We start from the raw sequence: 224,296 nt of genomic DNA, 5'->3' as shown, positions 1-224,296 counted from the left end.
TGTAGAGAAGAATATTGAAATTTAGGTGGACTGATAAGGTAAGAAATGCTGAGATTCTTCGGTGAATCGGTAGTGAAAGGAATATGTGGAAACCACTGACAAACAGAAGGGACACGATGGTAGGATATCTGTTAAGACATCTGGGAGCAACTTCCATGGTACTAGAGGGAGTTGTAGAGCGTAAAAACTGTAGACGAAGTCAGATTGGAATACATCCAGCAAATAACTGAGGTTGTAGACTGTAAGTGCTACACTGAGATGAAGAGTTTGACACAGGAGAGGAATTGGCGGCACGACATTGCATTTGGTCCATATACCGCCAGAATTTCACGGTAAATCCGTGTGCGATTAAGACGTTTTGCCCACAAGAATCATTCTACCCCGCGTACTAGTACTCTGGAGTACGTTTCCGGTTGTCGCAGCATTTCACTCCCACGCTGTGATACACCTGTTACTCGTACCCGAAGAGAACTGCGGCTGCTGGAAACAAAGAACATGAAGTCTCTTCTGAGAATGCACCACTCTTGCGCGAATCACCTTAGAGTTGTGCAACACGTGTAACTTACTTTTTGAATTCTCCTCGTATTTTATGAGATGCTACAAAGGTTGTCGACGATGGTAATTTTCATTGAAACTGGTATGAAACAAGGTTTTGTTTATCATCAGCGCAAGGGGATATATAGAAACAAATTCCTTTAAAAAATTGTCGAAAATATCGTTTTAATATCACAAATGTATGCAGGGTGTAGAAATTACGTGCTTCATCCAGTGTAATAAGAAATGAGCGTCGTGTGGTTGTAGCGGAGCTTTCATGTTTGTTAAAACATGCAGAATCTAATCTTAAGACACAGGGAAAACAAGAGCTGTTATCGTATTTACACGTGCGACAGGTTCCCGGCGCGAAGGACGCCTCAGTAGCAGCAGAGGTCTGCAGGCGTCAGCATGGAGCGGTACGCCGGACGCGTTGCCATGGTGACGGGCGCCAGCTCCGGCATAGGGGCCGCCGTGGCGCGCGCGCTGCTGCAGCGCGGGGTCACCGTCGTGGGGGTCGACCTGCGACCCGACAGGATGAAGGTGCGTGCGCCTGTAGAGTAGGGACAGGTTAAAACCGATACCTGTATTTTCGTTCTTAGTACAAGGTATTTTTCGGCATTTGTCTGGTCTCGGTGATAGCAGGTGCCGTTTTTTAATAACCGAGTAAAAAAACAGCAATATCAGTTAGCCGTAGCAGTAGTGCTGAAATTTTTCTTTTTTAAATAAACCTTTTTTAAAAATTGAGTAATTTTTTTGCAGTATATCCGTTGTGAATAACGAACTGCGACTGTGATTTAAACTGGCGTTTCGTCACCGATTACTAAATTTCCGTCGTCTCTGCCAGCAGCACCAGCACTGCATATAGCTACAATTGGTCCACAACATAATGTTCTTGTAACACCTCCATCTGAAGATGAGCCTGCAGTGGCTCGAGAACACGTTCACGGTTGAATAAATCTTAAAAATAAAGCGACTGGTTGTATATTTATTACAAGATAAACGCCAGTTTGAGTAATTTTTATTTGTGAAATGTGCATTCGTTTAAAATATTGCGAAAATGGCAAAATCTATCAGTGCTATTTTAACGCAATGGCGACAGAAACGGGGAACAAGTACACAAGTTAAGAACTGGTACAGTATTTGTAAGGGAAAAATGTCCCTCTTGCCGTGTGTAGTGGGTTAAGGTAAGCGTGGAAGTGCTGTGTGCAAGACTTGCCGCCCCCCCCCCCCCAAAAAAAAACATCTAGTCTGTACGGTAGCTTCTCGCTGTCGTCGCCGAACATCCGTTCTATTGAAGAATGGCACCAACCTTAATCCAGAATATTTTTACAAAGTGACGTAACAGTCTACATCTACATCTACATATATACTCCGCTACCCACCAAGCTGTGTGGCGGAGGGCACAATTCGCGCCAAAGTCATATTTCCCCCCCCCCCCCCCCCTCTGTTCCACTCGCGGATCGCACGAGGGAAAAACAGCTGTCTGAACGCCTCAGTACGAGATCTAATTTCCCTTATCTTTGAATGGTGATCATTGCGCGATTTTAAAGTTGATGGTAATAATATATGCTCTACATCCTTGGTGAAGATCGGACTTTGGAATTTAGTGAGCAGCCCCTTCCGTTTAGCGCGTCGTCTATCTGCAAGTGTGTCCCACTTCATACTTTCTATGAGATTGGTAACGCTCTCGCGATGGCTAAATGTACCACTCACGGATCTTGCCGCTCTTCTTTGGACCTTCTCAATCTCTTGAATCAGACCCAACTGGTAAGGCTCCCATACAGACGAACAATACTCTAAAGACTGGTCGAACTAACGTATTGTAAGCAATTTCCTTTGTTGAAGTACTGCAACGCTTCAGGATTCTACCAATAAACCACAATCTAGAGTTTCGCCTTGCACGTTACTTGTGTAATCGGATCATTGCATTTGAGATCATTTCGAATAGTCACACCCAAGTACTTGATGATTGCTACCGCTTCCAAAGACTGGGCATTTATTTTGTACTATTACATTAGTGGGGATTTTCGCCTTGTTATAAGCAGTGGGTTACACTTACTAATATTGAGAGATAACTACCAGTCATTACACCACGCTTTTATTTTCAACAAATCCTCATTGATTCGTTCACAACTTTCGTGTGATACTTCTTTCCTGTAGATTATAGCATAATCGGCAAATTGTCTAAGTACAATGCTTCATTTGCTTGAAAATATTAATGATTTGTCTGTCATTTTTATGAAATAATAAAAGAGGAAGCAAATTATGGTAACACTAATTAATTAAAGACTTAATAACCTTGATTCATACTACACAACAAAAATAGAACGTAGCTGATCTGGTGCCTGTGTCTACATAATATGCCTTTATCCGCTTGCAGCCCTTGAAAACCGACAAATTAGCTCGATTTACAGAATTCTTCATAGTCAGTTTTCACCCTTTGGAAGTAACTATTCGTAATGCCCGAACACTGGTAAGATCCCCTATTACAACATGACTTTTGAGCAGAGTTTCAAAAATTAGAATCAATAGGAGAATACTGGTGATTTTTTCTCTTTTTTTTGCAGTATTCTACATCTACATCTACATGGATACTCTGCAAATCACATCTAAGTGCCTGGCAGAGGGTTCATCGAATCACCTTCACAATTCTCTTTTATTCCAATCTCGTATAGCGCGCTGAAAGAACGAACACCTATATCTTTCCGTGCGAGCTCTGATTTCCCTTATTTTATCGTGGTGATCGTTTCTACCTATGTAGGTCGGTGTCAACAAAATATTTTCGCATTCGAAGGAGAAAGTTGGTAATTGGAGTTTCGTGAGAAGATTCCGTCGCAACGAAAAACGCCTTCCTTTTAATGATGTCCAGCCCAAATCCTGTATCATTTCTGTGACACTCCCATATATCACGATAATACAAAATGTGCTGCCGTTCTTTGAACTTTTTCGATGTAGTCTGTCAATCCTACCTGGTAAGGATCCCAGAGAGGACGGACAAGCGTATTGTAGGCAGTCTCCTTAGTAGATGTGTTACATTTTCTAAGTGTCCTGCCAATAATACGCAGTTTTTGGTTAGCCTTCCCCACAACTTTTTCTATGTGTTCCTTCCAGTTTAAGTTGATCGTAATTATAATACCTAGGTAGTTAGCTGAATTGACGGCTTTCAGATTAGACTGATTTATCGTGTGACCGAAGTTTAACGAATTCCTTCTAGCACCTCACACTTTTCGTTATTTAGGGTCAACTGCCAATTTTCGCACCATTCAGATATCTTTTCTAAATCGTTTTGCAATTAATATTCAACTGCTTATCATTTTTCGAGAAAAGCAGCAGGCGGTGGACGGACTAAGTTTTCTTTTATTTACCTGTTTAATATTTCGTGTTGTCTGTGGCAATCTAAAGTCGTCCTGTTCTCTCACGAGTACCATAGGGGTCGTCCATTCTGGCCCCATTATTGGTCTCTCTGTTTGTGTGAATGACCACTCGTCATTGCTGTCGTTTTATAAATGTTATTTTCATTTCGATGACCTTCGGCCTTACGCAAGTTTTCAGTACTGAGGTAGGCTCAAAAAAGTCCCGAGTGACTTCAGTATCCCGTACAAAAGAATTAGTTCTGAATTCCGCAATCAGTAGTCTCCTATTCCTCTCCATTGTAGCCCAGTAACAGAAAGGGTCCAATACATAAAAGATAACCCGGTTTTCGTCAAAGTAGTCATTTCTTGTGTGTCTTACAGACGTGGTAGATGAAGAATTCAGAGTCTGTATGAATGACATAAGTGATCCAGTAGTGCAGTCAGAGTATAATAGAACTTCAGAACACTTGCGATGAAGTGAGATGGAAAGCATAGATAAGAGTCCTTCGGAATTTTTTAAATTATTAGGGGAAATGGCAACCAAATGACTATTGAAGTTGGTGTCTAGAATGTATGAGATTGGATACGTACTATCCCAAATTTTCGGAAAAAATATCATCCATACAGTCCTCAAGACTAGGGCAGGTAAGTGCGACAACTTAATAACTTATGCATAAAAGTTGCTGACAAGAACAATATACAGAAGAATGGGAAAGAAAATCGAAGATCTCTTAGATGAGGATCACATTTTAAAATTTTGTGCATGTCAGGAGCAGCAAGTGTAGGATGAAGTGATCTTGTAGAAACAGTAAACAGCCAGTCAGTTGGAATACGTACACAGCTAACCCTGATCTGATTTATAAACTAGTGAACATGTTACTTACTTCTGAAGAAGACGTTTTTATAAAAGTTGACACTACGATAAAGTGGTTTCAGTAAACCTTCCAATATGCAACTGATTGGCTGTTTACTGCTTCTACAAGATGATTTCATTCTACTGCTGCTGCTCCAGCCATGTACAAAATTTTAAAATTTTTTGACTGTCTAGATCTTAAAGGCGGTTTCTACATATATGGACTATTCGTTGGGACGTGTACATAGCTAATTACTATGTGGTTTTTAAGTAAGTTTCGCATGATATATCATTCCGAAGAACACGTTTTTATAAACGCTGAAAGCATGGTGAGGTCTCTACAGATATGGACATTTCGTTGATATATGCACACAACTAAATATGCTCTGATTTTTAAGCAAATTTGGTGTGATATTTTCTTCTGAAGAAAACTAATTTATAAACTTTGAAATCATGATAAAGGCGTTTTAATAAACCTTCCAATTTGCAAACCGATTGGCTGTTTACTATATCTAAGATGAGGATCAGTTTGGCTCTGCAAAAGAGAAAGGCATCGGATCAGCAGTTCTGTTGTTGCGAATCATAATGGAAGCAGAACTTACGAAAAATCAATACGTAATAGATTTCGTGATTTAGAAAATGGTGCGAGATATTCTAAATTCACAGAAATATAGTTATAGGGAAATAAGGGTAATACTTAAAAGAGTGTAAGAGAAGAATGCAACCTGTCTTCCCTACTGTTCAATTTACGTAAAGAAGAAGCAACGACAGAAATAAAAGATGGGCTTAGGAGTGGGTTTTAAAAATCAGGGCGAAGAGTTATCAGCGATAAGATTTGCTCATGATGTTATTATGTTCAGTGTAAGCAAAATAGAATTACAGGGCATCCTGAAAGAAATGAACAGTCTACTGAGTACAGACTATGCATTGAGAGCAAACCGAAGACTAACGAAAATGATGAGGAGTAGCAGAAACGAGATTAGTAATAAAATTAACATCGAAATTGAGGATCACAGAGCAGAAGAAGTAAAGGAATTCTGCTACGTTGGAAGCAGAATAACATGTGTGCATTCATCACCGGCCTTGCCGCCATGGTCACACCGGTTCCCGTCAGATTATCAAAGTTAAGCGCTGTCGGGCTTGGCTAGCATTTGGATGGGTGACCGTACGGGTCTGCAGAAGAGCTGTTGGCAAGTGGGGTGCACTCAGCCCTTGTTAGGCCAATTGAGGGGCTACTTGATGGGGAAGTAGCGGCTCCGGTCACGAAAACTGACAACGGCCGTGAGAGCAGTGTGCTGACCGCATGTCCCTCTGTATTCGTATCCAATGACAGTTACCGGCTAAGGATGGCACGGATGTCGGTCGGTACCTGTGGGCTTCGCAGGCCAGTTCGGATAGAGTAGATTTTTTAGTTATTTTGTGGATTCACGAGGTTCTGGTCGGATACTGCGTTCCATACTCTTACTAGTTATGTATTCGCATAATGTTTTCGATACTTGCTCGAAATATTTTGGGGACGAGGGAAGCTCGTGAAAGCGACTTTGTGTGTCCTCTGATTTGCAGGCTGTGTGGTACTCAACCTTTTTTGAGACTTGGGGGAAACTGATTCTTACTTGGAACGAATGCTCTCTATATTCGCTTACTTGTTTATCTCAGAATAGGCAACCGACCCTTTGGCAATTTTTATGGTTTGGTCAATTCGTGGGTGAATAAGACGTTATCGCCCTTCACGTATTCTGGTTGGCGTTAAAATTCTGCAGCTGGCGTGTGTTCGTAATGTTTGCATTTCTTCTTTAGGCAGATTTTGTGAAATTACTATGTTTAAAAGTTGTGGCTGAACTATTGAAGACATAGATATTACGTAAAATATGTTGGTTTTGGCTAAATTAGCTTTCTTTTACAATCTGGCTCATCATTCAACCAAAAAGTTAATCCATTTTGAAGCATTTTAAATGGCTGTATGCCTTACCTTTCTCTATTTTAATTACTAAACTCGGAAACTGACTTCATTAATGGACATTGTGGAGTATGTTACTGGAGTACGGAACTTAACTGTTGTTTTCTTCTTTTTTTCACGTCCCAGGCCAAATATACATGCACGCCGCTGCGCTTTATTTCAGCGGGGGTCGCTGGTGCTAGAGATACTATTGATTCTTTCGAGCTGAACAGTTTTACCTGTATGATTCTTCACGTCCCGAGGGATTATGAGAAAGCACGCCTTATTTATTTTTTCAATGTTCTGGATAAATATTCACTCGTTGCTCTGGTCATGGCTTCTATGGTCAGCTGATATTGAACATCCTTCTTACGAACCTGAGTGTCCTGAGTAGGACCTCTTCGCGTATCTTTCCTGCATCGACTCTGACCGAGAGGCCGTTTAATTCATGATAATCAGTTGCGTAACTTTTCGCGTCGAGAAATGTATAATTTCTGATTCACTTGTATTCCATACACACTGGAAGCTGCATACTTTATCAGAAAATAATGTCACCAAATATCTCTATGCCCTCTAGACGCTTAGCAACCTATTTCCATAAGGTGTTAAACGTAAAATTGTGCAGTCACTTGTTCCATCGGTGCTCCGTTATTGCGATGTGATACAATAAGTCACGAGCAGCGAGACCACTATGCGATAAGAACTAAACAAGAATGCTGGTGTGCGTTGCATCTGTAACAGACAACTATTTGACCTTGTCAGCGCCTTACACCTCCACTTGGGTTGGTTGCGGCCAGACACTATGTTAACTTCATCGGCTCCTCAGCGCACGTCCCACCAGTATCTCATATCAGAGCCTATGTAGGCTGCCGGTCTTTTAATTGTAACCGAAAAACAAGATGTCACTTCCCCAGTAGGGGAGAGTGTTCTAGCATAGAACGAGTTTCAGACTTTCGCCTCTAGCCAGTTGCCTAACAGAGGTTTAATGTATTTAATAGTTTCATTTGTAAATTATAGCATTCATTATACGTGAGCTGCAATATTTGTCTAAAATTACAAAAATTACTCCAAAAAAGTAAGTCTTTTCTTATAAAAAAAGTTCCAAGATACGACTTGGTCATACATGTAGAAGCAAATACACACATCAAGAAAAGTTTTCCATCACCTCGGTTCCGAGAGTTTCTGGAATCTGTACAGAAACTTAGAATAATGATCACCATTAACATCATTTCCACCCTTTTTATTGCTCGTGAAAACCACACATTGCATGTTGTACCACCATACAGCGAGACCTTCAGAGGTGGTGGTCGAGATTGCTGTACACACCCAGTAGCATGTCCTCTTGCATTGATGCATGTCTGTATTCGTCGTGGCATACTATCCAACAAGTTCATCAAGGCACTGTTGGTCCAGATTGTCCCACTCCTAACAGCGATTGGGCGTAGATTCCTCAGAGTGGTTGGTGGGTCACGTCGTCCATAAATAGCCCTTTCCAATATATCCCGGACATGTTCGATAGGGTTCATGTCTGGAGAACATGCTGGCCAATCTAGTCGAGCGATGTCGTTATCTTGAAGGAAGTCATTCACAAGACGATCATTATGGGGACCCGAGTTGTCCATGAAGGCGAATGCCTCACCGGTATACTGCCGATATTGTTGCACTATCGGTCGGAGGATGGCATTCACGTATCGTACAGCCATTACGGCGCCTTCCATGACCACCAGCGCCGTACGTCGGCCCCACGTAATGCCATCCCAAAACAGCAGGGAACCTCCACCTTGGTGCACTCGCTGGACAGATTGTCTCCAGACACGTCTCCGACGATTGTCTGGTTGAAGGCATATGTGACACTCAGTGAAGAGAACGTGATGCCAATCCTGAGCGTTCCATTCGGCAAGTTGTTGGGCCCATCTGTACCGCGCTGCATTGTGTCGTGGTTGCAAAGATGGACCTCGCCATGGACGTCGGCAGTGAAGTTGCGCATCATGCAGCCTATTGCGCACAGTATGAGTCGTACCACGACGTCCTGTGGCTGCACGAAAAGCATTATTCAACATGGTGACGTTGCTGTCAGGGTTCCTTCGAGCCATAATCGTTAGGTAGCGGTCGTCCTCTGCAGTTGTAGCCATTGGGAGGCCTGAGCAAGGCATGCCATAAACAGTTCCTGTCTCTCTGTATCTCCTCCATGTCCGAACAACATCGCTTTGGTTCACTCGAGGCGCCTGGACACTTTCCTTGTTGAGAACCCTTCCTGACACAAAGTAACAATGCGGATGCGACCGAACCGCGGTATTGGCCGTCTGGGGATGGTTGAACTAAACAAAAGCCGCGTACCACCTTACTGGTGAAATGACTGGAACTAATTGGCTGTCGGACCCCCCTCCGTCTAATAGGCGCTGCTCTTGCATAGTTGTTTCCATCTTTGGGCGGGTTTAGTGACATCTCTGAACAGTCAAAGAGACTGTGTCTGTGATAGAATACCCACAGGCAACGTCTTCAGGAGTTCTGGGAACAGGGGTGATGCAAAACCTTTTTTGATATGCATATTTTACTGAAATTTAAAGGTGTTACAGTCGTGGAAATTTGGTCAGTAGCTTAGGGCAGAGTGGGGGAATTTAGCGTGCCTAAGGCATTTTGACTATCATATTTATTCTGTAATAGCTAGAGGCGTCAATTTTCGTATATTATTAGCCAAATATGTTTCCTGTAACATATCTTGAAACCATAAATATAAAGCATTACGTTTCAGAGAAAGAAACTGATGATTATGACTCCCTACATGCGTCAGTTTACCCAATATACCAGTTAAAATGACGCAGTAAATGGGGTAAAATCAAAACTATGAACAAGATAGTTTACAAGAAGAAAATAGCGAAAATATTAGCTTAATTAACTGTGGAAAAGATAGAAAACAGTAATAATAATTTTCTTATAAAATAGCAACAGAAGAGGACCTGAGTACAAGCGTATTCTGTAATTACAATTATATTAATACCTTCGGTTGCTGACGGGCGTTGATATATCAACGGGGACAGGTGAAAATGTGTGCCTCGACTGGAACCCGGGATCTCCTGCTTACATCTCAGATTTTCTATCCATCTGTGCCACCGAGGGCACAGAGAATAGAGCGACTGCAGGGACTATCTCACACACGCCTTCGGTCTCTTTCTATACAACTAACGCTTCTTGAGGCAGGAGTCACAGTTATAGTTTTCGAGACTGTCCCACCCACTTAATTGAGAATGACACCAAAAAGCACAACAAATGCATGAGTACAATTCCTCGTTATCTTTGCCGAATCCACCACATACTACGCACAGATCTTTGCCTCTGGTACGTTGTGTTGGATGGCGCTCTCCCTTACAGAAGTCCCATTTATGAACAGCATTAACGGCATTTCTTAATTCACCTGCAGTCCCAGAAGCTCTCTATTTTACGGATGTACGTCCTCTGCATCGGAACAGAGAAACACATCCCCATAAAAATAACGTATTATGTTATTTTGGGCGCCATTAAACATAGATTAACGTATGTAATTTAGTTTCTATCTTCATTGGTTTGAAACTGAAGTGGGATAAAAAGACGCTCTCGGTGTCTGTGTGTCAAATTAGCCCCGACAAGCATGGCCTTTGTAAAATTATAGTTCCACTTTCGCGATTTGTTTAAGAGAAATAATACTTACATAATCGTGAGTGTTAATGACCAGAGATCGGCATAACAACAAAAACTTGTTTTTAACACAATAGGAAATAGCGTCTCTCTTAGTGTGGTGTGCGCACTGTAAGACCTTCAGTACACACGCCATCAGATTATTTGACTTGTCGCTCTAACGAAGTAGGCGAGTGTCAGCAATATGTCTCGTGGTCTTATCGTGGCGTGTTTATCTTCTGCCGTTAGGTCAGACGATAGAAATGCCACTTGCACACTTAGAGTAGCAGATTGATGGTGACCAACTTTAGACAGAACTTGATTAATTTTCACCCACATTTATTAAAATAGTAACAAGCATAAACCTTACATAACTTGATTCTGGATGCTATTTACAATTGACAATCTGAAGTTCCTTTGGTCTTGGTACGTTAGTCTTATTCTCACATATCTCTGATACTTGACAAGTGCTATGTACAGGAATACGAAATCTTCTTAGATGCAGACTGAAACTTGACTATAGACTGGTACAGACTAAATGCAGACTGGTACAGACTGGTGCAGACAAATGCAGACTCGTACAGACTAATGCAGACTGACTGATCGGAGGTCTGTACACTCGTTATAATACCTCGTGCATTCAGGTATCACTGTGCGAGTGTGATCTGTGAGGAGAAAAGGTTCTACATTAGCAGCAATCTCATTGGCTGCGTTACATATTATTACGCGGATTGGCTGAAGCAGAATTTGGTCCGTCTCTAAGGCAGCGCCATCTCGTAGTGCGGAGATGGACGAGCGCTGCGCCTGCGCTGCTGTGCTTAGAGAGGCGCGCTCTAGTGGGAAAGCTGTGTATGCGCTGACTACGCGGAACTATGTACACAACACTTAGAAACTAGAGATCAAATGCTAGAAGAAACAAAGACAAAACAAACTATGCTTCTTGCACCGATGACTGGGAGGTTCCCGCGTTCTGTACGCTTATTCGTATAGATGGGCACCAAATGGCAGCACCGGTCACAGAAGACTAGCACTCACAGTTGAAGATATATTGTGAAGTGTTGGCAAATGTGCCAACACCTTGTAGATAGAGGCGGCCTAAATGCACGCTATCTAACGCGGACGGGCGTGAATTCTGGAACAGGATGAATAGTGAATGCTAATAAGAAAAGTATGCAGCTCCTCGAATACTTAACTTTATTCTATCCTTGTGGTACATCGCTCTTGATAATACAAAAAAGACTATCTTCAGATACGGTTAATGGCGCCTTGCTAGGTCGTAGCCATGGACTTAGCTGAAGGCTATTCTAACTGTCTCTCGGCAAATGAGAGAAAGGCTTCTTCAGTGTAGTCGCTAGCAAAGTCGTCGTACAACTGGGACGAGTGCTATCCCGTATCTCGAGACCTGCCTTGTGGTGGCGCTCGGTCTGCGATCACACAGTGGCGACACGCCCGTCCGACATGTACTAAATGGACCGCGGCCAATTTAAGCTACCACCTAGCAAGTGTGGTGTCTGGCGGTGACACCACATATTGAGGTACAGTACATCATTTTACCCACTGTGGCAAATTCTCCCAGTCTCCCCTATCGGTTACATCATTACTCTACCGCCCATCTATAGTAAATGTAATCAAGTTAAATATAAGTACGACGGCTATTCGGAAAGTAACGTCCGATCGACAGTGAAATGGAGCAACAGTGAAAATCCGATAGAACTTTGCAGAGATGTGTTGGACATTGTCTCTAGTACGCCTGTCATCGCGTCATGTCGCTCTTTTCAGTTCTGAGTGCACAGTGATCACGTAAAGATGCCTAGAAAATAGTGTCACCCGCCAAGTATGGGTGCCTGCCGAGAGATTTCGCCTGATTTCATGCAACTCGCACAACGTAACTGTCATACAGTTCCTTCTTCGTGACAATCTCGGCCGCACACAGCAGGGACAATGAGAACGCTCCTGCACCATTTTCCATCGGAAATGTTTGATTACCCAGCATACAGCCCGGATTTGGCTCCCTCGGATTTTCATCTCTTCTGATATGAACCGCTGGCTATGAAGACAATATTTTGACACAGACAACAAGCAGCAAACCAGAGTAGAGAATTGACAGAAAGCACAGGTGGCTACCTTCTATGACGAGGGTATTTGAAAATTGGTACAGTGCTGCAACATATGTTTCAGTCGGAGTGGCGACTATGTAGAGAAGTAGGTGGAAGGTGCAGCTTATTGTTGCAAATAAAATATTTGTGATTTTCACTGTGGTTTCGTTTGCGCGGCCGTTCGGAATTTACTTTCCGTATAACCCACGTATTATCAAAAACCAGTTTAAATACATTTTGATATAAAAGCTATTGGAAACTAACATAACTTTCCATTATCAGTACAGGTAAAATCATTAAGAAATTAAAGAAACTGGGTTCATTAGCAAACATCACGTGTTCCATGGCAGCAGACCTTCTTCCGTTTCGAGATACAAGATGATGCAAAGTCAACGAAGTATGGCTTAGCAGTCCACATGCTACATATGTATAACCAGTTTTAAAATTAGGTGGCATTTTAGTAACCATATACTTCAGCAGCTCTGACGAAACCGAACGACAGATCCATCGGATACCTGTTAAATGGCTCTGACCACTATGGGACTTAACTACTGTGGTCATCAGTCCCCTAGAACTTAGAACTACTTAAACGTAACTAACCTAAGGACATCACACACATCCATGCCCGAGGCAGGATTCGAACCTGCGACCGTAGCAGGATACCTGTTATTGTGCCACTAACATGCAGCTACCATTGTTAGCAAAGTGGTTATCGCCAGGTGTGACCATGCATCGTTTTCCTTTCAATTCTTTTTCCGAGGAGGATGGGAAGGCTGCTAGCTTGTTGATGTACAGAATATCTAATAATAAATCAATACTTAGATATACAGCTCTAAAACCGTCAGTATACTTACAACGTGCAACCGATATTTTTATAGGCAGGTACGTCGATATCTAATCCGTCTGTATTTCCATATATCGATATCATTTTTCGGATTATCGAGACCCTGTAATGACACTTTCCTCAAGATAGATATATCGGATTCCCGGTATATCTAGAAACATCAACAGTCCTATATCGATGTGCGCTTGCCGACTTCGGCGTGGTGCTGCGATATTTGACGACGACACAATAACGACTTTGCCGCACATATTCCACATGCAACGACCACACTGCAGGTGTGTAGGAACTTAGGCGTGAATCCGGCAAAGTCTATGTGGGGGAACCCGGAGACCCATTAGCACTCGCGTTTCGGAGCATGAACGTTTTACGTACGACTGCGACAGAACAAGTCAGCTGTAGCAGAACACAGCTAAGAATGTGGCCGTCTTGTCAATTTTCAAGAATTTCGGATGTTTGTGCGGCAACTGTAGAAACAGCAACTGAAAATAAGAGAAAAAGCACTCCGTCTACAGGCCACAAGTCGCCCATCGGGACCATCCGACCGCCGTGTCATCCTCAGCCGAGGATGTGGATAGGAGGGGCGTGTGGCCAGCTCACCGCTCTCCCAGTCGTTATAATGGTTTCCTTTGACCGGAGCCGCTACTATTCGGCCGAGTAGCTCCTCAATTGGCATCAAGAGGCTGAATGCACCCCGAAAAATGGCAACAGCGCATAGTAGCCCAGATGGTCACCCATCAAAGTACCGGCCACGCCCGACAGCGCTTAACTTCGGTGATCTGGTGGCAACCGGTGTATCCACTGCGGCAAGGCCGTTGCCGAAAATAAGAGAGCCTAGTGATATAATTAACCGCTCTAACAGCATGAATAGGGAGGACAGCTCCAAGTTACCTGCAGACTGGCCGCCAACGATTCGAGCCCAGCGGATATCCGGCCGGCGGCAGTACAAAAGGTGACTGCGAGGGAACTGCCGTGTGGCCTTAACGTTTCGCTGCAGTAAAGCATCCTCCCCTGCATGCAGGCTGTCGATTTGCTATTGCCTTCTAATAACCAAAGGAGTTGCCCACCAATCACTTACCACAGAGGCACAGGCAACAGACAGCCGATACGCTAACTTCTGCAATTACCTACTGAGCTGCATTCTAGTCAACCATCAGGGTAGCACATGCAATAGCATACTGTACAACCACCACTCCATAACAGTCCCTTCAAATTGTCCAGAGACATTTCAGATATATAACATCGGTAGTCTACGGGTAAGTGAAAATGAAGTATACAATGGAAGACATTCATCAATACACAGCAGTAAAACGGCCTGAAGACGACCGCACAAAGTCCATCGGAACGTCAGCAATTTCAGTAGCTACAACGACGAGGAGCAGTACTCTACTTTATTTTATCCAAAACACTTTTTTACTTCAATCAGTGGAACAACCACCAGCATATTAGGACTGAAAAAAATATGAACATTCTCAAAGTTCATAAATGCAAACGACATATACTGTATCGTGAAAACACATACGTCAAAAAAAAGTTTTGCATCATCCCGGTTCCCAGAACTTCTTCAGATAGACGTTGACTGTGGATATTGTATCACAGACACAGTCCGTTTGACTGTTCAGAGATGTCACTGAACCCGCCCAAAGATGTAAACAACGATGTATGAGCAGCGCCTATTAGACGGAAGGGGTCCGACAGCCGAACAATTCCAGTTATTCCACCAGGAAGGAGGTACAAGGCTCGTGTTGTCTGTAGTTCAACCATGCGTAAACGGTCAATACCGCGGTCCGATCGCGTCCGCATTCTTACTTTGTGCCGGGAAGGTCTCTGAACGAGGGAAGTGTTCAGGCGTTTCGGAGTGAACCAAAGCAATGTTGTACAGACAATGAGGAGATACAGAGAGACAGGATCTGTCGATGACATGCCTCTCTCAGGCCGTCCAAGGGTTACTACTGCAGTGGATGTCCGCTACCTAAGGATTATGGCTCGGTGGAAGCCTGATAGCAACGCCACCACTTTGAAAAAAGATTTTCGTGCTGCCACAGTACGTCCTGTTATGACTCAAACTGTGCGCAATAGGCTGCACGGTGCTTAACTTCACTCTCGACGTCCATGGCGAGCTCCATCTTTGCAAACACGACACTATGCAGCGCGGTGCAGATGGGCCCAGCAACATGCCGAATGGACCGCTCAGGATTGGCATCACGTTCTCTTCACCGATGAGTCTCGCATATGCCTTCAACAGACATTCGTCGGAGATGTGTTTGGAGACAACCCGGTCAGCCTAAACGACCTAGACACAGTTCCCAGCGAGTGCAGCAAGGTGGATGTTCCCTGATGTTTTGGGGTGGCATTGTGTGGGGCCGACGTACGTCGCTGGTGGTCATGGAAGGCGCCGTAACGGTTGTACGATACGTGAATGCCATCGTCCGGCCGATGGCGCAACCATATCGACAGCACATCGGCGAGGCATTCGTCTTCATGGACGACAATTCGCGCCCACCTCGTGCACATATTGTGAATGACTTCCTTCAGATAACGGCATCGCTCGACTAGAGTGGCCAGCATGTTCTTCAGACATGACGCTATCGAACATGCGTGGGATAGGTTGAAAAGGGCTGTTTATGGACGACAAACAATTCAGCGCCTAATTTCCAAAAATTTGACGAATTGTCATGTTTCAGATTTCAAAATTTCGTAGTACTTGGAAACTACGCACTGCACGTCCTATAAGGAAAATACACGTACAGTGAGGTAGCAACATAATTAGCTTGGCAAATTAACAACAGTTAAATGCCGAATGTTATTTAAGATTTTATTCATATATTGTTCGTTCTCTGCTTCTAATTCACTTTAGATGTTCTCATTCAGTTGTCTTAATATTGGTCCCACTGCAGCATCCTAACGGACTCGCTTATCACGTATACTGATATGGATATGCTGTCTGTTCGTTCTGAAATGTACGAAAGAACAGACACCATTGACGACCTGCAGCCGTCTAGAACGAAATTAGAATTATATTAATACCTTCAGCTGATAACAGGCGTTGACATATATCAACGGCTGCAGGTGAAAATGTGTGCCCCGACCGGGACATGAACCAGGGATTTCCTGCTTACATGGCAGACGCTCTATCCATCTGACCCACCGAGGACACAGAGTATAGAGTAACTGCAGGGACTATCTCGCGCACGCCTCCCGCGAGACCCACATTCTCACCTTGTATGTCCACACACTGCATTCGTAGTGTCGCACCCCAACACACTCATTACTCGTGGAAGATATTCTTAGCAAGTCCCGTAAGAGTTCGGGTAATATGTGTGCATCCGCACAGAAGAAGAAGGTCATGTCCGGTGTCGCCAGAACTACATAAGTAGATATTTCTCTGCTCCAACTTCGAGTGTTGTCGAAGTGTTGTATCAGCTTTCCAGTATCCTCGTCATAGAAAGCAGCCACCTGTGCTTTCGGTCAGTCTGCAGTCGGTGGTCTACAGTCTGCAGCTCGCTGTCTGTGGAAAAATTTTGTCTTCATAGCCAGCGGTTCTTGTGAGCAGAGATGAGACTCAGGGGGAGCCAATTACGGACTGTATTGTGGGTCATCAAACACTTCTCATCGGAAACGCTGCAGGAGCGTCTTCATTGCCCCTGCAGTGTGCGGCCGAGAAATGACCTGAAGGAGGAACTGCTCGACAGTTGTGTTATGTGGGCTGCGTGACATAGGCGAAATCACTAACCCGGCCATCATATTTCGCGGGAGGCGCTATTCCCTGCGCATCTTTACGTGCTCACTGTTGACTCAAAACTGAAAATAGCGACGCGACACGATCGACAGGCATACTAGAGACACTGTCCAACACATCTGTGCAGAGCTTTACCGGATTTTTCCGGAAGTTTCCATTTCGCGACCGATCGGAACTTACTTTCTCGACAACCCTCGTACTTAGCCAAATATCGGTGCCTCGAACTAGCACAGAGAGATCATCATTGAACTACACTTTGCATGCAGAGTAAACAAAATAATCATGTTGAGGTTGAAGCTCTTTTTTTCATGTTTGCTTTGCTTGTTTTCGGATGAGGGTCAGCCTTTAGCAAAACACAATTTTGTTTTATATCCCAAACATGTTAACCTGAAATTGCAGCATCATCAACGGGCTTTTATTTTATGGCTTTTTACCACATGGTGTCGTTTCTCTGAGGCATTACGTTTTTATAGTGTCTGTTTTCTTTCACAGTTTGTCATTTTTTTCACAGTAAACAATGAAATAGTGACAGTGACAGCACAATAAGCGGAACTTCACAGTGAAGAAGATGAGGAAAAAAGAAAACATGATAAACTTGGAAAGAAAAAAGGCACTATAAAAACTTAATCCCTCAGGAAGACCACACCATGCGGTAAAAATCCATAAAATAAAAGCCCACTGATGACGCTGCACTTGCAGTGAAACGTCTTTGGGATACAAAACAAAATTGTGTTTTCGTAAAGTTGGACCCCATCCAAACACATATGTAGAGTGATACTTCCTGGCAGATTAAAACTGTGTACCGGACCGAGACTCGAACTCGGGACCTTTGCCTTTCGCGGGCAAGTGCTCTACCAACTGAGCTTCCCAAGCACGACTCACGCCCCCTCCTCACACATTTACTTCCGCCAGTACCTCGTCTCCTACCTTCCAAACTTTACAGAAGCTCTCCTGCGAACCATAGATATGTAATCAAAATTAAAGGACCATTGCTCACTTATATAACATCGATAATCTGAAAGAAAAGGAATATGTTTCTATGACTAAATAACACAGTCTAATGCCAGAACCCACGACACAGGAAAGATTGCGCAACAGAATTCACTTGCCACTCCAGATACCGAATGCCTATCATTCTGGATGCCAAAGAAATGGCTCCCCATTGAAATAGGGAAGGACCTGGTTGCTATGTCAAAATTCGATCGCACTGCGTATTTTTGACTCATCTCCTAGTCTTTGCTCTTTGCTAAACTTGCCCATGAAATTGGGTTGGCAATAGTTCTGTCTTGCTCTTACATTTGCGACTGCTCCATTTAACGATTCAGACTTCCAGTAGACTCACATTAGAAGCAAAGAGAAGAAAACATAAGGATTAGAAAGGATGTGTACTGATGAGTAAATGAACAAGTTGCCCTATTCCTTTGCCGTGGGGCATTGGTACACTGACCAGTTAAATACACAGCAGGAGAGTTAACGTTGCTCGTATGCTAGTTTAACGAAATCGTCGAAATGAATGGAATTGATTTGAAATTTCGTTAAAGAAGAATAATAAATTTTATCTTTTGCTTTTAAGTTAATTTTCTTTCGTGCGAACTTTGTTGTAGAACCACTCTCTTATTTTCGTGTGGTAATAAAAATTTTTACTTTCTTAAGAATTACGTACATTTAAAGAAAAAATAATATTTACGTGAACTCATATGAACTGGTTAAGAATATTAGGTTGAGAATTGAGTCCTTTAAATCATTCGGCCTTGGCATACACTTTCCAGATGCAGTGGGTTTTTCTTTTGTTAAATATTTTTACTGAATTTTATCCCGGCACTAGCCATAGAACACAAGATTACCTCTATTAGCAGAAAATGTTTTAATTATTGCCAAGCCGACATTTATCACTGATCAAACCTACTTCATTACACATTTAAGATATTTTGAAAGAACCAAACTGTTTAAATTTCAATGTTAACTAACATTAACTATCCGCCTACGAATGCACAAACGTATAATTAATTCAAATTTTATCAGCCACAGGATCTCTGAAAAAGAAGAACAATTTCTTAATTCACTATTGATTTTTATGCATCTGTTCCCAATTTACGGGTTTGATAATTTTTTTTAAATATGCCGCCGCTGCTATATTTAGATCAAACAGTAGTACAACTCACATTAATTCGTAACGCATCGTCTAATGGCGGCTAAGTCCAGACCGATACAAAAGAGGTCTACACATTCGTAAAAAACTCTTTCACAGTGTCCTACCGCAATGACTTCTGAACAGAGAAGACCAAAGAATACATAATGCATTGTGCTTAAATAGTATTGCTGACTATTAACATTTCTTTTCAAATTGACGATATTATTCTCTTCTGGCAACATTTTATATCTCTGCTATCGCAAATACTGACACATTTTACAATCACATAATAAATACAGAAAAATTCCTATCCTAAATACAGAGAAATATTACAACAAAAAATATAAGGAGAATAACAAATGTCTTTTACACCACATTCAGTAATATTTTTGTTCAATAATTACGATATATACAACCTGCCCAGAGCGGCGTATATGGTACAAATAAACTCTTGTTCTTTAATAACATGAGTTTGCCAGGGAACGTTACATTGCCCCCTGGCAGCATTTGGCAAAGAGTTTTTACACTTTGACACAATGGTGCCAGTAACGTTCTTTACACTTGTATATTTTACGGAATGGCTCTTTTATTTAGTCCCAGGGTTATATAAGTTCATGGCTCCCCCATTTGGGCGTAGGCAAACAGGAAACTTGGGCAAAACTGTGCCGGAGCCCAGCCATCCCAGTTGGTTCATGGTCAATATTGTCTCTTTAGCAGTTATTCATTTGAATTAAATTAGCAGTTCGTCACAAACGGTTACACAATTACACAATATCACAGTCACATACAGTTCAACGAAAGTTTTTGTGTGTGACACTATTATTCTTGTGATACACTACAAGGTCACTTGTCCTAGGATATATCTCTTACGGACATACATAGTAAATGTTCAATGTTTATCGAAATGAAGTCATTGACATGTTATTCAGTTTATGTGAACATTTCAAAAAAATCAATAATGCTGTATTTGGTGAGCGGTGCGGAGTGATTGTTGAGCGGCGCTCGGCGCGGCGCGCTGACTCCGTGTAGGTCACCGCCCCCGGCGTTGACAGCTACGGCGCGGAGGGGCGTGGCTGTCTGTCTGGTCTGCTACGGGCTGCTGCGGCCGCTGCATAGCTGATGTAGCCGGATGCGCGTTGGATATCCGCTCGCCCGTGCGACGTCTTCTTGCAGTGCTCCAGGAAACATGCAACAAGTTCAGAAACAGTGTACTATCCTTATAGGCATTTTTCCTGCTGTGGGAATGAACGCACACAGTTAGTGGCAGTTATTACTCAGTAGGCCTTCACTAGTCTGGTTTGCACAATGTTTCGTTGTCACAGTAACACGTTTTATGGGCATACAATATTTTTCACCATGTCATGACTTGTCATTAGTCACACGCAAGTTTTCACCTTAGGACAAAATGTATCTCTGTAGTCAATGCGCTCTCCTAGCGTCCCTTGACACACAAAGAGTTAAAGTTTGACACTAGCTTGATCCACCGTCCGTTATCGGTTCACTGTTCGTGTCGTGCTAGTTCCTTGTCCACTTGCACACACGGCGATGATACAGTTTTTTTATTACTTATACTCAACTATTCCGTGACGTATTGCTGCAGGTTTAACAGTCACTGTCTGTCTCTGCCGCACAATACTGCACTTTTTGTTTAAGTTCCTTTATTTTTATTTACAATGTCCGCTGTGCAATTTTTTTTTTGTAATAGCACATTCGTAACTCTTTACCAAGGTGTGATAATTGCGTACATGGTAACAAATATTCAAAATTTGGTATTAGTTTGCCCAAAAGTCATCTATATTCGTGTTCGAGTAGATTTTATTTGTGCATTCCAGCCGGATTCAAGCATATTGTTCAATAACTCCTTTGAACTCATGTCACACTTTACTATCAACGTCCTACGTAACTACAGTGTAGTCTCTGTAGGCAAAAATTGACTTGGACTGTATCTGGCTAGCTCTTTTTTACTGTTTGAATCTGCACATGCTTCAATTGAAGCTTCTTTGTGCGTAACTTTGCACTACTTAAATTTGCTACAAGTTTGCCTCCCGTGGTGCCCTCGGGTCACTACTGGGTGCATTATTTTCTCTAATAACATTGGTTAGATAATAAAGTTCTCAGGGCCTCATATTATTGATATTATTCTGGGTTCGAATCTGTCAATCTGACAACTACACATATATACATACATACACATAATAGAAAAGATTGTGCCAAGAAATATTTCAAATTTGGGCACATAGAAAATTATGTAGTACACTAACTAATCATTACTAACATGTTCTTTTTGATTGAACTCTGTCACAGCTTAACACTACAAATAATTGCACTAATCAGATTATCTGTGCAAACATTTAGAGCATGTTCTAGATAACACAAATTAAAAGAGTACATAACACAAATATCCATACACATGAGAAAGTCAATCATATTCTTATAACTAAACACTTCTACACTAGTACATTATCTCTAAAGATCACACATCATTAATGTTCATTATTTACAAAAGAATGATGTCCACATAGGACTATTAGTCTTTTACTGTAGGAATGCTTTTACATCCTTACGCGGATACAGTCCCCGTACTCTCCCTGAGTAGGGATCTGCTAAGAGATAGCTACACTCATGTGGCACACTTACTACTCTAAAAGGTCCATTGTACACCAATTGCCACTTGCTATTCTGTTTCAAGGATGCCGAGGACTTAGGATGATTGCGTAAGAGTACCAAGTCCCCAACACTAAATTTTTTGTTATTCGTCACATGTCGATTATATTTTTCTTTCCTTTTCTGAGCGCACCTGGTAAGGTTGCACCCTGCTTTTCTTATCTTCTCTTCCTTAGGCTCAGGAATGACTGGGACCTTAGGCAAAGGTGCCAGCCACTCATTCAAAACTCTATTATTATTCATTATAATCTCGTTTGGTGGATACCCCGTAGAAGCATGCGGGGTTGCGTTGTGAACTTCTACAAACTTAGGTATCAGATCTGGCCATCTTGTGTGTTTATATGCAATGTATAACCTGAAAAATTTATTTAACACTCCAAATGTTCTCTCTACTAAACTTGCTTGTGGGTGAAAACGGGAAATTAGTATATGCTTTATATCTTGTTCATATAAATAGTTTTTCCAGGTATGGCCTGTAAAATAGGAAGCATTATCTGATATTATCGCTTCAGGCTTACCCACTTGTGTAAAATATTCCTTCCCTAACCATTTAACTATTCCACGAGCAGTGGCTGATTTAAGGCAGTATATTTTTAAATATTTAGAGAAAAGGTCATACACCGCTAAAATGTACTTCAATCCACCCCTGGCTCGTGGGTAGGGTCCTGCTATGTCTATAGATACTAACTGAAGTGGTCGATGAGGCACTATAGGATGCAGTTCAAACCTTGTGGACTTATTTTGAAACTTAGCTTTTTGGCACAGAGGACAAGTCCTGATAATGGTGCGAGTCTGCTGGCTTATCCCCTTAAAATAACAGAATTTGGACAAAATCCTTATTGTCTTGCCTATCCCAGCGTGACCCCATGCTAAATGCGTGTGCCACACTACAGCTGGGATAGCCTGTTGTGGTATACACACGACTCCATGGTCATTTGATACACCTGTTTTATAATACAGAATATTATCTACTATTTTGAAATTCTGAACACTTTTAAGATTGGTTCCTTCTTTAATTTTACTAATGATATCTCGCCAGATCGGATCAGTTTCCTGCAATATAGACATATTTTTACACATATGTAAAAAGTCCCTCCTATGTACCTTATCTTGTACTAATAGTATTCGATATTCCTCCGATTGTTCCAAAATATTTGACATTGAGGATTGCCCTAGTGGAAGCCTCGACAAGGCGTCTGCTACAACATTATCTTGTCCTTTTAGGTACATGATTTTAATTTTATATTCCTGTAATGCTAACCTCCATCTTAGCAAGCGGGTATGGTATAATTTGCAAGTCATTAAATAGCTCAGAGCCTGGTGGTCACTGAATACTTTGACTTCTTTACCATAGATGTAATAGTTAAATTTCTTTACCGCCCAAACCACTGCAAGAGCCTCTAATTCGGTAGCGGAATATGCTCTCTCGCAGCTGTTTAGTGTGCGGCTGGCAAATCCGATTACATTGATTGTTGTGGGGTCGTTGCTCCTGTCCCACTGAAATAAACACGCGCCCAGACCGTATGAACACGAATCTGTCGCTATACAAAAATCTTTTGTCATGTCTGGGTGTCGCAGTATGTTTGCGTTCACCAAGGCATTTTTGATAGCGTCAAATGCGCGTTGACATTCTTCTGTCCACACCCAGTGCGCATTTTTACGGAACAGGCTCAATAAAGATTCGTTATTCATTAATTGGTTGGGAACAAACCGTCTAAAAAAAAGATGCTAGACCTATAAATGCTTTGAGCTGTTTCTTAGTTCTCGGACTAGGAAACCCACGAATTACATCAAGTTTTTTGCTGTCAGGCTTGATGCCTTGTGGTGTTATTATGTGACCTAGAAATTTAATCTGATTACGTCCAAATTTGGATTTATCAAGATTCGCTGTTACTCCCGCTTGCTTAAACCTTTCTAAGACTTTACTCAGTAGTTCTACGTGCTCCTCCCAGGTGGCAGTGGCAATCAGTAGATCGTCTACATACACTGTTACCCTTTGCAGCAAATCCGGACCTAAAACCGCGTCGAGGGCTGTTATGAAAACTCCTGCACTTACATTTAAGCCGAAAGGTAGTACCCTAAATTGGTAGCTCCTTCCCCCAAATATAAATGCAGTATATTTCCTCGACTCGGGTGTGAGCAGGATTTGACAGAATGAACTTCTCATATCAATAGATGTCAAATATTGCACTCCATGAAATTTTTGAATTTGCTCATCAAGATTTTCCGGATGAGTCCTAACGGGTACAATAATTTCATTTATGTCTCTCGCATCTAGTACTAACCGTACCTGTCCGTCTGCTTTTGCTACCGCCACCAAAGGACTACTATAAGGGGACAAAGACGGTTCTATTATTCCCCACTCGATTAGTTTTCTTATTTCTTTAGCTACTATTTCCTTCTTGGACCAAGGAATGGAGTATGAGGCTCGACAGTAAGTTTTGTGAGGCTTCACCTCGATATTGTACTGATATCCCTTAACAATTCCTGGTCGTTCTGAAAATACGTCTGCATAATTAGATAATAACTGTACCAAATCCTGCTGTTGCACAGAGTTCACATTTTCGGACTGTGATACTTTGTTCACAAGTGCGTCCACATTTGCTTTTAATTGATCACCTTATACGTCAGGATAATAGAGATTCTGTCCTAGACAATGATTGTCTAAATGTAGTATCGACTGATTCCTACACTTTATGTTAATAGCATTACAATTAGGTACAGGTACCTCTTCAGATCTGAGCATGGACAATTCTATTCTCCTACCAGCATTCATCAAACTTAATTTTCCCCGAGAAAGGTCGATTATTGCGTCCCTTTCTCTTAAAAAATCTACCCCCAAAATGCAGGCTACCTTTAAACCCTTTACTACCAGGAATGAGCACGCTATGGCTTCATCCCCTAAATACATCTCTACCCGCACTTGGAGTTTAATTATTTGTCGCTGTGCACTTATGGCTCCAGTGACTTTACAATTATTCACGGGAAAAGTCAGCATACGCCTTTCCTTCCCCAGTACTTTGAATAAGTCCATACTCATAACACTGACAGTAGCACCTGTATCTACGACCGCTTGCACATCAATATTGTTAATTTTGATCTCTATTATCGCTTGTACTTTGTCTTTGTGCTCCTTTATGCACGTGGATGGTTCAGTTATTAATTCATCTCCCATCTGTACCCCGTCATTATACCTAAGGATACAGATTTTGTTCGGTGTTTTGTTCTGTGTCGGGCTGCTCTCACTCCAAACCTCAGCCGACGATGGAGAGCGTATCTCGGCTGCATCTAGTTTGTTGAATTATTGCTAGTGGATGGGCGTGGCTGCTCTGTGTCACTGACCTCCACTATGTGCACGTTGTGTTGCGTCGGCCGCCACGGTTGCGCAATTGGCGCATTTTGTGGTGGCGGTCGGTTATTGTCATATCTATCACTGTTTTGCCGGTCCGGACTGGGCCTCTGGTTCTGCGGCCAAGTTCGGTTTGCATCATTATAAGTATTAGTGTTGCTCGGCCCCCTGGCATTTTTCGATCTACTATTGCTTGGTGGGCCTGTTTCATACCGGTCATCGAACCTCCTTTTCCGGTCATTATTCACCGGCGGACTATTGCCGTTCCGGTCTCTACCTCTATTTCCGTTTTGTGCATACTCTTGTCTCCTATTATTACCTCCGCCGTTTCCATTACTTGGTGGAGGCGTGTTATTTCTACCACTTCTATAACCATTTCCGTTACTTCTAGCCTGTTCAGAGGCTGCCTTAACGTCCTCCTGAATCAGGTCAATTGAGTCCAGAACAGACAAGAAATGTTCCATATCATTTTCGGGCACGTGTATAAGTTTTTCCTTTACATGTATCGGCAAGTGTGATTTCAAAAGTCTGATCAGATCCCGGGATGAAATCTGTTCGTCCCAGTAACGGGTCTTATTGATGTACTTCTCGAAATATTTTCGCAAATTGCCTAGTCGTGGAGAATACGGCTCTGGATTATATACCTCCTTCCGTAATCTCTCCTGGATACATGTTGACCAATATTTGGCCAATAATGCTTTTTCAAATTGCTCATATGTATCGCAACTATCAGCTGCTTCGGTTGCCCATAATGCAGCATCTCCTTGTATGTAAGACATAACGAACTGTATTTTCTGGGTATGACTCCAAACGCTAGGCAAAATGTTTCTAAATCCCTTGATAAACACTACAGGGTGAACAGATTTCTTCTCCGTCGTAAAGATCTGAAACTGTCGGTTCCTAATCAAGCTTTCTTCAATCACTACTTTGGAATGACATTTATTTGTTTCGCTTACATTGGTTGCCTGTTCTGTCTCGCAGTTGCAATTTTTTACTGCAGTATTTATATGCCTATCATTGTTGGATCTGGCTGGCGTGACATACGCCCGTGCCTCGTCATGCCGCAAGCTAAGCTCCATCTCGACAAGACGACGGTCCACACTCCGCTGCCACAGCGGAATGTCTTTGTGTACTATCTTTTTTAGATCCTGCACATCCGCACTTGAGCCCACATCTCTGGCCTCAATTGCGGTGTGCACTTTCTGATCTATTTCTTTTATGACTTCATTTTCTACTTTGTGCACTTGTTCGATCACTTTGTTCTCAATTACTTGAGTTGTGTCAATTTCTAGTTGTTCGACCCTATTAGTCAGGACACTGATTTCCTCTACGATAGTTGGCGTTAGCCACTTGAACACTATCTATTCTTTCGCTTAATTCTTGCACCGTTTTGGGTATGGTTTCATATTTTTGTTTCAAACTAACAATCTCACTTTGCATAACTTCTAAAGTTTACATCAACTGCACGTCCCTCTCATGCAGGCGTCGGTCACGCTCTGCTTTTTTAGCATCACGTTCTCTATCGCGCTCTGCTTGTTTGGCATCACGTTCTTTATCGCGCTCTGCTTGTTTAGCATCACGTTCTCTATCACGCTCTGCTTGCACACGTACAAATTCAGCTTGGAAATTGAGCATGCGCTCGAACATAACTCTTAATGATTGCACTTCTGACACCTCACCACTCTCTGGTCCGTGTCCAGTGCTTGCGGATGGCACAGTATTTCCGCTATCAACTGAATCACTGGGTGGCAATGGCAACATTTCTTGCCCTTCTGCCCCCAGATTTTCACATTGTACTTCCTGAACTACGTCACTAACATTACTTTGTGTCCCACTTTCTAACTCAGCATCACTACTTACTGACTGTTGCTCATTATCCATGTTGATATCTTTCTGACTACGCAATCTAACCATAGTAAACAAAAGAAATAAAATCTGAACTAAATATCCTAACACTCAGGTTTCACTGACATAATCACACAAGAAATGGACATTAACTAATACACACTTACTATATACTACAATGACTAACTACCTAAATGTCCTGTTATTTTAAAACAAAGCACTAACAACAAGCACACCACTAATGGCCCGAGAACACTGCACTGAGGCTACTGTACTACCCACAGGACAACTACACTGTAGCTTTACCTTTTGGTCATCTATCTTGGGTGCAGCTGCCCCCTGATATTGTGGTAGGTAATTAATTTTTCGAAATATTGAGCTCTCTTCTTCAGCTTGCCTCTGGGTACATAGTGTTCTCATGCAAAAAATCATACACAGGTATTACCACACAATATTGTTTATGCAATACATACAATACATAGAAAAATTATTAAATGTTCTGCAACAAAGCTCGACTATATTAATTCCCTAGTTATCTCACGGGTATTTAATGGCCACTGCATATTCGAGCCCCACGTTGGGCGCCAATTTAACGAAATCGTCGAAATGAATGGAATTGATTTGAAATTTCGTTAAAGAAGAATAATAAATTTTATCTTTTGCTTTTAAGTTAATTTTCTTTCGTGCGAACTTTGTTGTAGAACCACTCTCTTATTTTCGTGTGGTAATAAAAATTTTTACTTTCTTAAGAATTACGTACATTTAAAGAAAAAATAATATTTACGTGAACTCATATGAACTGGTTAAGAATATTAGGTTGAGAATTGAGTCCTTTAAATCATTCGGCCTTGGCATACACTTTCCAGATGCAGTGGGTTTTTTTTTTGTTAAATATTTTTACTGAATTTTATCCCGGCACTAGCCATAGAACACAAGATTACCTCTATTAGCACAAAATGTTTTAATTATTGCCAAGCCGACATTTATCACTGATCAAACCTACTTCATTACACATTTAAGATATTTTGAAAGAACCAAACTGTTTAAATTTCAATGTTAACTAACAATAATTATCCGCCTACGAATGCACAAACGTATAATTAATTCAAATTTTATCAGCCACAGGATCTCTGAAAAAGAAGAACAATTTCTTAATTCACTGTTGATTTTTATGCATCTGTTCCCGATTTACGGGTTTGATAATTTTTTTTAAATATGCCGCCGCTGCTATTGTTGGTCGCGGCACAGCCCAGCAACACCGCTAAAAAATGCTGAAAAATTCTTAAAGAAATTTTATAGATGACGTGGGCAAGCTAATTTACATAAATAATTCACACATTTGATAAATTCTGATATATTTAGATCAAACAGTAGTACAACTCACATTAATTCGTAACGCATCGTCTAATGGCGGCTAAGTCCAGACCGAGACAAAAGAAGTCTACACATTCGTAAAAAAACTCTTTCACAGTGTCCTACCGCAATGACTGCTGAACAGAGAAGACCAAAGAATACATAATGCATTGTGCTTAAATAGTATTGCTGACTATTAACATTTCTTTTCAAATTGACGATATTATTCTCTTCTGGCAACATTTTATATCTCTGCTACCGCAAATACTGACACATTTTACAATCACATAATAAATACAGAAAAATTCCTATCCTAAATACAGAGAAATATTACAACAAAAAATATAAGGAGAATAACAAATGTCTTTTACACCACATTCAGTAATATTTTTGTTCAATAATTACGATATATACAACCTGCCCAGAGCGGCGTATATGGTACAAATAAACTCTTGTTCTTTAATAACATGAGTTTGCCAGGGAACGTTACACTAGGTACATCAAAATGACAGTAATGAAACGATATATAAGGTCCCGTTTCAATGTCTAGATTGCAAACGATTGCATTAAATTTGATAACAAGTTCAGGTTGTTCGTACAATAGTCCTCAGATCTGAAGAAACAAGCACAAACAGAAAATTGCTTTGGGTAAATTGACTTCAATTGTCTTCAAGAATATACATATTTCAAGGTAAAGTAAGGTACAAAATGGAATGACGTACTAATCAGGGAAAGATGTAATGTCAATGTATAGTGACCACATCGACTGCATACCTAGGAACTACATAAAAAATAAATTGTTTGTTTTATCCACTTCACAGTAAGGGTAGGCCTCATCGCCTGCGTATCTTCTTATTACGTAAGGAAGGAAACGCAGAATTCAGATGAAGAGACAAAGAATATGCAAAAGAGATAAAGAATAAAAAAATAAAAGAACCCTTTCATTACAGACAATGAAATAAAACAGGATGAATGTTATAAGTTATAACAAGCAAAGAACGTGAATAATAACAAAAAAGAAACCAACACACCATGTTTAATAAAATTGCACTTGAGTATAGAATTTTTACACAGAAAACCGGTAAGATACTACAGACAACTATGCAAAGTAGCCAGATTTGTCTGGGGCCTATTAAGCTTTATGCAGACTAACAGCTGTGTGTGCTTGCGAAGGCAAATAGACAAAAGCCAGGTAAACTGGCACGTGGCGTGCAGGTATGCACGGTTACAAAACGTATTACATAAAAGGGACGTTATTATAGAATTAAAGTGTAAGAGAAAGAACGACGAACAAGAACAAAATGGCAAACGTGCATGACAGTCTAGCATCAAAAATGTAGTGATGAAGCCACGACCTCTTACGGCAGAACAGTTGCTAACAGAGGGCGATATTTCGAAAAACGAGTTTGAAAAGAACGGCACACCTGGCGAATGTTGTACCATTAACAGTCATTACTAGGGTAAGCCAATTACTATATTTTTGTTTGTTTTGGTAGTACTGCCGTTTTACGTTGATGACGTGTTGTTGTTGTGGTCTTCAGTCCTGAGACTGGTTTGATGCAGCTCTCCATGCTACTCTATCCTGTGCAAGCTTCTTGATATCCCAGTACGTACTGCAGCCTACATCCTTCTGAATCTGCTTAATATATTCAGCTCTTGGTCTCCATCTACGATTTTTACCCTCCACGCTGCCCTCCAATACTAAATTTGTGATCCCTTGATGCCTCATCTCATGTCCTACCAACCGATTGCTTCTTCTAGTCAAGTTGTGCCACAAACTCCTCTTCTCCCCAATCCTATTCAGTGCCTCCTCATTAGTTATGTGATCTACCCATCTAATCTTCAGCATTCTTCTGTAGCACCAGATTTCGAAAGCGTCTATTCTCTTCTTGCCCCAACTAGTTATCGTCCATGTTTCACTTCCATACATGGCTACACTCCATACAAATACATTCAGAAACGATTTCCTGACACTTAAATCTATAGCCGATGTTAAAAAATTTCTCTTCTTCAGAAAGGCTTTCCTTTCCATTGACAATCTACATTTTATATGCTCTCTACTTCGACCATCATCAGTTATTTTGCTCCCCAAATAGCAAAACTCCTTTACTACTGTAAGTGTCCCATTTCCTAATCTAATTCCCTCAGCATCACCCGACTTAATTCGACAACATTCCATTATCCTCGTTTTGCTTTTGTTGATGTTCATCTTATATCCTTCTTTTAAAACACTGTCCATTCCGTTCAACTGCTCTTCCAAGGCCTTTGCCGTCTCTGAGAGAATTACAATGTCATCGGCGAACCTCAAAGTTTTTATTTCTTCTCCATGGATTTTAATACCTACTCCGAATTTTTCTTTTGTTTCCTTTACTGCTTGCTCAATATACAGATTGAACAACATCGGGGAGAGGTTACAACCCTGTCTCACTTCCTTCCCAATCACTGCTTCCCTTTCATGTCCCTCGACTCTTATAACTGCCATCTGGTTTCTGTACAAATTGTTAATAGCCTTTCGCTCCCTGTGTTTTACTCCTGCCACCTTCAGAATTTGAAAGAGAGTATTCCAAACATTGTCAAAAGCTTTCTCTAAGTCTACAAATGCTAGAAACCTTTTCTTAATCTAGCTTCTAAAATAAGTCGTAGGGTCAGTATTGCCTCACGTGTTCCCATATTTCTACGGAATCCAAACTGATCTTCCCCGAGGTCGGCTTCTATCAGTTTTTCCATTCGTCTGTAAAGAATTCGCGTTAGTATTTTTCAGCTGTGACTTATTAAACTGATAGTTCGGTAATTTTCACATCTGTTAATACCTGCTTTCTTTGGGATTGGAATTATTATATTCTTCTTGAAGTCTGACAGTATTTCGCCGGTTTCATACATTTTGCTCACCAGATTGTAGAGTTTTGTCAGGACTGGCTCTCCCAAAGCTGTCAGTAGTTCTAATGGAATGTTGTCTACTCCCGGGGCCTTGTTTCGACTCAGGTCTTTCAGTGTACTGTCAAACTCTTCACGCAGTACCATATCTCCCATTTCGTCTTCATCTACATCCTCTTCCATTTCCATAATATTGTCCTCAAGAACATCGCCCTTGTATAGACCCTCTATATACTCCTTCCACCTTTCTGCTTTCCCTTCTTTGCTTAGAACTGGTTTCCATCTGAGCTCTTGATGTTCATACAAGTGGTTCTCTTATCTCCAAAGGTCTCTTTACTTTTCCTGTAGTTAGTATCTATCTTACCTCCAATGAGATAAGCCTCTACATCCTTACATTTGTCCTCTAGCCATTCCTGCTTAGCCATTTTGCACTTCCTGTTGATCTCATTTTTCATGCGTTTGTATTCCTTTTTGCCTGCTTCATTTACTGAATTTTTATATTTTCTCCTTTCATCAATTAAATTCAATATTTCTTCTGTCACCCAAGGATTTCTATTAGCCCTCGTCTTTTTACCTACTTGATCCTCTGCTGCCTTCACTACTTCATCCCTCAAAGCTACCCATTCTTCTTCTACTGTATTTCTTTCCCCCATTCTTGTCAATTGTTCCCTTATGCTCTCCCTGAAACTCTGTACAATCTCTGGTTTAGTCAGTTTATCCAGGTCCCATCTCCTTAAATTCCCACCTTTTTGCAGTTTCTTCAGTTTTAATCTACAGTTCATAACCAATGGATTGTGGTCAGAGTCCACATCTGCCCCTGAAAATGTCTTACAATTTAAAACCTGGTTTCTAAATCTCTGTTTTACCATTATATAATCTATCTGATACCTTTTAGTATCTCCGGGATTCTTCCATGTATACAACCTTCTTTTATGATTCTTGAACCAAGTGTTAGCTATGATTAAGTTATGCTCTGTGCAAAATTCCACCAGGCGGCTTCCTATTTCATTTATTACCCCCAATCCACATTCACCTACTACGTTTCCTTCTCTCCCTTTTCCTACTACCGAATTCCAGTCACCCATGACTATTAAATTTTAGTCTTCCTTCACTATCTGAATAATTTCTTTTATTTCATCATACATTTCTTCAGTTTCTTCGTCATCTGCAGAGCTAGTTGCCATATAGACTTGTACTACCGTCGTAGGCGTGGGCTTCGTGTCTATCTTGGCCACAACAATGCGTTAGCTTTGCTGTTTGTAGTAGCTTACCCGCATTCCTATTGTTTTATTCATTATTAAACCTACTCCTGCATTACCCCTATTTGGTTTTGTATTTATAACCCTGTATTCACCTGACCAAAAGTCTTGTTCCTCCTGCCATCGAACTTCACTAATTCCCTCTATATCCAACTTTAACCTATCCATTTCCCTTTTTAAATTTTCTAACCTACCTGCCCGATTAAGGGATCTGACATTCCACGCTCCGATCCGTAGATCATCAGTTTTCTTTCTCCTGATAACGACGTCCTCCTGAGTAGTCCCCGCCAGGAGATCCGAATGGGGGACTATTTTACCTCCGGAATATTTTACCCAAGAGGTCGCCATCACCATTTATCCATACAGTAAAACTGCATGCCCTCGGGAAAAATTACGGCCGTAGTTTCCCCTTGCTTCCAGCCGTTCGCAGCACCAGCACAGCAAGGTCGTTTTGGTTAGTGTTACAAGGCCAGATCAATCAATCATCCAGACTGTTGCCCCTGCAACTACTGATAAGGCTGCTGCCCCTCTTCAGGAACCATACGTTTGTCTGGCTTCTCAACAGATACCCCTCCGTTGTGGTTGCACCTACGGTACGGCCATCTGTATCGCTGAGGCACGCAAGCCTCCCCACCAACGGCAAGGTCTATGGTTCATGGGGTGGGGGGGGGGGGGTAGGGGGGGGGTTGATGACGTATGCATTGTTTATTTGTTGCTATAACTTTGCAATTTTCAAGCTGCTGGGTTAGTTTCGTTATCGCTGCCGTGCTGTTAATCATGGCTGCTCCACTGTCTATTTGCACCAAAGAAGAGTAACGCTCAGTGATCCGTTTTTTTGTGGTCGGAAGGCGTATCAGGGGCCGAAATTTGTCGAAGACTTTCGGTACAGTACGCGAACTGCGTTTTGCCACAACGGAGTGTCTACGAATAAATTGAAAAATTCCGAAATGGTCGCTCAAGTGTTACGCACGATGAAGGAGCCGGACGACCGTTTACCGCCACAAATGAAGAAACGATTGAGCGTTCACGTGAAATGATTCTCTTAGACAGACGGTTATCTATTGACGAAGTGGCACACCGTCTGCAAATTAGTCACGATTCTGCCTACGAAATCATCTACAACAGACTTGGGTTTCATAAAATTTGAGCAATATGGGTCCCAAAACAACTCACACAGTTGCATAAACAAACGCGCTTGGACATCTGCAAAAACATTTTGATCGCTATGGCAACGAAGGGGACAACTTCTTAGACAGGATCATTACTGGTAACAAAACATGGATCCATCATTACGAGCCGGTTTTTTGGGACGCACAACGTCCAGTACTGGAACATTATGGGGAAAGGGGCATAACACTAAACAGTGTACTTACAGTGAGATGCCCACTGCCAGGCTAAAGCCTGCAATTTGAAGCAAACGCCGAGGATTGCTGCCAAAAGGTGATGCGTTGTTGCACGACAATGCCCGTCCGCATACTGCTGCCCACACTGCTGAAACGTTCCAGAAACTCAAATCTGAAGTACTGGATCATCCTCCATATAGTCCCTATGTTGCCCCTTCTGACCATCACTTATTTGGTCCACTCTAACAGACATTAAGGGGCCGTCGATTTGCCTCGGACGAAGCAGTGAAAGAAGCGGTGCATTCCTGGCTGGCAGCTCAATGGAGAACCTTCTTTTATGTGGGCATCAGGAAACTTGTACAACGATCGACAAAGTGCGTTGAAACGCAAGGGGACTATGTCGAAAAATGATGTTCTTGTAAGTTTCCTATGTGATTACAATAAAATTTTATAACTACTTTGCGGACAATAATTGACTTAACCCTCGTACATTTAATTTTGTGCATTCCTGATTTGTTAAATTTATGACGTTTAGGATCAACTCGGTAACGAAAGGGTGTTTTTAGTGTGTGAGTTGTTCGGAAAGCAAACCTAAAGTTAGTTTTGCCAAAGCACAGTTCAGTCTGATGTGGAGCACGGCCATTGTAGGTCCTGCCTACAAATCTAGTTTTAACCTTTTGGTTATTATTATTAGACATAAGGCTACTAGCATTGTATGAAAGTCTCCGTTTCTAAGTTCCTTATAAATATTGGTAAGAACGGCTGTTTTGTGCCCAATCACTACTGCAACCTGTTCCAAGACACCAACCCCTTTGTATATCTCATTCTGTTATAAGGGTGACCGCAGGAGGTAACGGATAATAGAATAAACCAAACCTTTCTTATAACTTTGTTGATTAAACAAATGCTCATTAATTATCATCAGTACATGGCGGTTTGCCAAAAATCCCAAATACCTGCCATTATTTTTCCTAGTAATAACCACACATATGTAACAAATAGAACAATTCTATTGTACTTTCAATGTGAAATTAATTTTTGTATGCATACTACTTAACAAGGAGGCATAATTACTTATATCACTTACGTTACCTTTAAACACAATCAAACCGTTATCCACATAAAGTTTGTAGCATTCCGTTTCTTCTTTCAATGTTCTATATTTTTGAAAAAAAATTGTTCTCCAAATCGTTAATAAATATTTCTCCTGTGGTACCTGAAAAGCCATTACCTTTTGTGAACCTTCCTTTTATGCTGATAAATCATCCCATTAAATTCTAAATTAGTGAAAGTTAGCAATAAGTGTAATAGCTTTATCAGCTTCCGTTTCGACAGAAAGTCATCTTTAATAATCTGTAAATATTATTTTATTTATTCTGGAGAGAAATCGAATTCAGGTACTTCTGCACTGAAGGCAGCAACGGTAACCATTCGGCCAGCGAGATGGTCGACTTTTTTTCTGTCTTTTAGTTTTCAGAACAGTGTCTGTAGTGTTAAATTCATCCACTTTCGATACTTCAATTACTACTCTGATTTCAGCAATAACTGATTTTGTTCGGTTTTAGCTCAGCACAAAAATTGCAGACATTTATCTAATAATCTCGTTCTTCATTAGTTAAGGCAACTTCCGTTAGAATAACAGTTCCATCAAAGACTGAGTGTATCTTCTGTGTTTCTTTTTCACTTGTTACTCTATGTTACTTATACAAACTAGAAACCTTCTTCTCACGCCGTTTGTGAATATTTTCAACAAGCCTACCCACGCACCATTTAGTGGTTTGCTTGACACGGTTAATTGTAGCACACGACAACATATTATTGAAATGGGGAACTATCTGCGTAGCCTCTCTGGTGAATAAGTCATTTATTTTGTATGATTCATGTATCTACAATTTTGGCAGCTCTGTTACAACTTTAACAGCTTGTGCTAAGGGCGAATTATTGTCAAACTTCAATCTATCCTACGTTTACATGGATACTCTACAAATCACATTTAAGTGCCTGGCAGAGGGTTCACAATTCTCTATTATTCCAATCTCGTATAGCTCGCGGAATGAATGAACGCCTACATCTTTCCGTACGAGCTCTGTTTTCCCTCATTTTATCGTGGCGATCGTTTCCCCTCTATAGGTCGGTGTCTACAAAATATTTTCGCATTCGGAGGAGAAAGTTGGTGGTTAGAATTCTGAGAGAAGATTCCGTCGCAACGAAAAACGCCTTTATTTTAATGATGTCCAGGCCAAATCCTGTATCATTTCAGTGACACTCTCTCCCATATTTCGCGATAATACAAAACGTGCTGCCCTTCTTTGAACTCTTACGATGTATCCCGTCAGTCCTACCTGGTAAGGGTCCCACACTGCGCAGCAGTATTCTAAAAGAGGACGGACAAGCGTTGTGTAAGCAGTCTCCTTAGTAGGTCTGTTACATTTTCTAAGTGTCCTGCCAATAAAACACAGTCTTTGGTTAGCCTTCACCACAACATTTTCTATGTGTTTCTTCCAATTTAAGTTGTTCGTAATTGTAATACATAGGTATTTAGTTGAATTTACGGCATTTATAATTGACTGATTTATCGTGTAACAGAAGTTTAACGGATTCCTTTTAGCACTCATGTGCATTCCCTCACACTTTTCGTTTTTTAGGGTCAACTGCCAATTTTCGCACCATTCAGATATCTTTTCTAATTCTTTTTGCAGTTTGTTTTAATCTTCTGATGACTTTAGTAGTCGATAAATAGTAGAGTCATCTGCAAACAACCTAAGACGGTTGCTCAGATTGTCTCCCAGACCGTTTATATAGATAAGGAACAGCAAAGGGCCTATAACACTACCTTGGGGAATGCCAGAAATCACTTCTGTTTTGCTCGATAACTTTCCGTCAATTACTAGAACTGTGACCTCTCTGACAGGAAGTCACAGACCCAGTCAGATAACTGAGACGATATTCCATAAGCACGCAATTTCACTATAAGTCGCTTGTGTAGTACAGTGTCAAAAGCCTTCTGGAAATCCAGAAATGCGGAATCGATCTGAAATCCTTTGTCAATAGCACTCAACACTTCATGTGAGTAAAGAGCTAATTGTGTTTCACAAGAACGTGTTTTCTAAACCCATGTTGACTGTGTGTCAATAGACCGTTTTCTTATCCTACTCTGGGATAAGGCTTAGTTCTATACAGTCCTTGTTGAGAACAATTTTTGAATGTTCTTTTGCAATTCTCTGCCTTATTTGAGAAGACTTATTCACATCTCCAACTGCCTGACAATGCATATACCTGGGACTATCAGGAAATGGAGAAAAGGGATCTTCAGTGATTTCAAAATTAAAAAAAAAGTTTGTCTAGATCAAAAACAATATACAACACTAAATTTGATAACTAGCTTCGGTTACTCATAAAACCATCTTCAAATCTGAAAGAACAAACAGAAACAAAACTGATTTAGGTAAACTGATTTACTCTTCAAGAATATACATATTTCAAGATACAGGTTTACAAGCTATTGACATACCACTCATAAAAATGACACAGTGTCAGAGTGTAGAGACCACATCGACTGCAATCTTAGAACTACATAACATAATAAATTGTTTGTTTCTTTTATCCGTATCAGTTTAGAATTACATCGTGCATGACTGTTGTGTACATAGTTCCGCGTAGTCAACGCGTACACAACTTTCCCACTAGAGCGCGCCCCGCTAAGCACAACAGCGCAGGCGCAGCACTCGTCTGTCTCCGCACTACGAGATGGTGCTGCCTTAGAGACGGACCAAATTCTGCTTCCGCCGATCTGCGTATTAATATGTAATGCAGCCAATGAGATTGCTGCTAGCGTAGAACCTTTTCTCCTCGCAGATCACACTCGCACAGTGATACCTAAATCCGCGAGGTATTATAACGAGTGTACAGACCTCCGATTAGTCAGTCTGCATTTGTCTGCATTAGTCTGTACGAGTCTGCATTAGTCTGTACCAGTCTATAGTCAAGTTTCTGGCTGCGCCTAATAAGATTATCATATTCCTGTACATAGCCATGAAGAGAAATGTATAGACACTTTGTCAAGTATCAGAGATATGTGAGAATAAGATTAACATACCAAGACCAAAGGAACCTCAGATTGTCAATTGTAAATAGCATACAGAATCAAGTTAAGTTATTTTTATGCTTGTTACTATTTTAATAATTGAGTGTGAAAATTAATCAGGTTCTGTTTAAAGTTGGTCACCGTCATCTGCTACTCTAAGTGTGCAAGTGGCATTTCTATCGTCTGACCTAGCGGCAGAAGATGAACACGACACGATAAGACCACGAGACATATTGCTGACACTCGCCTACTTCGTTAGAGCGACAAGTCCAATTATCTGATGGTGTGTGTACCGAAGGTCTTACTGTACACACACCGCAATGACAAAATTGGGCTACCCAAAAGTGGACCTGAGGCAACTGTGGTGCACATGTGCCATAGATGACATGGGTGAACTACAGCTGTGGAGATGTTTGCAGGCGACTGGACGTAAAACTGTTGAGCGCCGAGATGAGTCGAAGGCTACCAACAGTGTCTCCTCAACCACGTTTCAGCGAACATTGCTCTGTAGAGGCCTCCGCAGCAGGTTCCCTTGTTCATGTGTTCATGTTGACTGCTGTTCATTGGCGACAAGGGCTGGAATTTGAAAGCCAACACCGGCTGACCTTCCCAGATGAATCAAGTTTTATACTGTGGCCGAGCGGTTCTAGGCGCCTCAGTCCGGAACCGCGGCGCTGCTACGGTCGCAGGTTCCGATCCTGCCTCGGTCACGGATGTGTGTGATGTCCTTAGGTTACTTAGGCTTAAGTAGTTCTAAGTCTAGGGGACTGATGACCTCAGACCCACAGTGCTTAGAGACATTTGAACCATTTGAACGTTTTATACTCAGTCGGACAGATCGCTGTTGGTGTGTGCAGTGTGAAACGTCTGAAATGAAAGATCTTGCAACCACGAGGGGGCGTTATTCTCTGTGAAGTGTTTCTGTAGCATTCTCTGGTTGATCTCGTCATTCTGGAAGGCACGCTGGATCAACGCAGGTACGCATCTACACTACTGGCCATTACAATTGCTACACCACGAATCTGACGTGATACAGACGCGAAATTTAACCGACAGGAAGACGATGCTGTGATATGTAAATGATTAGGTTTTCAGAGCATTCACACAAGGTTGGCGCCGGTGGCGACACCTACAACGTGCTGACATGAGGAAAGTTTCCAACCGATTTCTCATACACAAACAGCAGTTGACCGGCGTTGCCTGGTGAAACGTTGTTGTGATGTACCGTGTAAGGAGGAGAAATGCGTACCATCACGTTTCCGACTTTGATAAAGGTCGGATTGTAGCCTATCGCGATTGCGGTTTATCGTATCGCGGCATTGCTGCTCGCGTTGGTCGAGATCCAATGACTGTTAGCAGAATATGGAATCGGTGGGTTAAGGAGGGTAATACGGAACGCCATGCTCGATCCCAACGGCCTCGTATCAGTATCAGTCGAGATGACAGGCATCTTATCCACATGGCTGTAACGGATCGTGCAGCCACGTCTCGATCCCTCAGTCAACACATGGGGACGTTTTCAAGACAACAACCATCTGCACGAACAGTTCGACGACGTTTGCAGCAGCATGGACTATCAGCTCGGAGACCGTGGCTGCGGTCACCCTTGGGGCTGCATCACACACAGGAGCGCCTGCGATGGTGTACTCAACGACGAACCTGGGTGCACGAATGGCAAAACGTCATTTTTTCGGATGAATCCAGGTTCTGTTTACAGCATCATGATGGTCGCATCCGTGTTTGGCGACATCGCGATGAACGCACATTGGAAGCGTGTATTCGTCATCGCCATACTGGCGTATCACCCGGCGTGATGGTATGGGGTGCCATTGGTTACACGTCTCGGTCACCTCTTGTTCGCATTGACGGCGGTTTGAACAGTGGACGTTACATTTACGTTGTGTTACGACCCGTGGCCGTACCCTTCATTCGATCCCTGCGAAACCTTACATTTCAGCAGGATAATGCACGACGGCATGTTTCAGGTTCTATACGGGCGATTCTGGATACAGAAAACGTTCGTCTGCTGCCCTGGCCAGCACATTCTGCAATTGAAAACGTCTGGTCAATGGTGGCCGAGCAACTGGCTCGTCACAATATGCCAGTCACTACTCTTGATGAACTGTGATATCGTGTTGAAGCTGCATGGGCAGCTATACCTGTACACGGCATCCAAGCTCTGTTTGACTCAGTGCCCAGGCGGATCAAGGCTGTTATTAAGGCCAGAGGTGGTTGTTCTGGGTACTGTTTCTCTGGATCTATGCACCCCAATTGCGTGAAAATGTAATCACTTGTCAGTTCTAGTATAATATATTCGTCCAATGAATACCCGTTTATCATCTGCATTTCTTCTTGGTGTAGCAATTTTAATGACCAGTAGTGTATCTTTGCGAACATGTCTACCCCTGCGTGGAGTTTATTTTCCCTCGGCACGATGGTATCTACCAGCAGGACAATGCAACATGCCACACAGCTCGCAGTGTACGAACGTGGTTCGAAGAGCACCAGCATGAGTTTGCTGTACTCCTCTAGCATCATACGTAAATACAATAGAGAATCTTCGGCACCACCTCGATCGGGTACTTCGCGTCATGAATCCTCAACCGAAAAACCTTGTGCTTTTGACCATGGGAATGAAGTAAGCATGGCTCCACATCCCAGTCGGTTCCTCACAGAACCTCACTGACTCTCGACCTGCATGTCGGCACTGCAAACATTGGTTGTTCTGGCTTTTGAGAGGTGGTCAAATTAATGTGACCAGATAGTGTATGTAAGTTGTCCTCGAAATATGTATATTTTTCAAGTCCATCTAAATCAACGTACCTAAAGAAATTTTCTATTTCTGCCTGTTCTTTCATATGTGAGGTTGGTTGTATGAACACCCAAAATTGGTTATCGAATTGAATGTTGTTTGTGGTCTAGACAAATAAAAAATTTTGTATAAAATTTTTCAAAAAGTTCTTGAAAACTTGGTCGTTGCTGAAGTAGTTGCACGAAAGCCACAGTGGGTGTTCGGGATGGATATACAGCTGGCTGTTGTGGCTCTCCAATGTATACACTGCTTCGCTAGAAGTGCATAGGTGTCAAAAGGTAGGGCTATAACTATCGCATCGGCCAAAGATCACGGTGCCACAACAAAGTCGGCATGCACTTTGATAGCACAGACAACAGGTTAGCGATGTCTCACTGCAGACCGCTACGACGAATAGGAGGCGCTCCTGAAGACGTGCCCCCCCCCGCCCCCCCCCCCCCTCTCAGCACCACTGCACCATTTCACAGAGGTAGATATAGAGCTGAGCATGAACGAGCTTTGCGCCATTTCGTGACCTCCAGTGAAGTAGTCAACATTTTCTGGTTAGGATACCAGTGCTATTCAAGTCTAAGAAGGAAATGTGCTTAAGCGAATGATGCACTTGTTCTTCAGGAGAATACTTGTGTGCATCAAGTGAAGCACATTCGGGAGGACGACGGTTCAAACCCGCATCCAGCCTTCCAGATTTAAGTTCTCCGTGATTGCCCTAAATTGCTTCAGGCAAATGCCAATATGGTTCCTTTAAAAGGGCACGGCCGATTTCCTTCCCCAGCCTTCCCTAATCCGAGCTGGTGCTCCGTCTCTAATGACTGCTCAATTATTCAAAAACAGTCTTAACCGCATTTATTTTTGTTATACCGCAAACCAGTTTCAACCCGACGTAGGGGTCATCTTCTGGGCGTTTACACCATTGGTCGACTGCTGGTGATGTCACTCCTGTCAACATAGTTTCCTGCCGTTATGTAGATAGGAGTGACACCACCAGCAGTCGGCCAATGGTGTGAACACCCAGAAGATGACCCCTATGTCGGGTTGAAACCGGTTGGCGGTATAATAATAATAATAAATGCGGTTAAGACTGTTTTTGAATAATTGATTAATCATACTAATCGCTGCTTCATCTCCACAACCATGTTGTCCGAAAATCTAATGACTGCGTTGTTGACGGGACGTTAAACGCTAATCTCTCCCCCCACTTCCCCATCCCACTCCCACTAAGTGACGCTTTACTGTTCAAAGACAGTTGTAAATATTCGCACACCCCTGTGGCAATCGATTGTATAAAGTAGATCTTTGTGTCATCCTAGTAATAAAGTGAACGAACGCTTCATATGCTGTAGTTCCGATCAGTCATCTCCCAGAGCTATCAAAGAACCTATATTTATGACCGGACGATTGTAATTTCGTCAGGTCACAGCAATTACATCATCGTAAAGGACGCTGATGTCCAGAGCACCCTGCCGGAGAAATTATCCACACACTCCCGTATACGCGGCGCGGGAAAGCCCAGCCGAAAGCCACTGATCCCAGTGTAGGCAACTGGGCAAGATGCTGGTGCTCGCTCAGCTGTCCTGACTTCGATTCTCTACCATTGTTATCTCGCTGAATTCGTTTGTGTGCGGCCGACGATTCCTTAGTGCCAACAATGCTGCTTCCTTTGCTTTATTGAATTGAAAATATGTGTGTCTGTTGTTAGCTATACCTGTTTCGATTATCGACTATTTCTTTAGTAACAAGAGTCCCAGCGCAAGCAGGCAGATGAGAGGGTCATCGCTCCTTAATTCATGCCGTGGTGGTTCGATGAACCCTCTGCCAGCCACTTAAATGTGATTTGCAGAGTATCCATGAAGATGTAGACGTGTCCCGTATCAAAACTGTTTTCTACGAACCGCAACAACTGGCCACAGTCGAACCTTAAGATGACGTCCAGCTGTCTTACGGAAATATTGTGCCGTTAAACAATAAGATCTGACGCTACCCACGAGAAACTTTCAAGAAGTTGCTACGTCGGGAAAGCCGCAAAGAGGGTAACTAGTCACTGCTTACAATTAATCTCTTGAACCATGTGAACGTATAAATTGATGTATCATCCCCCTGGACATTTACACTACTGGCCATTAAAATTGCTACACCAAGAAGAAATGCAGGGTCTTATACTAGAACGGACATGTGATTACATTTTCACGCAATTTGGGTGCATAGATCCTGGGAAATCAGAACCCTGGACAACCACCTCTGGCCGTAATAACGGCCTTGATATGCCTGGGCATTGAGTCAGAGCTTGGATGGCGTGTAGAGGTACAGCTGCCCATGCAGCTTCAACACGATACCACAGTTCATCAAGAGTAGTGACTGGCGTATTGTGACGAGCCAGTTGCTCGGCCACCATTGACCAGACGTTTTCTATTGGTGAGAGATGTGGAGAATGTGCTGGCCAGGGCAGCAGTCGAACATTTTCTGTATCCAGAAAGGCCCGTACAGGACCTGCAACATGCGGTCGTCCATCATCCTGCTGAAAAGTAGGGTTTCGCAGGGATCGAATGGAGGGTACAGCCACGCGTCATAACACATCTGAAATGTAACGTCCACTGTTCAAAGTGCCGTCAATGCGAACAAGAGGTGACCGAGACGTGTAACCAACGGCACCCCATCACGCCGGGTGATACGCCAATATGCCGATGACGAATACACGCTTCCAATATGCGTTCACCGCGATGTCGCCAAACACGGATGCGACCATCATGATGCTGTAAACAAAACCTGGATTCATCCGAAAAAACGACGTTTTGCCATTCGTGCACCCATGTTCGTCGTTGAGTACACCATCGCAGGCGCTCCTGTCAGTGATACAGCAACAAGGGTAACCGCAGCCATGGTCTTCGAGCTGATAGTCCATGCTGCTGCAAACGTCGTCGAAATGTTCGTGCAGATGGTTGTTGTCTTGCAAACGTCCCCATCTGTTGACTCAGGGATCGAGACGTGGCCCCACGATCCGCTACAGCTATACGGTTAAGATGCCTGTCATCTCGACTGCTAGTGATACGAGGCCGTTAGAATCCAGCACGGCGTTCGGTATTACCCTCCTGAACCCACCGATTCCATATTCTGCTAACAGTCATTGGATCTCGACCAACGCGAGCAGCAATGCCGCGATACGATAAACCGCAATCGCGATAGGCTACAATCCTACCTTATCAAAGTCTGAAACGTGATGGTACGCATTTCTCCTCCTTACACGAGGCATCATAACAACGTTTCACCAGGCAACGCCGGTCAACTGCTGTTTGTGTATGAGAAATCGGTTGGAAACTTTCCTCATGTCAGCAGGTTGTAGGTGTCGCCACAGGCCCCAACCTCGTGTGAATGCTCTGAAAAGCTAATCATTTGCATATCACAGCGTCTTCTTCCTGTCGGTTAAATTTCGCGTATGTAGCACGTCATCTTCGTGGTGTAGTAACTGTAATTGTCAGTAGTGTATTACAGCTCTGAAATTTCCTTAACCATTGTACGTTTTTTTGCAGTCTCATACATGTTTGTAACTCAGATGCTGTTTATCTGCGCCGCACTGGTTCCGTAAACATGCAGCTAGGTGTAGATATTACGCATGCAGTAATGGTGGTCACTACGAGAACAGGTCAAGTCATTAGAACCCTCATTCTCCTTCTCCAGTACATTTTTAATGATATCACTCACATACTGGCATGCTTGACTGTGAAATACACATAAGCACTGACTGTACTCGAAAGTGCCATGTCCTGTTACATGGGGAATGTTATCAATACTAAGGCTCCACCTGCAGTTGCCAATAGTGGACAGGCATCTTTTGCGGTCACACTTACGAAACAAAACGACCAATTCTTCTAAAGGTACTGTTGTGAACGCCTATTGAGCAGGCAGTTTCGCTTGTACTGCGTTAGTTTCATCCGATTTCTTCGCAAAAGATTACTGAAGTGAATTTTTTAATTTTATTTTCGTTTTTGTGGGTCTGCATCGATGTGATGAAGAATAAACAGCAGCGTTTTGTGTGCTAAGTGATTTTAAGTACATTGATTTGAAAAACGCTCTAACGAATCCGTCCTAACATGGTTCGGAAGACCCAATGGTACCGACCGACCGCCGTGTCATCCTCACCTATACGGGTCACTGGATGTGGACGTGGAGGGGCATGTGGCCAGCACACCGCTCTCCCGGCCGTTGTAAGTTTTCGTGACCGCAGCTGCTACTTCTCAGTGAGTGCACCTCGCTTGCCAACAGCGTTCGGCAGATCGGACGGTCAGCCATTCAGGTGCGAGGCAAGACCGACAGCGCTTAACTTCGGTGATCTGACGGGAAGCGGTTTCACCACTACGGCAACGCCGTGGGCCTGTGTAAGTTGATACACAATGATTATTACTGTGGAAGTCTGCTACGCAACTGAGCTAGTTTATAATTACATATATTTGTTACACACAATATTCTATACTGTTTGTAAAGGCGGCAGCTGTCAATTCAATATCAGTAAAGTACGTTTACAAGCTGAAATCGAATGTTTTGTAAGGAACCCTGAGAGTAAACCAAAGACCAACCTTCCTTACGTAAACAATGACCTGTCTTTATAAATAATTTAGCACCCTATTATAGTATGCTTACAGTTGCTTACCAATAGAGACCTATACGAGGGTCACTCTAAAAGGAAAGAATGTTTTGATTTTACGAGCAGCGCAGTTCTCCCACCATCCCTGCCATCTTATGGACCTTCCTAATCATTGGCGCCAATACGATGCTAACATCGAGCAGTAACGGTCATTTACTGCGATTTTAACATTTATGGAAAAATTAACGATCGATCCAAGCGTGAGGTTCGTATTATAATAAGTTTACTGAATGCAAAAGAAAGAAAAAAGAAGAAGTTTGCCCTATCGAAATTAACAGACAGATTGCTGGCTGAAAGAATATTCACAATAAAGAGCAATCAGGCCATTCTTCAGTAGTGATTTACCGAACTCAAATCAAGGATTGAGGAAAAAATCCAATGTGATAGATAGTGCTGATGGACTGAGCTTGTGCTTACCTCCAAGTAATGATCAGTTGATTATCAAATTGTTTTTTGTGATTTGGATTCTCTTTGATGGAGCAGAATGGGGAAGGAGAAAGAACAGGTAGCTCAGAGAGGTACATAGGGTGCCCCTACCCATAGGTTTTATGCAAACCACAATACTTTCAAATACCACGAATATAATTTTCATATTTTCTCGCTCGTTACATGCAAACTACTCGGCCTAAAATAAAATAAAATAAAATAAAGAACAGAAATCTTCTTTAGGAAATTTAATGAAGTTAAATTTCATAGTGGGGTGCATTTTCGCTAGAAGACTTAGTTTCCGCATTATTCAAGAAAAATGTTCAAAACTGACCTTGAAACGCGGTTTTCTTGAATAACTCGAAAACTGTGGCCTCCAGCGAAACCCTGTCCCACAACAAACTTTAACTGCATTAAATCTCCTACAAACATCAAGGTTTTTTTTTTTTTTTTTTTTTTTTTTTTTTTTTTTTTTTTTTTTTTTTTTTTGCAGGACTAATAGTTTGTGTGTAGCAAGCAAGAGAATATGGACATGGTATTTGGCTGAATTGTAGGCTGCATGAAACCTATCGGTAGGACACCTGAATCGCCCTGTATAACGATCCAGATGTTGTTGTGGAAGCCAATGCGAGGAGAATGGGATTGACTGTCCACGTCTATAAAACAGAGGAGGGATCCCTAGTCAGAAAAGTTTCGGGGAAGACCTTTAGGCAAACTGAAAATAGGATGAGAGGATCAGCTGACCAAGGACCTCCAGGTACTTGGAGCAAGGTAAGAAGATGCTGGGGACGGAATGCTGTGGAGGAGGCTACTTGATGACGCCAAACACCGACTCCAGTTTCTGGGTCTAGGAGAGTAAGAAAAAGTAGGATTGAGTAAGATTTGGGCTGTAGCAAAAATGTCGCATAAAGCAACGAACAGGAGCTGCACTAACTGTTCTCGCTCTCTATGATGACAGCGAGGAGGTTTTGAGCAACACTGTTACCTCACTTTGTCTTAATAGTCCAGCAAGAAAGCGCCAGTCCACTGAATGGCGTCATTCACTACTCCAATAAACCCGGAAGAAAGCCAAGTGGTTATCTGAACACGTGACTTACCGAATGATAGTCAGTGCTCCATCTCTCTCGCTGTGTTACTATAATTTAGACATAAATTGCGTCTAAGAACATATTTTCATGGATTACAGCCCTCGTGTTATAAGCACTCAGTTACTCAATTTCGGAAAGTTTATTAAATGGTTCAAATGGCTCTGAGCACGATGGGGCTTAACTTCTGAGATCATAAGTTCCGCTGACCGGGGTGGCCGATCGGTTCTAGGCGCTTCAGTCTGGAACCGCGCGGCCGCTACGGTCGCAGGTTCGAATCCTGCCTCGGGCATGGATGTGTGTGCTGTCCTTAGGTTAGTTAGGTTAAAGTAGTTCTAAGTTCTAGGGGACTGATGACCTCAGATGTTAGGTCCCATAGTGCTCAGAGCCATTTGAACCATCATCAGTCCCATAGAACTTAGAACTACTTAAACTAACTAACCTAAGGACATCACACACATCCATGCCCGAGGCAGGATTCGAACCTGCGACCGTAGCGGTCGCGTGGTTCCAGACTGTAGCGCCTAGAAGGTTTATTAAAACTAATGTTTTGTTACAGTATCAGTAATATGTTTCTTCTTTCCGTAGGGTTGGCAACTGAAAGACTGCACTGGCCAACTGCACCCATTATATGGAGATGTGAGCGACGAGGAAAGCATACTTTCTCTATTCAAATGGATTACTGACAATCTGGGAGGAGTCGACATTCTCGTCAACAGCGCGGGATTGTTTCGCAATTCTGGCTTGATTTGTGAGTGATGAATATTCTCTATAAGAGTATGAAGCTGGTTTATAAATCAGAATTACTTACCAACTGACAATTGATTTGATATGGCAATCGTAGAACGTCAAGGATATCACATGCCAGAAGTTGTCTGTTATTCAGAGATGATAAATAAGAGGAAGTTCTGAAATGCCTCACTCATTCTGATCTGACTCGTCTCATTTTTATTTAGTTGATTTTCGCGTCTGAGACAATGGGGTGGAAAATGGCATATGTGATGTGCATGTACAGTCAAACAAATGATTACAGTTTCAGAAGAATTGAAATGGTTCAAATGGCTCTGAGCACTATGGGACTCAACATCTGAGATCATCAGTCCCATAGAACTTAGAACTACTTAAACCTAACTAACCTAAGGACATCACACACATCCTTGCCCGAGCCAGGATTCGAACCTGCGACCGTAGTGGTCGTGCTGTTCCAAACTGAAGCGCCTAGAACCGCTCGGCCACACTGGCCGGCTTCAGAAGAATTGGACCATTTATTTAAGAGAAAGTGCTTCACAAATTGAAAAGTGAGTAACACGTTGGCCCACCTCTGGCCCTTACGTAAACCGTTCTGGAATGTCCTCGTGATGGATATCGCGCCAAATTCCGCCCAACTGGCGCGTTACACTGTCAGAATAGCCTGCTGGTTGGAGGACCCTCCTATAATGCTCCGAGCGTTCTCAATTTGGGAGACATCTGGCGATCTAGCTGGCCAAAGCATGGTTTGCCAAGCGCGAAGACCAGCAGTAGAAACTCTCGCCGTGTGCGAGCGGGCGTTATCTTGCTGAAATATAAGCCTATAATGGCTTGTCGCGTAGGCCAACAAAACGGGACGTAGAATATCGTCGAAGTATCGCTGTAAGGGTGCCGCGCATGACAACGAAAGGGGTCCTGCTATGGAAAGAAATGACACCGCAGACCATCAACCCTGGCTGTCGCGCGCTACGGCGGGCGACAGCGGTATCACACCGCTGCCCTGGGCGTCTCCAGACGCTTCTCCGGACTGGAATCTCATTGGCTGGAGTAGAATGATCTTCAGTGACGAGTTCCTAACGACATGTCTGGAGACACTCCGGGCAGTGGTGGGATGCCAACTTGACTGTCATCAGTCATACGGCCCGGCAACCACGAGTGTTGGGTTCTGTTCCTTTTCGTAGTAGAATCCCATGGGTTGTCATCTGCGGCACTCTTAGAACACAGCGGTACGTCAACGGTATTCTAAACCCCTTCATGGCAAGGGATCCTGGTTTTCATTTTCAGAAAGATGGAGCCCGCCCACATACGGGGAGCGTATCTACTGCCTGTCTTCGTGCTTGCCAAACCATACCTTGACCAGCAAGGTCGCCAGATCTCTCTCCAGCTGAGAACGTTTCAAGCATTATTGGCAGAGCTCTTCAACCAGCTCGGGATTTTGACGGTCTAACACACCAATTGGACAGAATTCGGCATGATATTTGTAAAGCGTTGTTGACTTGCTCAGTTTACGAAGCTCTTTCTCTTGAACAAATCATTCAATTTTTTTCAACTTTTTGTAGTCCTGTCTTCCTCAGTTGCACGTAATATTACGGTATATTGATAATTTTTTTAACATATCTACATATTCCAGGCCACTGATGATGCCTTGCAGAAAATAAAGGCGAAACGCGTATGGCACTAAAATTGTGTTTTATTCAGTTGCTGTCAGACGGTCAGACGGCCGATTGGGCCTCGTGCAGGGCGGGTAGGCCGCCCTTCGCTTTGTTCAGGCGTGAGCATCTTTGTCTGAGGTTTAGGACCGCCGCCGACTGTAGACGTATTCCTTGAATACGGTGGGCAGCGCAGCATGAGGGTCCAGCGACTTCACCTTAAAACGCTGGTATGAGCCGTGATACAATCTTAGCTGTCTGCAGAATACTGCCCATTTTTACAAGCAAAAGCTATTTGGTCAGAGCACGGGTCTATAGAATTTGGTTTCCCACAGTCGGATGCCCTCCCTGAAAGTAGGAGATTGGCATGTGACTCGCAGATAAACATCTCTGGCTGTTTCGTGGGATCAGAAGTAGTTCAAGGAAGGAGCTGCATTGGCTGCTCCTAAAAAAAATAGGAGGTAGTGGTAGACAGCAGGCAGCATTCTAAGAATTACATACGTGAGAGAAACATGAATTACCGGAAATAAAGAACATATGTGAAAAGCCGGAATTTAGGAATTCTACTCACAGAAAGACAGGCCACTAACAGTCCCTCATAGAGGGGGGGGGGGGGGTTAGCAGTTTTCTTATGATCAGTTTAGTTGACTAGAATTAACGGAGTCATGCCACTGACGAAAGATAGTTGACATTAACTATGGGGAGAGCAGAAACACATGAGACATTTGCAGTAGAGCTTCTGTGAAGTTTGGAAGGTAGGAGACGAAATACTGGCAGAATTGAAGCTGTGAGGTCGGGGCGTGACTCTTCCTTGGGTAGCTCAGTTGGTAGAGCACTTGCCCGCCAAAGGCAAAGGTCCCGAGTTCGAGTCTCGGTCCGGCACATAGTTTTAATCTGCCGGGAAGTTTCATATCAGCGCATGACACATGACTTTTACACCATGACGACAGCACACTTACTACCAAGCTCCTTCCATGACTCTGGACGAAGACGGAGCTACTTCTGACGGAGGAGACGGCGTCCAGCGGCCATCTGTCGGCACTGGTCCACATTACTCCTTGCTAAAGCTTAAATCATGTTAACATTCAGCAGCACAGGCGACCGGGAATGAGAGGTATAAATCGTCGGTAGGCGCATGGTTTTGGCTAAGTTAGATTCTGGAATTTCAGTACTTCTGACTGCGCATTCCAAGGCTCATTAACGTCCCAGTTAGTTATAGTAGTCGCGTGTGACATTCTATAACTTGCAGTAACGTCGGAGTAATCACTCTGCGGACACTATGATCTTCTTTTTTCATCACTGATTTGGAAGATGACGGTATCACCCTCTTCCTTAATTCTCGTGGTTTGTGTTGAGTGAATCAGTCATCAGAGGAAAAACTCTCCTATCAAAGCACAAAAAAGTCGAATATGTCCCTGTTTAAAAGACTGACTAAAAAATGGGTTACCAGCTGCCTCACTCTACCTTCCACAGCCCCTTTAAAGTTTTTCCCAAAAATTTTGGAAAATCCATCCACTCTCACTTGCCCATTTTCACTCAGTCATTCAGCCCGACTTACTGTCATTATCTCTTTGCGTCTCCTTAATTGTCACTGTCTCCTGCCTCACAGCTAGTCTCCGTTCAGTCCTATTACTACTCTGATCTCTATGTCACTGTCTTCCACTTGCTCTCTCTTACTGCTACTATCACATCCATTCCTTTCCACTGTTGTCGTCTCTTCTCATTGTCACTATCTCTCTCTTCCTCGTTGTCAAAGTCATAGATTCTGCCTCTCAACTATCACTGTTTCTCACCCACTTCTACTTTCTCCCTCTCTTTATTCCTCTCCCACTGGCACCGTCTCCTTCACTCTTTCCCTAGCGCTGCTCTGTCACTATATCCCTGTCTTTCTCCTACACTGCCATTCTCTCCTTCGTCTTTTTTATATCACAATCAATTTCCACTCTACTATCGTCCAGTATTTATTAGTTTTCCGTCTCTTCCCCAATGCCACTGTCCGTTCTCTCTCAGCATCAGAAAGCGCGATTATGCTCGCATGCCAAAATTTTCGGGAAAATTTTAAAGGTGCTGAAAAGGGTAGAATGAGACAGCTGGTACCGCATTTTCCAGCCAGTCTGCTAAACTGGAGTATATTCGCCTTTTTTTGACCCGATAAGAGCATTTTTCTGATGGTTCCCTTCTCCTCCCTGCTACAGCAGGACATGTCAGTCGTGGAAAGAACTTTATGGGCCGGTAAAATTTTGATAGTTTACTTATGTGAAATTGAAATAACGAAAAACTAATTTTGCGCTTCAGACCGCGTTTTAGATGCAAACAATTTTTTCATGCACCTCAGTACAACATGGGCTACCAGAATCCTCTGATGATAACTGAGACACTTTATGGCATACTTTTACGTCACCTTACGAACTACGTTTTCGCCTCACTCCGGATTTTACGTATACAAGTACGGTAACTTGGAATCTCTTTATCTCGGAAACGGATAAAGATATCAAGAAAATTTCCTAGGTTGTTCTATATCGGGATCTTGGGAATAAATCGTAAAAGTACTCCCATTTACTGTGCATAGCCATTTTGGAATCTGCGGCTGGTTTTAGTACACAAAAACTATATTTTTGGGTTGAAACTTCCTGGCAGATTAAAACTGTGTGCCGGACTGAGACTCGAACTCGGGACCTTTGCCTTTCGCGGGCAAGTGCTCTACCAACTGAGCTGCCAAAGCACGACTCACGCCCCGTCCTCACAGCTTTAATTGTGCCAGTATCTCGCCTTCTACCTTCCAAACTTTACCGAAGCTCTTCTGCGAAACTTGCAGAACTAGCACTCCTGAAAGAAAGGACATTGCGGAGACATATTTTTGGGTTGTTTCTCGGTAAAGATTTTTGAAAATGGGAAGATGGCACTTCTAGATAAATGCCTAGATGAAGAGAATATAACGTTAAAATTTGAGTACGTTACTGCGGTTATTTATTATTTCGATTTAGCGTCACACCGCAGTTTACGATCGTATTTTACATGTAGAAGTAAGACCACTTAGAACCTCTGTATCTCGGAAACCATTAAGGCTACCAAGAAACTTTTCAAGGCTCTTAGAGGTCGGTATCTTAGGAGTATATCGTAAAAATTTCAGCACATAGCTGAAATTGCTGTGCGTAACCGACTTGGAATCCACGGTTCGGTTTCTCTTCGAAAAAATGTTATAAATAACATTTTTTGGAAATTTGCTAAGGAACCGTCCATGAACTGATGGTGTCTCCATAAGCGCCTTAAGGCCCACCATAGACAACAAAAATGCAAAAAAGCACCAACAAGTTTGCTCCATTTGCCTAAGCAGGAGGAAATGTGTAGTATTCATAGTTCGATCCTGTACTGTACGATAGTGACCCTAATACGATCCTTCTGTTGGGTATACAAATGATCCATTACCCATGGTCTATCCAAAAGATCTGCAACCTTTCTATTAAGACTGGAACCCGAAGTATAAACCTTGGAAGAATTTCGTTTTCACGCGCGGCGTATCGGAATATATAGTGCTGGGGATGTGACCATGAGAAATAGATCAAATGACCAACGAAAAGATAACGTCCTACGACTTGGAGCGTGGAATGATAGAAGTTTGAGCGTGATAAGGAAGCTAGAAAATCTGAAAAGGGAAATGCAAATGCTCAGTCTAGATACAGTGGGGGTCAGTGAAGTGAAATGGACAGAAGAAAAGAATTTCCGGTCAGATGAGTATAGGATAATAACAGCAGCAGAAAATAGTGTAACAGGAAGGATTCGCTAGGAATAAGAAGTATAGACAACAGTAGTACAGGTATACATGCCGACATCGCAAGCAGAAGATGAAGAGATAGAGAAAGTATATGAGGATATTGAACGGGTGATGCAGTACGTAACGGGAGATGAAAACCTAACAATAATGGGGGATTGGAATGCGATTGTAGGGGAAGGCGGATAGGAAAGGGTTAGCGGAGAATATGGGCTTGACACTAGGAATGAGAGTGCAGGAAGACTAATAGTGTACTGCAGTAACTTTCAGCTATAAACAGCGAGTGAATCACAAGAGCAAATGGCATTCTTGGAAAAAGCCTCGAGATACGGGAAAATTTCAGTTAGATTACATAATGGTGAAGTAGACATTGGATTGTAGCGCGTACCCAGAAGCAGATAGACTCAGCTGCCAATTTAGTAATGATGGGGAGTTGGCTGAGGTTTAAGAGACGAGACAGAAAGAAACAATCTGCAAAGAAGTGGGATACGGAGATGCTAAGGAATGAAGAGAAGGGCTTGATGTTCTCTCAGGCTCAGTAGACTTCTCAGTTTGCGTGGATAATCCTAAAAAAGGCAATCACAGAAGCTGGAAAGAAAAATGTTGGTAAAAGTAAGGTAATTGCGAGGATACCTCAGCTGATCGACGAATGAAGAAAGTACGAAATCATTCAGGGAAATTAAGGAACACAAAAATGCAAGTCACTTAGCAATGAAATAAATAGAAATTGCAGAGAAGATAAGGCGAAACGGCTGCATGAAACATGTGAAGAAATCGAAAATGAAGTAGTGATTGTCAGAAGAACTGAGTCAGTGTATAGGAAAGTCAAAATAATATTCAGTGAAATTAAAATCAGGGTGGTAACATTAAAAGATCAATAGGAATTCCATTATTAAATGCAGAGGAGCGAGCAGATAGATGGAAAGAGTAGAGGGGTAAGACGGCTGATGACGTGATAGAAGAAGAAACAGAGTTGACAGGGAAGAAACAGGGGTTCCACTATTAGAGTCAAAATTTAAAAGAGCTTTAAAGGACTTAGTATGAAATAAGATAGAAGGGACAGATAACATTCCATTCTTTCTAAAATCATTGGGGGTGGTGGGTGGCAACAAAACGACTATTCACGTTGATGTGTAGAACGTATGAGACTGCAGATATATCATTAGACTTCCGGAAAAACATCAACCACACACTTCCGAAGATAGCGAGACCCGACAGACGCGATAATTATCGCACAGTCAGCTTAACAGCTCTTGCATCAAAGCTGCTGACAAGAATAATATATAGAAGACTGGAAAAGACAATTGAGGATCTATTAGATTACGATCAGTTCGGCTTTAGGAAAGGTAAGAGCACCAGAGAAGCATTTCTGACATTGCGCTTGATAACGAAGGCAGTGTTGAATAAAAATCGACACATTCGAAGGATTTATCGACCTGGAAAAATCGTTCAACGATGTAAAATGATACGAGCTGTTTGAAATTCTGAGAAAAGTTGGAGAAGCTATAGGGAAAGATGGGTAATATGTAATATGTACAAGAACCAAAAGGGAACAGTAAGACTGGGAGATCAAGAACGAAGTGGTCGGATTAAAAAGGGTGTAAGAAAAGGATGTAGTTTTTCACTCGCACTATTCAATCTATAGATCGGAGAAGCAGTGAGAGAAAAAAAAATTAAAAAAAAATAAAATAAAGATTCAAGTGCAAGATTAAAATTCAGTCTGAAAGGATAAGCATGATTCGCTGGTGGTATTGCTATTCTCAGTGAAAGTGAAAAAGAATTACAGCACCTGTTGAATGGAATGAACACTCTAATTGGTACATAATATGAATTGAGAGTAAATCGAAGAAAGGCGGAAGTAATACGAAGTAGCGGAAATGAGAATAGCGAGAAACTTAACATTAGAATTGGGTATTACGAATTAGATGAAGCCAAGGGCTGCTGCTGCATAGGAGGCAAGATAACACATGACGGGCTGAGCAAGGAGGACGTAAGAAACATGCTAGCACAGGCAAAAACGGCATTCCTGGATAAGAGAAGTCTAATAGTATTAAACTTGGGCGTTATTTGACGAAGAAATTTCTGAGAATGTATGTCTGAAGCACAGAATTGTATGTTAGTGAAATAACGACTGTGGAAACCAGAATAGAGAGACTGGAATCATTTGAAATGTGGTGCTACAGAAGAATCTCGAAAATTAGATTAACTGGTAATATAAGGAACGAGGAGGTTCTCTGCAGAATCGAAGATGAAAGAAATGTATGGAAAACACTGACAAGATTAAGGGACAGGATGCTAGGACACCTGTTAAGGCATCAGGGAATTAAGGAAAAAAAGAACGTTATCGCTTGATGTCGAATGTCTAACGATTATCCTTAATCCTCATGGTCTTTGTCCAGTGAATCAATCATTAGATTACTCATTATCCATGAAGCTTAGTTGTTTTATTTGTTCTGTGTTATTTCTCTCAGTGTAATTGTTTCAGAAAATTCGTGTTATGCATTTGAGACAGATACTTTCTCCTAAATTGGGGGTCAATGTGACCGACATTTTTTTCTTCAGATACATGAAACCCCTTTTTGTCGAGATGAGTAATGATTTTTGAGAGAACCATCACACAGAACTCATTTCTCATGGCCAATCTTTTCATCACATTATTCTGTTGGGCGACAGTTCTGATTACTATATGTGATTCTATGGGGAGTGATCAGCCTGCAGCAAGGTCCAACCAATGCGGATCGTTGTGGCTGCGGGAAGGGGTATCCGTTTGCCATTTTTCACTTTGTTAAAAAAATTAGATTTCATTACAACTTTCTAACAAGTCCGAATTGTTGAGCTGATAAAAGTTCAAATGGCTCTGAGCACTATGGGACTTAACAGCTATGGTCATCAGTCCCCTAGAACTTAGAACTACTTAAACCTAACTAACCTAAGGACAGCACACAACACCCAGCCATCACGAGGCAGAGAAAATCCCTGACCCCGCCGGGAATCGAACCCGGGAACCTGGGCGTGGGAAGCAAGAACGCTACCGCACGACCACGAGATGCGGGCGCTGATAAAAGTCTTTAGTATGTTGCATTACGAGTATTGTAATAATCCTCTTGGAATAATGTGTATACAATAACTTAACTACATCTGCGGTATTAAATTCTTTGAATGAAATTGAAAAGACGTCCACTCAGTATTAAACTACATGGACAGAAAAAAAATCTCAGCATCAAGGAGTTGTGCGAGACAAACGAAAGTTCATTGTTCAAGGCAGCTGTATAAGGGTGGTGCCAGTAGCACCACTACGAGGCTGCAAATCAGGTTTGCTTTGAATACGCACTGTAATGGTCCTGAGCGTTAGTTACCTTCGAGATTGGACGTAATGAGCTGATGACAGTCGAGAATGCCTCTAAGACAACGAGACGCCACTATCAACAGCTTACCGAGTTTGAAGAGGTCGTGTAACACGAGAAGATGAATGTTCATTCCGCGATGTTGTAGCAAGACTTGGCGGTGATGTAGCCACTGTACATGATTGTCTGCCCCGATAGCTGAATGGTCACCGTGACGGACTGCCGTCCTAAGGGGCCCGGGTTCGATTCCCGACTGGGTCGGGGTTTTTCTCTGCTCAGTGACTGGGTGTTGCCTTCATCATCATTTCACCCCTATCCGGCACGCAGGTCGCCCAATTCGTCGTCGAATGTAATAAGACCTGAAAAACGGCGGCCGGACCTGCCCCGTAAGGGGCCTCCAGGCCAATGACGCCAAACGCTCATTTCCATTTCCATAGCTCGAAATTTGCTGTACAACTTCGTGGAACCTCCCCACTTCAACCCCTACAATTTCATGAAGTTCCGATTGGTGGAGGCACTAAACGCAGCCTTCAAAACGGTGTCAGTAATGGAGCTGCGTTCCAAGCAGATAGCTGTCACTGAGTTTCTACTGTCGGAAAAGCAAACCATTGCAGATATTCATAGACGCTTGTAAACTGTCTACAGAGATCAAGCAGTGAAAAAAAGCACGGAGAGTCGTTGGGCGAGGCGTCTGTCATCATCACAACCTCGTCGCGGAAACCTGTCCGATCTCGTGCACGCTGACTGGTCGCATTTGTCCACCAGTTGTGTTACTCAGAGGTGTATGCCGATTGGGCTTCTTGCCGCCCAGCAGAAGTCCGTAAAGAACACTGAAGGATCATTGGTGTGGAATTACTTGCGCTTTAAGAGCCTGATCGTGACAATTTCTTGTTGATCATCTTCAAAGGTGATGAAACAAGGGCTGATCACTTCGAACCGGAAACGAAACGGCAATCCATGGAGTGGTGCCACACCACCTGTCTCCTCCGAAGAGAAAATTCAAAGCCGCAACCTCAGCCATTAAAGTTAAGGCGGCGATCTTGTGGAGCTCTTTTGTTTCTGTTTGGTGTCCTCCCTCATGGTGCAACTGTCACCTGTGAAGTGTATTGTGCTATGCTCGGGAAATTGAAGAAACGGCTTCAGCTTGTTCGTCAACACAAAAATCTCCATGAGAACACAAGAAGTCACACGTCTGCGAACCTGAGAGAAGCTGAAAAAAAAATTCATTGGACATTTCTTCTTCATCCTGCCTAGAGCCCCGATCTCGCGTCTTCCGACTTCCAAGTGTTTGCTCCAACCAAGGATGCACTCTGCGGGAAGTAGTACGTGAATGATGGGAAGGCTATTGCTGTAGCAAAACGTTGGGTCTGCCATCGGCCAGTAGAGTGGTACAATGCGGATATACAGGCCATCTCAGTAAGGTAACGTAAGGCCGTCGCATGAACGGAAATTATGAAATTATGTCGAAAAGTAAGGTGTTGTAGTCAAAGGCGAGGAGAATAATATGGTGTACTGGAATCCTGACTAAAACAAACCTGATTTCAGAAAAAAATGCGTTGTTTCACTTCTTGAACACGCCTAGTACGAGGCCGCAAAAGTCTTTGCTAACAGATGGGCAAGTCGGTCGCTCTCAGACCTTCTCGATGAGCCCGTCTCGTCTTTGCTTACCTAACATGCTATAGCAGATTACATTCTTCCAGTTCTCCCTACTATCTGTAGAAGAGCAGTGTGCTGTTTGTAGGTTTCCCATTAAAATTAGCGCTCGTTCTTTAATGTACTGGTCCATTTAATTCCTAGGTACCTTTTACCCTTAGGTAGGTGATAACTTCATTATAGTGAACTCGATTCTGGTAGGCAAATTTCAATTATGTTCTCGCTGATAAAGATACCAAAAAGTCCTTTTATTTGTTTTTCTCTTATAAAGAAAAGATCTTTTAGTGTGCTGAATAGCAAGAAGAAAATACATTATCTCCTGCAAGTTACGATAAACAGGAAGTCACCTATGACCACTGTCAGTTTCCTGAACGATTGAAGTACTCAGTAGTAAAGCCGCTTTATAAAAAGGGAGAAAAGGACAATGTAGACAATTTTAGACCTATTTCTATGCAATCAGTGTTTGCTAAAGCTATTGAAAAGGCTGTGTTTGTAACGATAATTGATCATTTTGTATGACATAATTTGCTATCAAATGGACAGTACAGCTTTAGAAGTCGTTTAACAACTGAAAATGCTATATCCTCTTTTCTCTGTGAGCTACTAGATGGGTTAAACAAAAGGTTTCGAACGCTAGGCACATTTTTCAATTTAACTATGGCTGAGAATGGCTGTGATGTGGGGTCTGAGTGGAGTACAGCCACATGGGGGGTGCCCCAGGGATCAGTGTTGGGGCCATTCCTGCTCCTTATTTATATAAATAATATGCCTGCTGGCACTAACTTGGTAGTAAAGGATGTTGTGTGCGACATTGGCTCAATTTCAAATAGTGCAACTTGTAGAAAATAAACTAACACTAACTGACAGTAAGTCTCAGGTTTTACAGTTCCTAACACACAATTCAACAAAACTCGACGTTTTAATCTCACAGAATAGGCATTGATTAGTGCAATTGCACAGTTCAAATTTCTGTGTGTTCAGATAGATACTAAACTGTCGTGGAAAGCCCACGTTCAGGCTCTTGTTCAAAGACTTAATGCTGCCATTTTTACTATTCAAACGGTGTCTGAAGTATGTGATCGTTCGATACGAAAATTAGTCTACTTTGCTTATTTGCACTCGCTTATGTCGTATGGTATTATATTTTGGGGTAACTCTTCCCATTCTAATAGGATACTTTTGGCTCAGAAACGGGCGGTTCGGGCAATAAGCGGTGTAAGTTTGCGAATCTCACGTCGACCCCTGTTCACTAGTCTGGTATTCCGACATTGGCTTCTCAAAATATATATTCTTTTCTGTCGTTTCCTTTAACAATATCAGCTTATTCCCAAGAACAAGCAGCTTTCACTCAGTTAATACTCGGCAGAAATCCAACCTGCATTTGGATCAGACTTTCGTAATTCTTGTACGGAGAGGTGTGCGGTATTCTGGTGCATCCATTTTCAATAAGCTACCACAAGAATTCAAAAATGTTAGCAGTAAGCCACGCGCTTTCAAATCGAAACCGAAGATTTTCCTCACAGGTAACTCCTTCTCTTCTGCTGAGGAGTTCCTTGTAGAATTAAACTGATTATTATGTTATATTGTTGATTGCGTTTACCTTAACTTATGGTTTCACTTTATTTTGGTTCATAAATATTTTATTTTTACCTGTTATTACTTTTATGTTGTTATTTCATATACTGACACGTTCCATGGCCTTGGAGATTTGCTCCTCAATTTGGTCCTACGGAAGTTGATGTGTAAATAAATAAACGTAAATCAGAATAACGCCGCAACCCTTATAGTGCTGACATATTTCACAAAAGTTTCTGCGACTCCGAACCGTAAATGTGTTTACACTTATTATTTTTCTCAGGATTATTTTGAGACAGTTTCCATGTCAGTAATTACTCTGCCAACAGCTGCTCCATTGTCTGAATGGAAACTGATCCTGGACGTGAACGTGCTGGGTCTGAGCATCTGCACCAGGGAGGCCGTGCAGGACATGCTGAGGAGAGGTGTCGATGACGGCTTCATTATCAACCTCTGCAGGTAGGAGAACGCTGTTGTTTATATGATTACCAGAAAGCAGCTCTACTTGTCACCAGTATCGACATTCATTTATTGTAACTGTCAGCCTTGGGTCACACAGATAGTATCAAAGCTTGTTTCTACATCTCAGTAAGTTGTCACTACAGGTGTGTAAATCATAGATTTTTTCGTGAAGGCACACACAAAGAAAGAGCGTGTTATACACTGCCCCACAAAAGAAATGAATCACCCAGAAGACATGGTCATACACGTACACACCATAGGCTTGTACATTCATGCTCATAAATTAAGAATAATGCTGATACATGGTGAAACAACGCTCTGGTGAGCGGTTTGCGGGTTTAAATCACCTCGGGGTATGCGGTGCATCTGGCCTGCGGTCGTCGCATGGTGACGCTGGCAGCAGTCCTCATACGCAAGGGGTGTTGGTGCATGTCAGAGTATGGTGCAGCGAGTAAGTGTGCAGACGTTTCCAGACGTGCTAATGGTGACTGTGTGTCGAAAATGGCTCAAAGAACACATATTTATGACGTTATGAGGGGTAGAATGCTAGGGCGACTGGAGGCTGGTCAAACACAGCAGGTTGTAGCATGGGCCCTCTGTGTGCCACAAAGTGTGATCTCAGGAATATGGCAACGATTCCAGCAGACAGGTAACGTGTCCAGGCGCTACAACACGGGACATCCACAGCGTACAACACCATAAGAAGACCGATATCTCACCATCAGTGCCCGCAGACTGCCACGGAATACTGCAGGTAGCCTTGCTCGGGACCTTACCGCAGCCACTAGAACAGATGTCTCCAGACACACAGTCTACAGGCGACTGAACAGACATGGTTTATTCATCCGGAGACCTGTAAGGTGCATTCCACTGACCCCTGGTCACAGGAGAGCCCCTAAAGCCTGGTGTCAAGAATACAGTACATGCTCATTGGAACAGTGGTCCCACATTATGTTCACGGACGAGTCCAGTTATAGTCTGAACAGTGATTCTCGCCGGGTTTTCATCTGGCGTCAACCAGGAATCAGATACCAACCCCTTAATGTCCTTGAAAGGGACCTGTATGGAAGTCATGGTTTGATGGTGTGGGGTGGGATTATGATTGGTTCACGTACACTCATGCATGTCTTTGACAGAGGAACTATAACAGATCAGGTGTATCGGGACCTCATTTTGCACCTGTACCTCTGCCTTTTCAGGGGTGCAGTGGATCCCACCTTCCTCCTAATGGATGATAACGCACGGCCCCACCGAGCTGCCATTATGGAGGAGTACCTTGAAACAGAAGGCATCAGGCGAATGGAGTGGCCTGCCTGTTCTCCAGACCTAAACCCCATCGAGCACGTCTGGGATGTTCTCAGTCGACGTATCACTGCACATCTTCAAACCCCTACAACACTTCAGGAGTTCCTGCAGGCACTGGTGCAAGAATGGGACGCTATACCCCAGCAGCTGCTCGACCACCTGATCCAGAGTATGCCAACCCGTTGTGCGGTCTGCGTACGTGTGAATGGGGATCATATCCCATATTGATGTCGGGGTACATGCGCAGGAAAAAGTGGCGATTTGTCGCACATGTGTTTCGGGACGTTTTTCTCAACTTATCACCAATACCGTGAACTTACAGATCTATGTCTTGTGTGTTCTCTATGTACCTATGCTATTATCGCAAGTTTTGTATAGTGCCACATTGTGTGGCACCACATTCTGCAATTAACCTTAATTTATGAGCATGGATGTATATATATGATCAGAACTGTAATTCTCTGTGACTGACAGAACGGCCACACGAATGCTTTAGTGTTGCTCGTGTTTAGTGCCGTTACCGAGACTTATAGGGTGTATGTATGAGGGATGTGTACAGCGTCAGATGTTAACTGATCACTCTGAAGATACATTGGTGTCAATCAGTGTTTTTAGCGCCTCACAGAAATTAAAGTGACCTCACTTTATGTCACCATTTCGGTGGCTGATCGAATTGTATAATATTCATATTTGTGGGGAATTCACGTAAGATAGTGGCCCAATGTTGAACTGGATGAGAATTTGATGATAGACATACTTGTGATCAGGGCAGTCACACTTGCTGTCAAGGTTCCAGTCGACTACATCTGAGCATTACAACATTCACCATACTGTACACAAAACACATTGCAACCCCTTCATATCTGCAGTGGCCGTCTGAGGACAGGTGATGCACTTCTTGCGACATTCTGTGGTATCCCCTACCATTGGTCGGAAACTGGCAGCAGCCGGACCAGGTAATTGCTTTAGGCCGCCATTAGCACCACAAAAAAAAAATAGTTACCATGACTGGGAACCAAGGACTGCTAAAGAATGGCATTACGCTTTGTTCACCGATGAGTTGCATTTCTGCACTACCACAGATGACCTTAGTCGGAGAGTATGACGGCGACCTGGCCAGAGCACCCATTCTCCAAATGTTCTGGAGATGCACAGCGGTCTTAGCTCCTCATGTCATGGTGTACTTCGTACGACTTCAGCTCAAGGCTGGTAGCGATTGTGGGAAGTCAGGCAGCATAGTGGTTCAGCACGGTGATCCTGCAGCATCATGTTTTGTCTCTGAAATGCCAGTACCATGCTGCAATTTTAAAACAGGGCTATGCTTGTCTACAGATGGCATATGTCTCTGTGAACTGCACGATTCTGAGGTACTCCTGTGGCCAGCAGGATCCCCTGATCTGTCCACCACAGAACATGTGTGGGAGCAGCTAGCATGCCAACTCCATCCCATTGCCAGCATTCAGGATATCAAGGACCTGTTACAAGAGTTGTGGGCTTGCATGCCTCAAGAGACGATAGCGAATTTATGACTGTAGTATCACCCCACAGGCGTCGCAAAGTTGGCAACAAAATTGCAAGTTTCCTTTAGATGGCAACAGTGGTTGCACAGTATCTGTCGAACCCAGTGTTGTGGACCCGCTGAGCCAAGCCTGCACTGGCTCTGGACTCGGAACGCCCTTTGCTGCTGTGATATAGGACAGCCGGTGGCAGCCACTCAACCCATTTGCACTCGGAATCTCTTTGCTACGACACAGTAGTTCTTGCTTAGTACAGTGAGCCTCTTCCTTGTCGACACTGAGAGCAGGACTTTATTTGTTGCTGCATTATTTGTAATGAGTTTTCGTACGTTTGGTGAAATAAAAGCCAAGTAAATCTGATGTTTTTTGTGTTCACTTGTTAGTTAATCATTTCTACTCTGGTCCAGCTTTCCTATGTTGATAGTTACCGCACCACTACGTAGCCATCTCACCTTACCGTTTTGTACGAAACGTACACAACAATGACATCATTCCCAGTCCAATGAGGGTGTGTGTCCGGGCAAGATGGGGTACAATGTCATTCTGATAAATGGACTCAGACTGCCAACTTCTTCGTAAATGTGACTCGATTTTGCCGGCCGGAGTGGCCGAGCGGTTAAAGGCGCTACAGTCTGGAACTGCACGACCGCTACGGTCGCAGGTTCGAATCCTGCCTCGGGAATGGATGTGTGTGATGTCCTTAGGTTAGTTAGGTTTAAGTAGTTCTAAGTTCTAGGGGACTTATGACCACAGCAGTTGAGTCCCATAGTGCTCAGAGCCATTTGAACCGTTTGACTCGATTTTCTTCCTTCCTTTCTGGGTGCTTCACCTTTTGTCAGACAGTGTAAATTATAACAAATAAATTCAGATCACAGATTCCAATAGTTTATGAAATTATACATCGAATGACTGCAATCACAAGTCGATTATAGGGTATATTAAGCAAGTACATAAACGTAAATTAATTATGCGTGGAATCGTGAATATACTAGAGTGTTGTGGAAGGATAAGACAGTCATGTCAGAATAATTTCATAAATCAGTTTCACTGAAAATCGTAGCATTATATCGGCCATTAGGAAATAGCTGTTTATGTTCAACATTTGTTCACGGCTTACACGGTTGCGGAAGAAGACGTTTACCTGCGTTGACGACACGTCTTGAAGGCAGCTCTAGAGCTAAAAGGGACCTTGGATCTCATTATAATCTTAACAAAAATAGATGAGTGCAGCCCCCTTGCTGGGTTGGAAATCGGGACTACGATTCTAGCTGTGTAGCCACTGAAGCATGATCAGGGACACCACTCAGCCTCAGAGATCTGTCTCTAATTCGTTGCTCAGTCGGGTGTCATTCGTTTCCCATTGGTTTGCGGTTGCTCATCCGTTCTTTGTCTAAAGGAACATGGGCACAGCAGTTTGCCGCCATGCTCATAAATTCAGAATAATTACAGAACGTGGCCCTACACGAAACTGTCGCTAATAGCATAGGCACATTGGGAACACACACGGCACAGATCAGTAAGTACACGGTATTGGTGATAAGTTGAGAAAACCGTCCCGAAACAAATGTGCTACAAAACACCATACACAGGCCGCACAACGGGTTGGAATACTCTGGATCAGGTGGTCGAGCAGCTGCTGGGGTATAGCCTCCCATTCTTTCACCGATGCCTGTCGGAGCTCCTGAAGTGTCGTAAGGATTTGAAGACGTGCAGTGATACGTCGACCGAGAGCATCCCAGACGTGCTCGATGGGGTTTAGGTCTGGACAACAGGCAGGCCACTCCATTCGCCTCATATCTTCTGTTTCAAGGTACTCCTCCACGATGGCAGCTCGGTGTGGCCGTGCGTCATCATCCATCAGGAGGAAGGTGGGACCCACTGCACCCCTGAAAAGATGGACATACTGGTGCAAAATGACGTCCCGATACGCCTGACCTGTTACAGTTCCTCTGTCAAAGACATGCAGGGGTGTACGTGCACCAATCATAATCACACTCCACACCATCAAAACACGACATCCGTACAGGTCCCTTTCAAGGACATTAAGGGGTTGGTACCTGGTTCCTGGTTCACGCCAGATGAAAATCCCGCGAGAATCACTGTTTAGACTATACCTGGACTCGTCTGTGAACGTAACCTGAGACCACTGTTCCAATGACCATGTTCTGCGTTCTTGCAACCAGGCTTTACAGGCTCTCCTGTGACCAGGGGACAGTGGAATGCACCTTGCAGGTCTCTGGGAGAATAAACCATGTCTGTTCAGTCGTCTGTAGACTGTGAGTCTGGAGACAACTGTTCCAGTGGCTGCGGTAAGGCCCAGAGCAAGGCTACCTACAGTACTCTGTGGCCGTCTGCGGGCACTGATGGTGAGATATCGGTCTTCTTGTGATGTTGTACACTGTGGACGTCTCGTGTTGTAGCGCCTGGACACGTTTCCTGTCTGCTGGAATCGTTGGCATAATCTTGAGATCACACTTTGTGGCACACGGAGGGCCCATGCTACGAACTGCTGTGTTTGACCAGCCTCCAGTCTTCAGTCCGGAACCGCGTGACTGCTACGGTCGCAGGTTCGAATCCTGCCTCGGGCATTGATGTATATGACGTCCTTAGGTTAGTTAGGTTTAAGTAGTTTTAAGTTCCAGGGGACTGATGGCCTTAGATGTTAAGTCCCACAGTGCTCAGAGCCATTTTGAGCCAGCCTCCAGTCGCCCTAGTATTCTACCCGTCATAACGTCATCAATATGTGTTCTTTGAGCGATTTTCAACACCCAGTCACCATTAGCACGTCTGGAAATGTCTGCACACTTACTCGCTGCACCGTACTCTGACATGCACCAACACACGTCTGCGTATGTGGACTGCTGCCAGCGCCACCGTGCGACGACCGCAGGTCAAATGCACCGCGTGGTCAAACCGCGAGGTGATTTAAACGCGCAAATCGCCCACCAGAGCGTTGTTTCACCATGTATCAGCATTATCCTTAAATTAAGGGCATGAGTGTAGACTTCAGCATGATTTAGTCTCTGTTACCTTGGAGCCTAGCGTGGAGTGTCCAGCCTTGCTATTAAATGAGTCGCCTCGCGAGAAGATCGACCGACGCCATAACTCAGGGGCGGGCAGGAATCCTGCACGTGTGCGGTGCACTTGCACGCGTGCAGTTAGGTGTTCTGCGTGCACACAGGGGCATACTGGCCACCCGCTTCTCTCCCCTCCCCACCGTACCATCTCTCCGCTCCTTTCTTTGCAATGCGTTTTGTTTCATAGCTTGCTTTATTGAATAAAGGAATAAGGTTAATAGGAGTGCTTGAAAGAAGTCATGGGGTTGAAAGAGTACCTATTACCTACGATACGTTTTATTTATCACAGATGTTTACAATACTTTTAATGTATGGAACTAAATTTCTACACACAAACGCAAAGAGTTGCATAAATTTTCATCACTGATATTTGCTCTTAACCAAGACTTATTAATTTTCATAACAGAAAAAAATCTCTCACAAACCTATGTCGAGCCAAACACTGACATTATCTTCCGGCTTCGCGATGGAGACGAGGAAACTCTTCCTGTGTAAAGTCGTGATAAAAGCATATTACACGTCTTGCCTAAAGGAACTTATCTCTCACACGAGAATTAAACTGCAGATCTATTAATTCCATTTGCAAATTGGGATGAATATCATCTACAGAAACAGCAAATGGTATCGAGAACCATTCAAAAGCTTGGGATAAATATGATATATTCCCAAATCGCTTGAAAAATTCCTCTTTTATTGCACTAAGTATGAAAACATATTCTGTGTAATGTAATATCGTGTATAGACACCTTTTATTAACCTGACACGTTCCACATCATTACGAAGTGTCGTATTCGTGATCTGTGGAACAAGTACTAATCTAATGTAATCTAATCTTTGCAGTTTTGTTCTCGCACAGTAGACAGAGTAGGGAAATGCACTGCGTTACCTGACGAGAGCTGTCGTTCCCACAGCTCAAGCTTGCTAGTGAAAGCTTGTACCTTTTCAGCCATTTCACAAATTAGCTGATTTTCTCCTTGTAAACTTGTGTTCCATGCATTCATGTGTCCGGTAATGTCCACTAAAAATGCAAGGTCGGCAACCAACTCTGGATCTTCTAACTTGGGGTCGTACCTTCCTTTGTCCTTTAAAAACTGATTTATTGGTATTCTCAGCTCAAAAAATCTTTTGAGTACATTACCGTGGCTAAGCCAGCGGCCTTCACTGTGATATGGTATGTTACCGTGCTCTTTCGCAATTTCAGTTAAATATATATGAAACTGTCTATGTGTAAGCCCGTGGGATCTCAAATAATTAACTGTCCGAATAACCACTTGCATGACGTCCCCCAGTTTTGCTGCTTTTGCACAGAGTACTTCTTGGTGCAAAATGCAGTGGATGCTGTACAATGATTCTTCTGCACGCTGTAGCTTTTTTCTTAGTAATCCAACAAATCCCATTTGTTCCCCTGTCTTTGCAGGTGCTCCGTCTGTTGTCACAGACACAAAACGTTCCCAGTTTAAGCCAGCTGAATCGACAGCTTCTTCAATGGCTTTTAGGATGTCGGCGCCGGTGGTCGTGCTTTTTAAAGATATAATATCTAAAAAAATCCTGTTATGTACAGAGCAGTGTCCATGCCGCAAACATAAATCAATAATTGCGGGGTATCTGAAATATATGTGGAATCATCAAGTGCGATGGAATATGCAATAAACTCCTGCACTGCACTCCTTAATTGACGGCAAACGTCACCTGTCATAGCACTCACAGTTCGCCGAGAAAAAGTGATAGCTCGAAACTGATTTGCATTCAGTGGGCAAAGTAAATCAGTAGCGTCATTGATGCACTCTTTATAAACTCACCTTCAGCAAATGGTTTTCCAGCTCTCGCTATATTAAGCACAGTCTTATAACTTGCACGTACCGCTGGGCTATCATTGCTGTCGTCCTGAACAATTGAAAGCAGTGCTCCATAAAATGTTAAATCAGTTGGATGAAAGACATGTCGACAGAAAGTCGCAGATCTCTCGTCACAACGGCAACTTACGTCAGATTCATCTAATATCGTGAGATCGCTCTTCTTAAGCTCAGTCAATTTCTCTATCCGCTCAGAATCCGACAATAAATTGTACACGTCCTTATGAAGACAGCCAAGTCACAATGAGAGGAAGCTGAAAGGCACGCGTTAAGCTCACGCAGATTGGCGTGAGGTCTGGAACAGTTAAAGGAATTAATAGTAGCAAATAAAGTACGTAGTTGATGTAATACTTAACTTTAATCCACAACTGTAGAACATCTCTCTTGACGGTACATGTTATAACCACAATATAAAATAATATCAAATGCTATGGCGCCTTGCTAGGTCGTAGCAAATGACGTAGCTGAAGGCTATGCTAACTATCGTCTCGGCAAATGAGAGCGTAGTTGTCAGTGATCCATCTATGGCTAAGTCAGCTGTACAACTGGGGCGAGTGCCAGTAAGTCTCTCTAGACCTGCCGTGTGGCGGCGCTCGGTCTTCAATCACTGACAGTGGCGACACGCGGGTCCGACGTATACTACCGGACCGCGGCCGATGTAAAGGCTACCACCTAGCAAGTGTGGTGTCTGGCGGTGACACCACATTACACATTTCGAATTGTCACCTTTTTGCACAAACAAAAAATGGACCCTACCCGACGTACTTATGTCGATTTGGGAAAAGGGCAACATCAGCGTGTGACTGTGGCGATCCGGAGGGTACACCCGAGCATGTTGTTTACGAATGTCCCCTCTTCAATGATGTCGCAAACACACTACGAGACAGACTACCCAACCATGACACGTATCAACTGCTCAGACGAGAGGAAACTTTTCAGACCCTAAACACCTTGGCAAACGAGGTATCACGAAAAGTTCTAACTGAATATCTAAGAGAGATACAGTAAATATCAAGGACAATAATCACCGATTTCGATCAAGAGCCCTTTTCCCATGCCGCCTGTGCGTGGACTGGCCGACTTCATCCGTGTTGGAATCCGCCATGTGCAGGACTAGGGGGAGTAGGGATCAACCACCGATTATGACACACACCGGACATGACGTAGGATAAGTTAGTTTGTAGGACTTAGATATAGGAAATTAGAATAGGTACTGCAGCGAATTATAACGTCGAGGCCTGCCCAGTGCCAGGGGCATGTTCTTCGGGATTAGCTCGAAGAACAAGGTATATTATAGTAGGTTTATATTCTCACTGGCGCACATGTGACGCTGCAGAATATATATATAAATTCAATTAGTTATAGGAATTAGGTACAAACATTAGATGTAGATATTAAATGCCCATTGTTGTTAGCAACTGTAGCTCACTATAAAACTAAAAAACTAGCTGCACAATTTAATAAAAAATGTATAACTGTTAGGACCCGCTAATGAGCTAAGGAAGTGGGTTAACTTGTACTAATTATAATGGTTATCTTAAAGAATTTTTTTAAAAAAAAATGAGTCTCCCATTCCTTTTTAAAAGATGGCAAATCTCCACTTCTCCGTTTCCTTGATTCACTCTGCATTTTCCGGTTCTTGAAATACAACGTTCCCTACGTAGTGTTCGCTTCTCATCAACGTCCGCAGCTTAGCCTGGTACTACACTGCCGCAACCTGCCGGCTGTCGCCACTGCCCCGGTCGACGATTGTAACTAACGCTCACGATCGTTACAGCTTGTATTTAAAACAAATATGATTTGCAGAATGAGATTTTCACTCTGCAGCAGAGTGTGCGCTGATATGAAACTTTCTGCACACGTGCAGCGCTGTGCGCTCATGAGCCCGCCCCTGCCATAATTAACCACGGTCGCGTTCGTCACCAGTGGTCACCCACCATGCTGCCACTGAGTTAGTTGATGCTGCAGTCTATGTCACCCACTTGCAACGAGCCTGTACAACACTCATCGCTATATATAAAAAGCCAGTACTCGCTTTTAGAGGTTTGTAATTCACTCAAGATTTATTGTTGCAACAGTGAGTATGGAGTACATGAATTGATTACATTTACTGATAAATAGCAAAAGAGCATCTGACGTAAAAGGTATCGACCCATGCTAAAACATCCAAAGTTTGTCTAGCCTCCATGCGCGGCAATGCAGGGGCCTACTCTGGTATCCAATCGATAGTACAGGTGGCGAATACTGTCGTGAGATACGTAATTCCACGCCTGCTCGACCTGTTCTCGAAGTTCTGTAACAGCCGTTGGCTGACGAGTCACGCGAGTCAATTCTCGTCCAGTCACATCCCGCACGTGCTCAATTGGAGACAAGTACAGAGATCGTGGTGGCTAGGGAAGTTGCTGCACATCTTGCAGAGTTGAGTTTCATGTGCTGTGTGTGGAACAACACATCACCTTTCTGTTACAAGAATGGCAAAAGAACAAGTCTAACAACATTCTGCACGTACCGAGAACTGGTTGGCATCCCCACCAGGCACACCAAAGTGAACGAGGGTTGTAGCTTATCGCACCCCAGACCATAAAGCCTGGGGTGGAGACAATGTGTCTTCGACGAATACGCTCTACAAGTCAGCGCTCACCAGGTATACATCGTATGCGTGAAGGACTGTCACTTGTGTGCAGGTAGGATCTGCTTTCGTTGCTGAAGACCACGCGGCGCCATTCCATCTTCCAAGTGATCCTCTTACGGCATCGGCCGAGCAGTGCATATCGATGCTATGGTGTGAGTGGAGGGCTAGAGTCCCACCGCTAGTAACCAGTTCGCAATAGTTCATGTTCTATGCTATGGTAGCTGTATGACATACCACTGCTACCCCTACAATACGACGATCCTGGCGGGCGCCTATCCTGTGTGAACGTAGAGATACATATATATGGATGTAGGTTCACTTTGATCACTGATGCCAAGATCGTTACATAACTCACGCAGCCCGTCCAAATAGCGTGGCAATAGTCCGAAAGGACCATGCCACCACTCGGAAGGCTACACCTTAACCCAACTCGCTCAGTTGGTTGTAGGAAGCATGACTGCGTCTCCATGGCATGGTTGCCTGCTAGCTTCACACCTTTACACTACACGAAGTCTTCTGGCCGTGAGAATTCCCTATTAGAGAGCATACATTGTCCAGTCCCAAAATAATAATAATAATAATAATGATTTTATTAAGCAGTACTTGTCAGATGAAATAAACTGAGAAGAATTGTCACTTCATGAAGTTAGAAACCTCAGAGTTTAAGCATTGAGAAACCCTGGTGGAGGATATTTGTGAAGGGGAGAGAGATAAGACGTATACGATCAAACCACGCACATTAAGACATTGTTTTAACTGCAGTTGGACAATAGAAGTGTTCCATATGTTATGTAAAGTAGGGTCCTCCAGTAGCCCATCAGATGACGGACTAAACATGTGATGGTACTATTTGAGACTACGCCAAGGGATACAAGCCCTGACGTCAACGAAATAATTGCAGTATCCGTAAGTGGTAAGATCGAGCAGAAACCTCTAGGAGAAATCCGACATTAAAGTATTTACGTGTCAAGGGAACCAGGTAATGGAAATATCCCGAAAGGTTATTATCGAGGGTCATCTGCAACTTAGACGGCATATGAGCAAGAGATAAAATGAGAAGAGTCAGTCTGATGGAGAAGATTGATGGAGAATTCTGATGGAGAAGTCTGACAGAGGAGTCCGAGAGTAGTAGTACGGCAGTCCACCGCAATCTGAGTATGCAGAAGTAATGTTCGCAGCGAGAAGTCGGTGATCAGATCTGGAGACACACACAGCAACTGCAAGATATGTCTGGGCAATAGCTCTGAACAGAGACGATCTGTCTTTGTCTCAAGGAACAGCTAGCACTTGTAGCTTCGTAATTAACGAGAACAATTTTCGGAATAGTAATTGTCTCTTGTAGACTTAGGCGAGTGGCCTGTTGATATTAGTAAATTGAGTCTGACAAGTAATACAGAAAGGGATTAGGAACTGGCACCTCTTTTATAAGTTATCAAAGAAAATAAAGCTATTACTTAAATAAATACTGAATTCTTCAGCATGCCCAGCCTGCTATTAGTCCTAAAAGATTACCACTGTAACCAACAACCACCCAGTTCTACCTCAGAGAGCTTTCTCCCTCTCATCTCGACAATAAAGGTGGACACTCAAACAACCCTCAGATTGTCGTCAACGTCCTGATCACACTACAAAACTGTGCTTGGACGCGACAACACAGACGACATTTTGCTAGCTATATCACTATCTGTTGGCGGACGGCACTGAAGCCATTATCAGTACATCTACTATCCCCCCAGGTGATATATGCCATGATCTGATGAAACTCAACGTCGTCTTTCAAGGTGTACCACTTTTTCCGCCAGTATACATAATTATCAAAAAGTTGCGATAGACAGATACCGCCCACAGGAAATTTAAAGAGGCCTTTGGAGAAAAGAGAAGCAGCTGTATGAATACCAGTCCAAAACAAGGAAGAGAAAGCTAAAAGGTGGAAGGAGTTTATACAGAGTTTGTACAAGGGAACTGAAGGCAGTGTTATAGAACTGTAAGAGGACGTAGATGAACATGATGTGTGAGACATGATACTGCAAGAAGAATTTGATAGAACAGTGAAATACCGAAGTCGAAACAAGGTTTTGGGTGTAGATGACAAATCGTCAGAACTGCTGATCGCATTGGGGGAGCTAGCCATGACAAACACTCCCATCTGGTTTGCAAGATGTATGAGACAGTCGGAATACCGTCGGACTTCAAGGATAATACGGTAATTCCAGTTCCAAAGAAAGCAGGTGGTGACAGGTGTGAATATTATCGAAGCTGTCAATTTAATAAGTCATGGTTACACAGTACTGACACGAATTCTTTACAGAAGAATGAAAAAAAAACTAGTAGAAACCAAAATCGGGGTCGATCAGTTTGGATTCCGGAGAAATATAGGAACACATGAGCCAATACTGACCCTACGACTTATCTTAAAAAATAGGTTAAGGAAAGGCACACCTAAGTTCATAGCATTTGTAGATCTAGAGAAAGAAAACGACTCCAGTACTCTCTTTCAAATTCTAAAGGCAGCATGGGTAAAAGACAAGGAGCAAAAGACTGTTTACAACTTGTACAGAAACCAGACGGTGATTATAAGAGTCGAGGGTCGTGAAAGAGAATCAGTGGTTGGGAAGGGAGTGAGACATAGTTGTAGCCTATCCCTAATGTTATTCGTTAAGTACATTCAACAAGGAGCAAAGGAAACCAAAGAAAATTTGGATTAGTAATTAAAGTTAGAGACTGCCCATGACACTGTAGTTGTGTCGGAGACAGTAGAGGACTTGGAAAAGCACTTGAAAGAATTGGACAGTGAAATGAAAAATGTGTATAAGATGAGCATGAACAAAAGCAAAACAAGGAGAATTAAATCAGGTGATGCTGAGGGAATTAGATTAGGAAACGAGGCTCTGTAGGTAGTAGATGATTTTTGTTATTTGGGCAGGAAAATCACTGATGATGGAAGAAGTAGGGAGGATATAAAATTTAGGTTGGCAACGGCAAGAAAAGCGTTTCTACAAAGAAGAAAATTGTTAACATCGAAAACACATCTACATCTACAAAGATACTCCGGAAACCACCGTATGGTGCGTGGCGGAGGGTACCCTGTACCAGTACTTGTCATTTCCTTTCCTGTTCCACTCGCAAATATAGCGAGGGGAAAACGACTGTCTGTATGCCTCCTTATGAGCCCTAATTTCTCGTATCTCATCTGCCTGGTCCTTACGCGCAATGTATGTTGGCGGAAGTACAATCGTTCCGCAGTCAGCTTCAAATGACGCTTCTCTAAATTTTCTCAATGGTGTTTCTCGAAAAGATCGTCGCCTTGCCTCCAGAGACTTCCATTTGCGTTCCAGAAGTATCTCCATAACGCTTACGCGTTGTTCGAACCTACCGGTAACAAATCTAGCAGCCCGTCCCTGAACTGCTTCGATGTCTTCCTTCAGTCCGACCTGGTACGGATCTTGAACACTCGAGCAGTACTCAAGAAATCCTCTATGCGGTCTCCTTTATAGATGAACCACTCTTTCCTAAACTTTTCCCAATAAACCGAAGTCGAACATTCGTCTTCCCTACCATAGTTCTCACATGTTTGTTCCACCTCATATCGCTTTGCAGAGTTATATCCAAATATTTAAACGACTTGACTGTGTCAAGCAGGACACAAGTAATACTGTATCCGAACATTACTGGTTTGATCTTCCTACTCATCCGCATCAACTTACATTTTTTCACATTTATGACTAGTTGCCATTCATCACACCAACTGGAAATTTTGTCTAAGTCGTCTTGTATTTTCCTACAGTCACTCAACTTCGACACCTTACCGTAGACCACGGCATCATCAGCAAACAACTGCAGGTTGCTGCCCACTCTGTCCGCCAAATCATTTATGTATATGTCCTATCACACTTCCCTGGGGTAATCCTGACGAAACCTTTCTCTCTGATGAACGCCCGCCCTCCAAGACAATATGCTGGGTTCTATTGTTTAAGAAGTCTTCGACGCATCCTCAAGTCTGTGAACTAATTGCATATGCTCGTACATTCGTTAACAGCCTGCAGTGGTGCCCTGTATCAAATGGTTTCCGGAAATCTAGAAATATGGGGTCAGGTTGTTGCCCTTCACCCATAATTCGCAGTCTATCATGTGAGACAAGGGCAAGCTGAGTTTCGCACAAGCGAAGCTTTCCAAAACCATGCTAATTCGTGAACACAAGCTTCTCAGTCTCAACAAAGTTTATGATATTCGAACTGATGAGAATATGTTCAAGGATTCTGCAATAAACAGAAGTTAAAGATATTGGTCTGTACTCTTGCGCGTCCGTTCTTACACCCTTCTTATGTACTGGAGTCACCAGCGCTTTTTTCATTCACTTGGGACTTTATGCTGGGCGAGAGATTCATGATAAATGCAAGGTAGGTAAGGATATGCACTCATGCTCATAAATTAAGGCTATGCTGATAAATGGTGAAACAACGCTCTGGTGGATGGTTTGCGGGTTTAAATCACCTCATGGTATGACCATGCGGTGCAATTGACCTGCGGTCGTCGCACGGTGGCGCTGGCAGCAGTCCACATACGCAGAGGTGTGTTGGTGCATGTCAGAGTACGGTGCAGCGAGTAAGTGTGCAGACGTTTTCACACTTCCTAATGGTGACTGTGTGTTGAAAATGGCTCAAAGAACACATACTGATGAAGTTATGAGGAGTAGAATACTAGGGCGACTGAAGGCTGGTCAAACACGGCAGGTCGTAGCACGTGCCCTCCGTGTACCACAAAGTGTGATCTCACGATTATGGTTCAAATGTCTCTGAGCACTATGGGACTTAACTCTTGAGGTCATCAGTCCCCTAGAACTTAGAACTACTTAAACCTAACTAACCTAAGGACATCACACACATCCATGCCCGAGGCAGGAGTCGAACCTGCGACCGTAGCGGTCGCACGGTTCCAAACTGTAGCGCCTAGAACCGCTCGGCCACTCCGGCCGGCTCTCACGATTATGGCAACGATTCCTGCAGACAGGAAACGTGGGAAACGTGTCCAGGCGCTACAGTACGCGACGTCCACAGTGTACAACACCACAAGAAAACCGATATCTGACCATCAGTGTCCGCAGACGGCGACGGAGTACTGCAGTAGCCTTGCTCGGGGTCTTACTGCAGCGACTGGAACAGTTATCTCCTGGAACACAGTCTACAGACGACTGAACACACATGGTTTATTCGTCCAGAGATCTGCAAGGTGCATTCCACTGATCCCTGGTCACAAGAGAGACCGTAAAGCCTGGTGTCAAGAACATAGTACATGGTCATTGGAACAGTGGTCCCAGGTTATGTTCACGGACGAGCCCAGGTGTAGTTTGAACGGTGATTCTCGCTGGTTTTCATCTGTTGTGAACCAGGAACCAGATAGCAACCCCTTAATGTACTTGAAAGGGGTGCAGTGGGTCCCACTGGTGGATGATAGCGCACGGCCCCAGCGAGCCGCCAGCGTGGAGGAATATCTTGAAACAGAAGGTATCAGGCGAATGGAGTGGCCTGCCTGTTCTCCAGACCTAAACCCCATCGAGGTCGTCTGGAATGCTCTCGATCGACGTATCGCTGCACGTCTTCAAACCCCTACGACACTTCAGGAGCTCCGACAAGCACTGGTGCAAGAATGGGAGGCTATACCCCAGCAGCTGCTCGACCACATGATCCAGAGTATGCCAACCCGTTGTGCGGCCTGTGTACATGTGCATGGTGATCTTATCCCATATTGATGTCGGGGTACATGCGCAGGAAACAGTGGCGTTTTGTAGCACATGTGTTTTGAGACGTTCTTCTCAACTTATCACCAATGCCGTGGAATTACATTTCTGTGTCGTGTGTGTTCCCTATGTGCCTATGCTATTAGCGCCAGTTTTGTGTAGCGCCACTTTGTGTGGCACCACATTCTGCAATTATCCTTAATTTATGAGCATGAGAGTAGATTTAAGAGTTAGGAAGTCTTTTCTGAAAGTATCTGTATGGAGTGTAGCCATGTATGGAAATGAAACACAGACCATAAACAGGTTAGCCAAAATGAGGATACAAGCCTTCGAAATGTGTTGCTATGGAAGAGTGCTGTAGATTACATGTGTAGATCACGTAATTAGTCATGGGGTGCTGAACAGCACTGAGTAGAAAGAAATTTGTGGCACAACCTGATCAGAAGTAGGGATCGGTTAGTATGACGGATTATGAGACATCAACGGATCAGCAGTTTAGTATTGGAAGGAAGTGTGGGTGGTAAAAATCGTAGAGGGAGATCAATACAGCAGATTCAGAAGGATGTAGGTTGGAATAGTTATTCGGAGGTGAAGAGGTATGCACAGGACAGAGTAGCATGGAGAGCTGCATCAAACCAGTCTCTGGACTGAATATCACAACAAGCCCGACCTCTTGCAGGTATCCGAAATGGCAAGAGATGGTTCGTGCATAGAAGACTCTACGCTATTAGTGTGCAATAGACTGGGTCGGATTTGAAGCGTACGCAAATGTCTGAGGCGGTTAGGGCGACCTGTCACGCAAAGCGGGAAATGCGGGTTCGAGTCCCAGTGTGGTACAAATATTAAGTTACTGCCATTGATTCATTCAGTGCTGGAATGCGAGAAACGTTACTGAAAACGTTTGAATAGTTCCCAATATCTCACTGTGCGAGTATAGTTTCCTCTTTCAGAGTGACCGTAACTACTGTTCATCAGAGAATCCGATGAGTCTTAGGTATGTTGTAGAGGAAATTGTCGTGAGTATCTGGCTAGCTGATTTTCACGCGACGGTCCCTAGTTTCCGAGAAGATAGATTCTGAGGTTTTATTTGGAACATCTACAGGCATCCCTGTTACATTAGTCATGTTTCGGCGAAACCAGCGTAACGCAGCATTTAATGTTCACGGCTATCAGGCTGATGCTACATGTGCTGACCCAGTTCGTGTACCCTTTTTTGAATTTCATCATACAGAATACTGTTAAATAGTATATGTCGTGCAAAATTATTCAGAAAGAATCATTTTCGCTGTAGTAATTGCATTAATATTTCAATGTGTATTCCGTTGGCGTTCCTAGTTAAAATGCCACATACCTGCATAACTTTCGCTTGATTCGTGGGGAGGACACACTGACCATACAATTTACAATCAAGTCTCTGTAGAGGAAAGAAAAGTAACCATGTACACCACGAAATTATCTCACGGAAATGTACTACACTGTGCCAACCTTGTGGTATTTATTTTTTGAGGCAGGATGAAATTTGGATGAAAAAATAAAAACGCCTCCAACTATCAGAAAAGTAATAGAGAAATCTCTTCTAGGGAATATTCCATAAAAATACGTTCTTTAATTGTGAAACAATTTTGTGCAAATGATTTCACAGGAATGACCAAACACGCGTGATTCGCATCGAAGGTGATCGAAGAAAGAATAATCTTTTTGTACTAAAATGAATCGTGTTTTCCTCTGTCGGTTTTGAAACATCCGCGTACCGCCAAACCTGTACCTTTCATTACATGTGCGTGGCGCTGCATTAAGTCGGACTTAGAATGCCTCTACGATATATACCATCTGGAATTTTAGCGCAGCAAGCGATATAAGTGATATGGAATAAGGCGGTTCTGCAATCTACTCTGTGACAAACGGAGTACACATGTGAGGAAAGTTTGCTGTAGTGATAGATTTACTAACGAAACTACTTCGGCGAAAATGATTATGTGAATAATTTTGCATGACATATACCATAAAATGTTGCTGGGTGACAAACCCGCCATTGCCCGGTTACTGATTTTGCCAATTTCTTATTAGAAAAATACATTTTCTGTACGCTGGGCGCAGCTGGTTCGCCTATCTATAGCGCGATTTTGTAAACGTCTTTACGGCAACACCTGTTCATGGGTCTATAGACAGCAATTCCTTTCGCCTACAACAAGTTTGCGCTTCGCATTTGAAAGCTGTGAGAAGCACTACCCAGGTGTCGGGGATGTCCTTAACTTGACTCGACTGTAGGCGTGTCTTTGTACTAAAGGACAAATGTATTGAAACTCCATGCATGATGCTGCATTTTTCACGCACCACATTGTGTATGACGTCACATCTCTTGAACTTTGTGTCGTACAATGATATATTTGTGCAGGCACATTCAGCGACCTGTAAAATGTGTTGCGAATAGAGTTAGTAGCAAATAAGTACTAAATCTGAACGTCATGCATTATGCGGCAGTGTTTATTGCGTCTTATCTTCTCAACTATGACAGGTAAGTCGTTCTTACTCTCACAGCGATTGTTGCCTGACGCAGAGGAGTATGTGTATTTCGTTGCAATCAGTCCAGTCGTTTAGGACGACAGGTGGAACACACACACACACACACACACACACAGTAATGTTACATTTTTACGCTATGTAATCATATTCTGTAGGATGAAACTGAAAAAAAAGTGCACGGGTCGGATCTGAACATGTACTGTCTGCGTGATAAACATTACTGCATTACTTTTCGCATGGTCAATACTCGTCTAACATCACGAGCTGCTTGTTTTAAACAGTAGTACTACTGACAACATGACTCGTGCATCTGATGTTATTTACATGTATTTGACGATGCTGGTGCTGATTCCGCATTTAACATTTGACGATGCCACTATGGCTGCAGTACACTAGGACTTTGTTTTTATGAAACAGATCTGATGATCGTCATTAAAGACCGAAACCGGTAATCTGTTAATAAAAAGTTTGTTACCATAGACGAAAATTAAAGGAAACTTAAACAAAAAGTCACCATTCCGAAAAGGAGCAATTAATGCAGTTATTTAGGGGAAAACTTATTTCAGTTCTGGGTCGTAGTTGTAACACCTTTTGGAAATAAACATTCACTAGGCACAGATTTTGCAACGAAGATACGATACTGTTGAGCTTGTTGGTACAAACACGGAAAAATGACTTCCATACCCTCCTTTCTGCAAATGAGTTGCTCTTTAAAGATACACTGAGGGAAAAAAATAGTGCACCTGGAAAGTTTTGATCCAATGACGGCGTGTACCACCTAGGGGATAGTTTTGTATCTCGCCTGGAAGGCGGCGCGTGGGTCTGCTCCTGAGATCTGCAAATTACGCCGAATGAAGGAAGCGAGTAGGACAAGGTGAGGTAAAGCACTTCGGTACTGCATGTAAAGTTAAAGCACCTTTACTGGTGTATAAACATATACAAACACATTACTTAAATTTTGGTACAGACGAGCACGTAGGTGCGAAGCCTTTCATGTATCAAAACTAACAGTTACTAGAAGTTACAAAGGCAAAGTCTATAATGGATAGTCCCCCCCCCCCCCCCCCCGTACAAGTAGAATCTAAGTTGCTAGGCCGTCTGCTCTTAATCTACTGAGCCGAAAAGAAAGGCCGGCCTGGATGACCGAGCGGTTCTAGGCCCTACATTCTGGAACCGCGCGACTGCTGCGGTCGCAGGTTAGAATCCTGCCTCGGTCATGGATGTGTGTGATGTCCTTAGGTTAGTTAGGTTTGAGTAGTTCTAAGCTCTAGGGGACTGGTGACCTCAGCAGTTAAGTCCCATAGAGCTCAGAGCCATTTGAACCATTTTTCGAAAAGACAGCGGCGCTTGTTGAGCTCCACAGCGCCAGCTAGAGGGCGCTGTGGTCGGTGTAGTTCGTCCGCTCTGGTAGTGCCAACCTACGAGCGGGCACCTACGCTGTCGCATCGGAACTATCGATACCGCAGATTAGTAGATGTATTGATACTAGTTTCAAAGTCTTCTGCCAAGAGATGGGGTAGTGGCGTCGCTACCAGAGCGCCATCTGTTTCTATCCTTTAATAGGGAATGCGCACTGCAAACATGTGAAGGAAGCAGGCAACTGAAAGAGATTGAAACGGATCAAATAGTGATCCTTTCGGAGATCCGCCACATCAGTTCGACGTGCTGGTCACTTGCGCAACGATGCTGATATTCGTGGTCAAGTGGACATTCTCAGACACATAGACTCAGATCTTGCAGCACATACGCCCGCCAGGATCGCCGTATTATGAGACAAGCAGCTCCAAATTCTACAGTTACGACATCATAGGTAAGAGGGCTTGCTAGCCCAGACATGAGCAACACAAACTATTGCGAATCGATTATTAACTGTGAGACTACAGGCAGGCACACCTCTAGCCTGTTTGCGGCCCTGCTCACGCCACAGCATCGATTTGCACATCTGAACTGTTGCCGTCGGAGGATCAGTTGGAAGATGGAAAGGCGCGCCGTGGTCTTCAGCGATGAAAGCCTTCATGCTCTGCAAAACGTGCAGCTACAGTCTTGGCCAGCACGATCTTCAATAGCGCGTGTGTTGGATACGATGTGATGAGAAACGACTCATGTGACTCGTCAACCAACAAATATTACAGAACAACGTAGCACAACGTATCCCCAGGACAGTGTCTGCAGTCTGTAAGATCGACTGAATGTCAGAGTTAGAGCCAGTATTGCCGCCAGTGAGGGCTACACGACGTACAAATATGGGCGTTTCAGCATGCGTTGATACATCGTACTACAGAGCCGTTTGTGCTACTGATATGTCAACGTAATCACCTAGGATACTCCATACGCATTGTTACAACAATAAAACTTGAATGAATTGGAAACCTCATAAAGAGAGTACTAATTTCTTTCCCGTCAGTGTCTTACAGGGTTTGACAAATAAGGACATACTTCTTCACTTTTGTGTGCTTCCTTTTTTCTTGTTGTGACAGCGCATTGGCTGTCTACGATTTTCCCAGAAGTTCTATACCCATTTGGTTACAGTAGAGGAAGCAGCATCTACTCCGATTCACATGAACTGCAATGGTGTCCAAAATTAAAGCAACAAACGGAAATTTTGCAAGGTTGGTTTATTTTGTGACAAAACGGTGTAAACAGGTGATAGTAAAGTAAAGAATACAGAACGTATAAAGCTGCAACATTCATAACGGTAGACAACAATGTTCTTCTCTTTTTCAACTTTACGGATTTTCACACACATTCTAACAACTGGTTAATGTGCTCAATATAGAGTTTGACCACCTCTGCCAGCAAGAAAGTCATGAGAACGGCAGGGCATGCTATGAATGACGTCATCAATCTCATGTTGAGGCAATAACGCCCGTCCCTCCTGCAGAGCTGCTGGCAGTCCTGGAGAGTGGTTGGTGGAAGCTAGCGCGATGCAAACCTTCTCTCTGTGCATCCCAGACATTCTCTATGGGATTCAAATCAGGAGAGAAAGCAGGTCACGCCATGGGTGCAGCAACTTCTGTCATCAAGATAGCGTTAACTACCCGTGAGGTCGGGTATTATCGTCCTTCAGTATGAAGTCTGGGCCCACAGCACCTCGCAACAACCGTACGTGAGGTCCCAAGATCTCGTCACGATACCTGCATCAGCTACGCCTTGCCGATCCACCCATACAATTTCGTGGAGAGGTGTTCGTGTGGTTAACATAATCCCAGCCCACACCGTTAGGGATCCTACTCGATCTCTTTCCACAGTGTTTGGGTCCAGAACTCGAGTTCCACGTTGGCTCCAGATCCGAATCCGTCGATAATCTCTCTCCAGACCAAATCGCGACTCGTCTGTGAAAGGAATATTGGCCCACTGTTTCGACCATTTAGGTGGCATGCTGACGGCCCTTGTGTGAAGACACGCCAGAGGTAAACAGACACCACTCTGCTGAAGCCTTCTGCACACCGTTTGTCCCGATACAACGTCCAGCGGATGTTGCGCGGTCAGATGCCAATTGCCGTGCAGTACTAAGGCGGCACCGTTGTGCCCTTAAAGCCAAGTAACGTTCCTCTCTTTCTGGCGTCACATGTGGTATGCCCTGCCCTGGTCTTCAGGATACAAATTCGGTCTCTGTAAACTGTCACTACAGCCGAGAAACAACAGAACGATTCACATTAAGCCATTGGGCCACATCGGTTTGCACTCTCCTGCTTCCATTCTTCCCATGGCCCTACACCATATAGAGCGTGGTAGGCCTCTTCTCTGTGCCATACTGCACCGTCTGTGACTGCGTAGTAGTAGTAGTAGCAGCAGCAGTAGTAGCAGTAGCAGCAGCAGCTTTATTTATCTGTAGATCTCTTTTTGCAAGGATATAGGACATGTCAAAGTATTTACAAGTTTAGACCAATTTAAAATAAGCTAATTCGTACACACATACATTTACAGACTTCTAGTTAGAGACTATCATTAGATTTACTCCTGGTATACAATACTTTTTTTTTACAAATAACCTATTAAATAATGTAATGCTACACTGTTCACTCATATCTCATTATCAGTCACTGTAAACACTATACACACATTGTTTCGTAACATTTCACTCACTACACACACACACACGCACACACACACACGCACACACACACACACACACACACACACACACACACACACACACACACACTGGTTAGCTCTGGGACATTTTCCGTACCACAACTTCCCATTTGCTATCCTGAATAACTGAGTCAGCATCCCTCTATAATGAGTGAGATGCTGAGCTCAGAAAGAGGAACAGGTGTTAGTGTTGTGCTACGCATAGCTTGGGGGTAAGTATTTAAAGACAAGGGAAAAAGAAGGGAAAGAAACCATAGGGTGAAGGTGTTATGTGGAATGTTGGATGTTTTATAATCATTATTATTATTTATTTGTATGACATTTTTTTACCAAACCCCTACTCTGTATTATCTAAGCAGTCCTTCAATGTATAAAATGTTTTGCATAACACGGACTTTTTAGCTGCGTTTTTAAATAAGTGTATTTTTGCAATTATTTTTATCACTTTTGGTAATTTATTGTACAGTTTTATTCCTTAGTAGTAAATGCTGTTTTGAGTTTTATGTTTACTTTTTCTTGGTAAATGTAAGTTTAGTCTAGATCTTGTTCCATGGTCATGGACAGAGCTGTCTGTGCAGTAATTACCAATGTTATTTTTGATGTGTACAACTGACTGATAAATGTATTCACACAGTGCAGTTAAAATCCCCATAGTTTTGAACAGATCTTTACAATGAGCGCGGCCACTGTTTTTGGTTATTATTCTTATGGCTCTTTTCTGGAGACTGAAAATTTTGTTCATATTTTGTGCATTTGTTCCCCAAAACAGAATGTCATAGCTAAGAATTGAGTGTACATATGAATAGTATGTTAATAAAAGACACTGTATTTTACACATTGATGATAGGATTCTAAGGGCATAACATGCTGATGACATTCTGTTTGCAAGTATCTTTGTGTTTTCACACCACTTCAACTGAGAATCAATAATCATTCCTAGAAATTTTGCATTTGTTACCAGTCTATAGAGGTGCCATCAATATTTAATTTAACATTGTCATTTTACCTCTTCAAGCTGAAATTCATGGCATTACTTTTCTTTATGTTCAATGTGACTTTATTGCTTATTGACCAATTGTAATCTTCCTTGAGATTTTCATTTGCTTTCTCTGCGAGGAGTTCTCTTGTTTTATCAGTGACTATAGTATTGCTATCATCAGCGAAGAGGATTTTTCACCACGAGTAACACTACTGGGAAAGTCATTGATCTATATCAGGAATAGTATTGGTACTAATATGCTACCTTGCGGAACCACTACATTAATGTATTCTGGTTATGATAAGTGTTTTACGAAATGTTTAGATCTATTACAAAGATATTATGGATGAAGGACCGCCCGGCAAACACTAACCCGTTCGATAGGTGCCCTGACGTCATCTTTGGCGTGGTTGTCCGTTGAGCGGATTGCTACATTCCGTGCAGAACACTATCGTACGGACATCTGTTGACAGTTTGATTACATCATGAGTTAGACACAGAAAGTGGAAATAGCTGCTTGTTACTTCAATTTTCGACAGCAGTGTACTTTGTTGCTCATAAACCATACTTTTAAGTTACTGTATAACTCGTGCGCATGCTTCTGGATCTCTGTATCTTGAAAATGAAAGTTTTAGAACCCCAGGTACAGTAAACTGCAATTGCTGCATGATCATTTAATTAATTTAACGAATAACGTTTCTTCAGTTGCCTCAATAAAACGTCCTTGCATTCTTTGACAGTTGGTGAGGCTGGTGGGATACTAATTCTGTTGACAATTAACCATTGGTATAATTCTGGATATTTAACATCCGTAAAATCGATTCAGTAGAAAAACTGTAATTATTCGATTCTTAACGTACTCGACATCGAAAGAAAAGTATCGAATAATTGTTTATACTTACTTGTATCAGAACATCCATAACCAGGCACCTTTAGGCAACAGCGGGCAGACGTGTGCGAACACGAGAGTGCATGCAGTCAAGCAGGTAGATTGTTGCGTACGCGCGAACCCGCAGGCAGTGATGATAAGTTGGTTCACTTCACACATGTGCAGAACGTGCTGAGAGCGGCTGACTGGCGGTCAGGCTGCACAAGCTACGCCTATTCGCAGCGTTGGAACAACTTAACCGCAGGAAGACTGAGCACCACATCAGTGCCACCCAGGGGATTTCTGTGCACTGACAAAAATCCTCAGCCGAAAAGATGTAAAGAAGATTGTCAAGGGCACTGTTCAACGCGGGTAACTCAAACATTTACAGAGAATCTTCGTACATCCACATTTAAACTGGATGAAGGTGGGACACAGCTGGTATAATTTTTATTAAAAATGAAATTCCTCCAGCTATTCTTAAGAGTTTATATTTACTTCGCTACAAGTTTCGACGTTGCGTCAACGCCATCTTCAGGCCCGTACACTTTGATAAAACCAGTTGCGTGTGGCTCAGTCTAGCAGTCCGCTGTGAGACCAACACGTAACTAGTTACTGCCTGCCATACATGTGGAGCACATGTTGGTCTCACCGCGGACTGCTAGACTGAGTCACACACTACTGGTTTTATCAAAGTGTACGGGTCTGAAGATGGCGTTGACGCAACGTCGAAACTAGTAGCGATGTAAATATAAAATCTTAAGTACAGCTGGAGGAATTTCATTTTTAAGAAAAATTTACAGAGAAGGAGACAATCTACACCTATCGTCTGTATGCGACCCATACCACAAGAAATTGTTAGAGGGAATAGAAAATATCCAAAGAATAGCAGCGCGTTTTGTTACAGCTTCGTTTAGAAGGTTCGAAAGCGTCATGGAAATCCCAATCCAAATCCAGTGGCAGACATTACAAGAGAGTTTTTGTGCATCACGCTGCAGTTTACTGTGTGTTTCATGAGTTTGCTTTGCTAGAGAGTCAGCCATTATATTTCTTCCACTTACATACATCTGGCAGAAAGACCATGAAAGTAATATTGGAGATTCGGTCTTGTACGGAGACATAATCAACAATAGTCGTTAACACGCTACTGAAACTGAAAAGAGCGAAAGTACCAGTGGTACACAAAGGAGGAGGAGGAGATTAATGTTCAACTTCCCCGACGACGACGTCATTAGAAACGGAGCACAAGCTCGGGTTAGAGAAGGATGGGGAAGGAAATCGGCCATGCCCTTTCAAAGGAACCACATGTAGATGTGGCTTGAAGGACACACTCGTGGATGTAGACTGCAGGCGACTCTTTTACAGTCGAAAATTTTTTCCCTTTGTGGACCATCTCGTGCTTCAGAGGATCGGGGGATTAGAGCGATGTACCATAGCTGAGTCGTCGCTTTAAGTTGCTCTTGACAGTTGCAGTGGCTCGGCGCGGCAGCTTAAACAATAAAGTAACGTGATTTTGTAAGCGACTCTACCGCAACACTTCAGAGTTGTCACAGCTCTGTGGATGACTACTGTTTTCGCCTGCAGCGGTTCGCACTTTGCACTTGAAAACTGGCAACAGCACTGCGAGCTGACACGGAATATCTTGCCCACCTCGACTATAGGTGTAGATGATTCTCGAAGTGGTTGTCAGCGTGCGAGATGGCTGCTAAAACTTGCACTCTTTAGGAACTGCACCTGATCCGTCAGCTGTCCGACCGGCGAAACGGTGCAGCATTAAATGAACCCTTACATGATTACGGCTTGTCAGTCAGATCTCGATAAAGTTTCAGAGAGTGATTTGTTGCAGATAACGATATCGTCTGTGAAAAGTCAGAGCTTACTATTAACAGCGTCTGCCAGTCATTACCAGTCAACAACAGCTAGTTTTGGTGGTATGTCCGTCCTTGTAATGGATGGTCTGTGGTACTTCGGCCGTTCAAAATGGTTCAGATGGCTCTGAGCACTATGGCACTTAACATCTGAGGTCATCAGTCCCCTAGGACTTAGAACTACTTAAACGTAACGAACCTAAGGACATCACACAAATCCATGCCCGAGGCAGGATTCGAACCTGCGACCGTAGCGGTCGCGCGGTTCCAGACTGAAGCGCCTAGAACCGCTCGGCCAATATGGCTGGCTTCGGCCGTTCACTTACGTAATAATGTAAAACAGTACATCCGCCCCTTCGACATTATTTAATTACTGTATATTGTAACCAAGTTCGATGAACTGGCCACTGATAGGATCTCGTATACCATAGGAGTTCACCCCCATATGCGTCAGTTAAAGCTTGAAGATGGTGTATCGACTTACCGGAACTGGTTGCAGTATAATAAAACAACATAAAAACGACCGCTGCAGGGGTTTCATTTTATTACAGCAGCTACTATCCCAGTACAGTACCCTGGGACACGATAAAAGTTACTTTTTACGATGACTTGTCTCCAATCAACCCTGTCAAATATTTTGTTTGATGCTCCATATTGCCATACTTTCGTTAATAGGCGTTTCGTGTGGGACTGTGTCAAATGCGTTCCCGGACATGAAGAAATACTGCCTTGATTCGTGGCGTTCTGGATGGCATATGAGAAAAGAGAAATATATCTCTCAGTCCTGACTTATTGAACTGAGACTTTACAGCAGATGGATGTAAAGAATTTTGGACGGTAATTTTATGGACCACTTCTTTTACCCATCTTGTAGACCAGTCAGACATGGGTTTCCTTCTAACTACTGCTCACAGTTTTTGATTAGAGTGATCTATGGATGCAATAGAGGGGTTCTTCACCTCCAATTTCCGTACACAATCTGACAGGGATTCCAACGGGCCCTGAAGCGTTGTTCAACTTTACCGATTTCAGCTGTTTCTCGGCACTGGGGATATTAATAACTATTTCACTCGTGTTTGCAGTGATGTAAGAATTAAAATGGGGTAGTGTTCCAGGAATTTCCTTCCTTCAAGAAAATTTGAAAGCAATTACCTTTTCTTCTTCTTCTTCTAATTCTTCTTTACTACCATCAATATCAGCTCCTGCGTCATCCAAGAGTGTCTGGAGACAGCTTCGGTGCCACTGACTGCCGTTAAACATACCCACAATGTACTGCGCTTTGTGAGAGGTCCTTCGATCAGATTCTGCTACGGTATTCGTTGGAAGCTTCACGCATTGTCCTTATGAAAGTCGAACACCTGTCATTCAGGGTATCTCTATGTATTGTCCTATACTTTGTTTTAAACCTATTGTGTCATGCGCTTTCGATGGATTTTTATTTATGGCTATTAAAATGGTACGTGTTTCTCTGTTTATTAGCCTCGCTGGTCACATTCCTATGAGCGACTCTCGAAACTCGATGTACTTCGCCAGCAAGGTAGCTGTGAAGACGCTGCTCGAAGGAATAAGAAAGGACTTGATTGCTAGGAAAAGCAATATACGAGTTGGAGTAAGTACAGTTTACTCCTCCACATTACCAGTATTCGAGCTTAAAAGAAGATTGTGAATTAGATCCTTTGCTCTCCCATATCTTCTAAGTTATTAATTAACAGCAGTAGAAAAAAGACGAAATCAATTTATCTCAAAAGATTAAACGTCTTGGTAGCGCCATTTAGCGACTTTTAACTAAGTGAAATTTGGTAAAAGTTATAAAACAAACTCCGTTTCTCCATGTACTCACAGAACGTTTCTTTCATTATTTAGCGTTAGGGAAGCTATTTATTACATGTACAGCTATTCCGAAAACAGTTTCATCAATTTAAGAAAAATACCGAGGCTGAAATAGCTCCTTTGTACTTCAAAACATTAAACTAATGATACAAGTTTTGGCCACAGGAAAACTGTAGCAACTAGATAATTGACAAGTACTCTGTTGTGAAGCCATCGCACCACTGGCTCATGAATCACCACTGAGAATATTACCCAGTAGTTGTCCAACGTACGATATTTTTACTACAACTTGTTTCGGGACTACGTTATCTCATTATCAAGTGCTTAAAGCTTCTGCGCTATTAAACACCGTCAAAGGTAAAAGCCCCAGCAGCAAACACGCATTGACAAACCTAAAAACTATTCTTATATGAACATCTCATGTTGGCGTGTCACACTGTCAAGGCTCAGTTTATGACTTACCTTGGGAGTCCAACACGCCAAAGTGAGGTGTTATAGGAGGAATTTTTAGGTTCGTCAGTGCGTGTTTGTAGCAGAGGTTTTTACTTTTGACGGTGTTTAATGGCACGGAAGCTTTACGCCAGTTGTGTTCAAAGTATCACACTTTCGATAACTGGTGCATAACATTCTCAGTAATGACAAGAACCCCCTGAAATCTGTTTTACTCCTGAACATAGTACTCTACACTGAAGCGCCAAAGAAACTGATATAAGCGTACGTATTCAAATACAGACATATGTAAACAGGCGCAATACGGCCCTGCAGTTGGCAACGCCTAGGTCTATGTTAGACAAGAAGTGTCTGGTGCAGTTGTTAGATCGATTACTGCAACTACAATGGCAGGATATCAAGATTTAAGTGAGTTTGAACGTGGTGCTACAGTCGGCCCACGAGCGATGGGGCACAGCACCTCCGAGGAAGCGATGAAACAGGAATTTTACCATACGACCATTTCACGAGTGTACCGCGAATGTCAGAAATCCGGTAAAACATCAAATCTCCGACATGGCTGCGGACAGAAAAAGATCCTGTGGGAAGGGGCCCAAAGACGATTGAATCGTTCAACGTGACAGAAGTGCAACACTTCCGCAAATTGCTGCAGATTTTAAAGCTGGGCCATCAACCATTCGACGAAACATAATCAATATGGGCTTCTGGAGCCGAAGGCGCACTCGTGTACCCTTGATGACTGCACAACACAAAGCTTGACGCCTCGCCTAGGCACGTCAACACCGATATTGGACTGTTGATGACTGGAAACCTGTTGCCTGCCCGGACGAGTCTCGTTTCAAATTGTATCGATCACATGGACGTGTACGGGTATGCAGACAAACTCATGAATCCATGGACCCTGCATGTGACAGGGGACTATTCAAGCTGGTGGAGTCTGTGTAATGGAGTGGGGCTTATGCAGTTGGAGTGATACGGGACCCCTGGTAGTCTAGCTACGACTATGACAGGTGACAAGTACGTAAGCATCCTGTCTAAACACCTCCACCCATTCATGTTCATTGTGCATTCCGTCGGGCTTGGGAAATTCCAGCAGGACAATGCGACATCCCACACGTACAAAATTGCTACACAGTCGCTCCAAGAACACTTTTCTGAGTTTAAACACTACCACTGGTCACCAGACTCCCCAGATATGAACGTTACTGAGCATATCTGGGATGCCTTGCAACGTGCTGTTCAGAAGAGACGTCCTCCCCCTCGTACTGTTACAGCAGGACAATGCGACATCCCACACGTACAAAAGTGCTACACAGTCGCTCCAAGAACACTTTTCTGAGTTTAAACACTACCACTGGTCACCAGACTCCCCAGATATGAACGTTACTGAGCATATCTGGGATGCCTTGCAACGTGCTGTTCAGAAGAGACGTCCTCCCCCTCGTACTGTTACAGGTTCATGGTGTCAGTTCCCTCCAGCACTACTTCAGACATCATTTGAGTCCATGACACGTCGAGTAGCGGCGGTTCTGCGTGCTGGTGGGAGCTTTTCACCATATTAGGCTGATGTGCTAGTTCTTTGGCTCTCTAGCGCATAAAAGTGGCACTACTGCACTAATATACCATTGTATGACGTGCTAGGCTCTTGATGGTACCTATGTTCGTTTTCATATCGAGTTTTGGGGGGTAAATTCACGATATTACATCAGACATTTTTCGTGCGGCGATCTGATTTTGGAAATTAAACGGGTTAATTTTATTTGTCGGGATTAGTGATAAACAAGTAGGTGCATTAGCTGTGTCAAATACCAAATGCATGCGCTGATCAGTGGTATGTTATTGTGTTGTTCAAATGACAGTTTAACTTCCGTTTTCAACTTTTAGACTAGTACTTACGAGAAACAGTTATAAGACTCATTATTGTAGTTATAACCCTGGTGATGAAAATAATGATGGTCAAATAATCTATCAGTCTTGCTGGCGGTGGTACTACTATCTTTCTTCTTTGCTGATAATAATGGTAACTTATTCTGCACAAAATCCAAGAAAATTAATTTTGCTACTTCCGTTAAGAAATATTTGATTTTATTAATGCCCTAAATTTCTCTTACACGTATTAAATATCTAGCGTTTACACTACAAAGAAAGACTGAAGAGAACTGTGTGTAACTTTTACAAAGCGCGTCAGTAATCATATAGAAATCGATGTTCAATGCAAAATACGAAATTTCTTATACATACGAGGTGCAATCAAGTTCTAAGGCCTCCGATTTTTTTCTAATTAACAACTCACGCGAAATCGATGAAACTGGCGTTACTTCTCGACGTAATCGCCCTGCAGACGTACACATTTTTCACAACGCTGACGCCATGATTTCATGGCAGCGGCGAAGGCTTCCTTACGAGTCTGTTTTGGCCACTGGAAAATCGCTGAGGCAATAGCAACACGGCTGGTGAATGTGCGGCCACGGAGAGTGTCTTTCATTGTTGGAGAAAGCCAAAAGTCACTAGGAGCCAGGTCAGGTGAGTAGGGAGCATGAGGAATCACTTCAAAGTTGTTATCACGAAGAAACTGTTGCGTAACGTTAGCTCGATGTGCGGGTGCGTTGTCTTGGTGAAACAGCACACGTGCAGCCCTTCCCGGACGTTTTTGTTGCAGTGCAGGAAGGAATTTGTTCTTCAAAACATTTTCGTAGGATGCACCTGTTACCGTAGTGCCCTTTGGAACGCAATGGGTAAGGATTACGCCCTCGCTGTCCCAGAACGTGGATACCATCACTTTTTCAGCACTGGCGGTTACCCGAATTTTTTTTGGTGGCGGTGAATCTGTGTGCTTCCATTGAGCTGACTGGCGCTTTGTTTCTGGATTGAAAAATGGCATCCACGTCTCATCCACTGTCACAACCGACGCAAAGAAAGTCCCATTCATGCTGTCGTTGCGTGTCAACATTGCTTGGCAACATGCCACACGGGCTGCCATGTGGTCGTCCGTCAGCATTCGTGGCACCCACCTGGATGACACTTTTCGCATTTTCAGGTTGTCATGCAGGATTGTGTGCACAGAACCCACAGAAATGCCAACTCTGTAGGCGATCTGTTCTACAGTCATTCGGCGATCCCCCAAAACAATTCTCTCCACTTTCTCGATCATGTCGTCAGACCGGCTTGTGCGAGTCCGAGGTTGTTTCGGTTTGTTGTCACACAATGTTCTGCCTTCATTAACCTGTCGCACCCACGAACGCACTTTCGACACATCCATAACTCCATCACCACATGTCCCCTTCAGCTGTCGATGAATTTCAATTGGTTTCACACCACGCAAAGTCATAAAACGAATGATTGCACGCTTTTCAAGTAAGGAAAACGTCGCCATTTTAAGTATTTAAAACAGTTCTCATTTTCGCCGCTGGCGGTAAAATTCCATCTGCCGTACAGTGCTGCCATCCCTGGGACGTATTGACAATGAACGCGGCCTCATTCTTTCCTTGAAAAGTCATTACTTTGCAGTTTTAGTTAGAAAATGAGAGTCTGAAGTTTTGATTATGTGTTTTGTGGACGGGATGCAGCACACTGTAAATTGTCTTTGTCACTATATTAAATTACATTATACTACTAGCCAATCTTTGTAACTTTCTTTTTATTATTGTACTGCTAGGTATTGACATTTAGGAAAAGTGATAATTACTTCTGTTGAATTTTGTAAGAACCAAAGTATGTGACTGTTTTACAGTATGTTGGAAAGTTATCTTTCCTTAACTTGATCCAAAGCTTTTACATGAACACACTCTTGCTTTATTCATAAATTACTGAATTCATAGTGTTCCTCTGTTATTTCCTATGTTACTCCTTTCTTTCCTATAGTCACACTGTTTGGCAAACTTGTGGAGATAATCATAAGAGACCAACATTCTTGTCACCATGACTGTATAAGCGGCGATGAACCAATTTTCGTTTGGTAAATGAGGAAATGTGAACTGTGGCGAAGTTATTACGAGATACATCCAAGCAGGACCAACGTTCCGTTATTCTTTTCTGGGCTGCCGAAGGACAAATGCCGGTAGACATCCATTGGAGAATGAAGAACGTGAATGGGGCATCATGTCCGTCGAAAACTGGAATGGTGCACTAAGTTCTGGGTGGCCGCAGTTTGACACAACACGTCGGTCGATCTGGAAACTCCGCAGAAGGTTCGCCACCTGAAGTGGGAGCACCCCTCCCCCCCCCCCTATAGCCCTGATCTCTCCCCATGCAATTATCACGCCATCGGTCCCTCAAAATAGGCCTTGAAGGGTGGACAATTCCTGTCGGGCGAGGATGTGTAGCAGGCAGTTGCGGACTTCATCACACACCAAGACACAGTGTTTTACCTAACGAGTATCTTCAACCTGGTGCATCGGTGGGATGATTGCCGATTCTGGACTGTATGGTTTTCGAACAGAAACTCTTTGATCACCTATTATACTTACTTGTCGTAACATTATGTTTAGTACAATTAATTCAGTGCTTGCTACTTCCTCTTGCTTTAAATATGGACAGTGTTTTCATTTGCTTGCATTCTGATGAGATAAATTTTCTATCCATCATATATTTACGAATCTACCAAAAAGAACCTGCAATATAAGTGGCATATATACTTCAAGGGCTTATGTATATTATGACTCTTAGAAGTTTTCTATTTTTTAATCATTCGTTTTACTTAATTACAGTTTTACATTGTTATTTTATACATTTACTGTCCTTCTTTAGAGAATGGAGATACCATTTTTGCAAAACTATACCCATTGACCTTGATGTAACACTTTTCTGTCTTGTTTCCCCTTATATACTCGACATGCACCAGAAGACTCCTGCGACCAGTAAATGTTTTATTTTGAGAACTGTTCTTTCCCATGTTTTCCTTTGTCCTATTTATTCGATTTTATTGCCTTTTATGTTAACTTGGCTGATATTTCACAAATTTTGTGGTCTAAATGATCATTTCCCAATTCTTTGAAGTTGATTTATCAACAAGGTCCTAAATATATTTTGATTTCACTCTGTATGTCTTTAATATAGGGAGCATTAGTGTAGTACAGAAATAATTTTTATTTCTAAAATAAATTATTTCATTAATATCATTAAATGGTTAACTTACACAATATCTTGGAATGATGTGGAATGGTTAAATATACAAGTTACTAAGTTATTCTGTATTGAATATGGCTGAATGCTGCAACTTACAGATGAGTTTGCATAGAAGAAAATATGTGTGTAACATACTTGCTCTAAATTACCCACAAGTTTCTAAACAAAAATCCTTCTACAACATAGAAACAAACTCTTTTAGTTAACTTTGTAATTTAGCTGTCCAGTATGTGATGCATTTTGAATCACTGGATGAGAGATTTCAACTCAGAAAGTGGTGGTAGTGCTGTAACCACATTCAGTTTTAATTTGGAGTAATGGAGGTCGTTCTTCTTCTTGTACTGTAATTTTGAACATCGCTATTCTTTCTGACTTCTTATGGATTATTTACATTACGTATTGTTAAATGAAATACACTGACAAAAAAATCGCAACACTAAAAAATAATTACTGTAGATAACGAAATTTCGGGAACACATTTGTCTGGGTAACGTATTGTAAGAAGCCTGTTTAGGTTTTTATGTTGGTAACGCCACGTAGCGCTCTATATGAAAATCACTGACTGGGCTGTGTGAAGTCTGTGACTGGTTGGCTTTGTTGGAATAGTCGCTATTGTAGTGTAGGGCAGTTGAATATGAACAGCGGGTAGCGTTGCGCATTTGGAGATAAGCCGCCAGCAGTGGTGGATGTGGGGAGAGAGATGGCAGAATTTTGAGAGCGGACGATCTAGACCTGTGTTCATCAGAGAGGGTAAATTTGTAAGACTGGATGTCATGAACTGATACATATATTACGACTTTTGAACACTGTTAAGGTAAAGACATTGTTTGTTCTCTATCAAAATCTTTCATTTGCTAACTATGCCTATCAGTAATTATTGCCTTCAGTAATTAGAATCTTTCATTTAGCTGGCAGTATTGGCGCTCGCTGTACTGCAGTAGTTCGAGTAACGAAGATTTTTGTGAGGTAAGTGATTCATGAAAGGTTTAGGTTATTGTTAGTCAGGGCCATTCTTTTGTAGGGATTTTTGAGTCAGATTGCGTTGCGCTAAAAATATAGTGTGTCAGTTTAGTGTTGATCAGAATAAGTAAAGAGAGTAATGTCTGAGTACGTTCAGTTTTGCTCAGCTGTTTGAAAATCAATTAACGTAGAGATTTATCAGCACAGTAATTCATAAATTTTTCTAAGGGGACGTTTCAGTATTTAAGTGATTAACATTGCAAGATCACCAGTTGATGTAAGCGCAAAATAAGCCACTGCAAATGTGAAATGCTGGTACATTAATAACCAGTGTAACCGCCAGAATGGTGAATGTAAGCATACCTGTTGCACTTGGCCAGTCTATAGAGGGACTGTTAATGCTGCTTGTGGATGATACCGGAGCTGTCGTCCAATGACGAGTTCGACTGGAGACAGATCTGGTGATCGAACAAGCCAATGCAACATGTCGAACTCTGTAGGGCGTGCTGGGCTACAACAGTAGTATATGGGCGAGCGTTATCCTGTTGGAAAACACCCCCTGGAATGCTGCTCATGATTGGTATCACAACGGACGAATCACCAGACTGACGTACAAATTTAACCAACATACCGAGACAGAACTGGCTTTCATTACCCTCCACCCTGCCCTCCAATGGTCCCTCGCTTGACCCCATTGAAGTCGCAAATGGCAGTAGTTTGGGCTCAGTTGGAATGCACTCTACAGGGCGTCTGACTCGGACCTGACCATGAAGTAGCCGATTTGTGACCGCGCGTAACTGTGGTGATAACTGCTGCTCAAATTGTTGTAGCATGCCGCAGTGCGTTGTGCCAGAGCTGTATACCGAAGACGATGGTCTTCCCTCTCGGTAGTGCGGGGTGGTTGTCTGGACCCCGGTCTTCTTGCGACCTACACTGTCATGGAGACCACTCACAACCATTACGTACAGTGGCTACATTCCGGCCACGTATTTCTGCAATATCGCAGAAGAAACATACAGCGTCTTGTAGCCCTATTGCATGTCCTCATTCAAATTCAATGAGGTGTTGATAGTCGTGTCTTTGTCAGCTGAAAGGAATTCTTGACTGACATAAGCTCACCACTTCCAATCTCAAAGGTAGCTAACGCTCATGACCGTAGAAGCCGGCCGCTGTAACCGAGCGGTTCTAGGCGCTTCACTCCGCAACCGCGCTGCTGCTACGGTCGCAGGTTCCAATCGTGCCTGGATCATGGATGTGTGTGACGTCCTTAGTTTGGTTAGCTTTAAGTAGTTCTAAGTCTAGGGGACTGATTACCTCAGATGTTAAGTTCCATAGTGCTTAGCGCCATTTGAACCATTTTTTGAACCGTAGCAGGGTATATTTAAAGCAAAACTTATTTTCATCCTCGTAGTGGCCGTACTAGCGACGCTCTTATGCTGCGAGTGCGAAATTTTAATAGACGTCATCTTTCGTACATAGAAACACGCCTATCAACTCCCGCTTATGTCATAAAACTCCTTGGTGTTGCGATTTTTTGCTTCAGTGTACATAGGAAAGACTGAGGCAAATTGACCTTAGAGACATGATGACCAGTTGTTACTTCGTTAAACTGCAGTCAGAATACGCCACCGACGAAGGAGGTTGGTAGCAACAATACCGTCGTTTGCCCACAAACACAATACAGTTAAATTGTTCACCCAGGATGGCCACCCACTTTATGTTTTCTTGCTAGTGAAAGTAAATATTGCTTACTCAAGATATTTTGTTATGAACGCGAAGTCAACTGTCTTACTAAACAAATAAGTACAACTATTAAAGTCCATAGTTTAAGGAATAATTTTACGCTTTTTACGGAATAAATGTTTAAAATGTTCTCGTAAACAAACTAAAATAATTCCAATATGGCGACAAGGTAAAATGTTCCACTTAAATAGGGCTCGTCGCCCCACGTGGCCACCTACCCCGCTGTCTTTATGTAAGTACTCTTATGCAATAAGTACATTCGTAATCAAAGTCTAAATCATATCCAATCCAATTTTTACATAAGCAAATTGTGACCTATATTGATTTAAACCGGTAACATGTGTGCGATTTTGGTTTGTATTTCTATTTAATTTTTTGATTTGCACAGATGCATTCGTGTGTAGCAGATAGATCTGATCATGGCGCTGTTGATTATAGTTTCATTGTTGAAACTGGCCCTTAAATTGGTTAAAAACAGAATGATAGGCCTATACTTTCAAAAGAAGGCTTATTAAGTAGAACGTTGCTGCAGCTGAATAAACATGCTACCGAATGCCTGAAAAACTCCGGCCATTTGAGAAGTGGCAACCAAGGAAAAAATACAAAAATGTAACGATAAAGAGTTTCAACAATACTGGCAGATACAAGTATGAAAGATGTGTTACAACGCGAACAACAAGTCTCAAAAGAAAAGAAATCATTTTAAGGGAAAATGTAGATGCCCTGCGCAGAACCTATATTTCTCAAAAAAAGAGTGCCCATGGTCAAGCTAAACCACATGATAAACTCCACAAATAAAACGCAGTAAGGAGTAAGCATTCCTAAAAAGGTTCTTCAAGATGAAGAAGATGAGGATGCCCTCTGTCTTAGGTGTCTTAACAATTTTCTCACAGCTATTCAGGCGATAAAAGGATACTGTGGACAAGTTGTAAGCGGATGGAACATCCGTCTTGTGTTAAAATGACGCTAAAGAACGTTTTTTCTAGAACGTTCGAACTGGGAAGATCCTATTAGGTATTCTGATGAAGATTTATGGAAGCTCTGGACGTACCTTTCCGTCAAACTGTTATAACACTGATAACACAATTAATGATTGTTGCTTTTGTCGTAAAGCTACATTTTATTAAACGGCGACTACTATATCTTTAGTTAAATAACCAATGTCATGATTAATTAAATGATAAAATTATATTGATCAATTTGCTCCAAACTGCTGGGCCACTGTAGCCGTGGGTGGCATAGGTTGTCCTTGGTGGTATTAGTGCACTAAACTTTTTTTTTTATAAATAGATAATCAGCGAGATGCCATAATTACTTAGTCATACAGATGTTGAAAGAATTTACCAATGTTTCCACATAAAAAGAACAATGGAAATATCTAAAATACAAGCTGGAAAAATCAAGGAGAAAACAGTGGGGCAACCAGCCTGCGTCTGCCCTACTTGGTTGTTCCTTTAACAGTCATCTGCTGTTTGATCATAGGCAAGAACAACTTACTATTCTTACAGATTGCTTCTGTGGATCAAAATTTTGTAAGTGAAACATGAAGTATTGCATATTGTAATTCCATATCACGTGAAAATGGGGAAAATACATAGGCTTACTGATTGTGCCGTTGCCAGTTTTAGAGAGAAACAAATTGGTTCCAAGCGCTTAAGAAGTTCAAAAACACATTTTCTTCGAATATAAATTACCATCAATAAGTAAGTGTTTCAGACTGACTTATTAACTTGAAAGCTGAGTGATAAACTGCAGTTTGATTTGTTACCCAGCGTTTTGATTTTTTTAAAATCACGAAATAGTCTTTGCAATACTGAGCAAAGTCCTCTCTAATCGTTATTGACGGCCGTGCAAACTCTTTACGGTCTCTGTCTGAGGCTTTGTTGTAGCGTGTTTTTACCTCTGGTGAGCCGCTCTGTCTTTAAGCAATGACGGATGCGTGTAATCCACCTGGCCACATGCCAATGTGTATTTGAATTCACACTGGGTGTTATGGAAGCTAAGCAGTTTGGAGGCGACAGTCGTGATGTTGGAGATTTTGGTGAGACCACTTCAGTTATCTCTCCGTGGTTGTTCTTAGACAACGTTTGGATCATTTCAGTCGTGTGACGTAAGACGCACACCTTCTCCAAACTTCAAGTTTTTGTCTTTAGCGGTTTGGGCTGGGCGATGACAAGTCAGTGAATGAGTCTGACGCTATTTCACCTCCTGAGGAGTTCAATTTACAAAAACAGTGAAACACGTATTCTTTTATCTCTAACAGTGAAACACGTATTTTTTCATCTCTAACCGTGAACCCAAACGCCAATTTTAAATGATTTTGCTTTAAAAACACTTTCACAATGAAATATTTTCATAAAACGTTTCACCCCCCACGTCACTCCCTTAGTACTTGAATTTCCAAACACAGTGACACCTGTACGTTTTATTTTTAACAGAGAAACCAAATACAAATTTTCATACATTTAGCTTCCAAAATGTATGGACAATAAAATATTTCCATTATTTCCGTTAAAAACTTGGAGCCACCGTTTCATCCCTCATAGGGGTTGAATTTCCAAAAACAGTGAAACGCGTGTTTTTTTAATTTCTAACTGAGATGCGAATCTTAAATTTTTGTAGTTTTAGCTTTAAAAATGTTTTCATAATGAAATATGTTCATAAAAAAAATCTCATCCCCTATTTCACCCCCTTTGCGGTTCGATCTCCAAAACCACTGACAAATGTATTTTTTTATTTGTAACCGAGATGTCAAATACCGATGTTCATGAATGTAGCTTTAAAAATACTTTAGTAGTTCTTTAATAATGATCTATTTTCAAAAACGACTTCTATGAATATAAAGAGCTCAGATGGAAACCCAGTTCTAAGCAAAGAACGGAAAGCAGAAAGGTGGAACGAGTATATAGAGGGTCTATACAAGGGCGATGTACTTGAGGACAATATTATGGAAATAGAAGAGGATGTAGATGAAGATGAAATGGGAGATATGATACTGCGTGAAGAGTTTGACAGAGCACTGAAAGACCTGAGTCGAAACAAGGCCCCCGGAGTAGACAACATTCCATTGGAACTACTGACGGTCTTGGGAGAGCCAGTCCTGACAAAACTCTACCATCTGGTGAGCAAGATGTATGAAACAGGCGAAATACCCTCAGCCTTCAAGAAAAATATAATAATTCCAATCCCAAAGAAAGCAGGTGTTGACAGATGTGAAAATTACCGAACTATCAGTTTAATAAGTCACAGCTGCAAAATACTAACACAAATTCTTTACAGACGAATGGAAAAACTAGTAGAAGCCGACCTCGGGGAAGATCAGTTTGGATTCCGTAGAAACACTGGAACACGTGAGGCAATACTCACCTTACGACTAATCTTAGAAGAAAGATTAAGGAAAGGCTAACCTACGTTTCTAGCATTTGTAGACTTAGAGAAAGCTTTTGACAATGTTGACTGGAATACTCTCTTTCAAATTCTAAAGGTGGCAGGGGTAAAATACAGGGTGCGAAAGGCTATTTACAATTTGTACAGAAACCAGATGGCAGTTATAAGAGTCAAGGGACATGAAAGGGAAGCAGTGGTTGGGAAGGGAGTAAGACAGGGTTGTAGCTTCTCCCCAATGTTGTTCAATCTGTATATTGAGCAAGCAGTAAAGGAAACAAAAGAAAAATTTGGAGTAGGTATTAAAATTCATGGAGAAGAAGTAAAAACGTTGAGGTTCGCCGATAACATTGCAATTCTGTCAGAGACAGCAAAGGACTTGGAAGAGCAGTTGAATGGAATGGACAGTGTCTTGAAAGGAGGATATAAGATGAACATCAACAAAAGCAAAACAAGGATAATGGAATGTAATCTAATTAAGTCGGGTGATGCTGAGGGAATTAGATTAGGAAATGAGACACTTAAAGTAGTAAAGGAGTTTTGCTATTTGGGGAGCAAAATAACTGATGATGGTCGAAGTAGAGAGGATATCAAGTGTAGAGTGGCAATGGCAAGGAAAGCGTTTCTGAAGAAGAGAAATTTGTTAACATCGAGTATTGATTTAAGTGCCAGGAATTCATTTCTGAAAGTATTTGTATGGAGTGTAGCCATGTATGGAAGTGAAACATGGACGATAACTAGTTTGGACAAGAAGAGAATAGAAGCTTTCGAAATGTGGTGCTACAGAAGAATGCTGAAGATTAGATGGGTAGCTCACATAACTAATGAGGAAGTATTGAATAGGATTGGGGAGAAGAGAAGTTTGTGGCACAACTTGACCAAAAGAAGGGATCGGTTGGTAGGACATGTTCTGAGGCATCAAGGGATCACCAATTTAGTATTGGAGGGCAGCGTGGAGGGTAAAAATCGTAGAGGGAGACCAAGAGATGAATACACTAAGCAGATTCAGAAGGATGTAGGTTGCAGTAGGTACTGGGAAATGAAAAAGCTTGCACAGGATAGAGTAGCATGGAGAGCTGCATCAAACGAGTCTCAGGACTGAAGACCACAACAACAACAACAACATTTTCAAAAACAGTTTTCACCGATTATTCCACCTCTATATGATTAATTTTCAAAAAATGCTGAAACGTGTACTTCTTTATTTCTGACTGAGAAACCGAATACCAATTTTCGTAGATCTAGCTTCACAATTTACTTCATAGCGGCATTTTTTCAAAATAACCCTTCGTCCCCTATTTCACCTCCTTAGGCTCGGAATTTCGGGAAATCCCTTCTTAAACGACGCCTAAAATATAAGATCCACACCTTATCCAAATTTAAATTTCCTATCCTTAGCGGTTTTGGCTGGGCACTGATGAGTCAGTCACTCAGAACATTGCCTTTTATATATGGAGGAGATGATGTCTGGTCAGTTTGAAGTCAATAAGGAATATGAATTCAGTATTACTGCTGTTTGTGTTTGCCATCATAACTATTCATATACGGGCTGTGATTGGGAAGTTTTAAGAATGGGCTTGTACAATGGTGGTACTTACTTGCTACTGTGATGCATCTCCTTCAAAATAGTCCCCTTCTGATTGAACATACCGACACCAACGGTGTTTCCACTTTGGGAAACATTCCTGGAAATTTTTTTCGTGAAGTGTGTTTGGGACACTATCCGTATTTGCCTGGATGTCTGCAGTCGAGTCAAATGGCTCCCTTTCAGTTAAAATTTCAGTTTAGGAAACAGGTAGAAGTCCGCAGGGGCCAAATCAGAGGAATATGGCGGTTGTTGATGCACAAGAATTCTGAATTTGGTCAAAGGTTCAACGATGGAGAAGGCACGATAAGCCGGAGCATTGTCACGGTGTAGCACTCAACTCGTGTCTTTCCACAACACAGGCCTTTTCTTCTGCACCTTTTTGCGCAGACGATTCAGGACACATTTGTAGTGTTCCTGGTTAATTGTTTGTCCTACAGCTGTAAATGCATGATGCACATGATGCACAATACCGGTAGAATCGAAAAAAAGTCACCAACATTGTCTTCACCTTCGACCGACTTTGCCGTGCTTTTTTCGGTCGTGGTGAACCTGGAGTCTTCCAGTGCGAAGACTACACTTTGATTTCAGGATCATATCCATATACCCACGATTCGTCACCTGTAATTACCCTATTTAACAAATTTGGGTCGCTTTTACTCCGATTAACCAGCTCTTGCGCACTTCAAGTCGGTATTGTCTCTGGTCAGTTGACAACACTTCTGGAAATAATTTTACAGACACTCGTCGCATGTTCAGATCGTCAGTTAAAATTGACTGAAGTGCGTTGAAACTTAAATTAAGTTCATTAGCCATCTTCCTAATTGTAAGTCTACGATCAGAGCGCACTAAGTCGCGAACTTTCACAACAATTTCATTCGTTTTTGAGGTGGAAGGACAGCCGGACCGTGGTTCATCTTCAAATGATTCACGGCTATTTTTAAATCTGTTGAACCAGACAAAAACATTTGACTGGCTCATACAATTATCTCCAAAAGCTGATTTTAATAGTTCGTAAGTCTCAGAAGCTGATTTCACGGTTTTAAAACAAAATTTCACACAAACTCGTTACTCTGTTTTACGTCCATTTTCACGCAGAGGGATCCGGCAACATGCCCTAACAGACCCGTACTCAACCAGCTGCCACAACGAACTGAATAAAGGAAACGCAGTTTCTTGTGAGAGGACGTTCAAGGACAAGGCAATGACTCACTCCCCACCCTCCATGTACCTGCCCGCCAAACCAGTAAGCAGTAGCGGATCCATTCTTAAAACATTGCAATCACAACGCGTATAAGCTGGTCATGAGCACTCAGTTCGAAGCTGGCCGAATCAATGAAGACAGTTTTACTCCAGTCAACGAGATTCCCGGCTGAACACGTGTCTGGAGATGCCATATACAGTGGTGGAATGCTAACCTGTCCGTCACCCACTGAACAGCCTGGCAACAAGAAGTAGTGGTCTGGGATTCCATTTCTTTTCGTGGACCTCTTTTTTGTCGTCGGCAGTATTCTTTCCGCACAGCAGTACGTCGACATACGAGCATTGTATTCCCCATTTCGTCCATTTCATGGACAGTAATCCTGGGTTTACATTTCAGCAAGATCATGCCTGCCCGACGGCGAGAGTGTCTACTGCTTGTCTTCGTGTTTGCAAGATCCTATTTTGGCTAGGAAGGTCGCTGGATCTCTCCCCCTTTGGAAACGTTTCTAGCATTATGGGCAGGGGCGTCCAGGGTTTTGACGATCTAACGCGCAAGTTGGACACAATTTAGCACAATATCCCTTAGGAGGACATCCAGCAACTCTGTCAAAGAATGGCAAGCCGAATAGCTGCTCACATAGTTGCTAGAGGTAGACCCACTAGAGGCACACCCACACCTTATTGACTTCATCAGGTTACCTTCCATTCAGAAAGCTGTTGCACTCGGCGACTGTTATATTGACTTGTAAATTATAGAGTGCAGCGATCAGTCGTCCTTTTTAAATTTTATTGTGCAGATCTCGATTTCGTCCAGAAGCTAGCCATTCTCAATGCACTATTGTTTTCGCTCAGTGCATGTAATTCCCTGTTGGTCGGGCTTCATCCACAGTTCACGAATGCTGACTGTTCAGTGTATGTATAATCAAAAATTTCAGTCATATACAGCTCTTTCACTTTCCAGATAATAAATACCCCGCTCTTCGTACGAGTAGGTCCAGCTTCAGAAAGGTTAAGTTTGGATGCTGCTTCCAGAATGCAGATTGCTTTGGCAGACTTTTCAGTGTGTATATACACATAATAGAGACATACGAGTGTAGTTCGGAAAGTAAGTTTCGTTTCGGTTTTTCTCCACGGCACTGCTACTATCGCAGTTCTGATCACGCACAGTACTATCTCTGGTCAAGCAGAACGAAATGACACTATTTCGGCTCGCTCTGTGTTGTGTGTCTTTCATAGTGATTGTTTGTAATGGCGTCATTGATCGAAAATCCCGCCGCGTGTGAACTGAGATCCGTGATTCGTTTTCTAGACGCTAAGATCGTTAAACCAACTGACATTCATCGACAGATCTGTTAGGATTACGGAGAAAATGCAATGAGTGCTTCATTTGTGAGAAGATGGGTCTGACAATTAAGGAAGGGTGTGATGAAGTGCATGACGAAGTGGACGACCATCTCTGGTTTCCGATGAACTGGTTAGTGCAGTCGATGAAATGATTAAAACACCTACAGGTACGTAATTAAAGGTATTGCTCGTCAGCTTTCATAAATTTCACGAACAGTAGTTTACGAGATTGTTGCTGAAAAAGTGGATTCTCATAAACATTGGGTGCCTTAAATTTCTTAGTGAACAACACAAGCAGCAGAGGATGGGCGCCACACTTGATTTTTTGACAAGTTACAATGATCATGGCCTGAAATTTTTATCGCAGATAGTCACAAGGAAATGAAACTTGCGTTGCTTATGACACCCCTGAAACGAAACGGCAATTGATGGAATTGAAGCACACTTCGTCCCCAGGAAACTGTAAACACAAGCACCTGTTGACGCCCTGAAAAGCCATGTGCGCAGTGATTTAGTACAAATGAAATGAGCATATGGCATTGTTGGCCGGGAAGCCACATCTGGGGAAGTTCGGCCGCCGAGTGCAAGTCTTATTTCAGTCGACGCCTGATTGCGCGACTTACGTACCGGTGATGAGGATGAAATGATGATGAGGACGACACGACACCCAGTCCGTGAGCGGAGAACATCTCCAACCCGGACAGGAATAGAATCTGGGCTCGCTGCACGTGAGGCAAGCACGTTACCACCCAGCTGAGCAGCGGATTTTTTACCACGAGGTGAAACAATCGATAAGGATGTTTACTGAGAGACACTTCAGAAATTACGCCGTGCGATACAGAACACGTGCAGAGGAGTGCTCTCAAAAGATATGGTTTTCATTCACGACAACGCCCGCCTACACACTGTGAATGTGACGAAACAACTCCTTCAGAGCTCTGGTTGGGACATTTTTGGCTATCCTCTCTGCTCAGTCCCGACTTCGGTCCTAGCGATTTCCATCTCTTTCGGTAACTGAAGTCGTTCCTTGGTGGTAAGAGCGTCAACAGCGATGAAGAGGTAAAGAAAGGACGTGTTACCACGAGGTTGACAATACAGGCGGCAACGTTCTGTGACGAAGGAATACTTAAACATTCAACATGCTATGAGAGATACATGGAAAATTACGGGGACTATGTTGAAAAGTAGTGTAAGTGTTATAGATTTTTGTGAAATAAACTGCTTTCTTTATCTGTATTCGATTCCTTTTTTGTTGCCAAACAGTACTTACTTTCTGAACTACCCTCGTATTTTGTATAGCGATGGTGGTGATGCCTTCCGCCATTTTCAGTGATATGTACAGATTTGGTCTTTGAACTAAGTTCTCATTCTGTTAGTTGGACGAGGTACCGCAATGATATATCTTTTTCGAATCCGAGTTTCATAATTACTGTCTAGAGTGGGCGTGGGCAACCTTTCCTGACCTGCGAACCTGATTCCCGTACTTAAGTTCACGAGCCGGCTCGTTAAGTGACCTTGCAGCAGCTAAATCTGGTGCATAACGGCCAAATAGTGTCTGTGACGTTAATTTTTATGGGGTAACTAACCAATATGAATGGCAACTCTTTCACGACACGCTGCACCAGTAAATTATGCCTCAAAACAGACGTTTTATGTTCGACCAAAGGGTGGTTGGGTTTCTGGTTCCGCTCAATAGGTCAGGAGTTCACTATACGCAGGAGGCGGCTACACGGGCAGCAGCGGCTGTGTGACGTGGACTGTGCGGATTTTTAGGTTAGATGGTCCTGGGAAAACACGGGAAGGGCTTCAGCCACAGCGTGTGCACGCCGAACACAGGAAGAACGTAGATACAGGAAATTGAGGTATAACAGTTGCAAACTGTCGTATCTGTGTTGGGGAAGTACCAGAGATCCAAGCGCTAATAGGAAGTACCGATGCTCAAATCGTTATAGGCGCTGAAAGCTGGCTAAAGGCGGAGAAAAACTCACCCGAAATTTTTGCGAAGAACCTAACAGTGTTCCAAAAGGATAGGCTAAACACGGTTGACAGTGGTGTGTTTGATGCTGTTGGAAGTGGTTTAACTTGTCGCGAAATTGAAGTAGATAGTTCCTGTGAATTATTGTGGGCAGAGGCCACTCTTGGCAACCGGTATAAAATAATAATTCAGATGACACAATTGTTGAAAGGTTCAAAGAAAACTTGAGTTTGATTTCAAACACGTATCCGACTCATACGATTATAATTGGTATGACTTTAATGTACTCTCGATATGCTGATGAAAATACATATTTAATAACGGAGGTACGCATAGAACAGCATCCGAAATTGTGCTAAACGGATTCTCTGAAATTATTTAGAGCAGTTAGTTCATGAACCCACGCGAATAGTAAACAGTTGTAAAAAGACACTTGACCTGTTAGCAACAAATAATCCTAACTTAAAAACGAGCTTCAAAACGGATACAGGAATTAGTGAACACAGGGTTGTCGTAGCAAGATTCAATACTGCAACCCCCAAATCCTCCAAAAATAACCGAAAAATATACCTATTCAAAAAAGCAGATAAAAATTCACTTCACGCCTTCCTGAGAGGTAATCTCCACTTCTTCCAAATTAACAATATAAGTGTAGACCAGATTTGGCTTGAATTCCAAGAAATAGTATCGGCAGCACTTGACTGATTTATATCAAATAAATTAACAAAAGACGGAGCTGATCCTCTTTGGTACACAAAACCGGTCAGAACACAGTTGCAGAAACAACGAAACGAACATGCCAAATTTAAAGAGGCGCAAAATCCCCAAGACTGGCGATCTTTTACAGTAGCTTGAAATTTAGCGTGGACTTTAATGCGAGATGCTTATAGTAGTTTCCACATTGAAACTTTCTCGCGAAACCAGACAGAAAATCCAAGGAGTTTCTGGGCGTATGCAAAGTATGCTAGCGGCAAGATACAATCAATGCCTTCTCTGCGCGATATTAATGTAGATACTATCGAAGATAGTGCTGCCAAAGCCGAGTTACTAAACACGGCCTTCCGAAATGCCTTCACAAAAGAAGACGAAGTAAATATCCCATAATTCGAATCATGAACAGCTGCCAACATGAGTAACTTAGAAGTACATATCCTCAGAGTAGTGAAACAACTTAAATCACTTAATAAAAGCAAGTCTTCAGGTCCAGAATGTTCTTTTCAGAGTATGCTGATGCAACAGCTCCATACTGAACAATCATATACAACCGTTAGCTCGACGGAAGATCCGTACCCAAAGACTGGAAAGTTGCACAGGTCACAACAATATTCAAGAAAGGTAGTAGGAGTAATCCATTAAATTACAGGCCCATATCATGTTCTTATAGATATCAAACACAGAAAAACAATTAGTGATGTACGACCCTTCCGAGGAACTGAAATGGGGTCAGATTATATTTAATCTAGTAATAAGCACAATGAAAATCAAGCTGAAGGCAGCACCAAAAGTGAAATCTAGACCAGAAAACATGAATAGATTTTATTTTCAAAATGTGATAGGGACATAAGGAATAATGAAGTACAAAGTTGAGGTTTCAAACCGGTTTGAGGCCTTAAGTAATACCGAAAAATGCCTTGAAATGACCAGTGATGAATACTGGAACAAGATGTCATCCTCACAGCTGCAAATAATCATCTGCAAAGAGCTAAGAAAGGCAGGAAGAAATGGTTCGATGAAGAGTGTGAAGAAGCTGAAGACAAGGTTATGAAACTACGGAAAAATGGTTGCAAACAAATAAGAATCCTGAAGTAGAACTTGCTTATCGGCAGGCTCAAACGCAGGCAAACAAAATTAACCGGAAGAAAAGGAAACAATTCCTAAAACAACAGATTGAATCTGTTCATGAATACCATCAAAATAACAACATCCGGAAAATGTATGGCACAATCAACAAAAATAGAAAAGATTTTAGTTAAAAACCAAGGTGATAAAGGATTTAAATGGCAATATGATGATTGAATCAAGAAAAATTTTGATGACAAGCAAGGAGTATTTTGACAACCTACTGAATTGTTCTGATCGAGAAGCACCAATTACTAGTTCCAGCAACAGTCACAGCTGTGAGGAAATTTCAGAACCCTCATATGAGGAGGTTGTAGAGCGTATCAAACGCCTAAAAATGGTAAAGCAACTGACAGTGACAGCATCCCAGCTGAGATGCTAAAATATGGAGAAGAAGCATTCCACACATGTTTATTTCATCTAATACAGATAATCTGGAAAACAGAGAACATTCCAACAGGGTGGAGAGAATCATTAATACTCCCTGTATATAAAAAAGGAGACAGGGAAGATCTCAGCAACTATAGACAAATACCATTAGTCAATACAGGTTATAAGGTCTTATCTTGTTTATTGCTATGCCGCTTACAACCCTTTGCAATCAAATTAATAAATGAAAAGGTTTGGAAATATAAACAAAAAATACATTATCTGTTCATCGATTTCATGAAAGCTTATGACTCCATCCACAGACAAAGCTTGTGGAATGTAATGACTGAATTTGGTTTCCCAATTAAATTGATAAATCTCTGCAATGTATGCATAGATGAAAATACAACCAGGGTTTTACTAAATGGATTAAAGTCTGACCATTTTAAAAATAAACCTGGGTATAAGACAAGGAGATGCTTTGTCCCCAGTTCTCTTCAATATAGCCTTAGAAAGAGTTGTGAAGAAACTCAAACTGGTACCTGCTGGGATCCACCAAGAAAACCAAATTAACGTGTTAACATGCGCAGATGACATAGTGCTAATTGGAAACAGTTATGTAGAGTTTGTGGAGCTTGCAACAGAAGCATCAAGACTTGGCCGGAAAGTAAATGACGAGGAAACGAAATACATGATAGTTCAAAGATGTAGAGATCAATGGGATAACCAATCACATCTAATAGTTGGTGAACACAAATTCGAGCATGTTGATCAGTTCAAAGTTCTGGGATCAGTGGTAGATGAACAAAATCAGAGATAGACAGAAATAAAAGCGAGACTGCAATATTCTAATCGAGCCTATTATGCAATGCAAAATCTCTTAGGGTCCAAACTGCTGACTAGGAAAACTAAAATAAAGTTATATAATACAATCATCAAACCGTTCTAATCTATGGGGCAGAAACATGGAGCCTAACGAAAACAGAACACCACCATTTACAAGTATTTGAGAATAAAGTTCATCGAAAAATCTTTCGTCCATATCATGACAATGAATCACAGTGCTGGAATAGAAGACACAACATAGAAATCCACGAGCTATCATAACAATCTCGAAATGTGGTGCTACAGAAGAATGCTGAAGATTAGATGGGTAGATCACATAACTAATGAGGAAGTATTGAATAGGATTAAGGAGAAGAGAAGTTTGTGGCACAGCTTGACCAGAAGAAGGGATCGGTTGGTAGGACATGTTTTGAGGCATCAAGGGATCACCAGTTTAGTATTGGAGGGCAGCGTGGAGGGTAAAAATCGTAGAGGGAGACCAAGAGATGAATACACTAAGCAGATTCAGAAGGATGTAGGTTGCAGTAGGTACTGGGAGATGAAGAAGCTTGCACAGGATAGAGTAGCATGGAAAGCTGCATCAAACCAGTCTCAGGACTGAAGACCACAACAACAACAACATCATAACAATAACGATAGTAAACATAATAAATGCTAGAAGATTGCAACGGGCTTGTCGTCTGACTGTGTTAAGAATATTCAGGGAGAAGCCATACGGCAAAAGACCAAGGGGTGAGACCCAGGAGTACTTGGCGCAATGAAACTGATTGCATGTGAGAAAGGTTGGGAATAAATAACTGGCAAGAGGCAGCACAAGACAGGAGCAACTGGAGGAATCATGTAAGACAGACACAGGAGCTTCGAGTCCCTTAGAAGCCTACTACTACTACTACTACTATCCTTAACGTCAATACGCAGCAGGATTTTGGAACATATATAGTGTTCAAATCTTAAGAATTACCTCGAAGAAAACGGATCCAGCGAAAAGCAGCGCGATTCGTCATGGGGACATTTAGTCAGCACGAGAGCGTTACGGAGATGCTGAACAAGCTCCAGTGGCGGACACTTCAAGAAAGGCGTTACGCAATACGGAGAGGTTTATTATCGAAATTACGAGAGAGCACATTCCGGGAAGAGATGGGCAACATATTACTACCGCCCACATATATCTCGCGTAATGATCACAACGAAAAGATCCGAGAAATTAGAGCAAATACGGAGACTTACAAGCAGTCGTTCTTCCCACGCACAATTCGTGAATGGAACAGGGAAGGGGGGATCAGATAGTGGTACAATAAGTACCCTCCGCCACACACCGTAAGGTGGCTCGCGGAGTATAGATGTAGATGTAGATGTAGATTGATACAAAGTCAACATGGATTTAGAAACCATGGTTCTTGTGAAACACAACTAGTTCTTCACCGCATGATGTGTTGAGTGCTACTGACAAGGGATTTCAGATTGATTCCGAATTTATGGATTTCCAGATGCCTTTTGACACTGTCCCACACAAGCGGCTTGTAGTGAAATTGCGTGCTTATGGACTATCGTCTCAGTAATGTGACTAGATTCGGGATTTCCTGTCAGAGAGGTCACAGTTTGTAGTAATTGACGGAAAGTCATCGAGTGAAATAGAAGTGATTTCTGGCATTCCCCAAGGTAGTGCTATAGGACCTTTGCTGTTTCTTATCTATATAAGCGATTTGGGAGACAATCTGAACAGGCGTCTTAGGTTGTTTGCAGATGACGTTGTCGTTTATCGACTAATAAAGTCATCAGAAGATCAAAACAAATTGCGAAACGATTTAGTAAAGATATCTGTATGGTGCGAAAACTGGCAATTGACCCCAAATAACGAAAAGTGTGAGGTCATCCACATGAGTGCTAAAAGGAATCCGTTAAATATCGGTTACACTATAGATAGTCAACTCTACAGGCTGTTAATTCAACTAAATACCTAGGAATTACAATTACGAACAATTTAAATTGGAAGGAACACATAGACAATGTTGTGGGGAAGGCTAACCAAAGACTGCGGTTTATTGGCAGGACAATTAGAAAATGTAACAGATCTACTGAGGGGACTGCCTACACTACAGTTGTCCGTCATCTTTTAGAATACTGCTGCGTGATGTGGGCTTCTTACCAGATAGGATTGACGGAGTACATCGAATAAGTTCAAAGAAGAGCAGCACCTTTTGTATTATCGCGAAATAGGGGAGAGAGTGTCACTGACATGATACAGGGTTTGGGCTGGACATAATTAAAACAAAGGCTTTTTTCGTTACAGCGGATTCTTCTCACGAAATTCCAATCACCAACTTTCTCCTCCGAATGCGAAAATATTTTATTGACACTGACCAGCATAGGGAGAGACGATCACCATGATAAAATAAGGGAAATCAGAGCTCGTACGGAAAGATATAGGTGTTCATTCTTCCCGCGCGCTGTACGAGATTGGAATAATAGAGAATTGCGAAGGTGGTTCGATGAACCCTCAGTCAGGTACTAAAATGTGATTTACAGAGTATCCATGTAGATGTAGATCCCATTCTTACAGGTCGTTGGCCCACAGTGAGAAATGGCGGAGGTATTTATTAAGGCTGGATTATTTTGCATTTTTAAAAGTATTTATTAAAGACCAAATTTGGATGAAATTTCCTTCGCTAATGACAGCACAAAAACTTCTCGTTAGACTGGTCCACAGTTACTATAACAGTATTAAACATTGAAACACTGGAACAACAATTACTTTCAGAAGCAAATATTTAAGAACGCAATACTTTGGTTCTGAATTAAATCTTAGAATGGAACGAATAACCTCCAAATCAAATGAGTAGACCAATAATAAATTCCACAATTTAAGAAAGTAAACATAAATTTATCCTACGATAACGGTGTTTACTTTGCGCAGATATTAAGGAACTGCTTCTCTCACACTGACTTACGAGACCCACATACTCGTAAACATAGCAGCTAATACCAAGACAGGTCAGTAACCAATCAACAGTTTCACACTTTAGAAAAGAATCTATAGCACTAGACGTTAATGTTCATTGAGAAGTACATAATCTGTGATGGAACACAGATTCCATTTTTCATAAAAGGCTTTCGGTGTGCCGGCCACTGCTTCATCATTGACAGCTCCATTAGAATCCACTATCTCAGTCAAGAGAAATACGACACAATATCGGCCGGTACACCAGCTCCTACACAGCTCAGTATTAGACATTCCCATAAACGTTCTCCTTGAACCTACTAGCCCAGTTATTGTTTCAGTTTTAATTATTCTCACGATACTGTAGTGCTTGTGTTATTCTGAATTACTATTTAAAGTTCCTTTCGACATATATGCATACCCGAAGGAGCAGCCACTACGGCTCACTAGAGCCGTCATGAAACACATGAAATGTACTCGTAGCTGTGAATATGGACTACCATCAGCTGTAGAATGGAATGACTACAAATGAAAATTTGTGCCGCGCCGGGACTCGAACCCATATTTCCCGCTTGCGGCGAGCGGTCGCCTTACCATTTGGCTACCCGAGCTCTGCCAGGCCCAAACTCCTATACGTCGTCAACCACGTGTTAAAATCTTGCACTCTCACACACATTATACAGGGTGAGTCACCTAACGTTACCGCTGGATGTATTTCGTAAACCGCATCAAATACTGACGAACCGATTCCACAGACCGAACGTGAGGAGAGGGGCTAGTGTAATTGTTTAATACAAACCATACAAAAATGCACGGAAGTATGTTTTTTAACACAAACCTACGTTTTTTTAAATGGAACCACGTTATTTTTGTTAGCATATCTGAACATACAAACAAATACGTAGTCAGTGCCGTTTGTTGCATTGTAAAATGTTAATTACATCCGGAGATATTGTAACCTAAAGTTGACGCTTGAAACCTCCGACGTTCAGTTGCGTGTTGTAACAAACACGGGCCACGGTCGGCGAGCAGTGTCATGCGCATACTGCATCATCACCGCTTTCACCCGTTTCATGTGTCGCTACATCAGCAATTACATGGTGATGACTTTAATCATCGAGTGCAATTCTGTCAATGGTCATTAACAGAGAATGCGTTGCAGTTCCACCGGTTTACCGATGACGCGGGTTTCACAAACCACGGGGCAGTGAATCTACGGAACATGCATTACTGGTCCGTGGACAATCCTCGCTGGCTCAGACAGGTAGAGCGACAGCGACCGTGGACTGTAAATGTATGGTGCGGAATCATTGGCGACCACCTCATTGGTCCTCACTTCATTGCAGGGGCCCAAACAGCTGCAACATACATCGCGTTTCTACAGAATGATCTGCCAACGTTGCTCGAAAATGTCCCACCGGAAACGCGTCGAGGTATGTGGTATCAGCATGATGCTGCACCTGCACACTCCGCAATTAACACTAGGCTGACCTTTGACAGGATGTTCGACGGGCGTTTCATAGGACGTGGAGGACGCATAAATTGGCCAGCCCGTTCTCCTGATCTTACACCTCTGGACTTCTTTCTGTGGGGTACGTTAAAGGAGAATGTGTACCGTGATGTACCTACAACCCCAAAGGATATGAAACATCGTATTGTGGCAGCCTGCGGCGACATTACACCAGATGTACTGCGGCGTGTACGACATTCATTACGCCAGAAATTGCAGTTGTGTGCAGCAAATGATGGCCACCACATTGAACATCTATTGGCCTGAAATGTCGGGACACACTCTATTCCACTCCGTAATTGAAAACGGAAACCACGTGTGTACGTGTACCTCTCCCCTCATGGTAATGTACATGTGCGTCCGTGAAAAAGACCAATAAAAAGGTGTTAGCATGTGGGCGTAATGTGCTGTTCCAGTCTCTTCTGTACCAAAGGTCCATCACCGTTCCCTTTGGATCCCTACGTAATTCGGTGCTCTCCGATACACACGATCGAACAGCGGAGGAGTGGTACTCAAGCGTCAACTTTAGGTTACAATATCTCCGGATGTAATTAACATTTTACAGTGCAACAAACGGCACTGATTACGTATTTGTTTATATGTTCAGATGTGCTAACAAAACTAACGGGGTTCCATTTTTAAAAAAACGTAGATTTGTATTAAAAAACATACTTCCGTGCATTTTTGTATGGTTTGTATTAACCAATTACACTAGCCCCTCTCCTCACGTTCGGTCTGTGGAATCGATTCGTCAGTATTTGATGTGGTTTACGAAATATATCCAGCGGTAATGTTAGGTGACTCACCCTGTATATAGTCCCGTACACAAGAGAGGTTTTACTTGGAAGTCGCTTCCCCAGTGTCGGCGAAGGACCTTTACATCGTAACTCGGAATAACATATGCACCGCAATATCGTATTTATCGGCTGTCTGATTGATGTCGTGAAGGATAATGAGTTGCATGTAGGAGAAATTAGTACAACTGGCATAATACATGTCGAAAATCTTCGTCAATAATTCGAGGATAACTTTTCAGAACTTTCATCTGAACATGACTAGATTCACCATACGTTCGATACAATTAAAACAGACCATTTTGTCGGCAGTGGAACAGAAGGAGCTAACAGAAATTTCAAGAGACAGAACACTTCGAAATTAATTTAAATCAACGTCTCTTGAAAACTTTTGGGTAGAGACTCGGAATGAATATCCCAATTTAGGAAGGAAGACAGTGGACGTGTCATCAACTAACTTTTGTAAGTCAACATTTTCCACAATGGTATCAATCAAGATGAAATATCGGTCTCGACTGCAGTTGGAAAGGGATCTGCCAATTGCTGTTTCACAGATACAACCAAGACTGGATCTGCTTTCTTCATAAATTGAAGCATGCGCATCACACGAATTGTGCAGAAAACTTCCGAAGTTGGAACTATGTTTATTTTCACTCTTTTGTGTTTCCTTTTTGGATGATCGGTTTAAATGTAACAGTTTTTAAATTGGCATTTAAATCTTGAGTGTTGCTCTATCGCCATGTAACAGTTTTTAAATTGGCATTTAAATCTTGACTGTTGCTCTATCGCCATTTGTATATCGTGTTCCTGCAAACGTTAAAATATTCTAAATGAATTAAAAGCAGTATACAGGGTGTTTCACAAGTCATCTTATACACCTTTCGGTTGTAAAATCAAGAAGCGGGTCAAAATCACCTATTCATTCTCTCAGCGACCACACTGGCACCGAAACGAAAGATAACAGAGAGAACGCCGAAGTACTGAATTCGGTGTTCTGAAGTTGTTTCACCGCGGAAGATCGTAACACTGTCCCTTTCAATCGTCGTACGAACGTTGGAACGGCAGATATTGAGATAATCTATCGCGGAATTGAAAAGCAACTGCAATGGCTTAGCAGTGCAAAGGCGTCAGGAACAGATGAGACTCCTATAAGATTCTGCTCCTCCTTTAGCAGTAATTTATGGTAGATCGCTTAAGCAATGAAAGGTACCTAACGACTGGAAAAAAGCTCAGGTCATTCCCGTTTTTAAGAAAGGCCGTAAGACAGAGCCACACAATTATAGACCGATATAGCTGATGTCAATCTGTTGTAGAATCATGGAACATGTTTTACGCTCAAGAATTATGACGTTTTTCGAAAATGAACATCTCTGTAAAAATCAACATGGATTTGGCAAACAAAGATCCTGCGAAACTCAGCTCGCTCTTTTCCTCCATGAGACCCACAGCGCAGTGGACACAACGGTGCTTAGGTTGACGCCGTGTTCCTTGATTTCAGTGCTAGAGTCCTGCATGACCGAGTACGCGAGCACAAAATACGAGGTGGGGCGAGCACACCCTAAGTGGATAGGCTGCCCGCACTAGTTCTCGTGACCGAGCATAGAAGCCGTGACCGAATGCGTAGCACCTAACTTCAAACACATTACACGTGTCATTATCCTTGTGAGAGTGCAGCCAGTACGGGCTTCTCATTTTTGGTGTCTCTCTCTCTCTCTCTGTAATCATGCAGTGCGAGGAAACCAGTGCAGTAAGACGTAAGATTGAAATCAATGTTTGCACGTTGAAGAGACGGGAAGGTCTAAAAAGCCAAGTACGGAGCATATTTTTGGTGGTTGTAGACGAAAACAGTGCGTCTACTTGGTACGTATCGTGCATAAACAGCTCCACATTGTGTTTCCAATCGTGAACCACTCTTTTAAAGAAACACAGTTGCAAGAAACCTCACAAAGATACAGCTCCTTCAGGAATACCGGCAGTAATACAAAATAGTATTACAGCAAAGTGTGTTGCAATGTGTGCTAAAGATATGAGACCTTTTAATGCTGTTTGCGGTGAAGGTTTCAGAGAACTAGGCCAAGAATTAATACATCTAGGTGCGCATTATGGAAAAGCTAACGTGGCAGATGTCATGCCACATCCCTCTACTATAAGCAGACATGTCAAAGAACAAGCTGATGCAATACGAAGCAGTATAATGCCTTCTGTTATTGCGGAAGTTATTAATAAAACATGTGCTGCGACAGTTGATATGTGGACTGATTCGCATAATCGGGTGCACTATTTGACGCTTACATTTCATTACATTAACACAGATTGGTCCCTTGTGATCAATGTTTTGTTTACAACAAAATTCCCGGACGTTAGGAAGACGGGAGTAAATATTATAAAAGAAAGTGCTCTATGAATTTAGCTGTGTAACGTACCCGTTCTTGGAAACGTTACTTTTGTATTAAAAGAGAGAGAGAGAGAGAGAGAGAGAGAGAGAGAGAGAGAGAGAGACGCGTTGGATTTGTACAGTACAGAGCAGCGAGCCGTGGCGAGGCGAGGTGAGACGTCAGCGGTGACCGGTCGTGCTCGGTTATCCGCGTGTCCGGAATCCGGACAACAGACATGGGGCGAGTACGTGACCGAGCCGAGTCGTATGGGGCCGGACACGAGCGGCTCGGTCCCCCCGTCAACAGGCGAGCTGTGACCGGTCAAACATGGAGCGTTGCAGCACTCTATTCAGTGCGGCATTTAACACCGTTCCACATTGCCGTTTAATTAAAAACCTAGTACCATGTACGGCCAAGTCCGTTTTCGACTTTTTTTACAGGAGAGGCGGAGAATTGAAAATTTTGTTAGAAAAATACCCACATTTGTGACATTTTTTGTCTGCTCTCTTTTACTGTCAAATAAATGGCTTTCAGTTACGAAAACTTGCCAAAAACCAATAGTCGAGTCGTAAAATTGTGTTAAAAGATAGGCTTGGCCGACTTCGATACTAACTACTTGATTTGTCCCCTTTGGAGCTAAACCAAAGTGCTTCCAAGTATATCTCAGTAGGAGTGAAAGACTGTATCCCTGTCTTACACCTTTTTTAATGCGAGCACTTCGTTCCTGGTCTTCGAGACCTATTGTTCCCTCTCCGTTGTCGTACATATTGTATATTACTGATATCTCCCTATAGGTTATCCCTATTTTGTTCAGAATTTCGAAAATCTTGGACTATTTTACATTTTCTAATGTTTGTTCCAAGTCGACGAATGTCAGAACGTGTCTGGATTTTCCTTCAGTCTTGTTTCTATGTGAACTTGAAAGTCAGAACTGCCTCTCACATGCTACAGGTGCTCTCTCTCTCTATCTCCCTCTCTCTCTCTCCCACTCATATATCAATTGTGTTGTTGTTGTTGTTGTTGTGGTCTTCAGTCCTGAGACTGGTTTGATGCAACTCTCCATGCTACTCTATCCTGTGCAAGCTTCTTCATCTCCCAGTACCTACTGCAACCTACATCCTTCTGAATCTGCTTAGTGTATTCATCTCTTGGTCTCCCTCTACGATTTTTACCCTCCACGTTGCCCTCCAATGCTAAATTTGTGATGCCTTGATGCCTCAAAACATGTCCTACCAACCGATCCCTTCTTCTAGTCAAGTTGTGCCACAAACTTCTCTTCTCCCCAATCCTATTCAATACCTCCTCATTAGTTACGTGATCTACCCACCTTATCTTCAGCATTCTTCTGTAGCACCACATTTCGAAAGCTTCTATTCTCTTCCTGTCCAAACTGGTTATCGTCCATGTTTCACTTCCATACATGGCTACAATCCATACAAATACTTTCAGAAACGACTTCCTGACACTTAAATCTATACTCGATGTTAACAAATTTCTCTTCTTCAGAAACGCTTTCCGTGCCATTGCCAGTCTACATTTTATATCCTCTCTACTTCGACCATCATCAGTTATTTTACTCCCTAAATAGCAAAACTGCTTTACTACTTTAAGTGTCTCATTTCCTAATCTAATCCCCTCAGCATCACCCGATTTAATTTGACTACATTCCATTATCCTCGTTTTGCTTTTGTTGATGTTCATCTTATATCCTCCTTTCAAGACACTGTCCATTCCGTTCAACTGCTCTTCCAAGTCCTTTGCTGTCTCTGACAGAATTACAATGTCATCGGCGAACCTCAAAGTTTTTACTTCTTCTCCATGAATTTTAATACCTACTCCGAATTTTTCTTTTGTTTCCTTTACTGCTTGCTCAATATACAGATTGAATAACATCGGGGAGAGGCTACAACCCTGTCTCACTCCTTTCCCAACCACGGCTTCCTTTTCATGCCCCTCGACTCTTATAACTGCCATCTGGTTTCTGTACAAATTGTAAATAGCCTTTCGCTCCCTGTATTTTACCCCTGCCACCTTCAGAATTTGAAAGAGAGTATTCCAGTTAACGTTGTCAAAAGCTTTCTCTAAGTCTACAAATGCTAGAAACGTAGGTTTGCCTTTTCTTAATCTTTCTTCTAAGATAAGTCGTAAGGTTGCCATTGCTAGTCTACATTTTATATCCTCTCTACTTCGACCATCATCAGTTATTTTACTCCCTAAATAGCAAAACTCCTTTACTACTTTAAGTGTTGTGCAGGCACGTTGTCTTACGTTTTGCGAGTAGCCAAGGCATGTGATTTTCTGCGAGCTGAGGTACGCCGACCGTTAGTCGGGGTGTAATTGCCTTTCACTCTCTCTCGCTCTCTGTCGCGTAATATTATCAGTGTGCGGAAGCCGGTAGTCGTTGCTAGTGTTCCAGGTGAGTTAGGTCCTGTCGGTCATTATAACGGCTCCAGATTCTGGCGGGAGCGAGCAGTCACGGCCGCGGATGTTTTTAACCTTCGGGCAGGTGCGCTGGGGTACTGAGTACCCATCGCACTATTTCGTAGTCCTGCAGTGTGACGCAGAGCCCTGCGCTGCGACGCCAAAGCTCCAGTATTTGTTTACCTAACTCTCCCTGTCCCCTTTCTTTCCTCTAGCCACCTGCCTCTACTCAAGAGTTCTCACAAGGGAACCTCCCCATCGCACCCCCATCAGATTTAGTTATAAGTTGGCACAGTAGATAGGCCTTCAAAAACTGAACACAGATCAATCGAGAAAACAGGAAGAAGTTGTGTGGAAGTATAAAAAAAAGCAAAATATACAAACTGAGTAGTCCATGCGCAAGATAGGTAACATCAAGGATGCGCCCAGGTCAGGAACTCCGTGGTCCCGTGGTCAGCGTGATCAGCTACGGAATGAGGGGTCCAAGGTTCAAGTCTTCCCTCGAGTGAAAATTTTGATTTCTCTATTTTCGCAAAGTTATGATCTGTCCGTTCGTTCATTGACGTTTCTGTTCACTGTAATAAGTTTAGTGTCTGTGTTTTGCGACCGCACCGCAAAACCGTGCGATCAGTAGACGAAAGGACGTGCCTCTCCAATAGGAACCGAAAACATTTGATCGCAAGGTCATAGGTCAACCGATTCCTCCACAGGAAAACACGTCTGATATATTCTATACGACACTGGTGACGGCATGTGCGTCACATGACAGGAATATGTTGTCGACCCACCTAACTTGCACACTTGGCGAATGGGTAAAAAGATTTTTCTACCTTGCCCGATTTGGGTTTTCTTGTGGATGTGATAATCACTCCCAAAAAAGTGATGAAAACATAAGAGTTTGTCACACAAACTGCAACAAATGAATGCAACAGTTTCACAGTCGTACAGTTTTCCCTGTGCTCTGTCAAAACATATGTTTTTAACGTTTTCAAATTTTTCCTTGTGTAGAACGTCAAATCATGTATATGTCCAGGCAAATCTGAACATGTCCTGGAATTTTGGAGAGCGAAATTGATGTGTGAGTGCCTGAACTTTGATAATTGTCTGAAAACAAAAAATTAAACTTTTCACTCGAGGGTAGAGTTGAACCAAGGACCTCTGGTTCCACAGGTGCTCACGCTAACCACGAGACCACGGTGCTCCTCAGGTCACATCATCCTTGTTGTTGCCTATCGTGTGCATGGACTACTCAGTTTGTATATTTTGCTTATTTTTTCATAGTTCCACACAACTTCTTCCTGTTTTCTCTGTGTTCAGTTTTTCAAGGCCTATCCACTGTGCCCACTTATAACTAAATCTGAGGGGGGTGCGATGGGGAGGTTCCCTTGTCAGTGTTGCGTTGTTTCGCAAGGAAAACTGTTGTGGGGCATTCCGTATACTACGCACCCGCTAGTGTTATCCTTGTTTCTGCCATTTTCACTTTACCTGAGCAAAGGATTGAACTGTAAAAGTACCTTTTCGCGACAGTATTTATTACAAGAATCGAAAAAGATGCAAGTAATTTTTCTGTATATTTTTTGCGATGTAAGAGCTGTTAGCCAACACTTTGTGTTCTCTGTCTATTTGTTTGTAGGTCTAAAGATTTTATAAAGTTTGAGGACATACCCGCATACCTTCAAGAAATCGACGATGCCGAGTCCTGGAATAAATATTGCTGAGTTAGCTGAAAGCGAAGGCGATCTTACTGACGAAGAAGTTCATCTTACCGACCCAGACCATAAACTAACTCTGAACAGGAAGACAAAAGTGGGAGTGAGGAGGAAAGAAGTTCAGAAATTGAGTTTTTTCAGGAAAAGACTGTTGTGTCTAGACAAGACAGCCTAGACACAATGAGAGGAAGCCGAAAGGCACGCGCTTAAACTCACGCAGGCTGGCGTGAGGTCTGACACAGGATACGTAATGAATGCTATAAAGAAAAGTACGTAGCTTCTGGAATACTCAACTTTAATCCATAATTGTAGAGCATCGCTCTTGATGATACATGCTTCATATAATAAATATCAATTGAATACGGCGCCTTGCTAGGTCGTAGCAATTGACTTAGCTGAAGGCTATGCTAACTATCTTCTCGGCAAATGAGAGAGTCTTCGTCAGTGTAGCATCGCTAGCAAAGTCGTCTGTACAACTGGGCGAGTGCTAGTAAGTCTCTCTAGACCTGCCGTGTGGTGGCGCTCGGTCTGCTATCACTGACAGTGGCGACACGCGGGTCCGACGTATACTAGCGGACCGCGGCCGATTTAAAGGCTACCACCTAGCAAGTGTGGTGTCTGGCGGTGACACCACAAAGACAAACTATCAAAATGGAGGAAAGAAACCGATTTCTAAAACTAAAACAACAAACCGAAGATTATTGTGAAAGTTTCACCCGGTCTCACAAGCTAGTCAAATATCGTTGCGTTTTTTAAGCTTTTCGAAACTTCTAAGGCGTCTGGATTTTACGGACCTTACATAAACTTGATCCGTAATGACAGTACGATACGATATGAGATCCTCAGAAAATAATATTACGTTATATCAACAAAGGCAATTGCAGTTAATCTTATGTACTATGGACAGGGACATGAGTAAACTTGTTAAAGTGAAACGCATTTTGGAGACAAACTAAGTAGGTGGTTAAAAATGACATCGGAAAACCCCATTTAACAAGAGAAAGGCGAGCTTCAGCACAGAAAGGCATAAGGCCAGAATAATACATTATTCCTTTTAACGTAAATATAGCCGGGACCAAGGGTAAGTGGCTGCACGGTATTAACAGGGCTAGACTGCCACCCAGAAAGAAAAATAAAATTCACATCTAGCGAGACAATGACAGGCTGAAGCCATACTGGGCGACGCAGACGCGACCCAGTGGGGAGATTCCCATTACATAAAAGCTTTCTCAGAACTAAAATGGTTAGATCTCTCTCTCATCTCGCGGTGCACCACACAAGTGTGTGGAAATAAGCGAGGGAATTGAGAGCTTTGGTTTCTGCAAAGTGAGGACGATACGCTTCACGTATCGTGGTGACAGATAGCAAAGTGGTAGTTATATATTCCTGCGGAAACTTTTGTGGGCAAAGAAAATGTGCACATTTCTCCAACCCTTAGCGAGTGTGCAAAAGCCATTACTTCGACTAGGGAAAAATTAACATTCTACGGAACGCAGGAAAGTTGGGACTGAGTGATTTCAGTCAAGGCCAGACTAGGGAATTAGCGTTTCAGATCCAGCACAGAGACAACGCCATGGCTTTACCGCTTGGTAAAGTACTATCGCACATTAGGTCACAGTAAATGTTGAGTCTAGAATTTGCTCACTCCAACTTGCATACACTTTGACCATTGAATATCAAAAGCTTGGCTACTAACCTACCCTGACATTGAGTATATGAGAGTTTTTTCCATTGGGTCAAAAAGTAAATTTATTTTCCAGCAACTCAGTGCATTGACCAGCTCTGACAACGTAGATGTAAATGAGGTGATGAAAATTTTTCATCATTCTTTCCTGTGATAAAAATTTTTCAAATGTAAAGTTAACGATTTTAATAATCGTCAGTTCAATATGCCCAAGAGTTAAATATTTTGTTATTGAGTGTCAAAAGTAATTGAACATGATGGTTGCGTATCACTTGATCCCTGAAAGCACAGAAGATAAATTATATGCAGAATAAAAAAGAGAATAGCTGTTTTGTCTTTCTAGAATAGATCCCAGACTTTCACTTTTATTAATTCATGCATTCTACACTCCTGGAAATTGAAATAAGAACACCGTGAATTCAATGTCCCAGGAAGGGGAAACTTTATTGACACATTCCTGGGGTCAGATACATCACATGATCACACTGACAGAACCACAGGCACATAGACACAGGCAACAGAGCATGCACAATGTCGGCACGAGTACAGTGTATATCCACCTTTCGCAGCAATGCAGGCTGCTATTCTCCCATGGAGACGATCGTAGAGATGCTGGATGTAGTCCTGTGGAGCGGCTTGCCATGCCATTTCCACCTGGCGCCTCAGTTGGACCAGCGTTCGTGCTGGACGTGCAGACCGCGTGAGACGACGCTTCATCCAGTCCCAAACATGCTCAATGGGGGACAGATCCGGAGATCTTGCTGGCCAGGGTAGTTGACTTACACCTTCTAGAGCACGTTGGGTGGCACGGGATACATGCGGACGTGCATTGTCCTGTTGGAACAGCAAGTTCCCTTGCCGGTCTAGGAATGGTAGAACGATGGGTTCGATGACGGTTTGGATGTACCGTGCACTATTCAGTGCCCCCTCGACGATCACCAGTGGTGTACGGCCAGTGTAGGAGATCGCTCCCCACACCATGATGCCGGGTGTTGGCCCTGTGTGCCTTGGTCGTATGCAGTCCTGATTGTGGCGCTCACCTGCACGGCGCCAAACACGCATACGACCATCATTGGCACCAAGGCAGAAGCGACTCTCATCGCTCAAGACGACACGTCTCCATTCGTCACTCCATTCACGCCTGTCGCGACACCACTGGAGGCGGGCTGCACGAAGTTGGGGCGTGAGCGGAAGACGGCCTAACGGTGTGCGGGACCGTAGCCCAGCTTCATGGAGACGGTTGCGAATGGTCCTCGCCGATACCCCAGGAGCAACAGTGTCCCTAATTTGCTGGGAAGTGGCGGTGCGGTCCCCTACGGCACTGCGTAGGATCCTACGGTCTTGGCGTGCATCCGTGCGTCGCTGCGGTCCGGTTCCAGGTCGACGGGCACGTGCACCTTCCGCCGACCACTGGCGACAACATCGATGTACTGTGGAGACCTCACGCCCCACGTGTTGAGCAATTCGGCGGTACGTCCACCCGGCCTCCCGCATGCCCACTATACGCCCTCGCTCAAAGTCCGTCAACTGCACATACGGTTCACGTCCACGCTGTCGCGGCATGCTACCAGTGTTAAAGACTGCGATGGAGCTCCGTATGCCACGGCAAACTGGCTGACACTGACGGCGGCGGTGCACAAATGCTGCGCAGCTAGCGCCATTCGACGGCCAACACCGCGGTTCCTGGTGTGTCCGCTGTGCCGTGCGTGTGATCATTGCTTGTACAGCCCTCTCGCAGTGTCCGGAGCAAGTATGGTGGGTCTGACACACCGGTGTCAATGTGTTCTTTTTTCCATTTCCAGGAGTGTAGTTACGTGACAGCAGCATTTCTAATGATTTTTGTTACGATCCGCTCCTAATATTAGCTGACTTACAGGGACAGGTTAATACCTATATAGAATGTCTGTTTGACACCCCAGGCTTGAGAAGACAGTTCAGATGATCTGTCCATCTGTGTGATAAGTGGTAAGCTAAGTTTGCACACATTAGTACACTCACTGTGCAGATACAAAGGTCGGAATAGACAAACTGACATGATAAATATATTATCCCATACTAACAAATATAATGACAACCTTAGAACGAACTACGAACGTACAAGAGATTGTAAATTTACTGACTGATATGAAATTATGTCATTATTTAGCGTTTTATTTTCGATAGGTATAAAGAAAGGTCAACATGTAAATGTAAATACAACTTTGGGAGTCAGACGGAACGGGAATATATATCCCGAGGGCCCCAATGAGCTACAAGAGATTTCTATTTGTAAAGCGTTGTACGACTTTCTATGACGTTTGCATTCGAAATGAAAGGATAAAACTTAACAGCTCACCGGCTGTCAGAAAGCTTTTACTTTTCTTTACAGTCAATCTAAAACGATCCTATAATCCAACTGAATATGTGACGATCGATGAAATGTTGACTGCATTTAGAGGCCGCTGCTCCTCGATCCAGCGTATATCATCCAAATCCGCCAAATACGGGACAAAAATATTTGCCATGTGTGATACAAATAGTTTTTACACCTGCAATACTGAAGCGTATCAGGGAAAGCAGCCATATGGGCCGTTTCAAGAATCGAACAGCCCAGCAGAAATTGTAAAAAGGCTTGACAACAACATCGAAGGTAGACACGGATGTGTCACCACTGACAACTGGTACACGAGCTGCCAGTTAGTCCTCGCAAGAACAAAACGGAGACACCGCATGAATTTTTTCCTCTAGATGCCAACCTGTCGGCGTTTCGAAATTTGGCTTTCAAGGTAATAAACCTCTTTTTTCGGTGATACTCCTGTCCACAACGCATTATTCATATGATATCGATCCCGAAACAGGAAAGTCAATCATCGTTACTGATAGTGGATACAGTGGACAAAGTGATTGCAGGGATATTCTGTTGCCATAATTAGAAGAAAGTCCGCAGCTCGTGGTCTCGCGGTAGCGTTTTCGCTTCCTGAGAAAAGGAGTCTTAACAGGACAGACAGATAAACGGATAGCAAATGACAAAGAAGACATTTTTTGAGGTGATACAGTTAAAAATTAAGAACTTGCACTGTCCTTACCTGAGAGAAGGGGTCTTAACAGGACAGACAGATAGTCGGATAGTAAATGACAAGGAAGACATTTTTTGAGGTGATACAATTAAGAACTTGCACTGTGAAACCTATCTTCATGCAAAATTGCACGATTCTAGGTCAACGAGAAGTACCCTACAGATTCTGAGTGACTTTGCGAGTATCGGAATATGTAATATGGTTCAAATGGCTCTGAACACTACGGGACTTAACATCTGTGCTCATCAGTCCCCTAGAACTTAGAACCACTTAAACCTAACTAACCTAAGGACATCACACACATCCATGCCCGAGGCAGGATTCGAACCTGCGACCGTAGCAGTCGCGCGGTTCCGGACTGAGTGCCTAGAACCGCTAGACCACCGCGGCCGGCAATATGTGATATAAATGGCCGTATCTTTTGACTAGATTGACTTAAAAGGTTAAATTTTATATATCGCCAGTGGACCGTAGACTGTAGTATTTGACATAAATTTCAACTTCATACTTCAAATCTCCCTCAGAAAAGGAAGTCTTAACGGACGGACAGACAGTCGGATAACATTAAAATTTGAAAACAAAACACTGACTCTGTTACAGGAAAACTTCGAAGGCATCTTAAATTCAACTAAACGAAGGAGGAAGCTTTACTTGACGTTAACTGTCGTTCAAAACTTGTTTCATGCCACTTGCGTTGTATGCATTCCCCATTTTAGTCACAGTTATTCATGCTCGTACATTTATCCAACAGCAAATCTCTCCGGGGTTCGTGAAGACGGAGATCTATAACGCGGCGACTGGCCTACCGGACAACTTTTGGGACAGCCACTTCCTGGAACCAGACGACATCGCACGGGCCGTCATCTTCATGCTGTCACAGCACCCTCGCGTGCAGGTGAGTCCCCGTCCTGTACAATGAGTTTGAGGAACAGAAACTTGAGACGGGCCGTAACATCAAATAAATAAGTCCGTAGGGTGGAAATGAGCGCATGAGGAATATATGCAACGCTGCTCTAAGGCATGGATGTGAACGGTTGAAACTGGATCGTATTTATTTAAACGCGTGTTTGTAAATGACTAGTTGGTATCTGAGAAACGAATAAAACTTATTTTGATACTGAAATATGCAAATCTCAATTCACGGATATTTTGTACGGAAATATGTAGAGCCCACTCTACATCATGCGAAATCCATACTAGCTGGTACATCAAACAATTCACCTGCGAGAAGGCAATCCGTTTTCAATAAAGTTTACATATGCCATCTGACTGCAAAACAAACGACTCAGACTGAAATGTTCGTTCTGAATATAGCTAATTTTTATCTTTAGCGTTGCAAACAATCACTGTATCAGAACTGTTTTTGCGACTGTAGAGTAAATGAACATAAAAATTAACGCATCTGTCTATCTGATAAAACTGCTTGAAAATTCACAAGATAGCACTTAAGAGAAATCTTTTATGGGTAGTAAGCTTCTGAACTGATACTGATATTTTCACAAGAACACTCTGACAATCACTATGCCATACAATGGAAATGAATTTTGATGGTAATTAAATTTATTGGCCTACCTGTGCGCTCGGAACCATTGTCTGTTCTGCAACCTGTTGCTATTAAGAATATTGATCTCACTGGCCGAAACCAAATTTCATTTGCTGTACTTGCGATGTGCAACGCAAGACGGTATGTTACCGACTTTCACAAAAGGCTTCTCAGTAAACAACTCGCGATGAGCAATGTGAGCAGGCAAACACAGTCATGAAAGAAAATGAAAGTGGGGAACTAATCTTAACGACTGATAAATGTGAACAAAGACTCCAAGTATAACTATGCTTCATTAACCCGTAACAGCAATACACCCTTTCATAAAGTTCTAACAACTAGACAAGTTACCAAAATATTTCTTAACGATTTTCGTGTGTACAGTTACGTTCCTTGACACTTGTTTCTGTTATAAGACAAAACCATATGTTGCATTATAATACTTGTACAGTAAACTTCAACCATACGAAATGTTCCAACAATGAGAAATTACACAGTTACACACACACACTGATAGAAGAGATAGAGAAGATCCAATGAAGAGTGGCGTGTTTCGTCACGGGATCGGTTAGTCGGCGCGAGAGAGTCACAGAGATGCCCAACAAACTCCATTGGCAGACGTTACAAGAGAGGCGTTGTGCATCACGGAGAGATTCACTACTGAAATTTCGAGGAAGCACTTTCGGGGAAGAGTCGGACAACAAATTACTTCTCCCCACATACATCTCGCGTACTGACCATGAGGAGAAAATTCGAGAAATTACAGTCATTACAGTTGCTTACCGACAATCATTCTTCCCACGGCCTATTCGCGAGTGCAACATGACTGGAGGGCTCAGTCAGTGGTACAAAAAGTACCCTCCGCCACACACCACCACGTGGCTTGTGGAGCATGATGTAGATGTAGTTTCCGCGGGAAACCTCCACATTTCTTATCTTGTCAGTCCCTGTAGCTTACGACATCCATCTGTAGTACCATACCTCGAACGCATCGATTGTCTTCATTTACGGTTTTAACAAACTCTACATCACTCATATTCATACAATGCTATGCTTCAAACGTAGATTCACAGAAATTTCTTCCTCAAATAAAGGACAATCTTGTGCTCACTAGACTCTTCTTCTCATTTAACAGGTACTGCAGTACTTCCTCGTCTTCACTGACAAAACCAATTTCATCAGCGAATCTTATCAGTGGTAGCTTTTCACTCTGAATTTTACTCTCATTCCCGAAACTTTCTTTTACTTTCGTCATTGCTTCTGCGGTATTAAGATGGAACAGTAGGATAGAAAGACGAAATCCTTGTTTTATACTCCTTCTGTTCCGAAACTCTTCATTCTTGGTCTTCCATTCTCATTTTTCCCCCCTCTTGATTCTTGTACATTTCCTATAGCTCACACCAATTTTCTTGAGGATTTTGAAAATCTTACACAGCTTTTCATTATCGAAAGCTTTTTTAGGTCAACATTTCTTATCAACATGAAACATACTAATTTTTCCAAAGTCTTGCTTCCACTATCAATGACAATAGCGTAACTACTTCTTTTGTGCTTTTTATCTTCCCTAAAAAAACTGATCGTCATCTAAAACATCCTTAATTACCTTTGCCGTTCTGCTGTATAATTTATTACCTCAGAAGTTCTTCTGTTAACCTGATTGCGTGTTAGTTCTCGCACTTACAAGTGGCAGTCAACTGAAAACAAGATAGATGAAAAAAGTAAGTAACTGTTTATTATTTCAAAAGTAATAACCGTAATTGTTAATGCATTTATCCGACAGTGAGACAAGACCGTCATATCCTTACGGGAAACTGTTTTTTGCTGCCTACGGAACCGTAATTCCTTCCAGGCGTGCATCTCTTCGTTCGAAGCAAATCTACGGCCACGAATGTCTTTCTTCAGGGTTCCTAAACTGTGTAAAACGCATGGAGAGAGATCGGGACTGTAGCTTTCCTACTGCCATTTCACCTTGAGTTCTCTTTACTTCGGATTTATTTCATTTTTAACTGATCTGTATTAGTATAATACTGTCTTTTCCATAATATTTTTATACTTCCTTCTTTCGTCGACCAATTGAAGCACTTCTGTTACCTAAGGATCCTTCATAAGTGCTTTTCTTGTACCTACGTTTGCCTGATTAGTTTCTGTGACTGGCCTGTTTAGAGACGGCCATTCCTCATCTACTGCCTACTCAGCTATTCATTATCGCAATACCTGAGCCTTAGAGAAATGCAAAAGGATCTCACACTGATTCTTTCGAACGAGTCTCTTAAACATCATTAAAAAATTGTAATCTGTGTTTCTGTCTGCTCCTGAGTACGCCTTACTATCCAGTATCTGATTTCGGAATCTCCAACCATGACGTAACCCGGCTGGAATATTCCCGTATCTCCTCCTCTTGGGATTTTTCAACAGTGTATTTGCTGTCATTAGCTAAGATTTGTTGCAGAACTCAACTTCCATCTCTGTTATTCCTATTATCGAGTCCATATTCTGAAACGCTGTCTTCTATTTGTTTCGCTACTGCACGATTCCAAACACCCATGATTATTATATTTTCATATCACTATACGTCATGAATTACATGTACAATATCCACTTACTCCTTTCTCTGTATGTTCGCCTTCTGCTTGTGACGTCAGCAGCAAGTCGGTACGAAGGCCGCACAAACGGTTCGAGGAAGCAAGAAAATTTACTCAATATTCACTCTGGTCAATACAATTGTACATGAGTTAAGTAATCAAAGCAGAAACAAGTTATGAATGTAGCCATAGACGTGCTAAAGGCACGTCTTCAGCATAAGGCAGACGACAAAATGCTAATAAAGGCCTCATTATCCTGAAAAACTTTTAGAATAAAATTGCAGTCCCTCCTGCATACAACTTTTGATTATTAATTCGACTAAAGCACGACATTAGCTACACTGACAACGAATATTTAATTAACTCCAAGCAGCCTGAATCTTATGACAGAGCGGGTTCCGAAGAACACGAACACTCACAGTGGTGTTCCCGGGAAAAGTATCCAGAAATTTTTAACTGCTCAGAGTCTGCCTTTTTTAATGGATGGAGACTCCTGGCCCAGTCGAACAAAAGCTAAAAGAGCCGATGGGTGTCTGGCGAGACTTTTGGAAAGACGGGATGTCCGTTACAGGGCGTGTCTGAAGAGGACTCAAAAGAAAATTTCCACGGCTGTACTCAGAAAAGAAAGAAACTACCCTGATTCGTACCGGTATTAGTAGACCACAGTGTTATTGTACCTGGGGGTGAGAGAACTTTGGTCAGACTATCGCGAGTCAACTTGCGTATTTAGGGCTGATAGTAAATCCACAAGTAATCTGAAAGCGTGAACACTGCGATGCGTTTTTTAGTCACCAATTTATTTTTTTACTGCAGTGTCACCACGTTACCGATAATGGCCAAGTGCAATAATATCGTGGTTAAGTAGTACATATACACACTCAATCACCAACCCATCCATACACTACAGAGCTTCTTCATGTAGGACAGGAGTTGCTGAAATGAGGCACAAATAAAACAATCTGGGCACTGCGAATTCTTTCTCCACGCACAGGACACAAATGTGACAAAGGATAGCAGAAAATTAAGCTGGTAGGCTGATTTCAAAACAAACAAAATATAATAAAAGGAATTTATATGGAAGGAGGTAAAAATAGGACCCTTTCACGTCACACATCTACCAAACATAGATCAACACATGTGAATATTCAGGTTTTGGCGGCGCAAAGACTGTTGAATTAAGTTTCGGGTGTGCAGCCGCAATAATTCTCCTTCCTCTTTTATTATTTCAGCTGTATAACGTTCAGCTATCTTCAGAGTGAGCCGCAAGACTGCGGCTCCAGTGCTCGCTTTGTCTTGCGGCTCGCTCTGAAGATGGCTGAACGTTATACGGCCGAAATAATAAAAGAAGAACGAGAATTCTTGCGGCTGCACACCCGAAACTTAATGGAATAGCTCACTACAGTTGGAGCTTGGCCATCATCTACACGAGAATTTCAAACACTGAAGAGCCAAAACAACTGGTAGACCTGCCTAAAAAAATGGTTCAAATGGCTCTGAGCACTATGGGACTTAACATCGATGGTCATCAGTCCCCTAGAACTTAGAACTACTTAAACCTAACTAACCTAAGGACATCACACAACACCCAGTCATCACGAGGCAGAGAAAATCCCTGATCCCGCCGGGAATCGAACCCGGGAACCCGGGCGTGGGAAGCGAGAACGCTACCGCACGACCACGAGCTGCCTAATATCGTTTAGGGCCCCCATGAGTACACAGAAATGCTGCAACCCCATGTGGCATGGATGCGACTAATTTCTGAATTGAATTGGGGCTGGAGGGAATTGACACCATGAACCCTGAAGCCACTCTGTAGCAATTCTGGACGTGTAGGGTGTCGCATTGTCCTGCTGGAATTGACCTTGCCCGTCGGAATGCACAATGGACATGAATGGATGCAGGTGATCAGACAGGATGTTTACGTACGGGTCACCTGTCAGAGTCGTATCTAGACGCATCGGAAGTCCCATGTCACGCCAACTGCGCATGCCCCACACCATTACAGAGCCTCCACCAGCCTCCACAGAGCCTCCACATGCAAGGTCCATGCACTCGTGTACACGAGTGGGCCTTCGGCTCCGAAAATCCATTTCGATGATGTTTCGTTGAATGTTTCGTACGCTGCCACTTGTTGATGGCCAAGCACTGAAATCTGCAGCAATCTGCGGAAGGGTTGCACTTCTGTCGCGTTGAACGATTCTCTTCAGTCGTCGTTGTTCCCATTCTTGCAGGATCTTTTTCCGGCCGCAGGGATGTCGTAGACTTGACGTTTTACCGGATTCGTGATATTCACGGTGCAATAGTGAAATGGTTGTACAGGAAAATCCCTACTTCATCGCTATCTGGGAGATGCAGCGTCCCATCGCTCGTGCGCCGACTGAAACACTACGTTCCAACTCACTTAAATCTTGATAAACTGCCATTGTAGCGGCAGTAACCGATCTATCAACTGCGCCAGACACTTTGAAACGCCCCCGTAGAAAACTTGATGAATTACTGTGCTGATAAACCTCTTACATTATTTGATTTTCAAACAGCTGAGCAGAACTGAACGTACTCAGACATTTCGCTCTTTACCTATTCTGATCAACACTAAACTGACAGCCAATATTTTTAGCGCAACGCAATCTGACTTTTAATAATCCCTACAAATAATGGCCCTGACTAACCTATACCTTTCACAAATCACTTACCTCACAAAAATCTTCGTTACTCAAGCTACTGCAATACAGCGAGCGCCACTACTGCCAGCTAAATAAAAGATTCAAACTACTGAAGGCACTAACTACTGATAGGCATAGTCAGCAAATGAAAGATTTTGATAGAGAACAAACAATATATTTACCTTAATAGTGTTCAAAAGTCATAATATATATAGTAGTTCATGACATCCATTCTTACAAATGTACTGTTTCTGATGGACACACGTCCAGATCATTCGCTCTCAAAAATGCGCCATCTCACTTCCCCACATCCACCACTGCTGGCGGCTCACCTCCAACTGCGCGACGCTACGCGCTGTTAACAACCAACAGCCCAACACTACAATAGCGAACAACAATGCAAACCAGCCACAGACTGTACACAGCACAGCCAGTGATTTTCATACAGAGCGCTACGTGGCGTTACCAATAAAAAACCCTAAACAGCCCCCATGCTCCCCACAAAAAATTTTACAAATTGTTTTGGCCACTGGCCAATAATGATTTGAAGAAATTTTTCATAATTACAATAACAAAGATATCAAATGCACACACTTACTGATACAATGTTGGTCAAAAGCTAAAATTTTCTCACAGTCCATAAAGACAGTCCTGATCGTTCATCACAGTAAAATAGCAGTGTTTTTCTCAAAGTCTGAGCAGTAAAAGAGAATGCACATGGAAGTAGTGGATTTCCATGCAGTCTTGAAGAAGTAGTGTTGTCCTTCCAACGGAAAGCCAGTGCTGACTCTTGACATGCAGACAGGTAATGGGCCACAACAGAGCAAATCCACAGCAGAGTCAGTCGAAGTTTTGAAGAGTATTGGTAGGTAGGTCACCACAGAGCAGACCCACTGTAGTCCTGGTGGAGAGTATGGTATTGGTGGGCCACCAGAGGTGCAGACCCACTGCAGTCCTTGTAGAAATAATGGTATTGGTGAGTCATCAAAGGTGTAGACCCACTTAGTCCTTGTAGAAATGGCTAGCAGCCATCCGTTGCGACTGTGCAGGTGCACAATCACCATAGAAGAGTCTTGTGGACAATATAGCAAGTCCATGAACCAGCACTTGTGCACTCACAAAAAAATGTATTTGAAATGTCCTTAGAATCAGCAATGCTGTTATCCAGTCCCTTGCTGAATTATTAACACACGTACAAACACTATCAGTCCCTACTTCTCACATATTGTCCATATACTATGACCAACAGAAACGTGTGCAGTGAAATGTAACTTACAAGTTGCTTAATTTGATGAACTGGTGTCAATTACAATTTTATAACATAAGAACACAATAATAAAGGTATAGAAAACATCATTAAAACATAATAATACAGATAACATTTGTAGTAATACAGGCTTTACAAAACAATAGAAATAAACATATACATCTGAGTTACAAGAATTATGACATAAGTAAATATATAAAATAATGAGAATAATTTTCGAAACATTAATTTCACCCATAAGCATTAAAACAGAACAGAATTAATAATGTGTAACATCTTTACAAAGTAAATAACATATTATTAGAAAAATTCTACAACATAACTCTTATTAGCTAAACACATAAAGACAGGAAAAATACAAATACACAAGAGTACACAAACACATAGCAGAATAACACAGGAGGAAAGGACAGGGTTTGTTTTCAGTGTAACATTTGGTACTGCAGTCCAACCCAAAACTTCCTTCCATACATCTTTCGCCTTATTTCAACATTTGTTTCCTAGCATGCTTTCTGTATTTATATGTTCACATATTTCCTACCTCATTATTTATTTTCCATTATCTTACCTCATCATTTATTTCCAAGAAAATCCTACCTAAACCTGTTGTTCCTAAACCCTACTTTTTTGTTCATATCCTCTTTCAAAATACTTTTTGGCCAAACCATTTTCTTATAGCTTCTCAATGCATTTCTTCCAATTCATCACAACTCCTTCTCTTATATAGCCTACCCCATCTTAAGCTGACTTAAATCTACTGAGCTCAGATGCTAAACTAAGGGACGAGACGATGCAGCAACACAAAACAATTTTACACAAACAGCAATGACAAAAAAAAATGCAAACTGGCAAAGCAAGCATCAGTAAATCTAAACCAACAGAGCAAATGCAACATTACAACTAATATGAGTCAATGTGCAGCAACAAGAAAAATAAATCAGTAGTAAAACTGGCTTAACAGAGTAATGCAAAGTGAAATTCAGTAACACGATGCCTGGCAAACAGCAGCAGCAAATGCAATAACTTATACCTAAACATGACAAACCCAAAAGCAGAAAAAAAGTACACTAAAGACAACAATGCAGATAAGGGAAATGTCTATCCACATCTTAAGGTCTATGTAATTAAATTGGTGTACCACAAAAACTTATTCTACAATAAATTACCAAGTACTTGAAAAGAAAATTATGTATGCAGTTACTGTTATTAGTCCCTTCTTATTGTTCTTTCCTTTCCAAGTGCTCCTTTTTCGAAGAATGTGGATCATAAAATTATTATTTAATAGATCTGTTGACAGAAAGTGTTCACATTAGCAGATGCATTTAATTTTATTTTATAAAACCAATGCTGCAACACAGCTGGAAACCAGATATCAAATGAAATAAGCAACTATGTACGAAGTAAAGCATAAAAATATCATTCAATAGTCGCGAGGCATTTCATAACTTAGTAGAAATTCTCTCAACTCTCGTAGAAAGACGCTTGTCATAATCAGGTGTGCAGATGTAAGTATTTTTCCAAGGAATGAGCATGTCGTATTTGTGATGCTTTCTAGAAAGGAATGTCACTAGTGAGGTTAGGTTAATGGCCTCTCCTTTTTTTTGTTGTGCCTCTGAAAGGCAATTTCTTTTTTTTTCTGAGGTGCCTGTCACATAGCTTTGCGCCCACAGCGCATTACGTCAAGGTCACTTGGCTTTCTTACCGAAATATTTACGACAGCAGTTTCCACTACAGTGACAGTCTCATATAACAAATTTCACCGGTCAAGAATGTGAGTTACAAATGTGTAGAAACAAAATCCTATTAATATAACAGTGTCCAAAAAATTTTCGTCAGCATTGTAATACATTCACACATTTACAGACATTTCATAACTCTTAAAGTACGATTCTTGGTTTCCAACAACCTTTTTCACAAATCAGAGTCCCTAACCACTACTCATTACTCCTTACCTTATTACACATATACATATTCGTCGACACTTCTTCAATATTTCATCATAATAAATACATAGTATAATCAAATTCCTCATATAGCATCAGCTTATTGATCATATACATACCTGAACAGCACAATACATATCATCGTTGTAATAATAATATCATAACACCTCAGTAAAATCTCAAAAATGTCGTAGCTTTCTGCAATAATGTCAAAACCTAAAAAAAATTCTCTGCTCATTTAAATAGTGTCATCTACCTCAAATGTACTTTAAAAATCATGATCCCATACCACATATCATTCAAAGCTCTCATGATATCACAATGGTTCCGAAAAAATGTGAACAGTTCACACAGTACAGACAAAATACAATTTCATAAGTGTGAAGTTATCCAACTGTGTAATTGCGTAAACATGTATCACTGACATAGTAAAAAAAATGTTTGTTTCTCTGTTAAATAATCAGATAGCTGTGTAATTCTGTGTTAGAGAAATATGGTACCGATGTGTAAAGTTGTATAAACAAATACGATATTAGCTAGGGCTCCTTGTGCTTGCCAAACACATGATACACAAAGTAAGCGTGTACCCCCCTGAGGATTAATGTAATTACACCCTCAGGTGTTACAGATTACAGCAATGGAATGAAATGTATCAGGGAAAACCTTGTATAATTGTAATTCAAAAATCTTTAAAAATAAATGTTTTAAGTACAAAATTAATCACTCAAATGCGTGTCCTTTAGCGCTAAATGTGCGTCTTACTATAAAATAATTCTGTGGAAGTGTCGTAGTTATCGTCCTCCAAAAACTAAGTTCTGCAGACGTCAATGTACTTACCTCATGATAAACAAAAGTGAAATGCTATGCGTATAGATATCGTAGTTATTATGTACATTACCGTGATCAAGAAAGTACTATGCTGTAACGTATTGTTGTGCTACGAAAAAGGTTGTCACATTGTAGCTATATCACAAAAGTTACTACTAAAACATGTTTTACTTTCCAGAAGAATTCAGAAAAACAGATACACTGCAAAAGCAACAATGTAAATTGTGTCACACATTAGTAGCGCCGTGATATAATCGTGTAGCTGTCAAAGAAACCAAATGCTAAGTTATCTTTAATCCCACAGAAAGTACTTCAAATAAAGAATGTATTTTCAAGTAAACCAAAATGTTGCATTAAAATCTCATTAGCAGTACCTGTATGTGTTCTAAGTATGTAAGCCTTATAGTCCTTACATAATCGTGCAACTAACAAGCAAGAATGTACACACACAATAACACTGTGACACCTGTTCACTATAACAATGCATTCGTAATTACTGTCTAAATATGTTCCCTAGGTTCTAGACTGGATAGTTTATTTTGAAACATTCTTGCATGTTAACAGTTTCTCAGTGTGACAAATTGTACTAGTAGCGTGAAGTGAAAAATTTTATGGCAAAGACTAAGTTAAAAAGCAGATTATCTTTCAATAAACGGTTTTACATGTGAAATGTGGTGCAATCCTTTACTCTTCCTAGTACACAAAGTTTCAACTTCAATGCAATTATCATGCGGTACACGTCGGTAAAGAATACTGGAATTTTTCTCAAAGTTAGCGTCTATGTAATTTTTCTCTGAGCCAGCCAGCGCACGTGGCTGCCTGCAGTGCGAGTCATTGTCTGTCTCTTTGTTGGCACGCGCGTTATTGGGATTTGGAGATCTAACTTCTACAAATTCACCTTGTCGAGAGGGCCCTGCCCTGTTTGAATCCCGCCAGTTCCGATGCAATTCAAGTCTGTCGTTACGATCATATCGTCTGTCGTCATGTCGGTAGATTCCATAGTCTCTTTCTTGTCGGTCATGTGGTGGAGAATTCTCCCTGAATCCTAATGTGCGCTGGACCGTTGCGTCTGAAGTTATTCTGTCTCCCTTGATAATAATTATTTTGGTTCCCATATTGTCTGTGTCTCTGATTCTCTCTGTGATAGTCATTACCGCGGAGAGGTGATCTTTCCCTGTAATTATTACTACTCTGCCAACGGTTGTCATATGGGTGGTGTCTGTTTTCGTCACGATTTGCGTTGTTAAAATAGCCTTGTCGTGTCCAGTTATTATTTCTTGCATCGCGGAATTGTGACGAATGTGACCTGTAATTGTTGTGCTCCTGTTTTCGCGTTCCGCGATTGTCAGTGTCAATTTCCAGTTCTTGTAAGAGTCCCTGAAAAGCTTAAATGTCGTCTTTGCAACGTCCTGCCAAAATAGTATGTCGTAAATGTTCAGGCAATTTGATTAAGCAAATGCGGATGAGTTCTGAGGGGCTGCAAGGGTTTGACAGGTACTGATTCTTGTGCAACATGTCTTCAAAATATTTCACAAGACTGGAAAATTCAGATTGTTCGAAATGTTTCATCATTATGATGCTATGTTTTACTCGGTCTTGTGTGGCTTGAGACCAATACGTTGAGAGGAAGGCATGATAAAATTCTCCTTGACTGTGGCAATCGTGATTTACCGATCGCATTCTTACAGCTGGTTCATTCTCCAAGTAGCCACACATAAATTCTAACCTGTACTCCAATGACCAGTTGGGAGGAAAACAATGAGAGAATTGATGAAGCCACGCTTATGGATGAATGTCATTGCCAGAATTCTTAAATGTTTTGAATTTACGTGTAGTAATGAACAGCTTATAGTCAGAATCATCGTGTCGGCGAGTCGCATATCGGTCATTGTTACGTAGTTTCGGCGGTTCCATCTCAAAATTCGGTGCACCTTGCCAATTTTTTTCATAATTTCCGAAATGCCCTGTGTTATCATTTTGTGGCTTTTCCGTATTTCTAAGTCCCTCATCCCGTGTTAGAGCGCGAGTGTCCTCTGAAATATGTAATTCTTGTATTACTTGTGCCAACTGATCTTGTACTTCCCGGAATTCTCTTTGGTGTTGCGTATTAATCTGATTCTCATTTTGTTTGAATTTCCTAATTTGTTTGTACTCTTCTGTGTCATTAAAGACTACCGGTCTTGCGTCATTCAGATTATCATCTACCTTCGTAGATAAATTATTTAGCTGATCCGAAAGTTCGACTACTTTCTCTGATAATGAACTAATTTCCTCCATGTGTCTTTCTGAACCGATTTTCAGAGTATCTACTGTGTCCTTTAAGTTTTCCTGAGTTTTTGCAAGTAGCGTAACCAAATCCGTAGATGCAACTGAGTCAATTTTAGGCCACAAGTACTCATGATTTTCATGAATAATGGTTTGCAGTTCTTTTATGGCTGCTTCGTGATTCTGTAATGCATTTTCATGCCGCGAAAAAATAGGTTAAAAATACTCACAAATGTGTGTTTTTACGTCATTACAGACTTTTTGACATTTCGATTCAATGTTATCTAACTCAGTAGTTAAATCTTCACGTGTTTGTTCAAGTGTGGTGTCTAGCTTTTGAAGATTTTGTTCCATTATGTCTAACTTCCGAAGATTTTCTTCCATTGTGTCTAACTTTTGAAGCTTTTGCTGTGTTTGTCTCTGATTTTGTTCCATTGTGTCTAACTGTTGCTGTGTTTGTCTCTGATTTTGTTTCATTTGTTGCATTAATTGCAATAATAATGTATTAGTGTCTGGAATCTGTTCCTCTATGCTTTTCGGCAGTGCATTTGCACCGGCAGCATTCACATTTTGACAAGCAGAAAATGTGTCTTGACTTATTTGAGGAAACGGTGAGGACGGAAAACCTGAATCTACAGTATTTGCAAGATTGTGTCGTGTCATTTCGGATTTCTGAGGCGAGCTGTTGCCGACCGATCGATCGATAATGCTTCCCTGTTCACTAATTGTTTCACTGCCTACACCATTATTTGCAGCCCGCTCCATTTCCCTATGCACAATTACCAAATTACTAGGCGGCGCTAACATACTGCTTTCGTCTTCACTGTCATTTCTCAGTTTACTTTGGAACCTAGTATTACGTTTTTCACACGCCATTATTGTCACAATATTTCACACAACAACACAAAAAAGCACAATTTGACGAGCAAAATAAGGAAACACATTAACATAGCATTGAAAATAATATCTCGTTAATTGCAAGCGCAGCTGTGAAACACTTGGTGCAAATCTATATGCATGCCACAACTGTTTTATTGTACAGGAATGAAAAACTACAACCACAAAGGAAATTCTCTCTACAATTACGCGCTAGCAATAAACAAAGGCTGCACTAATTACACAAACTACAAGAAAAAATCAGAAGATTCCAGTGAGGTATCCTCGGCTAAGGGTCGACATATGAAACGTCCCCTTAGAAAACTTAATCAATTACTGTGCTGATTAACCTCTTACATTATTTGATTTTCAAACAGCTGAGCAGAACTGAACGTATTCAGACATTTCGCTCTTTACCTATTCTGATCAACACTAAACTGACAGCCAATATTTTTAGCGCAACGCAATCTGACTTTTAATAATCCCTACAAATAATGGCCCTGACTGACATTAACCTATACCATCCCATGTAGGCTTTCACGGCCGGCGTCTTCATCAGTAAACACTTCCGGGCTAAATTGCCGTGGTCGATCTGTAGAACTTCTTCTCCCTGACGTTTCGTTCTCAACTACAGAGAACATCTTCCGAGTTGAGTCGACGACTGGCTGCTAGGAGCTGGGGCCGCCGCTTATATGGAGATCGTAGAGGGCGCCACCGCACGTCACGTGGCGTCGATGTGTAGCTATCTCTGGCTATCGTCTGTTCTCTCGATTGCAGGCAATCGATTGTCACGTGATTGATGCAACGTCGACCGCCATATCTTGTCCAATTTTAATCCTTCTTCTTTACGATTAAAATTGTATTGATGTTTGTGGATTTCAATTGCCTCTCTAGACATACGTGTATAATAATGCGACGTCCTCGCTAGCACGCTTGTCTCACCAAATTACGTATGTATAGAGCGGCAATTGAAATCCACAAACATCAATACAATTTTAATCGTAAAGAAGAAGGATTAAAATTGGACAAGATATGGCGGTCGACGTTGCATCAATCACGTGACAATCGATTGCCTGCAATCGAGAGAACAGACGATAGCCAGAGATAGCTACACATCGACGCCACGTGACGTGCGGTGGCGCCCTCTACGATCTCCATATAAGCGGCGGCCCCAGCTCCTAGCAGCCAGTCGTCGACTCAACTCGGAAGATGTTCTCCGTAGTAGAGAACGAAACGTCAGGGAGAAGATCTACAGATCGACCACGGCAATTTAGCCCGGAAGTGTTTACTGATGATTAACCTATACCTTTCACAAATCACTTACTTCACAAAAATCTTCGTTACTCAAGCTACTGCAATACAACGAGCGCCACTACTGCCAGCTGAATAAAAGATTCTAACTACGGAAGGCACTAACTACTGATAGGCATAGTTAGCAAATGAAATATTTTGATAGAGAACAAACAATATATTTACCTTAATAGTGTTCAAAAATAATGTATATAGCAGTTCATGACATCCATTCTTACAAATGTACTGTTTCTGATGGACACACGTCCAGATCATCCGCTCTCAAAACTCCGCCATCTCACTTCCCTACATCCACCACTGCTTGCGGCTCACCTCCAACTGCGCAACGCTACGCGCTGTTAACAGCCCAACACTACAATAGCGAACAACAATGCAAACCAGCCACAGACTGCACACAGCACAGCCAGTGATATTCTTACAGAGCGCTACGTGGCGTTACCAATAAAAAAAACTAAACAGCCTACTTACAACTTGTTGTCTTATATACGCGTTGCTGACAGCAGCGCCATATTCTACCTGTTTACATATCTCTGTATTTGAGTACGCATGCCTATACCAGTTTCTTTGGCGCTTCAGTGTAGGAGACATCTACATCTCACTGTACAAATTGTTGCGAACCGCTGTAGTCAGATTCTCGCCAGTTGGCATAAACGTATCGTCTCATTCATCTACCTTCTAAAGTTGTACAGGCTCCAATGTGTGCGATACCTAGGAAAAAAGAGGAAGATAGTGGTTAGTATCCAGCATTAACAACAATGAAACATACTGGTAAAATGAAATACAGCATGAAATAAATAATAAGTGAAACATAATATTTCTCTGCCTCGTGATGGCTGGGTGTTGTGTGATGTCCTTAGGTTAGTTAGGTTGAAGTAGTTCTGAGTTCTAGAGGACTGGTGACCATAGATGTTAAGTCCCTTAGTGCTCAGAGCCATTTGAACCATTGAAACATAATATTGAATAAACATTACTGCTCTTTCATGCTTATGCGCCTAATGACGACTTGTAAAATACAGCCTTATGAGCCGCTAGAATACACACTATGTTACTGAAAGTCAATTCTTTCCTGTATTTCTCGAGATAAATAAACTACCTGGGCGACCACCAGGTAGCACATGGTTAAATGACAATAGGAAATGGAAAGGGCTAAATTGGATATGGGAAGGTTGAATATTTTACAGTAGTCTGGAGAAGACATTTCTCCAACAGCGAATGGACACTCTATATTTGCTAAATTCCTCTGAACTTTAGACACTCGACTGCTTGTTTCGCGTATATATTGAATAGGACGAAGTAATGTGCATGTGTAATACATTGTCTCCTATAATTGCGCTGCCTTTTCTGTAGAGTACAACTTTAATGTATTTTGTCAAATGTAATGATTTTGTGTTGCAGAGCAATGAGCAACTAACTGCCTACAACGTTTAATGTTACAGGTGTATGACATCATCATCCGACCAACAGGATCTCATCCCTAGCTTCTGCAGCAGTTGATGCCTCGCAGAACAATCACTTCCAGTAGTATGACCATTCACGGTGTCGGTAATAGGTGGTTTTGTGCTCTTCAAATAAAGTCATTTCAACATGTGTGTGATATGTTTTTGTTTGCTGCAAACGGGTAGCATATATCTATATTATTAAACAATTAAAACGGTCACCCGATAACCACGCCACTATTTCCCACTACGTGATTGCTAGCCACAGCTTATTGGGACAGAAAAAATTTGATTTTCCGTATTTCACACAATTTTTGAGCAAATTTCAGAATCTAAAATGTTTTGCGAAGTACTCACTAAGAAGAATAATTTTAAGTTAACGGTTTAACACAAGTCAAGTATTAAAATTAGACACTGTGTATTTCTCTGGCGCGCAAATTACCCAGACTATATTCATTGTTCTCTGACAGGGAAAAAATCGCAGCACCAACAAGGAGTATTGCGACGTTAAAGAAAGTTGGTAGGCAGGTTTCTACAACTATCGCGCCATTCCCATAAGACTGGCACTAGTAGCGCCACTATGAGGATGCAAATCAGATTTGCTTTAATCACACACTGTAACGGTCGTGAGCACTAGTTACCTTCAAGATTGTACGTGGCGAGTTGATGTTGTATAATAATGCTTTTAAAGTGACAAAGAACGCCATTATCAACACCTAACTGTGTTTGAACGCGGCCGTGTGATAGGTCTACGAGAAGCTGGATGTTGCTTCTACGATACGGCAGAAAGACTTCACAGGAATGTGGCCAATGCACATGAGAAAGACGAAACTAATGGGAAGTAGCAGAAATGAGAACACCGAGAAACTTAACATCAGTATTGATGGTCACGAAGTAGATGAAATTAAGAAACTCTACTACTTATGCAGCAAAATAACTATAGATGGACGGACCAGGACGAACATCAAAAGGATATTCCTGCAAAAGAGAAGTTTACTAGTATCAAACATAGACCTTAATTTGAGGAAGAAATTTCTGAGAATGTACAATTGGAGAACAAGCATTGTATGGTAGTGAAACATGGACTGTGGGAAAACCGGAACAGAAGAGAATCGAAGCATTTGAGACGGGGTGCTACAGAAGAATGTTGAAAATTACGTCGACTGATAAGGTAAGGAATAAGGAGATTCCGCACAGGATCGGAGAGGAAAGGAATATGTGGGAAAGACTGAAAAGGAGAAGGGACAGAGTGATAGGACACCTGTTAAGACATCAGGGAATGACTTCCATGGTACTAGAAGGAGCAGTAGAGGACGAAAAATGTAGGGGAAGACAGAGATTGGAATACGCCCAGCAAATAATTGAGCACATAGCTTGTAAGTGCTACTCTGAGATGGCGCAGGAGAGGAATTCGTGGTGGGCCGCATCAAGCCAGGCAGAAGACTGATGACCCAAGAAAAGAAAAATAAATAAAATAAAATAAAAAATAAAGAAGAGAGAACTATCCTTATATCTAATTTTCTTCCAGTTGTAGTGTACTGAACCCCAGTGTCTGGTTTCGATAGTTGAAACTACAAATACCCATGGAGAAATACTTCTCAACAAGTCACCAACTTTCCTGTACAGTGAAACTCTACTGCTCTCAGAATTTTCCTTATCAGTTAATTTGCTCTCACCTCTATGACGATCTGATATTTCACCTCTAATTTCGATAGGTGAAACATAAATTCCTTTGCAACATTCGCATTAACCTCCAAAAGTGGTTCCAACTGTTGCCTAATCACTACATTTCCAGCTTCGTTTTCTGCCAACTGATTCAAATTTACCGCAGGCAAGACCTCGTCATTTCGTTAACTATCTCTTCATCACTGTTGTCCTGATACTCTCTCAGCACTGTCATTTTATTCAAACCAACAAAAGACAGCATCTCATCTACTTGCTTAACTACACACAGCCGGCCGGCGTGGCCGTGCGGTTCTAGGCGCTACAATCTGGAACCGAGCGACCGCTACGGTCGCAGATTCGAATCCTGCCTCGGGCATGCATGTGTGTGATGTCCTTAGGTTAGGTTTAATTAGCTCTAAGTTCGAGGCGACTGATGACCTCAGAAGTTAAGTCGCATAGTGCTCAGAGCCATTTGAACCATTGAACTACACACATAAAAAAAGTTTTGCATCGCCCCCGTTCCCAGGACTCCTGAACACAGATGTTGACAGTGGATATTGCATCACAGGCACAGTCCCTCTGACATTTCAGAGATGTCACTAAACCCACCCAAAGATGTATACAACCATGGATGAGTATTGCCTATTTGACGGAGGGGGTCCGACAGGAAGGAGGTACACAACTCGTGTTATCTGTAGTCCAACCATGCCTAGAAGGTAAATACCGCGGTTCGAGCGCGTCCGCATTGTTACTTTGTGCCAGGAAGGGCTCTCTACAAGGGAAGTGTCCAGGTGCCTCGAAGTGAACCAAAGCGATGTTGTTCGAAGCGCTACTACTGCAGTGGATGACCGCTACCTACGGATTATCGTTCGAAGGAACCCTGACAGCAATGCTACCATGTTGAATAATGCTTTCCGTGCAGCCACAGGTGAGGTCCATCTCTGCAACCACGACACCATGCAGCGCAGTACAGATGGGCCCAACAATATGCTGAATGGGCCGCTCAGGATTGGCATCACGTTCTCTTCACCGTTGACTGTCTCATATGCCTTCAACCAGACAGTCGTCGGAGACGTGTTTGGAGGCAACCCGTTCAGGCTGAAAGGCTTAGAAATACTATCCAGTGAGTGCAGCAAGGTGGAGGTTCCCTGCTGTGGGGCCGACGTACGCAGCTGGTGGTCATGGAAGGCGCCGTAACGGCTATGCGATACGTGAATGCCGCCGGCCGCGGTGGTCTCACGGTTAAGGCGCTCAGTCAGGAACCGCGCGACTGCTACGGTCGCAGGTTCGAATCCTGCCTCGGGCATAGAGGTGTGTGATGTCCTTAGGTTAGTTAGGTTTAAGTAGTTCTAAGTTCTAGGGGACTGATGACCACAGATGTTAAATCCCATAGTGCTCAGAGCCATTTGAACCATTTTTTTATACGTGAATGCCATCCTCCGACCGACAGTGCAACCACATCGGTAGCATATTTTCGAGGCATTCGTCTTCATGGACTACAATTCGCGCCACCATCGTGCATGTCTTGTGAATGACTTCCTTCAGAATAACGACATCGTTCGACTAGAGTGGCCAGCATGTTCTCCAGACATGAACCCTATCCAACATGCCTGGGACAGGTTGAAAAGGCCGAATCGCAGTTGAGGAGTGGGACAATCTGGAGCAACAGTGCCTTGATGAACTTGTGGATAGTATGCCACGACGAATACAGGCATGCTTCAATGCAAGACGACGTGCTGTTGGGTATTAGAAGTATCGATTTGTACAGCAATCTGGACCACCACCTCTGAAGGTCTCGTTATATGGTGGTACAACATGCACTGTGCGGTTTTCATGAGCAATAAAAAGGGCGGAAATGATGTTTGTGTTGAACTCTATTCCTATTTTCTGTAAAGGTTCCGGAACTCTCGAAACCGAGGTGATGCAAAACTTTTTTTGATGTGTGTATTTCTCTATCACTAGTCTCCTGATACGCTGTTAGTTCACCCACACTTGTTACATCATATTCATTATTAATTACTTGTTACATCTCCTGGCTCCTGAATAATATGTACCGTGTGCTCATCAGGTAAAGAAACAATCAATCTCCTCTTGAACGTCTGTATGCTACTTCATTTCAGTGCGCTCTTTAATTTTGATAACAACTGCCTTAACAGTTGTGACCCTATCGCCCACTTCAGTCTGTTCAGTCTGTTCCCTTTTATTAACATTAGTTTCCTGTTACTTACACTACATCTGATATCATTACTAGCAATTCCGATTGTGGAAGATCAATCTTGGCTACTTTAGTCTCTTCTATATCTTTAACATCAGTTACCTGTTCTTTCCTACGGTTGGTCACATCGTTTTAACAGCTCACTTCTTGTAGTGCCGTGCCTAATTTTAGTTTCGCAATTGCTGTCTGGTCCTTAATGAGTTGTTTCGTTCTCTCTTCAGAATTCTTCATTTCCTTTTCTTCAACTTCTCTGATATTTTCGTCCATATTTTTGAAAATTTCGTCGTTTTTTTTAATTTACTCCGTCTAATCGTAGCGCTCATCTGCCTATTTGAAATATTCGTCCATTTTTTTTACAGTGTTCGTCTCTCCATTTGACAAATTCCTCTGACCTCTTGTCTGACTTTCCATGCCTGTCATCTGCCTTTTTATTTGTCTTTGATAATGTTTGTAATAGTAATGACTGTTAGAGGGTGGTGAAAGAGAATTTGGAGCATGATTGGCAACACAATGTGTCCCGTTTTCGTAGTCAGCGGCTACGGAATCTTCTGTTGCCTCAGACATTGTCACGTTCTTTTCATTTAATACCTCTACTTCTGATTATTCTGCACTGTGCTGTACGTTGCTTGTTTCTCTGTCACCAATGACTCGTCTATATTACTTTCCTGACTATCCCTCATCTCGGAACTGTGCAAACTGCCTTTTTCGACCTCCATGTTAAACTCGCGATTTACAAATTGACTCGTTTCTTTCTTATATACCGCACCCATGGTCTCTAAACTATGTGCATGAGCATGGTTAATCTAGGCACATACTAGCCCTAAATTTTCGCACTTTCCCCCCAAATAACTAAATTACTAAGCTACACGTCATAAAACACCATAAACTCCTAATCAAATACAATCACATGGAAATATTTCTCTCAAAATTACAACGACGAAAAATAAGAACAATGATGGAGTTTTACTTATCAACGATCATAAGAAGTGCAAATGAGTAAAGGCGTTTGTGACTTACAACTATTTTCAAATTCTTGATATTCATCTATTATTAAGTGTTAGCTCTTATTTCTCAGCTCTTATTTCTCCAGTTAAAATTTCAGTGAGTCACAAGAAAATTTCACTACGAAACTGGAGGTTTCAGGCTTCATAGACACTGGCTAAGGATCAACAAAATCTTATTTTGTCGACGTAAGAAGTAAATGTGTAAATCAGAGGATCGCAGGATTTCGGAAATTAATCCTGGCTCATTCTTACCACACTCATATCACCTGAATAAGGAAGGTGACAGCTCGAGATTCTGGATTCAGCTCTATTTCTGTACTCTGTGCTCAAGTGGAGACATCCTTCTAAAGGACAACAATGTTCATGTCATCAGTCCTTTTTACTCTTCCGTCATCGGCCCAATTCTTTTCTCTCCCTTAATTCTCAGAGACTTCGCTGTCAGAGCAGGAATATTGCAGACATCGCAAGTTCCATCCTGCGAAATTTTAGTAATAATGTTAAACAAACTTCTGTTCTTGCAGATTTGGTTGTTATTCACCAGTAGTGTTGTGACGTGTGGGAGAAGCCAAGAGGTTTTCCCCAGTCACTGATACATTTATGAAATGGACCTATTGAAGGGCTCACACATGGCTACAAATGAAAAAGTGCATTCTCTCCAGAAAATAGCACTAAGAATCAACAGCAAAGCTCGTTTGAGAAATTTAAACAACGTTATTCCACAGTGTGGCCCCAGAACCAAATGGCAGTTGTCATAGTGGACTCTGGAAAGTGGCACCAGGCCAAATTCTTTATCTTCCTAAAAGGTTTCTTTCACCAATGCTGTGCTTTTCGCCGGGAGATAGCTAGCCCATCGAATGACAACAGTGTGGGGCTTGGGAACTAAAGCCATGTCGGTTACCTAAAGTGAGACCCGGTCTTGGACTATGAACATTTTTACGCTATAGACTATACCTTTCAGGAAAACTCTAATCTTTTGCTAGCTAGCTCATAGGCTCTCAGAACTGCCGTTCCTTCACCATCCTAAAAAAACAGAAGTGAAAAGACGGCGATAAAGAGGACAGCCACTGATGGTACTGAATGTGATTTGTAACTATGAATTAGCATAAGAGAATGAGAGATTTGTTCAAGAGGATGAGCATATAAAATTCTGAAATACGTTATGTGGCGGTTTAAGACAAAACCTGCCACGTAACACTGGCCAAGAGACAACATGATAGCAAGAGAATCGATGAGAGGGATCAAATCAAATGGTTCAAATGGTTCTAAGCACTATGGGACTTAACATCTGGGGTCATCAGTCCCCTAGACTTAGAACTACTTAAACCTGACTAATCCAAGGACATCACACACATCCATGCCCAAGGCAGGATTCAAACCTGCGACCGTAGCAGCAGCGCGGCTCGGTACTGAAGCGCCTAGAACCGCTCGGCCACAGCGGCCGGCGATGAGAGGGATCGAACAGAGGCCTTTCATCATTCTCCTTGTCGAAGAAAGAGAACGGCTGTAAGCAGTTCTGCAATGGAAAGATGTTCACACATATTTTCTCTAAAAGTTCCTGTCATACTAAAAGTTCACTTTAACCGTAACATGATACATGGTACAAAGCTCAGTTCAAACTAAAATCAGTATTTACTATCACAAGTGCACTTAGTTGTGGAAACCAAATATTATTTGATTATACATCAATATGTCAATATCACACTTAAACCTACTATCCATAACCATGGTAAACACTGGATATTTACATACAAGATAATGGAAACAGACATGCCGTGCACTACTTCCTGCAGGCGGAGCTCGAGCCACGGCCTACAGGAAGTATCACTACGCCAAAACCTGATTGGCTGGAGACGGCTATTTAGGGGCTAGAACCAGGTGAAAAGTTCGGATCACGCCGGATGTCGACCTCATGTACTGCGAGCGTTGAAGATTACGTCTTCGTCTCGGAACTGGACTGTTACTAATGTGTGAGTGTGTTACCACAAACCTTTGTGGAAAATTAGAAGTGAACTTTTCTTTGACTCAATTAGAAGACTTTTTTCGTTATTGTTATCTTTCGTTTATATGTTCAGTCATCAACCTTGTGAACTTACATCAATAAAAGTTGTGTTTGTGAAAAATTGCGAATTGTCAGTCACAACACAAGTGGCGACGAGTTGGTGCCTGCGCGTGTCTTGCTCATAGCGGAAGTTGTCCTTCAGCAGCTGGTCCAAAGTGTGCATGACTTACTACAAGGTTTTCAACAGTTTTACAAGAACTCTCAGGATACACAGGAACGTTTATTTCCGGAACTCTTGCAAAACCACCCAGTTCAGCCGCCCCCGCCATTTCTCACTTTCAACGAGGATGCTGAAGACTGGGAAACATACGAGAAGCGGCTCCAGCAGCATTTTCAAATGCACCAGGTTGTCCAGGAGGCTGCTCGTCGTTCCTACTTTCTGTCCTGGAATGATTCCAAAGTGGATGTTCTCTTGACGAAACTCCAGCCTCGACCTCCGGATTCTTTGAGTTTCTCCCAGATTTATGAGATTCTCGCAGCTTACTACCGACGTCGGTTCCACATGTTGGCTGGCCGTGTCGAATTTTACCAGTGTCCCGCCCAAAGTACTTCCGGGCTCGGCAGGTTCCACATGCCCTCCACCAGCCTCTTCAACAAGAAATGGACCGTTTCGCCATGGAGGGAGTTGTCACTCCGATCTGTTACAGTTCGTGGGCGACACCCTTGGTCGTCCTCAAGAGACCAGATGGGCGTCTTCGAGTTTGTGGCGACTTCAAGGCTACGTTTAACTCTCAGCTACAGATTGAAAACTATCCCAACCCGCGTCCTGAGGACCTGTTCTCCAAGCTCGCAAGGGGACAACTTTTTTCGAAGATCTATCTTGCTGAGGCCTACATCCAAATACCTTTAGATAAGCCTTCTACTCACTTGTCCATCTTCAACACCCCCCGTGACCATAAGACCCTCGTGGCCCTATTTTCCCTGTCAGACCACTTGCCCACGAAGACTTCCCACAACCTGCAGCGATGGGCCCTATTCCTTTCACGATTTAGGTACACCATCCATTTCTGGCCCACCTCCCAGCATGCCAATGCCAATGCCTTGTCTTGGATGCCCTCTGGCCACGATTTGGCATTCGATTTGTCAGACCTCCTAATTTTTCAGGTTGATGACGACGTACAGGATGCGTTAGCTGCGTCCCCAGTCACAGCTCAGAGTGGCCGCAGTGACGACCGCCAATCCACTCCTCCAACGGGTGAGCTGCTATGTTCTCCGTGGCTGGCTGACACTTCCTCCGCCTCGCACCCAAGCTGACCTCCGATTCTTCTTCACCATCAACTGGTGGCCGTCAATGGGGTGCTACTCCATGCAGAAAATGACACCACTCCATGAGTCATTGTACCAACTTGCATGTGGTCCTGGATTCTCCACGTCTAACATCAAGGTCACTGTGGTATTGCCCAGACGAAAACCCTCGCACATCGCCATGTCTTCTGGGTAGGCATGACAGCGGACGTGGAGCGCATGGTTCGGGGGTGTCAGCAGTGTATCCAGGCCCTTCCCGCACTGCGCTGGTCCTTCCAATCCTGGCGGGCCGCTTCCCTCCCATGGGAAGGCATCTATGTGGATTTTGTAGGACCCTTCCTCGGCACTTATTGGTTACTTGTCATGGATCCTACCCCCACTTCCCTTTCATTATCCGATGCTCCTCTATCACCACAGAGAATACAATCGTGGCCCTGTCAAAAATATTTTCCATTGAAGGCGTTCCTGTCACTTTGGTATCAGGCAACAAATGTTCAAATGTGTGTGAAATCTTATGGGACTTAACTGCTAAGGTCATCAGTCCCTAAGCTTACACACTACTTAACCTAAATTATCCAAAGGACAAACACACACACCCATGCCCGAGGGAGGAGTCAAACCTTCGCCGAGAACAGCCGCTCACTATATGACTGCAGCGCCTTAGACCGCTCAGCTAATTCCGTGCGGCTATCAGGTAGTAGTCCGCAATTTCGCAGTCAAGAGTTCGCCAAATTATATCACAATAATGGTATCCACAACGTCTTTACCCCTCCTTTCCATCCCCAATCCAATGGAGAGGCGAAACGCCTTGTTCGCACTTTTAAAACTCAGATGAAGAAGTACACAGAGGATAATTACCCAGAAGAAGCTCTTACGTTATTTCTCAGTACCCACAGGGCCACGCCAGTGGGTGACAAGAGTCCAGTCGAACTGCTCCATAGTCGCCAGCCTCAGACCCTACTCCATCTCCTCCTGCTGCAGGTCGGACCTCGCACACAGGCAGGCACTTCCCAATATTCATCCGGCTCCAACGTGTGGGCTCGTGGTTTCAGGCCCCGGCCCAGCTGGCTCCCGGGGGTCTTTATCTGGCCCCGTGGTCGACAACTGTTCGACGTACGCCTGGATGACAGGGTGGTTTCACGTCACTGCAACCAACTGCGTCCTCGTTTCCTCGAGCTGCTGCAGCCCCAAAAGCTGGCTCCTCTCTCTCTCTCCCATCGCCGGTCCCTTCCTTGAGGCCTATGTTGATGCCATCTCCTCAGTTGGTGGATGATCTTCCCAGAGATAGCTACCAGACGCCGGCTGCTAGTCCCACGCCGCCACATACTCCGGACCCGGGACAGCTCCCAAACCTTCTCCTGGACCCTCTTCCCAGCCCTTCTTCAGGGCCGCCTCGGTTGGACGACGCGGACGTCCCCATGCTGCTTGCCCAGCCTGATGTTGCCTCGAAAATGCCACCACTGCAGCATTCCAGCCGCCTCGCGCGGAAAGCGGCATCCTACTCTCTGGCGGCTGGGTTCCACCACCTTCAGGAGGTATGAAGATAGTAACTGTTCTCGAAAGAACAGATACCATTGATGACCATGCAGCTTCTCTAGAATGAATGATAATTAACTGAAAACCTCAGCTGCCGACAGATGTTGTTGATATACCTCGATGGGGACAGCTGAAAATGTGTGCCCCGACTGGGGCTCGAACCCGGGATTTCCTGCTTACAAGGCAGACGCTCTATCCATCTGAGCCTCAGAGGACACAGATGAATAGCACGACTGCAGGGACTTATCCCTTGCACGCTTTTCGTGAGACCCACATACCCAAATGTCCACAATCTACATACGTATTGTACCTAATAGATATTTGCCCAACCACTCATTACTCACGCACGTAACGTAAGAGTTCGGGCAACCTGTGCGCATTCGCACAGACGAAGGTCAACGGCTGGGTAGCCTTTAACTGTATATATGAAGACAGTAACTGTTCTCAAAAGAACAGATACCATTGATGACTGTGCAGCTTCTCTAGAATAAATGATAATTAATTGAAACCCTCAGCTGCCGACAGGTGTGGTTGATGTACAAAAAAATGGTTCAAATGGCTCTGAGCACTATGGAATTTAACTTCTGTGGTCATCAGTCCCCTAGAACTTAGAACTATTTAAACCTAACTAACCTAAGGACGTCACACACATCCATGCCCGAGGCAGGATTCGAACCTGCGACCGTAGCAGTCGCGCGGTTCCGGACTGAGCGCCTTAACCGCGAGACCACCGCGGCCGGCAGTTGATGTACACTTTTATTCGAAAAGTCAGCAGTATTTTTGGGAATAACACACTGGACTAGGACACAAATCGTACTAAGAAGCAACCAAAAATCATCCATTTCTACTTCCGTGAAATAAAATTCTACATTTCGACTACCAATCGAAACTACGAGATCGCTACAACATCTACCCAAAGCACCCAGACGCGCTAAAGCATGCTAATCTTCAACAATATTTCAATTTACATGACACAAATGCAAAGAACCAACCACTCTAGCTCCTCATCCGAAAAGTATCATCGATCTTAATTCTGCTTTATGCACAGTACCTCTCCTCAGTGGCATACTCAACATTGATACCGAGACCACTAGTAAAATAAATGAGCAAGGGTGTAATTTGGTTCTAGTTAACTTCGGGCGTTCTTACGAATATCAGCTTCAGACAAGGCATGATTCGATAATTATTATCAGTTATCACCATCAAGCGCATTTACTCTCGTGAAGGGAATGCTAAGTGCCGAGAGTGAATCTACTAATGTTAGCAACGAGAAAGAGGAAGACCGCACTGCAGTTCCTTCTCTAAATCCTCGCACAAACGAAAAAATGGCTGACATCGAAATAAGTGTCCAAGGAATAGAAAAGCAACTGGAATCACTCAATAGAGGAAAGTCCACTGGACCTGACGGGATACCAATTCGATTCTACACAGAGTACGCGAAAGAACTTGCCCCCCTCCTAACAGCCGTGTACCGCAAGTCTCTAGAGGAACGGAGATTTCCAAATGATTGGAAAAGAGCACAGATAGTCCCAGTCTTCAAGAAGGGTCGTCGAGCAGATGCGCAAAACTATAGACCTATATCTCTGACGTCGATCTGTTGTAGAATTTTAGAACATGTTTTTTGCTCGAGTATCATGTCGTTTTTGTAAACCCAGAATCTACTATGTAGGAATCAACATGGATTCCGGAAACAGCGATCGTGTGAGACCCAACTCGCTTTATTTGTTCATGAGACCCAGAAAATATTAGATACAGGCTCCCAGGTAGATGCTATTTTTCTTGACTTCCGGAAGGCGTTCGATACAGTTCCGCACTGTCGCCTGATAAACAAAGTAAGAGCCTACGGAATATCAGACCAGCTGTGTGGCTGAATTGAAGAGTTTTTAGCAAACGGAACACAGCATGTTGTTATCAATGGAGAGACGTCTACAGACGTTAAAGTAACCTCTGGCGTGCCACAGGGGAGTGTTATGGGACCATTGCTTTTCACAATATATATAAATGACCTAGTAGATAGTGTCGGAAGTTCCATGCGGCTTTTCGCGGATGATGCTGTAGTATACAGAGAAGTTGCAGCATTAGAAAATTGTAGCGAAATGCAGGAAGATCTGCAGCGGATAGGCACTTGGTGCAGGGAGTGGCAACTGACCCTTAACATAGACAAATGTAATGTATTGCGAATACATAGAAAGAAGGATCCTTTATTGTATGATTATATGATAGCGGAACAAACACTGGTAGCAGTTACTTCTGTAAAATATCTGGGAGTATGCGTGCGGAACGATTTGAAGTGGAATGATCATATAAAATTAATTGTTGGTAAGGCGGGTACCAGGTTGAGATTCATTGGGAGAGTGCTTAGAAAATGTAGTCCATCAACAAAGGAGGTGGCTTACAAAACACTCGTTCGACCTATACTTGAGTATTGCTCATCAGTGTGGGATCCGTACCAGATCGGTCTGACGGAGGAGATAGAGAGGATCCAAAGAAGAGCGGCGCGTTTCGTCACAGGGTTATTTGGTAACCGTGATAGCGTTACGGAGATGTTTAATAAACTCAAGTGGCAGACTCTGCAAGAGAGGCGCTCTGCATCGCGGTGTAGCTTGCTCGCCAGGTTTCGAGAGGGTGCGTTTCTGGATGAGGTATCGAATATATTGCTTCCCCCTACTTATACCTCCCGAGGAGATCACGAATGTAAAATTAGAGAGATTAGAGCGCGCACGGAGCCTTTCAGACAGTCGTTCTTCCCGCGAACCACACGCGACTGGAACAGGAAAGGGAGGTAATGACAGTGGCACGTAAAGTGCCCTCCGTCACACACCGTTGGGTGGCTTGCGGAGTATAAATGTAGATGTAGATGTAGATGTAGACATGTTTTCTTTGCACTACTGGGGCCACGTGTGAGTCTGAATCTCAAATAAAGCATCAAACGTAAATATTAATAAACAATCACACGCATATAATTGCACTCGAAATTGCTCATTCCTGTCATCGTATCACTGAAAGAGAAAGGTTTATTGTTATATTAACTCAGAAACGTAATATGGCTACCTCCGCCATAGCATAGAAGCGCGATCTGCACCGACAATTCTTCTACCCAGTTTGTTGAAGAAGGATAAGCATGACGGACGCCACTTGTTCTGTTCCTCGCCAACCAGGGAGGTGGAGAGGCGGCAGGCGAGCGAAAGACAATTAGTGGTCTCCTTGCTAACCAAGCGGTACTTCCTTGACCAAACCAACAGCAACCTTGATACAGGTAATCTCTGTGGACATCCTCTGTATCTCATAACTTGGTATTCCTGTGCAGCAGATGCTAATTTCCATCACCTGCACGTTTCATTCAAAGTGATCAGTTACACTGCTTCTCATACAGAATAGGGCCATGGAAAATATTGGTTGTCTTCAAATACAAGTACAAATGAAAACACGGTCTCGAGACTACTTACAGTCTCAAACAGGTAGCGAGTGGCCAGGAGAAATTAATGAGAGGGATCGAGCAGATACTTTTCAGTGTGTAGGTGTTTGTTTACGTATAATATGTTTCACACTCACGTTAGTTGTACTCTTTTCAGGACACATGCACCTTAATTTACTTTCTTTTATTGAAATGTAGCTTGTAACATGATCCCCATAATTATGCACGTATAGTCTTAAATAATGATTTTCTTTTAACAGAAACTCGTTTATGCTCGTATGTGAACAAATACCAGTAATAAAACGTATCCACGACATACTATTGAACAATTCTTGTGGCAAGTTTGTACTAGTGAATATTTCATGATTATCTTTAATAATGAAAGTGACCTACAGTAACATTTTAATGAGAAAAATCTTCACATGTGGTTTACCGTTTTTCTGTTCAGTCTTGTCATTAATTTACCTTATTTGAATATGTATATACTTTGTTTGATGGATTTTAACACATATAATTGCTACAGTTAATTTCATATTTTATTGTGTCTTACTTTAGGGATGTGTGCAGTTAACCAGTCAAAGATAACGACAAGAATGGCTCTTTGCGAGCAAGATACCATTCACGATTATATACATGGATAAATTTCACCTTACAAGTTCAATTATTAATGAATAGAATGAATTCACGGGAACCACCAACGAAATGTAAGGATGAGTGATAGAGGAATATATTTTTAAACTATAGTAAAGATTTGAAGGCGTGAATGAAGACTTTTACGAACATACATTGTAAACTTTAAATTTGTAGTGACAGTGTTTCATATATTCATGGAATCAGTTGTTCATATTTGCCATTGTAAAGCAAGGCAAGGCAACTTTCTATTAAAGTCTTCAGAGAAAAGAACAATTGAGCTCAGGTGGTTCCCAGAAGTGTGTATGAAAGATTTCTATGTTTCTGTTGGCTGGCAAAGAAAACTTGTGAAAAATTTGAATGTTAGTGGTACACCACAATTCTTGGCGTAACAGCAACTGCACGAATTTTTGAAAACGGTCTGGGTGTGATGAAAGGCTTCAAGCTATTCCCAGCCTAGTACTTCTCATTTTTACGAGATGCAAATCACATCGAAAACCGACTGAAGTCATGAATAGGCCAATCAACTCATTACTTTTTAATAAGATGACGAGGATACCAACAGGGATTGTATAGTCAATCCATCTTCATTAATGTCTTTATTATCTGGTAATAGGGAACTGTTGGATGACTGTACTTTTATGTTTGCAAACCGAGGACGTGAACAGCCAGCGTTAGCATAAAGCGAGGGGCACTGACTGACACACACTATTCTGCTACCCCCAGGGAACACTTGGGAGCATGTTAATGGCGGGACGCAGACTGAGGGTAAAGGCCCTCCTGGCGGGTACACGAAAATTGCACCCAGTGAAATTTGCATACATCTGCACTCAGTTTACCTGGAAAGTATCTGCTCACTACGTCACAGCCTGCCTGCACCATGAGTCCTCGCTCGATCGCCCCCCTCCCCCCTTCCGGCCGCAATAGGATGATGCGCGGCCCTCACTGAGCCGCATCGACGCCGCCATGCAAATGACAAAATAGTCTACTACTGGAAGAAGAGCAAGAGTGGCACCAGTTGTCTGCATAACACTCTACGATAGTCCCTCTTTTATACTCATATAACGCTGATTCTAGTTGTTTTGACGTTTATATTCTACTTTTGTAATGCATGTCTTCGTCCTCATCTGCATAACTACTCTACAATTCACGCTTAAGTGCCTGGCAGAGGGTTCATGGAACCATTTTCGCACTATTTCTCTTCCATTACATTCTCGAACAGCGTGCGGGAAAGACGAACATCTAAATCTGTGTAGGTGAACGTCAACGAAACATTTTCGTAATCGGGGGAGGGAGTTCGAGATTGAAATTTCGTGAAAAGAACTCGCTGCAACGAAGAACGCCTTTGTTTTAATAACTGCCATCCCAACTCGCGTATCATATTCGTGTAACTCTCTCCCCTATTTCGCAGAACGAGCTTCCTTTCTTTGCACTTCTTCGATGTCCTCTCTCTGTCGTATCTATCTGGTAAGGAACCCATACCGCATAGCAATACTCTTAGCAGTGGACGTGCAAGCGTAGTGTAGGGAGTCTCTTTAATAGATCTATATCCTTTTTTTATCCCAATAAAAGGCAGTCCTTGGGTTGCCTTTCGGACAACATTATTTATGTGATCTTTCCAAGTGAACTGTTCGTGGCTCTAGTGCCTAGATAGTTGAGTTGACATCCTTTCCATATGTTGAATTTATTCATTTTACTACTCATGTGGATGCCCCTCACTAGCGTCACAATTGTACTTTTCGCACCACACCGATATTTCATCTAAATCATTCTGTCATTGGTTTTGATGTTCTGATGAGTTTACTAGACATGAATGACAGCATCATCTGCAAACAATCTGAGAGGCCTCTTCAGACTGTCTTCTAAATCATTTAAATAGATTAATAAGAGCAGAGGGAATTTAACACTTCCTTGGAGAACGCGAGACATTACTTCTGTTTTACTCGATGACTCTCCGTCAGTTAGTATAAACTGTGACGTTTCTGACAGAAAACCACAACTCCAGACGCACAGCTGACACGAATTCCACAGACACGCAATTTGATTAGAAGTGACTTGTGAGGATCCGTATCAAAAGCCTTACAGAAATCTATAAATCTGGAATCAATTTGACATCCCCTGTCTATACCACTCATTCCTTACTAACAATGAAGAGCTAGTTGTGTTTCACAATTATTGTACTGAATCCGTGCTGTCTATGTGTCAATAGATCGTTTTTCTGAGGTATTTAATAATGCTCGAACACAGTATAATTATGTTCCAAAATCCTAACGCAAATCGACGTTTGTGACATCGGTCTGCAATTCAGCGGATTATTCCTATTTCCTTTCTTGAGTATTGATGTGATTCTTGCAACTTGCCCGTTTATTGGCAAGGATCTTTCGGCGAGCGATCGGTTGCATCCGGCCGCTAAATATGGAGCTATTTCATCAGTACTCTGAAAGGAATCTAATTGGTATACAATCTGGACCGGAAAACTTTCCTTCATTAAGTGATTTTGAGTTGTTTCGCTGCACTGAGGATATTTGCTTCCAAGTTTGTCATGTTGGTAGTAGTTCTTGATTCGAATTCTGGTCTGTTTAGTTCCTCTTCTTTGATGAAGAATCGTTCAGACAATCGGATAGAGTAACTCAATTTTTAGTGACACTGTCATCGGTAACGTTACCATGCGCACTGTGTCTTAAAATGAAAAATCGTAATGCTTTATCACCTTAAAAAAATTTATTCCTTGGTTAGGTAAGTTCTGACGAATACTGTGCTCTTTTAGTGTATCTTACTTAGTATAACTTAACGCCGTCCGAACAGGCCACTAAGGCCCAACGGTACTGACCGACCGCCGTGTCATCCTCAGCCCACAGACATCACTGGGGACATGTGGTCGCTGCACCGCTCTCCTGGCCGTATGTCAGTCAGCGAGACCGGAGCCGCTACTCCTCAATCAAGTAGCTCCTCAGCTTGCCTCACAAGGGCTGAGTGCACCCCGCTTGCCAAACAGCTCGCGGAAGACCGGGTGGTCACCCATCCAAGTAATAGCCCAGCCCGAAAGCGCTTAAGTCCACTGATCTGACGGGAAGCGGTGCTACCACAGCGGCAAGTCCGATGCCATCTTACTTAGTATGCAATTTTATAATGATCATGTATCTTCGACTTAGCATTAACAACAATGATGCAGAATTATCCAGGAGTATTAATCCTTATTCCTCGCACGACTACAAAGAGAAGTAGCTAAAAGTTAGCAAAGCTTCGGCATTCGATGAAATTCCTGTCAGATTCTATATAAATTTCCGTTTGATTTAGCCCATTTTTAATCATTATCATAGATCCCTGAACAAAAAGCTGTACCCAGTCTAGTGGTTGGAACAAAGCACAGGTCAGACGCATAGAAAAAAAACGTATCAGAAGTGAACCACAAACCTGTCAAGTATCTTTGAGATCTATATGTTGTATAATCTTAGAACATACACTCTAATAAAGGTAAAAAACCACCCATCACGACGTACATTTACAGTAAAACAAATAATTAAAATTTCAGAAAGACTGGATGATTTACTCAAAAGAAAGAGCTTCACTAATTGAATAAGTCAACAAGGCGTTGGTCCACCTCCGGCTTCTAAGCAAGCGGTTATTCGACTTGGCAGTGATTGACAGAGTTTCCAGAATGAGATTTTCACTCTGCAGCGGAGTGTGCGCTGATATGAAACCTCCTGGCAGATTAAAACTGTGTGCCGGACCGAGACTCCAACTCGGGACCTTTGCCTTTCGCAGGCAGGTGCTCTACCATCTGAGCTACCGAAGCACGACTCACGCCCGGTCCTCACAGCCTTATTTCTGCCAGTATCTCGTCTCCTACCTTCCAAACTTTACAGAAGCTCTCCTGTGAACCTTGCAGAACTAGCACTCCTGAAAGAAAGGATACTGCGGAGACATGGCTTAGCCACAGCCTGGGGGATGTTTCCAGAATGAGATTTTCACTCTGCAGCGGAGTGTGTGCTGATATGAAACTTCCTGGCAGATTAAAACTGTGTGCCCGACCGAGACTCGAACTCGGGACCTTTGCCTTTCGCGGGCAAATGCTCTACCATCTGAGCTACCGAAGCACGACTCAGGCCCGGTCCTGTCTTTTCCAAGAATACACCACTTTGTGCTACGGAGACATGAATTTTTTTCCTGTTAGTAGGTAAGTGAAGCTACTTAGTCTAACGCGCTCTTATAAATTTTCTAGTTTCCACGCGTTTGCAAATTCTATATTAGTGAGGCTAGAAACTTGTTTTACGTTCGGGCATATTCTGAGGCACCCACAGAGAAAGACTCTGTGATATGTGCTGCCATGTCTTGGCACAATTCACTGCTATTTACTCGTGATTTCACTCACGCCAATAGCACATTTTCGATCAGAAAAATGTTACAATTTCGATACCCTAGTACAATTTCGACCAATGCAGTTTTTTTGTTTAGTCCATCACGGTTGGTTGCCATAAACATATTATACACAATTATTGCAAATAAATTCTCTATATCCAAACATTTTCCTACGTGATTTTTTTAAAGCCACCTCTTATTTTCTAGAGGCCACGAAAACGAGAAGAAAAGAAAGTCTACAATACATGGAGTCCAGCTGCGTTAGATGAGGCAATAAAGAGTATAATGAGTGGACATTTTCGAGTTTCTTCAGAATTATATGACATTTCTTTCAGCACTTTACATGGTAAACTGCAAATTAAAATGAAAATGCAAGCTGGATTAACTCGAACTAGTACTATAGAAAACTGAATTGGTCATCCAACTGTACTCAGTTCTGAAATGGAAGGTGCTTTGGTCCAGAGAGCTTTATTTCTAGAACAGCGAGGATTGGGTCTGTCACCACTCCAGTTAAGAAAAGGTGCATTTCGGCTAGCTGAGAAAAATAATTTGAAACATCCATGGAACATAGAAAGCAAGGTTCATGGAATCGATTGATGTAGAGCATTTGTTAAGAGACACACGCACCTTAGCCTGAGAAAACCTGAGGGTCTTTCGCGACCCGGAGCTGAAAACTTAACTAAAGCAGAAGTAAGTAAATATTTTCAGAATTTAGAAGAAATCTTAAAGGAATATGATTTGTTTGATAAACCAAAGTGTATTTATAATATGGATGAATCCGGAATTCCTCTTAACAACAGACCCACAAAAATAGTAAGTCGTAAAGGAAAGCGAGAAGTTGTTTCACTAACAAACGTGGAAAGAGGACAAAATGTGACCGTTGCTGCATGCATGAATGCAAGTGGTACGTATTTACCACCAATGGTAATTTTTAAAGAAGTGAGGAAACGCCCTGAATTTCAAGATGCCTTACCTCCTGGTTCCATTACGGAGATGAGTGAATCAGGATACATTAATGAAGAATTGTTCATGGTCTGGCTTCGACACTTCAAGAAATACAAAACAATGGGTAGCCCTATTACACTTCTTACTATTGACAGCCATGTCAGCCATACCAGCTTAGATGCTGTCGAATATTGTCGGGAAAATGGGATAGAACTTTTGGGATTGCGTCCGCACAGTAGACATGCACTGCAACCATTAGATAGAACTTTATTCAAGTCCCTAAAGGCTCAGTATCACAGAAATGCAACTGACAGGATTCATCGCAATCCCAATGAAAGCATTACAAACCAACGATTCTGTACTATTTTCTGTGATGCCTGGTGCAAAACTGCATCTGTTGGGTGCCCAGTCAAAGGGTTCCAATGTATAGGAATAATGCCCTTTTGCAAAGACATTTTTCCCGAGGAGAAATTTGCCAGTTCAACGTTATTCGAGGCTCCTGCTCCTTCAGTCTTCACCAGCCAAGCCACTAACAGCATTATGGGAGAAGAACCCTTATATTCAAAAGATATAACTGAAGAACACGGCAAATCCGTAACGCCAGGATCCAGTACCATTTCTCAGCACGATGCTCTCACGGACATTTTGCCAAGTCCAGAGGACAAATTATCGTCTCGGAAGACGAAAACACAGACATCAGCTAGACTCACTTCAGATGAAAACCTGGAAAACCTCCGCAGCAAAAGAAAACTTTTTCAAAAGGGCACAAGGAAATCAATGAACAAATGCAACAAGAACAATAAACAAAAATGTATGTCTGTAAGTAATGATGAAAGAGGTGTACTAAGCTTCAAATCGCCAGCAAACAACGAAAATAATTGTGGATTTTGTTTATTGAATTATTATAGTGCAGAATCAGTACTAAGGATGACTGAATTCGCTGCCAAAAATGCAATGTTTGGTACCACGAAGTATGCGTTGGTGCCCGAGGGAAAAATTGCTTTTTATGTGGAAGGTGGCAGTGATCAAAATTGACCAGGAAGTGATCACAATTGTACCTAGTGTGGTACATTTTCGATTGACTTTCTCAATTCTGTAACCTTTTTTGTGTTTGTACCAACATTTGTAACTGTCTAATATTTGTGTTACATATTCATTAAACATCCAAGAACAAGTGCCATAGTTAAAACTATTTCTTTTCTCAATATATTTCCAGTTACAATAATATTTGTCCGAAATGATCGCAATTGTACCACCTTACCCTGCAGGGTGTTGAAAACTATCGGCGCTCAAGAATCGGTCAGTATGCGTCGGTTTCCTGTACACTGAGCGACCAAACCGACCTCCTGCCTTCCGCTCAACTAAAACATCCAACAACTGTAGCTTGTCATCCTTTTCCATCTCGATGGTAAGTTTAATTTTGGGGTGGTTGGGATGGACACTGTTCACGCGATCGATGAACTGCTGCAGTGTATTTTCACCGTGAAGCCATATCAGGAAGGTATCATCGACATACCTTAGGAAGCAAGACGGACTTAATGCCGCCGAGTTCAGAGCCTGCTCCTCAATGTGCTCCACGAAGAAAAACGCGACAGCAGGGGACAGTGGTGAGAACATCAGTCAGCTCATAATATTCGTCGTGGTACAAGTAGTACGTTGTCCTTAGAAAATGACGGAACAACTGGTCGATTCCAGATGGAAACTGTTGGGTCAAAAGATTCAGCATATCATGTACTGGCATCCCCGTATAAAGTGACAATGTCCAGACCAACCATTACGTCGTTTCGGCCTATTTTCATTTACTTGCGTGTTTCAACAAATGTCTGCGAATTTACAACATGGTGTTCACAATATCTCGGTTTTGGCGCTAACAATCCTGCAGTATGTTTTGCCAGTCTGTAGGTTGTCGAGCTGATTGCACTAACAATGGGCCAGCTCCCAGTTTTTTCACATGACGTCCTGAAAGCCATGGGTGAAGGCAGTCATTTCGCCGTTTCCGAAAAGCATATCACATCAATGCTTACTAGCAAGAGTACGAAATTTGTGACTGGATTGAGAACAACTTGAGAGGGAGGAAGCAGCAAGTTTTCGTGGGTAGAGAATCATCAACAGATGAAGAGGTAGCTTCAAATGTGCTCCAGGGAAGTGATTTGGGACGCTTGTTGTTAATTTTGTATAGTAATGACCTTGCCGATATTCCGTAATGAGGTACTATCTGAAAAAAAATGCACACTTATTCAGTTTGATCTTGATAAGAGTTCAATGTGGTGAAAAGAGTGATAACTTACTCTAAATGTTCAGAAATGTAAAACTGTGCACTTCAAAAACCGAAAATGATACGGTGTCCTGTGAGTACAATATCAATGAGTCACAAATAGAATCGGTCAGGTCACGCCTGGGTGTAACGCTTCACAGGGGTATGAATGGAGCGATCACAAAGACTCAGTCGTAGGTAAAGCAGGGAGCAGATTTCGGTTCATTGGTAGGATACTAGGAAAATGCAGTCAGTATACCAAAGAGACGGCAAACAAAACACTCATGCGACCCATATTAGAATACTGCTCAAGTGTGTGGGACCAGTACCAAATAGGACTAGCAGAGGATATTCAACGGAAACGAGAGAGATAATATTAATGGTGACAGGTTTGTTCGACCGGTGCCAGAGTGTGAAAGAGATGCTGATGAAACTGAACTGGCATATGCTTGGAGACAAATTATTGGGAGAGGGTCTAGTTAATAAGTCCCAAGATCGAGGTTTAAATGATGAATATATGAATATTCTAAAACCCCCAAGCATCGGTTCCGTAGCGATAGCGAGGACAGTTTAAACTAATTACAGCGCCCACTGAGGCCTTTCAAGCAGTCATTCTTTCCGCGCTCCATACATGAATGGAACGATATGGAAACTTAATAACTGGTACAATGAGAAGCACCCTACGCCGTGCACTTCACAGATGCCGCACAGTACGGATGTAGATGTAGAGTTATTGTTATAAAGAATATTGTTTTCATGTTGTTGTGATTCATGTCTGGGGGCGTTAAACGGCAGGGTCATCAGCGCTCTTTTCATGTTTTTCCTGAGTCGCAACAAGGCCCAGGGAGTAGACAACATTCCATTGGAACTACTGACAGCCTTGGGAGAGCCAGTCCTGACAAAACTCTACCATCTGGTGAGCAAGATGTATGAGACAGGCGAAATACCCACAGACTTCAAGAAGAATATAATAATTCCAATCCCATAGAAAGCAGGTGTTGACAGATGTGACAATTACCGAACTATCAGTTTAATAAGTCACAGCTGCAAAATACTAACGCGAATTCTTTACGGACGAATGGAAAAACTGATAGAAGCCGACCTCGGGGAAGATCAGTTTGGATTCCGTAGAAATATTGGAACACGTGAGGCAATACTGACCCTACGACTTATCTTAGAAGAAAAATTAAGGAAAGGCAAAACTACGTTCCTAGCATTTGTAGACTAAGAGGAAGCTTTAGACAATGTTGACTGGAATACTCTCTTTCAAATTCTAAAGGTGGCAGGGGTAAAATACAGATGGCGAAAGGCTATTTACAATTTGTACAGAAACCAGATGGCAGTTATAAGAGTAGAGGGACATGAAAGGGCAGCAGTGGCTGGGAAGGGTGTAAGACAGGATTGTAGCCTCTCCCCAATGTTATTCAATCTGTATATTGAGCAAGCAGTAAAGGAAAGAAAAGGAAAATTTTGAGTAGGAATTAAAATCCAAGGAGAAGAAATAAAAATATTGTAATTCTGTTAGAGACAGCAAAGGATCTGGAAGAGAGTTGAACGGAATGGACAGTGTCTTGAAAGGAGGATATAAGATGAATATCAACAAAAACAAAACAAGGATAATGGAATGAAGTCGAATTAATTCGGGTGATGCTGAGGGAATTAGATTAGGAAATAAGACACTTAAAGTAGTAAAGGTGTTTTGCTATTTGGGGAGCAAAATAACTGATGATGGTCGAAGAAGAGAGGATATAAAATGTATACTGGCAATGGCAAGGAAAGCGTTTCTGAGGAAGAGAAATTTGTTAACATCGAGTATAGATTTAAGTGTCAGGAAGTCGCTTCTGAAACTATTTGTATGGAGTGTAGCCATGTATGGAAGTGAAACATGGACGATAAATAGGTTGGACAAGAAGAGAATAGAAGCTTTCGAAATGTGGTGCTACAGAAGAATGCTGAAGATTAGATGGGTAAATCACATAACTAATGAGGAGGTATTGAATAGAATTGGGGAGACGAGGAGCTTGTGGCACAACTTGACTAGAAGAAGGGATCGGTTAGTAGGACGTGTTATGAGACATCGAGAGATGATCAACTTAGTATTGGAAGGCAGCGTGGAGGGTAAAAATCGTAGAGGGAGACCAAGAGATGAATACACTAAGCAGATTCAAAAGGATGTAGGTTGCAGTACGTACTGGGAGATGAAGCAACTTGCACAGGATAGAGTAGCATGGAGAGCTGCATCAAACCAGTCTCAGGACTGAAGACCACAACAACAACAACACGTGAAATATAGAGAATGCGCACTCGTACCGGTAAGAGTGGGAGGAGAAGCTACGCACAACTCACGTCACCTATACGGGGTGTACCAGCACTCTGCTGATAAAATTTCATTATTTTTTCGTGAATGAAATGAAATTAAATAATAGCTTGATATCAATGGCCGTAGGCAGGGGCCACCACCAGGTTCGGCTGCCGAGCTCCATGTTTTTTCAGTTGACACTGTAAGGTGTCAGGCAAATCCAACGCCTTCCATGAAAACCCTGACATGATAAGCAAATCCAGCAGTATGTCACATAGCTCCGAATAAGGGACGGACACCCACGTCGCCAGCCCATGCTAAAAGCTAGAGCCCTCCAGGAGAACAGTATAGATTTTACGATAACACTAAAAGGGCCACACCAGCCGCAAGTTTTAGCGTGAGACTTTTTCGCGTCTCTGCTACGTTGCAAACGTTAAAAACATTGCCCCACCACGAAACGTAACCGCCAGGACCACGCCCTAGCCCATGTTAAAAGATAGAGCCCTCCAGAAGAACAGTATAGATCTTACAATAACACTAAAAGGGCCACACCAGCTGCAAGTTTTAGCGTGAGACTTTTTCGCGTCTCTGTTACGTTGCAAACGTTAAAAACATTGCCCCACCACGAAAAGTATAACTTTTCTCATCGGAGAGACAGAATTTTTGTAGGCGGAGCTTAAGGTTAACATTGAGACCCTGATTGGTCAGATGAAAACACAGCCAGATAGTTTTTTTTAAACCAACTTCGGTAAATTGCAGTAAGGCGATGTTAGAGGGGAGTTGCTTCCGAGACGGCGAGCTGTATGGAGCTGCGTCGCCCGCCGCCCTCTGACTCTACATAACCAACGACAAGGTAATGAACGCACGCGATGCCGAATCTTTGAGCGCATAAGGCTTCACTCAGAACTGCAGAAGTCTCATCTGTTACATCTCCGTTTTGCGTAATACTACTGTCGATCGTCAATTGAAGCTGATGGTATTCACATTTGCTACGTAAGTTAAAATCTGAAACGCGATGATTTTTCTCTTATATAATTATTGAGAAGCCACATCAACCACTGTAATTTACGACAAGTTAGATAAGTAATTAAAGATAATTGAGGATCACTGTAGACCATTTTCATAGTTTTCTCTTTTGTGAAACTTAATTTAAACCTAGACTATAGATGTGATATGGCATAGGTCATCCTTCGATCCATTGTAGAACTTGGAAACCCACTCAGGGAATATTCGTTCACATTTTTGTGAACGCAGTTGGTTTTTATCATCCTGTATTAAAATATTTCCTTTTATCAATAGTGCAATTTATAAACAATGTTTTGTGAGTAGAATAAAATTTCCAATGGTAAACTTAACTGCTCTTTCGACGTTATTTTACCAGCTAACTAAAAATAGGAAAGCTTTGAACCCCTTCCACTAAATTTAGTTAGTATTAAGATTCTTTTACAGGGAGTGCAGTGGAGCTGACGCTGAAATCATTAAGCATTTGGTTATATCATCGCTAGTCTCACTGAACTCTTCTGAACTCTACATGTAATGTGTGGTCTGGCGTCTTCTTACCAGCAACAGGTCCCAGGTTCAAACTAGTCAATTCCCTAAAAAACACGCTCAGAGCGTCGTTGTGCGAAAGTGGTAGGGAGACACGACTTAGAACACACAGACACCACGCAGAATGTTAGAGAATGGCGACTCTGCCAGGATGGTAAAATACCATGATTGAAGGGCCACCACATGCCTAACTAGGTCGGAAAAATATCCTGTTGAAAAATTTCCGTAATAAAATTTTTTTTTTGAAAGGCATAAATAGTTGAAAACAGTAGCTGCAGCGATAGATAGTAAGAAAGTATTCAATAGAACGTGAGACATTCTAACAGAGACAATAGCATAATTAAGTTATGAATTTTAATATTGTTAGAATTAAGTTTTCTCTCCAATACAAGTGCACAAGTGGCGGATACATCGTTGACAAGTTGGTTCTGACCCATCAAGTAAGTGAACGGATTGTCAAGTCGTGTGTGCAAAAAGTTTATGGAACGCGTCAGACCGTATGGGCGCATGTTGTCGCGAAGTAGGGCGCGTGAATTGCTTTTAAAACAGACAATAAGGGATTCGGAAAGATTAGCAATGGCAGATCGAGACCTTGACCGAATTGAGGTAGAGAGCCAACATGAATATGGACAGAGAATAGAGGACAGTACAACAGACGATGCAGTATCGCGAGAAATAGGACAGATAACGCACCATAACGAGGATAATGTACGCCAAGGCACAGAAAACTTAGGTCAACATACGACAGAGGAGCAGGAAAGTAGAGAGACAGCCGATGAGGATTCTAACTTGCGTCTTGAATACGTAGAACCCATAGTACAAGTAGAGCTCCCTCACCACAGAGTACAAGGAATGCGAGCGGAAACGTGTCACAGCGCAGTTCAATGCAATCGGTTGCGAACCAACACTTGGGCGAAAACGCAGAGCTTAGGACGTCGGAAGAAGACGCAATAGGACCCACCAATCTCGCAGAATTATTACAACAAATTACGGAAACCATGACAAGGTAAAATAAAGACATAGCGAACCAAATTCAAATTCAGAATGCAGAAATCACGAGACAAATGCGTGAGATTAAAGAACAAAACAAAAAAATTCAGTTACGCCTAAGTCATATTGAAGACGAGACAAAAGAATCTCGAGAAGTGATAGGAAACTTAATAACAGGTCACAATCAATTGAGAACAGACATTGACAAGGTACAAGCGGACGTACAATCATTGCGTAATGACACTCAGGACGAGATCAAAACATTACGGAACAACACCAGGGAGAAGTCAAGAAACTAGAGAAACAGATAAACGCAATTACTAGACAAGCAGCAGGTACAGCGCGTGAAATTGTTGAAAACAGTGTGTTACACAAACGTATCACAAAAGCAGCGCTGAAAAGATATGATAACCGCATAGTCAAAATAGAAGCGCAAACGGAGCGACAATTTCAGAAATTGCGAACAGAGTTGTTGTAAACTATTGAAGAGCGTAGTGAACAGGATCGAACAAGCACTGAGTCTGCAAACACATCCGTATTTGTAACAGCACCGGAAAAACAAGCAATTGACGAAGATATTACGCATTTGCGATTCCAATCACAGGCGGAAAATAACATACGTGAAATCAAACAGCCTGCACCGCAACAAACACGTTTCGAAATTCTTGATGAACAAACGGCACCACAAACACATGCAGAACAACAAATGTATGTTTCAAGACAGTCTGGATCGTGCAATGAAGCGGCAAATTTAGCCAGACAAGATTCCGAACCAATACGTGACAATGGAAAGCCAGGTCGCGAAGAGTACAGTGCAATGCATTCAGCTACACGTTCACAACCGATGGAAGAAAATTATTGCGTACCACTCCAGCGATACTACGCAAGGGTACGCGAAAGTTACAGTGGGCAATATCCAATGGATCTACCACAACCGGAAAGAACGACGGGAGAAATGATCAGAAACAAAAGTGGCGAAGAATCGCGAATTTCATATGGAACCATGACGAAGTACGACAACGATCATTTCCTCACAGTCAGAAAATTTCAACACTTTCGAGAAGGAAACTCATTACATCCACGAACTTCTGTTGATCAATTCCGAGTAGGATTACCAGAACACTGGACGCTAGCACACGAATTATACTTTATATGTCAGGAACAGTCGCAGAAACCATGCAGAATGTTGCAGCGACATGCCGATCGTACGAAGATTTCAGAGAGAAGTTTCTGTCACGATATTGGTCCAGCGAAGCACAGAACAGAGTGAGTACGAATTATTACAGAACCCATGTTTTGAAAATTCAGGAGAGAAGAGTCCCGTGAAATTTTTCGAAGTAATGGCAAAGAAAAATCAATGCTTAGATGTACCATACAGTGACGGAGAGTTGATTAAATTATGCGCGATGATGTTACCATTGAAATACCAGCAATCATTAGTAGGTCGTGGAGGCAATGACGTCGAAGCATTTAAAGGTATTCCAAGGGAACTAGAGTTCATATTTTCGGAAGATGACACAAGAAAAAGACGAAGCGCACGTGAAAACGAAAGCAAAAAGCAGTCGATTCCACAAGACACAGTACGAAGAAACAATAGTTACGAACCACGTGATAACCTCGCACCAATTAACGACAATAGATTTCAGCAAAGAACCGGTTATGGATTTAGAAGAGAATATGGCAATAACTATAATTCCGGCAACAACTATTACAGAGGGAATAACGACAACCGGAACGGGTACTGGAGAACCAATAGAACGACAAATTATCAACAAAGAAACCACTATCAACAAGCTGAACGAGAAAAGAGAATATAGATAGAAGAGGTGGAGGTAAGACCACCAAACCCCGATAAACGTTCGAATTGACAGCTAAGCGCCCATGCCAAAGAAAATTGCAGCACCTTGTACAGAGAAGTAAATACCTTATCACGACAAGAGAAGAAGGAAGAAACAAATCCGCAGGGACCAGATGAAAACGAAGACAGGAAAATAACAATATCATGTTGGGACGAAATTAATTGGGAGAATACTGACGAGGTAGATGAATCACCAGAGGCATGCACAACGAATGTAGGAGGAAAGGACGAAGGAATGAGTATTGCAGAGCTATTTGAGATGGAAACCAGGGAAAGCGAATTCAATGAGGATAATGCGCAGTCGACAGAAGTTGAAAATAAGTTACTAGTGGGCACACAACCCAATGTATATAACGAAGGAAGTTATGAAACGTTAATTAGAGCATTTAGATGCGATTATGTGGAAGTAGCGACGAAGAAGGAGAAGATAGACGAGGATGAGGAAAAAGTAGAGGATGTTGAAGAAAGCGTAAATGAAGGAAGAAATAGAGAACAGGAAATAAAAGAGAGAGAAGTAGCAGTCGAAGGTTATCCTACAGAAAGTTCGAATTCACAAGGGAAATTCCTGAAAAGACATGTATGATTCAGTGGAGGATTCGTTGATGCAAGAAGAAGAAGAACAGAACCAACCCTTTCAAATTCAACCAATTGTGAAGGCCATGGTAAAGCATATCCCAGTCAATATTGTAATTGATAGCGGAAGTGAACTGACTGCGATCTCAGAAAATTTATTCATGCAGTGTAATACCAATGAAGAATTGCCAGCTCTGAAAACACGTAAGATTAAGGTAAGAGGTCCTATTAGAAACAATGCTGCGGAAGTTACGAGACAAACAAGGTTAACTCTTTCGTTCCAAGGTCAAAAGATCGAAGCCAACTTCGTGATTATACCTAAACTAACTGTAGATTTGATTATAGGTGCAGATTTTTTTTAATGAGAGACGAGCGATAATAGATATGGGGAAAAGTAGCGTAACATTCGGGAATGTCACACTTCTCTTTGAGCAAAAGCTAAAATTAGAAAAAATACCAGTTATAAACAAACAATTAAGAATGACGTGAGATAAAGAGGATGAAGAATTAGAATGGTATGTACAAAAGGGCGAATCGCCTCAACTCATGTTAGAAGTCCATAAAGAAATCGAAGAAAAATTGCAAGAAGTTCAAGGTATTTCGGAACACAATAAAAGAGAATTAGAGGGTATTTTACGAAATAAAGCAGAGGTATTTTTACCTAAGACTGGCAGTATTAAACACTTTCAGTACAAGTTTGAAGTAAAACAGCACAAACCATTTAGAGTGCCACCCTATACAATCCCATTAAGCTACAGGAATAAAGTATTCCAGGAGATATCTAAAATGTTAGATGATGATATTATTGAATCAGCTACCTCCACATATAACAGCCCGCTCCATATTGTACAAAAACGAGATGGGAGCATCAGGTTAGTGCTTGATTCCAGACTGATCAACACAATCATAATCACTGAGACAGATCGCCTCAGAAAAATTAGAGGAATTGATACAAAACTTTCACGGTGCTAAGATATTTTCATCAATTGATTTACGGAGTAGTTTCGGGCAAATAGAATTGGCCCCAGAATGTAGAAAATTTACAGCATTTATCGTATTCGGTAGATGTTACCAGTTTAAACGATTGCCATTTGGTTTAAACAAATCATCAGCAGCGTTTATTAGGGGATTTAATACTATACTCAGTCCTGAAATTTTACAAAAAATTACTTGTTATGTTGATGATGTGATTATAGCAGAACCCTCTTGGGAACATCACAACGACACATTAAATCAGTTTTTACAGATCATGAAAGAGCATGGGGTCACAGTAAATATAACAAAATCCAAATTTGGAAGGCGAGAGGTCAAATTTCTTGGACACATAATTTCCGAGAAAGGGGTAATGCCCGACCCAGAAAAACTAACGGCAATCAAAGAATTCTGTACTCCATATAATAAGAAAACTCTCAGAGGATTTCTAGGTCTCACCAGATTCTATAAAAAATTTATTTGGATCGACTCTCTCGCAACACCACGCCTATGTGCATTGACTGGAAAAAAACACGCCATGGGTATGGGAACAACAAGCCAATGAAGAATTTTTAAAAGTGAAAAACGCACTAACAACAGCACCGATTTTAGCACATCCTGAACTAACACAAAATTTTTGTATGGCCACTGATAGCGCGAAAACAGGTTTAGGAGTTGTTTTATTCCAAGAATACGAACAGGCAGGGCTAAGATCATATAGAACAATTGCGTTTGCCAGTCGGGTACTCACAAAAAGCGAGAAAAACTAGTCACAGAGCTGGAAGCATTGGCCATTGTATGGGGCTTCCAAGTTTTCGATACTTCCTATTCGGAAGAAAAACAAAAGTACACACTGACCACAAAGCATTAGAATTTCTGTTATCCGCCAAACTAACTCATGGGGGGTTAGCCAGATGGATGTTAATACTACAAGAATTTGACTTCACTATTACACACATACCAGGACCAGCAAATGCATTAGCAGATGCTTTATCACGATGTCCACAGGGTGCATCCAATAACATAGGTTTGGAATCAGCAGAAGACCAGTTTACAATGTACTATATGAAACAAGGGCCTTTCGAAAACTACATTACGACGGCATTGAAAAACATAGGCAAAGAACAGGACAAGGACCCCGAAATACTAGGAATCAAACACAAGTGGAAAAGTAAGGATTTTCCAGACGTTCGACAGCGCTATCTCGTAAAAAACAATGTTTTATTTTTTAGCCGAAATGTTGCAACGATTGAATGGTTAATTTATATCCCAGATGAACTAATTAATAAGTACATATGGTATACACATTTAAGTAATGGCCACTTTGGACCAAAGAAATGCTTTTTAAAAATAAAACAAACAAGCCATTTTCCTAATATGGAAAGACGAATTAGAACAGTATTAGTCAAATGCAAAAAATGTATGAGGGCTAAACACGTCACTTTCCAAACCAAACCACCTATGTTTCCAATAATCCCTAAAAAATTTACACAAATAGCTGCAACAGATTTGATGGGGCCCCTCCCACGCACAAAAAATGGATATATTTTCATATTTGTCGTTTTGGAACTTACTTCTAAATATGTTACCTTGACACGATTAAAACAGGCAACAGGTCTTACTATAAGTAAAGCATTTAGACAAGATTTTCTCAGACAAGTAGGTCGAGTGGAACGAATAATTTCGGATAATGGTCCACAATACAAATCAGTGCAATGGCAGAACACGTTAAAACAACACAAAATAAAACCCATCTACATATCTAAGTAAAAACCTAGCGTAAATCCAGCAGACCGATCTATGAAGGACATAGGCACTTTATGCCGATTATATGCAGGCAAAAGACACAACACTTGGGATATATACCTTAAAGATTTTCAAGAAGTAATAAATGAAATGCCACATAGCACTACACTACTACCTCCAGTTACTGTACTTAAAAATATTGAACCCCCAAACATAACCAGAGAAAATGTTAGATTTCCTATTGTACCACATAGACAGCACAAACAAGTCATAGCAACAGCACTCTCCAACATCAGAAAGGCAGCCATTAAAAGAAAAGAAAGAGGAGATAGAACAGCAATTAAAAGAACATTCTCAGTAGGCCAGTAAGTATTTGTAAAAACACATCATCTCTCCAGCAAAAAGAAACACAAAATACATAAGTTTTACGCTGCATACAATGGACCTGTCATAATAAGCTGAATTGCTTATGATAATGCTGTGGAACTAATGAACCTAAAAACAGGCAAAACCTTAGGACTTCATCATGTGAGCCATATCAAAAAGTTTGAAGATTAATTTTATTACTAGCAAATAGTCAGCACAATATTTCAAGATTATGTTGCAGATAAGATCGTCAGGAGAAAGAAGAATGAAGAGAGAGGAAGGTGGGAAAAGAAAGTAGTTTCAATAAAAACAAAAACAAAAATAACACCAATAGTACCATAGATTAAGGTGAAGGGATAAAGCATAGACAGTCTAACAGTATGAAATATTAAAATGATACACACCACGACACTACACAAAAATAAAAAACGAATTTGAGGATTCTTGTAGAAGTTAAGACTCAAAATATCTTAGAATTGTAACATGGAAAGGGCCCAAAATTTGTAAATCTTTTTAAGAAGGCGTAAAACAATGTAGGTACTAGACATAAGTTAGACGATTATAAGCAAAACTTTTTGTAAGAACCATTGTAAAAACTCCAGCAAAGACCATATGCAACGACCCACAAGTTGCCACGTGAGAATTATCAAGAAAGAAAAGGACGTAATTAGCAAGACACGATTCCTACAAGGCAGAAGCGTCGAGAGAAGGGAAAGGACAGCGAAACCAACAGAGCGCTCTTGTAGCCGAAGTGGGCAGTAAATCTGCTGAACCACAGGGTGGCAGAACCCTGCTGGGACAGAACACGGAACCACAGAGTGGCGGAACATGGAAAGTCAACAGGGTCTTGGAATGCCCCGACTCAGCGGAGCGAGCAAAAAACGGCCCGACGAGAAGACCACTTGGGCAAGCCACCACTGGCAAAAAACTATGTGTAAAAGTCACACTACTGCTATTAAACAGCATGCTGATGCACGAAACTGAAGAAAACTTTCACAAAGTAAAAATGACACGCCCAAACAATTTATCAAACTGTTACTAAGAGGAGAACTTCAAAGCGACTAGTTATCAATAAATATTTCCAGATCCTGCCCAGAGAAGAACCAAGAAGCAAGTAAGAAGCAGAGAAAAAGCAGGAAGAACAGAGGTTGAAGATTCGCAAGATTGAGACCAAGAAAGAAGATGGGTGAAGAATAGACGACATACCTTCCCAAATCCCTATCCTATTGTAAACTAGTCGTCTGCGAAGTATTACAACGAAAAACGACCGCTTTCAGCGACACATAACGATGACTTTCACGCATACAAAGCCAGTAAACCACGAGATTCTGCACTCACAGCTCCATTCCATTATGGGACCTCCACAACAGCAACACACACTTGCAAAGCCAACAAGGAACAACGAACGAAGCTGTACATCAAATACTTGCCCACATCCATCTCGCTCAAGTCCATCAACTTCGTGCAAAAACATTCACCAACCTCATGCTTAAACATTCATAGGATTGTGTGAATGTGTGAAATCAAATTATGTGATGTAGGAATTGTGCAAAAAGAAACGTGTGAAAAACTAAATAAGTTAAGCACACCAGACAGCTAATAAATTACAAAATAACAGTCACTGACTATGGACTTAAGTAACAAATAAACTATCGATAAAAATAACTCATTAGTTCTGACATGGACAGTATATAAAGAAAAAAAGTAAGGCATAATAAACACTAAAACTATATGCCACTTATTTTCTCCTCATAAAAATAAAAGACTAACTATATTTTACTTATTTCCTCCTTATAAAAACAAAGAATAAAAAATTATCTTGTTGGATATTTTCCCTTTTTTTTAACATTTGTACTATTTGTTAGGATAATATCTCAATACTTGTGTATGTATATTTCTTTGTCAAAGCAATTCTTGGAAATAATTCTTATTTGTTAGTGTAACTATGTTGAAATGAGTGTCTAGAAACAAAAACGTTTTACTTGTGCATGATATTTAGAAAATGTGTTAGGAATAGGTTTTACTTAATTACTACATTTATAAAAAAAGTATTTCTAAGAAAATCGATATGAAAGACTCCTCACTTCCGATAACAAACTTCTTAAAAAACAAACTTCACACTTAAATAAAGAAAGAAAATAATTAAAAATTAATAATAATAATAATAGTATAAAAATATTCTTCTCTTGTCAATATAAACATATTTTTGAGAATAATGTGGAAGAATATAAAAATATAAATTAGTAATACAAACTAGCATAGAACCAGAATAATATGGCTGAACAGTAGGCAACAAAATTTAGATAAAAGAATAATTTTTTACTGACTTAGACAACGATTCAATCATTGCCTAACTTCAGTGCAATAAATTAAGGTCGAAGGGCGGTGATATGTAAGGTGTCAGGCAAATCCAACACCTTCCATGAAAACCCTGACATGATAAGCAAATCCAGTAGTACGTCACATAGCTCCGAATAAATCGTGACATTAAATTAACCAAAGTAATACGAGTAAAGAGTGAGCAAATGGAATACCACAGACTGCCGGTCGGGTTGGCTGGGCGGTTCTAGGCGCTACAGTCTGGAACCGAGCGACCGCTACTGCCTCGGGCATGGATGTGTGTGATGTCCTTAGGTTAGTTAGGTTTAATTAGTTCTAAGTTCTAGGCGACTGATGACCTCAGAAGTTAAGTCACGTAGTGCTCAGAGCCATTTGAACCGTTTGAATACCACAGACTAACACAAGAATGCCTAAATGCATGTCATACCTTCCCACCGTGAGACAGACGCAGTTTCGAGGGGAGAAACGAGAACAGAAGCCGAGAGCGGAACCGTGTTAAGGTAGAAGGCCCTACGATAAGGGACAGACACCCACGTCGCCAGATAACGACCAGGACCAACCCCCAGCCCATGTTAAAAGATCGAGACCTCCAGAAGAACGGTATAGATGTTATGATAACACTAAAAGGGCCACACCAGCTGCAAGTTTTAGCGTGTGACTTTTCGCGTCTCTGTTACGTTGCAAACGTTAAAAACATTGCCCCACCACGAAAAGTATAACGTTTCTCATTGGAGAGACAGAATTTTTGTAGGCGGAGCTTAAGGTTAACATTGAGACCCTGATTGATCAGATGAAAACACAGCCAGATAGTTTTTTTTAAACCAACTTCGGTAAATTGCAGTAAGGCGATGTTAGAGGGGAGTTGCTTCCGAGACGGCGAGCTGTATGGAGCTGCGTCGCCCGCCGCCCTCTGACTCTACATAACCAACGACAAGGTAATGAACGCACGCGATGCCGAATCTTTGAGCGCATAAGGCTTCACTCAGAACTGCAGAAGTCTCATCTGTTACATCTCCGTTTTGCGTAATACTACTGTCGATCGTCAATTGAAGCTGATGGTATTCACATTTGCTACGTAAGATAAAATCTGAAACGCGATGATTTTCCTGTTATATAATTATTGAGAAGCCACATCAGCCACTGTAATTTACGACAAGTTAGATAAGTAATTAAAGATAATTGAGGGTCACTGTAGACCATTTTCATAGTTTTCTCTTTTGTGAAACATAATTTAATTCTAGATTATAGCTGTGATATATCATAGGTCATCCTTCGATCCATTGTAGAACTTGGAAACCCACTCAGGGAATATTCGTTCACATTTTTGCTGAACGCAGTTGGTTTTTATCATCCTGTATTAAAATATTTCCTTTTATCAATAGTGCAATTTATAAACAATGTTTTGTGAGTAGAATAAAATTTCCAATGGTAAACTTAACTGCTCTTTCGACGTTATTTTACCAGCTAACTAAAAATAGGAAAGCCTTGAACCCCTTCCACTAAATTTAGTTAGTATTAAGATTCTTTTACAGGGAGTGCAGTGGAGCTGACGCTGAAATCATTAAGTATTTGGTTATATCATCGCTAGTCTCACTGAACTCTTCTGAACTCTACATGTAATGTGTGGTCTGGCGTCTCCTTACCAGCAACAGGTCCCAGGTTCAAACTAGTCAATTCCCTAAAAAACACGCTCAGAGCGTCGTTGTGCGAAAGTGGTAGGGACACACGATATAGAACAGACAGACACCACGCAGAATGTTAGAACACCAAGTGGCGTTAATTATGAAATGATTACGAGGACAACACAGCACCCAGTTCTTGATCGGAGAAAAACCTCCGACCCGGCGAGAATCGAACTCGGGGTCGCTGCGTCGCAATCAGACGCGCTCACCACTTAGCTAAGGAGGCGGACACTGTTTGAGTAGTTTGGTACAAGACCCATAGCCTCCAGTGGCTGGTTACGACTTAATAGGCTTTGTTACGAGAATTATATTTGTTTCTGTGATAATAATTTCACGAAAGTGAAAAAGACCTTAATATGCAATCACCATGACGTGATACCACTAAAGGATCAGATTATTTGTGGGCGCCCATGTGCAGATGCAAAACTGCTATTATGGGTTGCTGTTGCTGCGGGAACAGTTGAACATATCGTCGTGGTTCTGCTTTCCACTGCATTCAGTGAGATGCATATCGGACGATTTTCTTGCTTCAGTAAAACTATCGATACCGTTTTGTGTCAGTGTAAGGGTACAACTAACACTGCTGGAAAAACCAATCCGAGACTGGACCGAGCAATACTGAATGCATGTTTGGGGACTGAGGGCAAAGCAGGCCGTGCTGTTGTCATCAGCGAGTACTGGGAGTGAATGGAAGATGTTATTTCCCAAACAAGACACACAAGGTGCCCATCGTTGACATTATCACCGTTGTACAGATGTTTTCAGTGCAATGCCTATACACTGGGTAAGAAATCAATTACCCGATAACAAACCACGAAATATCACAGGTCACTTATACCAAAATTTTCGGAAGATATCCCTCGACATCGACCGAAACTTTGTCGGTGAAGTTCTGGTTCACCCTGTATACATCGAAAATTACCTTTTCATTAGAATGACAACGCATCTTATGAACAATGTGAAATAACGTGTTGATCCACAGGTATATACCAAATTCTATTTTATTTCATTTTGAACAGATACGATTTTTAAAACCCATGTTTGTAATTAGATTTTAATGTTTTACATTGTATTTGCAGAAGATCTGGCTGGAATGAAACTTTCTGGTAGATTAAAACTGTGTGCTGGATCGAGACTCGAACCTGGGACCTTTGCCTTAAGGCAAGTTCGAGTCTCGGACCAGCACACAGTTTTAATCTACCAGGAAGTTTCACGTCAGCGCACACTCCGCTGCAGAGTGAAAATCTCATTCTGGAAACATCCCCCAGGCTGTGGCTAAGCCATGTCTCCGCAGTATCCTTTCTTTCAGGAGTGCTAGTTCTGCAAGGTTCGCAGGAGAGCTTCTGTAAAGTTTGGAAGGTAAGAGACGAGGTACTGGCAGAAGTAAAGCTGCGAGGAGGGGGCGTGAGTCGCGCTTGGGTAGCTCAGTTGGTAGAGCACTTGCCCGCGAAACGCAAAGATCCCGAGTTTGAGTCTCGGTCCAGCACACAGTTTTAATCCACATCGAAGTTTCATATCAGCGCACACTCCAATGCACAGCGAAAATCTCAATCTGGCTGGAAAATTATTATGACTATTATCAATGAATCTGACAGAAAATTGAAAACGCTATGATCAATTCCGACCGTAAAAATTAAGACATTACAGTTCCTGTTCGACCACCTGTATTCTTCTTCATCAGCGCAACACGTAAATGCGCCCTTTCACAGCCCGCCACGCTCGCTGACCCGTCCAGCTGTGTTTCGACACGGGCGACTGCTTGCCGGACCCTACCTGTCTACGCTGACGGATTAGGGTGCTTCGGGGCGGATACTCGTCTCTTCTACCTGCCCGGCAAGTGGCGGTGTTGGCCTCGAGGGCTTAGTCGACCTTTCCTCGACCACTTCTGTGTGGAAATTTCACTGACAGAGAGTGGAGTTCATAGGGCACGTTCCTGGCCGCCCGTCGTGGTGCCCTGGAACTACATTGTGCTACTGGCGCTGTCTTGGTCAACACAGCAGTCTTCTTCCATCATGTCGGCTCAGCGTATATGCAATATACACTACTGGCCATTAAAACTTCTACACCACGAAGATGACGTGCTATAGACGCGAAATTTAACCGACAGGAAGAAGATGCTGTGATATGCAAATTATTATCTTTTCAGATCATTCACACAAGGTTGGCGCCGGTGGCGACACCTACAACATGGTGACATGAGGAAAGTTTCCAACCGATTTCTCATACACAAACAGCAGTTGACCGGCGTTGCTTGGTGAAACGTTGTTGTGATGCCTCTTGTAAGGAGGAGAAATGCGTACCATCACGTCTCCGACTTGACAAAGGTCGGATTGTAGCCTATCGCGAATGCGGTTTACCGTATCGCGACATTGCTGCTCGCGTTTGTCGAGATCCAATGACTGTTAGCAGAATATGGAATCGGTGGGTTCAGGAGGGTAATTCGGAACGCCGTGCTGGATCCCAACGGCCTCGTATCGAGATGACAGGCATCTTATCCGCATGGCTGTAACGGATCGTGCAGCAACGTCTCGATCCCTGAGTCAACAGATGTGGACGTTTGTAAGACAACAACCATCTGCACGAAGAGTTCGACGACGTTTGCAGCAGCATGGGCTATCAGCTCGGAGACCGTGGCTGCGGTTACCCTTGACGCTGCATCACAGACAGGATCGCCTGCGATGGTGTACTCAACGACGAACCTGGGTGCACGAATGGCAAAACGTAATTTTTTCGGATGAATCCAGGTTTTGTTTACAGGATCATGATATTCGCATCCGTGTGTGGTGACATCGCGGTTAACGCACATTGGAAGCGTGTATTCGTTATACTATCTTATCACCCGTCGTGATGGTATGGAGTGCCATGGGTTACACGTCTCGGTCACCTCTTGTTCGCATTGACGGCACTTTGAAGAGTGGATGTTACATTTCAGATGTGTTACGTCCCGTGGCTCTACCCTTAATTCGATCCCTGCGAAATCCTACATTTCCGCAGGATAATGCACGACTGCATTTTGCAGGTCCTGTACGGGTGTTTCTGGATAAAGAAAATGTTCGACTGCTGCCCTGAGTTTACTAGACATGAATGACAGCATCATCTGCAAACAATCTGAGAGGCCTCTTCAGACTGTCTTCTAAATCATTTAAATAGATTAATAAGAGCAGAGGGAATTTAACACTTCCTTGGAGAACGCGAGACATTACTTCTGTTTTACTCGATGACTCTCCGTCAGTTAGTATAAACTGTGACGTTTCTGACAGAAAACCACAACTCCAGACGCACAGCTGACACGAATTCCACAGACACGCAATTTGATTAGAAGTGACTTGTGAGGATCCGTATCAAAAGCCTTACAGAAATCTATAAATCTGGAATCAATTTGACATCCCCTGTCTATACCACTCATTCCTTACTAACAATGAAGAGCTAGTTGTGTTTCACAATTATTGTACTGAATCCGTGCTGTCTATGTGTCAATAGATCGTTTTTCTGAGGTATTTAATAATGCTCGAACACAGTATAATTATGTTCCAAAATCCTAACGCAAATCGACGTTTGTGACATCGGTCTGCAATTCAGCGGATTATTCCTATTTCCTTTCTTGAGTATTGATGTGATTCTTGCAACTTGCCCGTTTATTGGCAAGGATCTTTCGGCGAGCGATCGGTTGCATCCGGCCGCTAAATATGGAGCTATTTCATCAGTACTCTGAAAGGAATCTAATTGGTATACAATCTGGACCGGAAAACTTTCCTTCATTAAGTGATTTTGAGTTGTTTCGCTGCACTGAGGATATTTGCTTCCAAGTTTGTCATGTTGGTAGTAGTTCTTGATTCGAATTCTGGTCTGTTTAGTTCCTCTTCTTTGATGAAGAATCGTTCAGACAATCGGATAGAGTAACTCAATTTTTAGTGACACTGTCATCGGTAACGTTACCATGCGCACTGTGTCTTAAAATGAAAAATCGTAATGCTTTATCACCTTAAAAAAATTTATTCCTTGGTTAGGTAAGTTCTGACGAATACTGTGCTCTTTTAGTGTATCTTACTTAGTATAACTTAACGCCGTCCGAACAGGCCACTAAGGCCCAACGGTACTGACCGACCGCCGTGTCATCCTCAGCCCACAGACATCACTGGGGACATGTGGTCGCTGCACCGCTCTCCTGGCCGTATGTCAGTCAGCGAGACCGGAGCCGCTACTCCTCAATCAAGTAGCTCCTCAGCTTGCCTCACAAGGGCTGAGTGCACCCCGCTTGCCAAACAGCTCGCGGAAGACCGGGTGGTCACCCATCCAAGTAATAGCCCAGCCCGAAAGCGCTTAAGTCCACTGATCTGACGGGAAGCGGTGCTACCACAGCGGCAAGTCCGATGCCATCTTACTTAGTATGCAATTTTATAATGATCATGTATCTTCGACTTAGCATTAACAACAATGATGCAGAATTATCCAGGAGTATTAATCCTTATTCCTCGCACGACTACAAAGAGAAGTAGCTAAAAGTTAGCAAAGCTTCGGCATTCGATGAAATTCCTGTCAGATTCTATATAAATTTCCGTTTGATTTAGCCCATTTTTAATCATTATCATAGATCCCTGAACAAAAAGCTGTACCCAGTCTAGTGGTTGGAACAAAGCACAGGTCAGACGCATAGAAAAAAAACGTATCAGAAGTGAACCACAAACCTGTCAAGTATCTTTGAGATCTATATGTTGTATAATCTTAGAACATACACTCTAATAAAGGTAAAAAACCACCCATCACGACGTACATTTACAGTAAAACAAATAATTAAAATTTCAGAAAGACTGGATGATTTACTCAAAAGAAAGAGCTTCACTAATTGAATAAGTCAACAAGGCGTTGGTCCACCTCCGGCTTCTAAGCAAGCGGTTATTCGACTTGGCAGTGATTGACAGAGTTTCCAGAATGAGATTTTCACTCTGCAGCGGAGTGTGCGCTGATATGAAACCTCCTGGCAGATTAAAACTGTGTGCCGGACCGAGACTCCAACTCGGGACCTTTGCCTTTCGCAGGCAGGTGCTCTACCATCTGAGCTACCGAAGCACGACTCACGCCCGGTCCTCACAGCCTTATTTCTGCCAGTATCTCGTCTCCTACCTTCCAAACTTTACAGAAGCTCTCCTGTGAACCTTGCAGAACTAGCACTCCTGAAAGAAAGGATACTGCGGAGACATGGCTTAGCCACAGCCTGGGGGATGTTTCCAGAATGAGATTTTCACTCTGCAGCGGAGTGTGTGCTGATATGAAACTTCCTGGCAGATTAAAACTGTGTGCCCGACCGAGACTCGAACTCGGGACCTTTGCCTTTCGCGGGCAAATGCTCTACCATCTGAGCTACCGAAGCACGACTCAGGCCCGGTCCTGTCTTTTCCAAGAATACACCACTTTGTGCTACGGAGACATGAATTTTTTTCCTGTTAGTAGGTAAGTGAAGCTACTTAGTCTAACGCGCTCTTATAAATTTTCTAGTTTCCACGCGTTTGCAAATTCTATATTAGTGAGGCTAGAAACTTGTTTTACGTTCGGGCATATTCTGAGGCACCCACAGAGAAAGACTCTGTGATATGTGCTGCCATGTCTTGGCACAATTCACTGCTATTTACTCGTGATTTCACTCACGCCAATAGCACATTTTCGATCAGAAAAATGTTACAATTTCGATACCCTAGTACAATTTCGACCAATGCAGTTTTTTTGTTTAGTCCATCACGGTTGGTTGCCATAAACATATTATACACAATTATTGCAAATAAATTCTCTATATCCAAACATTTTCCTACGTGATTTTTTTAAAGCCACCTCTTATTTTCTAGAGGCCACGAAAACGAGAAGAAAAGAAAGTCTACAATACATGGAGTCCAGCTGCGTTAGATGAGGCAATAAAGAGTATAATGAGTGGACATTTTCGAGTTTCTTCAGAATTATATGACATTTCTTTCAGCACTTTACATGGTAAACTGCAAATTAAAATGAAAATGCAAGCTGGATTAACTCGAACTAGTACTATAGAAAACTGAATTGGTCATCCAACTGTACTCAGTTCTGAAATGGAAGGTGCTTTGGTCCAGAGAGCTTTATTTCTAGAACAGCGAGGATTGGGTCTGTCACCACTCCAGTTAAGAAAAGGTGCATTTCGGCTAGCTGAGAAAAATAATTTGAAACATCCATGGAACATAGAAAGCAAGGTTCATGGAATCGATTGATGTAGAGCATTTGTTAAGAGACACACGCACCTTAGCCTGAGAAAACCTGAGGGTCTTTCGCGACCCGGAGCTGAAAACTTAACTAAAGCAGAAGTAAGTAAATATTTTCAGAATTTAGAAGAAATCTTAAAGGAATATGATTTGTTTGATAAACCAAAGTGTATTTATAATATGGATGAATCCGGAATTCCTCTTAACAACAGACCCACAAAAATAGTAAGTCGTAAAGGAAAGCGAGAAGTTGTTTCACTAACAAACGTGGAAAGAGGACAAAATGTGACCGTTGCTGCATGCATGAATGCAAGTGGTACGTATTTACCACCAATGGTAATTTTTAAAGAAGTGAGGAAACGCCCTGAATTTCAAGATGCCTTACCTCCTGGTTCCATTACGGAGATGAGTGAATCAGGATACATTAATGAAGAATTGTTCATGGTCTGGCTTCGACACTTCAAGAAATACAAAACAATGGGTAGCCCTATTACACTTCTTACTATTGACAGCCATGTCAGCCATACCAGCTTAGATGCTGTCGAATATTGTCGGGAAAATGGGATAGAACTTTTGGGATTGCGTCCGCACAGTAGACATGCACTGCAACCATTAGATAGAACTTTATTCAAGTCCCTAAAGGCTCAGTATCACAGAAATGCAACTGACAGGATTCATCGCAATCCCAATGAAAGCATTACAAACCAACGATTCTGTACTATTTTCTGTGATGCCTGGTGCAAAACTGCATCTGTTGGGTGCCCAGTCAAAGGGTTCCAATGTATAGGAATAATGCCCTTTTGCAAAGACATTTTTCCCGAGGAGAAATTTGCCAGTTCAACGTTATTCGAGGCTCCTGCTCCTTCAGTCTTCACCAGCCAAGCCACTAACAGCATTATGGGAGAAGAACCCTTATATTCAAAAGATATAACTGAAGAACACGGCAAATCCGTAACGCCAGGATCCAGTACCATTTCTCAGCACGATGCTCTCACGGACATTTTGCCAAGTCCAGAGGACAAATTATCGTCTCGGAAGACGAAAACACAGACATCAGCTAGACTCACTTCAGATGAAAACCTGGAAAACCTCCGCAGCAAAAGAAAACTTTTTCAAAAGGGCACAAGGAAATCAATGAACAAATGCAACAAGAACAATAAACAAAAATGTATGTCTGTAAGTAATGATGAAAGAGGTGTACTAAGCTTCAAATCGCCAGCAAACAACGAAAATAATTGTGGATTTTGTTTATTGAATTATTATAGTGCAGAATCAGTACTAAGGATGACTGAATTCGCTGCCAAAAATGCAATGTTTGGTACCACGAAGTATGCGTTGGTGCCCGAGGGAAAAATTGCTTTTTATGTGGAAGGTGGCAGTGATCAAAATTGACCAGGAAGTGATCACAATTGTACCTAGTGTGGTACATTTTCGATTGACTTTCTCAATTCTGTAACCTTTTTTGTGTTTGTACCAACATTTGTAACTGTCTAATATTTGTGTTACATATTCATTAAACATCCAAGAACAAGTGCCATAGTTAAAACTATTTCTTTTCTCAATATATTTCCAGTTACAATAATATTTGTCCGAAATGATCGCAATTGTACCACCTTACCCTGCAGGGTGTTGAAAACTATCGGCGCTCAAGAATCGGTCAGTATGCGTCGGTTTCCTGTACACTGAGCGACCAAACCGACCTCCTGCCTTCCGCTCAACTAAAACATCCAACAACTGTAGCTTGTCATCCTTTTCCATCTCGATGGTAAGTTTAATTTTGGGGTGGTTGGGATGGACACTGTTCACGCGATCGATGAACTGCTGCAGTGTATTTTCACCGTGAAGCCATATCAGGAAGGTATCATCGACATACCTTAGGAAGCAAGACGGACTTAATGCCGCCGAGTTCAGAGCCTGCTCCTCAATGTGCTCCACGAAGAAAAACGCGACAGCAGGGGACAGTGGTGAGAACATCAGTCAGCTCATAATATTCGTCGTGGTACAAGTAGTACGTTGTCCTTAGAAAATGACGGAACAACTGGTCGATTCCAGATGGAAACTGTTGGGTCAAAAGATTCAGCATATCATGTACTGGCATCCCCGTATAAAGTGACAATGTCCAGACCAACCATTACGTCGTTTCGGCCTATTTTCATTTACTTGCGTGTTTCAACAAATGTCTGCGAATTTACAACATGGTGTTCACAATATCTCGGTTTTGGCGCTAACAATCCTGCAGTATGTTTTGCCAGTCTGTAGGTTGTCGAGCTGATTGCACTAACAATGGGCCAGCTCCCAGTTTTTTCACATGACGTCCTGAAAGCCATGGGTGAAGGCAGTCATTTCGCCGTTTCCGAAAAGCATATCACATCAATGCTTACTAGCAAGAGTACGAAATTTGTGACTGGATTGAGAACAACTTGAGAGGGAGGAAGCAGCAAGTTTTCGTGGGTAGAGAATCATCAACAGATGAAGAGGTAGCTTCAAATGTGCTCCAGGGAAGTGATTTGGGACGCTTGTTGTTAATTTTGTATAGTAATGACCTTGCCGATATTCCGTAATGAGGTACTATCTGAAAAAAAATGCACACTTATTCAGTTTGATCTTGATAAGAGTTCAATGTGGTGAAAAGAGTGATAACTTACTCTAAATGTTCAGAAATGTAAAACTGTGCACTTCAAAAACCGAAAATGATACGGTGTCCTGTGAGTACAATATCAATGAGTCACAAATAGAATCGGTCAGGTCACGCCTGGGTGTAACGCTTCACAGGGGTATGAATGGAGCGATCACAAAGACTCAGTCGTAGGTAAAGCAGGGAGCAGATTTCGGTTCATTGGTAGGATACTAGGAAAATGCAGTCAGTATACCAAAGAGACGGCAAACAAAACACTCATGCGACCCATATTAGAATACTGCTCAAGTGTGTGGGACCAGTACCAAATAGGACTAGCAGAGGATATTCAACGGAAACGAGAGAGATAATATTAATGGTGACAGGTTTGTTCGACCGGTGCCAGAGTGTGAAAGAGATGCTGATGAAACTGAACTGGCATATGCTTGGAGACAAATTATTGGGAGAGGGTCTAGTTAATAAGTCCCAAGATCGAGGTTTAAATGATGAATATATGAATATTCTAAAACCCCCAAGCATCGGTTCCGTAGCGATAGCGAGGACAGTTTAAACTAATTACAGCGCCCACTGAGGCCTTTCAAGCAGTCATTCTTTCCGCGCTCCATACATGAATGGAACGATATGGAAACTTAATAACTGGTACAATGAGAAGCACCCTACGCCGTGCACTTCACAGATGCCGCACAGTACGGATGTAGATGTAGAGTTATTGTTATAAAGAATATTGTTTTCATGTTGTTGTGATTCATGTCTGGGGGCGTTAAACGGCAGGGTCATCAGCGCTCTTTTCATGTTTTTCCTGAGTCGCAACAAGGCCCAGGGAGTAGACAACATTCCATTGGAACTACTGACAGCCTTGGGAGAGCCAGTCCTGACAAAACTCTACCATCTGGTGAGCAAGATGTATGAGACAGGCGAAATACCCACAGACTTCAAGAAGAATATAATAATTCCAATCCCATAGAAAGCAGGTGTTGACAGATGTGACAATTACCGAACTATCAGTTTAATAAGTCACAGCTGCAAAATACTAACGCGAATTCTTTACGGACGAATGGAAAAACTGATAGAAGCCGACCTCGGGGAAGATCAGTTTGGATTCCGTAGAAATATTGGAACACGTGAGGCAATACTGACCCTACGACTTATCTTAGAAGAAAAATTAAGGAAAGGCAAAACTACGTTCCTAGCATTTGTAGACTAAGAGGAAGCTTTAGACAATGTTGACTGGAATACTCTCTTTCAAATTCTAAAGGTGGCAGGGGTAAAATACAGATGGCGAAAGGCTATTTACAATTTGTACAGAAACCAGATGGCAGTTATAAGAGTAGAGGGACATGAAAGGGCAGCAGTGGCTGGGAAGGGTGTAAGACAGGATTGTAGCCTCTCCCCAATGTTATTCAATCTGTATATTGAGCAAGCAGTAAAGGAAAGAAAAGGAAAATTTTGAGTAGGAATTAAAATCCAAGGAGAAGAAATAAAAATATTGTAATTCTGTTAGAGACAGCAAAGGATCTGGAAGAGAGTTGAACGGAATGGACAGTGTCTTGAAAGGAGGATATAAGATGAATATCAACAAAAACAAAACAAGGATAATGGAATGAAGTCGAATTAATTCGGGTGATGCTGAGGGAATTAGATTAGGAAATAAGACACTTAAAGTAGTAAAGGTGTTTTGCTATTTGGGGAGCAAAATAACTGATGATGGTCGAAGAAGAGAGGATATAAAATGTATACTGGCAATGGCAAGGAAAGCGTTTCTGAGGAAGAGAAATTTGTTAACATCGAGTATAGATTTAAGTGTCAGGAAGTCGCTTCTGAAACTATTTGTATGGAGTGTAGCCATGTATGGAAGTGAAACATGGACGATAAATAGGTTGGACAAGAAGAGAATAGAAGCTTTCGAAATGTGGTGCTACAGAAGAATGCTGAAGATTAGATGGGTAAATCACATAACTAATGAGGAGGTATTGAATAGAATTGGGGAGACGAGGAGCTTGTGGCACAACTTGACTAGAAGAAGGGATCGGTTAGTAGGACGTGTTATGAGACATCGAGAGATGATCAACTTAGTATTGGAAGGCAGCGTGGAGGGTAAAAATCGTAGAGGGAGACCAAGAGATGAATACACTAAGCAGATTCAAAAGGATGTAGGTTGCAGTACGTACTGGGAGATGAAGCAACTTGCACAGGATAGAGTAGCATGGAGAGCTGCATCAAACCAGTCTCAGGACTGAAGACCACAACAACAACAACACGTGAAATATAGAGAATGCGCACTCGTACCGGTAAGAGTGGGAGGAGAAGCTACGCACAACTCACGTCACCTATACGGGGTGTACCAGCACTCTGCTGATAAAATTTCATTATTTTTTCGTGAATGAAATGAAATTAAATAATAGCTTGATATCAATGGCCGTAGGCAGGGGCCACCACCAGGTTCGGCTGCCGAGCTCCATGTTTTTTCAGTTGACACTGTAAGGTGTCAGGCAAATCCAACGCCTTCCATGAAAACCCTGACATGATAAGCAAATCCAGCAGTATGTCACATAGCTCCGAATAAGGGACGGACACCCACGTCGCCAGCCCATGCTAAAAGCTAGAGCCCTCCAGGAGAACAGTATAGATTTTACGATAACACTAAAAGGGCCACACCAGCCGCAAGTTTTAGCGTGAGACTTTTTCGCGTCTCTGCTACGTTGCAAACGTTAAAAACATTGCCCCACCACGAAACGTAACCGCCAGGACCACGCCCTAGCCCATGTTAAAAGATAGAGCCCTCCAGAAGAACAGTATAGATCTTACAATAACACTAAAAGGGCCACACCAGCTGCAAGTTTTAGCGTGAGACTTTTTCGCGTCTCTGTTACGTTGCAAACGTTAAAAACATTGCCCCACCACGAAAAGTATAACTTTTCTCATCGGAGAGACAGAATTTTTGTAGGCGGAGCTTAAGGTTAACATTGAGACCCTGATTGGTCAGATGAAAACACAGCCAGATAGTTTTTTTTAAACCAACTTCGGTAAATTGCAGTAAGGCGATGTTAGAGGGGAGTTGCTTCCGAGACGGCGAGCTGTATGGAGCTGCGTCGCCCGCCGCCCTCTGACTCTACATAACCAACGACAAGGTAATGAACGCACGCGATGCCGAATCTTTGAGCGCATAAGGCTTCACTCAGAACTGCAGAAGTCTCATCTGTTACATCTCCGTTTTGCGTAATACTACTGTCGATCGTCAATTGAAGCTGATGGTATTCACATTTGCTACGTAAGTTAAAATCTGAAACGCGATGATTTTTCTCTTATATAATTATTGAGAAGCCACATCAACCACTGTAATTTACGACAAGTTAGATAAGTAATTAAAGATAATTGAGGATCACTGTAGACCATTTTCATAGTTTTCTCTTTTGTGAAACTTAATTTAAACCTAGACTATAGATGTGATATGGCATAGGTCATCCTTCGATCCATTGTAGAACTTGGAAACCCACTCAGGGAATATTCGTTCACATTTTTGTGAACGCAGTTGGTTTTTATCATCCTGTATTAAAATATTTCCTTTTATCAATAGTGCAATTTATAAACAATGTTTTGTGAGTAGAATAAAATTTCCAATGGTAAACTTAACTGCTCTTTCGACGTTATTTTACCAGCTAACTAAAAATAGGAAAGCTTTGAACCCCTTCCACTAAATTTAGTTAGTATTAAGATTCTTTTACAGGGAGTGCAGTGGAGCTGACGCTGAAATCATTAAGCATTTGGTTATATCATCGCTAGTCTCACTGAACTCTTCTGAACTCTACATGTAATGTGTGGTCTGGCGTCTTCTTACCAGCAACAGGTCCCAGGTTCAAACTAGTCAATTCCCTAAAAAACACGCTCAGAGCGTCGTTGTGCGAAAGTGGTAGGGAGACACGACTTAGAACACACAGACACCACGCAGAATGTTAGAGAATGGCGACTCTGCCAGGATGGTAAAATACCATGATTGAAGGGCCACCACATGCCTAACTAGGTCGGAAAAATATCCTGTTGAAAAATTTCCGTAATAAAATTTTTTTTTTGAAAGGCATAAATAGTTGAAAACAGTAGCTGCAGCGATAGATAGTAAGAAAGTATTCAATAGAACGTGAGACATTCTAACAGAGACAATAGCATAATTAAGTTATGAATTTTAATATTGTTAGAATTAAGTTTTCTCTCCAATACAAGTGCACAAGTGGCGGATACATCGTTGACAAGTTGGTTCTGACCCATCAAGTAAGTGAACGGATTGTCAAGTCGTGTGTGCAAAAAGTTTATGGAACGCGTCAGACCGTATGGGCGCATGTTGTCGCGAAGTAGGGCGCGTGAATTGCTTTTAAAACAGACAATAAGGGATTCGGAAAGATTAGCAATGGCAGATCGAGACCTTGACCGAATTGAGGTAGAGAGCCAACATGAATATGGACAGAGAATAGAGGACAGTACAACAGACGATGCAGTATCGCGAGAAATAGGACAGATAACGCACCATAACGAGGATAATGTACGCCAAGGCACAGAAAACTTAGGTCAACATACGACAGAGGAGCAGGAAAGTAGAGAGACAGCCGATGAGGATTCTAACTTGCGTCTTGAATACGTAGAACCCATAGTACAAGTAGAGCTCCCTCACCACAGAGTACAAGGAATGCGAGCGGAAACGTGTCACAGCGCAGTTCAATGCAATCGGTTGCGAACCAACACTTGGGCGAAAACGCAGAGCTTAGGACGTCGGAAGAAGACGCAATAGGACCCACCAATCTCGCAGAATTATTACAACAAATTACGGAAACCATGACAAGGTAAAATAAAGACATAGCGAACCAAATTCAAATTCAGAATGCAGAAATCACGAGACAAATGCGTGAGATTAAAGAACAAAACAAAAAAATTCAGTTACGCCTAAGTCATATTGAAGACGAGACAAAAGAATCTCGAGAAGTGATAGGAAACTTAATAACAGGTCACAATCAATTGAGAACAGACATTGACAAGGTACAAGCGGACGTACAATCATTGCGTAATGACACTCAGGACGAGATCAAAACATTACGGAACAACACCAGGGAGAAGTCAAGAAACTAGAGAAACAGATAAACGCAATTACTAGACAAGCAGCAGGTACAGCGCGTGAAATTGTTGAAAACAGTGTGTTACACAAACGTATCACAAAAGCAGCGCTGAAAAGATATGATAACCGCATAGTCAAAATAGAAGCGCAAACGGAGCGACAATTTCAGAAATTGCGAACAGAGTTGTTGTAAACTATTGAAGAGCGTAGTGAACAGGATCGAACAAGCACTGAGTCTGCAAACACATCCGTATTTGTAACAGCACCGGAAAAACAAGCAATTGACGAAGATATTACGCATTTGCGATTCCAATCACAGGCGGAAAATAACATACGTGAAATCAAACAGCCTGCACCGCAACAAACACGTTTCGAAATTCTTGATGAACAAACGGCACCACAAACACATGCAGAACAACAAATGTATGTTTCAAGACAGTCTGGATCGTGCAATGAAGCGGCAAATTTAGCCAGACAAGATTCCGAACCAATACGTGACAATGGAAAGCCAGGTCGCGAAGAGTACAGTGCAATGCATTCAGCTACACGTTCACAACCGATGGAAGAAAATTATTGCGTACCACTCCAGCGATACTACGCAAGGGTACGCGAAAGTTACAGTGGGCAATATCCAATGGATCTACCACAACCGGAAAGAACGACGGGAGAAATGATCAGAAACAAAAGTGGCGAAGAATCGCGAATTTCATATGGAACCATGACGAAGTACGACAACGATCATTTCCTCACAGTCAGAAAATTTCAACACTTTCGAGAAGGAAACTCATTACATCCACGAACTTCTGTTGATCAATTCCGAGTAGGATTACCAGAACACTGGACGCTAGCACACGAATTATACTTTATATGTCAGGAACAGTCGCAGAAACCATGCAGAATGTTGCAGCGACATGCCGATCGTACGAAGATTTCAGAGAGAAGTTTCTGTCACGATATTGGTCCAGCGAAGCACAGAACAGAGTGAGTACGAATTATTACAGAACCCATGTTTTGAAAATTCAGGAGAGAAGAGTCCCGTGAAATTTTTCGAAGTAATGGCAAAGAAAAATCAATGCTTAGATGTACCATACAGTGACGGAGAGTTGATTAAATTATGCGCGATGATGTTACCATTGAAATACCAGCAATCATTAGTAGGTCGTGGAGGCAATGACGTCGAAGCATTTAAAGGTATTCCAAGGGAACTAGAGTTCATATTTTCGGAAGATGACACAAGAAAAAGACGAAGCGCACGTGAAAACGAAAGCAAAAAGCAGTCGATTCCACAAGACACAGTACGAAGAAACAATAGTTACGAACCACGTGATAACCTCGCACCAATTAACGACAATAGATTTCAGCAAAGAACCGGTTATGGATTTAGAAGAGAATATGGCAATAACTATAATTCCGGCAACAACTATTACAGAGGGAATAACGACAACCGGAACGGGTACTGGAGAACCAATAGAACGACAAATTATCAACAAAGAAACCACTATCAACAAGCTGAACGAGAAAAGAGAATATAGATAGAAGAGGTGGAGGTAAGACCACCAAACCCCGATAAACGTTCGAATTGACAGCTAAGCGCCCATGCCAAAGAAAATTGCAGCACCTTGTACAGAGAAGTAAATACCTTATCACGACAAGAGAAGAAGGAAGAAACAAATCCGCAGGGACCAGATGAAAACGAAGACAGGAAAATAACAATATCATGTTGGGACGAAATTAATTGGGAGAATACTGACGAGGTAGATGAATCACCAGAGGCATGCACAACGAATGTAGGAGGAAAGGACGAAGGAATGAGTATTGCAGAGCTATTTGAGATGGAAACCAGGGAAAGCGAATTCAATGAGGATAATGCGCAGTCGACAGAAGTTGAAAATAAGTTACTAGTGGGCACACAACCCAATGTATATAACGAAGGAAGTTATGAAACGTTAATTAGAGCATTTAGATGCGATTATGTGGAAGTAGCGACGAAGAAGGAGAAGATAGACGAGGATGAGGAAAAAGTAGAGGATGTTGAAGAAAGCGTAAATGAAGGAAGAAATAGAGAACAGGAAATAAAAGAGAGAGAAGTAGCAGTCGAAGGTTATCCTACAGAAAGTTCGAATTCACAAGGGAAATTCCTGAAAAGACATGTATGATTCAGTGGAGGATTCGTTGATGCAAGAAGAAGAAGAACAGAACCAACCCTTTCAAATTCAACCAATTGTGAAGGCCATGGTAAAGCATATCCCAGTCAATATTGTAATTGATAGCGGAAGTGAACTGACTGCGATCTCAGAAAATTTATTCATGCAGTGTAATACCAATGAAGAATTGCCAGCTCTGAAAACACGTAAGATTAAGGTAAGAGGTCCTATTAGAAACAATGCTGCGGAAGTTACGAGACAAACAAGGTTAACTCTTTCGTTCCAAGGTCAAAAGATCGAAGCCAACTTCGTGATTATACCTAAACTAACTGTAGATTTGATTATAGGTGCAGATTTTTTTTAATGAGAGACGAGCGATAATAGATATGGGGAAAAGTAGCGTAACATTCGGGAATGTCACACTTCTCTTTGAGCAAAAGCTAAAATTAGAAAAAATACCAGTTATAAACAAACAATTAAGAATGACGTGAGATAAAGAGGATGAAGAATTAGAATGGTATGTACAAAAGGGCGAATCGCCTCAACTCATGTTAGAAGTCCATAAAGAAATCGAAGAAAAATTGCAAGAAGTTCAAGGTATTTCGGAACACAATAAAAGAGAATTAGAGGGTATTTTACGAAATAAAGCAGAGGTATTTTTACCTAAGACTGGCAGTATTAAACACTTTCAGTACAAGTTTGAAGTAAAACAGCACAAACCATTTAGAGTGCCACCCTATACAATCCCATTAAGCTACAGGAATAAAGTATTCCAGGAGATATCTAAAATGTTAGATGATGATATTATTGAATCAGCTACCTCCACATATAACAGCCCGCTCCATATTGTACAAAAACGAGATGGGAGCATCAGGTTAGTGCTTGATTCCAGACTGATCAACACAATCATAATCACTGAGACAGATCGCCTCAGAAAAATTAGAGGAATTGATACAAAACTTTCACGGTGCTAAGATATTTTCATCAATTGATTTACGGAGTAGTTTCGGGCAAATAGAATTGGCCCCAGAATGTAGAAAATTTACAGCATTTATCGTATTCGGTAGATGTTACCAGTTTAAACGATTGCCATTTGGTTTAAACAAATCATCAGCAGCGTTTATTAGGGGATTTAATACTATACTCAGTCCTGAAATTTTACAAAAAATTACTTGTTATGTTGATGATGTGATTATAGCAGAACCCTCTTGGGAACATCACAACGACACATTAAATCAGTTTTTACAGATCATGAAAGAGCATGGGGTCACAGTAAATATAACAAAATCCAAATTTGGAAGGCGAGAGGTCAAATTTCTTGGACACATAATTTCCGAGAAAGGGGTAATGCCCGACCCAGAAAAACTAACGGCAATCAAAGAATTCTGTACTCCATATAATAAGAAAACTCTCAGAGGATTTCTAGGTCTCACCAGATTCTATAAAAAATTTATTTGGATCGACTCTCTCGCAACACCACGCCTATGTGCATTGACTGGAAAAAAACACGCCATGGGTATGGGAACAACAAGCCAATGAAGAATTTTTAAAAGTGAAAAACGCACTAACAACAGCACCGATTTTAGCACATCCTGAACTAACACAAAATTTTTGTATGGCCACTGATAGCGCGAAAACAGGTTTAGGAGTTGTTTTATTCCAAGAATACGAACAGGCAGGGCTAAGATCATATAGAACAATTGCGTTTGCCAGTCGGGTACTCACAAAAAGCGAGAAAAACTAGTCACAGAGCTGGAAGCATTGGCCATTGTATGGGGCTTCCAAGTTTTCGATACTTCCTATTCGGAAGAAAAACAAAAGTACACACTGACCACAAAGCATTAGAATTTCTGTTATCCGCCAAACTAACTCATGGGGGGTTAGCCAGATGGATGTTAATACTACAAGAATTTGACTTCACTATTACACACATACCAGGACCAGCAAATGCATTAGCAGATGCTTTATCACGATGTCCACAGGGTGCATCCAATAACATAGGTTTGGAATCAGCAGAAGACCAGTTTACAATGTACTATATGAAACAAGGGCCTTTCGAAAACTACATTACGACGGCATTGAAAAACATAGGCAAAGAACAGGACAAGGACCCCGAAATACTAGGAATCAAACACAAGTGGAAAAGTAAGGATTTTCCAGACGTTCGACAGCGCTATCTCGTAAAAAACAATGTTTTATTTTTTAGCCGAAATGTTGCAACGATTGAATGGTTAATTTATATCCCAGATGAACTAATTAATAAGTACATATGGTATACACATTTAAGTAATGGCCACTTTGGACCAAAGAAATGCTTTTTAAAAATAAAACAAACAAGCCATTTTCCTAATATGGAAAGACGAATTAGAACAGTATTAGTCAAATGCAAAAAATGTATGAGGGCTAAACACGTCACTTTCCAAACCAAACCACCTATGTTTCCAATAATCCCTAAAAAATTTACACAAATAGCTGCAACAGATTTGATGGGGCCCCTCCCACGCACAAAAAATGGATATATTTTCATATTTGTCGTTTTGGAACTTACTTCTAAATATGTTACCTTGACACGATTAAAACAGGCAACAGGTCTTACTATAAGTAAAGCATTTAGACAAGATTTTCTCAGACAAGTAGGTCGAGTGGAACGAATAATTTCGGATAATGGTCCACAATACAAATCAGTGCAATGGCAGAACACGTTAAAACAACACAAAATAAAACCCATCTACATATCTAAGTAAAAACCTAGCGTAAATCCAGCAGACCGATCTATGAAGGACATAGGCACTTTATGCCGATTATATGCAGGCAAAAGACACAACACTTGGGATATATACCTTAAAGATTTTCAAGAAGTAATAAATGAAATGCCACATAGCACTACACTACTACCTCCAGTTACTGTACTTAAAAATATTGAACCCCCAAACATAACCAGAGAAAATGTTAGATTTCCTATTGTACCACATAGACAGCACAAACAAGTCATAGCAACAGCACTCTCCAACATCAGAAAGGCAGCCATTAAAAGAAAAGAAAGAGGAGATAGAACAGCAATTAAAAGAACATTCTCAGTAGGCCAGTAAGTATTTGTAAAAACACATCATCTCTCCAGCAAAAAGAAACACAAAATACATAAGTTTTACGCTGCATACAATGGACCTGTCATAATAAGCTGAATTGCTTATGATAATGCTGTGGAACTAATGAACCTAAAAACAGGCAAAACCTTAGGACTTCATCATGTGAGCCATATCAAAAAGTTTGAAGATTAATTTTATTACTAGCAAATAGTCAGCACAATATTTCAAGATTATGTTGCAGATAAGATCGTCAGGAGAAAGAAGAATGAAGAGAGAGGAAGGTGGGAAAAGAAAGTAGTTTCAATAAAAACAAAAACAAAAATAACACCAATAGTACCATAGATTAAGGTGAAGGGATAAAGCATAGACAGTCTAACAGTATGAAATATTAAAATGATACACACCACGACACTACACAAAAATAAAAAACGAATTTGAGGATTCTTGTAGAAGTTAAGACTCAAAATATCTTAGAATTGTAACATGGAAAGGGCCCAAAATTTGTAAATCTTTTTAAGAAGGCGTAAAACAATGTAGGTACTAGACATAAGTTAGACGATTATAAGCAAAACTTTTTGTAAGAACCATTGTAAAAACTCCAGCAAAGACCATATGCAACGACCCACAAGTTGCCACGTGAGAATTATCAAGAAAGAAAAGGACGTAATTAGCAAGACACGATTCCTACAAGGCAGAAGCGTCGAGAGAAGGGAAAGGACAGCGAAACCAACAGAGCGCTCTTGTAGCCGAAGTGGGCAGTAAATCTGCTGAACCACAGGGTGGCAGAACCCTGCTGGGACAGAACACGGAACCACAGAGTGGCGGAACATGGAAAGTCAACAGGGTCTTGGAATGCCCCGACTCAGCGGAGCGAGCAAAAAACGGCCCGACGAGAAGACCACTTGGGCAAGCCACCACTGGCAAAAAACTATGTGTAAAAGTCACACTACTGCTATTAAACAGCATGCTGATGCACGAAACTGAAGAAAACTTTCACAAAGTAAAAATGACACGCCCAAACAATTTATCAAACTGTTACTAAGAGGAGAACTTCAAAGCGACTAGTTATCAATAAATATTTCCAGATCCTGCCCAGAGAAGAACCAAGAAGCAAGTAAGAAGCAGAGAAAAAGCAGGAAGAACAGAGGTTGAAGATTCGCAAGATTGAGACCAAGAAAGAAGATGGGTGAAGAATAGACGACATACCTTCCCAAATCCCTATCCTATTGTAAACTAGTCGTCTGCGAAGTATTACAACGAAAAACGACCGCTTTCAGCGACACATAACGATGACTTTCACGCATACAAAGCCAGTAAACCACGAGATTCTGCACTCACAGCTCCATTCCATTATGGGACCTCCACAACAGCAACACACACTTGCAAAGCCAACAAGGAACAACGAACGAAGCTGTACATCAAATACTTGCCCACATCCATCTCGCTCAAGTCCATCAACTTCGTGCAAAAACATTCACCAACCTCATGCTTAAACATTCATAGGATTGTGTGAATGTGTGAAATCAAATTATGTGATGTAGGAATTGTGCAAAAAGAAACGTGTGAAAAACTAAATAAGTTAAGCACACCAGACAGCTAATAAATTACAAAATAACAGTCACTGACTATGGACTTAAGTAACAAATAAACTATCGATAAAAATAACTCATTAGTTCTGACATGGACAGTATATAAAGAAAAAAAGTAAGGCATAATAAACACTAAAACTATATGCCACTTATTTTCTCCTCATAAAAATAAAAGACTAACTATATTTTACTTATTTCCTCCTTATAAAAACAAAGAATAAAAAATTATCTTGTTGGATATTTTCCCTTTTTTTTAACATTTGTACTATTTGTTAGGATAATATCTCAATACTTGTGTATGTATATTTCTTTGTCAAAGCAATTCTTGGAAATAATTCTTATTTGTTAGTGTAACTATGTTGAAATGAGTGTCTAGAAACAAAAACGTTTTACTTGTGCATGATATTTAGAAAATGTGTTAGGAATAGGTTTTACTTAATTACTACATTTATAAAAAAAGTATTTCTAAGAAAATCGATATGAAAGACTCCTCACTTCCGATAACAAACTTCTTAAAAAACAAACTTCACACTTAAATAAAGAAAGAAAATAATTAAAAATTAATAATAATAATAATAGTATAAAAATATTCTTCTCTTGTCAATATAAACATATTTTTGAGAATAATGTGGAAGAATATAAAAATATAAATTAGTAATACAAACTAGCATAGAACCAGAATAATATGGCTGAACAGTAGGCAACAAAATTTAGATAAAAGAATAATTTTTTACTGACTTAGACAACGATTCAATCATTGCCTAACTTCAGTGCAATAAATTAAGGTCGAAGGGCGGTGATATGTAAGGTGTCAGGCAAATCCAACACCTTCCATGAAAACCCTGACATGATAAGCAAATCCAGTAGTACGTCACATAGCTCCGAATAAATCGTGACATTAAATTAACCAAAGTAATACGAGTAAAGAGTGAGCAAATGGAATACCACAGACTGCCGGTCGGGTTGGCTGGGCGGTTCTAGGCGCTACAGTCTGGAACCGAGCGACCGCTACTGCCTCGGGCATGGATGTGTGTGATGTCCTTAGGTTAGTTAGGTTTAATTAGTTCTAAGTTCTAGGCGACTGATGACCTCAGAAGTTAAGTCACGTAGTGCTCAGAGCCATTTGAACCGTTTGAATACCACAGACTAACACAAGAATGCCTAAATGCATGTCATACCTTCCCACCGTGAGACAGACGCAGTTTCGAGGGGAGAAACGAGAACAGAAGCCGAGAGCGGAACCGTGTTAAGGTAGAAGGCCCTACGATAAGGGACAGACACCCACGTCGCCAGATAACGACCAGGACCAACCCCCAGCCCATGTTAAAAGATCGAGACCTCCAGAAGAACGGTATAGATGTTATGATAACACTAAAAGGGCCACACCAGCTGCAAGTTTTAGCGTGTGACTTTTCGCGTCTCTGTTACGTTGCAAACGTTAAAAACATTGCCCCACCACGAAAAGTATAACGTTTCTCATTGGAGAGACAGAATTTTTGTAGGCGGAGCTTAAGGTTAACATTGAGACCCTGATTGATCAGATGAAAACACAGCCAGATAGTTTTTTTTAAACCAACTTCGGTAAATTGCAGTAAGGCGATGTTAGAGGGGAGTTGCTTCCGAGACGGCGAGCTGTATGGAGCTGCGTCGCCCGCCGCCCTCTGACTCTACATAACCAACGACAAGGTAATGAACGCACGCGATGCCGAATCTTTGAGCGCATAAGGCTTCACTCAGAACTGCAGAAGTCTCATCTGTTACATCTCCGTTTTGCGTAATACTACTGTCGATCGTCAATTGAAGCTGATGGTATTCACATTTGCTACGTAAGATAAAATCTGAAACGCGATGATTTTCCTGTTATATAATTATTGAGAAGCCACATCAGCCACTGTAATTTACGACAAGTTAGATAAGTAATTAAAGATAATTGAGGGTCACTGTAGACCATTTTCATAGTTTTCTCTTTTGTGAAACATAATTTAATTCTAGATTATAGCTGTGATATATCATAGGTCATCCTTCGATCCATTGTAGAACTTGGAAACCCACTCAGGGAATATTCGTTCACATTTTTGCTGAACGCAGTTGGTTTTTATCATCCTGTATTAAAATATTTCCTTTTATCAATAGTGCAATTTATAAACAATGTTTTGTGAGTAGAATAAAATTTCCAATGGTAAACTTAACTGCTCTTTCGACGTTATTTTACCAGCTAACTAAAAATAGGAAAGCCTTGAACCCCTTCCACTAAATTTAGTTAGTATTAAGATTCTTTTACAGGGAGTGCAGTGGAGCTGACGCTGAAATCATTAAGTATTTGGTTATATCATCGCTAGTCTCACTGAACTCTTCTGAACTCTACATGTAATGTGTGGTCTGGCGTCTCCTTACCAGCAACAGGTCCCAGGTTCAAACTAGTCAATTCCCTAAAAAACACGCTCAGAGCGTCGTTGTGCGAAAGTGGTAGGGACACACGATATAGAACAGACAGACACCACGCAGAATGTTAGAACACCAAGTGGCGTTAATTATGAAATGATTACGAGGACAACACAGCACCCAGTTCTTGATCGGAGAAAAACCTCCGACCCGGCGAGAATCGAACTCGGGGTCGCTGCGTCGCAATCAGACGCGCTCACCACTTAGCTAAGGAGGCGGACACTGTTTGAGTAGTTTGGTACAAGACCCATAGCCTCCAGTGGCTGGTTACGACTTAATAGGCTTTGTTACGAGAATTATATTTGTTTCTGTGATAATAATTTCACGAAAGTGAAAAAGACCTTAATATGCAATCACCATGACGTGATACCACTAAAGGATCAGATTATTTGTGGGCGCCCATGTGCAGATGCAAAACTGCTATTATGGGTTGCTGTTGCTGCGGGAACAGTTGAACATATCGTCGTGGTTCTGCTTTCCACTGCATTCAGTGAGATGCATATCGGACGATTTTCTTGCTTCAGTAAAACTATCGATACCGTTTTGTGTCAGTGTAAGGGTACAACTAACACTGCTGGAAAAACCAATCCGAGACTGGACCGAGCAATACTGAATGCATGTTTGGGGACTGAGGGCAAAGCAGGCCGTGCTGTTGTCATCAGCGAGTACTGGGAGTGAATGGAAGATGTTATTTCCCAAACAAGACACACAAGGTGCCCATCGTTGACATTATCACCGTTGTACAGATGTTTTCAGTGCAATGCCTATACACTGGGTAAGAAATCAATTACCCGATAACAAACCACGAAATATCACAGGTCACTTATACCAAAATTTTCGGAAGATATCCCTCGACATCGACCGAAACTTTGTCGGTGAAGTTCTGGTTCACCCTGTATACATCGAAAATTACCTTTTCATTAGAATGACAACGCATCTTATGAACAATGTGAAATAACGTGTTGATCCACAGGTATATACCAAATTCTATTTTATTTCATTTTGAACAGATACGATTTTTAAAACCCATGTTTGTAATTAGATTTTAATGTTTTACATTGTATTTGCAGAAGATCTGGCTGGAATGAAACTTTCTGGTAGATTAAAACTGTGTGCTGGATCGAGACTCGAACCTGGGACCTTTGCCTTAAGGCAAGTTCGAGTCTCGGACCAGCACACAGTTTTAATCTACCAGGAAGTTTCACGTCAGCGCACACTCCGCTGCAGAGTGAAAATCTCATTCTGGAAACATCCCCCAGGCTGTGGCTAAGCCATGTCTCCGCAGTATCCTTTCTTTCAGGAGTGCTAGTTCTGCAAGGTTCGCAGGAGAGCTTCTGTAAAGTTTGGAAGGTAAGAGACGAGGTACTGGCAGAAGTAAAGCTGCGAGGAGGGGGCGTGAGTCGCGCTTGGGTAGCTCAGTTGGTAGAGCACTTGCCCGCGAAACGCAAAGATCCCGAGTTTGAGTCTCGGTCCAGCACACAGTTTTAATCCACATCGAAGTTTCATATCAGCGCACACTCCAATGCACAGCGAAAATCTCAATCTGGCTGGAAAATTATTATGACTATTATCAATGAATCTGACAGAAAATTGAAAACGCTATGATCAATTCCGACCGTAAAAATTAAGACATTACAGTTCCTGTTCGACCACCTGTATTCTTCTTCATCAGCGCAACACGTAAATGCGCCCTTTCACAGCCCGCCACGCTCGCTGACCCGTCCAGCTGTGTTTCGACACGGGCGACTGCTTGCCGGACCCTACCTGTCTACGCTGACGGATTAGGGTGCTTCGGGGCGGATACTCGTCTCTTCTACCTGCCCGGCAAGTGGCGGTGTTGGCCTCGAGGGCTTAGTCGACCTTTCCTCGACCACTTCTGTGTGGAAATTTCACTGACAGAGAGTGGAGTTCATAGGGCACGTTCCTGGCCGCCCGTCGTGGTGCCCTGGAACTACATTGTGCTACTGGCGCTGTCTTGGTCAACACAGCAGTCTTCTTCCATCATGTCGGCTCAGCGTATATGCAATATACACTACTGGCCATTAAAACTTCTACACCACGAAGATGACGTGCTATAGACGCGAAATTTAACCGACAGGAAGAAGATGCTGTGATATGCAAATTATTATCTTTTCAGATCATTCACACAAGGTTGGCGCCGGTGGCGACACCTACAACATGGTGACATGAGGAAAGTTTCCAACCGATTTCTCATACACAAACAGCAGTTGACCGGCGTTGCTTGGTGAAACGTTGTTGTGATGCCTCTTGTAAGGAGGAGAAATGCGTACCATCACGTCTCCGACTTGACAAAGGTCGGATTGTAGCCTATCGCGAATGCGGTTTACCGTATCGCGACATTGCTGCTCGCGTTTGTCGAGATCCAATGACTGTTAGCAGAATATGGAATCGGTGGGTTCAGGAGGGTAATTCGGAACGCCGTGCTGGATCCCAACGGCCTCGTATCGAGATGACAGGCATCTTATCCGCATGGCTGTAACGGATCGTGCAGCAACGTCTCGATCCCTGAGTCAACAGATGTGGACGTTTGTAAGACAACAACCATCTGCACGAAGAGTTCGACGACGTTTGCAGCAGCATGGGCTATCAGCTCGGAGACCGTGGCTGCGGTTACCCTTGACGCTGCATCACAGACAGGATCGCCTGCGATGGTGTACTCAACGACGAACCTGGGTGCACGAATGGCAAAACGTAATTTTTTCGGATGAATCCAGGTTTTGTTTACAGGATCATGATATTCGCATCCGTGTGTGGTGACATCGCGGTTAACGCACATTGGAAGCGTGTATTCGTTATACTATCTTATCACCCGTCGTGATGGTATGGAGTGCCATGGGTTACACGTCTCGGTCACCTCTTGTTCGCATTGACGGCACTTTGAAGAGTGGATGTTACATTTCAGATGTGTTACGTCCCGTGGCTCTACCCTTAATTCGATCCCTGCGAAATCCTACATTTCCGCAGGATAATGCACGACTGCATTTTGCAGGTCCTGTACGGGTGTTTCTGGATAAAGAAAATGTTCGACTGCTGCCCTGGCCAGGACATTTTCCAGATCTCTCACCAATTGAAAACGTCTGGCCAATGGTGGCCGAGCAACTGGCTCGTCACAATACGCCAGTCACTACTCTTGATGAACTGTGGTATCGTGTTGAAGCTGCATGGGCAGCTGTACCTGTACACCCCATCCAAGCTCTGTTTGACTCAATGCCCAGGCGTATCAGTTCTGGGAACTGATTTCTCAGGATCTATGCACCGAAATTGCGTGAATTTGTAATTACGTGTCAGTTCTAGTATAATATATTTGTCCAATAAATACCCGTTTATCATCTGCATTTCTTCTTGGTGTAGCAATTTTAATGGCCAGTAGTGTAGATAACCTGTGGCGCCTTGCTTCCCGCAGTTGTGGACGTCTAATGTGTGTCCTTTCCGGCAATGTGCTTTCTTCAGAAGGAATTGTGTGTTGAGCAGCCGATTCGTGGAAGGCAGGTAGGACGAGGGGATACTTTTCTGTCCCACAGTCATGAAGGCTACGACAGGTAAGAAGTGGATGTCACTGACCACTTTCAGATCTTTTCGAGAAGAGCCCATGGATTGGTTGTTAAAGGAGCGAGGCTCTGTTGTAGGCCCACTTCCTTGTAATTCTCATACTGGGCAAGCTGTCGTGTCCCGAAAGGGAGTGAGATTGACACGAATAGGATTCAGGGGGCTTACCTCAATCGATATTCTCGAAGAGTAGAAGTAGCGCGGGCAGCTTCTGCAAGTCCGACAGCTAGAAGGAGCAAGCTAATGCTAAGGTGCAGGCTAAACAACTCGGTGCGGAGTGGTTACTGCTGCAGGGTAGAATTCATAAGAGCCCTTATAGGTTGATAACTGCGAATCCTTACTGGCACTATTTTGCACTACTTTCTGTCAGTTGAATCTCTTACTCTGGATTCTATCTCCCTGGTTGTTGCGGGGCCGAGGCTAGCGAATCGTACTAAATTCCCACTTCTGCCGCAGAACGACACGGAGCTTACGTCGTTATTCTCAACAGATCTCGACTGCTTATAGGGTCCTCCTGACCCCCTATTTATACTACGTTCGTGCGTCATGGAAAGCTATACTTCCTTCCTAGAGGCTGACCACGTACTTGGTATATTTCCATCATCATGTGATGTGAGGAAGCTACTTTGATCCCTGTTATGCAATCGGCTACAGCGTCCAGTTTGCCACGTAACGATATTTGTCGCCGGGCGCCGTTTCGTCGGTGCTGGCCCGTATCATCGATAAATACTGTCCCAGTGCTTCCGTACCAGAGTGTACGCCTAGCTGCCGCTCCCTCTGAATAAGTCCTAATACATTTAATTTGCACTCGTCGGTGATTGAGATTCGCAACAATGCGGAAACATAGACGAGTGGAGAGCGACTTTTTTGCAGTGCATTGCCGGCCGAAGTGGCCGTGCGGTTCTAGGCGCTGCAGCCTGGAACCGCGAGACCGCTACGGTCGCAGGTTCGAATCCTGCCTCGGGCATGGATGTGTGTGATGTCCTTAGGTTAGTTAGGTTTAAGTAGTTCTAGGTTCTAGGGGACTGATGACCAGAGAAGTTGAGTCCCATAGTGCTCAGAGCCATTTGAACCATTTTTTTGCAGTGCTACACCACTGGGTAGCGCAAAGCGAACTTTTTGCTGACTGACGGACAATATTTTTTGAAGGACACTCTAAGCAAAGCAAGCACAACAGATGTTTTTTTTTATATTTACACTCGTAGCTGACAACACACTAGCAGCTGATATCTTTCTGTGACAGCAGATTTAGTAGACAGACGGAGTTCACGTGCGGAACAGACGGGGACGTGGCTTACACGGAGAGAGGCAGAATATCCTCACATTTCTCATCCATCTGCAACAGTCAGTGTACTCGTACGCACGCACATGATGATGGAAATATATAGCGCCATTGACTGGTTGGGGCTAAACAGAGTTAAATCTTTGTTAAAGTTGCAGCAATTTAACGCTGGATTTTCATGGTGCGGAAGACATGATCAGTTGCATGTAATCTCATTTTCTCTTTCTGGAATGACCCGTCTGGTTTTGTTTGGCATCCCTCTTGTATGGTATTAATGTGTCAGCAAGTTGATTTTCACCAATCTCGTTCCCCTCCCAAAATACCTTTGTCAACCGTTTGATTGCCTATTCGTACTTAGTTTGATGTCTTATTTTTATGTTTTTGTTTTGTGCTTCATTAAAAATGTAATTCCCTTCATCAACATGTGTACACTAAGGATTTGTAATAAATATTAGAATTATACCTGGGCCTATATTTTGATTTCATAACTAGTAAATCCGTTTCATGAAATTAGTTAACATTAATTATGGGAATATCGGTACTTGGAATTAAGTACTACGGTCACTCTTCTCATTACTTGCCATAATTAGATCCGTTGCATAACTTCCATTAACCATTTGAGTTTGAGGTTTGGGATCTGCCGCTCGGCAGGCCAAACTAATGTAGATCAACTTAGGGCTGACACTGATATTTGTATTGAGCAATGGAAGCATGTGCCGCTCTCAGTAACATTTCTTTGTCATGGTGTCATGCCATTCCACTTTCTAAACTCACTGTAGCAGCAAAGCACCTGCAGAAGCGAATGAAGAAGCCGTCGCCGACGCCACTGCTCAGCATGTCCAGTTCCGCCTCCCTGGTGCAGGTGCGGGGACCCAGCACGTTCACGTCCATCACACGTCCCCAGTCTGTAGTAGTTCCAGCTGTCATAAGTAAATCGAAACAGATAAATGTAAGGACCTCAAAAGGTAACCAAGAACTGCTTCAGGAAGGAAAGAAGACAACTGCCTAACGACCTACCTATGACAGTACACTGATGCTTTCCAGTCGAGGGTTCACCCCAAGCCCACGGGTGATGACAGTGTCCAGTGAATCTAGAAGCTGGCTGGTGGGATGTCGATTGGGAGTAGATTTTGTGGGCCTCCAGACTTCGAGGTCTAAGTCCTGTTCCAGTCGGTGTAGTTCAACTCCTTTGAGATTGGTGGTAGAGGAGTGTCAAGTGGGATGCTTAACATTCGAGTCGCCGCCTATAAACGTCTTGCAATGAAGAGCTGAGTGTTGGGGCAAAGATATGCCGTTACAAATCTCTACAAATCCCACCTCACCCTGTTTAGTCCAAACTGTTTTGTATTGTATTGTATTGTATGTTAATCGGGCACCTAGAAACGACGGAGAGGATCCGTCCCCGCCGCATCCGCAGTGGTCCACAACCCCACCACGACTACCGCAGTCCACTTCACCCCTCCGCCGCCCCACACCAAACCCAGGGATATTGTGCGGTTCGGCTCCCGGTGGACCCCCCAGGGAACGTCTCACACCAGACGAGTGTAATCCCTATGTTTGTGTGGTAGAGTGATGGTGGTGTACGCGTACGTGAAGAACTTGTTTGCACAGCAATCACCGACATAGTGTAACTGAGGCGGAATAAGGGGAACCAGCCCGCATTCGCCGAAGCAGATGGAAAACCGCCTAAAAACCATCCACAGACTGGCCGGTTCACCGGACCTCGACACAAATCCGCCGGGCACATTCGTGCCAGGGACCAGGCCCTCATCCCCGCCCAGAAAGCCGTGAGTTAGACGGCATGGCCCAGCGGGCGGGCCACTCCAAACTGTAGTGACGTTCTTTTCCATGTCCTATAGATGTGGTAGAACTACTTCGCTATGTGTGATGTTGCGGTGAAGGAAGATCACTCTGGCGCCAGCACATTCCTGAAGTCGGTCATGGCGGCAACCCATCGTATTCCTATTGTTGTTGTTGTGGTCTTCAGTCCTGAGACTGGTTTGATGCAGCTCTCCATGCTACTGTATCCTGTGCAAGCTTCTTCATCTCCCAGTACCTGCTGCAGCCTACATCCTTCTGAAGCTGCTTAGTGTATTCATCTCTTGGTCTTCCTCTACGATTTTTACCCTCCACGCTGCCCTCCAATACTAAATTGATGATCTCTCGATGTCTCATAACACGTCCTACTAACCGCTCCCTTCTTCTAGTCAAGTTGTGCCACAAGCTCCTCGTCTCCCCAATTCTATTCAATACCTCCTCATTAGTTATGTGATATACCCATCTAATCTTCAGCATTTTTCTGTAGCACCACATTTCGAAAGCTTCTATTCTCTTCTTGTCCAACCTATTTATCGTCCATGTTTCACTTCCATACATGGCTACACTCCATTCGAATATTTTCAGAAACGACTTCCTGACATTTAAATCTATACTCGATGTTAACAAATTTCCCTCCTTCAGAAACGCTTTCCTTGCCATTGCCAGTCTACATTTTACATCCTCTCCACTTCGACCAGCATCAGTTATTTTGCTTCCCAATTCGCAAAACTCCTTTACTACTTTAAGTGTGTCATTTCCTAATCTAATTCCCTCAGCATCACCCGACTTAATTCGACTACATTCCATTATCTTCATTTTGCTTTTGTTTGTGTTCATCTTATACCCTCTTTTCAAGACACTGTCCATTCCGTTCAACTGCTCATCCAAGTCCTTTGCTGTCTCTGACAGAATTACAATGTCATCGGCGAACCTCAAAGTTTTTATTTCTGCTCCATGGATTTTAATACCTACTCCGAACTTTTCTTTTGTTTCCTTTATCGCTTGCTCAATATACAGACTGAATAACATCGGGGATAGGCTACAACCCTGTCTCACTCCCTTCCCAACCACTGCTTCCCTTTCATACCCCTCGACTCCTATAACTGCCATCTGCTTTCTGTACAAATTGCAAATAGCCTTTCGCTCCCTGTATTTTACTTCTGCCACCTTCAGAATTTGAAAGAGAGTATTCCAACCAACACTGTCAAAAGCTTTATCTAAATCTACAAATGCTAGAAACGTAGGTTTGCCTTTCCTTAATCTAGCTTCTAAGATTAGTCGTAAGGTGAGTATTGCCTCACGTGTTCCTATAATTCTACGCAATCCAAACTGATCTTCCCCGAGGTCGGCTTCTATCAGTTTTTCCATTCGTCTGTAAAGAATTCGCGTTAGTATTTTGCAGCTGTGACTTATTAAACTCATAGTTCGGTAATTTTCACATCTGTCAACACCTGCTTTCTTTGGGATTGGAATTATTATATTCTTCTTGAAGTCTGAGGGTATTTCGCCTGTCTCATACATGTTGCTCACCAGATGGTCGGGTTTTGTCAGGACTGGCTCTCCCAAGGCCGTCAGTGGTTCTAATGGAATGTTGTCTACTCAGGGCGCCTTGTTTCGACTCAGGTCTTTCAGTGCTCTGTCAAACTCTTCACGCAGTATCATATCTCCCATTTCACCTTCATCTACATCCTCTTCCATTTCCATAATATTGTCCTCAAGAACATCGGCCTTGTATAGACCCTCTATATACACCTTCCACCTTTCTGCTTTCCCTTCTTTGCTTAGAATTGGGTTCCCATGAAAGCTCTTGATATTCATGCAAGTGGTTCTCTTTTCTCCAAAGGTCTCTTTTATTTTCCTGTAGGCAGTATCTATCTTACCCCTATTGAGATAAGCCTCTACATCCTTACACTTGTCCTCTAGCCATGCCTGCTTAGCCATTTTGCTCTTGCTGTCGATCTCACTTTTGAGACGTTTGCATTCCTTTTTGCCTGCTTCATTTACTGCATTTTTATACTTTCTCCTTTCATCAATTAAATTCAATATATTCTTCTGTTACCCAAGGTTTTCTACTAGCCCTCGTCTTTGTACCTATTTGATCCTCTGCTGCCTTCACTACTTCATCCCTCAAAGCAACCCATTCTTCTTCTACTGTATTTCTTTCCCCCATTCCTGTCAATTGTTCCTTTATGCTCTCTCTGAAACTCTGTACAACCTCTGGTTTAGTCAGTTTATCCAGGTACCATCTCCTTAAATTCCCACCTTTTTGCAGTTTCTTCAGTTTTAATCTACAGTTCATAACCAATAGATTGTGGTCAGAGTCCACATCTGCACCTGGAAATGTCCTACAATTTAAAACCTGGTTCCTAAATCTCTGTCTTAGCATTATGTAATCTATCTGATACCTTTTAGTATCTCCATGGTTCTTCCATGTTTACAACCTTCTTCTCTAAGCTTGAAAATTTTGCACAGCCATAGGTGTGTTTCGGAAATTGAAATAAGAACACCGTGAATTCATTGTCCCAGGAAGGGGAAACTTCATTGACACATTCCTGGGGTCAGATACATCACATGATCACACTGACAGAACCACAGGCACATAGACACAGGCAACAGAGCATGCACAATGTCGGCACTAGTACAGTGTATATCCACCTTTCGCAGCAATGCAGGCTGCTATTCTCCCATGGAGACGATCGTAGAGATGCTGGATGTAGTCCTGTGGAACGGCTTGCCATGCCATTTCCACCTGGCGCCTCAGTTGGGCCAGCGTTCGTGCTGGACTTGCAGACCGCGTGAGACGACACTTCATCCAGTCCCAAGCATGCTCAATGGGGGACAGATCCGGAGATCTTGCTGGCCAGGGTAGTTGACTTACACCTTCTAGAGCACGTTGGGTGGCACGGGATACATGCGGACGTGCATTGTCCTGTTGGAACAGCAAGTTCCCTTGCCGGTCTAGGAATGGTAGAACGATGGGTTCGATGACGGTTTGGATGTACCGTGCACTATTCAGTGTCCCCTCGACGATCACCAGTGGTGTACGGCCGGTGTAGGAGATCGCTCCCCACACCATGATGCCGGGTGTTGGCCCTGTGTGCCTCGGTCGTATGCAGTCCTGATTGTGGCGCTCACCTGCACGGCGCCAAACACGCATACGACCATCATTGGCACCAAGGCAGAAGCGACTCTCATCGCTGAAGACGACACGTCTCCATTCGTCCCTTCATTCACGCCTGTCGCGACACCACTGGAGGCGGGCTGCACGACGTTGGGGCGTGAGCGGAAGACGGCCTAACGGTGTGCGGGACCGTAGCCCAGCTTCATGGAGACGGTTGCGAATGGTCCTCGCCGATACCCCAGGAGCAACAGTGTCCCTAATTTGCTGGGAAGTGACGGTGCGGTCCCCTACGGCACTGTGTAGGATTATACGGTCTTGGCGTGCATCCGTGCGTCGCTGCGGTCCGGTCCCAGGTCGACGGGCACGTGCACCTTCCGCCGACCACTGGCGACAACATCAATGTACGTGGAGACCTCACGCCCCACGTGTTGAGCAATTCGGCGGTACGTCCACCCGGCCTCCCGCATGCCCACTATACGCCCTCGCTCAAAGTCCGTCAACTGCACATACGGTTCACGTCCACGCTGTCGCGGCATGCTACCAGTGTTAAAGACTGCGATGGAGCTCCGTATGCCACGGCAAACTGGCTGACACTGACGGCGGCGGTGCACAAATGCTGCGCAGCTAGCGCCATTCGACGGCCAACACCGCGGTTCCTGGTGTGTCCGCTGTGCCGTGCGTGTGATCATTGCTTGTACAGCCCTCTCGCAGTGTCCGGAGCAAGTATGGTGGGTCTGACACACCGGTGTCAATGTGTTCTTTTTTTCCATTTCCAGGAGTGTATATAACTGTTACATAGAAACAGTACTCAACTTCTCACACTCCACCACAGCGCCGGGAACACGTTGCACTTCCTCATGCCCGTCAGAGCCAACCGCTGCCAGTGGTTTCAACGGCCAATAAGAAGACACACGGTCCCACGCTCTCATCTCTTGCACCACGGCTTCTAAGCTTCATAAGCCACGTACATGCGGGTAGGGCAGACTTAGCCCCTGACAGCCAAGAGGTCGGCCAAAGCACGTGGCGAGCAGTTGACGACCCCCAACAACAGGGCCCCGCTCGCGCCACCACCTCTCTCCGTCACCGCCCAGTACGTACTCCTCGATCGTCATGCGATCGTACACTTGCTCCACCTCCCGCCAGACGGCAATAGCGATCCAAACAGCGCGCCAAACCGAAAGCGCCACCGCGAACACTAGACGCGAAGCCAAAGCACTCCGCCTGGCACGCTTTTCGAAGTGCCGGACATAACTACGGCTCATGGAGCAGCCATGGACCACAGAACTTTCATTGTTGGTGGGACCGTCAATGGTTGAGCTGTCGACTCTGTGGCCGCAGTAGCCCGGCTGATGTGTCATATCTCTTACTTGTACTCCTCCTGTTATAGAGCCTGAATGTTCCCCTGGCTGATAATCTTCTTCCTCTTCATGGGCTGGATCCCCTCTCAGTCTGCTTCATCGATGATTTTATGACAGTCCATGTCTCCACCCTCCCTCTCCACATTGTTCCAGTGTTCTTCCGCAGACACAGTGTTAGATGTTGGCGATTCCTCGGAACCGCTATCAGCATCTTCCATTATTTGTTCTTGCAGTCTTTGTATCTCTTCCAACACTTGTCTGCGCCTGCGTTGAAGGTTGGTGTTTTTTGCTCACGATGTTTTACCCCGATATCCGGTACTGATATACCGTTCACTCACTGCTTAGCAATGTCGCTCAGTGACACGCCTGAAGTGTTGATGAAGTGAGCAATATCGTCGTCATGTGGGGGAGCCTATGGCTGCCTGAGGGTAGCACACCCTACGAAGGTATCGTCACCCGCACTAAAAGTTTACTTACAGACCACGTGCTAGTTTCACCACAGCAGGGACTCTGGAATCTAGTAAAACAATGGACCTACCAACCTAAACTCCTGATAATCTGGAATATCTCGTCTTTAAAAGTGCTATAACACGTCAGCCAGATGCATTCGTGTGCACACAAGTTTATATAACGCGTCCGCGATACAACAGCTGTGTTCGAAGAGGTATGCTGCGCTGTATGTCCATAGTGTGCGCCCTGTGACTCCAGCCCCACTGATAATGTGGTTTCTGTGACGGACCCTGTATATGCAGGGTGACTGATCTGCCCCTACTGCTGGGTTTTGTGCAGCCCGCGAGGCCTTCAAATACCACATGCAAGGTTTTCATATTTTCTCACTTGCTATGTGGAAACTGAAGTCTTATAGAAAAAATGAACAGGACCTTTCTGTAGGAAATTTAGTGTATTTAAATTTTATACTTGGATATTCGTATGTTGTAACTACATTCAATTTCATACGGATAGGGTCCTGTCCATTTTTTCTGTAGGACTAATACACTCATGCTCATAAATTAAGGATAATGCTAACATATGGTGAAACAACGCTGTGGTGGGTGGTTTGCGGGTTTAAGTTACCTCGGGGTGTGACCATGCGGTGCATTTGACCTGCTGTCGTCACACTGTGACGCTGGCAGCAGTCCACATACGCAGAGATGTGTTGGTGCATGTCAGAGTACTGTGCAGCGAGTAAGTGCGCAGACGTTTTCAGACGTGTTAATGGTGACTGTGTGTTGGAAATGGCTCAAAGAACACATACTGATGACGTTTTCAGACGTGTTAATGGTGACTGTGTGTTGGAAATGGCTCAAAGAACACATACTGATGACGTTATGAGGGGTACAATACTAGAGCGACTGGAGGCTGGTCAAACACAGCAGGTCATAGCACGGGCCCTCCGTGTGCCACGAAGTGTGATCTCAAGATTATGGCAACGATTACAGCAGACGGGAAACGTGTCCAGGCACTATAGTACGGGACGTCCACAGTGTACAACAGCACAAGAAGAGCGATATCTCACCATCAGTGGCCGCAGACGGCCTCGGAGTACTGCAGGTAGCCTTGCTTGGGACCTTACTGCAGCCACTGGAACAGTTGTCTGCAGACACACAGTCTACAGACGACTGAACAGACGTCGTTTATTCGCCCCTGGTCACAGGAGAGCCCGTAAAACCTGGTGCCAAGAACACAGTACATGGTCATTGGAACAGTGGTCCCAGGCTATGTTCACGGACGAGTCCAGGTGTAGTCTGAACAGTGATTCTCGCCGGGATCCTATCTGATGTGAATCAGGAACCAGATACCAACCCCTTAATGTCCTTGAAAGGGAGCTGTATGGAGGTCGTGGTTTGATGGTGTGGGGTGGGATTATGATTGGCGCACGTACACCTCTGCATGTCTTTGACAGAGGAACTGTAACAAGTCAGATGTATTGGGACGTCATTTTGCACCAGTATGTCCGCCTTTTCAGGGGTGCAGTGGGTCCCACCTTCCTCCTGATGGATGATAACTCACTGCTCCACCGAGCTGCCATCGTGGAGGAGTATCTTGAAATAGAAGATATCAGGCGAATGGAGTGGCCTGCCTGTTCTCCAGACCTAAACCCCATCGAGCGCGTTTGGGATGCTCTCGGTCGACGTATCGCTGCACGCCTCCAAACTCCTACGACACTTCAGGAGCTTCGACAGGCACTGGTGCAAGAATGGGAGGCTGTACTCCAGCAGCTGCTCGACCACCTGATCCAGAGTATGCCAACCCGTTGTGCGCCCTGTGTACGTGTGCATGATGATCATATACCATATTGATGTAGGGGTACATGCGCAGGAAACAGTGGCGTTTTGTAGAACATGTGTTTCGGGACGGTTTTCACAACTTATCACCAATACTGTTCACTTACAGATCTGTGTCGTGTGTGTTCCCTATGTGCCTATGCTATTAGCGCCAGTTTTGTGTAGTGCCACGTTGTGTGGCACCACATTCTGCAATAATCCTTAATTTATGAGCATGAGTGTAGTTTGGAATTGCAAGGCAGAGAATACGATTATCCTGAAGGTGTTGCAGGTTACGTAAAACCCAGCAGTAGGGGCAGCTGAGTCCCCTTGTGTACACAATGTTCAACCTAGTTAACAGAGGTTTATTCAGCTGGTCAAGTCCTATCCTGTAACACACTGACAGTTAACTACCTAATCTATAGAGCCCTGTTTAGATTGCTGTCTACGACGGTTATTAAATTCAGTCTTTGAATGCGAATTTCACAAGACACTCGGGGTTTAGCTGTCCTACGATCAGTCGCAATAAGTCGCTTGCTATTAAGGCGGCAACCGTTGATCAGCGTCGGCTGGAGCTGTAGACTGGAACTAATGAACGACAACTGGATCCACAGCTGCGAAAGTGAAAGTGCGACGGAAGGAAGCGAGACTGGCCAGTAGTGTAACGTAATACGCAATGCAACAGAGATCATCTTGAATAAAGAGTTTGACAGCCCACTGTTGTAATATATTGATTATTCCTTGCTACTGTAGTGTTATCTTGATGCTGTGAGAAATGAGAACAGGCGTTCCAAGGCGCGGAAGCAGAGACGATGCTGAGGGCAGACGAAACTAGGAGAGATATTGTTTCATGAAGTAGACAGTAAGGGGAGAGCCTTGCGAAAATGCAGACGCCCCCAGACGCGGTCCCAGGGCATTAGTTACTCTTCAAGGAATTGACATGTTATTTCATATGTCGTCGAGACGCTGTAGTAGGTTGTCACCGAAGAACTTTGTAACCAACAGGCACGTACTACTGTATAAAGCCAGCTTGATACCAGCCCTAAGAACAGCAACGTCAGTAGATTCACAAGGATTAGACAGAGAACGAAAACGCCAAAAACTGTTGACCTAGCAGTTCCTACTCCGGGGAGCCCGTTGGGCGGGGCTAAATTTCGTATGAAAATAATGTTGCAAGCCTTATTTGGCAGAGCAGTTACGTTTAGCTTTCAGCTGAACAATGTTGGTACCAAATACGGACTTACTTAGTGCAACTGCATTAGGAACTGGGGACCTAAGTAAACCATGATTGGCAGACAACTGCGAGAGACTTACGGGATTCGCTGGGTGGCTTTAAGTGGGAAAAACAGTGCCCCCACGCGACTCTTTAAAACCCCTACATACCGCATTTTTTCATAGTTCTTAGTCAGACGATCTGGGCGCCGAATCCGCGTCCGTCGGCTCCAGCCTCGGTCCAGCTCTCTCTCTCACTTGGAGTGCCTCAGTTAACAGTGTCACATTCATTATGTATTGTTTTGCAACTAAGTTGTTGCCTTAAGATGCTGCTAGTGTTTGCTACTGTGGTTAGTATCTACTCCTGGGACTTCTGCACTGGCTTCTGTTGTAACAGTGTTATTCATGCTTTTTCTAACCCTAGACTAGCCTCCAGTGTATTAGTTCGACCTGTCTGGAATAAACAACTATTTCAAAACCCTGTTTGTCCAAGAGTCTTCTCAACGAGTTCCCTACCGAGTCTCACCACCTGCATTCCCAGTAAACGCCTGTACCAGTGTTGGCTCAGATAGAAGAAAACAATCAAATGCCTTCACTGTGAATTGTCCTTCTGCATTCTGCTCTGTACCGCTCGGGACCGCAGACCTACCAGCAACCCATTTTTCGCTCTCCCACCTACGTCAGAACACGACACTGTGAACATCTGAAATGGTTTTATCATTCAGAAATTACTTCGAGACCGCGGACTTTAAACTCTCGGAACTAGTTAATACCAGTCCGTTGCTGATTTAAGAACACAGCTGGTACGAGCGGCACCCAATAAGTAATGCAACACACTTTGTTCCTCGGTCAATCTAGCTTGAAAAAATGCGGATTTCGTTGTGGGAAGTCGCGGAATATTCCCTCTTTAGCCCCTACAGTGCCACGACGTTCCGATATGTGGCGGCGTTATATATGTAGCACTCAAACTGGCGTCTACAACGGAGGCGCGTTGCAAGCAGACAGGTGTCATTGAATTTCCTTTGGCGGGAAACCAGAGCATAGCAGATATTCATAAGCGCTTGCAGAATGTCTACGGAGACCTGACGGTGAACAAAAGCATGGTGAGTCGTTGAAGTCTGTCTTCATCGCGCAAACCTGTTCGAACTCGCGCTTGCTGTGACTCCTGCAACGTTGGATCGTGCCAAAAAAGTGCAAACGAACTTCGTCTCCATGACAACGCAAACGCTCACAGAAGTCTGGGCAACCGACAGGAGCTCATAACATTTAACTGTTGCTCCTCATCCACCAGCAGCCTGGATTCGCAACTTCAGATTTTCATCTGTCTGGCCCAATGATGGATGCACTAAGCGGGAAGCAGTACATGTGAACCGTGATTTATTTTCAAAGAATTTTCTTGAGAATTTATTCTACTTACTAGCGATTCATCAAGAACATTAACACATTTAATCACACTATGTGAGCGTGGAAGTAGTTGCCAGGGAGTAACTGATGAAAACAAAATCAAATTGCTTTTGACAAATGGGAATTTTATTCCTAAAAGCTCTTTTTTTTTTAAGAAACAGATTTAAAATTATAAGCAGAAAGCACCCTCTAAAAATCAAGTTACAATTTATTCAGAGGCAGAAAGAAACAAATTTTTGAGTGTATGAACTTTTGGGCTGAGAACCTTGCCGCTCCCTTTTGGCACGTCCGTAGTCACGACCGCTCACAACAACCACTGAAAGACTACACTGGTGCAAATCTGCAACACACGAGATTACTTTAAACTAAAAGTTTTAACAATTCACAGAAGCAGACAAACTATCCACCCCGTAGGAGGATGGAAATGGTAAAAAACACTAAAATTAAAAAAAAATTAACTTTGCCACCGAAGGTGCAACTTGATTTTAACTTCTAAGAAAAGTCTTACGGTGGTAGGGTGGCAACTTTTGTATACTAAAATGACCATTTAAATAAAAGCCCATGAAATGCAATATTATATAAAATTATAGAAGGTTGGCCAAACAAATTAACATGCTCTACAGTATACAGATACCGCCTCTGAAGATGAGAGGCAAGATCAAAACCTATTTCAGGAATTAGGCCGTTACACTCCAAGCAATAAATTCGTTAACACTCCGAATCCGACAAACATGACAGAGCCAGCTACTAACGTACGGCAGATTGATAGGGAGATTAACGAAGAACCCGAACCGCAGGTTGCTCTAACCCGGGAAAAACGGACCACCCAGTTCATAAATAACCACCTTCCCGCTGGTGGGCAAACGGAGAAGAATGGTGGGACGACCCCAAACAAGCGGTTGGTGACCTCACCAAGAAAACAAGTAGAATTTAACAAGTAAATGAAACAACATATCACCAATCACTTAATTTCTAATAAACTGCGATTTCTGGAGAAGACCTGGCGCAGCACCCCCAAATCGCTCTCCCGAACCGCCCGCTGCCAGCCGTTTCAACGGGCGCAGGAAGGCGCGCCGATCTCCCGTCTTTCCTGGTCCGCACCAACCGACCGACTGCCCGCTGCTCCGTCGCGACTGCCCTGCTGGTGCGTCTCCCACTCACTTCCAGACACACGACGGCGGAAATACTGGCCCGGACCCAACCATGCAGGGGAAACACGCCCACTGGCACCAGCAAAGGACCGAGCCAAGCTCCACAATATGGTAACTGAAGGGGCCCACAAGCGATCGGAGAACCAGCTCGCACCGGCCAGAATGATGTCGAGCGTTGGCTCCTGTTGCTCTCTTGTCGACCGCGAAGTCACTACCCCTCGCTATACGGCGCGGCCCACTGGACTGACGTGGCGATCTCACATGCGCCGACGCCCAAGACGGACAAGTCATCTTGTGTCTCAGTGCGCGACCGACCAACCGATCGATCCCACCGCCAATGACCATTGCCTGAGCAAACTCGAGCAGACTGGTGGCCTAACGCGCCGACTCAGATGTAGGAACTAAGCCCCGACCGGGCGACCCCTCGCTAAGTTCTCTTACTGGCGGAGTGGAAAGACTCTCATTTATCCGGCTTTAAAGACTGAGCCAAACGAAAGACATACTAGCACTCCGGACGACAGACAGACACTAGCTGCCTCACGAATTCGGACGAGAGACTGACCCAGACTGACCGAGTGGCGAGCTCATAGCGCCCCTTAAATGCACGTGAACAGGCAACCTTTCCCCTTTCCCACCAGAGGGAGACACCAAAGCTGTGATTGCCACAGCGGCGCCACCGCCAAAAAGGGAGGGCGACCGCTTCACACAACGCGCTGCGGCGCGCTCTTCAAAACAGCAATTTTTACCACGGCTCATCGTGGTTGATGGGGAGGTTATTGATGCAGCAAGACGCTGACTGCGACGTCGAGCAGTGGAGTGGTACCATGTGGGCATTCAGGCCCTCCCATAACAGCCGTTTACGGCCGCCACATTGAACGGAGATTGCGTTGAAAAATAGCATTTTATAGCCAAAAGAGTGGGGAATAATATGGCGTATTGTAATCCAGAATAAAACCAACCACTTTCAGAAAAAAAAGTGTTGCATCACGTATTGAGCGCCCCTCGTACATGACACAGTAGCAGCACCACAAAAGTACAGAATAAAGAAACATCAACATAAACATACAAAACGTTTTTAAAAGAGTGCATACGATTCATTGGCAGATCAGACACTCCATATGATTTGCATCAGTGTCTGTAAACGAGCAGACAGAGAACGAAGAACGGAAGGAAGTGTTTCTGTCCGCTTGTGGGCCCAGGGTTCCAGAAAGCTTTTCTTCATTTCATCGAGGACACTCTGTAACACTGTACTGTTCAAAGCTCCACCAGCAGCATGGCAGACCATTAGCGTTTGAGGAGAGCGTGTTAGCAATGAGACAGCGCCACCGTGTCCCTCTCAATAGCTTTCGTTACCTGCTTTGATGCTCAAACAGTGTGCTGGATAATCATCACGCTCAAACATCATTATAAGAGGTATTGTTAGGGGTATATCTGGAGAAACAGCTGCCTATTATCTTTGAGTAAATTGTGTCATCCTTTACTAAAACTTGGTCCAGCAATGAAGTGGCGCAGGATTTCGCACCTCACTTTTACGCTGCAGTTTCGCTGAATTTCATCTCGTCGGATTCTGTACGGCGAATTAATCCCAGATTCGTAAATTTATGTGTCCGTAGCTATTGTCCATTAAAATTTCAACACCAGGAAGGATAGCAAATAACAAAATTCTCGTTTGATTTTGTCTACAGTGGATGCGAAGTCATGGTTGTGAAAATCGGTCTTGGAATACACACTCGTCCACTTTTTACAATGGAAAGGCACTAAAATTGACATTTCGGAACTCTTTAGGGACTTCAATATTCCGATATCCGCAGTGTCGAGAGTGTGCTGGGAATACCACAAAAGACTACCAGCAACATAGAGGTTCATAGTAATACTACTTTGAAAATCTTTACTATTAAAAGCATTACGTAATAAGTATAGAAAGTGTAACTAATGAGTAATGATTTTGGGGCATAAAGTTACACACGATATTACTGAAGGTAATAATTAGTTATTCTAATCACAAAATAATTAAATCTATGCCGGCCAAAGTGGCCGTGCGGTTAAAGGCGCTGCAGTCTGGAACCGCAAGACCGCTGCGGTCGCAGGTTCGAATCCTGCCTCGGGCATGGATGTTTGTAATGTCCTTAGGTTAGTTAGGTTTAACTAGTTCTAAGTTCTAGGGGACTAATGACCTCAGCAGTTGAGTCCCATAGTGCTCAGAGCCATTTGAGCCAATTAAATCTATGATTACATAAATTACTTAATAATTTTAGAATCAAAAAATGTAAAGCAAATTCAAGTTTTGAAAAATAGTAACGAATCACAAGCGTAGTAGAATGGTATGGCTCCTGAGAGATGATAACTGAAAAATTTACAAAAAATGTGCTTGTTTTCAAAATTGACTGTCATCTGCTAAAACATCCCAATTTTTGGAAATCTCAGACGGAAGGTTATGTACAATATTTCGTTCTTTACAGCCAGTATATTGAGTTACAAGAAGCTCTTCTTAGAGCAGATAAGAAGGCAGCAGTGGGAAGATGACGAAATGTGGTGTGAGGTACCGGTGAAAGAAGGTGTATTCGATACATATATCGTGAAAAAGAACGCCTAAATTGTGGTCCCTCTCCGCTGTTGGGAGCTGTGTTCGGAAGTAGCGCGCCAAAATGATAAACTTCTTTTATTAACACTACAAAAACTGAACAGTGAATTTATTTGCGTTCCATGTAAAAGTATCAGTAGCGGGCTATCATTCCATTATATCAAAAGTGTTAATTACCAGCAGAATAATAAACAATTGCTAAACGACAAGGGAGACGAATCTTTTCGGAGATCTTCGGATCGTGTGTAACTTGGATGGCAGGCGAAGTGGTCCGGCTGTAAGATCAGAGCTGGTTCGTCATTCCCGGAGTATAAACATGTTATCTGCCGCGGTCGGTATCAGTTAAGAGTTAACTAGCAATCTCTGTTTTTTTTTTTTTGCCACGTGATTGAGAACTAACTTGACAGTAATCACGCAAACACACATTTCTTTATTTTGTTTATTTTCTGTGGAAGTGATAAGAATAGAAATTATTAGTGATTTATAAAGTGGGCTGCGATTGGGTAGTTTCTCGTATTATGCTAATAAAAAGCGGCGGAATCCCGTTTAAAGAAACCAATTCATGCTTTAATTATTTTTACAATACCAGCTCCTCGCTAACTGTTTTTCTACAGCCACAAGATAACGGACTCACGATCTACGTGCTGGTGTCTCCTCAAAGGACAAAAACTACAGAAGACTGCAGGTAGGTGAACATGATTAAGAAATTATGAATGCTCAGGGTGGTGGAAGCACTAGTCTCTTCGCATGTACTGCAGTTTTAGTACAAATGAGATCAGTGGCACATCATATGTTGGTAACGCAGAGGAGATAAGAAGGGAGGGAATTTTCGAAGGAATGGATTTATCATACACACGTAAATGCCTTTCGCTATCTACACTACTGGCCATTAATTGCTACACAAAGAAGAAATACAGATGATAAACGGGTATTCACTGGACAAATATATTATACTAGAACTGACATGTGATTACATTTTCACCCAGGTTCGGTGCATCGATCCTGAGAAATCAGTGCCCAGAACAACCACCTCTGGCCGTACAACCGGCCTTGATACGCCTGGATATTGAGTCAAACAGAGCTTGGATGGCATGTACAGCTACAGCCGCCCATGCAGCTTCAACGCGATACCACAGTTCATCAGAAGTAGTGGCTGGCGTATTGTGACGAGCCAGTTGCTCGGCCACCATTGGCCAGACGTTTTCAATTGGTGAGAGATCTGGAGAATATGCTGGCCAGGGCAGCAGTAGAGCATTTTCTGTACCCAGAAAGGCCCGTACAGGACCTGCGACATGCGGTCGTGCATTATCCTGCTGAAATGTAGGGTTTCGCAGGGACCGAATGAAGGGTAGAGAAACGGGTCGTAAAACATCTGAAATTTAACGTCCACTGTTTGAAGTGCCGTCAATGCGAACAAGAGGTGACCGAGACATGTAACCAATGACACCCCATACCATCACGCCGGGTGATACGCCAGTATGGCGATGACGAATACACGCTTCCAATGTGCGTTCATCACGATGTCGCCAAACACGGAAGCGACCATCATGATGCTGTAAACAGAACCTGAATTCATCTGAAAAAATGACGTTCTCCCATTGGTGCACTCAGGTTCGTCGTTGAGTACACCATCGCAGGCGCTCCTGTCTGTGATGCAGCGTCAAGGGTAACCGCAGTCATGGTATTCGAGTTGATAGTCCATGCTGCTGCAAACGTCGTCGAACTGTTCGGGTAGATGGTTGTTGTCTTGCAAACGTCCCCTTTTGTTGACTCAGGGATCGGGACGTGGCTGCACGATCCGTTTCAGCCATGCGGATAAGATGCCTGTCATCTCGACTGCTAGTGATACGAGGCCGTTGGGATCCAGCACGGCGTTCCGTATTACCCTCCTGAATCCACCGATTCCATATTTTGCTAATAGTCATTGGATCTCGACCAACGCGAACAGCAATGTCGTGACACGATAAACCGCAATCGTGATAGGCTACAATCCGACCTTTATCAAAATCGGAAACGTGATGGTACGCATTTCTCCTCCTTACACGAGGCATCACAGCAACGTTCACCAGGCAACGCCGGTCAACTGCTGTTTGTGTATGAGAAATTGATTGGAAACATACCTCATGCCAGCACGTTGTAGGTGTCGCCACCGGCGGCAACCTTGTGTGAATGCTCTGAAAAGCTAATCATTTGCATATCATGGCATCTTCTTCCTGTCGGTCAAATTTCGCGTCTGTAGCACGTCATCTTTGTGATGTAGCAGTTTTAATGGCCAGTAGAGTATATATTTCCCTCTATTTCACTCGCTTTAAGGTGTGTCCTCGCTGGATTCCTCACCGCCTAGCAGAAGACCATAAAGAGCAACAAAGGACTATCTGGGCGGAACTGCTTGCACATTACGAGGTTGATCGTGACATTTTTTTTTTTTGTCGAACATCGTCACAGACAACGAAACATGGGTTCCGGAAACCAAACAGCAATCCATGTAGTTGCGCCACATCACCTCTCCTGCGAAGAAAAATTTCAAAGCAGCACCCTCACCCGGTAGTCAAGGCAAATGTCTTCTGCGACTTTAAAAGGGATAATCTGTTTGATGTCCTCCATTATGATGCAACAATCAACTCCGAAGTGTATTGTGCAACTACCAGAAACTGAATAAACGACTTCAGCGTGTCGGTCGCCACAAAACTGCAGACAAACTTCTCTGTGACAACGCAAGATCTCAGAAAAGTCTGCGCACCCGTGAGGAGCTTGCTAAACTTCATGATCTGTCGTCCCTCATGCACCCGACAGCCCGGATCTCGCACCTTCTGACTTCCACCTGCTTGGGCCAATGAAGGATGCACACCACGGGAAGCAGTACGTGGATGATGGGGAGGTTCTTGATGTAGCAAGACGTTGGTTCAGACGTCGACCACCATAGTGGTAGCTTGCGGGCATACAAGCCGTCGCAGTAATGTCACGTATGGTAGTCGCACTGAAAGGAGACTGTGTTGAAAAATAGGGATTTGTAGCCAAAAGAGAGGGAAATACACAACTGGCCATAGAAATTGCTACACCACGTAGATGACGTGCTACAGATGCGAAATGTAACTGACAGGAAGAAGATGCTGTGATATGCAAATGATTAGGTTTACAGAGCATTCACACAAGGTTGGCGCCGGTGGCGACACCTACAACGTGCTGACATGAGGAACGTTTCCAACCGATTTCTCATACACAAACAGCAGTTGACCGGCGTTGCCTGGTGAAACGTTGTTG

At 42.6% G+C, this 224,296-nt stretch overlaps 1 protein-coding gene and 1 pseudogene across 1 annotated transcript; one reads left to right on the top strand and one right to left on the bottom strand.

Moving 5' to 3' along the window:
• The first annotated feature begins 936 nt into the window (after positions 1-936).
• LOC124777870 (dehydrogenase/reductase SDR family member 11-like) lies at positions 937-142,513 on the top strand. Its single transcript, XM_047253410.1, has 6 exons — positions 937-1,074; positions 47,450-47,612; positions 59,928-60,057; positions 87,991-88,120; positions 126,402-126,545; positions 142,365-142,513. Exons 1-6 carry the CDS (start codon positions 943-945, stop codon positions 142,404-142,406), a joined length of 741 nt encoding a protein of 246 aa, XP_047109366.1. The 5' UTR covers positions 937-942; the 3' UTR covers positions 142,407-142,513.
• Positions 13,967-14,084, bottom strand: LOC124778933 (annotated as a pseudogene).
• Positions 142,514-224,296: the final 81,783 nt, after the last annotated feature.

This window comes from Schistocerca piceifrons, chromosome 2 (genome assembly GCF_021461385.2).
Source record: "Schistocerca piceifrons isolate TAMUIC-IGC-003096 chromosome 2, iqSchPice1.1, whole genome shotgun sequence".
Lineage (NCBI taxonomy): Eukaryota > Metazoa > Arthropoda > Insecta > Orthoptera > Acrididae > Schistocerca > Schistocerca piceifrons.
Note: the sequence above shows the minus strand (reverse complement) of the source record. Positions and strands in the feature narration are given on the sequence as shown.

Coding starts and splice junctions, on each gene's coding strand:
- LOC124777870 (XM_047253410.1), top strand. CDS start 943: ATGGAGCGGTACGCCGGACGCGTTGCCATGGTGACGGGCGCCAGCTCC. Junction 60,058..87,990: donor TTCATTATCAACCTCTGCAG/GTAGGAGAACGC, acceptor TCTGTTTATTAG/CCTCGCTGGTCACATTCCTA. Junction 126,546..142,364: donor CACAGCACCCTCGCGTGCAG/GTGAGTCCCCGT, acceptor TTAATGTTACAG/GTGTATGACATCATCATCCG.